The 220,216-nt window shown below is 42.5% G+C and overlaps 15 protein-coding genes across 27 annotated transcripts; 4 read left to right on the plus strand and 11 right to left on the minus strand.

Moving 5' to 3' along the window:
- Nucleotides 1-1,102: 1,102 nt before the first annotated feature.
- tgm2l (transglutaminase 2, like) lies at nucleotides 1,103-15,832 on the plus strand (the record flags this gene model as incomplete). Its single annotated transcript, XM_080762197.1, has 15 exons — nucleotides 1,103-1,259; nucleotides 2,216-2,449; nucleotides 3,017-3,135; nucleotides 4,731-4,859; nucleotides 5,941-6,118; nucleotides 7,047-7,188; nucleotides 8,011-8,114; nucleotides 8,410-8,552; nucleotides 9,024-9,123; nucleotides 10,542-10,681; nucleotides 11,372-11,501; nucleotides 12,616-12,776; nucleotides 13,507-13,643; nucleotides 14,373-15,017; nucleotides 15,781-15,832. The coding sequence occupies 14 exons, from the start codon at nucleotides 1,103-1,105 to the stop codon at nucleotides 14,542-14,544; spliced, it is 2,046 nt and encodes a 681-aa protein (XP_080618323.1). The 3' UTR covers nucleotides 14,545-15,017; nucleotides 15,781-15,832.
- On the minus strand, nucleotides 15,804-17,922 carry exosc6 (exosome component 6). Its single transcript, XM_080760820.1, has 2 exons — nucleotides 17,540-17,922; nucleotides 15,804-17,131 (listed from the first exon to the last, which is right to left on the minus strand). The coding sequence occupies exons 1-2, from the start codon at nucleotides 17,818-17,820 to the stop codon at nucleotides 16,582-16,584; spliced, it is 831 nt and encodes a 276-aa protein (XP_080616946.1). The 5' UTR covers nucleotides 17,821-17,922; the 3' UTR covers nucleotides 15,804-16,581.
- Nucleotides 17,923-18,893: 971 nt separating this feature from the next.
- On the minus strand, nucleotides 18,894-28,133 carry chst6 (carbohydrate sulfotransferase 6). 2 transcript variants are annotated; one of them, XM_080762376.1, is made up of 2 exons: nucleotides 27,953-28,133; nucleotides 18,894-24,156 (listed from the first exon to the last, which is right to left on the minus strand). In XM_080762376.1, the coding sequence occupies exon 2, from the start codon at nucleotides 24,027-24,029 to the stop codon at nucleotides 22,830-22,832; it is 1,200 nt and encodes a 399-aa protein (XP_080618502.1). In that variant the 5' UTR covers nucleotides 24,030-24,156; nucleotides 27,953-28,133; the 3' UTR covers nucleotides 18,894-22,829. The 2 variants fall into 2 exon arrangements, with proteins under 2 accessions (XP_080618502.1, XP_080618501.1); XM_080762375.1 differs by having other exon boundaries at nucleotides 18,894-24,161.
- Nucleotides 28,134-30,101: 1,968 nt separating this feature from the next.
- tmem231 (transmembrane protein 231) lies at nucleotides 30,102-41,632 on the minus strand. Its single transcript, XM_080761407.1, has 7 exons — nucleotides 41,203-41,632; nucleotides 40,101-40,267; nucleotides 36,796-36,924; nucleotides 36,290-36,433; nucleotides 35,639-35,720; nucleotides 32,373-32,478; nucleotides 30,102-30,998 (listed from the first exon to the last, which is right to left on the minus strand). The coding sequence occupies exons 1-7, from the start codon at nucleotides 41,339-41,341 to the stop codon at nucleotides 30,836-30,838; spliced, it is 930 nt and encodes a 309-aa protein (XP_080617533.1). The 5' UTR covers nucleotides 41,342-41,632; the 3' UTR covers nucleotides 30,102-30,835.
- Nucleotides 41,633-41,912: 280 nt separating this feature from the next.
- Nucleotides 41,913-51,276, plus strand: LOC308314031 (gamma-aminobutyric acid receptor-associated protein-like 2). The gene is made up of 4 exons (XM_080761409.1): nucleotides 41,913-42,125; nucleotides 43,176-43,231; nucleotides 45,822-45,994; nucleotides 48,880-51,276. The coding sequence occupies exons 1-4, from the start codon at nucleotides 42,092-42,094 to the stop codon at nucleotides 48,992-48,994; spliced, it is 378 nt and encodes a 125-aa protein (XP_080617535.1). The 5' UTR covers nucleotides 41,913-42,091; the 3' UTR covers nucleotides 48,995-51,276.
- Nucleotides 51,277-55,960: 4,684 nt separating this feature from the next.
- On the minus strand, nucleotides 55,961-65,819 carry adat1 (adenosine deaminase tRNA specific 1). The gene is made up of 9 exons (XM_080761528.1): nucleotides 65,598-65,819; nucleotides 64,793-64,861; nucleotides 63,868-63,922; nucleotides 62,905-63,035; nucleotides 61,357-62,032; nucleotides 60,674-60,819; nucleotides 59,291-59,390; nucleotides 58,633-58,719; nucleotides 55,961-56,247 (listed from the first exon to the last, which is right to left on the minus strand). The coding sequence occupies exons 1-9, from the start codon at nucleotides 65,737-65,739 to the stop codon at nucleotides 56,115-56,117; spliced, it is 1,539 nt and encodes a 512-aa protein (XP_080617654.1). The 5' UTR covers nucleotides 65,740-65,819; the 3' UTR covers nucleotides 55,961-56,114.
- A 2,231-nt stretch (nucleotides 65,820-68,050) lies between these two features.
- LOC308314568 (endonuclease domain-containing 1 protein-like) lies at nucleotides 68,051-70,455 on the plus strand (the record flags this gene model as incomplete). Its single annotated transcript, XM_080762198.1, has 3 exons — nucleotides 68,051-68,341; nucleotides 69,104-69,380; nucleotides 70,019-70,455. The coding sequence occupies 3 exons, from the start codon at nucleotides 68,051-68,053 to the stop codon at nucleotides 70,345-70,347; spliced, it is 897 nt and encodes a 298-aa protein (XP_080618324.1). The 3' UTR covers nucleotides 70,348-70,455.
- A 1,497-nt stretch (nucleotides 70,456-71,952) lies between these two features.
- Nucleotides 71,953-135,091, minus strand: wwp2 (WW domain containing E3 ubiquitin protein ligase 2). 2 transcript variants are annotated; one of them, XM_080761558.1, is made up of 24 exons: nucleotides 135,040-135,091; nucleotides 133,779-133,860; nucleotides 128,073-128,229; nucleotides 127,374-127,495; nucleotides 126,227-126,364; nucleotides 116,514-116,592; nucleotides 111,732-111,907; nucleotides 110,388-110,652; nucleotides 109,592-109,681; nucleotides 103,088-103,262; nucleotides 94,696-94,750; nucleotides 91,188-91,269; nucleotides 89,277-89,405; nucleotides 85,976-86,054; nucleotides 85,637-85,708; nucleotides 84,611-84,699; nucleotides 80,639-80,798; nucleotides 78,180-78,313; nucleotides 77,928-78,068; nucleotides 77,045-77,165; nucleotides 74,754-74,858; nucleotides 73,685-73,781; nucleotides 72,869-72,941; nucleotides 71,953-72,441 (listed from the first exon to the last, which is right to left on the minus strand). In XM_080761558.1, the coding sequence occupies exons 2-24, from the start codon at nucleotides 133,846-133,848 to the stop codon at nucleotides 72,342-72,344; spliced, it is 2,709 nt and encodes a 902-aa protein (XP_080617684.1). In that variant the 5' UTR covers nucleotides 133,849-133,860; nucleotides 135,040-135,091; the 3' UTR covers nucleotides 71,953-72,341. The 2 variants fall into 2 exon arrangements, with proteins under 2 accessions (XP_080617684.1, XP_080617685.1); XM_080761559.1 differs by lacking the exon at nucleotides 89,277-89,405.
- A 2,430-nt stretch (nucleotides 135,092-137,521) lies between these two features.
- On the minus strand, nucleotides 137,522-144,733 carry LOC308314569 (diacylglycerol O-acyltransferase 1-like; the record flags this gene model as incomplete). Its single annotated transcript, XM_080762199.1, has 16 exons — nucleotides 137,522-137,726; nucleotides 139,004-139,066; nucleotides 139,218-139,305; nucleotides 139,432-139,497; nucleotides 139,602-139,711; nucleotides 140,017-140,100; nucleotides 140,198-140,233; nucleotides 140,995-141,033; nucleotides 141,244-141,347; nucleotides 142,613-142,717; nucleotides 142,877-142,982; nucleotides 143,073-143,125; nucleotides 143,363-143,448; nucleotides 143,556-143,596; nucleotides 144,209-144,296; nucleotides 144,591-144,733. The coding sequence occupies 16 exons, from the start codon at nucleotides 144,731-144,733 to the stop codon at nucleotides 137,547-137,549; spliced, it is 1,392 nt and encodes a 463-aa protein (XP_080618325.1). The 3' UTR covers nucleotides 137,522-137,546.
- A 1,462-nt stretch (nucleotides 144,734-146,195) lies between these two features.
- polr2c (RNA polymerase II subunit C) lies at nucleotides 146,196-149,651 on the minus strand. The gene is made up of 9 exons (XM_080761800.1): nucleotides 149,459-149,651; nucleotides 148,451-148,500; nucleotides 148,303-148,371; nucleotides 148,012-148,064; nucleotides 147,754-147,882; nucleotides 147,252-147,303; nucleotides 146,911-147,079; nucleotides 146,577-146,651; nucleotides 146,196-146,445 (listed from the first exon to the last, which is right to left on the minus strand). The coding sequence occupies exons 1-9, from the start codon at nucleotides 149,542-149,544 to the stop codon at nucleotides 146,301-146,303; spliced, it is 828 nt and encodes a 275-aa protein (XP_080617926.1). The 5' UTR covers nucleotides 149,545-149,651; the 3' UTR covers nucleotides 146,196-146,300.
- A 444-nt stretch (nucleotides 149,652-150,095) lies between these two features.
- On the minus strand, nucleotides 150,096-155,944 carry coq9 (coenzyme Q9 homolog). The gene is made up of 9 exons (XM_080760831.1): nucleotides 155,808-155,944; nucleotides 154,984-155,230; nucleotides 154,255-154,390; nucleotides 153,688-153,830; nucleotides 153,521-153,605; nucleotides 153,070-153,174; nucleotides 151,850-152,005; nucleotides 151,136-151,189; nucleotides 150,096-150,772 (listed from the first exon to the last, which is right to left on the minus strand). The coding sequence occupies exons 1-9, from the start codon at nucleotides 155,863-155,865 to the stop codon at nucleotides 150,737-150,739; spliced, it is 1,020 nt and encodes a 339-aa protein (XP_080616957.1). The 5' UTR covers nucleotides 155,866-155,944; the 3' UTR covers nucleotides 150,096-150,736.
- Nucleotides 155,945-156,995: 1,051 nt separating this feature from the next.
- ciapin1 (cytokine induced apoptosis inhibitor 1) lies at nucleotides 156,996-161,942 on the plus strand. 2 transcript variants are annotated; one of them, XM_080762402.1, is made up of 10 exons: nucleotides 156,996-157,154; nucleotides 157,366-157,434; nucleotides 157,776-157,938; nucleotides 158,148-158,291; nucleotides 158,955-159,034; nucleotides 159,221-159,392; nucleotides 159,848-159,912; nucleotides 160,117-160,235; nucleotides 160,938-161,019; nucleotides 161,165-161,942. In XM_080762402.1, exons 3-10 carry the CDS (start codon nucleotides 157,782-157,784, stop codon nucleotides 161,273-161,275), a joined length of 930 nt encoding a protein of 309 aa, XP_080618528.1. In that variant the 5' UTR covers nucleotides 156,996-157,154; nucleotides 157,366-157,434; nucleotides 157,776-157,781; the 3' UTR covers nucleotides 161,276-161,942. The 2 variants fall into 2 exon arrangements, with proteins under 2 accessions (XP_080618528.1, XP_080618529.1); XM_080762403.1 differs by lacking the exon at nucleotides 157,366-157,434.
- On the minus strand, nucleotides 161,401-170,509 carry prmt7 (protein arginine methyltransferase 7). Of its 3 annotated transcripts, none has more exons than XM_080762400.1 (17): nucleotides 170,296-170,509; nucleotides 169,310-169,346; nucleotides 168,962-169,111; nucleotides 168,700-168,808; nucleotides 168,406-168,518; nucleotides 167,952-168,181; nucleotides 167,165-167,345; nucleotides 166,798-166,925; nucleotides 166,451-166,589; nucleotides 166,263-166,346; nucleotides 165,942-165,989; nucleotides 165,549-165,638; nucleotides 165,223-165,384; nucleotides 164,977-165,051; nucleotides 164,645-164,802; nucleotides 163,696-163,792; nucleotides 161,401-162,982 (listed from the first exon to the last, which is right to left on the minus strand). In XM_080762400.1, exons 1-17 carry the CDS (start codon nucleotides 170,388-170,390, stop codon nucleotides 162,827-162,829), a joined length of 2,052 nt encoding a protein of 683 aa, XP_080618526.1. In that variant the 5' UTR covers nucleotides 170,391-170,509; the 3' UTR covers nucleotides 161,401-162,826. The 3 variants fall into 3 exon arrangements, with proteins under 3 accessions (XP_080618526.1, XP_080618525.1, XP_080618527.1); XM_080762399.1 differs by having other exon boundaries at nucleotides 164,645-164,805; XM_080762401.1 differs by lacking the exon at nucleotides 164,977-165,051 and having other exon boundaries at nucleotides 164,645-164,805.
- Nucleotides 170,510-171,537: 1,028 nt separating this feature from the next.
- On the minus strand, nucleotides 171,538-186,268 carry exoc3l1 (exocyst complex component 3-like 1). 2 transcript variants are annotated; one of them, XM_080760827.1, is made up of 15 exons: nucleotides 186,043-186,268; nucleotides 183,965-184,140; nucleotides 183,406-183,625; nucleotides 182,520-182,732; nucleotides 181,890-182,095; nucleotides 180,768-180,986; nucleotides 178,213-178,283; nucleotides 177,510-177,627; nucleotides 176,309-176,434; nucleotides 175,525-175,625; nucleotides 175,224-175,340; nucleotides 174,608-174,878; nucleotides 173,213-173,359; nucleotides 172,730-172,863; nucleotides 171,538-172,179 (listed from the first exon to the last, which is right to left on the minus strand). In XM_080760827.1, exons 1-15 carry the CDS (start codon nucleotides 186,080-186,082, stop codon nucleotides 171,996-171,998), a joined length of 2,343 nt encoding a protein of 780 aa, XP_080616953.1. In that variant the 5' UTR covers nucleotides 186,083-186,268; the 3' UTR covers nucleotides 171,538-171,995. The 2 variants fall into 2 exon arrangements, with proteins under 2 accessions (XP_080616953.1, XP_080616952.1); XM_080760826.1 differs by having other exon boundaries at nucleotides 173,213-173,368.
- A 2,756-nt stretch (nucleotides 186,269-189,024) lies between these two features.
- anln2 (anillin, actin binding protein 2) lies at nucleotides 189,025-211,347 on the minus strand. 7 transcript variants are annotated; one of them, XM_080761453.1, is made up of 25 exons: nucleotides 211,146-211,347; nucleotides 209,565-209,661; nucleotides 208,451-208,621; nucleotides 207,457-207,555; nucleotides 206,719-206,888; nucleotides 206,340-206,432; nucleotides 205,198-205,287; nucleotides 204,229-204,318; nucleotides 203,138-203,225; nucleotides 199,936-200,258; nucleotides 199,243-199,352; nucleotides 198,895-199,024; nucleotides 197,815-197,950; nucleotides 196,965-197,141; nucleotides 196,449-196,575; nucleotides 196,191-196,239; nucleotides 195,982-196,035; nucleotides 195,585-195,617; nucleotides 195,015-195,039; nucleotides 194,435-194,544; nucleotides 193,886-193,939; nucleotides 193,211-193,297; nucleotides 192,227-192,334; nucleotides 191,193-191,344; nucleotides 189,025-190,048 (listed from the first exon to the last, which is right to left on the minus strand). In XM_080761453.1, exons 2-25 carry the CDS (start codon nucleotides 209,653-209,655, stop codon nucleotides 189,874-189,876), a joined length of 2,742 nt encoding a protein of 913 aa, XP_080617579.1. In that variant the 5' UTR covers nucleotides 209,656-209,661; nucleotides 211,146-211,347; the 3' UTR covers nucleotides 189,025-189,873. The 7 variants fall into 7 exon arrangements, with proteins under 7 accessions (XP_080617579.1, XP_080617582.1, XP_080617580.1 ...); XM_080761456.1 differs by lacking the exon at nucleotides 205,198-205,287; XM_080761454.1 differs by lacking the exon at nucleotides 205,198-205,287 and having other exon boundaries at nucleotides 204,229-204,354.
- Between the last annotated feature and the right edge of the window lie 8,869 nt (nucleotides 211,348-220,216).

Raw genomic sequence — 220,216 nt, forward strand, 5'->3', positions numbered from 1 at the left:
TGGTAGGTGAACTATCTATTTATGTCTGTCTGTCTGTCTGTCTGTCTGTCTGTCTGTCTGTCTGTCTGTCTGTCTGTCTGTCGACAGGCAAACTCAATGTTCTGAATCTGATTTTGGTTGACTATCCCAGTGGTCCCTCAACAGTCTCCATGTGTGAAGAGTGAAGAGTAAGTGAAGAGTATCCATCTAAGCAGAGCCATAGAGTAAGACAATGTTACGAGTCGACAACTCCGTTCACTTCATGGGGCCATGCAGTTCAATGGCGGCTCTTCTACTTAGACTTCTATTGGCGAAGAGCATACAGTAGCAAACAGTGACAAGTCCTGGACCGGAAGTTGGCAGAATGCACTGGATTCAGGCAACAGCCCAGCTTTAATGATCTTAAATCCCTTAATTTTAGATCGGTTTTAGTAATAGTACAACATAAACATTACAGAGACTTTAGTTGTCACTGTACAATACTTTAAAACAGTTGGCATGTTGCACACATGCCTAAAATTTCTGATATTTGCACCACCCTCGTTGAAGAAAACAATGTATTTCAAACTCCAGCTTGTCACTGTGCAGGCTGCATGAACAAGGCTCGAGCGCTCAGTTTTCTGCCCCCTCAATGTCGTAACTCTGTCTTACTATATGGCTCTGCATAGAAGTGAGTGATGATTCAATAGAGAACATGGTAACATCAGGCAGTATTGCACAACACATTCTGAACATGCATCTCCTATCAGTCTCTCTGATGAAGTAGTTATATGATTATATCATGTCTGTCTGTCTGTCTGTCTGTCTGTCTGTCTCCTGTCCCTTTTGGCCTCTCTCTACACATCATAAATGTTGTGAGTATGTCATCTGTGAGAAATGTGCTGCTGCAAGAGTCTACACTAGAGTGTGATACAACCAGATTAAAAATCCCACCAACAAATACCAGGACAGTTTGGTCGTCTGGCTGGCTGACGGGACGGTGTTAACCTCCATGGAATTCATTTCTGCCATATAAAATAATGATAATTAAGCTAATCAAATAATTGTTTGTGAATTAAAGACATGTCTCATTGATGATGATGAATGATGTCTGTTGGTTTGTATGTTAGGTGTGACCATCGGTATGGACATGAGAAGTCACGAAAACAACCGGGCTCACCGCACAGAGGAGATAGATCGGGAGCGTTTGATTGTCCGCAGGGGGCAGCCCTTCTCCCTGACCCTGCAGTGTTCTGACTCTATGCCACCCAAACACCACCTGGCTCTGGTGCTTCACTTGGGTGAGTAGTAGCCTAAATAAAACTCTCTAATCCAAAACATGCAGCACAACAAACATGTTCACATAGCCTAAACAGTGGTGGAAAAAGGTATGTGCATTCTTTACTTAAAGGGCCACTTCACCCCTTTTGCAACCAGATTTTATTTTAATGATGCTTGGGAGACAAAAACTTTTTCCTGGGGTTTTTATGTGAGTAATTTGTGTTTTTAGATATTTCAGTATTTCAAAGTGTCCATGGGATCCATGATGTCATGGACACTGGGCAGCTGGGCTCACTTATTTCCTGGACTACATGTTGTCTCAGTAAGACAGCCCTCCCCCTATCCACAAGGAGGAGCAGTGGACCAAAGCCTTATGGGAATTGTAGTCCAGGAAGGAAGTGAGCCCAGTGTCCATGACATCATGGAGCCCATGGACACTTTGAAATAGTAAAATATCTAATAACTCACATTACTCACGTGAAAACCCCAGGAAAGTGTTTCTTGTCTCCCAAACATAATTAAAATAAGATCTGGTTGCAAAAGGGTTGAAGTGGCCCTTTAAAATAACAAAAGTTGAACGTATACTCACTATGCAAAATGTCCCGTTTCAAAGGTTTACAAATATATATATTTGTTTATATAGCAGATCTAAGCTCATCATCTCGGCTTGTAGATCAGCTATTTTCAAATGGCTGAAATGTACTGTAGGGCTGAAGTGGTTAATGTATGTTTTTGTAATAATAATCCAAATCTACAAAGTAACTATAGTAACTAAAGCTTTCAAATAATTGTAGTGCTTCTGGGGTGTAGTGGAGTAGAAGTAAATACAGAAAATTGGAAATACTCCAGTAAAGTAAGAAAATAGCTCAAAAGTGCAGTAAGTAGTAGTACAGTGTTTTGAATAAAGGTTACTTTACACCACTGATACTCTGATAGTACTGTACTGTGCTCATCTCATCCAGCCATGTTGTTTCAGGGAAGAAGGAGCAGGTCGTGGTCAAGGTGCAGCCTGAGCAGGGAGACGGTGCAAAGTGGTGGTTTCACCAGCAGAGGGCACAGGGTGAAGTTCTACTCACTCTCCACAGTCCAGCGGACGCTCCCATTGGCCAGTACCGCCTGGCTGTGTTGCTGATGTCATCCTCGGATGGTCACATTGTGGAGAGGACAGGCGACCACAAGTTCTTTCTGCTCTTCAACCCCTGGTGCAAAGGTGACAGGACAAGCTTGATTATACTTAAACATCTTCTTTAAAAACAATATAGCCACAACTCTGGTTAACAAACTCCCACTCTGGGCGTTTTGGTGTAGAGCACATCCAAGCTTTCCATGAGAACCTCATACAATGATACAAGGTTCTTTGACTCTATGCATGCACCTCATGGAGCACCTCAAAGGCCCTAAAAACAAGGCTCCTCCAGACATCCCAAAACAAACAGGTCAGGCTAGCTCTGGTCCATAGCCCTAATGCTGTTGCATTAGAGCTATGGGACTCTCAATGTATTGCCCTCACATGACATGCAGCACAGACTCTCGACTTCTGCAAAAATACAAAATTATTTTGCTACTCAGTACTCGCCAATACAAAGACGGTTTTGTTATGAAGAAAGCCTACGTTCCCCGGTGGACGCACCGGGGTGTTCAGTTACGTCACTGCGCCTTAAAGATAACAGTACAACCCCAATGTATTAATATTTGTATTTGTCATTGGCTTGATTAGTGTTAGAACTGAAAACGATGTTCCGTTGCTACCGTTGCTCATTGTGTGTTTGTCTTCCAGGTGATGCTGTGTACCTCTCAGATGAGAGTCTGCTGCATGAGTACATTATGAATGAGAACGGTATAATTTATACAGGGAGCTGGAATTACATCAGAAATCTACCCTGGAACTTTGGACAGGTACCCCCCCCCCCTCCACACACACACACACACACACACACACACACACACACACACACACACACACACACACACACACACACACACACACACACACACACACAGAGTCACAGACATAGGCCTACACAATTAGTGGACATTGGACAATAATATTACCAGATATAAACGCATAAAGAAGTTAAGTTAAACCTAGCAGGGCAGGGTGAGATTACTGGGGCAATCATCACACACAAGCTATGTGTGTGATGTGACCTGAGATCACATCACACACATAGCTTGTTTGTGTGATCCACAAGTAGGAGTGCATGGAGGTCAGGTATCTCCCTGCCCTCCGGGGCAGAAGGGCGGGTACTGTACGTGGCCCGTTGTGTGAATTGTCACAGTAGAGTGACAGTGGACATGTGGCGGAACCAGGAACTTGTTGTCTTCTTTATATGGTAGGTGTCAGAATGTTCCCAAATAGCCAGATCACACAAACAACAAGGGACTGGTGCTGAAAGGATCGTGAGAAATGAAAAGGCGGTGGTGGAAATTAGTACATTTACTCAAGTACTGTTACATGTTGAGGTATTTCCAATACTTTTTACTTCTACTCCACTACATCTCCGATCCAAATATTTTACTTTTACCCCACTGCATTTGTTTGAAAACTGTAGTTACTAGTTACTTTGTAGATTTTGATTAGTATTGCAAAACATACATTAACACTTCATTTTGGCCATTTGAAAATAGCCAATCTACAAGCTCACAATGTGTTGCATCTGCTATTTTCAAAAGATTTATATTTATTGATTAATTGATTGATTGAACCCTTTTATTTATTCACGAATAGAGCATTGAGGTTCACCCTCATTTGCAATGCTGCCGACACAAAATCAACAATTAAGACATAATGCAGGAATAAAACACAAGACAAATCTAAGAATAAGGCATATAGATATAAACCACAGAAACATATACACAAATATATACATTAGAAAACTTTAAATGGGACATTCTGCACAATGAGTAGCCTACTTTTTCTTTAACTTTTGGTACATTTTGGTGCCAATTTGAATACTTTTTTACTTTTATTTAAGTAAAAAGTATTTCTCTATTGCATCATTGATACTTTTACTTAAGTAAACAAAAGTGAGTACTTTTTCCACCACTGCTAAAAAGGTAGTCAGCCAAGTGACAGGCAGACAAACAGACAGAGGGCAGAAAGACGGTTAGTTTGAATAACAGATAGAGATTTACTGTATACCCAAAACGTTTAGCCCGTGACCGAAAAGATAAATTAGACATCTGCCCGGGACCCAAACTAGTGAAAATGGCCGATCTACAAGCTTGTAGATCGGCCATTTTCACTAATTTTTCTAATTTATGGAATTTCTTAGATTTGTCTTTATCCATGAAATGTCTCATGAATGATTTTTTATTTGATTTAAAAAAAAAGAAAATGCAGGAAAGAAAAAAATAAAGGGGACCATAAAAATGTGTCCGTAACCCACAAATGGGTCACGACCCAGTGTTGGGGAACCACTGGTGTAGAATATAAATATAATTTATTATATTAAATAAACGGTTGTGTCCAATATGTGGCTTTCTCTCAGTTTGAAGACAACATAGTGGACATCTGCTTGGAGATTCTTGACCATTCCAACGCAGCTCTAAACAACGCAGACATGGACATCAGCAACAGATCTGACCCAGCCTACGTCAGCCGAATAGTAACTGGCATGGTGAGATCTCTTTCATGTTTAAACATGTTTAAACATATTATGTAGGCTCAAAGAGTGACGTAATTTAGTAAAAATTAGTAAAACTAATGGCACTCCATCTTTAATAAATAAAACCTTATTTATTATTATTATTAGTCCTAAAATCCATGTGTACACATTATCCTCATAATGACAAAACAGTAAACACATGATGACCATCACTTTTGGCATTTACACGGTGTGGGTGGAGTTAATGGTAAATGGTGCATAACTCTTTTATCCAAAGCGCTTTACATAGATTGTGCATTACCTTCACCATTCACACACATTCATACACTGATACATTCACACAGACTTATGTCATCGTGGGGGTCAAATATAGCTGAGGGGTGGAGCCGGCGGAAAGTTCAGAGTTCTCCCAACCGGAATAAACAGTGGCGTGTTGGGTTTTCAAACGCACATGCTTTAATACTACTAATTTAAAAGTAGGCGTCATGGCTTGCCAGATCACAGGCATAGATCCTTGTTGCCACTCGACAAGGAACGCTACTTTAGAAAATGAGACAAGCTAGAGGCCGATTGGAATGTTTTCCTTGACTGCATGGACATGATCCAACACAACACAATGGCCTGATAATATATTCGCATGGTAAGAGACACTTTTCTTTAGATATGATAACTGAAACTTGTGATTTCCAAGTAGGCTATACCGACACCATTCGCACTTTGCCAAACGATGGCTCCGTGCCAAGTTCCATCTGTCTCTAAACTACTTATGGTACGCTATTATATTACATTATAACTCTATGTCAATGTATGGCGGAGGAAACCATGCTCCAGGACACTTCGACACTATTTCTGGGGGAGCCTGGGATCGAACTGGGAAGTGGAAACCTCGCGGTTCCCATGTGACCACTCTACCCCTGAGCCACTGCTGCCCCAGGCACTACTACTACTGGAGTGATATCCATTATTTCTTTTGTATTTATGGAGAGGAACACATGCAGAAAAAGTCCATTGAGATGGGAGCATATTCGTTTCTGAATTGCGGTCTTATACCTGTGTCATCAACGTGTTTTGTCCAACCTTGCAACCTGTCCAGGTGAACTCTAACGATGACCATGGTGTGCTGGCCGGTCGCTGGGAGGCGCCGTACACTGACGGTGTGTCACCAACCAAATGGACTGGCAGCGTGCCTATCCTCCAGCAGTGGAGTAAGGGGCGGGCAAAGAGCGTCAAGTTTGGCCAGTGCTGGGTGTTCACCGGCGTGGCCTGCACAGGTGAGGACGCTTTATCCCATTTTTAGACGCACGTCTAATAGCCGGCTATTGCTCAGTGGGATACTCACTGTTCTGCCCGATTCATTGCAATTAACTGTAATGATTCAAGGGCGACCATCTGTAAGGCCTCTGGAAGTCTCTATCTAAACCTTGGGGTGGTGGGTGAGGATCCATCGAGGCGCAGGCACGTAGAACATATGCCAACACACAGTGATGCGTTACACATACATTCTAAAGTTTATTACACACACACGACGCCTCGGGATCCCCCAGGAGGAAGTCATTAATCTGGAAGTCTGGAGCTTCGGTTGAAGATGGATGGTTGGATGGATGGATTACACACACTGAGAAATATATACAGTAGGACAGTGGATCTATGATAATAACAGAATGAGCAGGATCACATCATATTGTACATACAGTCAGATCACATCATATTGTAGTACATACAGTCAGTCCCTCTGATGCAGTAATATACAATCATTTTTGTCATATCGGGTCATATCGGTATTGGTGAATATGCCTAACCACCGATCCGACACAGGGGTAAGGGGTTGACACTATGGCAGGTAAATAAAATGTTTGCTTTGGAGTTGCCCAAACTGCAACTGCACATTTTAGTGAGGAGTCTGCTATAAACACAACACAAGATATATAGCTAGATAGCTATAAACACAAGATGAGATCACGACACTGGTATCGGTATTCGGGACATCCCTAATGCTTATGCAGATAAATGTTTCGTCACTGAGTCAGGCAGCTGAGATTGTATCATAACAGACACTTCGACACAAACTCCCGGGATCAAACTGCTGCCTGGGTGTTATGTAATTGTAATGTTATTAATGTCCATTGCCTTCGCAGTGCTACGCTGCCTGGGAATTCCAACATGTTATTGTAATGTTATTCATGTCCATTGCCTTCGCAGTGCTACGCTGCCTGGGAATTCCAACACGTTGCATCACCAACTTCTCCTCTGCCCATGACGTCCATGGGAACCTCTCCCTAGATATTTATCTGAATGAAGACCTGGAGAGGATAAGGGGAGATGACAAGGACGACAGCTGCTGGTAGGACAACATGTCTGCTCTCTCTCCCTCTCTCTCACATGCACACACATACATCTGAGCGCACACACAAACACACAGACATTCTTTAACAATTTATTTACGCAGACAAAGCATGCAGGGTCACAAACATTGTCGCTCCGGTTCAGTCTCTATCCTTTTATTATGGTATGTCCTGGGCTGGATCACCACAGGAAACAAAGTTCTTAGTCTTGCACTGCTGCTTGGTGTTAAAGCGCTCTCTGTATTTATTTTCATGGGCCTGGAAGTCCACCCATTGCTATTCCGACAGCGAACACACATACCGCTGGAAGGAAGGCCGGCAGGTCTATTGGCTCTCTTCCTGGTAGCTGTTCACGGCAGAGGCCGTCAGTTAGCGTCGAGGTGTTGGTATATTCCACCGGTGAGCAGTGTAGTCCACAGTAGTTGCGCGCGCGCAACTACTGTGGCCTACAGTCGCAATATCTTGTTATGGTTTACCACTATACCTTCTCCCCATGATTTCATGTTACATAAAGCATGCATCACCGCCTGAGAATATTGTCTCCACTCCTATAGAGTGTATGCGCATGCTTAAAGTGAATGAGAAATCGAGTGGCAAAGTGAGTTTAATGTCGTTTAACGTCATTTAATGCAATCAGATAGGACTTTTCTGTTTGGATGTATGGGCTGTCAAGGCCAGAAAAGTAGTTTTTTGCAACTCATTAGGCGTTCCCGCATAACTTCCGGGTGTGATGATGATGTCATGCGCATACACTATTGCCTCATCGATTATTGATTGATCCAGCATTCCCGGCACTGGTTATCTCCTCTCCTCGGTTACAGGAACTTCCATTGTTGGGTGGAGTCGTGGATGAAGAGAGAAGACCTCCCAGTAGGAAATGATGGCTGGCAGGTTCTGGACCCCACTCCTCAGGAACGGAGTGAAGGTACTAGTGTTGCGTTGCTGCTTGCCTATCGGGCCTGGCTCTTTCGTCGACTGGTAACGTATCCGCCTTGTTGATACTAGCATAGACATAAAGCTTAGATGGCTCAAGGCAGAGTCTCCGACGGTAGTTCACCTGTATTTGCAAGTGACCAGAATCAGATCACATTCAGATTGGAATTTGCTTAAATATGCCTAAAAACACAAACAAGTCACATACAAGTCACATGGAATCTGAGCCCAATTCATTATTTCTTGTTACTTCATATGAAATGACGTATACATTTTCTCCTCTCCAGGTGTGTATTGCTGTGGCCCGTGCCCAGTGAAGGCCATTAAAGAGGGCGAGCTGGGAATGAAGTACGACGCTCCGTTTGTGTATGCTGAGGTGAACGCTGACATCATCCACTGGATTGTCAAAAGAGACGGCCAAAAGCAGCAGGTGTGCTTCTGTTTTAGTTGAACACTATCTTTTTTGTTACATCAACACTAAAGGATTCTACAAAATAAAACTAAACTAAATTAAGCAGAGAATATTGTATATAGCCAATGTTTGACAATTATAGTTAAGTATAGTTTGTTGATTACTTTTGACACAATTACAGGTATTAATTAAAAGTCCTTAAATTGTCACTTTATAAATGCCTGCGTCTGAAGAGGGACTAACTGACTAACCGTGAAAAGTGGACTGGTTAAGTCATCAATTGTCAGGTGTGGGGTTTCCATGGCAATCAATTGGCTGAGGCATTGGCTCGATACCTGGCACTGCACTCCCTGTGGCGGTGTGGAACGCGTGTGTCGAATGTGACGGGTTTTGCAAGTTTTCATAGTAATCTGCGACCTTCGGTTGCAAGTTGTACTACTAATGCTATATGATATATAATTGGAACATTAATGCTAATTTTTATTGTAGACCAGAGTGGACCAAACCAGCGTGGGACGGAATATCAGCACCAAGAGTGTTTACGGAGACCACAGAGAAGATGTCACCCACCATTACAAATACCCTGAAGGTTGGTTGGAATCGTTCACCAAAGGGATATTTAAGAAAATTGGGTTATTTCATCATCTACTTAGGCTTATGTGAACACCCCAGAGTCCCAGACAGTTTTTAAGTTGCTCAATTCAGTAATATACAGATATTACATTTTGGCTGCCACGCAAGCCTTCCTATACAAACCCATTGTAACTTCTAACTCTATTTTAACCATGTTAGATTAATTGAAAACAGGTTATGGTGACTGATATTGCCCTCCTAATACGTGGTGTAGCTGCCCCTAGATTGATGAAAGAATGACAAGTTTGGGTGGTCTCGACGGGTGCGTTTATTGTTCCAACACCGTGAAAACTATAAGGATATAGAATAAATAGTTACAATCGAATAATCTCATAGTTTCACTACCAAAATCTGTGCATTAAACTTGTCACTTCAGTAGTACAATCAACAATAAAAATGGTTAATTATAAATACAGTGATACAAAGCTCAAGTCATTTCAATTATAAGACAACGAAAATGCACAATAACCAAAAGTACCACAACCAAACGAAACCCAAACAAATACAATCATGAATGATACTCCAAATGGAAACTAGACAAATAAATGATCATGTATACCTCACTCCGCGTATCGAGGGTGCTAAAGGGCTGCATAACCAACTTGAACCTCAGGGCACATCAACATTCACCGATGGTCACATTTACACATAGTGTGACGGACAGACACTAGTGTAGACAATAGACAACTTCAGTCACTAAAAGTCCACTACAACTGCAAATGTCACAGGCTTCAACACTGCTTAATCAATAAGAGTACAAACATAATAAGAGTCACATAAACAGTCAAACATTTCCTACCGTGTGGTCTGGTGCAAACACACACACACTGGTGCTCTCTCCCTCTGCTCACTCTGGAGTCTGGCTGTGTGAAATGAGTCTATGGGTCTGAGGTGTGTGAAGCTAATAGGCTTCAGCTATATATGGATAGGTAACAGGAGGTGTCAAAGTAAAAGTATGCCAAATTACAGGAAGTATCCAAACAAACAACAAAATAAGACAAACAATAAATAAAGAATAAACAGACTTCAAACTAAAGAAATGATTGCAGAACCAACTGTCACTGGCAGTTACACGTGGAGTTTTTTCAATTACTTTTTTCATTTATTTTTAATACCTTTTGCAGATCTACAAACTCATAGCGTGCTACGAGCTTGTAGATCTGCTATTTTTTGGCGCAAATCTTTCAGAGCAAACGTTTTTAACTCAAATCTTTGCTACTGGGGGGTCTCTGGAACAACATATTTTCAGATGGGGGTCCGCAGCCAAATACAGATCCTTGACATGAAAAAGGTTGAGATAGAAACAGAAGACGTTTTTTTTAGAATCGGCCTCAGGTCTAAATGGGTTAAGTTTCCTTTGTGTCTTCTCTACAGGCTCAAAGAAGGAGCGAGAGGTAAACGAGAAGGCGGGGCATCGAGTTAATGGGGTGGCACTGGCAGAACCAGGGCGCCTCCAGCTGTCAATCAAACGTGCCCAGGCTATATTTGGGACAGATTTTGACGTGATTGTTGAGGTATATAACAGATTGTAAAAAATGTCCTGGATGGATGGATGGATGGATGGATGGATGGATGGATGAGTGAATTATGCTTTTTTTTATTAACTAATCATGAAAAACTGGGTTTAAAATGTAACTTTATTCTGTTTCAATATGTGATCAAAGACAGTATCATAACAAGAGCATCAACACCTACTCTATTTATATAAGCTGTCCTGTAGGTGGTGTAAAGCAGTGGTTCCCAAAGTAGGGTCGGGGGACCCCCAGGGGTCCGTGAGGGAGTTCCAGGGGGTCCCCAGCTAAATCATAGTTTGTAACCAAATGGACCCTTATGCGTCTGTAACTCAATTAACATTGATTTTACAATATAAATCAGGGGTCCTAGAGACAGAAATGCCATTAAATGGGGGTCTAATGCATGTCAAACTGGGGGTCCTTGAAATTAAACTGGTTGAGAATCAACTGCTAGAGCCATAAGAATCATCTCTTATGGGGGTTCCTGGCATATCTTTTCAAATGGGGGTCCGCGGGCTAATTAGTGTCAATTTGGGGGTCCTTGACCTGAAAAAGTTTGGGAACCGGTTTGGGAGTATTTTCTACATTGCAGTATTGATACTTTTACTTAAGTAAAACATGTGAGTATTTTTCCCACCGCTGCATACATATGCATTCATCTATGCTCCTGTTGGTTCATCTGTCACCAAGGTGAAGAACGCAGGTAGCCAGGACACCAAAGCTCAGCTCACTCTGCTGTCTACGGCTGTCACGTACAACTCTGTCCACCGGGGGGAGTGCCAACGAAGAACAGTCAGCGTCACGGTGCCAACACATGAAGGTAAACAGTAGAGATACTGTGCAGGGTTTCAGTGTTGACTTCATCGACTATGATGAAAGATTACCAACTACCTTTTTTCACTGACGAATACTGAGACTGAGACAGCGGCGCAAATGCGATATGTGTTTCAAAACGTAAAAGTTTAACCACATTATCAGCAGCTCATGGTCAAAACTCACTGTATGACCAACTGAAAATAGCCTATTCTATATAAAATGTACAACATCATCATCTCCTGGGCAGTTTTCAGGAGAGGAGAGGGTTTTTTTAACATGTTTTAAACATGTAGTATATATTATTGTAGCCTACATATTATTTCTATCAGAGCACCTACATGTGACGTTGCAGGGGACCCCCCCACTCATTTGGAGGGGACAAATGTGATGTTGGCAGGGGACTTGACCTCCCCATCCCATTTGCGCCTATGGACTGAGACTAAATCTACTGACAGTATGGATAACAAATTAGACTAAACTAGACTAAACATGTCATAGGGAGTGAAAATTTGGAGAAGAGATCCAGTAGAAATTAATGTGATTGCGTTCCGGTGTTGCGCTCTGAAAATAGCAGATCTACAAGCATACAACCATAGGCAATTTTTGGCTCTCCTAGCAAGGGGGGGAAAAGAAAATCTTTGCGACACCGCCCAACCTGCTCGGCGCAATTATTATTATTTATTTATCTAGATTGGCTATTTTCAGCATGCAACAAAGTGTCAAATCAACCATTGTGATGCCATCAAGACCAGACAAAATACATTTTAGTAGACTAAAATGTGACTAAAACTAAATTTAATTTTAGTAAAAACTCAAAAGACAATAACTAAAACTACATAAAAACTTGTTACCTGTATGCTACTGATAGAGGGTATGCGCATGCATAACGTCAATCAGATAGGACCTTTCTGTTTGAATGTATGGGCTGTCAAGGCCAGAAAGTAGTTTTTTGCCGCTCAGTAGGCGTTCCCGCATAACTTCCGGAAGTTCCGGGTATGATGATGATGTCATGCGCTTACACTTTCTCCTCCCATTATGTGTTTAATAAGTGTGTGTGTGTGTGTGTGTGTGTGTGTGTGTGCATGTGTGTGTGTGTGTGTGTGTGTGTGTGTTCCTAGCCCACAAGGAGGTACTGCGTCTGCGGTATGCCCACTACGCGGCGTGCGTGTCAGAGCACCATGTGCTGAGGGTGGTGGCACTTCTACAAGCTCCAGGCGAGGACAAACCCATCCTCGAAGAGGCCAACATCCCACTCATTATGCCAGAACTCCATGTCCAGGTGTGTACATTAAACATTTTAAACTAAGGTTCTATGGTTGTCATTCACTAGATTAATAAATAAATCATCTTAGTTACTTCGTAGATTTAGATTATTATTACATACATTAACCACTTCCCTATACATTTCAGCCATTTGAAAATAGCCGATCTTTTTACATCTACATTTCAGTATTGATACTTGCCACTGGATATTGACCATTCGATTTCACAAAACCACTTTCTTTGTTGCACTAAACCTATCTCACAGAAATACGTGAATATGTATGGAATTGCAATTCTGTACATACATGACTAGAAAACCCCAAAACTCGTACATATGACAGTGAAATCCTCCCTATAGACCATAATGATGGAGGGGCGCCGTCTCTACCGAACTTGAGCCACGGGGCGGGCCGTGAGTTGCCGTGTCGAGCGCTGCAAAGTTCGATAGAGCCGACTCAGCCCCGTCCGAGTTGTAACCCGATATGGACGGAATAGTAAATAATGTCAAACCCGAACTCACCCAGCCTGAACCAGCCACGGTGAAATACAGTAGCACTTCTGTACTAGTGAAAGCCATGCCTCCGTCGTGGTCAAAACAGTAGTAGTGTCATATGTACGGATCTTTGGGTTTTCTAGTCGTGTATGTATGGAATTGCAATTCCGTACATAGGCCTACATACGTATTTCTGTGAGATCAGGCTGGTTGCACAGTGCACACACACCCTAACTCTGTCCTCCCCTTTCAGGTTCCCGGAAAGGTCATTCAACATGAAGAAGCAACGGCATACATCTCCTTCACAAACCCCCTGCCAATCACACTGAAAGGAGGCGTATTCACTGTCGAGGGGGCGGGACTACTGTCTGCAAGGGAGATCCCTGTCATGTAAGTTTCTTCTATATACGTACATGTGGCAACAGTGGCATACACAATGTCTGTGGGTATGACTCCTGAGCGTCAATGTATTAGTCAGTACAATAGTTTGTACTAGCTTTATTCTTTACAGTGACTGCAATTGGTCATTTGATCATGTGAATTACGGTAATTAAATTACACTGAACCAAAACTCACTCTTTCTCGCTGCCATGTTCTCCATCACTGTTGTTTGTAGTGGCGGAAATGCAATCAAATGTTTTATCGCCTATTCTAGATATATTTTATGTAGACATAGCATTCTATATAGTGTATACTTATAGTTTCATTGTACAGATAGTCTACTGTTAGACAGATGTTAGGTTCTTAGTTTACTTTATATGATCCTTGATTATTTACTTACTGTAAATCGCTCTGGATTAATAGCATCTGCTAAATGCCTAAATTGTAGATTTTCAAATGGCCAAAATGTTATAGGGCTGAAGTGGTTACTGTATGTTTTGTAATAATCTATGAAGTAACTATCCTAGTAACTAAAGTGTTCATATTTTTTTTGTAGTGGAGTAAAAGTACGAGAAGTCAAATTGTTGAAAATTGGAAATACTTAAAAGGAAAAATGTAAAAGAAAAAAAGAAGGAAAAAAATATATACCAGTAGTTACTTTACACCACTGCAGGTGTGTGACCCTTATGCAGGATTAATTGTAATTTTCATTTCCTCCTGTCTCCATGTCTTTTTCAGTGATCACATTGCTCCAGGTCAAGAGGTGACAATCAACATGTCCTTCAAGCCCAGGAGGAGAGGCATGACGAAGCTGATGGTGGACTTTGACTCAGACAAGCTGAAGGATGTGAAGGGGGTCGCCACCCTTGTTGTCCACAGAAGGAAATACAACATACATATGTACTATTGATATCGGATGACGAGGTTAGATCCAGCGGGAAACAGGTGGTTAGATCAGTGGTTCCCAAACACAGTGTGGGTCATAATCGCGCAGACAATTCTTTTATGGGTCCCTTGTTTTATTTCCTACATTTAGTTTTTAATTATTTCAAAATATTTTGAATAAACATTCCCAAAAAAGGAAAATTCGTCATGAATTCAAACCAAATTCAATTACAATTCAGTAATTTCATGAAGAAATACAAATAAAGGAAATTACATAAATTAGAAAACAAATAGTAGTAGTGAAAATCTAGCCTCGCGTAGCCAGCCTTCATCTGTCTTTGTAATGAATATTGCAGCGCAGTGGTATATTAGTACGCAAGGCTAGTGAAAATCTACAAGCTCACAACGCTTTTAGATCTGATATTTTCCGGACGGATGACTAATTTCTCTTTTGGGTCACAGGCTAAAAGATTTCGGAACCACTGGGTTAGGTGATGTGTAAACGTCTGTGTAGGGCAGGGATACTCAAATAGATTTACCTGTGGGCCACATTACAAAAATGTCTGTCTGTCTGCCTGTCTATGAGTAGCTGTCTGCCTGCCTGCCAGCCAGCAAGTTGGTTAACAGAAAATAAATTGTTATGGCTGAGTAAAATAAAATACAATAAACACAATTTGCCTGAAAATAGATTACCCAGCTATGACCTTTTTCATGAAAAAAAATGAGTAGTGATATGGCTGACTGAGTAAAATAAAACAATCTACCTGAAAATAGATAGCTATAAGTGAAGAGCAATTTCCGCAATTACCATTTCCGCAATTTCCTCAATTTCCATTTCCGCAATTTCCGCAATTTCCATTTCCACCATTTCCGCAATTACCATTTCCGCATTTTCCATTTCCACCATTTCCGCAATTACAATTTCCGCAATTTCCATTTCCAACTATTAATGGCAGCTGGGTTTCATCATTCAAATAAAATAGAATTCTGTCCGTTTAGCTATAAAATTATGTCAGGGAATAGGGATACACAGTATATGTCTTTCATTTGCATTGCATCTCCCCCCCCCCCCCCCCCCCAAGCTTTTATTTTCGTTCGAGTAATAGTACAACTCTAATAGTATTACTTATAATAATGTAATTAAAGATAACTTCATTCAGATTTATTTATTTTTATTTCATTTTCCAGATTTTTTTTTCTTCTTTTTTTTAGATTTTCATTGGTGGGCCAGTCATAATGGTCCCGCGGGCCTGAGGTTGAGTATCACTGGTGTAGGGAAGGGAATAGCCACTTCAGTTGTGTGCCAGAAGTGGTGATCCTGGAGTCTGGACTTTAAACTTTTTTGCACTGTCTCTATTCGCATTATCACTAAGATGGGGAAAGCATTATCGTACACAATTATAACTAAGCAGCACTATTTGTAAACAAAGAATAATTTTGCATATACTACTGTCCAAATGTATTTCCATACGACATTTATGCAATACCATGCCAAGTTGTGAAACATGCCATATACTTTACATTAAAAATCAGTTTTCACAAATATTCTATCTATAAATGCACCACATGTCTGTAATTGTGTACGTCTGTAATCCACGTGACTCGAGAACCGTTCGCCCCACTGACTTCAAATTCGACACACGCGTTCCACACCCCCCACGGGGAGTGCAGAACGGGTACAATGCGTATTGCATAGCCGGGTGTGCATGGATCACCAACTTCCATCGTTATCGACTCTCTACAGCCGGGCACCTGTCTAGTTAATGTAAAAAATGTTATTAGTATGCTTAGTTAAGTTGTAAACTGGTTGATCAGATCCTGAGATCTGAGGGAAACTGCTTTGATGTCTGAATCAGCTTGTTAAATGAGGTTTTTTTATTTTATTATTTAATATTAAACTGTTCATTTCCACAGATCAGCAAAACATTGAATCATTTGTATGAATTATTTACATTGCAGTAAAAAAGATGCATCAGTATTCATGTGACATTTTTATACAGTAGACAGACAGTAAAAACATTCTGCTACAAGAGGCAAGATGAGAACGTCCCTTCAGTCAGTCTCAGCTTTCTGACGGTGGTGGGGCTTCCCTCCGCACGGCTTTGGCCAAAGCCTGTTGGATGACAGGGTACAGTTTGCAGCATCCCTCGATGCAGGTCCGAACTCCCGCCGTCACCGTCTCCTCCCTCATTTCCCCGTCCGACTGTAGCCCGGATATCTGATTCAAACTGGGGAGGAACGCAACGGTCAGATTGCCTTGGTTTTCATCAGCGCTGCTCGAACTGCAGCCGGTTTCGTCCAGGTAGGCGGGATCGATCGCATAAGACGCGCCATCCTGCCGGATGGAGCAGCCGAGAACCAGGTCGTACATTTCGATCCCTGCGTCCGCCAGGGCGAGGGACGCGCAGGTGATGGCATGGGCCAGGACCGAACCGTTGTTCTCCAGAACCATCACATTGACCTCGATCTGCGACCGGGGGTATTTGTGGAGACACACGGCCGGCTGCAGACTCTCGAGCAGCATCAGTGAGAGGCCTTTCTCCTCGCTCCCCTGTATCCAAGAGCCCCTCTCAGGGCAGGAGAAGGGAGCGAACCGCATATCAGTCATCAACCTAGATGGAAACAGAGAAAGAACAGACAAGATATAGTTACAAAATCTATCTGTTTGGTGAAGGTTAATAAATGACACGTCAATGACACGCGCACGTCAAAACGTACGACCTGGTTCTCGGCTGCTCTGCTCGGAGACCACCCTCAAGGGCCCCTGGGGGACCCCACTTTGGAAACCACCGCTTTAAAGTACATTTTGATACCAATATTTTGTACTTAAGTAAATTTTGAATTCCAGACTTTCAGAGTATTTCTAGATTGTATTGATATCTCCCCAGAAGCAGCAGATGCCGCTGCCGGAAAATGCACTCGCTCTCTCTCGATACTTACTTACTTGAGTAACATGCGAGTACTTTTTCCACCACTGGCTACGGCTACGCACATGCATTATCATCACATGATCAACCTACCTCCCACACTTCATATCAGTCTCATCTTTGCGTTCCATCTCTCGTGGGCCATACACGCAGCACATTAGTTTGGTGTTTCCAGCTTCAATGTACGCGGATCCTTTGGCTTGGCTGATCAGCCCACAGCGCACGAACACGGGTCGCACATCAACCTGATCGCGCTGTCTGCCGTCCGTCGTCTTACCATCTGCGGCGGACGACGTTATCACGGGCTTGGGACGAAAGAGGGAAAGGCTCATGGACACCTCTGGTCCCCGCACTCTTTTAGTGTCAGTCGGCATCGTGGTACTGTAGTTTGAAGTTGTAATAATACTAATAATTCTTCAGAGATCCGCGATTCCGCGTGCTATGCTGTTAAGCAGACATAGCCGCAACACTCAACACTGATAAATGGTACACTGCCGAATGTGTCCCGATGAGAAACAGCACAAAGCGAAATAGTTCCGCCACCTGTGTCTAGTGTAGATAGTAGCAGGCACGTGTGCACCGCCACCTGCTGGATACTATCTATAAATGTGTCAAAAAGGTACAATACTTTGTGACCGAGGCCAACTGTGGGGGTCTGGTCGGGGATAGTGCCGAGGGTATTCTACCTTCCGAGATACGGAAGGGACAGATATGAATTCCCTTGAGCGCAAGCTTGGTGTCCGGCGGTCGGTAGCGACTCTTGCGATATCTTGGTATGGAGTCCTAGGTCGATCTGCTTTCTGATCTCGGTTATTCTTAGCTCAAATCCGTCTCAGCTTGCGTAGACACTTATATTTATAGTGTTGGGTAGTGAGTGGTACTGTACTGTACTGTACTGTACTGTACTGTACTGTACTGTACTGTACTGTACTGTACTATAGTATAGTATAGTTCGTATGTATAGTTGACATCCACTGTTACGTTCTTAGTTTATACACGATTCATGATAACTACTTTTTTATATGTGATGTATGACATTCTTTTGTTTTTGCTTTATTGTATGAATTGAACTGCAGGCTGCCTACTTTCCTGTCTATATTGTTTGTGGCTATGCCAAAGGTATTTTAAAGCAAAGGTTAAAGTTATGCGGAAGAACATGTAGGGTACATGATTTGAATGAAAGTTAAGTAGCCCAAATCACAAGACCTTAAATTTCAGATATTTGCCTATGCCTATATCATTTACAATAGGCCTATGAATCTTTTTGTCTTTTATTGCCTATTTCTTGGCCAGGTCTCTCTTGAAAGAGTTTAATCTCAAGAGACCAACCCAAAGTCAAGTGCTAAATGTAACCAGTATGGGAAAAAATGGACAGAACATCCAAAGTCACTAATGAGGGCAATAATAATGCAAAAGACGAGGACACAAGCGAAAATGTATTGCAGTCATCATTACTAAAAAGAAAGAAGAAAAAACGTCACATACTTATAATCTCTGTCTTATTCTAAAACAAACAGTTAGACAAATAACAGTCTGATCTGTCAGCTAAATCTATTGTAAGGCATTAAGGCACTAACACTGTAATTTCTCTGTGCATATTTATGCCTACTAGTTTTAATTTCAAGTTTAGGTGAGAAACAAATTATGAAATTGTCAGTAAATGATCACAGGACATTATGTAAAAGTGAGATCTCTATGCCCAAGAACAGCAAGAATGATACACAAACACAATAGAGGATGCTTCATATATTATTCACATTATGTGGAGATATAGCTATTAGCTGTTCAGGCACTTAGCAATTGTCCAAAAGCATTCCATTGACAATTAAGCAAGTGAAACAAACATTAAAGCAGCACTATGTAACTTTCCTCTACCCTGGATTTGAACCAGGTTTACTGCACAAGTGCTATAGAACGTTTTACCATTGAGCTAGAGCCTGCCTATACTTGCTCAGGGGATGAATTGAATCTTGACCGTCAGGTCAAAATTGGTGTCAGATCCTGTGTCGAGGTGAGACATGACCTTTGACACAATCTAAATGTCTCATTAGAAGAACAGGGAGACAAAATACAACCAACTCAATTGTATGAGTTATATTGTATACTCTACCATACAGATTGGACAAAAATACATTTTATTCATAGAAAAAGGTTAAATAGGGCTGCTTTAACACTAACATTTGTTTGGTAAACCCAATACAGACAATTGGAAATTCATTTGAAATAACTTAACAAATAATTTAAAATGTAAGAAATAGCACTTTGACTATGATCAAAGTAGCAAGTTATGTGCAAGTTCAACTTCATTATGGAATGTCTGATGAAAACAGCACAACAGCTACAAATCATCGTTCTTTTCATTTAGTATCAGGATCAAGGACTTAAAACAATTGTGTATATAGGGACAAATTGACACCCGTCTGTGGCTACTCCCCAATTTAGACATTGAGAACTCACCCATGTACTGCAGCCCTTGTCACTGCCAAACTCTGAGCTATGCCACCTTCCCTAACTTCCCAAATGTAGTCCTACATCTGCCATGTTGGGGACCAACACAAGTGTTTCATTTTTGTCATTATTGTTATTGCATGTGAATGAACGCATGGGACCCGATTGGAAACAAGACTGCAAGGTCTTTCTTCGGTGCTGTCCTTTTGGACCAAACATGCTTTACTATAACATGTACTGTTTGCATTTTATTGTCTAATAAAATTATCAATCAATCAATTCAATGCAGGAACAAAATGAAACACCTATGTTGATCTCCAACATGGGAGGTATAGGACTTGAAACTCATGAATACATGCAGGCACCGTCACCAACCAGTAGACGTCACTAGTGCAGCAACATGACACAATCCTCATCGGTTTCCCACCTTTCCCAGATTTACAATTCTTGATTAATCTTAAACACAAAATAGTGTCTTTCAGGAAAACTATTTTGTGATACATTTTTTCATGCAACGGTACAAAGAATAAAAGATAACATGAGTTGTAGAAGAATGTAGAAGTCAATCTCATCACCCTTGTGTATATGTCATGCATTGTGTCACAGAAGGGCAATGTTTTAAGGCAGACGGCAGTGTGGATGACAAATTGATATACTGATTTGTCCGAGTGAGAGTGGGTTATATACACGTGGATATAGATATATTATAACTCCCAATCACATTATGATGGCCTGAATATGGGGTAAACAAGGTAATCCCAAACATACAGCCTATATATTTTTTTAACACTGCAGTATTAAGCATGTGACACAATAATGCTGTGTCAACATGTATTTCCTCTCTGTGCTTTGAACTACGATAATAATAATCGTCATCTATGGGTATAAGCGTACCTACTACATGCATATTAATATGCACCATGAGACAGACTAATGTAAAATTCAACTCCACAAACCACTTTGTCAATATGTGCAGTGCACGCACACAGAATAATATACTTGACATGCACAGTGTTCAACATGCTGAATATCACAGTACCATAATATGTCAAGTACCATGCAGGAACATACATGTTAATAAAACATTGACAAGCTAGAATTGAAAATGTCATGGTTGTGTCTCAATGAAAAACCTCTTGCTTTCTTCAGAACCAGTCCTGCATTGTTGGCCGAAGAGGATCTATTTCTAAAAAAGGCTAGACTTAGGCTATTTCTGATCATGTGTTTAATAAAAAATGTATTATTTATGAATCAAATACATACAATACCACATTGGAAACAAGCCCTCACTGTACCTGCTGTAATGTTTGTGTGCACTTTGTTAATAAAGTATTCAATCAATCAAAGACCTACAAATTATAGGTAAGCCTTGATATAATTTATCTTTATACATGAAGGAACCAAAGTCAACGGGCCATTTGCAAAATCATTTTCCAGTTTAATCTGGCTCTTAAAACATCTACAGTATCTGCAAAGTGTAAATCAATGTGATTTAAGATTATACTACTACCTAAATGTAGACTTCCCATACCCTTCAAACCATAAACACTTATTGTATTGATTTCGTTTGTGTGCAATAATCAAAGAAACCCAGTAAAGAAAAAGAGAAATAAAGAGAACTAGGCAGGATTACAAAGCTAATGAATGACTATGTTAAAAATGCCTAACAGTATGATCAATTGGCATTTTAAACCGTATTATCGAGTTGTTTGTTTTGTAGATTGAAAGCCAACATAGCACGCCAGAGCCAACTGTGTAGCACCGCTTCCTAACCTCCCAAGATAGATCCATAACATTATTCATTCACTCTCAGCCTCAGACATTACCGGCTTGAGACTCCCCTCTCCACATGAAAGGCCTATTCCTTGTGGGGCTAGGTGGTAACTTGTGACACAACAAATTACATGTTTAAATGATAAATATGAATGCACTGAATTCACATTACATTTGTCAATCATACATGGGATATGGGTATCAGATGATGATAACCAATATGTAGACTTCACAGTACATACAGGGATGACTAGGAATCCAGAACAAATTTCCCTGTGGGGACATTCAATTATATCTTGTCTTATCTTACTGTCTTTTTGTGTATAATATTATTAATATCCACCATCTACAGTACTACAACTAAGAATGTGCACTGGATAATATCGTGTTATGTGCTTCTGTTCTCAATATGTAGTAAATCCATATTGTTGTTTCATAACCAACATAAAAACACGTAAAGAAAATCTAATATAGAACCTTGTAGCTTGTAGATCGCCAATTTTTGCTATTTGTCATACAACGAGCTTAGGTGGTTAAACCACTGGTCAGTGGTTAAACCAGTGACAACTGCTTTGATCTGTTATGTGTGACCAATCCATCCAGGTTTGTTTTGAATTGTTTTTCAATCCGGAGTATCCGCTTGTGGTACAGGGCTGAGGCATTCCGTCACCATGAGATTTGTGTCATTTTTGCACACACTCAAAATGATAAATGGTGCATTTATATAGCGCCTTTATCCAAGGCGCTTTACATAGATTGTGCATTACATTCACCCATTCATACACCGATTGCGGCAGAAGCCATTGCAAGGTACCAACCAGCACATCGGGAGCAATTTGGGGTTCAGTGTCTTGCCCAAGGACACTTCGACATGTAGACAGGAGGAGCCGGATTCGAACCGCCGACCCATGGATAATTGGACGACCTGCTCTACCTCCTGAGCCACAGTCGCACAAACGCTCAAATTGGGTCCTCCTGTGTTAATGTTCATAGAGAGTGTTAAAAGTGACACTGATAATTTCACTGTGTAATCTGAACATCATGACAAAAGATTATCATTGTCATCAATTTTATAAAATATTATTATTCTAATCTATAGACTTCATTCTGTAGACAAATAATACTCTGCTCTTTGTGGTATAAAAAAGTGATCAGTTTTGTGCTAATTATTATTGGTTTGTTGTTGTGTTTTGGAAGGGAGCCAACTGAAGTGATATTGTTCCCTGGGTTCCAGAAGTTCCATGTCAAGTCTCTTCTGTTCTTTGTCATTGTCAACGGTCCTGTACCCTAGCAACGACATAGCGCCCTTACACACTTCCTGGATCCGTTTGACCTTGTCGTGGGCCAGTGTGGAACGCCACGCCTGCGAGACATCGGCAGCGTTCCGCGAGGTGATTTCAAACGCCTCTTGCTTGGTGCCTTTGCCTTTCCCGTGCGTCACCTTATAGATCCAATCCTGCAGCGGCTCGGTCATTTCCAGACCGACAAACTTATACATGGTCTTGATCTCCGTCAGCGGATCCTGCACCATGTCCTCATAGCGCACCATCTTGTAACGACCCTTGAGGAACTCTGGGGGTTTCAAGGTGGCCCTCTCGTGGATACGCACATGGCTGCGGCATATCTCCTGCATGACGCGGTACTGCGTGTCCGCCACGGCGGTGCCCCCCTGTTCCAGGACAATGGCGTTGTCTTTCATGAAGGCTTTGGCCGACTGCTCTCTTGACCGGACCACGGCACGTGGGTCCCTCACCAAGTGAATGATTCGGAGGTCCAGCGTGGGGTCTTGGAGGAGCGGATAGAGCGACTCCAGCTCGAGGAAACGCACCTCTTTCAGCACCACGTGGCTGTAGGTGTGACAGGCGCTGACCGCTGCCTGCAGCCCCATGGAACTGCACCGCTTACGGCACTCTGTCTCGTTGCTGAACTGGGGCCTTGGCGTGAGAGAGCAGGCCGGCGGAGAGCACAGAGCGCGGCTGTGGCTCCACATGAACAAGGTGGACATGTTATGCAGCTCCGGCATATACGCCTCCATTGTGGAGAGGTCACACTGAAACACGCTCCGTATGAGGTCCCGCACCGCCATCCGGAGGGCCCGGGCGCCGGGCTTCTGCAACGTGGTCCACACGTGCCAGCCAGGCTCCATCAGATAGAAGACCGACGGATGCTGGCTGAACACCTGGCCCAAGAAAGATGAGCCTGATCGCCATGAGGATAGCAGCAGTACATGGACCTTGCCCTGGGGAGGCACGGGGCCACAGGGACTGAGCTGAACGTACCATCCGAAGAGCAGCACTACGGCCGCTCCCTGCAGGATCACCAGGACAACCACGGTGGGAGGGCCCAGTCTGCAGCGAGGCATGATGCTCGCCGTGTCAATCCCTCTGGCTCTGTGGTATCTGTGGGTGTGAGCTCTCACAGCTGTTGGTGCTTGGGCTGGATGGATTCCTCCTTCGTTCTTCTCTCTCTCCCCCTCTGGAGCTGTGTATCTGCTCTGCGGCACAAAATGTATAAGGGTTTAGCATTAGAAAGAAGGAGGGTGGGAGGTAAGGGATGGAGGGAGGGGTATATGTTAAATAACTAACATGTGTGTTCCTGAAATGTTCTTGCAGTACCCCTATAGATGTGCAGTTCCATGACCAGATCAGTCTAGTCTAGAGACCGACCCTTTATGCGATGTAATGTATTTATTTGTGATCACAGGGGATTACAAATTTGCAAAGATGAAGTTTGGGTCAAAAGGTAACACATGACATTGTGAATGATCTAATCATGCAGTATGCATGAATCACCACAAACACAAAGTAACATTCACACCATGTGCTGAATTGAGACAATACAACAGCAAGTTGCTATTGTATTGTAGAACAATACAATCAACTATTTACTGAATTGCATTAGCAACTCAGTAAAAATCTGCAGTCCTAGACATTAGAATAGTGTTTTAACAGGCAGGAAAAGGAGCGAGGGAACACGCTGTACTGCATGGTAACTGACATAATGTATAGCCATATGTGGACACTCAACATCTGGAATGACTGTAAGAACTGTAAGTCTGAGGAGGGGGAGCAGTCCACTGTGTATTGTGTGTGTGTGTGTGTGTGTGTGTGTGTGTGTGTGTGTGTGTGTGTGTGTGTGTGTGTGTGTGTGTGTGTGTGTGTGTGTGTGTGTGTGTGTGTGTGTGTGTGTGAGAGAGAGACAGAGAGTGAGTGAGGGAGACAGTAAGAGAACAAATTGATTCAATGATTCAAGTTGATGTGGCAATATCTGGCACAACAATATAATAAAAACCAAATGTAAATAAACAAGTTCAAATCTGAGTCGAAACCCGAGTGTGGACTTGTGTATAACGTGTGTCAGGAATCTCAGGAAGTGTAGAGAATTCTGAATAACTTTATAGGTGTGGAAATTAAACAAAGATCTTATATAGAGACAATAGGATCGAAAATGTATGCATGCGTATAGCAGAAGGCTGGTCAATAGATAGATCTTTATTGTTATTGTAACACATACAACTAAATTAAAAGTGCCAACAACCGATCAGTGCATCAAATCACTAAAATATATAGCAGTAAGACGCCCTGAGGGCGAAGTCGCGCTCCTCCTGTTAATTGCACAAACCCCGGCCTATTGCACATAACATGCATTGCACTATAAAAACGCAGCTATTATTAGACAAACCCCTATATGTACATATAGGTACCTTTTTTTGAGCGGTGCCTAACCGCTCCATTGCGTAGCAATGTGTGTATGTCCTGGCTGTGTCTGTATCCGAGCACGGAAGGCTGCAACACGGTAACTCTGTCATTTCTTTAACGTTTTGGACACGGGAAGGCTCGCCGGAACCGGGCCAGCCCCTTGGGCACGTTCCTGGGGGTCTGGATGTTGCGGGGACCCCCACACATTAGTTGCACCGCTCACTTCACTCGTTTTGATTGTATTGTTTGTTGATTGTATTGTTCCTTTTTTTTGCTTTGGCAATATAAACATATGTTTTGTCATGCCAATAAAGCTATTTGAATTGAATTGAGTAGATAGATGGATGAGTGAAAGCAACACAAAGCCTACAGCCAGAGGGACAGAAAGTTAAAAAGAAAAGAAAGTTACACTGTGAAGGATTATATGCGTGCAGACTGTTCCTAGAGCCTTCTATTGAGAATAGATCACTGCTGAGGTGATCCATGAGCGCATGCCTTAATCCGGCTGCTTATTGAGCAAGTCCTAACAGGGACGCCTTACCTCCTCCAGCCCTCAGGACATCTACAACATACACAACAAACATCATGACAGCTCTCCCTCTGTTTCTCTCTGCCGTTTCCTGTTCTTTGTCCATATAGCCTCTTCTCACCTCTTCACACATCCTCTCTCATTCTCACCCACTGTCATTCTCTCTCTCTCTCTCTCTCTCTCTCTCTCCTCTTCTCCCTGTCTTCTGTTATACATTCTCTGTCTCTGCACTACTGCAGCAGTGTTGCCAAATGGCTTATGTCCCGCAACATTTGGCTTGTTTTTTTCTAGACTTGGGGGGGGGGGGGGGGGACCAATGGTGAGTGTGGGTTGAGGTTTTTGGGCTTGTTTGTGGCTTCTTTGGCAAATCGATCAAGCCAACATATAAAATATACTATAATTCCCCATAGGGTTAGGGGGGGAGGGGTCCCATTGAGTGGGATTGAGTGACAGAATGGGCTGGTGTCTCTATTAAGCCCAGCTAAAGTATGTGTGTAATTGAAAGATTATCTCTAGCTAGTAAGGGGAGGTTGCTGGCTATGTACATGTGCACCTCTACACCAGCATGCCTATTAGAGCATGGACCATGGAACAGACAGTATTGACATGTCACAGAGATTTATTCAGGCTTTGCAGATATGGCATGATGGCAATGGTGAATGACGGATAATGGGTGATGATTTTAACTGAACAAGAAGAGAAATAGTAGCAAGCAGTAGTGCAAACAGTCTTAGATATAAACAAATGAAACTACAAACAAACATAGGCATACACGTAGCAAATCAAATACTCAAAGGGGCATTTGGCAAATAGAAAGGAAACTTACGAGTGAATCAATATAGGCACAGAGTTGCTACCAGCATGGCTTCTAGTTTGCCTATATAGTCCCCTGGTGTGCCAATTGGTGGACCCACCCACCACCAACAAGGCAACCTGCTCCTACTCCACCCCCCTCTCAGCTATAGAGTGGTGGGGTTTTCTACAGTAATGTTATAATAAATAACCAGAACAACATACATTATTATAGACCTACATAGTAAATAGAATGATATAGCCTATGCATCTAATCTATTTTTTGGGGGAATATATGGCATTATGGCATATTATTGGGCTTACTTTTCGAGGTGAGATTTGGCTTTATTTCTCATGAGAGATATGGCTTGTTTTTGGAGGTGGGTTGGATTATTGGCAACACTGGTCTCTGAAGTAGTTTAAATTGCCCAGCCAAAATATTCTATTTTGTATCCATCTGTTCTGTCTCGTCCTGCAAGAGGAACATGAAAGGTTGTTTATCATAGCAGAGTAATATTTATTGCACCACAACCAAATCTAAAAAAAGTTTGTGTTGAATTAAAATATATAATAAGTGAATATGACAATATCGAGACAAAGGTATGCCTTTGGTGGGATATAAGGGAAATGCAACACTTTCAACTTGTGTTTCTGTAGAGTAAACTTAGGTAGACATTTAACAAAGTCTCCGAAGAATAGACTAGGCCTACTATAGACACATCTGACTACTATAGACACATGTTTGTTTCCTCGCATTATGCAGAGTCAACGTGAAAGTCTTGAATGCACCATTTGGCCTATTAACCGGCTTATTTTATTCGTTCGTTTGTGCCATTTTTAATGAATTAGTAGGCTGTCAAGTAATTAATTCGGCAAAATAGCTACTGTATCGAGTGGATTTTCACTATAATAGTGGAAGAATCGCAAATATGTAAACAGAATTTCTCTCCCATTCTGGCTTTCCATTGTCGTTGCCCCCCCCCCCCCATTCAATTAATCGCTAGTCGTTTACATTTATATAAGTTTCATGTAAACGTGCCTATTAAAAAAAACACGTAGCCTATCCAAACAAGAAATGAATTTCTCTGTAATGGCACACGTGAGTTCGGTTCTTCATCGGGTCCATCGGAAAGGAAACGTAAGCCAAAAGTCCCCATGAAAGTAGCCTAAAGAAAAAGTCTTTAGTCTTGGCTCAGTGGATGGCTGGCCACAGTGCCACTCTGTTTGCAGCTTCTGTGTTATTTCGTTGGAAGCCTACGGTCTTACCTTAACGCCGGTGTTGCCTGGCGACAGACCACATATCCAATGGAAAACTCTTCAAAATCCCTTAGTGGGGATCACTTGAGGTGAATCCTCCCGACAGAACCGCTATCTCCAGTGTCCGTTTGTGTACAAAGAGAACTTTTTTTAAGACGTGGCCATCGGTATAGTGGCTGGCAGTGGGATGGGCGGGGGACAGCAGCAGGGGTGAAACGGAGGGGTGGCATTTCGGCAGGCGGGACCTGTCCTGACTCTCCTGAGGCGTTTCTCAGCCAAATGCCCCAGCAGGAGGGAAGAAAGGTTGAAACGAAGACTCAAATGGATTGCGTAAAAGGACGCGCTGCGTTTACGCACAAAGATTGATAACAGTTTATGTTTATGACATGATCTAACACGTACACGTCCATCGCTTGTGGCAACTGGCAAGTTCCTTATTAGTGTGGTTGTGTAGCCACAGCCACACACTATATAACATTCTTACAGGTGTTAATTATAAATCACTTTCTATTTTGTCCTGAGAAACAATGCAATATGGTAGCCTATTAGTGTAGCGTAATTATACTATGAATCATGCCTTAGGCTTACTGCAGTCATATAGCCATCCATGTCGAGAATTCTCTAGTTTTGGTTTGTTTTTAAGGAAACAATACAATACAATACCAGAGACTGTAAACAAAAATACACCTAGTGACCTAGAATATATTATGTGAACAATAGGTCTACTCTACATGATCAAAGGCTAAATGCAATGGAAAACTACTTCTTACAAAAAAGAATATACATAGCCTATTGAAATTTGAATGTGCATATTCAATAGGCTATGTATTATTTTTTTTGTTTTGGTTCCAGTATCAAATAGTTAAGTTTACTTAAGCATATGTTTTCTGGTTGGTAGGATGCACCTGGTTCCTGAATGACACAGATCATATCCTGCTTACTGCTTTAGGCAGTTAATCCACTGAGACTGGTCTGGTGAAGGCTTGGGTGAAACAGCAGAGAGGAGACCAGTGGATGACATTGTCATGGTGTAGGCAGCCTACTGAGTTGGGAACACATAGTTATGCACATGGAAACAAGCCCTCAGGGCTTTTTGTGTTATCCTTTTAGCACCATTGTATAATCACATCACAGTACTATTTGCAAACTGTTAAAAGTATTCAGTCAATCACAAAGTGGTTGCGTTGCCTATATCTAATTTTGTTGAAATTCTATTGAGAATTGTAGTCCTATTGACAGTGGCGTGGCTTTCAGTGGAGACAGGGTGTGACCGTTACTAAACAGTCTGGCTGAAATGTACTGCCATGCCGAATGAATAAATGAGCTAATTCACTGGTACTGGTCCAGAACTGGAGAAAACAGCTTTTTGTGTCATTGCACAAGTGAATAGCAAGTACACCCTGGGCGTACGTCACACGTCGTCACACTCAATGAATATCAATCTCAATCCAATATGAGCATTGAGTAACTCCCATCTATTAATTTGCCATCCATTTTCCTATAGCTGGATGTCATCCAAACCACTGTTATGTCCACAATATTTAAACTATAGGTCGCCAGTGTTGACCTGCAATATTTTCCTTTTTCAAATCAGAAACAAATAATTCCCACACAGTAGTCAATTGTGAAAAAATACCTTTTCAATAGTTCTTCGCACCTGTATACTCTGAATTGCAAAAGTTAGTTTTTCTATTATATTGTTTTAACCAGAGTACACGTGGTTCTAAGTTGTTTTTAAATCAGTCACATATTAACAAGGTAAATGACCATGTATGCTGTATTGGCGGTCATAGCTGAATATGGGCATTGGTCAGGCTCAGGCATATAGCTGAATGAGTATAGAGAGGTCGCCTGGGAAACAGAAGGTCCCAGTTCCGGTCTACAGTATGTGTCCAAGTGTCCCTGAGCAAGAAACTTAACCCCTAACTGCTCCCTGGGCACTCTATTAATGGCCCACTGCTCCTAATATTTATAAATGTCACATGTGCAAATGTATTGTGACAGAAATACCTCAATGTATATGTGAAATGTTCCTCAACATGTACTTTACAATCCTGCTGTCTGTAAACGGAAACCCATTAATAAAAATGATTTTGAACATACCATGAAACTTTTCTGTGTCAAATTACACGATTAAAAGATGACATACAAAATCAACAAATGTATACAAATGTATTCACCACAAAGTTAATTAATGAATCCTAAAGCTATGTACAAAAAATAATTGGGGAAAATAATAGGAGCCAGTTTCCACTATGACTAAAAATAAAGAGGCCTGTATTACAAGCCTCAAGAATTCAAGCCTTATTTTCACTTGGTGATGGACATTATAATCACAAATAAATAATACTGATACAGACAAGAAATTCCTTTGTTGAGAGGTACCGTACAGCTAGTGCAGCTTCTTGGTGCTGAGGGCTGTACAGGACTTGACTGTTATGCACGACTTGCGTACATTACTGAGGGCTAAACAGGGCTAAATGAGGGCTAAACATTAAACACTCTTGTTTCTTCGATGTAATCACCCTTCCATCTATGACTATGACTAAGCACCCTGTACTGTAGTAAGTAAAATGATGCATTAGGGCTTGGCAATATGGACAAAATCAAATACCTTGATATTGATATTGTGATATCAATATTGTGGTGATAGTATTCAATTCTTCAAAATGTATGAGCATATAGATTGGCTATTTTCACTATCTTTGACAATCTTGACAATGTTCTAGTACAAAATAGAGTGTGAAAACAGGAAAGGACAACACTATTCAAAATCCCAGACAATACCTAGTCTTGTATAATAATAGCGATATATCGATATATTGCCCAGTCTGAATGTGTGATATTGTACTCTGTGTGTACAAGCCAGGGAGTGGAACCAGCTCCACCACATCACTGGAGATGAGGCTTCACCAGTGGGATGGACATAGAGGGTAGAACCTGGTTCTGAAAGACAAAGATCTGAATGCGGTTGAAAACCCAGAGGAAGATGAGCAGGACACTGACATACTGGATCCAGGCAAACTTGATGGTCTCCCAGAACCCAGGTCTGTAGGTGGAGGTGTGGTTAAGGCCAACACTGTGCATGGGTTGCATATTAAGTAAACACACTGGTTCACAAGGCACTGTGTGTTATAATTCTAACTTTAACCACTTAAACAGGGCTCTACATTTACCCTGCTCCTTTTTGTCTCCGCCAGGACGAAGGCGTGACAGAGATTATGTTTTGCACCCCGTCCGTCCATCTGTGTGTCCGCCTGACTGAGAGCAGCTAATCTCCGGCACCGTTGACCCGATGGCAGCAAACTGTGCACGCACACTCCCTGGGTGCCAGAGCAGAACCTCTGACGCCCCTCACCTCTGGAACTCCCTCCCCCCTGACATCAGAAACATGGACTCTATCACCACATTCCAAACTCACCTCAAAACCCACCTGTTTAGGCAGGCTTATGACTCTGTGTGACCTCTGTGTCTTCTGCTGCAAGCTGTGCCCTAGTTTTGTTCTGCCTGTGTTTTTGTACCATTTTTTACCTGTACGGCAACCTTGAGTGCCCTGAAAGGCGCCTTATAAATAAAATGTATTATTATTATTATTATTATTATTAATTATTTTCAGATCGGTCTGTTATAGCGCAACCAGGAGGGCGATTTTGGCTAAACACATTTTTTTATATTACTCCTATAGATTTTATCCATACATCACGCAAGGCGGTACACATATTCATATTCATATTCCATCCTAAGATTGGCTTCCGGATTGGTCCGTTTTGAACAAAATGCCTCAATTCATGAACGCAGCATGCGATTTCTGTGACATTTTCTTTTTCTTTTTCAAATCAGCCTCATGGTGGTGGTATAACTGGATGATTCATGTTTGTATGTTTAACTGTACTGATCTGCATGAATCGACCTGGCAGAGACTTGTGCTCCGAGGAGCACTTTTTCTACTTTCCTGTCTTCACCAAGATCTGTTCTGAGGATAATCTAAGGTCGCATTCTCACCAGAGAGCTTTGCTGCGATTAAAACTAATCCTGCTGCGCATTTTCAGAAAGTGCGCTTCGTTTGGCAGGTGTGAAGGATCTTTCGAATCCTAATGCGCAGCAATTAGGTGAGAATGTGACCTAACAAGTTTCATCAATTGGCAACCAGAAGATGATGACTAAAGGCCAGTCCACACCTACCCAACTCCTTGAAACGACAACTATTAACCCCAAATGATCCCAAAATGCAACTTGTCAGTCCAGACTGCTGAAGCGGTCTAAAATGGTTTTGTTGCAAGGAGTTGGACTGGCCTTTACAGTAACTGATCATCGATGCAGCAAGTGATGACACCCAAGACAACATTAACACAGTCACAGTCACAGTCTATCTCTCTCTCTCTCTCTCTCTCACACACACACACACACACCCCTATTCATTAAAGGATATCTAATCACTTCCATAGGGTAGCGGATGTGTGCGTTGAGCTGGAAGGGAGCACCAGCAGCTCTTCCCACAGTCCACACTGGAGCTGGACAGGACAGCACTGTGGTCACTGTGGGAGGGAGAGGACAATTAGTGGGAGTATACAGTATATTAATTAACTATTAGCGAATGAATGGGGGGAGGGGGGTAATTAGATACCCTCCTGACTTCTGTGGCACTATGAACTATTGCTGCGCTGGATTTGTTGACATAATAATCTGTATATATAAAATATATATGAAATAAAGGCGAAAGCCACAAAAAAACATTTAAATTACCACCTGGAAGCTGCAATAGACTGGTTGTTGCCTGATATCGGTTTTCGGAATGTTGAAAACAATGTTGATAAAGAATTATTTTCATGTTACGTTGGCCATTGAGAGGTAACTCTGCTAGTTGACTATACATCCTGGATTCTGGAGGAGGTGATCGTCTCCCGTACAGTACTCCCGTCCAGTGGGGAAGTTGTCATGGCGACGGGCTGATAAGGACATCAAGGATGTACAGTATGTATTTCAACTTTCAAAACATTTCAAAAATATTTCAAATAGAAGCTCAAAAAGCGGCACATTGTGAGGTTGTAGATCACCTATTCTATTTCAGCTGTTTTTGAAAAATCTTGAAATGATAAAATAGGCCATAGGAAAAGACAACTTGTGTCATTATCCTGACAAAATCCAAAATCCCAGACAATATAGTCTCATTGCAATATCTACTGTATATTATATCAAGGTTCAATGTTTCTTTATTGTTATATCTTGTGTGCATAACAATATTACATTGAATCTGTTTAAATGTTAATAGTCTTACCTACTGTACCCTCCATATTAGATCTGCCGAGTCAATTGGGGCTTATAAATCCCTCCTCAAACCTATCTATATCCTTTAACTGCACCTGATTTACCTGTATATTGATTTCTTGCTCTGTGCTATTATATGCTCTGTTTTATAATTTATTGTCTCTTTTCATTGTTAGTGTGGTTGCCCTAACAGGGCAACCAGACTATTGTTATTGTAAATGAGCGATACTTTGCCGCACTACTCCTCCCACAGTTTCTGCCGCACACACTCGAGCCATATGTCAAATTGACCGGCTTCATCGGGAATCGTGTGCTTGTATTTTGCTAAGAGATCCGTTGTATAGTTTAATTGATATTAATTAATTCGTTCTCCATAGACTTATAATGGGGAAATCGAAGACTAAATGTAAGTATTTTTTTCCATTGGAGAGTGGAGACTGTAAGCGCCATATTTACAAGACTTGGGAGGGAGGTTCATAATAATTATGAAAATTAATTGAAAAGGAATTACATCATTCGGCCTCATGGTGGCGCTATAACAGCCCACTTTACGTTTTTCCCTATAACTCTTGAACCGTAAGTCGTACAATCAAATTTTCTTTTTCCATGGATTCCTTTGGTCATGATGCATTTCCACATTGCCCATTTTCGTCAGGAAAGAAATTCCTGCAAATTTGAATTTTCTCCAAATCACACTTTTGGCTCCTCCTCCTACAGATTTTGTAAATGTATTGGAAATTGGAGTCAAGTAAAGTAGAAATACCTCAAAATTGTACTTAAGTACAGTATTTGAGTAAATGTACTTATTTACTTTCCACCACTGGGTTAACGGCAGGAGGATGAGTTAACAAAACGTCAACAAAGAGAGAAGTATAATGACCAAGCTGTCCGTCTGATGACAAAAAAGATTACAAAAGAAAGGAGAGAGAAGTATGACTAAGACACAGAAGTGGTCAATGTTATCCTCAACTTCATATTGACATCTGTTGTCCAGATCATATCTCGTTGCAGGGCTGAATCATTCAGGCTGCGGTAGTCAAGTCATACACCCAGCCAGGCCACCCTATCCCTTTAACCACACACGTGTACGTTTGGATTACAACAGAGCCATAGAGTATAGACAGAGTTGCGACATTGAGGGCGCAGAAAACAGCCCGGTCACGTGGTCATGTACTCACGCGAGCCCTATCGACTAAAATACATTCCGTAAACTTCCGTATTTCAAATCTCTGTTTTTATGCCAAATATTGCGATATCGATACGATATTATACCATATTACCGTTAAAATGTCATATTCTACATTTTAAGTGTTGCAACACTTATACATACACGCACGAACATGTGTGAGGATTGAAAAACCATAAAACCTGGGTGATCTATTCTACTGTATGCTATCAAATTGTATGTTTATTCACGCAGCATAGTACTGTACAGTATATTGGTGTTTTAAGAAGTATGTTATACTTTAGCTATTGAAAAGTAACGAGGCCCCGAGTGCCACGCTACGAGCTTGTAGGTCTGCTATTTTTGAAAAATCGTGAAAATGTGTTGCAAATCTTTGAATATATATTCTGTCAGAGCGATCGTTTTTAACTCAATCTTTGCTTCATGGGGGGTCCCTGGAACAACATATTTTCAGATGGGGGTCGGCGGCCAATTACATATATTTTTGGGGTCCTTGACATGAAAAACTTTAAGAATGACTGACATAGAAACATAGGGTTTTCAGAAAACTGACATTTGCAGAAATGTCTTCAGGTCTAAATGGGACCGGACCACATCTCCATGATATGATCTACTGCACCACGGATATGTCAACATGAAGTTGAAATAGTTCTCTCTTTTTGTATCTTTTTGTCATCAGATTCCTCCTTTAAGTGAAAGAAAAGTAGTGACAAAATATCTTTTGTATATTCGGTTTCAAAACAGGCCGTATAGTAGCTTTTCGTGCTGCGGCCCTTTACCGTTTTACCGTTTGTCGCAAAAACATGATTTTTGGAAGATAAATATCCTCCGAAGTAGTTATGCATGATCACAGGGGTGACGTGACATTGTAATTGGCTGGCAATATTAGTGGGAGGGGCCTATGTAAGCGACTGTGGCAACCACACTTTGCAATTTTGAAAAATTGCGACCTTTTTAGTTTTATATTGCTATGCTCTACTGTCTTGTTTTACTCTGTTCTGCACTTTGGTCAACTTTGGCTGTTGTAAAGGTGCTATACAAATAAAGTTTGATTTGATACTGTATGCTTGTGTATAAAATGTTATGAAACTAATCTTTAACAAGAGTATATTGCTTACTTGTGTGAAGACTATGTTTGGGGTGGTAACAACTCGTCCTATGGTATTATGTTCCTATGTTCATTCACTCAGTTTCACTCAGAGGTAATACGGTATAGAAATAACGAATAAACCGTAACAACTCACAGTTTCTATCCTGATATGCTCCAATTATGTTGACAAGATCATATGCACTTGCGAAAGGGCTGGAACCATCAATCACAGAAACCTTGACCACAAAAAAAGATCAACAATTAATAATAATGACCACCATTACCAGGCCGCTTTGTCTATGGTGCCAGACATTAGCTGTTCACAGACGGACACGCGGCACACACACACACACACACACACACACACACACACACACACACACACACACACACACACGGACGGACGGACGAAAACATAGTCTCCTGCCTATCGGCCGGTGAAGCGCTCGTGATGTGCACGCGCGTGCGTATGCAACAAATTAGTAGATAAATAAGAAGTTAAGAACATTCATCATGTCACAGTTAAAATGTGATATAGTGTAATATGTTGTGGAAAATAGAAAATATAGAGGGATTCAATAGAGGGCATGTGCGTGACATCGGGAACGCCTACTGGCTGGTACCCGGAAGTTATGTGGGAACGCCTATACTGGCTGGCAAAAAACTACTTTCTGGCCTTGACAGCCCATACGACAACGTTAAAGTCACTTTGCCACTCACTGTATGCATGCGCATACCCTCTATAAGTCTATATATACACATGTGACATTTTTTAAACGACAAAATGATGGGATCATCATCTCACATTGTAAACAGTGTACAGCCCTCGATGAGGCAGAGGCGTCCTCTGCTGCAGTCTCAAATCTCCACTGATGAACAGCTGAGCACCAGGAACAGAGGAGGAGTGCTGAACGTAGGCCAGAGTCTGCATCACCACCGTGGACATTCTCTATTGAAACACACATCAGATTCTTTTACTTGCTGTTGACTTCAGGATATCAGGATCTGAAATGTTGTTCCTTTAGTTTAACTCATTAAAACCGGGAAAGTATTATGTGTAATTTTAGATTTTTTTATCTGACTATTCACTATTCACTATTCAAAAACAGAAAATATAGTGTTTGAAATGTTTTAATCATTTTGAATTATGAAAGGGGTGAGATTGAGAACTACTGATTTAGAAGGCATTTGTAGAATGCCTTAATGGGTTAAGCCTTCTTTTCAAAAGAAAAAATAAGAAATAAAAACTATGAAAACAATTTAAATTGCAAGAAACGCAGGTAAACGGTCAAAGGGCCAGAGAGCACGTACAAAGAGCTGGTAGGAGAAGGTGAGAAGCAGTTGGACACTGTACACCTGCTCCTCTGGTTTCAGGGGAAGTTGCAGTTGAAAGACCAGACGGTCCAACTTTCCATCCTGGTTCTGGTCTTCCTCTCTCACCTATACAAATATCACACAATTTAGCACAAAACAAAGCACAAACGTATGTATTAGGGATGCACCGAAATTGAAATTCTTGGCCGAAACCGAATACCGAATATAGGAAACAGTTGGCCGAATACCGAATATGATTAATATTATACATCTTTTTTCCTACCATTGCTGTCATGGCTGTACCTTAAAGCTACCTGATTTATGGCAAAATAAATGGTTATGGCAAAACGTAACTTAAATAATAATCACTATTATGGGTCCATAAAACTTTTATTCAGCCCTTTTGAATGCATTCATTGCGGTGATATATCTTCTGCCTATTCGGGCCGAAACCGAATATGCCGAAAATGCATTTTTAGCCATTTTCTGCGGCTGAATATTCGGGGCATCACTAGTTAAAATAGTATGTTTATACAGAGTAAGTACAGAATAAATAATCTCTCAATCACCGGGTAATGACTGTGACACAGTCCTGTATCTGAAAGGTCAGAAATGCAGTCCTTAACTCCAAGGATAAAAAGGGCTAGCCTAGAGATGCCCAAGTGTGATGGGGGGATGGGCCTGCCAAACGTTTTATTCTATTACTGGGCAGCTAACATGTCCAAGTTGACATATTGGCTCTCCATGCACGAGACGGGTGGGGGTCCAACTTGGGTCTCAATGGAGCTTAACTCCAATCCACAGGTTCCCTTGATTTCTGCCCTGACCTGCCCCTTGCCCTTTGGCTCCGACCTAAAAAATCTGAACCCAGTGGTCAAAAACTCCATACAAATTTGGTTCCAATTCAGAAAACATTTTGGCCTCAAGGAGTCAAACACACTCCTTCCATTGGTTGGTAACCACCTATTCCCCCCATCACAGAACGACGCAGCCTTTAAGGTTTGGCACGGATCTGGTCTGGTCTACTTTGAAGACCTCTTCACTGAGGGCTCATTTGCCTCGTTTGAATTCCTGAAACAAGACAATGACATCCCAAATAACCATTTCTTTAGATACCTGCAGGTGCGCAGTTTCGCTCAAAAACACTTCCCTTTCCCATCCCCGCCGTCTAAGACTGCTATAAACACAATACTTGAACTCCATCCCTTGAGGAAAAAGAATATATCAAAAATGTACGAAGTACTACAAAATATATATAGAAAGCTTTTGCCTATAATGCCATGTTGAAAGTGGTTATCACTTAACATACCTACCTACACCCGCACAGTATCATTGGTATTGTAACTGAATATCGCTGTTTTAGTATCCCCACTTAACCCATTAACCTGAGTTTGATTCTACAAATGTTATGGTTATGGCAAAACTTAACTTAAATAATAATCACTATTATGGATCCATAAAACATTTATTCAGCCCTTTTGAATGCATTAATTGCATACACTATTCGGTGATATATTTTCTGCCTATTTGGGCCGAAACCGAATAGGCCGAAAATGCATTTTTAGCCATTTTCTGCCGAATATTTTCTGAGGCCGAATATTCAGTGCATCACTAGTATGTATTCAAACATGATATACTTTGAGAAGTCCATCAAGAAAACCAAAACAGTTGCAAGGTTGTTTTACGAAGTTTCTCAAACAAGTCTATAGGTGTGGATGTGCATATGTAGAAATATTAATTTAAAATTAATTTGGTTCTCAAAGTGGGGTCCTGGGACCGGTTCCAGAGGATCCCCAGCTAAATGAGTTAATATATAGCTTCAAATATAGATTGCAATATTGGAATTGCATTTAGACCAAAAAGGTATAGGCTGAAGCCACTGGCTTTCAGCCTATACCTTTTTGGTCTAAATGTAAAGTTATGATGATCAAATGAAATCAATGCATTCAATGTTCATTCTATGACCAAAATAAACTGTCTACACAGTCTACCGATGTTAACCATCTCAAACCCACACCCTAACCTCCCACGGGGAAGCACACCTAAACCTAACCTAAGAGTCTGTTTAATTATTTAACAATTTAGTTTTATGAAGGTTTACATTTTATACTGTGAATTAATTGCACTAGCAAAGTGTAACATGCAGTGTTCTACCCCATTGGTTCTCTGGGGTCCTAATATAAGGAGTGTTCTACCCCATTGGTTCTCTGGGGTCCTAATATAAGGAGTCTTCTACCCCATTGGTTCTCTGGGGTCCTAATATAAGGAGTCTTCTACCCCATTGGTTCTCTGGGGTCCTAATATAAGGAGTCTTCTACCCCATTGGTTCTCTGGGGTCCTAATATAAGGAGTGTTCTACCCCATTGGTTCTCTGGATCCTAATATAAGGAGTGTTCTACCCCATTGGTTCTCTGGATCCTAATATAAGGAGTGCCGTAACAGAGGCTTGTGTCAGCTGTCACTCAACTCAATGAAGGCGTGTTTTGGGCTGTAAAACAATCTGCCCATTTTGACCTATTTAGGTCTTGCAAATATTTGATGCTGCTGCTTTAGATTCTACCAGCATATAAACACAGCAGAGGCCCTTCTAGGGACCCCTGGGTGCCACAGGAACACAGTTTCATTCGACTATGAATGGGCCTTTTGCGCCATGACACAGTACGTGCTCCAAAGGCTAACTGAGCTGACAGTCCTGGTCCACCTAAATGCTCCGGGGTATGCCCTATGGCCCTATAGGTATACCAGGGTCAACTCACATAAGTTCCCGGACCTAAAAGTCTATGTACGTGACCTGCCTCGTCTAGAGGCGACACCCAGGACTACGTGAGTCATAGCAAGCTCTGCCACGTCCAGGTTATAGAATCTTGCAAAAAGTTGACGGAGATGACCAACTTGCAACCGTACACATGATATGGTTCAAGAGTTATAAGCCAAAACGTAAAGTGGGCTGTTATAGCGCCACCATGAGGCCGACCGATATAATTATAAGTTAATTAATTTTAGTAATTATTATGAACCTATTATTATGACGAGACGAGACAAGCTGTCAGCCAATTTCATTGGGAGAAAATGCTGTCTGTATTACACTATACACTATTATACTTATTACACTATTACACTATTATACTTATTACACTATTACATACATTTATTACACTTGCACTGATCGGATTGAGGGAACATAGGGCTGAGGGAACATAGGCATGACCCCGCCACGGGAACCTCAACAGTCATTCAAACCTTGAAGCCTTTATAAGGCAGCGGTGTGAATTTCAGGCCTAAGTAATAGAATCCTTTCTTACGGAGATGGAAGGGATCCGGAGGTTGGCTCCTTGCATGTTGTTAAAGTGTGGAAAGGTGCTCCAGGCAACGTAGTCTCCTTTGATGCTAGTTGCTGCGACGAGGAGACTCTGGTATTGAAACTTCACGACTGGCTGTTCCTCATAAGTACTCCTCTTCATCCAAAAACCTAAAACAAAGCAGGTTTAATAAGTTATCTGTAATTCTCCATCTCTCTACCATTCCCCAGGACCCTACATGTCTTAATGTACTTTTGTGCTGTTCACATTTTTGACTAATAAAGTATTCAATCAATCAATCAAAAGTACAGGGCTCCTAGTCCTACACCTATTACTGTATGAAGAAATAAAAACAGGTGGGCTTCCTATTAATAACTTAACTCATAAACCAACTAAGTGGAAAAAGCGGCACCACTCCAAAATAAAAGATGCAAGACTGGCTCAGATGCAATTTCTCATGTTTATTTGAGAACGCTGACACATTTCGGCAGTAGCCTTCTTCAGAAGTTCAGAGCAGACTAAAAAGTGTGTATTGTACTGTATTTTTAAAATTCCATACTTTTCAGGACCCAAATGTCCCACATTTTCACTATTTATCATTAGTGCAAATAGCTAGATGATTTTTATGAAAAATAAATATTTTATAATATATTTTATTATAACTCAACTGTTAACATGTATGTTACATTCATGTAACAACATTACATGTTATGCACTATGGTTGAAAAAAAAAAAAAAAAGTTTTAATTTATTTATGACAATATTTTTTTATGAAAATATAGGGAAGTGAAGCCCAGACATTAGGCAATGATAAAATAGTTAAATGAACGTTACCGAGTTTTTGTCATATAAATTATCCCCTACATTAGGTTAACAGAAGTGGTGTTCATTTACAATTCACCAGGGAAAAGAGAACTAAAGTCCATTCATTGGCTGCAGCGTAACATAAAACATCACCGACAAAAGAACCTAGTAAGCTAACTGATGCAATCAGTCAATTAAATTGTTTATTGTCAGGCTAATCCTCTATGGGCTAGTCTTAGTTTATCATGTATTCAACAGCCATGGCAGCAGCAACCAAATCAACCATTCAGCACACATGTACCTTGGCTCCTATAAGCAACCAAGAGAGGAGGGATGTAAGTGAGGCACAACACCACAATGACAAACAGGGTGGCTTTGGTGCAGACGCTGGTTTTGTAGCGAATCAAAGCCGGGTGAGAGTAGACTTCATAGAAAGCCATAACAAAAATTAACAGACGGTGGGTTACCAAAAAACGAAATAAAAATCAGCTTAGCTGCGACCACTGCTGCTCACCAGTCAAGCTAGCATGGATGCTAACTCCTGGTAGCTCCTAGTTCACTGTTCAGACTGCAAACGACGGACTAAAACAAAGTAACTGATGAACGAATGGCCATTTATCTACTGCCAGAAAGCTTTTAGTGCGCATTTGGACGCTTCGCCATGGGAACTGAGTTTCTTTACTTTCTTAGCTAAGCCGGGGCGAAGCCGCGCCATGTTCAGTCAGTCACTACTACTACTTCCTGACTGACTGTGCAGAAAATAGCAGACATACAAACCCACACGGCGTCGCGTGGACTGCGCACTGCGGGCTTGTAGATCGGCTACTTTCGACGCGCCACACCACGGTGCGGCGAAGTGGGCATTCTCTGGGATTTAGCGTCTATACGGTTGCCATGGTCGCCGCCGCCGGTGTCGCTTAGCAACCAGAGCAAATCGAACAACTCTCTCTCCCCCTGCATGCAGTTCAGAAATGGTTTGACCAGAAATGACATCACCACCCACTGCTAGAAGACAGACAGGACGCTCGAAGCTTCTGGTTGATGATAGGAATTGTTGACGTTTTGTTTTGATCTTCTCTTATTCTGGATCGCCGCTTAATTTCACCGACAGTGTCCGCTTTTGACTGTAATACTCTGCTTTACATTCTGACTGTGTAGCATCACGCCTCGGTGTGAGGGATCCAGCAAAAATGAAATGGATGTTTAAGGAGGATCATTCCCTCGGTAAAGGGATTTTGATTGTTATGAAACGTGCCGATGATACTGTCATGATGGCGCATCAGTCTATAGTTTCCTTTACTTCCTGTTTCGAGTTTGCAATGTCATCCTTGACTTGAGGTGCAGAATTGCATGCCAATTATCCGAGTCTTCTACAGACAGGCACAACCTGTTATCCATTCAGTATGGCTACATGGCTTGCATAAAACGCTATATGATGTGATGCTCTCCCTCCCTGTAACTTATTACAAATGTATCTCCCCTCAGATAATGGGAGGTCGTTGTAGTGCAACTTTGGCCCCTGACAGATATGATTTAATAAGTTTGCGTGCTGCCTCGTGAAGTGTTATCATGCATGGTTGCCTTGCTATAGCCTACTAAGCTAAAATAGAAAATGTGGTTCTTAATATAGGCCTGGTGATTTAAACTAAGATCTAGCTATCTTTTCTTCTTCTTCTTTTTTCAAACTTGACTGTTAATTCTATAGTCTCTGCAGTGCAGAGATATTACCTAAAGTAGGCCTTGTATAGGGTAACGAGAGGGCATCTTGAACATTAATGGTTTTACCACACCTTATGCCATGCCCCAAAGGCCTTTAATCAGTCTGGCTACAATGAATCTGATCTTGCTTATATAGATGGGGAGATAAATTCATCAATGCAACATGTACTATATTGCTGATCATCTAAAAAGAGCACTGATCAAATTCAATAGTTTTTCATCCAACAATCTAGCCTTTAGTTTAGAATCAGACAAGTATCTCACAAGCATGACAGATACCAGATCTACTGTTGGTGAATTGCGTGTAAAGTTAATTTGCGTTTGTTGTTATCCTGGTATGATTCATGTGGTTCTATCCCCGTTTCAGGAAGATGTTGGCGTGTCTACCTTTTATGCAGTGTTTGATCCTGTAAAGAAATCACTACTGTGTCTTATGCTTGGCTTATTTATTTGCATTTAACACCTCAGGCAGCTGAGAGACTCCAGTCAGTCCCAAGAGTCCTTGCTCATCCGATTAATCTCTGACTTCCTGTTTGTTCCCTGTCTCTCCCACAGAACACAGATGTGTGGAGTCAGCCAAAATACGCAACAAATACCCTGACAGAGTACCAGTGAGTAAGGGGGTAGTGGGGATGATGCAATGATGGAGTGAATGAGGAGTGAAGGTGGGTGGGTGGGAGGAAAAGGAAGGTATCATGAACAAAAGTATTATGAAAAGACGGTTACCCATTTTACTTCAGAAGTTTAGTGGGTATTATGGCCTTGTCTGTTGTGACCTATGGGGAGGATTTCAGTGTAATATGGATGTTGGGGTTTTCTAGTAGTGTATGGGTAACATATCAAAAGATATACACTATTAAACAGAGCAAAACTCTCATAAAAATGCATCCACAGACCTGGTTAAAAGATGATTTTTTGGTTTATCAGTGTCACACACACACATTGTCCCTGGAACTGAATCACTTTAAACATTAAAGCTACACCCCTTCCACTCATTTCTAAAGGCAGTCCAGACAAACTGTGTGGAATACCGCAAACTTTGAAAAGTAGCCATAGCCAATTCAGAATGGAATATGAAAAATCACACCTGTGTGAATGTGAAGTGAGGGGCACTCTTATGCTCTATTAGAGGATAAGAGCACCCCTCACTTCACACAGGAAGGCCTTTGGGGAATGGCAACAATGAAGCAATAGAGTATTGCTTCATTGTTAATGGGAATTTAATTAATTTTGTGTGTCAGACATACGATATTAAAGTAATACTCAAATAAGATGAATACGGAATATACAATAAATCAATAATTATACAGGAATATACATTGAATTTCCATTACAGTGAGTTTATGAAAATACCAAGTCATGTTATAGAACAGGGGTTCTCAAATTTTTTGGCTGGGGACCCCTGGAAATTCTTTGGCCATGTCTCATGACCCCCGCCCTGCTCCCCTCCCCACCCCCTATACAAATTGGCCGCTACAATAACCTTAATAATAGAGAAAATACATCATAAATACTGAAACCAGATATAATCATTATAGAAAGTTTATGCATGTACTATGTGTACTATGTGAACTCTAATTTCCATTTTCCGTTTTTATTCTTCTTTTTAATAATCTGGGGATCCCCCACAATAATTTGACGCCCCCCGAAGGATCGCAACCCCCAGGTTGAGAACCCCTGATTTTCTGATATTCTGATTTTGACAGTGTTTCATGCTCCGATCACCCTGGTAAAAAGAAATAGTCAGCTATGCGACAAAGATTGTTGACTCAGTTGTAGGAGCTTATGGTAGTCGAGGACTAGATTGGCACCTCTGAGTTAGGGCCGATTCATACTCCTATTTTAGAGCCGAATAAAAGTCGGTTCGGCTCTGTAGAGCCTACAATGTGACGTCATTTGAGGTTCGGGGGGGGGGGCGGGTACCGTCCTAAAGTCGTCTCTTCGGTGCTACTGAAAATTTCTGACTAGCCGAAATAATTTCGGCACTACAGCGCCGAAACAGTGGTAAAATATGAGTATGAATCGGCCCTAATAAAAGAGACGCATCCAACACGTGGACAACAGTAGGTGCTAAAACGCTTGCACTTAAGAAAGGCCTCTTTGTATTGTGTACCGGGCTCTTTTGTGTTGATAATAATGTCCTGTTAACTTCATCCCTGTCCCGAGGCCTTCCTTCTGCACCTGTTTGTTTAATGGGAACACAACTGGAAAGAATGGGACACTGAGACCACTGACACAGATGAGGGCTGTTACTTACAACCCATTGTGTGGTTAAATAGTTTACCTTGGGTGAAGGAAATAAGTATGAGCAAAGCTGATTTTGTATCTCTATTGTCATTGATGTTGGCCTGCATAATATCCATTAATAAACTAAACCCACACTGACTTGTGAACCTGTACAAAGGATGTACTGTAGCAATAAAACACAACCTTGAACCTTGAAAAAGCATGTCATAGAATACAGTAATACACTTTCCACTATAATGAAACTAATTGATATGCTAGAAAGGTGAAACCTTGGGAAATTGCAAGTGTGGTTGCACCGATGCGAGTGGTGTACGTGGACCTGAGGAATACTCTGGGAGGAATAGCCGACTTTGAGGCCATGCGACATGCCAATTTCTACTGGCTATTGACTCTCCTGTTTCCACCTCTGTACATCCATCAATATGTGTGCGTCTATCTTATCTCTTATCTGTGACTGTGAGCACATCATCTCCAATCAGTGTGAAACCTTGCATGCATACTCCCAGTATAGGCCAAGGAAGAACCTCCACTCAAAATCTTTCCAATTGGCCTCTTGGTGCAGCTGTAACAGGCCCGTTCATTTTTAAGATATTTAAGATTAGTAGCAAAATGCAGTTTCTGCTACTATTTCTATAAAATTCACACGGTCCACATCATGTGGTCACATAATTATTTTGATTCAAAAAGACAAAATGTGTAGTACTATTATGATAATACTACTACACATTTTGTCTAAAAAAAAAATTGTCAAACCAGCAGACATTATCTGCTGATTTGTCATGTGAAAGATGATCAGATTTTCCATATTCTGTTCTGATTGGCTATGACTGGTTTCCAAAGTTTGCAGGTCGTGGGTAAACTGCACATTTCTAGTTTATTTTGGTTGCCTCTGTGATTTTGTGTGCGCCCTTGCATGTACTGCTGCATGTTCACATTTGTATATTCCTGTGCCAGGTGATAGTGGAGAAGGTGTCTGGCTCACAGATAGTGGACATTGACAAGAGGAAGTACTTGGTGCCCTCTGATATCACAGTGGCCCAGTTCATGTGGATCATCAGAAAACGCATTCAGCTGCCCTCGGAGAAAGCCATCTTCCTCTTTGTGGACAAAACAGTCCCCCAGTCCAGGTGAGATGCATGGGAAGGAACACCATTTATTTTAAATGGGTTCCAAGGGAGTTCAATCACCTGTTCCCTGTAATTGCCATTTACAAAATGTGCTTAGAAGTGATATCCAAGTCTATGGCCCTATCTTGCGCAAACTCATTTGCCATGTTTTACTATTTTAAAACATTTACAAATAGTCCAACTAGCCAATCTACATCGACATGTTGTGAGCTTGTAGATCAGCTATTTGAACTATTTTAAAATGTTGTTGATGTTTAAAAAATGGCAAATAAGTTTAGGCGTGGCGCAAGATATAGCTGTTTATCTCCACAGAAAACATTCATTCATGCCATATTTTGTTAAGTGGCATAGGGAAGATCACATGTTATAATGTGAGCTTTAAGGAACCAAAGTTTCTCAGGAACAAAACATTTATGAAAAGACATTGTTGCTCAAAACTGCCTCAAAATAATGGACAGGAATTGTGGCTTTTGTGCTTTATAAATGTGCAATTGTTTTTCATCAATATCACTTCAACTAGGTAGTAGGTACCATATAATTATCTAAGACAAAACGTTTATGCTACATAAACAAGGTCACCATCGTCTAAACAAAACGTTTGAGCAGTACTGGTAAAGGATCTTTTCATGCCTGTGAATTAATTTTCAGTACTGTCGATTCCAAACATGAAAACACCAAAACACACAAACTCTACTAACGGTCATGTTTGTTTTTATTATAGACTACATAAAACCCATTCGTTTTTTTACTGGTATCCTATTAATACTTAGAGGCTACAGTAAACTCCCTTTCCATTACACGTGTAAGGGCGTACTCTTTGTCCCTTCATCTCACTAACTAAAGAACAGGACACAGGAATTGTTAAACTGTGAAATCAATCTCCCTGTGAAACAGGATGAAGCCACTCCCATCTCCCACATTGACAATGATAAAAAATTCCCACATGCTTTACAACTGTGCCTATGTGATGCACCGTAAACAATGCATAGAAAACAAACTATACTTTTTGTGGAAAAGATTTACTTGTGAAAACTATAGACTATAAAACACGATTCACCCATATTGTATACCACTTACAGAGGTATATATAGCCTATTAGCCTTATACTTGTCTCATAACCATCCGATCAGGTGTCAATAGCTATTGGACAGTCATTGTCTTGATGGAGGATCCACCTATAGACAGACCTATAGACAGGAGATACACCCTACAAATCATTGGAGGAGTGTGAATAGGGGCGGAAAGGCAATATACTGTGGCTACCGCTTCCTTTTAACTGTTCAGTTCCCGAATGTCTTATCTTATCACGACTCATGTATCTCCCTACTCTGGTATCTTCATCTGGTATCTTCATTGTGTGTGTGTGTGTGTGTGTGTGTGTGTGTGTGTGTGTGTGTGTGTGTGTGTGTGTGTGTGTGTGTGTGTGTACGTGTGTGTACATGTCAGGGAGCGGATGATGGATCATGCTATGGTTATTAATATCTTGGGAACGCAGAATTCCAAAGACATTTGGCCCCAGGGGCCACATCAGGGACCACTGGGTGCCACAGGTGCACCGTTGCACTACTCTGCACCGACCATTGGCACAAACACTGTTCAGGAGTCTGCTGTGAAAATAGTCACACCAGGGGCCACGTGTGAACCCCAGGGGCCATGTTAGGGGCCGCAGGTGTGTGAATCTCGCTTGCGTCCGAGCATAGGCATGGTAACGTGAGTAATGTGCATGGCGATTCTCTCTGTGGAAGATATAGAATATCTGTATCTATTTGGGGATTTCTGCTGAACGGGCTGAGCATTGGTCTTGTGTACCGAACAATTGGAAAGGTGGCAGCGCTGAGCGGAACCCCTAAGCTGCCTGCCATGATGGTCGAGCTGGGCAGGGCAGTCGGGGAGATACATCGGAAGATGGACGTTTCCGTAGAACCCGCCATTAGACCGCAGGACTCGTGAGGCAACACGAGAGGCAGGTGACATGGCCTTCATTCCGGAAGATAACACGGGAACACACTTAGACACTCACACATGAGAACGAACTTTCCCATCGAACTTTCTCATGGACACACAAGTCCTACACACAGGCGAATATGAGGTTGCTACCTTCAGGAAGGAGATATGGTGTACCAGCATACAATAAGGTCAGACTAAAGAGGTCCTTTGTCCACCAGTCGAACTTGAGGCTTAATCAGGAGTTGTAGTAGCCACAGGGTAATCTAAGCGGTGGATATTGCTCATGTCTTCATGTCTTTATGTATGTAAATTGTCTTGTTCTTCGTTATGTCAAATGTGTGTATATGTGTTCTGCATACTTGGCTGCTGTGTCACAAGACAAATTTCAGTGTGAACTCACTGAACTGACAATAAAGTACTTTCATAGCCTTGTATCATATGCTTTTCAGGGGTCTGCCACAACAATAGTCACACCAAAACATCTACATTGCACACATATGGGGTACTACAGCAGTGTTACAATTTAGCTATTTCATTTCTGTTGCACTCACTCACACTTTGCATAAGAGAACATCAGCTAAAAGCTTTACATAATTGCCAAAGTGACAGTTTCATTATGAATGTTTATGTTGCCCAGGCGGTGGCGTAACCGTCTGGGCACCCGACTGGTAATCCAGTCGCAGTGTGCCGTGACTCCCGAGCCCGACACGGCCTTTACTGCATGTCTTCCCCCATCTCTCTCCCGTTTCCTGTCAGCCTACTGTCTGTCCCTTCAAAAAACCAATAAAAGGCGTAAGCAGCAAAAATATCTTTAAAAAAATAAAATAAAAATTGAATGTTTATGTTACATATCTGTCAAATTCTAAAGGTGGGGTCACCAAAGAGCCTTTGAACACAGACACATGATCTCTGACCATCTGCTTTCTAATCCGTTGCAGTCTCACAATGGGCCAGCTGTATGACAAGGAGAAGGATGAGGATGGCTTCCTGTACGTGGCCTACAGTGGAGAGAACACCTTTGGTCTCCATGCCTTTTACACAACTCTGGAGTAATGCCATACTGTATGCCTCTCTATCTGTCTTTCTCTCTCTCTCTCTCTCACTCTCTCACACACACACACACACACACACACACACACACAGGGCCCAACATATAGTATATTGGTGGACCAATATCAGGCAATATTGGCCGTTCAAAGGTATGTTAAGCATGTATTACACCAATAATTTACCAACATAAATAAATTTCAGCACAATCACTCATAGATAATATTTTGATATCCACATTTTATCTAGACAACTGGGGGGGGGGGGGGGGGTTCTAAGTAAACATGTTACCGTATACAATTCTATGTGAGTCTACAGAAGGCTGTTCTTTATGGTTTTAAGTTTAGCTTCAAACCATAAATAGTTATCAAAGGCCACAGATTTTTAGACGTTAAATCGACTTCAGCCTTTTGGCCGGTTAGAAGAACAATTACGCCTTCATTATGCTTCATCGCACGACTGTGTCGTTCAGCAAAAATAACAGATTTTTGGCAAGCAACGGTCGTAACACAAAGTACAAATTACTTTAGGAAGATCAATTTCTCACGCTGCAATCATCACAGAAATTTGACAGATTAGGTGACTGTCATCAATTTTCTCTTCCAACTATCAAGAGCAGCGTTGGACCAAAAAAAGCAAAACAACCAAAAAGAAACAAATACAAGTTTTGTTGGGCTCAAATCCACACAGACGCATACAGATACACAACACGCGCCAATAGTTACACATTTCTCCTTTCAATCATACTAGATTTCCGTCAGCCAAGCTTGATTTTTATCTCACCAAATGTGTGCAAGAAACCTCATGAAATCATTGCTCATGTTATGGATGCATTTCTATCATGTCATTATGTATTTACATTTTTGTCTGTATATTTGATTCCTTAGGCACCATTTAAAAAAAAAGCGCATGTGAAGCAAGACAGCTCGCTCCTGCTCTCAAGGCAGTGATTAACTGGTGGCATTAACAAGGGGTGCAACAGTTAATCTAACTAATTGATTTAATAGATTATTAAAAAATATATACATATCGATTTGAATCAAACCGATTTTCTAAAATTGAGAAAACCGACGATCTTCAAGCTCACAATGCATTGCGATGCGATTTGTTATGAGCTCTGCTATTTTCATTGTTGTTGCATGACTCTGTTGTACGATAGAGTATAAAATAGGGCTTAAGTGGTTAATCAAAGTAATCGATTTTGTGTATAGTAAGAAATGTATTCAAATTTCTTCGCGTTGGTATATATATATATATATATAAATAATAAATAAATGCGCTTCTCGATTTTCCGATGAATCAAAAAAGTTTGATAGAGTAATCGCTAACGCCAGGGCTCCACTGGGCGCGTTTGGGCGTGTTGCGTCTCCGACGCGTGCGTCAAAAAACGAACCGGTTCAATTTTAATGGTGACGCACGCACGCGGCACGCACGCACAACGCGGGCAGTGGAGCCACCCTTCATTGATTAAAAAGGGAACATTCTGTGACGGTGACGGTGACGGTGACGCTGACGCGACGCAGACGCGCCCAGTGGAGCCCTGACGTAAGAAGATAATTGATAGTTGCAGCCCTAGTGTTAACCAGCTACTGCAGCGTGTCGCGTTGAGCAGTGATGTAGCTTGTCACAGTATGGGAGCACATCCAATACTATTTCATTCACATGGAACTGAAGCCGTCAGCAGAACACTTGGACAAGGTTTTATTTGATGGCATTGTACTATTATGGTATACTAGCCTACGCCCGACTAAGGTTTGCAGCCTCAATGTAATTAAGATGCTTATGCCTGTGCTAATAGTTTCACTAAGATTTTAATGACAATAAAAGACTGCATTGATGGGGCGAGCCATAGATGGAAACAAAGCGGGTCTAAATGTATAAACAGTACACTGTCCCTCGAGGCCACCATCTACCTACTGTCTGTACCTGCTCATTTCTAATGAGCAACACTTCAGGTTTAGTCTTACCCAGGAATTTTACAAGGCTTAAGTTTGACCACATAAATGCAGAATGGACATTCAGACCATTATATTGCCCTCTGTTTAGAGAGATTGACAAGTTGGCGCCTAGAACGGCCTTGTTTGATTATCTTTTGCGCCATAAAACTGGGAATGACAACTGATAGTATTATGATTTGTGTAATATATTGATTGAATGCATTATATACTGTTTTATTTCCTCAGTGTTGTTACATGTTTACTTAAGAAAATGAATGATTAAACCATTTTAGATATTTCCAAAGGAAAGGTAGCTGGATGACCTGACCAATAAAAACTCATGTAAAAGCATTCAAAGTTGTTGCTTTGTTGCCCACATCTAAAGTATTTTATATCAAATGGACATTCACAATTGGAAGGAGATATCCAGTGGTGGAAAAAGTTCTCACATTTCCTATCAATACTTCAATGTAGATTGTATTTCTACATTGAAGTATTGATAGGAAATGTGAGAACTTTTTCCACGTGTCACGGGCCGCCACTCACCCTGGCTTGAACACCAATGGCCTTAACAAAATGACAGGACAAAGTCAGGTCTCAAAATGCACTGAATTGTATTGTAAATTCACCTAAATGTGAATTGGGTTCTATTCTTGCAAACAATAAGAGTAATACACATCACAGGAGAGTAGGAGAAGACAACCAAAAAACAGACGATTAAAATCCTAACCAAACAAATTAAAGTGATGGGCTGGCCAAACTCAAAAGTGGGGATTCTGGTGAACCAGTACTTTGTACTTAGTTCACACAACTTTACACCACTGTCAATATCTAATGAAAACTTCACATAAATAACACAGTACCATAGAATGACCAGAACTATTTTCCAGTCCCTTCCACATTCAGAAATGTATTCCCACACAACCAGAACCCAGTTAGAACACACACAGCACCAGATAATCTACTGAGCACAGAATGTTTTATTAAATTTATGTCAGTGATGCACATTTTCATTAAGAAAGCAAAAAGAGAAAGGCCTCTGGGCTGTGTGGGCACGTCAATAGCTTGACCCAGTGAAAGGAGAAAGAGCAGCATCACATACCAGAGAGACCAACAGAGAGGCCATTGTTCAAGATGTTATCACTTTTTCTCCGTTAGGCATTCTTATTAATGATGGCACTCCCTTCCTCATCAGACTTTAGCTTCTAATATCCTTTACCTGCTTTCAAGACAAGAAACTGAAACCGTTACGTGCCAACGTTCTTTTAAGGTGTCAGATGGACACATTGTAAAATAATAAAAGACTCATCTTAAACCGAAAGCTTATAGATTTGTATGTAGAAACTGAAAGCAACAAAAAACATAAAGAAGCTTTTATATTGTTCCTATAAGAAAGAAGTAGGAGGGGGAGCCATTACAATGGGATTGAATAGACGATGTAGGCCACCACGGTCTTAATCACTAACACCATGCTGCTCAACATTGATATAAGATAAATATCAAATACATCTTTATTTATTAGCATGGCATACACGGGCCATTGTTTTAAAGGACAATCTGCTGGTCCTACAAAATTGCACAATGCCGTTTCCTGTCTACAAGTAATACGAGATGTTCAGCCCGTCTTCACATTATGATTTCCATGCTGCCAGACTCGGAAGCGGTCTGGTTTTGGACAGAAATGTCATGTCTGTGCCATTTTTGCACCCGTTAATATTACGTTTGTGATGTCCCACCCATGATCATCATCATACAACTACAGTATGACATTATGTTTGTGATGTCCCACCCATGTTATGGGGAATATGATCATCATCATACAACTACAGTAAATAGTTGCTGTCGGCAAAAACCTTGTATCTCCACATTCCGACTTTTGATGTTTTTTCGTAATTGAATGCCTTACGTACTTTGTCATGCCACAGTGAACCAAAGAAAAGTATTAACAAGAGCTTTCATGAATAAATAATTACTACATTGGATCCATAGGAACACAGGATCTTTTTGAGTGGTTCAACCACTCCAAGGAACAGCAATGTCCGTGTTAACTTATGTGACTATGTGACTATGAGTACCAGTAGGGGCAAAAGTGGCGCTGTTGTGCCAGAAACAGAGAGAGAGAGATACTGCTGCACTGTTGCCTGCTAATGAGAGAGAGAGAGAGAGAGATAGTCAATACAAAGACTGTTAACTGTGAGTGGACGACCCAAATAAGCATTACACTTGTTTACAAGAGGGTCCACCTTGTTCAATTCATCAAAACATTTAGAGAGGTACAAATAGACACTTGTCTTCTACTAGAATTTCGCCGGCCTTCGGCCGGCGAATCCTAGTTACATTGCAGCGCAATATGGGAAGAAGGAAATTCTCAGTAGTGTGCCCTGCACATATGTAGTAACGGATGGGTTATAAAGTATTAATAATAACAGAAAGTGTTTTTTATTTCTCATAAATACGCAAACATGGTGAAACAACTACAGTCACAGAGAGCAGTGCCAAGGTAGCTGCTGCCTGCTAACGATGCAAACAACAGCCTTGCCTGTCGTGTGTGTGTGTGTGTGTGTGTGTGTGTGTGTGTGTGTGGGGGGGGGGGGGGGGGGATAGCACTAATTTTCGACATTTTACTGTGTCATAAATATTTACATCTGTAGCCTATATTGTGATTACATTTGACCGTACATTTGACTCTTGTGTTATATTCTTGTGAAATATTCAGTAAAGTATTGTGGTGAAATATTCACCCCAAGTTGATAAGATATGCAGAGAATATAATACCAAGAACCCCCAGTTTGAAATGCATTAGGCCACAGACCCCCATTTGATACCATTTGCTCTCTGGGAAAATCAGGGTCCATTTGGTTCCATTTGTATGCTCTTGGAGTATGATGACTGCTAACAGTATTATCATAAAATATGTCTCAGTTTGAAGATTAAAAAAAACATATTTCATATGTGTGAGCTTGTAAAGTAGAACGTTCAACCTAGAGACAGTGTTGCCAAGTCTGATCATTATAAGCTACTTTGGACTTGTTTATCTATTGGTAGTCCTTGACATGGAAATGTTTGAGTTCCACTGCTCTGAAACAACATTAGACAACAAAGTTTGACAGTCAACACTATAATTGATTATTTTAAGACTAATTTCCGGACCATTTCTGATTTACCTACTTTGAACTGGCCTATTAACATTTTTATAGACCTGGTTGCTTGTTTCACTCTCACATCCACGATATGTGGCAACCCTGGTTTGTTTTGGTTTGCGTGTGGATGTGTTTTTGTGTTGCTTTAGCATCTTTATCACAGTAGCTATCAGAGGTTGCAGCAGCTGCTGCTGTCATGAAAACGCAAGTTTCTGTCCCAGAAGCTCACGTTAGGTCTGCGCACACTGTATGTTGCTATGGCAACCTGTCATCAAATGCTGCTAACGTTGTGGTCAGCACTGTTAGCATGTGTGCTATCAGGCAAAAGCTGAGATAGATATAAAACTACTGGCCAAAATGTCATACAAAACACAACAACTAAAATCGGAATGTAATTGTGACCTACAGACCATCATGATTTGCTTGCTGGACCTATAATTAATTTATTTGCATTAAATTGCCACTCGCCCATATAAATAAAAAGCAATAGCCTGCATGTGTGTGTGTGTGTGTGTGTGTGTGTGTGTGTGTATGTGTGTGTGCGCGTGTGCGCAAGACAGACGTGCGTGTGTGTGCAGGCTGAGAGCTGGTGACTGTGATTGACGTGTGAGCTGGATAAATCAGTGAGAGTTGGAAAAAGCGCCCGCAGAGCCAACTCGCAGGCAGTGCCTCAGGCCAGATGCCCGAGAATCGGTACAGGAATCTCTGGGTCACCAGTTTTGGTGTGACACACACGGCTTCCACATTTAGCTTCATACTGGGTGAAAGTGGCGTTCCAAAAATTATTTTTCCCCTCGGAATTCTTATTCACAATGAGATGGAGTTGAGGTGTTTGTGTTTGCTTGCTGGAGCTATAATTAATGTATTTGCATTAAATGTCCACTCGCGCATCGAAGTAAAAAGCAAGATGGCTGCCGATTGCGAGCGGAGAGACGGTGAGAGTAGTGACGTGTGAGCCGGGGGCGGGCCTCTGACAACAGCATGAACACAGGGCAGTGTTGCCAGGTTTGCGAATTGTAAGCGAGTTGTAGTGTGTGCAAGTAGCCTGGTTAAAAGGCCTTGTTTCTGCCCGTGTTGGGGCAACAGAACATGTCGACCAGTTTCTGTCAACCGCTTTTGGTCAGGTGACCAACTCCACAAATGTTAAATTAGATATATAGTCAAAGAACAGAGCAGGAATTCATCATAAAGGAGGTAAAAAGGGAAAAGAAACATGGGGGAAAAAGGGGGAACAACAGGGTTTTAACTTGAGAGAGAGACGAAATCTAATATTATGCCGACTGTGTGACAAGATAAATGTGCAAACGATGAATGGAGCTCCATATTGAGCACATGTCCAGCTGTGTTTATGTTCAGTGAAGAGCAGGGGGGTCTGTGGTCACAACAGGTTAGGAACGGCAGGGAAAACACCATGTCATCTGAGGACACTGACCAACGGTCAGCAACCTCTTTAAACAGCATGACTACACTGGGGATCCTCAGAATGTCTTTTCCCAAGTTCCCTTTCTTCAAAATCACTGCATAGTTCTTACAATTAATTTTCCCATCGAACACAATTTGTTGTAGACTAGTACTATGTCTTTTGTCTCATTAGTTGTTAAAAAATAGTAGTAGGGATTTCAAATGTCTCCACAATGGACGAGCTAAATGTGTTTTCTGTTTGTCAGGGTACTGTAGTTGTGGCTTCCATTAACAGTACAACCGCCTAAGAGGTACAAAAAAGAGAACAAAAACTAAAAGAAGTAGTAACAGGCCATTTAGACAAAAATACCTATTATTTTGGCAAACGAAACCGTCGTTCTACAGAAGTATGAATGAAGGTATGGAACTGCAAATCATAGTATGTGCATTCACTGTATTATATCACGGTATATATACGATATTTCTGAAAAGGCATATCGTGGAGACATTGTGTCATCTCGACGATATTCATTACGATATCGCCCACCCCATGTTCGTATAGACTTCATCGGTGCGCCACCGCTTGCTTTAGTCGAGGTGCGCCACCGTTTGCTTTAGTCGAGTGGTGTTTCCCACCACACCCTGGAGTCATTGGAACTGCAGGAGACTCCGGTCACCGCGCGGCCACAGAGGGAACGCCTGGGTAAGGAGCTGCATCCAGGCTGCTTGGTAAAGGTGGGACGCCTGCTTATAATCCCAACAAGTCTGCAGCTCCTTCCCCCTATACGCGCACACAAACACACGCACACACACACACACACACACACACACACACACACACACACACACACACACACACACACACACACACACACACACACACACACACACATTTGTGGCAGCAAACAAGAGTATTGTTGTTGAGTATTGGTTATTTCAGGTATGCGTGGCTCTGAAAGAATAAACACGAGCGAGAGAGAGGCCTGGAAATCTGCAACATCAGCACCTCTGTCTGAATTCAGAAGACTGTGACTAAATAATGCACTAGTACCACTACTAGAAGACAACACCGGCTCTTTCACAGTGGTGAAAAGCACTGAACTTTACTTGAGTATTTCAAATACTTTTACTTCTACTCCACTACATCTCGGATCCAAATAGTGTACTTTTATATAATAACTGGAGTAGATTGTAGGAGTATACTAGATTTTGCCTATTTGAAAATAGAACAAGCTCTAGAAGCTCACAACAGAAATGTTCTATTTAGTTTTTGTCATATTTTATCTGAAGAGTTTTAGTGATAGTCTAGTTTTATCCATCTATCTTCAACTGCTTATCCGTAGTCGGGTCGCAACAGCTCCACCAGACCTCCAGACTTCCCTCTCCAGAGCAACATTAGTGACTTCCTCCTGGGGGACCCCGTGGTGTTCTTATGCCAGTTTTAGTTGAATTAAAAAGATATGATTTTAGTCGACTAAATCTACACCTGATTTAGTCGACTAAAATGCATTTTGGCAGGCCTCGATGGTGTCGTAATGCCTGATTTTATACTTGGTTGCATGCTGAAAATACGCATTGCTGAACGTGGTCGACGGAATCAACACTGGTTACGAGAACTTACGACTGAGGATTTGACTGTGCTAAAATAAGTATTTTGGAATGCAACTGTGCGTGAGAAGGAGGAGCTCTGATTGGTTGACAAACAACTGCAGACAACAATGAATGAACACTTGGATTACACAGAGTACAAAACCAAGCCATTCTGTTTATTTTAAATAGACGTGGGACAATTGAGCTGGCTCACCTTGAGAAAAACGCTATTGTAGTGTGTGTGTGACGTGTGTGTGTGTGTGTGTGTGTGTGTGTGTAGTGGTGGAAAGTACATTTACTTATAAGTACCGTACAATTTTGTCAATACTTTTACTTCTACTCCACTACATCTCGGATCCAAACATTGTACTTTTACTCCACTACATTTATTTGATTTATTTGAAAACTGGGTTGCAAAATCGTGGGGTAAGCTTCTGCTTAGTACATTTTGTACAAAAGTATTGATGCCAATACTTTTGTACTTTTACTCAAATCAATGTTGAATTCCGGACTTTTGCCTGTAACAAAGTATCTCTACATTGATAATTTTACTTGAGTAAAACATGTGAGTATTTTTTCCACCACTGTGTGTGTGTGTGTGTGTGTGTGTGTGTGTGTGTATTGTGGGGTTCCATTTATGAGACAGGGCTGAGCCAGGATCAGGTTATCTTCAGCAAAGCTGACACACAGAGGTACTACTGTTCTCCCACAGGAGAGGATCCTCAGCCATCAACGCAAACCGCCACACACGCAGACACGCACGCACACGCATAATAGTAGTGTGAGAAGGTGACTCCATGAATGTGCACAGAGACACACAATGTAAGCAGTGCACAAACAGACGTGCCTGTGAAAACCAGCACAGGCACGTGTAAACATACAAGCATGCACATGATATCTGATGTCTTTTGCCAGGGAATGCCAGGAGGAGCCGAGAATCATCATCATAATGTCCTAATTCAATTGTTCGCAATACATAACTCATAACTCATAAACGGGATATTCTGGTATGATGCAATAACGCAAATTACTGGGCGTAAAAAGTGTCTACAAATGTAGACAAGTACCGGTATCTCTGGATCAGGTTGTTAAACGAGAATGGTGCGAAATGTTTGACTCGACTTTACTCCTATTCATTAATGTGTTGTATTACATGGCTCTATATTATGAATTATTTTTAGTTATTATTATATATTAGTACTTTAGTACTACTTATATTATTAGTACTTTAACTACTATAACATCTCCATGTCTCTTTAGCTCTTTATAACAGAAAATGCATATTTATTTATCCAAAAAATATCACTTGCAAGACCTTTTACTAGGGCCTTCAAATACAGTACTTTTCTACCAGACAGAAGGCGAAGTGACCTTTTCACTTTTGGAAAATAATATTGAAGCATCATTTTCCCAGGCAGCTGGTTGGCAGGTATCTTTTAGACCCACATGTTTGTGCCAGCGTGGCCGCTATGCTCGATAACAGACTGGACAAGCCCAAAAGGCTCATTGATACCCGCCGGGTCGCGATACATTTCTTATCGAGTTCGTAATGAGCTCCGTTTTCCAGCGTCATTACCTGAGAGAGTCGGGTACAAGAGATGGGTCCGTGGCAGCCACTAGAGACAGGAAGGTGTGGAACAACTCCACCTTACAGAGAAGAGACCTACGCGCACACACACACACACACCCACACACACACACACACACACACACACACACACACACACACAAACACTTGAGTCAAAGTATAGATACTCCTGGTCAAATATTAAAACTACAAGTGAACGTCTGTTTTATTGTCAAAAAATATAAATTGTAGTAAAGACAATATTTCCACTCCATTTGAAATAGACCTCAAGTGGTTTTATTCTTGTACATTTTCCCTTTGTGTAAATGTAGCGGTTAGGTATGTCAATTATCGATTAATTCATGAATTGATAATTGATAACGGGGCCAGGCAATGGCATCTTTGTATGAGGAATACAGTGAAATGAAAAGTGCACTGTCTTGTCTGTCACATCGCATGCAAAAGCAGTGGCTACCAAGGACAGATACTCAGAAAAGGTACTCAATATGCTCAACATGCTGAAATTGAATGATGCCTTTTATTTGTTGTGTGGTGGTTGTGTGCAATGTCATGAAAAGCAAGATGAGCTGTGAAGGTCTATAGAGTCTATCATGTTTTTAATATATGTGAAATATATATCAAAACAATCACTGCATGTTGTCCTTACCTTGCTTTAGCTGTACCAAGGCTCTTCTTGGTGGCACCGTGCTTGTAGCCATTGGCAGTGACATCGAGTGGTTGATCAGGTACATTACACCAGCTGATCGCTAGAACAGAAAAGTCTTTACTATACTGGCAGATGTATAGCATATCATAAACTTTTCAAACCAGTTATAATTATCTTTTCTATTATTATACCTAAAACATTACACCTGAGTGTTTGAAGTTAAAAACATTTAACACTGTGTTCAAAGGGAACAGCAACAGTGTTCTAAATTTAGATCCCACGATTTTGTAACCCATTTTTCACCCGGTGCCTGGACGCTACTCTCCCTCTGCCAACCTGAGGAGAGCCCCGAACTGAGCTGATACTTCCTTCAATGCTTGAAGAGTGAGCAGGCCGCTTCTTATCACCTGACAGGGGGGAGTTCCCCTGGTAGGATGTAGCACGTGGAAGGAACGCGTTATTCCAACCAGTTCCTTTTCCCTCCATCAGGTGAGGTGCCCCGGCTGACAAGGGGGAGGCAATATAGAGAAGTTTTTTTATGAGGGTACCTAACCTAGGGGATACGGGGAGAACATGCAAACCCTTGGCCCTTTCGCCAACCCCACCTAGGATATGGGTGCTGTGCTGATGACGTGGAGGAGAGAGCACGCACACAGCGTCGGGAATGGAACCCGGGACCTTCCAACGAAAGCGCTACCGACTGCACCACCATGTGCCCCAGAGCATGCATTGGCAACTGGCGGCCCCCACCATCACTTAATGCAGCCCGCAGGTTAGTAGCCGAACATTGATATATTATTGATTTCAGCTAATTACTAGTGTTAAAATGTAATTGTCTTTTTTTATGACCAATGTATTTGTATTTAGTTCATAAAGATAACATAACTATAACTAAATGCATTTGAAATTAAATAAAAATTACAGTTATTCAGGATTTCAATGCAAATAAAATTATAGCAAAAATACAAGCTTAAAACGCATTGCACTGCGACACGTTTAGAGCTGGTAGATCGGCTATTTTTCCTACGACAGTAAATATGGCCCTCTGGAGTGAGTGTGGAAATATAGTGGCCCTCTGGAGTGAATGTGGAAATATAGTGGCCCTCTGGAGTGAGTGTGGAAATAATAGTTGCCCTCTGGAGTGAGTGTGGAAATATAGTGGCCCTCTGGAGTTGAGTGTGGAAATGTAGTGGCCCTCTGGAGTGAGTGTGGAAATGTAGTGGCCCTCTGGAGTGAGTGTGGAAATGTAGTGGCCCTCTGGAGTGAGTGTGGAAATGTAGTGGCCCTCTGGAGTGAGTGTGGAAATGTAGTGGCCCTCTCCATCGTCAAAACTACCCCTGCCCCAGAGTACAATTTTGATGAGGGGAGAGTCCAGCACTCTACCTGCTCCACAGGGGGAGATCCGGCCCTGCCCTGCCCGGTGCGAGAGCTCAGTCTGGGCCTGGCTGCAGGGGAACTCCAGGCTGGACTGAAACACCTCCACAGGACGCACTGAGAACCCAGCCGGGAGGTCTGACACATGGGAGCACCTGCACAACATGCACAGTAGACAGCTGAGCCTCATTTAACCCATTTATATAAGGACCCGATTCTACAAATGTCTTCTAAAATCCTATATAGCAAACAGTGGTGTTATATGTTATATGTATTTGGTTGCCGAATCTCCATCTCAAAATATTTTGTTCCAAAGAAATCCCCAAAACAGTATAAATATGGAGATACAATGACAATGTCAATCAGTGTATTCAGGTTTCGGTACCCAGCATGGATGAAATAGGCTCTCCTCTCTCTCCCCGAGCGTCGCCAGGCTCTCTACCTCCATCCTCTCTACCTCCATCCTCTCTCCCTGCCTGTATCTCTCTCTCTCTCTCTCTCTCTCTCTCTCTCTGTCTCTCTCTCTCTCTCTCTGTCTCTCTGTCGCGAGCTCTGGTTTAACATCACACAACTATCAAACTATATCTATATTTGCAGAGAGGGTGTGTTTTGCATTCATAGAAATCACAATAGATTGTGCATTGCACCGGATTCTCACATAGCCATCGGAAAAACCTCATAGAGAAGCCCACCTGTTGACGATGGCTCTTTGCATGACTTCACGGCTGTAGGGACACTTTCCAACCACGACGGCACTGAAATAGAGTCCCTCTTGCAGGTAGTGGGAGAGCAACGCACCCTGGAAACCCAGCACGCCCCAGCGAGCCATTTTGTCACTGCAGGACAGGGACAGAGTGGGCTCCCCGCGTCCCGGCTTCACCCGAAGAACCCCGGCACTGTGGTACCCCGCACCCGGTAGGAGAGGGTCTGTTGGGCCACCCGGGACACACTTAGCCCCCGTTCTGCAGATGTCCGGCAGGGTTTGTGAACTCTCCGCGGTATGATCAGGCTTGTTCAGGTCCGTGCGTGGCCCGATGTTACCCTCCGAATGTTCCGTTGACGTTTGTGAGACGTTGTTTGCGGGCGATACTGTAACGCAACTTTGCTTCGCTGTGTCTGTACCAGAAACCTCTGTCTGTGTCGCATCTCCTCTGCTCTCCGGGTCCGTTCCTTCGGACTGCCTCTCCTCCGGACAGCGAAGCTTAGTGCTCCTCCCGTCGGTCAGCTCCTCCTCGGCTTTTCGCTTCAGGGACCCTCCCTCGCCGGCGTCTGTCACTTCGCCACTGCTTTTAGGGGCCTCCCGTGAGATGACTGGAGGGCAGGGTTGGGATTGGCTGTCAGTCAAAGGGATGATGGAGGCGTCGCCACCTGATAATACATATAAGATGATTTGGCGTGTTGGTTATTAAATGGGGGAAAACCATATTCGCTCTACAGCAACACATGTTCACTGCACTGGTCTCCAGTGCTGGGAAACATTGACTTCCCATCACAAACATTAACTTCTACCAGCAGGTAAAAACCATCACCTTGGTCATACTAATTATTATGCAAGCCAAAGAAACATTGGACGTTTATAATAAAATCAAATGACTGAGAACTAAAAAACATTGCTAGGATGCAACTGGGACATATCCTCAGTGATGTATCCCAAGGTCATCAGGGTTTCGGGTCTTCCAACATCATACCCCTCACTCGGGCGACCCAGCCGGGGTGATCAAGTCCTGTCTTACGTCCCAGTAGCTACCCTCAATCAGTCCCTTAGGGAAAAACCAGGGACACACAATCCGCTGCTCCAGAACTACTCTGGGCGTGCCATTTGGCGTGTGGAAGGACTTGCCACTCAATTTATCCACAACACATATTAGATGTATCTATTTTCCCATTCATTTTTACCCATAAACCTTTAAAAAACGATTTATTTAAAGACCTTTAAGCCTCGGACAAAGCCAACTCGGCTCCTGAGAAATCATGACAATAAGCAGATTTCTTTGGGCCGAACAAATAATTAGAAAGAAGATTGAAGAAAGAAATTGTGTTTAGTGTCATGATTTGTCAGGAGCCGAGTTGGCTTTTTCTGAGGCTTAAAGGTCTTTAAATAAATATTTTCTGAAACGTCTATGGGAAAAATTCTCTTCTGGGACGCTCATCGGGGGCGGAACTGCGACGCTCTATACTGCTGTAAAACTGCGCGTGGACGCACGCACACACACAAACACACACACACACACAGGACTTACAGGGAGTGTGACTGGTGAAGAAGAGGAATGAGACTCCGTGTGGAAGCTTCCATTTCCTCGGCTGCTCAGCCTGACAGAAGATGGAGTTTCCCTGACCACACACCGCCCTGCGTAGCTGCTCCATCAGGTACCTGTGGTGGTGGAAAAAGTACTCACATGTTTTACTACGAGTCAAAGTATCAATACTGCAATGTAGAAATACTCTGTTTTTAAGTAAAAGGCCCTGGGTATCAAAGTTCTTGACAGAAAAAGAAGCTCATAACATAACATACGGTGGATTTTTATGAAACAAACATTTTGCAGATAGAAAGAGGATAATTCAAACTTTTTGTACAGCTGCAATGTTGGTGAGTTTAACGTCGTCTAATATAATAAAATCAGATAGGACTTTTCGGTTTGGCTGTATGGGCTATCAGTGGGCTGGTGTTGCAACTCTAAGATTCAACATTATTTTAAAAATAAATCTAGTGTTGCAAATTGCGGCTAGTCATATGGGTGGGCCGCAAACACTTTCCACATTTTCGAGTCGGCCCTGATCCAGAAACGGTTGGCAAGACACTTTTGTAGTCACACCCAACTCACAGTCAATTACTGACACAATGTGTTTGTCACTAGTGATGATTTTAGTTTTAGTCATACTCTTTTGAATAGATTTTTATGTACAGTAGTTTCAGTCACATTTTAGTCATCTTAAATGGTTTAATGTTAGTCTAGTCTAAAATCTACTAAATGGCAGTCGTAATGGCAGATTTTACACTTGGTTGGGACGCATTGTGAGCTTGTAGATCGGCTACTTTCAGCATGCAACCAAACATAAATGACATTTTAGTCTAGTTTTTATTTGTTCTCTATACATTTTAGTCATCATAGCTTAGTTTTCATTTAATTTTCCTCAGTGAAAAAAGGTAGTCGAACATGTTTTGTCAGTTTTGGTCGACAAAATCAAAACTATTTGTCACTAACCTGACACAGCCCCTTCTGGCTATGACCTCGGCGTGGCTGTCATTAAGCACGTCACCTAAAAGGACAGGAGAGGAAAGTTGACAATGACCTTGGGTAAAATAGTCCCATTCAGCACCCCCTTATTTTGGTGCCGCACTACGAGCCTGTAGATCTGCTATGTTTGAAAAATCGTGAAAATGTGGTGCAAATCTTTAAATATATATTCTTTCAGAGCGAACGTTTTTAACTCAAATCTTTGCTTCTGGGGGGTCCCTGGAACAACATATTTTCAGATGGGGGTCGGCAGCCAATTACATATATTTTTTGGGGTCCTTGACATGAAATAGTTTGAGAACCACTGATATAGAAAGAAACATAGGTTTTTCAGAAAACGGCTTCAGGTCTAAATGGGTTAAACTAATACGCACAATTGTGCACAATAAAAGAAAGGGAGAGTGTAAATAAAACAACTTAATTTTATTATCCAATGAGCATATCTTCTTCTTTTCCTTTCGGCTTTTCCCTTCAGGGGTCGCCACAGCGAATCATCTCTTCTCTCACACCAACTGACTTCATGTCGTCTTTCACTTTCACATCCATAGTCTTCCTCAAGGCCTCCTGCCTGGCAGTTCTAACCTCAACATTTTTCTACCGATATCCCTCCTCTGTACGTGTCCAAACCATCTCAGTCTGGCCTCTCTGGCTTTATCACCAAAACATCTGACATGCGCCGTCCCTCTGATGTACTCGTTCCTGATCCTATGCATCCTTGTTGCATATATATCCATGCTATTCATAACCATGCGATCCATCCATATCCATGCTGCTATAGATTACATGTATTGTATAATATATTTTAAACACATTATACATTTATTAACATTTTAATCTTAAACCAAGATCTATAATAATGGCTTATTATCATACGACACAAAACCAAACAGACCTTTGGAGCTCATGGCTGCGCGTCCAATACATTTGGTCCCTGTTCCTAAGGACACAACCTCCTTTTCAACTGTTGAGGGGGGGAAATAAACGTAATGTATGTAAATGTAAAATAAACGTAATGTATGTCAATGTAAAATAAACTTGTCACACCATATTCAAAAGCATTAAGCAGTGGTGTAAAGTAACTAAGTACATTTACTCAAGTACTGTATTTAAATATGAGAATTAATTTTTACTTACTTACTATTTCAAATGTTCAGTTATTTAGTTTTTCAACTCCACTACAAGTTATCTACTCCACTACAAGAGGCAAATATTGTACTGGGAAAAAAAATGATGGATTGAAAATGGAGGACGCTGGTGTAAACAAGTCTTAGTATGGTAAGTAACTGTAGCCTGAATAATAGTGCTTTTCCTGGATATTTCCTCGCAGTAGCAGTTTTTGTATTGACCTATACTTTCTTTTGAACTGTACCCTAACTGTGAATCAATAAATACTTTTTTTAATCAATCAAACACTTCAGCCCTATATACATTTTGGCCATTTAAAAATAGCCTATAGTATCTAACAAAAAAATGTATATACATTTGGAAACTTTTTTTGAAGACATTTCTGCACAATAACTACTTTCTACTTTTGGTAGTTTAGTGGGATACCAATACTTTTGTACTTTTACTCAAGTAAAAAATATAATTTCTCACTTTTACTTGTAACAAAGTATTTCTACATTGCAGTAATGATACTTAAGTAGTTAGTAATGAACCATTGAGTACTTTTTCCACCACTGAAAAGTTAAACCAACCTTTGTCAGTGTCCCAGCAGCGGGTGAGCTTCACCACAGCGGCCAGCAGGGTCCACTCTCTCCCCGGCTCAGGCTTGCCTCTCTTGGGAAGATCGTTGAAGCGCTCGTAGCACAGCTGGGCGACTTCATCAGCGCTCCACATACTGGTAAACAGCAGGGTGGACCACTTTCACAGCTCAACCAATGGGTTTGGCATTTCGTACTGTAAACAATATCTGTAATAATAACGAAGTAATAAAGTCGAAGAAGTACGCATTGTATTGTAACACTGTTCCTTGTTCAAATCTTAGAGTATAAGTTCAAACACTTCTCGTTCAAACACGAGAAGATGTTTATTACTACTACTTCCGGGTCATGGACGAGGGGTTTAGATTCAACTATCACAATAAAAGTCCTTCGTTTCTAATATATATATATATATATATATATATATATATATATATATATATATATATATATAGTGATTATATACACACACACATTGATTGATTGATTGAAATATTTATTAACAGTTTGTACAGTTGTACATTTCAAGCACAAACTCAATACAAAGACTGTTAACTGTGAGTGGACGACCCAATTAAGCATTACACTTGTTTACAACAGGGTCCACATTGTTCAATTCATCAAAACATTTAGAGACATACAAATAGACACTTCTATGTAGTTAAAAAACAGAACAGGAATTCATCATATAGGAAGCAAAAAGGGAAAAGATACATATACAGTGAGGGGAAAAGGGGGGGGTGGTGGGGGGGATTCAGATTTTACAGAGGCCACACACACACACACACACACACACACACACACACACACACACACACACACACACACACACATTATGGCTTAATATCACCATTTATATGCACCAATACACATAATTTGGATGTATTATCATACACAGGTCTGTTAAATAAGTAAATCATTTTTGTTTGTCTTCAATCATCAATCAATCATCACAATCATCAATTGTCAGGGATTGATGAGATGGAACACCTATCAGGTCAATCCAACCATCTAATCTTAGACGATATTTTGGGAATGACCTCCCAGTAGGCCTTGCTCAGGCCCGGTCGGGGACACACACCCCAGCATTATACTGAGTTGCGGCAGGCTATGGTCGATAAGGGTAGTTCTGTTTCTTTTTTTGTCTTTACTGTATGCATGTGTTCTTATAGCCTATCTGCTGCTACTTTAGCTGCTTCATTCCATTGTTATTTTTAAACATTCACTCAGCTCAGTGACCTTGTGATTAGATTGATTGGTCGATCCCCACATTCCCCAGCTAGCCAGGTCATTCCAAAGACTATACATATGGGACCCAATGCTTGGCACTCAGCATCAAGGGTTGGATTGGGGCCATAAGTGCCATATCCAGGGGGTGTGTGTAGCCTACTTGTACATCGTGCCCAGGGGGTGTACTTGTACGTATCATGTCCAGGGGGTGTACTTGTACATCATGCCTAGGGTTGTACATGTACTTCATGTCCAGGGGGTGTACTTGTACTTCATGTCCAGGGGGTGTACTTGTACTTCATGTCCAGGTCCCAGGGGGTGTACATGTACTTCATGTACACCCCCTATAACCTTATGTAGGCATATAATTTTACTATAATATTTAACCTATACCTGAACGGTTTCCCTTGTTTTCTTTCGATGTCTATTATTTTCTCCTTTCTTCAAATCTACAAATGAGAGCTTGTACAAAGAATTACTACTATTACCTATTAATACCCATTATTATTATTTATTATTATTATTATTATTATTATTATTATTATTATTATTATTATTATTATTATTATTATTATTATTATTATTATCAGTAAAACTGTGATGTGACAGTAAAGTTGAAGCTCAGTTGAAGTTTGGTTGGAGCATTTGAACAGGTCTGTTTCCAGCTGTAGTTGTTGTCATAGTGCTTGGTCTGAATGTTCAGCCTACTGGTGACTGGTCATTACACTATGTTGACAATAACTGAACAAACAACAGTAGGCCTAGTACAGCAGAGGATGAGTAGGTGACGGCACAGCTCAGAATGCCTTCAAGAGTTCAATCTAGTTCACTGGTTCTCAACAGGGGTTTTTAAGGCAAAACTTTTAAGATGAAAAAGACCATTAAATACTGCATCAAAAGCTTAATCAACAAAATAAATATAGGCTACTATAAAAACTGGTCAAACATAGGCCAAATTTTCAATTAATATAGGCCTAAGAAAGAGGTCACAACTCCTCGGCTATTTTCACAAAATCTGTGGAGTCGAGGACAAAAAATAATTCCTCAACTAATGCATAAATTCTATGTGTTGGTTGCTTGAATCAGACCAAGCTGTCTTTTCACTACACTTAGTTTGGCAGCATTTGTAGCTACTCAAACACACAAGTCAAACATTGACTGACAGACATTATTCCATTGGTCAAAATTGTCACTCCATGTTTAAAGTCATTGCTGCTATGGCGGCCAAGAGATGCCTATTGATCCTAGCTATACTTGGATACATTTCTCTCTCTTACACAAAAGTGGAAAGTGATTTTGCTCCAAACTGTGACTATTCCTTCTATGAGAGGACTCAGCCCACGTTGGCCATCGATGAGGATCCCTTCGCGGTCAGAATCTGCCAGAGGTTCATGTGGGGCTACAGGTTCGCTGCGTTGTATTCCATCCGCCTCAGGATCCCGTTCTACAGTGCTTATGTCCTGCATGGCTGCGGAGGGGACTGCTTCATACGGGAGATAGTGACCGCAGTGAGGGAAAACACTACATGGTTTATTGAACCTCAGGTAAATTATGTTACTGTAGTTCATAACCCTGTATTGTTTTGCATTTGACCTGTAGTATTTGACCCCTTTTCCACCGGTTGGCTCCCAAAGGAAACCGGTTCAGTTCTTTTTGGTTCTTAGTCTATATGAGCCAGAGCTCATGTATTTGTCTCTATTATTGCATAATAATTTATATGAATCAATGCAATGTTAAATCTTTATAGCACTCAGTTAGAGACATCACATGATGTGTTATTTATTTCAGTGAGCCGTTTCAAGTCATTATGTTATGCCTTCACAGTAACACTTTCTATGAAGCCCATGTCTACAATGCATTGTAGACTAGCCTGGTTAATACATTTAATTTCATTCCGCGAGGAATTAAATTAAAACAATGTATTGTGAAATCATGAACTATGAGCATTATAAAATGATATCCCTCTGGCCAAAAGAAAGTCAGTGAGTGACCAGCAGCTATAAAGTAGTATGAGACTTAGTTATTATAAAAATGCTTTACAATGTGATATGATTAATGGTATAAATCAGTACTCTATACTAGTCTTATAACTACAATTACACAATTTATACAGAGATTATAATCCACTGCAAGTATGTTTGTAATGCATTATAGACACAGGCTTCAAATAAAGTGTAAGCGAAGTGTTTCAATTGAAATCCACCACATTGCTTCATTGAAATGTGTTTTTGCTTAACTGTGCAACAATGAGTTGAACTCATCTCCCGCAGCTCTCCAACATATTCAGCGAGGAGATGTGCATGGCCGGGGGACATGCTGACATCAGTCGAAACCAGGCTGTTCTCAGTGACTATGAAAGCACCACTCAGTATGCACTTGGCCAGCTGAACCCCTATAACTACCACAGTACGTATAGTGCCCTGTCCACATTCACGCTGACCAACGCCGTACCCTTCGACCACAAGTTCCATCAGGCCTGGCTGAGAGGACAGGAGCAACTCAAACAACTGGTGGGACACATGAGTGGCACTGCCTACTTTATCACAGGTATAATTATAGAGGGATACCGGTATATAAAATATCATTAGACTCAGCAGTGGGATATACCAATGGTTCTTAATCACTTATAACACTCAAAACACAAGATAATACACTATACCCTATTCTAAAGTATTCTGTTCGTGCCCTTTCCAGAATGTCTTATGACAAAAGTTTAGAGAAAATCACCACTGGACTTTAAAGGCTGACTATGACTTTTAATATCACTCAACTAAAGAAATGCCATGACAATCTGCTGAACATGAAAAAGTCTCTTCTGATGTCAAAAACTAGAGGGCTAAATCCTGATATCAAGAGGTTGCAAGCTGCTCCATATACTGTACAATTTATCGGTATTGACTTTGTGAACCCGGAGAATGCTCAAGCTTCTCGTCATTATATATAATTGTATATAAGCCTTGTTTTATAACAGTAATAGGCATTTTGAAATGGAAAATGAATAATTCCCAGCTATTCTGGGAACAGAGTTATCTTTACTCATCACAGTTGGTTTAAATCTTCCGGCTGTGGGAACATCTGGTTTATAAATTGATTTCACTGCACTAGTGTTGCATATATATACAGTATATAAGTGTTTAACATGTGTATTATTCTACAAGCTAAAGTGCTGATGCCTTGCATTGCAGGTGTAATAGTAGACAACTCCAGAACCATATCAGGAGGTCGCGTCGGTGTGCCCAGTCACATATGGACCGCCATGTGCTACAGACGACGTCGCAGCTTCGGCATGTCCGCTTCCTCCTTCTCCTTGGGCCTGATTGGTCGCAACAGCGGGGATAACGACGCCATCGGCGGAGGGATTCGTGTGTTGAGCCTCTCAGAGCTCACGACGAGTTTACGACGGTCGTACAGGACTGCAGAGATAAAGATTTTCTACAGAGACTGCCCGTGCTCCAAGCGCAGGGCAAGGCTAATGCAAGAGAGGTTACAGGTTAGGCTGAATGTTCTGAGATAAGAATGAAGCTCCATGTGTTAAAAATGAAACATACAGTATTTTTTCTCTGCCGCCGTTACAACGAGTGAACACCATTTGTTTTGAAGTGGGATTATCAGTGCAGGGTGATTCCAGATCCCACATGATTTATCTCAAGTGTTTTTCAACCCTTTTCATATTAAGGTCCATTATTTATAAGGCCTTTGAGCCACGGACCGCAGTTTGATGAGATTTAAGCCTCTCAGACCCAAAACTTGTTTCGTTGTCGTCGGATTGGATTTTGTCCACAATTCCATGCTGTATTGATGTTGGTACCATAGGAGAGATAACAGTCGATCAAAATAACAATTATTCTGCATTCTCTAATTGTGTAGATTTCTTAATGCAATATGACACATTTTATATTTTATAATGCAGATGTTTAACAATAATTTAACTCTTTGTCCATTTGATTTTGTTTTACACTCAAGTGTTAAAGATCTAATAAGGGTCCATTTGGTTACCAATTCTCCATCATTTTAGCTGGGGACCACCTGGAAGTTGGAACCAACTCAAGGACCACTGGTCGAAAACCACTGGTGTATCTCATTGACTTATTTTATTTTTTAACTTATGTACTACTGACAACGTAGTACCCTGAAGATCCCACTGACCTCCTGAATGTCATGTTACGAAACGTCGCCAATAAAATACCTATTCACTCGATGTCCTGTCGTGTGGGTTTAACTTTAGATTAATCCTCCACAAATTGTGTACATGGTGATGAACAGTAATTACGTGTGCGAATTTATGAAACTGCTTCCGTTGGAAATGAGACAATCAGTGTTCAAGATTGGAATCTCATTTATTTTAGCTATGTACAGGAAAGATGGTGAATTTCACAATTAACAGAAAATAAAAAATAAAATCACACCTGACTCGCCTCTCTGGCCTGTTACAGAGATACACCAGGCATCAAAATGTTACGCTCTCTCTATCTCTCTGTCTCTCATATAGACACTTATTATGCACTCAGTACACACACACACACACACAAACTTTTCTTTCTCTCGCCCGATCTCTCATGCACAATCTCTCTCATTTCACTTTGAAAATGTCCATTTCTCTTTGTATTTATAGATATGATATATTGTTATTTGCATGTACGGTAGCTGTGCTGTCATTGCAATTTGCTGCTGATATTAGAACTATGGTCTTGTGGACTGTATTTGGCGCTGTATTTGTACGAGTAGTCTATAGGCAGTCTACGAGGTGTGCAGGAGACGGGGGACTCTAGTCATATCATAATACTTCTCTGCATGATCCATCATCCGCTCCCTGACATGTACACACACACACACACACACACACACACACACACACACACACACACACACACACACACACACACACACACACACACACACACACACACACACACACACACACACACACACACACACACACACACACACACACACACACACACACACACACACACACACACACACACACACACACACACACACACACACACACACACACACACACACACACACACACACACACACACACACACACACACACACACACACACACACACACACACACACACACACACACACACACACACACACACACACACACACACACACACACACACACACACACACACACACACACACACACACACACACACACACACACACACACACACACACACACACACACACACACACACACACACACACACACACACACACACACACACACACACACCCTCTTTTGCTCTATGCCCGCGTCTCCAAACTCCCGGTATGCTGTGGTTCGTCTCCCATACAAACATCATCCCAAAGTGTGGGGCGGGGCTAGATGCACAGATGACGGGAGATTTCCTATCTCTGATTAAAAAATAAAAAATAAAAAATAAAATGTGGGGAAAAGAAAAACTATCCCAACAGTATTCTTCTCTCTCTCCTCACTCACTCCAGGCCCTCGGTCTGTCTGTCTGTCGGCCTTTGACACATCTCCCACTCTCACTCCTGTCCAAAGCCCTCCGTCTCCTCGATGGCAAACATGAGCTTCTCTCTCAGCTGCTCCAGACTTCTGTAGGGAGGGAGGTCCAGACGGTTGAAGCTGTGAGAGGAAGGCAAACAGCAGCATATTATTACAGTGTAAGCTGGTGACCAGTGGTGGACATGAAAGCACTCAACCCCAGTAAGTGAGTCAAAGTATACAGTAGATCATACATGGGCAACTGGCGGCCCGAGGGCCACATGCAGCCCCCACCATCACTTAATGTGGCCCTCAGGTTAATATCCCAATACTGATATATTATTGATTTCAGCTGTTACAACTCCAAAGTTGTCCAAACATGCAAACATGACCTGCTTTAATTACGTTTGATATTAGTAGCTTACTGTCTAGTATTACAATTTTATTGTCTTCTTTATGTCCAATGTATTTGCAATGTATACACATTGAGACACAGTCTCAATGTGTTTTTACTGGTTAAATATATTTTTTTAAATGACAGCCCTACATGCATGCAAGTGGCACTTACCAGGTGTGGCTTCTTGGAAGCCAAGTCTCCTTCCCCACTTTGTCTATACAAAACTTCTGGGGACCATTACTTCCTGTACAGACAAACACAATGGCTTCCAGTCAGAGGTTGTATCTCTCAAACAGGTACAGAATGTATGCATGGTTCTTTTATTTTGATACACTGCTCTTGTATTCAAACTTGTATTTCTAATAATGTCAGTGAATTACTGGCTACATTTTCTTTGTCCAGGAATATTCAGAATGAAGGCGCTAGAGTGCCCAGCAGATGAGGCAGGTTTTACTCTGAAAGACTCCGTCTTCCATTATTACGTCGCGCTGTCAAATCTAAAGTCTCTCTAGAAGCGTTTATATTCCAAACTAGGTTAAGTCAGAAATAAAGACAGAACATTGCCATTTTGAAAACCATGGAGAGTGCTGTAGATTTAGAATTATGAGCCACTTTAGGAGGGCCATAAACAAGGAAGTGTGCATCCGCGAAACACAAGGAGATCGCAAAAATAAATAAATAAATAAATACCCAGACGTCCTGGGTACCCTAGGGGGTAATTATAAAGACGTCTTGGACACTGAAAGTGTTAACCACATCTTTGCTTGTTTCTTTTATATCGTGATTCGGACAGAAATCAACATTGCCCGAGATAGAGGTTTAGTGATTAACCACCCGAGTCCCCCAGCATGCCTGTTCTGGGGAACATACACATCTGCGTTTGACTAAGAACAGAGGGTTTTAGTGGTTGACTTTGAGAAGTGAGTGAGTTCCAATAAAAAAATATTTGAATAGTTATTAATGATAGTGAACATCACAATCCGTTACCTATGAGTTCAGCGAAGCCACCGACAGGCAGCCGGCAGGTTCCCGTGACGAACTGGAGAAGACGGATCCTCTTCTCGTTGTCCATTTCCTTCACCACCTGCAGGAGGACATGTCCTCGTTAGGCTGCGCTACATACTGTATACCGTTACTGTAGATCACTGTTTCAGAAACACTGGGTCGGGACCCATTTGTGGGTCACTTAACCATTTTTATGGGTCACGACTCGAGTAAAAATCCCATTTTCTATTCTTACAGTTAAAATGTTAATATTTCTAAAGATTTAACCCAATTAGGAGAAATTAGGACTGAGGCCGATTTAAAAACCTTTTTTTTTGTCAAGGACCCCCAGAAATATCTGTATTTGGCCGGGGACCCCCAGAAGCAAAGATTTGAGTTAAAAACGTTCACTGGGAAAGAATATATAGTCAAAGACTTGCGCTACAATTTCATGATTTTTCAATAGCTAAAGTATAACAAAAACACCAAAAGGGGTTCCCGTCCTGAATGGGTTAAATAAAGAATACAAAAATGTAAAATAATTTTATGATTTAGTGACAATAGCCAATGTACAAGCTCACAAAGCGGCTCGAAGCACACATTGTGTACTTAGATCGTAGATCTGCTATTAGATCTGCTATTTTCACTAGCTTGGCTCCCGGGCAAACACCTAATCCCTCTTTTGAATCTCAACCTGAAAAGTTTGGGGAGTGAACAATAATAGTGAACAAAACGCGTGCCCCCTCTAGGAAATATTTTGTGCCAGGGACCACCCATACAGTACAAGATTTGTATAGTAAATATTTCAACATTTCCACTACGACACTCGTGCAGTCACTCACGCACGCACACTCGCTGGATATTGTGTTTACAGAGAATTGTGTTTGGATTATGCAAGAGGTGTTTATAGAGAACAACACGCTTGCACATGCAGGCACACATCCGTCACTTTGCATACACACCCACCAGAGTATAAACACATTATCTATGACACATAACTAGATGCGTTAATATAAACATGCGCGCGCGCGCGCACACACACACACACACACACACACACACACACACACACCTGCCAGAACCAATGGATCTGTTTGCTGTTCTTGGTGTAGTGTCGGTAGATGGTGTTCTTCTGCCAGTCTGCCAGGTCTATCTCCTGCATGCCACACAGCATCAGCTAGAAAGACACACACATCACACACAAGCTCAAACACGGAGAACACTGGGCCACACGGTGGCGCTGTCGCCTCACAGCTAGCAGGTCAGGTCCCGGGTTCCATTCCCACCGGAGACGCTCTGGGCGTGTTCTCTCCTCTGCATCATCATACCATACCCTAGGTGGGGTTGGTGAAAGTGTGGAGTTTGCATGTTCTCCCCGTGTCCCCTAGCGTAGGTACCCTCACAAAAACATGCAGTAATCCTGGTCTATATACTGGTCTATATACTGCCTCCCCCTGATCAGCCTGATGGGAGGGGAAAGGAAGGAAGCATGAGCTCAGCTCGGGGCTCTCCCCAGGTTGGCAGAGGGAGAGTAGCACCCAGGATTACAGTTTAGTCAATTGGCACCGGGTGAAAAATGCGTTCCATATTTTCCAACGTTTTACAATATTGTTTTAAAAAACTTTTTTAAATAGTGAAAATTGCTGATGTCCACTACTTCTGTGTGAAACTCTTTAATTGTTTGATTAATTTATGAAAAAAACAAAAAAAGAATAACATAAAAAGTTTAAATTTGGAGAAATATGGCGATATGAGTCTGCCAGAGACATAATTGAACACAGGCCCAGAGGTAAAAAGAAAACATGATAGAAGCACTTTCCAGAATAATAGAAATGAAAGACACAAGATAACAATGGATACTGGTGAGTCAGACTATAATTATTAGTCGTAAGAATAGACCGTTCTAATAATTGATGTGCTGTGGTGGTCTGATATATTCAGGTTCTCACTGCAATGCTCTACTACACCGAGCGATTTGATTAATTCATGCACCTTCCACAAGAGAGGCCTGGAACTAATGAGCTATTGATCAAGTTCTTGGCGTGGTGTTGCAACGCCGTGGCATATCATTAACTGGTCAACAATTAAGGTCAAAGAACCATTTTAGAATAACAATGTTCTTTCATCATTCCAAGTGACTCTTCTCTTGCTGTAGTAGTCGTAGTACACCGTTAAATCCTCAGTGTCGTTAACCCTGAGAGTGCACGCACCCTTTTGGTTGCATTTGCAACCATTTCCGAGTTGCAAACGGATAAATAAAAACGGAGGAATTTCACCGCGTATCAACTGGCAGACCGAGGACGCCAGGAAGGAGACCGAGGACAGAACAAAGTACAAAACAACGTTATTTGTTATGTATCACACAGATACACATGCTGGAGGATCAAACAGGGACACAACCACAGAGATTTGAGTTTTAAAACCCTATATTCCCTATGCCACCCAATTATGTGGTCACACATTAAGGTAAAGTGCACTGCTTATGCGTGGAAGCAGCAGGACCAGGCAGAGATTCATAGACGGAACTAGAGTACCCTCTTGTTAAGGAGGGGTGCCTTTGGATGCGGTTCACTGGTGTAAGAAGGACATTCAATATCTGATGACTAGTAAATGCATCGTCTGCATCCCACTGCAGGACTGCACCAGAAACAAGACAACCTACAGATCTGAGTACTATCAGGATACTTGCTGCACACAACTATTGAAAAATATATTGTTGCTGTCGGAAAAGAAGCTAAGAGTCTGTATCCCAAAGGACGATTAAAGGGCTCGGGGGTAGAGTGGTCGGTAGAGCAGCCGGATGTGAACCGCAAGGTTCCCGGTTCGATCCCGCCGGCTCCTCCCGAGTTAGTGACCAAGTGTCCTTGAGCAAGACTCAACCATTGCATGGTTTCCTCTGCCATCGGTGTATGTCTGTATTATTGTACATACATTTATCATGCCAATAAAGCCCTTTGAATGTAATTGGTGAATATACTATTTAAAGCGCTTTGGGTAAAGCGCTATGTAAATGCACCATTTACCATTGTATAATGTTCAAGCTCTTGTTAATAATCAGGAAGCTGTTTTGTACAAAACTTTGCTTAAAAAAGGCTTGGGTTAAATTGCCATTCAATTTTGGTGCAGTAAGAATGAACACTGTTGAAGATGGAGCGCCATGATTCGTTTTTTCGTTCAATGTGTCTATGAAGTTAACATTACTCTAATAGACCCCCAGGTGTGGTTAGATTTAAAATAGTCTTCCCTGTGTGGTTTTGGTTTCTTCCTGGAAGCTGAAAGCCTTCGAGTCAAAAGGCCCAAATGAAAAACACCTAACCTGACTGACTGGGTATGAATGAATATGAACCATATCCAGAGACTCACCTCCAGCTCCTTCTCGTCGAAGTAGCGCAGCCACTCCAGAGGCACCACCTCGTTGAAGCCGTCTAGGAAGGCCTTGGTCTGCTCCTCCACGCCTCGGGTGAAGCGCCAGTCCGTCAACAGGCTGACGCACGCACAGTCGCACACACACACACACACACACACACACACACACACACACACACACACACACACACACGCAGTGCAAAGAGAAACGAAAGGGACGCAATGGTAAAGGCAGGAAGGAGGGAGAAGAGGGTGAGGAGTGGGGGAAGGAAAATGGAATGAGAAGGGAGAGGGAGTACGAGAAGTCAGTATTAGGGCTGTCACGATTACACATTTAAGTTGATGATTAATTGTCACAAAAATAATTGCGATTAGCGATTTAATTGTGTTTTTGGTGTTGAATTCAAGTTTTTCCAATGTGGAAACAATTATGAGGATTATGACGAAAATAATTGGGATTATCTCAAAAGACTGAGATTAGACGAAGTACATAATGTGTGCTTCGACAGGCCTAGTCAGCAGTATGACAACTTATTTGATGTTCATAATGTAAAGTTACAGGAAACGTGCTTCACCAAAGCAAAAATTTGTCCGCGGCCAAATACAGATAATTCTGGGGGTTCTTGACTTGACAAATGTTGAGCACCACTGATATAGAAACATAGGTTTTTCAGAAATAGTTTTTTTTAGAATCGGCCTCAGGTCTAAATGGGATCAAATAGACCTAGAGTCACAAATCTCAACATCGGTCCCCGCCGAGGCTTATGTCAGTTTTAATTTGGTTATTTATTTATCGGCTTAACGAATTATTACAGACAGAGTTACATGAAATAAACAAAGTGAAAGGATGAGAAGAAAGAAGAGAAGACTGAGGTCTAACCCGATGTACTCCTCCTTGTTTTCCTCGTTGACCAGTTCATTCTCTCCGTCGTCTTTCAGCATGTGTGTGGAGACCTTCCCTAAGATCTCCATGTCCTGAGCAAAATACAGCTCCACGCCACACTCCTCTAGGCTGTTATCCCTGGAAGCACACAGACACATACATGTACAGTATGTATTATAAGTAAAGACATACAAAGACATAATCAAACACTTAACACATTAAAACAAAACGTGGCTGTGCATTACTTACTTGACCCACATGATGGAGTTATAGAACTCGGGGTCTATGGACTCCAGGTCTTTGAGCGTGGGTTTCTTGTTCAACATGCGCTTGTAGAACGGCAGCGTGAACCCTGTGTCGATGAATTTCCCGTGATACAGGGCCTGGAGAAAGAACAGAAAGAGATTTAAATCCTATATTCTATGTTCCACATAAGCAAATGTGCAAAGATCTATGTCTATGCAAGACAGGATTTTGTTGCGCAAACAGTCATATTATACAATATACATAGTCAGCAACATGCTCACAGACGAGTAGTAACAAATGTTGTGAATGGTCGAAAAAGCTAATTTCCAAGGGAAATGCGCACAACGGAAGTCCTGCCCTATAGACGCACTCTGCATTAGGTCGTGACCTCAGAGATTAAGAGTAAAGGCTGGCCTTGTGGTTCCCACACACATGAACACAAACGCACACATGTGCTCGAGCGCGCACACACTCTGAGAGCAGACAGAGCTGAGGCTGCACTCACACATTCGAAACACATGTTTTGTCTGTGTTCTGGGGGAAGAGGGGGAAGTCACATGGTTTGACGAGACAGCCTTGTTTGATGATTACAAAATACATAATTTTGTAAAAAAAAATACATATTTAGCCCCATGTTCGAATGCCCCCCCCCCCCCCCCCCCGCCCCCCCCCTGTAAAAAAGCTAAAGCTAAAATCACTAAAACGAAAGAAGGCAGCAAATGAAAACAACATTATAATAACACTCATCTTTTACTTTCTCTAATGACAACCTAAAGTCCTAAAACATGAACCGTGATTGAAAAAAAAACCTTAAGTTGTCCTTTTTAAGACATCTCAGAGAGAGAACCCAGTGTACTGTAGCAACGCTCCAACAACAACACTGACCCACCGACTGACTCACTGTCTGTTCACTTCACTCACTGCAGCTCTATAGTCTGTACAGCCCTGCACGTGCCCCTCCACATACAGGATATGACAGGGCCCAAATGGCACATTTTACACTTGGTTGCATGCTGAAAATAGCAGATCTACAAGCTCACAACGTGGTGTGATGTGACGTGTTGTGTGAGTTGTGGAAAAGAGAGAGTTGGACTTGGGGAGAGACGAGCATCTTTATAAGGCCAGTCAGTGAAAGGCATTTTAAGACTAAATATAGACCCTTGTTGGCGGGTGTGGGCTGGGTGCGGCAGTGAAGTCATTCAAGAGGGGGGGGGGGGGCAAAAGTACTAAGTAGCAATACTAATGTGATACAAAAAGTCGGGATTGATACAAAAAGTCGGGATTTCAAAATGTACAGAATGTCCCATTTTTTGAAAGAGAATAAAATCTGCACTCTCAGTAATAGTAGGAGACTTTTTTTAATAAAGTTAGGATCTGCTGCAGCAGTCAAACCAGACAGACATGTTTCGGCACGTAGGCCTTCGTCAGTGTCAGAATTTATAAACAAGCGGAAATGACCGATTATAAAGAATTTCTGTTAAATTAAAAAGACCATACAGCCGTGTCTAATTATTAAATCAATCATCAGTATCTCTATTTTAACTCACAAAATCCACAATACTAAAAGAAAACGCGCCGAAACATGTCTGTCTGGTTTGACTGCTGCTGTGGATCCTAACTTAAACAACAAGACTCCTACTATTACTGAGAGCGCAGATTTTATTCCCCATCTATACGTATTCCCCGAATCTGCACCCAGCATACGCCTGAACCCTCCCAGACTGTCACCTGTAGTTGAGCGAGCCATTTCAAGTTTTCACATAATAATCTTTTGAAAATAGCTGCTCTACAAGCTCACAATCCGTTGCATCGTGGCGCATTGTGAGCTCATAGATCGGCTATTTTCAAATGGACGAAATGTATGTTTTGAAATAATAATCCAAATCTACTAGAGAGAGAGAGAGAGAGAGAGAGAGAGAGAGAGAGAGAGAGAGAGAAAGAGAGAGAGAGAGAGGTAGTTAAGCTTGGCAGGACGAGGGGTGGAGGGGGTTGGGGCTGAGTCCTCAGAATAAAAGACGTATTCACTCGGTTGGGGGTGCGCACACTTCTGACGGACACTCATAAATACATCAGTGGACAGCAGAGGAGACAACACTTCTCTGTGTGTGTGCAGCTCGCAGGGTTTTATTATTTTAGGCGGGGGGGGGGGGTCGGTGGAAGAAAAAAAACACCACCCCCAAAAATAACCAAACTCTGTGAACCCAGTTGTTCCACAGCGATGACGTCGAAAAGAGTACACACACACACACACACACACACACACACACACGTTCATTGGAGTGGCTGGCACCACTCAAAAAGGAAACAACATTCCCTATTCTCGACGTGTCATACATATAAATAATCTGCAAATATTAGGGGAGCAATCCGGCAGGAAACCACGACGGGTTGTGACATGACAACATAGTGCAGTGTTACGCTTGTGAGGTTTGGTGTGTGTTTTGTTTGAGTGGCGGGCTCACCATGGCGATGAAGCGACCGATGAACCGGAAGTAGGTGAGGTGGTCCGGGTTGATGGAGGAGGCCGGGTTGATCTGGAGGCAGTAGTTGTTCTTACCGGCATACTCAAACAGACAGTACATGGGGTTCAGAACCTCATGGGAGAGCAGGAAGAACCACTCTCTGGAGAGAGGGGGAGGAGAGGAATGGATTGGAGAGTAGGAGAGGTGAGGAGAGGAGAGGAGAGGAGAGGAGAGGGGAGGAGAGTGGGAGGTGGAGAGGAGGTGGAGGAGTGGAGAGGAGGCATTAGCCCATGGAATAAAGCAAAATAAAATCTCACGACTCAACCACTTTGTCCCAAACTGTGATTTGTGACTAGTGCTCCGTTTCCCCAATAACATAATGAACACAGTAAGAGTAAGTAATGCAGGATGACGATGTTTAGGTATTATCATTATCATTCTAAAAGCTATGTTGCTGCCTTTATCGTCGCAGTCCCACCCCCTTTCATGTTTCAAAAAGTATTTAATTAAATACATTTAACCCTTGGAAAAAGCCAACTTTTGTTGTGATAAATCATGACAATAAACACAATGGTTTTGGCCGAGCAAATAAATAGAAGAAAAAAAGAAAAGAAAAAGTGTTTATTGTCATGATTAGAGTTGGCTTTGTCCGAGGCTTAAAAGGCCTTGAAACGTCTATGGGAAAAACTAATGGGGAATTCTCTTCCGGGCCTGTCGTCGGGGCCGCGGGACTGCCACGCTCTATACAGCTGACCATGCAGTTGATGAAGTCATAGAGGGGCGGGCGCACAAGGAGCAACCGCTGGAGAATATTGGTTCACCGATCTGATCGATTTTTGTCCATGCTAAACCCCTTATCCCTAAACTACTTTGCCTTTTCCCTACATTTTTGAATAGTTAAAACAGCCAATCTACATCGACACGTTGTGAGCTTGTAGATTGGCTATTTTAACTATTCAAAAATGTTTTTCAAAATAGTCAAAAAAGGCTAAATAAAATATAAGGGGTTTATCATGGACGAAAATAGAGCCGGAGACTAACAGTTGAATGCAAATGTCAAAATTCTACATTTGATCGTTACGTTCAGTTGTCTTTAGTGAGAAACTAACAGGGTTGCATTAATTCAAGTGCAAAACACACAATAACACAAAACATACGACAACAAACAACAAAACGTATTGGGTAACAAGTACAACAAATAATACAGACAGACAAGCCAACATGATGGTGAGACTGTTTGCATGATAGAACAACAAAACATGAACATGAAAGATAGAACTAAATGAAACAATAATAAAAAGAAAAACAATATATAAGTAAATAATACATATATGATTAAACACAACGCAAACAATGATTCCTATTACAACCTAGTGCCATTTGTAGCAAATAGGGCTGCAACAATCGCATAATGTTTCTTTATGTATTGATGATTTTTTTTAATGAAATTACTATTTTTTTATTATTTTTTTTAAACATTTTCACCTATAATTATGTTCCTAAAATATGGACGGATTTTTTTCTTTAATTAATTAGTTAAATTATTATTCCATTATTTGGCCTAATCTCGACGGCTTATGCAAAGGCTAAAGTGTAATTTAGAGGCCTGGGTCGCTCGCTCCGCTTGGTTTACCTATGATCCTAGATGACCATTTTTATGCATTTGATGCATTACCTCGTCTTGTCCTTGCTTACTGTAAATCGCTCTGGATTAACCCATTCTGACCGGAAACCCATTTTGGTGTTAGCATTATGTTATGCTTTAGCTATTGAAAAATAGCAGACCTACAAGCTCGTAGCGCGCCACTCGGTGGCGTGCTATGAGCTTGTAGATCTGCTATTTTTGAAAAATCGAAGAACGACTGACATTTTTAGAATCTGATCTCAGGTCAGAATGGGTTAATCAGACCAGTGTGTGTCCAGTGGAAACCTCGTATGAATCTGATCTCAGGTCAGAATGGGTTAAGAGCATCTGCTAAATGCCTAAATTGTAAAGTAACGGCTGCACCCCTGGAAGCCAATATAACTAAACATTGTGAAGTCTGAAGAGCAGGTTCAGCTTAAACAAGACGAATCAGGCCAGTCGGATCTCTCCCAGGTATTTCTAATATGTGTGGAATGTCTGAGGACCCCAATTCCCAGATAGGAGCTTCAGACTCAGACTAGTGGGAAGGTTTTCCCGCGGAAGTAATGTTTCAAGATAAGCGGTGATAAGCAGGGTGAACGGGATAACGCGCGCACACAAAACATTCCGCGTGTGTGAATGCCAAATGTGCCGTGTTCCCATGTGCCATCTTATCAATGACTTGGCTCACAGTCAAGAGTGCGTATGCTGCACACACTGGGAGAGGGCTGGACCTCTTCAGAGAAACCGACATACAGAGAAGCCGGACGTAAACAATGTTAAGATAATGGATTACCTTGATAGAATACAGGCTGTCAGAATACCATTTAGATTATGTAATGGGGGTTTAGAGATAAATTAGTGTGTACATAGCTAGACAAATGGAAATACACCCACACAGACACATCATGAATGGCATTTGACTGACATGAAGAACAAATATATGCAGTTGTTTATAAATCAAGATACAATGGAAAAGCATTATATGGATTGTGGAAAGATGGCATCTATCTATCTATCAGAAAGAATGAAGTCCACCACCACCAAGCGCTCCCCTGCCCTGCCCTCCCCTCCCCGTGGGGATGTGAGGGAAGGGGGAGGGTGTCGGACTGAGGTCGGACAGACGGACGGATGGACGGAAGGACGGAAGGACGGAGGGACGGACGGACTGACGGACGCAGACACCTCCCAACATCCCGTCCGTGGTTCTACCCTGTGGTAGAACAGCATGACGTCACCTACCATAGGGTAAAACCACTGACGTGACACCGGAGACAGAGACATAACAACCCCCAAAGAAACAACAAATAAAATAAAAACAATAAGCCACATAAAGAGAGAGGCAGGACCGGAACACAACAGATGCGGGTGGTGGCGCTACAATAGCAGGGCAGTGGATGGATGGATGGAAGGAGGAACAGAATAGGTGTGTGTGTGTGTGTGTGTGTGTGTGTGTGTGTGTGTGTGTGTGTGTGTGTGTGAGTGAGTGGGGGGTGTAGAGGGAGGGGGACGGGATGGGAGTAGGGTAGGATAGGAATAGAAAACTGAAGAAAGCGCCAGCAATCAATAAATGTTTTATTTAGGAACAAACAGCGGACGTGTTTCTGCCAAACGGGCCTTCCTTGCACGCTGAGGAAGGCCAATTTGGCCGAAACGCGTCTGCTGTTTGTTCGTCAGAGGTAAATAAAATGTGAAAAGGACATTTATTATAATTATTTTTTAAAGATTTGTTTTTGGGGAGTCGAAGCCACGGCAAACCGTCCGGCTGGTTTGGCAGCCTAGGTGCCCAGACAGTTGAGCCAACCGCCCGGGCCCAAAAGGACATTTATTGAGTGCTGGTGCTTTCTTATACCTTATACGTTTATTCTTCTAACCTGGAGTATTGCAGGTTGTCTGCTTTGGCAGTCTTTTTCTCTTAGGATAGGAATAGGAAATGGAGGTAGGAGAGAGATGAACTCTATTGCAGGTGGAGGTGAAAGGATGGAACAAACACAACAACAACAACCACCAAATAAACAAGGAACCCATCACCAAAATGGACATAAATGATTGACAAACAGTTACCTTAAAATCACCCCTGACACCACACACACACACACACACACACACAAGACAAGGGCTAAGCCTATGACTGATGACTGATGATTTTTCATTGTTCATCGCCTTAGGCCTTTAGCACCTCCTCAATTCTGGTGTGCGCCCTTCTCCTGCTTGTTGTACATGTTTTTAAGGACTATGACTGTATGCAGGCCGCAAATAAAACCCCTTTGAGAGGTTGGTTATTGGAGGGGAGAACAAGCACACACACGGGGCTGTGCATCATGGCTTGTGGAGCGGAGCGTTCTCACCTGGCGATGCCCCCGTAGTCCAGTCCCTCCTCTCCTCTCATGATGATGTAGAGTCTACGACGCAGGTCGTACGGCTTCACGTTCATGATCTAAAAGAAGGACGGCCACGTTGATTCACATCGTTTAAGCTTTAGGACAAAATGTCCTAACCTATACAAGTAAGTCAACTCAAGGATCTAGACATAGACATAGTCATAATTAGCGTACCCATTTGCGTGAGATTTGGATGAAATCTGTGCGACTAATGAACAATGTGTTTTGCAGAAATCGGCATCATGGTGGCGCTATAACCGGCAGATGTGGAGGAATGCAGGGAAAATGTTTTTCCATGGCCTCTAGGGAGTGCATACAAAGTTGTACACATATTGATGCAGTTGTAAATAAGGAATCGCCCTGCTATAGCACCACCATGAGGCTGATTTGGGGGAAAAAAAGTGGCATGCCATCGTCCTCATGGTGGCGCTATAACAGGCCGTTGTGGAATATTTGGGGCAGAGGTTGGTTGTCCAGGGAGTGTGTATGCACAGTTTGGCATGGATGGGGCCAACGGTGCCGGAGATTAGCTGGTAACGAACGGACGGACACACACACACACACACATGGATGGACAAAGTGCAAAATATACTCTCTTCATGCCTTCAGCCTGGTGGAGACAAAACGCTTGTAAATGTGTCCATGTGCTCAATAGTTAGAGCCCATTGGAAATGCAATGGCGGTCGGCCCTACAGTGAGAGAGATAGACATTCTAGAAGTTCTCTAAGAAGGCCTGGATGGCAGGCGGGTTTTTGCGACCACGTGGTTTTCTCGTTCCTCGCTTCACTGGGAATCGAACAACGGTGGATCTTAGGTTAGCCAAGATCGCCATCTAGTGTAAAAAACCCCAATAGCTAAATGTGTTGTCCTTGACGGTGTGGGCATTAAAAAAAAAAAAAAAAAAAGGCATAAAAGTCATAAAAGTCGTCTTTGGCAGTCAATGAGGGCAATTACATGAAATTAAAGGATTTGTGTGAAGTGTGACGCTCTGACCTGCTGGAAGGAGTCCTCAAACAGTGTTTGTCTGGACACCGAGATCTTCACATGGCTGGGCAATGCATTGGACTGGAAACAGCAAAGAAGATCAACAAAAACACATGAGTTTTGATGGAAAGAAGAATCGGTAACACTTTTTAAGGTCGCCTTTATAATGCATTATAAGCTCATTTATAATGCATTATAAATGCGCTATAATGCATTATAAAGACGACCTTAATATAAAGTGTTACCGAAGAATCTTGTTCCGTCTACACAGTGGCTATAAAATCCTTCTGACCAAGGCTTTTATTGTGACTACAGTGTAGGCCTGTGTGTGTCTGAGTCAGCACTTACATGGCACAGGAAGCGGAACTGGTGGTATTTCCACCTGAAGCTGCGATCGTATGCACCTGGGGAACCGCCCTGCCGCGACCTACACACACGCACGTACAGAAAGACACACACACACACAGAGAGGGGGAGAAAGGGAAAATTCTATTTGACACTGTTAAAACAAGGGGAGCCAGTGGAAATCCCCACCCTGCTATATTGCATTTACATTTCGGACGCGTCGCGTACAAAGCAAGTGCTTAATGCTCATCTCTGCTTACAGACACCACAGAGAGTAAAGCACACGAGGCAGCAAGCTGAGAACAGGGATGGAAAGGGACTAAGTGACATTTACTTAAGTACTGTATTTAAGTACAATTTTGAGATATTTGTACTTTACTTGAGTTATTTACAAATTGTAATACTTTTACTTCTACTCCCCTATACATCTCAGATCCAAATGTTTACTTTAACTCCACTACATTTATTTGTAGTACATTTATTTTGTACTACAAACTTTAGTTACTAGATGTTATACTTTGCAGCTGTGGATTATTATTACAAAACGGAACAACTTATTTTGAGATGGGGGTCCGCAGCCAAATGCAGATCATTCTGGGGGTCCTTGACATGAAAAAGGTCGAGCACCACTGACATAGAAACATAGGTTTTTCAGAAAACCGTTAGGATTACAAGAAGCCTCAGTCCAAAATGGGGGCTGAAACAATGCAATTCCAGAAGCCCAGAGCCAATTGGTCACCACGCTGTACTGGAGCTGTGACCAGAAGACGTGTTTAGTTGTGCACATAAACAGCAGGAAATAATCAGGCACAAAACATCGCATGGGCCCATTCATTCTCTCTTACCAAAGTGGCTCCATATATTTATTTACACATCTTGAAGCCATCAAACGTTTTCAAATCTTTCTTGGTTGCTGCTGGCTCCGGGAGGACAAAGTTCCTCGTGTTCGCCAATATTGAGGGGGGGGGGCTACACGCAACGCCAAAAGTAAATTAATCCTTAAACTGAGTGGCATTCTGGGTCTGAGATACTCGAGGCGTGTGTGTGTGTGTGTGTGTGTGTGTGTGTGTGTGCGCGCGTGTGGGGCCTCTGGTTGTGCAGAGAGAATAACAGTCACGGTAACTGGGGGAGTAGAGAGAGAGCGGCGAGAGAGGGATAAGACGTAGAGGTGAGAGCGAGGCGTGTGTGTGTGTGTGTGGGATAAGACGTAGAGGTGAGAGCGAGGCGTGTGTGTGTGTGTGTGTGGGATAAGACGTAGAGGTGAGAGCGAGGCGTGCAGCTGTGTTAGTATAATCTCCACCATCCCACAGCAGCACACACACTGGATATGTCAGTGCACCGTCAGCACTGGAGAATCCCACACACACACACACACACACACACACACAGAGAGGGAGGGAGAGAGAGAGAGAGCGGGGGGGGGAGACGGAGGGGGAGATGGACAGACTGACAGACAGACAGACACAAAAAGATGGGAACAAGAAAGGAAACAGCAAAATGACATGACAGAGGAGAGATCATCATATACAATACTAAAAGGGAGGGAGGGGAAGAGAGAGAGAGACAGACAGAATGTTTTAACAGCGGGCGACAGGCATTTTCCGCAAGTGCATTATTTGTCTATGGGACCCGGCGACTACCGGCAATAGCAGGCGAACAGGCGATGGTTGAAAAGTGGGCGGAGCAACCTCACCCGAAAAGATACAAATAATTCATCTTTTCGGGCGATAACGGGAGATGTGTCGGCCGATGCTCGCCCGCTCAAAACGTACTGAGAAAGAGAGACAGACAGACAGACAGACAGAGAGATGGACAGACAGAGAGATATGGACAGACAGAGCGAGATGGACAGACAGACAGACAGACAGACAGACAGACAGACAGACAGACAGACAGGGAGGGGGGGGGGGGGGAGAATGTGGAGGCCTGCAGGGTAGAGAAAAGAGGCCTCTAATGCAGTGGGATTTGGGTTGGCAAGTGCTGCCAGGCACATCTTGGTTTGGGTTAGGAAATGGAGACCGCAGCGGCAATGTACTGGCCACGGACACAGACTCCTAGTATTCAGCGTAGAACACTTAAGACACTCCGAGAGCTGTCTGCGACCAGCGGGACTATAAAATATAGCATGGATGGAGAACCATCGTATGTTGAAACATCAGCATGAAAAGTAGTTTGCAGACACACAGGCACACGCGCGCACGCACACAAACAGGAGGACATAAACATTCATGCACGCAAATGAACACACAAAGCATGCCATCTTGCATGTACACTTGTACACACAAAGAAAATGCGCAGAGCTAACACATATACATATCAGAGCTGGATGTTATGGAGCCGTTAGGCCACATCAGCACATTATGACTTGACCTTCTGGGTAAGAAATAAGAATACTTATGAGCAAGGCACACATTAAGGACGGGGGGGACGGGGGAGTGCAGTGTCTCGCATTTTATGAACATGTGCATGTGATAAAACACGACTACTTGATGTAAAACACCCGAGTTAATCGTGTGCAATTCGAAGGAGTGATTTATGTTTTGTTTTCGTTTTAATGGCTCTACAAAGAAATTGTAAATCCAAAAAAAGTCAAGCAACGATGAAACATGGCCGCGACAAAGTGACAGATTAACAAATGGGCCCTTCTGCAAAAACATAAAGGAAGGGGACGGCATTAAACTATGGTAAGAGTATTATTTCTGTGTTATTGATGTGTTCAGAAAATGAGGAGACTTTTTTTACATCATTGACATGACATCATTTCAGCCCAATATGGACTCAAACAAGAGTTCATGTAACTTGGATACCAAGGCCTCTTTCTGGTTTTTGCTTTGCTGAAAACAAAAAACTGGCTTGACACTTTTTGCCTGAGGTCTGTACAAGTAAACTGTACCTAAAAACAAAGCAGTGGTTCCCAAACCTTTTCACGTCAAAGACCCCAAAATTGACACTAATTAGCCCGAGGACCCCCATTTGAAAAGATATGCCAAGGACCCCCATGAGAGAAGATTTTTATGGCTCTAGCAGTGATTCTCAACCCGTTTAATTTCAAGGATCCTCAATTTAATGGCATTTCTATCTCTGGGACCCCCAATTCATAATGAAAAAGCAATGTTAATTTAACTGTTAATTGTACAAATGGTCCATTTGGTTCCATTTGTACAACTCTCAGAGTTACAGACCCATAAGGGTCCATTTGGTTCCAAACTATCATTTAGCTGGGGGACCCCCTGGAACTCCCTCAAGGACCCCTGGGGATCCCTGGACCCCATTTTAGGAACCACTGGGTTAAGTGGATATTTACCCTGACTCAAACCCGGGGCGAGGGTCTTTAAAGCTGGTGGTGCGAGAGTTGTGATCCACAAAATATCTCACTCCCTCGGCGGTGTACTTCATCTCCCAGCCCGGGGGCAGGGGGGGCTCCTGGATCATCCTGAAACAGGGGAGAGGGGCAGTGGTGAGCTGCACGGTCCCGGCCTGGGGGGGGTCTCGTCCCCCTGGTAGTGTTGATTTCCTCGACTAATACTACTATGAAAAAATGTTCGTCGACTACCTTTTTTTTTTCTTTCACTGACGAAAACCAAATAAACTAAATGAAAACTAAGCTCTGATGACTAAACTAAAGACTAAATAATATATTGACAATTTCGTCAACAAATAGAAACTAAGTCATTTTACACTTGGTTGAATGCTGAAAATAGCTGATCTACAAGCTCACAGCGTGTCGCGCTGCCTGCGACGTGTAGTGAGCTTGTAGATCGGCTATGCTCAGCAAGTGTAAAATCTGTCATTACAATGGCATCAAGGCCCGCCAAAATACAATTTAATCGACTAAATCAACTGTATTTTGAATTGACTAAAATCTTATGGTATGTAGTCGACTAAAACTAGACTAACACTAAAACAGGTGACTAAAATGTGACTAAAACTAAAATCAAAATTGGCTGTCAAAATCAACGCTGGTCCCCTGGACACAGAAATACTGATCTGTCCCTTTCCTCCCCTACACACACACCCTACTGTAGGTGAATAAAACCTTGGACCCTAAAATTCTGCACTGGCCCTCATTCTGAACCACAATTTAACAGCTATGTGATGGCGAGTTCTTTTTGGTCTTTGAAGGATAGCTTTGACGTGTTCAGATGCCAGTCACTGACCAACCTTTTGTACCAGAAGGTACAGTATTCGCGATCACAGGTCTCTCAAGTATACTTGGAAGTGTATGAACTGAAGCTATTTTTGCTTCCTTCCCCCTGAGTATTTTCTTTCAGGGGTTCATATCAGAGGTTAATATCTTAAAAAGCTGTTTTAAAATGCTTTTAAATCTGTCGACACGGAAAGAGGAGTATGATAAATGTGAGTGAAGTGGAAATAATAATAATAACTTGTCACAGGAAGACACTGATATGAATGACACATGGACCCGAGGCTGATGCCATAAAATGACCACATTATCAACGAACAGATAATGTAAATGTGCAATTTCTGTGCAGGAAAAAAAAATAGTTGTTTATTTGCATAACCCCAGACTTTATTAGCTTAATAGTTTGTTATATTCAGTACTAAATAACCCATTAATAAGACCAATCGTTGAGCTATTTTTCCCACAAATATGTTGATCTTTCATCCCTGGTTGCATTAAGAGTGTGATGGTGTGACACAATAGCACTTGGGGGCCAATTTCCGGCAGTGCCTTACCCCTTTCCCTGAACGTTTTTACTATTTGGAAAACATTACCTGGAACAACATATTTTCAGATGGGGGTCGGCGGCCAATTACATATATTTTTGGGGGTCCTTGACATGAAAGTGTTTGAGAACGACTGACATAGAAACATGAGTTTTTCTGAAAACTGTCAGGTCTAAATGGGTTCAAATTGTTCAACTAGCCGGTCTACATAGACACGTTGTGAGCTTGTAGATCGGCAATTTGAACTATCCAGAAATGTTTTTCAAAATAGTAAAAAAGACAAAAAAAGCAAAGACGTTTAGGGATAAGAGGCATGAACAGGGCCCTTGGTGTTCTAGCGACCTGTTTGTTTTCTGGGGTTAACAAAATGTCAATAATGCTTTATTTATACATCCACAGATGCATACAACAACAAAGGCAGACATGCAAGCCAACATGCAGGCAGTTTTAGCGAACACACACACACACACACACACACACACACACACACACACACACACACACACACACACACTTCCAGTCTCACCCCTGGGTTCGTGGATCTTCCCATTGTGTCGTTCGCGTATTGTGGTTGACAAAGTATACTCTCCCGTTGTCCTGACGCTTCTCTGTAGATCATTAAAAAAAAGACATTTGCGCATTTATTAGTACAGACAGGAGGCTGAGAGTAAAGAGAGGATGATGACATTCAATGAAGTGTATGATTTGGATTCTACACCGCAAGGAGCGAGAGTATATCACATTGAGACTTGGCTGAAAGACGCCCAGAACAACATGAAAAGTTATAACAAGAACCACAGAGGCTATCAACATAGGCCTGCACTTTGTGGAATATTACTGGGATCATATGAGCGTGATGACAGGCCTTATGATGCTTAGCGAGATGAAGAGAGGAGAGAACGGCTGAATCTCACAGTCTCGGTAGAAAAGTGACGAGTCCCTGTGGCATTTCACTGTGGCCGTTCCAAAATGCCTTACTCAGTCAGGTTCACCTTCGCCTTTCTAGGTCATGCAAACTTGTGAGCTGGTGTGCGTGCGTGCGTGCGTGCGTGCGTGTGTGTGTGTGTGTAGGTTGGGGTGAGAGCAAATGTGACTGAGGTGAACTAGCCACAAGTGAAAGTAGGGAGGCGTTGCAGAAAAAAAGGTTTATGGTCAGTCACGTTATAGAAACAATACCATGGTAACTGCCGTTTGCCCTGGACAGAGAATATAGGGCACAAGTCAGCGAGGTTTAGAGAGTGCCAGGTTGAGTGTGTATGTGTGCAAGTCAGCGAGGTTTAGAGAGTGCCAGGTTGAGTGTGTATGTGTGCACAGTACTTTGCGTTGGGCCGTTGGTTTCCAGCCCCCTCCCTTTCCCCCGGTTCCCTCCATCTCTCTCTCTCTGACATCTTTTTCTCATTAACGGGCGTGTGTGGAGGCTGCAGAAACAGTAGCGCTCACATTGCAACTCGTCGTAAGGCTAAATCATACGTCATCAAACGCCTGTGTTCTTGTATGATGAAAATGAGAACGTTTGAAAATTCGGTACGACGAGGTCAACTCGTAAGTATAAATTAGACTTCACATGCCAGCTCTTTCAGCCTTTCACCTCTCTCTCTCTCTCTCTCTCTCTCTATTCTCTCTGTTCCTGTGCTCAGTTGCTCACCCCCGTCTTTCAATCAATTCCCTCCCCCCGTCATACCCTCATAATCTCTTCCTTCTCTTCCCCATTTCCCCTATTTCTTCTGACCCTGCAAAGGGGAAACAGACGTGCGGCCGCAGATGAAAAAGAACACGCACGAAAAGTGAATCTGAGTCAGCGATATAATTGTGGTTTTCGGCCTGAGACACCACACCACAGCATGCTGAAAAGGCATCAGAGAACATTACCGAGGGTCTGGAGAGTAACAGCGAGAGAATTAGCTTGTGAAAATGTTAGCACGGCGGAATTTGCCCAGTGCGTATGATTTAACTCTGCACATAAATCCGGGTTTGAAAATAGATTGGATTATGTAGAATCCCATCAACTACACACACAGCGTCTGTAATTTGTGGGATTTGAGGCAAAGGAAGTGGTGTGTGCATTGTGCATGTACGTTATAAATCAGCATGAATAGTGTGTCAAAAACAAACGTTTATCTGATATTCACAGTGTTAATCGCTAACATGCCACTGGTCCCTATTTTAGGCGTGTCATCATGGGTGAAGATTTTCAAGATGTTTTCAAAATGTGAAGAAAAAAAATGTTTCAACATTTTTGGAAAGTAGCAGATCTTACAAGTTCATGTCACATCACAATGCGCTGTGAGCTTGTAGATTGCTTACAAATCTTATTTTCAATCCCGGGCTTGCCAAGAGATTAGTGTCGAAGTGTCCTTGAGCAAGACTCGGTCTGAACCACTAAGTGCTCCCGATGTGCAGGTTGGTGACTGGGATGGTTTCCTCCGCCATCGGTGTATGAATGGGTGAATGTAATGCACTATAAAAGCGCAATATAAATGCACCATTTACCATTTAAAATAGGCTTAAGCAGGTTAATCAAGCCAACTAACATTTGATCATGAGATATGCGTCTGCTGCTGTGAGGTACTGTTTTGCTGTTCTCTTTTAAGGGAAGAGAAGCTCACCCACATATCAAACCCCTCTCTCTCTCTCTCTCTCTCTACCAAGACTCTCATTCACACCATGACCTTGAAGAAGGAAAAGCAAAGATCTGATATAACCCCAGCTGGTCAATTCAGGGCACCATGTAAATAAACATTCACATAAAAAACAGCCTTTTTTTGTTGTTGCTGTTGAAACAGTTATTACACCTTCTTTGAAAGAGGTAGTAAAATGCACAGCCGGTGGTACTGTATAACAACCTGCAGTTCCCTTTGACTGTTGAGCCTACAGGGTAATTCACACTGCAGCACTAGAACTATGACTGCATGCGGTGTTGTTGAGCAGCCTGCACCTCTCAGTTCACACGGGTGTGATTGTCTTTCTAGGGAACCTAGGATTTAGGTTAAATCAAAGGACAATGTGAACAATCCTGTTCCGTTAGGATGCTTAGCTGGAAGGTAAGGGGTTTGAACAGTCCAGTAAAACGCTGTAGATAAAAACCAGCCATGACTCAAGAGGCTCAGTAATGATTGATGGCTATATGTACGGCAGGGGTGGGCCCCATGCGGCCCCCACCTTCACTTAATATCAGAATACTGATATATTATTGATTTGCAAACATGATGCACTTTAATTACTTCAGTCTAAATTAGTATAATGAGTAGTATAATGTATTAAAATGTTATTGTCTTTTTTTATGTCCAATGTATTTGTATTGGTTTAAAGTTAACATAACTACTAAGGCACTTGAAAAAATAGCAAAAAATAAAATCAGGATTTCAATTCTACAAGCTCAAAACGCGCAATTTTTGCCATGACAGTAATTTGCAATGTGGCCCATCTGGAGTGAGTGTGGAAACATCGTGGCCCTCTCCATGGTCAAAGTTGCCCCCCACTGACGTACGGGGCTCTCACTCACGCCACTTCTGATGGTTTGAACAGCAGCATCCAAGCTAGAACCAAACCTTACAAATCACGCTCACAGTGTTGAGCGTCATCTTTTGGTAGGTGAACCAATGTCGACTCCATGCGTGCTTCAACAGGTTCATCTTTGTTGCTCAGTAAGTTCACTAACCAAATAACAGCGATGCAATTACACAGCAAAGGAAACGATTGAACCAAACGGACCCCTACGGATCACGTTAAGGGTCCATTGGGGTCAATTTCTGTGTGGAATGTAAGTAACACAGAGAATGACTACTGTGGACTTATGCATGCAAACTTTGCAAAGTTCTGATTAGCAGTGAACAGACACGAACAAACAAATGGAGGTACAGGGGAGAAAACATAAGCTTTGGCTCTCGGGCCGACTAGCGCACACAAATATAGGTATCTGCCTGAGTGGGGGAGGGGGCATTAAGGTGCATTCAAAGAAAGTGAGTGTCTGTGTGTGTGTGTGTGTGTGTGTGTGTGTGTGTGTGTGCGTGTGTGTGCGTGCGCTGTGGACTTACCCCATCCCGGCGGGAGTGCACCCAGAGGGTCATTTTCCACAGGAGCTCCGGACGGCTGAGGGAGAAAAAGAGAGAGACCGCGTGTCCAGTTAGGGTAACTTGCTCTTGTTCGCCCTTCTTCCACCTTTCTGTCTTTCTCGCTCCGTCCGTCTCTCCCTGCCTCTCGGTCCTCTCCTCGCGGTCTCTGTGCGGTGGCGCGGTGTGAAATTCTTTAATCTGTCCACTCAGCTCCGGAGGACTCGGCTCCCACAAATGTGTGAGAACAAGCATGTGGATATGAGATGAAAAAAGGCCAACACACGCCACAAAAAAAAGTAAAAAAAACATGCACAGAAACAAATGGCAGGTACTAGAGGAGGAGGAGGGAAAAAAATTAAACGGCAGCAAAAAGATGGTAGAAAATGCCTCAGAAACCGCACGGTGGTGTTGGGGTGAGCTGAACCCAGCTGTGGCAGATTAGGAAAACAACAGCATGAACATGAATGAGGGTGGGGGGGGGGGGGGGGGGCACACGCTGGCGGTGATGCTGCTGCCGCGGCGACCGAGATCAGCGAGAAGAAGTGAGGTCTCCGTTTGAAGTGTCTCCTACGGCGGGCAGTTGGTCAGTCGGTCGCGGGAAAAGCTCTGACCCACCAAAAGGGCAACCAGCGAGAGGGCTCGCGGTGTGTGCAGTGCAGGGCGGCCGGTCAGTAAGTCAGTAAAAAGCCAAGTCAGTCATGCCTTGGCTCTGAATGAGAGAGAGGGAAGGAGGGAGGAAGGGAGGGAGGGAGGAGAGAGGGATGGATGGATGGGGGGGCGTGGGTTGAGGTGGCGGGGCGGCGGTGGGGTGCTCCTCTCCGGCGCGGTGGTACTGGGAGACTGAGGGAGCTGGCCAGCCAGCAGGCTCGTAATGCCTTCCAAAAACGACACGCTTGGGTAGGAGGATAAAACAACGCGCTGTTCCAATGAGCTCACTGGCTGGCCGTAAGCCCCACCCCCCCCCCCCCCCCCCCCCTCCACCAACACCACCACCACCCCAACCCGCACCCCCCCCAACCTCCCCCCATCACCACCCTGGTACCCTTCCCTCACTCCCTCCCTCCCTATCCCATCCCGTCGCCGAAATCCTCCTCCTCCTCTCCTCTTCTCCCCGTCCCTTCGCTCTGCCTCTCTCTCTCTCTCTTCTAATGGTGCTGTGAAAGTAGGCAGGGAGGTGTGATGTCTGAGGGAAAACTGAGGGAACATTCATGCTCGTTTCCAGACTGGACACCCCACCCCCAACCCCCAACTCAACCCCATGCCTGACAAAAGGCACCTTTATTCACCCTGCGCCTGGAACAACTGTGGGGTTTACTCAGCCTGCACTCACACATGTGCACACGCACGCACGCACGCATGCACGCACGCACACACATACAAAAACCCTAGTGTGTCTTTGTGAGGAGCCTGTGCATGTTCCAAAGTGTGGAAAATTTGTGTACAGCAAACAGTCACTCAATGTGTACGTGTATATGGTTACTGATGATACTGGGACGTGCAAACAAACACACACACACACACACACACACACACACACACACACACACACACACACACACACACACACACACACAAGGTGAGTGGAAAAGTTGTTGAAAAGATGCTTGTTGGTGTCAGTGGTGAGTGACTGATAGTTTTGGGGATTCAGAACGGGATGATGTTCTGAATCAAATGGCCCTATTCAGGTAGACCCCAAACGGACTCATATCTATAAAATCCGAATAGATTTTTTTCTCACTGGAAGCTTTCTCCACGAAACAAAATGCGATTCATGATCACCCCGGTGATCCATGAAGTAGGAGTAGTAACTACTTTACGTCAACAGCATTTCCCAAAACCAATGTGACTGACTGACTGTGCCCATTAAAGAGCCTCTGTCATGGAAAATCCGACGGTGTTGTTCAGATGGAAAAGGACTGCGACTGCGGGAAGAAGAGCGGGCATATAGCAGGGTTAAAGGGTGTGTGTGTGTGTGTGTGTGGGTGCGTGCGTGTGTGGGTGCGTGCGTGTGTGTGTACTGTGTGTCACTTCATCGACAGCCAATCTATGCCCAGAGGGAGCCCCACCCTTCTCTGGGTCTGTGTGACTAAAAAAGGTAAAAGGAGAATATAATGATATAAAGACACGATGACATCATCATCTCTAACCCTGGCCATTCACCCACTTCCACACACAGTTTCACAGAGCGAAGAAAAAGAAAAAGAAAAAAGAAAGGAGCAAGAAAAAAGGGAAAAGGAGAAAATAAGGCACGGAGAGAAAGTGAGAAAGAACATACAAATGTGTAAAATAAATGTTAAATGGAGACTATAGAAAGATTATCCTTAACTCACCCGTTGCCTATTGCGCCTTTTGACGCCTTTTTTTTATTTTGATCAATTGATTACGGTGATCAACTGCACCCGCAGAACACTAGTAGCACTGGTAGCGGTCCGTTAAAAAAGGAAGAAAACGGAAATGGAAGTTTTGCTGGCTTATGCTGTCTACGAGGACGCAGCTTTTTGAACGCTAATATCTCAGGTTCTTCTTTTTGGGTCAAAACTATTTCTCATTTCTCAAAACGATATGATCATTGCTTACGAATGATTGGATTAAATTACAAACAGCTGATTTTTACTTCCTGATTCTCGGTTTCCGGCCAAACTGGCTTTCAATCTAAAAAGGTGCTCGCCGGTGAAAATGCACTTATGGTGGAGAGCCCTCCTCCAGATGGCGCTGTGGCGCCGAATTAGATTAATATTAGCAAAATAGCTTTAAAATGTATACGCTTTTGTGTACAGAGAGAGAGAGAGAGCGAGAGAGAGAGAGAGAGAGAGAGAGGGGCCATGTGTGGATCATGTGCCAGTGTGAGCACGGGTACATGAGCTAACACCCAATGGTGGAAAAGGTACTCACACGTTTTACTTAAGTAAAAGTATCAATACTGCAGTGTAGAAATACTCTGTTACGAGTCAAAGTCCGGAATTAATTAATCAAAGTACCAAAAGTAAAACTACTCGTAATGCAGAATGTCTCATTTCACATTGAACGCGCCTAGGGTGCCGGCCCGGTGCCGGTGAGCCACACCGCTCCGCTCCGCGTGCGTGCGTGCGTATGTGTATAACAAGACACAGGTTCAATTCAGTTAGTGTTGCTGTTAAGGTTCCTTGTTAAAGGAGAGAGTGGACAGAGGGAGGTATTAAAGAGAGGCCCCTAGCTGAAAAAGGCAGGGTAGGGTAGGTGGGGGTGGAGATTGATTCGAGGGGTGGACAGGAAGAGAGTGGAAGCTAGATATATTTATAAGTGCACTAAAAAAAAAGATTAGAGAGAGGCAGGCGAATGAAATCGTTGAAGATAAAGAAAATATTTTTTTGGTCGATGTATGAGCCGGGGGGAATTTGAATAGGGGTGAAAAAAAAAGAGAGGGGATTTTGGAGGAGGTAGAGGAAAAGGGGGTATGCTGGTAAATGTAGAGAAAGAGGGGGCGGGGGGGGGGGGGGGGGGGGGACTTTGGGAAAGGGAGAGCCGGAAACGGCATTTAATGCCTCTGAGACCACTCTCTAACGAGCTGCAATTATCCTATGTGCACGCGCACACACACACACACACACACACAGAGCACTACAATGCAATGGCCAGCTTGTGCATGAGTGACTGAGAGCTCTTTTATGTGTGCATGGTAAAGATTGTCATTGCATTGCCAATCTCTGTGTGTATACGTACGTGTGTACGTACTACGTACGTCTGTAATCCACATAACTGGAGAACCGTTCGCCCCGCCAACTTCAAATTTGACACACGCGCTCCACACCCCCACAGGGAGTGCAGTGCCCGGTGTCGAGGCCCTGCCCGGGCTCTGGATCTCCATATATGGAGCTGGCCTGTTCTGACATCACAATGCTGTTCTGACATCTGCATAGACTCCATATTTTGGCATGCCTGACAAATAACTCCATATATGGGGCATAAAAGGGACACAGACATAATAACTGGGTGGGGCATGCATTTACAACTTGCATCGTTCCAAGTAGGCCTCTAGTTTATAAATTTGTGTGCGTGTAAAATCCTAACTTGTAGATCTGTGTGAGTGTGTGTGAGAATGTGTGTCTGTGCGTGTGAGAGTATGTGTGTGTGTGTGTGTGTGTGTGTGTGAGTGCGTGCGTGTGTGGGGCCATTACGGTGTCATGGTCCATTTAAAGGATGGCTAACCTCTCAACTTGCTCATTGTCATGTGCTAACGCAGAAATGTAGCACCTGGCCTCCACATTACAGAGCTGTGAGCACATCTACGTATACACACACACGACTCAACAGTGGGCACGTTGCCGCACGCACGTACACACATCCGCCTACATTGACACACACACACACACACACACACACACACACACACACACATCCAGACATAGACGGTGATGGTTTGCATGAAAAACAACAGCCAGTGGAGCTAAAAGCACGAGGCCATGATATCACGGTAGGCAGGATGCCATCATGGAGGTCTGAAGCAGCTCTTATCTGCTCCACAGCCAGTCTGCCTGCTGATGTCAAAGTCCCCAAAGTCCACTTCCACCTCAGAGTGACTGCAGCGACCCAATGACTGAATCAATGTGTGTGTGAGTGCGAGTGCGAGTGTGTGTGTGTGTGTGTGTGTGTGTGTGTGTGTGTGTATTCAGGGCTACATTTGGCTATGAGTATATATGTGCACACAGTTTAACATCCTGTGTGTGTGTGTGTGTGTGTGTGTGTGTGTGTGTGTGTGTGTGTGTGTGTGTGTGTGTGTGTCTGCCTCAAAACCCCTGCATGTTCCGCTCTTGTTCTCACACACACTGGGTCCAGAAATAGCCGTTGCTATCAGCGGTTTGGGGCATTCCAAAACACAACTCTGGACTCTCCACATGGAGGGCAGACCTGCCACTTGGCTTTTCTCAGACAGGGTCAGCGAGGCAAGGATGGATGGACGGAGGGAGGGAGGGAGCTGTAAAGGGGATTTCAGCTCGACTTCACTTCAGGCTGAGAATGTACTGCAAAGTGCAAACACCCAGACTCACCCAAACAAGCCTGTCATTTGCCCTAAACCAGTGGTTCCCAAAGTGGGGTCCTGGGGACCCCCAGGCAGTGCCGTTTCTACGGGGGGGCACTAGGGGGCGCTGCCCCCCCAGATAGACTTTGTGCCCCCCCAGTCCAGAACCCTACCCCACCATTATTTTTAATGTTTTACAGGTTTAAAATATATATAATGTGTTATTTTCATGTTCTTTGTGTTTATAATAAATTTACATTTTCTAATTAATTCATAGTAATAAAAATGCAATAATAACAAGTACACTGGCACCTATAGTCGGTGCACCTAGTCGGATTCGTTTTGATGCAGCGCACCAAAAGCTACGTCATTACCTGTGTGACTTCAGTCCATGCTTCAGTCACAGTGAAAACAAACCCAAACCGGTAAAATTGAATCATGGATATTAGGAACTGGCTCAAAGCCAAAACACCAAACTCTATAAACCCACCAGCACCTTCAGAAAGGCAGACTGATGACGATACTGAAACCAACACCATGTCGCCTCATCGCCTGTTGTTGTTAATATTGCGGGGAGTCGTTCGAGCACTACTAAATGCACAACGAAATTCGGTCGTCGGATGGGGTTCGCGAGTGTCGGATAGCATTATTCCAGTGAGGCAGAGGGCTGCTGTAGCAACTTCCACAGCAGCAGCTCAACTTTCGGACCTCCACCACCACCGCATGCTTCTCCACCAGAGGTTCTTGGTTCTGGCACACCGTCACTGAATCAGGTAAAACGGGACAAATACCCAAGTAGCCTTCATAATGGCAAACGTGCAATCTGCAGACGCGCAGATCCCCCCCCCCCCCTTTGCCTCCCGACATAAATACACTATATAGACTTGTTGTTTTTGGTTGGTGCATAAACTTTTACTCATATTCCCCTACCGTGGAGATGGCCACATATAAAAGACACTATAAGCCTAAATGCTCAACTATTTGTTGGTGATTAATGGTTGGTGCATAGGCTATAGTCTTTTTTTCTACTTTCCTCCCGCCGTGGAGATGCTCATTGTGTTCATTGTGTTGTTGGTGCGATGCGATCGTGTTTCCACATGACAGTATATAGGCTATGTTTGTTTGTTTGTTCTGTTGGCTACAATAATTAGGCTATATTATTTGTTTTGGTGTATAATTGGAACCTATACTTGTAGCCCTTCTCCAAGCCTTTTGTGTTGTTTTATTGTATAGGCCAATGTGAGAGCTTAATTGCTATATATGGATGTGAACTTGAAAAATCAAGTGCCCCCCTTGGAAATATGAATGCCCCCCTGCTGATTATTCCCTGGATACGGCACTGCCCCCAGGGGTCCTCGAGGGAGTTCCAGGGGGTCCACAGCTGAATGATAGTTTCGAACCAAATGGATCCTTATGGTTCTGTAACTCTGAGAGTGTACATTTTGGTTCCATTTGTACACTCAAGAGTTAAATAAACATTGATTTTACAATATAAATTGGGGTCCCAGAGATATAAATGCCTAATCAAACGTCAAACGTAATGGGGGCCTTTGAAATGAAAATTATTGAAAATCACTGCTAGAGCCGTCAAACTCTTCTACGGGGGTCACTGGCATATCTCTTCAAATGGGGCTAATGAGTATCATTTTGGAGGTCTTTGACATGAAAAGGTTTGGGAACCACTGCCCTAAACACCCGGCCCAAGTGGCATGGCTTGCTGTGAGCTCAACCACTTAAACACACTCACTGCCAGGTATTAATTAATTCATTCTACGTTCACCTATTCACAAACACATTCCACACCGATGGCAGAGGAAACCACAGAAGGCACAAACCTGCACATCGGGAGCATTTAGGGGGTCAGAGTCTTGCTCAAGGACACTTCGACACTAACTCTGGGGGAGCCCGGGATGCTCTACCGGCCACTCTACCCCTGAGCCACTGCCGCCCCGGGACAAAGGGAGGGAGGGAGATGGGTGAGAGAGAGAGGGATGCAGGGATGGAGGGACATTGTTAGGAAGTCAGAGGAGGTGGAGGTTATTCTGGACAGTGACTCAGAAAATGGCTGTGTTGTTAATGGATGGGGGAGAGGGGACAGCTCTAGGAATGGACGGATGCACACACACACACACACACACACACACACACACACACACACACACACACACACACACACACACACACACACACACACACACACACACACACACACACACACACACACACACACACACACACACACACACACACACACACACACACACACACTTTTTAGAAGCTGGGAGGGGTCTTTTAATGGGAGTCTGTAACAGTTTTAAGGCTGGTTTTACTAATGGTGCGTACCGAGGAACGCCCCAGTTCAGAATGGACTGTTGTTGAAGCTCTATAAGTCTTAACTGTCAGGGTGAAACTTGACCTTGGCTGCTTTCGCTGAGAGGACAGCTATTGTCAAAGAGGGGACCACTCCTGCAATGACTGGAAAAATACTAAAAACCCAGACTCAAATAACATTGCTTGCCCCCGTAGTGTACACGCAGACCATCATCAGCCAACAGAGAAACCACATAGCGGCGCCCATGTGTGAGATTTACTGGCGGCTTCCTAGATTTCATCAGGACACAGAAACTGACAATAAATGTGATATTAGCTCTTTACGAGCACTGTCGTGGAACTCCCTTTGTTTCCTCTCCTGACACCGGCCACCTGTTCTTCATTTGTTTTCTATCTTCGACGAAGCGTAAAAAATATATATATAAAAAAGAATACAGATAAACTAGTCCATACGGTAATAAACAGCTTACATTTGGGGAAAGTGAAAAACAGGCTTCCTATCCTCACTGTCTGCATATGCTAATTGTCAATGCCAAATGTATCAAAGAAATCTTTTGAAAACTTGTAGATGTGTATAGGGCTGAAGTGGTTGATGTATGTATGATAAGTAACTAAGGTTTTCAAATAAATGTAGTGGAGTAAAAGTAAAGTACAAATAGTAAAATACCTCAAAATTGTACTTAACCCATTTAGACCTGAGGCTGATAAAAACAGTATTTTATATAATAACAGTATTCTGAAAAACATCAGAAAAAAAAATCTGTGGTTTTCAAACTATTTCATGTCAAGGATTTAAAAAGAAATACGTAATTGGCCGGCCAACCCCCATCTGAAAATAGGTTGTTTCAGGGACGCCAACAAAGAAAATATTTGAGGTAAAAACGTTCACTCTGAAAGAATATATATTCAATGATTTGCGCCACATTTTCGTAGCGCAGTTTGTAGATCTGCTATTTTTCAATAGCTAAAGTATAACAATGCTTAAAACACCAAAAGGGATTCCCGTTCTGAATGTGGTTAAAGTACAGTACTTGGTTACTTGGTTACCTGGTAGAGGAAGCGCTGGCTGAACTGGTGCATGGCTCCCTGCAGCTGGCTGCGCTGGCTCTGCCACTGCTCGTAGTTGCGCACCGACTCGGCGGTGGGCCTCTGCCATGTGGTGGTTCTGGTGTTGTGGTCCACGTAGTAGAACCTGCCCCGCTGGTCCACGCGCTTCTCCCAGCTGGAGGGAGAGAGAGAGAGAGTCTCAGAGGAGAACCGTCTTTTAACCGAGAACAGATCGTATAACATGTCTTCTAAAATACATTTTCCTGAAAAACCTATGTTTCTATATGTCAGTGGTGTTTTTTACGTCAAGGACCCCAAAAATTATATGCATTTGGCCTGCCGCCTCAGACCTCCATCTGAAAATATGTTGTTCCAGGCATCCCCCAGAGAAGCAAAGATTTGCGTTAAAAACGTTCGCTCTGAAAGAATATACATTCAAAGAATTGCGCCACATGTTTTTCAAAATAGCAGATCTACAAGCTCATAGCGCGGCACTCGGTGCCACACTATGAGCTTGTAGATGTGCCATTTTTCAATAGCTTAAGCAATGAGCATAACATAATGCTTAAAACACCAAAAGAGGTTCCTGTCCTGAATGGTTAACATATTATTAAAGCGAGAGTGGGTGGATGCATGACATCTCCTAAAAGCTTAACATGTTCAGAGAAGGAATGGCAGGAGAGAAAGAAAAGATGGGAGATTTGGGATAGACTGATGAAGGATCAGTTGAGAGAAATATGACGCCCGTCGTTATTGTCAATAGGCAGAGAAATGTGTAGGTTACTAGGTTCACCAGAATGTACATCTGACCACGTTTTCTAACTATTTGTGTCATGAGTACATACTGTATGATCTATACTGAACACAAATATTACGCAGCAAATAAAGCAATTATTATTCAAAGGGTGTTTAGACGATGACAAGAACAAAGATGTGAAATGTCCCACGGGGACACAGACAGGCAGACAAACACGCATACACAGAACCGACATGGGAGTGGATACCCTGGGCTCTGCAGAACCAACCAAGCGCTGTTCTGCTGCCAAGGCTGACAGACGCTATTCTGATAGCTCTGACTTAAACACAGCAGAATCTGGTAGAGCAAACAGCTACGACTTCCGTATGCTAACAAAAACAGCGCAGGCAGAGATATGGGCGGACACACACACACACACACACACACACACGCCCTCAGGCATGCACAAAATCAGTCATATCTCCCACACATGCATACACATGTATACACACAGTGAAGAAAGTATCTGAGTCTGACTAAATGCACACACAGTTGTCCAAAGGGAGCTTTTAGTTTGCTTGGCCCTCCTATTTCCTGAGGGAGAAGCACAAGTCTCTGCCAGAGACTGTGGCTCCAAACACAGGAGTGAACAAGGAAACCTGTGAATTAACTCTCCCAACTCTGCATGCGTTAGTCACACAGATTGCCAGCACATGCATACAAACACAAACTTTCACATGTGAAAGTGTGTAGACACGACAGACAGACAGACATGCAGACAGAGAAATAGTGAGATAAAGTTCCACACCGCACAAGAAAATTGTTCTATGTTGGCAGTCACACCAGGTCCCAGCCCATACTGTACATCCATTTATTTTAGTACTATTAAACCATTATGGACGTATCCCGGTTAGCACTCCATAGTGCAAAGCCCAACCCTTCCAGCAAGCTTGTCACACCAACGTCTCTGGTAGTACTAATATTTATACTATTTTTATTTAACCCAGGCCAGTAGCAGATGGATGTCAATCTAAAAACAAAATCCGACGTGCATGTGATGTGCATGCGCACGCTTATTTGTCCTTTTTCTGCTCAAAATCTGGGATGTTTAGGACATTATGAAACCTTAAAACAAGCTACGCTAATTAATGATGACGCTACCACTGGCGGATTCTGCTCCTCTTAACCCACTATAGGCAGGAACCCCTTTTTGTGACCCTACACTTCTGGGCGGGAACGCCTTTTGGGGTTCTGTACAGTATCCAAAAATTACCAAAAAAATGATGCTGCTATATAAATATTTGAAGTTTTTCAGAAAACTTAGGTAAGGATTTAGAATTAGAATTGGCCTCTGTCCAAGCAACGACAACAACAGCTATGGATGGCAATACACTTCCTGGTCAGTCAGGGGGCTGCTCATACATTTCTCGCACATGGGTGTTTCACCCCTCAAGGCCTTCTGACAGAAATACGAGAGGTTGGGCCATGCATCCAGCAAGCCCAACCCAGTAGTCACTTTGAGTGGCACCACACAAAGCCACGGGTGAACATGTAGTGTATGTCGGACTCGGACATTACTATTACTAACCCTACCCCAAACCTAACCCTAACCGCAATCACGACGCAATGCATGTGGTTGAACATGTACTGTATGTCGGACATTACTATTACTAACCCTACCCCAAACCCCAAACCTAACCCTAACTGCAAGCACGACGCAACGCATGTCGGCCCAAAGCAAACGTTATACTTTATCCGCAAAAGAAAGTTGTTTGCGGTGGACACAAAAGTAATGGCATGATCAGGATTCGAACCCAGGAAGTACGGATCGAAAGTCTATTGCCTAACCAGAGTAATCTAGTAAGAGAGTGGCGACACTAGCGTTGACTCCCATTGTAACAATGGAATGCGGAAGTGCTCATTCTATCTCAATGTGATAGTTCCAATATTTGGAACTATAGCCCATAGGCACCCGCTTTGCAGCGAGATCAAGGCGTGTCGCCACTCTCTTACTATTCCACTCGGTGCCTAACGAGCCATGCTACAAGCTGGCTGCTGGAATGCTTTTTCAGAGTCTACTACATTATAACACGCCCAACTCATGTAAAAGAAAAGACAACCCCGCCCAGTAGGGGTTAACCCCGCCCAGTAGGGGAGGGGTTTGGGGAGGGAAGCCTCGCCCTCAGATATATAGCCTAGCTCAGGGGTGATTTCACCAACACCAAATTTCTATGTCACCTGCACATTGTGCACAACACTCCCCCCTAGTGGCTAGCATGAATGTGTTTAACTGACAAGTGATGCTACTGGCAAGTTCTCAAAAGACAAGAAACGAGCAACAGAGCAAACGTTATGAATTAGGCCTATTGTTTTGTAGTTATTATATAGTGATAGGTCAATCAATAAAGATAATAATAAAAATATATTTATTTGGACAAGGGTCGACATTGCTTTAATTCGATTCAAGCCAGGCTAAAGACTTATGCAACGACACGCTCTGTAGTATTGGTTCGTGAGCAAGCAGATATCCAGACAATATAGCTCAGTGTTTTGACCTTGAGCAGGGATAATATACGATAGGTCTGGCTAATAATGTCAGTGTTCCCAAACCTTTGTAGCCTCCGGCCCAAATGAGAAATGTGTTCTGTCGCCATGGGAGCTGGCCTCATTAAAACAAATTGCCAAGTCGGGACCCACACCAGAAATAGTCCGGATGAGATTGGTGCAGTGTTGGTCACAGAGGATTGATGCTGTGGTATACACAGGCTTAATGCAAGGGTAATGGAAATACCAACAGGGCGATTGACATTTGTCAAAATTATATTTTTCTTTATTAACCACATGGGGGCACACACACACACACACACACACACACTGACTCACTGTTATCAAGAACCTTATTATGGGCAAACTATTCCATTCCATGAGTTATTTCGCTCCGTTGTGTTGTTTATTAGCAATTTAAGAAATAAATAATAGTCGCTCATTGACTTCAATTGTAACGGGGAAACAGTTCTCAAAGTCTCTATTTTCGTCTTTTAAGATTTATAAAGTTACTATTTTAGTCGGAGATAGACTGAAGCAGTACTACAGCGTTCCCAACTCTCTCGGGTACGGGGGTTTCGTTTGTAAAAGTAAAGTCTCCACGCTGTTTGAGATGCACCCAGCTGCAGCCTCGCATACGAGCAGTCCCAGACACAGACACTTCTTCTAAAGTGTCTCCCTCAAACACGTCCATTGTGTATGTTTTAAGTGGCTGTATTGCTGAACACACTCGCACCGCACGCACCGCACGCATATATAGTATGTCTAATATCGCTTAGTGAACTTATCTTCTGAGCATGTCATATAGCAGATCTACTGTACAAACAATGTGTCAGGTAGCAACATGTGAGCTTGTAGATCGGCTATTTTCAGCAAGAGAATTGTTGTAGATGGAAAAAAGAAGGGGACCAAGTATACCCCGGGGGAGGCAAGTCAATTAACCATTTGGTGTTTAAGTGGTTAATTAAGCATGGTGTGAGGTAGCTCTGGTCCATAGCTCTAATGCGCGCATTAGAGCTATGTTACTCTCAACTTCCGCCGCTCGCATGAATGCAGACCAGCCTCTACTCTTTGGCGTAAATAAACGTTTTTGCTACTCACCAAAACAAAGGCGAATTGTGTCGAATTAGAAAGCCTACTTTCCTTAGTGGACGCACTCTGAGCCCCCCACCACACGTATAAACTGTACTTTTTGGCCAAAAGGGGATTTTGTTTCCACCGGGAAATAATTTTTTTTAGTTACTCCGCTGCGCCCTCTACTGATATTGCCCAGAGAACTGCCTCATAGAGAATATTTTTCCTCCGGTGAAAACAAATCCCTTTCTGGCCAAAAAGTACCGTTTATACGTGTGGTGGGGGGCTCAGAGTGCGTCCACTAAGGAAAGTAGGCTTTCTAATGACACAACCCGCCTTTGTTTTGGTGAGTAGCAAAAACGTTATTTTTATTTACGCCAAAGAGGAGAGGCTGGTCTGATTTTGATTTGAGATTTAAAACGGAAAGTCCCATAGCCTTACTGCGCAGGGCAGAATCGTAGAAGCAGTAGAAGGCTATGGACCAGAGCTAGGTGTGAGGCAATTACTGATGAAACGACAATGAGCAACAATAAGCTCGCACCATATTACAAGTTCTAAAGTATTCTAAAGTTAGAAACACTGCCTACAGTTACCAGTTGCACTCATCGCAAACATCCCCAACACACAGAGCCTGTCATGTCCAAAGATGGGATTCATTATTTAGGATTCTAAAAGCTAGATTGCCTGAGTCGCTACTAAACAGTTCCTGGTGTGTACATCTGGAACGCTAGCCCAGCGCTAGTCTGGTAATTGATCCTCTGAAGGGCCCAGGCGGCCATCAGCCAACACACTAACGCTGTAGCAACGGGCGTACATGTGGCTCTAAGAAAGGACTTTTGTTCTCTGGGCCCCGACTCTCTCGTTGCCTCTCTGGAAAAACTGAGATGGGGGTGGCGCGCGGCTGACCTTTTCCTAAAAGCAGTTTCTCTATCATGCACGCATGCACGTGCACACACTGAAAATCAATAAGTAATTGTTGGAATAAAAAATGTCATGAACATGCTGGTGGTATTGGTGACCTTTTATGCTATACATTAAGAGGTGAATTGAGATAATTATTACAGTTCACACACACACACACACACACACACACACACACACACACACACACACACACATACGGGCACACACACACACACACACACACACACACACACACACACACACACACACACACAGCGAGGTGGGTTATTTAGAGCCAGTGTGAGGTGGGGGAAAATGTGGTTGTGTCCAAAAACATAAAATACACAAAAAAGAAACCGAGTAGGCTTGGTTAGGGCACTGATATAGTTAAAACTTTGGAAATGGCATGATTTATTCCCTGTGGACTTTTAACTGCATTCAAAATTATTATTATTACCTACCCTGATATCCTAGAATCAAATGCAGCTTCATGTCACCATGAGGAGAGAATTTCTACACAAGCAAATACAACGCTGACATGACAATTATCTATATTCAGTGAACCATATGCTTCTCCATTACCCCAATTTGGAGTGAAACTTCAAATAGTTTGAAAATGATTTCCAAACAGAGGGCTTCCTCCAATGCAAACACTTTTCTTGTCAACTTTCGTTCAATTCAGTTCAAACTGCATTTCAGGCCACTGGTCTATTTTGGGCTGGCCCTCTCTTTTAACCACTCCCAACCTGGCAGCACTATTTTAGCAAAAATCCAAAAAAAACTGCTCTGTACAGCAACCAGATTTGGTGTATAGGGACAAAACGATGTAACCTGACTCCGCCAGATGGGGCGGTATCCATCTGGGATCGCTCAGCGATTGGCGTAGAAACCGACCAACACCGAGGCGAACCAATCAGTGGCAGCTACTGGCGCGATCTTGGCGAGACCGGGTGTGACGGCATTGAGAAGCGTCTGTTGCAATTTTATTTCCCATTCAAGAACGAACACAAGACCTACACATCCGACACGATAGTGAGTTAAGTGTGAAAGCTAACTCTGGGAGTGTCAGTGACACTCAAGACATGTTCTGCGCACTTTCCATGCACAGATACATGCACATGTACGCACAACTTGCCCCTGTAAGCATAATCCTATCATTGAACTACTATTGTGTTGATACTGTCCTGTGAGGGAACACACACGCGCACACACACACACACACACACACACACACACACACGACATACCCAGGTGGCAGTGGCCTCTCCCAGGTGGTTGTTTTGGTGTTGTGGTCGACATAGTACACTCTACCGTGAGGCAGCACCCTCTGCTCCCAGCTACAGTGTAGCCACAGGTTGAGGTAAGAGTTAGAGAGAAAGAGGGCGAGAGAGAGATTGGAAGACAGGGAAAGCAAGAGTCAAACAAGGAGAATGAGATATGTAGAGTTTCATATTAAATGTATTTGAATCAAATGGTTCCTGCAGTGTTCAACCCAGGCAGCCTCGACCCATCCATATTCTCTCTTTCCTCTCCCTGAACCTCCCCAACGCTCGCCTCAAGTCTAAAACTAAGTAAATAATATATTGACAATTTCATCAACAAATAAAAACTAAACTAAAATGTTTAGGAAGGGACTAATGGACAAGAGATCCAATATAAGTAAGAGACAAGTAATTTTATACTTGGTTGCATGCTGAAAATAGCAGATCTACAAGCTCACAACGCGTCGTGCTGTGACGCGTTGTGAGCTTCTGGATCGGCTATTTTCAGCAAGTGTAAAATCAGCCATTAGGACGGCATTAAAATGCATTTTAATGCCGCCCTAATGCAGTCCTAATGCAGTTGATTTAGTCACTAAATCAACTGCAGATGTAGTTGATTAAAATCTGATGATATTTAGTCGACTAAAACTAGACTACCACTGAAACATTCCAGGTGACTAAAACTAAAATCAACACTGCTTCCTGTCCCCGGTTGGCCGGGCTGTTTTCTGCCCCCTCAATATCGCAACTCTTCTATTACAGTAGATGGCTCTGGCCTTACCCAGCCGGGAGTGTGTCTGGGACGGGCTCTGTGGCGGGAGCGCTGCCGGCCGGCACCCCCTCCGTAGCGGGGGGTCCGGGCTCCGGCGGCGGGGCCAGGCCCGGCGGGGCCTCTGGGCCCGGAGAGGGACTGCCGCCGCCGCTGCTGCTGCTGGAGGCCGCTGGGGGTCTGACAGACGGAGAGGACTGTTGGGCTGCCGGCGGCGCATGGCGGCTCGGCCCACCACGGCCGTTCTCCAGTCCGTTGGACGTCAGTTCAACTTTGCCTTTTAGGGGGGAGAGGAGAGGAGAGGAGAGGAGAGGAGAGGAGAGGAGAGGAGAGGAGAGGAGAGGAGAGGAGAGGAGAGGAGAGGAGAGGAGAGGAGAGGAGAGGAGAGGAGAGGAGAGGAGAGGAAAAGAAAGTGGGGAAAGAGGTCGGTGAGATTATTTATCTATCATGAAGCGACTTTATCCGTTCAGGATATGAAAAAAAGAAAAGCCGTCAGACTGAACTACGGCAGCAGCAATCAGGTAAATAAACATGTCAACTTGCAAACTTGCAGTGAATGTTAGGGGTGACACTAGGTTCCAAACGGAGCTATCGGCTGGTCAAAGTGTGTGTTTGTTGTTGTGTGTTGTACAGGCTGAGCAGCCGGGCTAGGAGTACTGCTGCTGCAGGTTGTTATTGCGAACGCAGTGAGCACTAACTATGAGACCCTGCAGATCATGTCTGTCTGTGTGTCTGTCTGTCTGTCCCGCTGTTACACCGCCACCCGCCACCAGAGGGCGGGTGTAACACACACACAGAAAAAACACGCACGCACGCACACACACACACACACACACACACACAGTAGAACACTTAAACAAAAAGAGACAAAAAAAGGAAAACTTAAAGAAAAAAAAAGTATGTAATTTATTCTAATTGTTGCAATTTACGAGCTGCGTTCGCTTCCCGCATTTGTGCGTCTTACTTGTCAATAATCATCTCTCGTATCATGACATGGAGACTCGCTGTAGTCTCACTCTCTGTGACTGTACAGTCTGTGGCTGTGCAGTCTGTTTTGTGAAAAGGGTATACCTACTGCCTGGCTGTCATTCTGGTGCAGAATTACCGCAGTAACCGGCATAAATACCACAAACCCGATTTGTACACCGAAAAACCGATTTGTGTTGTGCACATGCACACGCACACGCACTGGCGCGCGCGTGCATGTGTGGGATTGAGTCATTGAGCTCCGGCATCCATTGAGTTAGAAATTAAGCACTGCTCTCAGCCATTATAAAACACTGGGTAACCTGAGACCTCTTGGTGCATATTTCTTTAATAGTATATAGTAAAAGGCTTATGGAGTGGGTCCTGTACCTGCACTGCCTCCAGGACTGCTGTGGGAGCTTTTGGAGGAGCGGCGGCGACCGGACGGACCCGACCCCCCCAACGCAGGGCTCTGGTCCTCGCTCAGCTCCCCGTTAGTCAGAGCGCCCCCTGCAGAGGACCCCGGGGAACAGCCCCGAGACCCCCCCACCGAGTGCCTGTTACTCCTGCATGGATAAAGAGAGAGAGAGAGAGAGAGAGAGAGAGAGGGCTTTTGTAAAACATAAAAGGGAACTTTTGTTGATGTAGATTTAGTACAGACCTGAAGGCAACGGGATGACAGAATTTGACTTTGTTTATTTAGACGGGACACTGCATATTAATGGACATTATGTATGCAACGTAAATTGACCGGATTTAGCAAAGAAGATCCTATTAATTTACATCTGCAGTCCCGAATATCGCATTTTGAGCGCATAATGTGCCATTCTGTTAGTATAGTCACAGTATGTGCACGTACGTGTGAAAGGAGTCTAAGGACGATTGTAGATTGTTTGCCTGTTTCTTCCATGGAGGCTTGCGGGGGCTAACAACAATGCTAAAATCAACAGATTATATTTTTCAAAACTCCAGATAAAGGCGAATTAATCAAATCACGTTCTCTCGTGCATGGCTACCTGTGCAAAGGAAAGTTTAAAAATCTCGTTCTCCGCATTCAAGGAGTAAAGACTGTGAGGACAAAGACATCACTGAATAATGTCCTCAAAAGACACGACAAGCAGCAAGTAGATGTACTGTACAAAAAGACCCACAAATGCAAGTGCTCGAACACAATGTAATGTAATTTAAGTGCAATCTCATTTTCCTCTCCAAAATAAGTCGCTCATATTTTCCTACGGCTAAATATAACCGTTTCCAACAGGACCTTTTATACAATGAAAACATGTTGGCGTTTTTACCCCCAGGACTGTGGAATGCTGCCGAGGCCTAAACTTGGAGGACCATCAATAGAAAAAGAGGGCTCAGCTCTGCCTTCAAGTCCATTTTAGCCGGGGAGCCAGTCACCCAAAATTTGAGAGGACCTGTGATGTCATGACAGTTTGTATTTGTGTTTTTGAGGGCTCCTATATACAACACACAAATAAAAAGTATGTCATGGCATCACAGGTTCATCTGGATTCCTTGAGCTTTTGGGCCTGTGGCTCCCCAGCTATTTTATGAGCTACAATCAGTGTTGTGACTAACGCCCTTACATGCGTTACGTTACATAACGTAATTACTATTTGCAGTAACTTGTAACCTAACGCTTTACATTTCCCCATTCCATAACGGCGCTATAGTTATTGTTGCGAGCGTTGCCCGCGTTATGGCGTTATGTGATCAGTGAAAAAAGTCTGGCCATGCAGCTCCGTGAGTCTATCATACAGGCGTCTCTGTGCTGCTGAAGTGAAGGGGCAAATAAAGTTGTGAATCGATATAATTCAACTAAACTGCGGGAGAAACACAGATGTACAAGCCCAACGTGCTGTGCATTGCGACGGGTAGATAACTTGTAGATCTGCTACTTCCAGCGCAGGAAGGGCGCATGCTTATGACGCTAGCCAGTGACAGACTCACAAGAGTAACACAGAAGTTGACAGAACACACACGCACTGCAGCAGACGGAATGCACAGGCAGATCCGACAAAACTTTGCACACATCTGTGCTTTGCCTTTCATCCACGCTTCCATAGCCTTTTAAATCTTATTTCCCATCCACGGGCACAAGCAACGTGATATCAGCAGCTTCCACCCGATCTGTGGTGTTGTTGTGTTGACGAGGGAAGCTACTATAGCTAGCATGGGAGCTAACGTTAGTTTCACTATATGTACTTTGCATCCGTTCCCCAACCCCTCACACTCGCTGCTGCGTTACACGGGCAGACACAAAGACGAATGGGAATATCATTTGGAGCTTTAACAATGAATGATAGACTGTATCGTTGCGTCTGACCGTGTTTAAGGGTTTCACTGTCCACAGCAGACCTGTCAAAACGATGCACTTCCCAAAAATCACAGACATGCCACCACCTATAAATTCAATCTGGAATATTGCTATCTCATTCCACTTTAATTTATTTTATTCCATAGTCTTAGTTTTTCTCTAATAAAGTTGTTTTTATTTGTTTTCTCATGTTCTCCTTGAAAAGTGTCTTTAAGTACTTAGAGAAGCTTTATATAAATAATTTATCACTATAATTATTACTACTTGTTTTATTGCCTATGCTTATGTAGAAAAAAAGCTCACTGCTCAGGTCAAATATGCCTATTGATATGCGATTAAAATGTGATTAATTGAGATGAATTCATCACAAAGCCTCCAATTAATTAGATGTTTTTTAATGAAGTCCCAAGTCTCCCAACCCTATTCTTTATAGATCTAGCTTCAAAAAAAAAATCCCTATATTCGGTATTCGGTTTCGGCCGTTTTTTATATTATTATTTTTTAAAGTAAAGTAAAGTAAAGTAAAGTAGTTACTTTCATAATTTCATGTAAAGTAAAGTAACAAATTACTTTTTTAGATAAGTAACGATAACTATAACGCCTTACTTTTTAAAAGTAACTTCCCCAACACTGGCTACAATAAACTATCACAAGCAGAAGACACTGACGGGCTACGAACGAGCACAGAACTGACACTTGCATGTGCACGTGTGTGTGTGTGTGTGTGTGTGTGTTTTCCTCGCTGTGTGATGCTGCTGTGCATCTCGTCATGGGAGACTGCTAACACTACGATGGAAGGGGGAAAAAAGGCCCGTCCTGCCATCTCTCTATATACTTTCTCCCCCTTTTCGCTCTGTCTCTGCCAGCCGTTTTTTCACTCGACTGCCTCTATTTAGACACAAATGGACGGAGATGTTGAACGGTATTCCATGACAGCGAGGTTTGGTTCTTCGGTGAACTGTGCTGAATGCTCCCCCACGGTGTTTACACGGACATTCCAATCCGACCGATGCGCCCCACCACAACGCTTAGGACCACGTCTAGCTCATTCTGGACGGGAAACCCTTTTGGTGTTTTTTTAACCATTATGGTATACTTTAGCTATTGAAAAATAGCAGATCAGAGCTCATAGCGTGGCACAGAGTGCCGCGCTACGAGCGTGTAGATCTGCTATTTTTGCAAAATCGTGAAAATGTGGCACAAATCTTTCAGAGCGAATGTTTTTAACTCAAATCTTTTTTTCTGACATACCATAGAAAACCATTCAGAAAACTGTCATAATTTAGAAGCCATTTTGTTTTAGAATCGGCCTCAGGTCTACATGGGCTAGTCTGGTTCCAGTATTTATTATCACACTACCGTCCTAGTCAATGAGACCACGTACTGCAGGGCTCTAGACCACATTCAGAGCAAATGACATGCATGTATTCAACAGTACACTTTCTTGCCTTTCTTTTCCTTTTTTAACCCACTAGACCTGCAGGCCGATTCCATGAATGTCTGAACAGTTTTCTGAAAAGACGTACAGTATGGTGCTATCAGTGGTGCGCCTCAAACCATTTCATGCCAACGAACCCCAAAATTGTATTTGGCCACCCAGAATAAAATAATCGAATTAAAATTGTTTGCTTTAAAAATACTATATATATATATGAAATGAAAGAAAGAATATATATATATACCTGTATATACACACGATTTTGCTAAAATAGCAGATCTACAAGCTCATAGCGTGGTACGATGAGCTTGTAGATCTGCTATGTTTGAATAGCAAAGGTTTAAAGATGAAGTGCCGTGCCCCTAAAACATGATCAGGTATTATTATTATTATATGAGGAGGAATAATGTTTTCAAAAAAAGTGTAGAGTATTTGTTCAAATGTAGGTTTTATGTGGATATGCCCACCAGTTCATTAACTATGCCTGGTTTGGTGGTGATGGGTGGTGATCCACCTGAACTGAAGCCACACCCACAGCTGTTGTATGATAAAGGGGGATGGTTTAGGGGAGGGGAAGATATTGTGATGTCACTATATCACTGTTTTTTTTTTCATTGGCACATTTGACTGTGAAGATTTTAGCCTCCAGGAAGAAACTCTAAATACAAAGGGAAGATATCATTGCACATAACAACCACACCAAGGGGTCTAATGAAGTACTATCACCTCATAAACACATGAAAAACTGGGAAAAGTCTAATAAGAAATCACGGCACATGTTAATCGGTTAAGTTGGTTTTTGATCATGTTCCTATGGCTCACTCTGTGAAGGCTGTTTAGGAAGAAGTTATACTGGTTTATTTTCCCTATATACATTATGGAAGATTATTATGTATTATTAAAGTCCCAATGCCCTAATCCCTCGGGTACTCTGTGTATTGGGTCGAAAGGCAGTAGGAAAAATGCATTACACGTGCACAAACAGAGCCAGCTCTACAATCTGAATGGCTAAATGATACTTCTTGCCGTTTGCTTACACGGACGCTCTTAAAACCAGCACTATTCGTAACAAAGCTACACTAAGGGACATTTTTAAACTATTTCCATCACGTCCTCCTCAGAGACTGCAGTTGACTTGACGCTTGCTCAAACCTATTTTTGTTCTCTACAGATTGTATGGTATGAAGACACCAGCCGGCCATTTGTCCAGTCTTCAGTTCAGAACAGTTTACTGATAGTCTGGGTCTTATCACTTCCACGATTACATCACCTCTGTGCTTTATTATCACTGCCATGACTGCAAATCCCAAAGGAGAGGCTGTGTGTGTGTGTGTGTGTGTGTGTGTGTGTGTGTGTGTGTGCGTGCGTGCGTGCGTGCGTGCGTGCATGCGTGCGTGCGTTGCGTGCGTACCTGCCCCGAGGCCCCGCTGTGGTAGGAGTCTCCTCACTCTGCGTCCTCCTCAGGTTGGGTCTGTCCGCCTGCAACATCTCTGGAAAAAAACACAAAATACAAAAAGGAAATAAAAGTCCGGCCTCTCATAAGGATGTCATGAAAAACGGACAACTGCCTCGTCATCGCTTCTTATCCCCATTCTTACAACTGCACTCCGCCGGCGCTGCCCACCGCAACGGTCACTTGAGAGTGCCTGAAAGTTACCTTGTCTGCTCCTGAAAACGGAGAACAACATGTCTGTTTATTTTTGTAATGTTTTATTGATTGCTTGCTTTAGATCAGTGGTAACCAACCTTTTCAAGCCCAAGAGCCCTTTTTTTCCCCAATTGTAAGCCAAGATCTACCACTAAAACGTGTTAGAAAAAAACACTTGTTTTTTTGCCATTTCTGACAGGCTCAATGCATGTGCACACATCCACACAAAGACTAAAGCTTAAATTAGAATAAATACTTAGAGTAAGTTATATTATCAATGTAAAATAATATTAAGACAAATGTATTAGAAATAAAAAGATATTAGGACAAAAATACAAATAAACTTCTTTGTTGAGTTTTTTTACGGTTCTGCTCATGAATGCAATTGATCTAAAGTTTAGATCAATTGCATTCATGAGCAGAACCGTATCTGGATTCAGAGTCTGGTCTGACTCAACCAGCAGCCATTTGATCCATATCAATCACTGGATTTGTTTTTTTATCTTGATTATTAGGCCTTTAGAAAATGTAAGTCTCTGTGGCTTTCTCTTTCATTCAATCGTTATTTGGGCCGTTTAATTAAGAATAAATGGAAACAGATATGCCGAGGACATTGGCAGATCTTGAGATTATCCTTGAGTGCAAATAGACCAACACTGATTACTGATTAGCGTGCGTGACGTTCTTTATCAAAACAAATGAATAACATGCCTGAATGTCGCAGTTGATGTCCTTTACACCATTGCTTCTCAAAGTGGGATCCTGGAACCCCCAGGGGTCCTTGAGGGAGTTCCAGGGGGTCCCCATCTAATGATAGTTTGGAACCAAATGGGCCCTTATTGATCTGTAACTCTGAGAGTGTACAAATGGAACCAAAGTGGACCCACTCAGAGTTAAATTAACATTGATTTTACAATAAAAATTGGGGGTCTCAGAGATAGAAATGCCATTAAATGGGGGTCCGTAGAATATTGCATGTCAAACTGAGGGTCCTCAATCCATTAAAATGGGTGAGAATCACTGCTAGAGCTGTAAAATTCTTCTCTCATGGCATGAATTTTCAAATGGGGATCTTTTTTTAGTTTCCTATATTTTGTTAATAAGAAAAAAATGTTTAAAGATTAGAAGTATTGAAAATAGTAGATCTACAATCTCACAATGCGGCGTGAAGTGACGCATTGTGAGCTTGTGGATCAGCTATTTTCACTAGTTCAAAACGTTTTAGCGTTTTAGATCCAAAAACGCGAAAAAGTTTTTGAGCCACTCGAACTAAAAAAAAACTATTATTATTATTGCACTTAAGTGTCATGAATCACTCTCCAGGGACTTAATTCCGGTGTTGTTTACCGTGGAATTAATGAGTCCAATATATACAGCTCTAGTCTGGATACATACAGAAAAGTGTAGGGTTGGTGTTGAAATTTTCTTAAATAATGAAAACCATACAGACTTGAAACCCACGTAGGAATGAAAGTGCCGTTTAATAGGGACCATTCATCCCTGTATATAGTACATGGTCTGTGTGTGTTTGTGTGTGTGTGTGTGTGTGTGTGTATATGCGCACGCGTGTGCGTGCGCGAGAGTGAGTGAGTGTAATGACACGCGGCCTCTGTGGGTGTGAGGGAATGTGTGACTATATGCTCATTCCCAATCGTGTCTGAAATCACAGCCATATAACATGTCTTTCATTATCACATGGACATTGCACATATTGTGCACTCACACACACACACACACACAGGTAGACTGATGACTGCAAGCCTTCCTATGCGTCAGAAAATCACTGCTGAAACACGACTCAAACAGCCTTCCTATTTACACATATATCCTTACCAAGCTAAAAGTAAACAGCTAATCTCTCACCGACACGCACACAGTCATGTGTATATGTATTCATGTAAGTAACTACACACACACACAATCACAAGACATACAGATATGCGCACGCACACACAGTCACACACACACACACACACACACACACACACACACACACACACACACACACACACACAGACATGTACACACGCACGAGCGCACTCCAGCTGCTGCTATGAAAGGGTTTCTTGTGAGCAAGCCCAATGGACACGCAGAAAAATAAACAGTGGTCTTAAAGAGAAACCATTGTGTCATAGCCCCCTCCCATGAGGACACCGTCGTTCCCCCGAATGACATAAGTCTAACTTCTGCCCCGTTGTCTGCGCGCGCACAAAAAACATGATGTGTGTATGTCGTTCTTTATGTGCACTCTGGCATTGGATTAAGTGTGCGTGTGTGCGAGACTAGTGAGTCAAGGACAGTCAAAACAACAGAAGGCCTAACGGATGGTGTGGCTCCCCTGTTGATTTATGCCATCATGTTGATGATGTCATATCATATTGAATTATTGATATTGATCAGTCCTGCCCAAATATGGAGGTAGGGTGGGACCAGGGGGGATTGATCTGTGCTTATGAACTAAACAAAATGTGAAAAATATGAAACAAACAATAATGTTCAGAATATGTGAAAAATAGTCAAGCCAAAATGTACTTCATTAGCTGCAGATGGACAGACTGACTCAGAGAGATAAAGACACTCAGACGCTCACTTCCTTATATTTTGTTTAAGAGTCCAGAGCTGTTTTTATGTTGGATGCACCCCAGCCACTTAAAACTGCAATCCGGGACTTTGGGGGATTTGTGTGTGCCATTTATTTTTTATTTTTTTGTCAGGACATCTACAGGTTGACAAGTAGCTCTACCCGCTCATAAGCCCAATATCACTGCTTGCCAATGGGGGATTCCCTTTGGCATCAGCGCTGCGAGTGCCGAATGGCCTTTGCCCTTCGCGTTTCAGTAAATGGTCACGCCCCCCCCCCCCCCCTCCTATAAGTACAGTTCGGTACAGTGACGGAGGGGCGCCGTCTCACGCGAACTTGAGCCACGAGACACACCACCGAGCGTGCTACAGCACGCAAGTTGCTGTGTCGCACATTGTGAAGTTCACTTAGCCGACTCAACCCCGTTCGAGTTGCGAGACGATATGGACAGAATAGTCACTCAAGTGCTGTTGAGAGCGTTTGGACGGCCAGGGTAAGATTCCCGGGTGTTACAGGAAGGACCACAATGGAGACAACAAGCCCTTATCATCTCAGCATCAATGTATAATCGTACCGTTAAGAATGTATTCAATCAATCAAACAGTTGCAATTTCTGATTAATTGAAAATGTGTAACTCTGATGTCTGTTTTTTTCTCTGGTTTTATCCTCGTAGCAGATTTTGTTGGAACTGTACCCATTCTTCAAACTGTGAATACAATTTTAAATCAATCAAATTAAGTCTATTGGTCGGGAGAAGACACTAACTAATACAGAATTACTGACCTTGTCCTTTAGACTTGATTGTTGATAGTTGATAAACACATTCATAAGTCTAGTGCAGTGGTTTTCAACCCTTTTCATATATCAAGGACCATTATTTATTTGGTATTTGAGCCACAGACCATCATTTAATGAGATTTAGCCTCTCAGACCCAAAACCAAAGAATATTTTTTTGTCGTTGGATAAGATTTTGTCCACAATTATTTCCAAATTGATGTACGAGAGACAACAGATAATCATTCTACATTATCTAATTGTCTAACCGTCTTGTAAATTAAGTAATGCAGATGTTTTAACAATAAACTATCTATTGAGAGCAGTAAGAGTAAGGGTCCATTTGGTTTCATTTTACACTCTCAAGAGTTAATGATCTATAAGGGTCCATTTGGTTACCAACTGGACCACCTGGAACCCCATCAAGGACCACTGGTGGTCCCCGGGCCACTGGTTGAGAACCACTGGTCTAGTGGATTAGATCAAAGCTAGAGAAGGTACACTCTCTCACAGTTCAATGCACACTCAGGGTTTTACCGTTTAGTAGCAGAATATAGGTAGGAGTGCATGGTGCACAGGGACAAAATGTTTACATAAAAATATGCCATCTTTGCATCTAGAGAAGAAATGAAGTCAAAATGCTGAACCAAAAACAAATAAATCTTTGACCTCAAACTGCTAGCAACACACCCTTTTCCTTTAGCAAGAACAGAAATGTTTGGCAATATTTCCATCCTATATGGTTAACCAAGTTGCAATTACTCTACACATATAGCCTGTTGACTTTCTGCAATCTGCACACCCATATATGACCCGAGTGTTTCTGAGCATGTGCGCGAGTGTGTGTGTGTGTGTGTGTGTGTGTTCACATGTAGCATACGTGCATAAAAGGTGTGCTTGTCCAAATTTACACAGGGCTGTGCGCCGACATCTGTTTTTCTCTGCTGCACAATGCGACGGCTTGTTTACAAGGTTTTCCCTGTGTGTGTGTGTGTGTGTGTGTGTGTGTGTGTGTGTGTGTGTGTGTGTGTGTGTGCATATGAGAGTGTCAGAAATGCTGCCAGGGGAAATGAGCAAAGCTTACAAACCAACAGAGGTGCGTTGACGAAGGGAACAGTGAGGGCTTTAGTTCCCATGCAGGCAACACACTCCAACCTTTATACCGCCGCTGTCGGCTGGAAAGCTCATGTGTTCAAAACGTACCGTTAACTTTCAGGAAATGAGGGGGAAGATGTATGAATGTATGGATCCAATGTAGTTAATATTCAGTCACAAGCTCTTGTTAATGGTAAATGGTGCACATTTATATAGCGCTTTTATCCCAAAACGCTTTACATAGATTCCACCCATTCACACACACATTCAGACACCGATGGTGGAGGAAACCACGCAAGGCACCAACCTGCACATCGGGAGCAATTAGGCGTTCAGAGTCTTGCTCAAGGACACTTCAACACTAACTCTGGGGGAGCCCACAGGGATCCAACTGGGAACACTGCGGTTGTCCTCTGGCTCCCATCTGGCTCTATCCGGCTACTCATACCCAAAAAATGAATATATTGGTTCAGTAAAGCCCACAGACAGACACACTAAAGCACTTGCACTTAAAACAAATTTTCAAAATAGCAACAATAAAAAACCTACTATGATGAATTCCTTTTTGGCTATATAGAAGTGTCTATTTGTACGTCTCTAAATGTTTTGATGAATTGAACAAGGTGGACCCTCTTGCAAACAAGTGTAATGCTTTATTGGGTCGTCCACTCACAGTTCACTGTCTTTGTATTGAGTTGTGCTTGAAATGTACTGTAATTCTGCAAACTGTTAATAAATATTTCAATCAATCAATCAAAACACGTAGAATCTCACTAGGCATCGCAGCGCTTTGTGAGCTTTCAGATCGGCAATCTTTGCGTGACACTGTAGTATGACCAGTGTTGCTATCTGTGGTGGGACAGGGACGCTAAAGCTTCAAGACTTCACGAGCACTTCGCTTAACACCTACACTACAGGTCACACAAAGGACCATTGATATGCATCTAGAATCATTCCTATGTTAATGACACTCGGCGGGAGGCATACTATGGTCCAACGGAGCATTGGTAAGGAAAGGAAAGGTACTATGTTTACCCAGGGTAACTGGACTGGTTCGAAGGAGCATTGGTCCGAGGTGCGTTGGGGGTCGGCAGAGGGTTGGGGTTAGGTTTAGGTGTGCTGCCCCGGGGGAGGTTAGGGTTAGGGTGAGGGTTTGAGGTAGGTTGTCGTTCGGACCAAACACATGAACCCCACTCGGCAGCGTTTGTAAACTATGTTGAGGTGTGAACTTCATATAATTGGTCCTCACTAATGTTCATGCATAAAATGCCACTATTTTTTTCCTACTCAGTCTCATAGGAGGGCTGTGGGCAGTTCAGAAACCTGTCCACCAGTGACATCATCAATGGGGAATCCAAGCTAAATAGAAACTGCAGGCTTTCTATTCCTCAAAAGTTGCAATGCGATAATGGAAGCCATCGTTCTCACGATAATAAAAATCTAAATATATATAATATAAAAATAAAAATAAATAAGGATGATGTCAGTGGTGGACGTGTTTCTGAACTGGCGTGGTACTGTGTGTACTGTGTAGGGCATTCATTTACAACAAATCAGGTACAGGTTTCTGCCCGACAACGACAATATATTTTGTAAACCCCTCCCAGAGAGCATGCACACACACACACACGCACCCTCGTCTCTAGAACATAAAACACAAGAAGTGGTGTGTGCACATGGCCACATGCACAAACACACCAATGAGCCCCAATACAAAACCCTGCTCTCAAAGAGACACATTCAAGACCTCTGTTCTCTACCTTACCACACACACACACACACACGCACACACACACCCTAGAAACATATTCATTCACCTCCTAACAGCACCCCGCCCCACCAAAGTGAAGTGAAGTGAAAGGAACCCCCTCCTCTCCTCTCCCCCACTCCCTGGTTCGGGATCACAGGAGCCGATTGTACTGCTGGGCTGCAAGCAATGAGCCTCAAATTACGCAATTCTCCGAAACAAATTACACAAAAGTGCTCCCGTGTTCATTGTGTGTGTGTGTGTGTGTGTGTGTGTGTGTGTGTGTGTGTGTGTGTGTGTGTGTGTGTGTGTGTGTGTGCATGCTGTGCAGCCTGTCAGAATGGGTCGAGAGATGCACGTGTGACGTTTTAGGAGAACCTCCCCCCTGCCCTGCAACAACAACAGACCATAGTGTGAGGGGAACGTGAAAGCTAAAACCTATTCATTGTACAACGTTGACCTTTGGCCTGTGCACACGCCGACAAGCACACACATCATCATGCACAACATACGAATACTGTGTCAGGGGAGAGAGGGGACCTCCAAAATCTCACATGCACATGCACATGCAACAAGCCAGCGCATGCATGTGCACACACTCGCACAAGCGCGCACACACACACACACACACACACAAGCTCCGCCTCTTATCCCCTATTCACATATAAACACTCACAAAGAGACATTTATACAGCATATGCTTTGGCGGGCTTTGCCCTTGACTGCTGGCCCTGTGTCCATTCAGCGGAACACAGTGCGCACTCTGTGCGTCCGGCGCTCTGTGAAGAGCCTTGTGTGTGTGTGTGTGTGTGTGTGTGTGTGTGTGTGTGTGTGTGTTGCTTCATGCACAGATACACGGGCCTGCTTGGAGGCCGTGGCTCAGCCTATGAAGGCAGGTCAACGAGTTGGTTTTCCTTTAAAAGGACGCCGTGTTTACTGCCAAGCCATAGAGGAAAGTAAAATGTTAGTGTACCGCTTGGAAAACGGAAGATATTGCAGACCTCAGGTTCGGGTTTTTTAACAGTTTATTCTATGCACTACATGCTAATTAGGCCGGCATGAAAGACATGACTGTGGTGTGTCGTGTTATACGTGCAAGGTAAATTCTGTTTGTGCTGATGATAATGAGTTTTAAGTAGAATTGGATTTAGTTTGTATTAGGGCTGGGGATTGCCTACAAATGCATGAAATATAGAGTACATACTGTATTGCGATCCAGAGGCCACGATACGATATGTATCGCGATACGTGTTCATTTTGAATGATGACCACGTGTCCTACAAAATTTACTTTTGCAAAGTCCTAGACCACCAATTGTAAAGGTTTTGACCAACATATTGTCCGAACATTTTACGTTTCCAAATCAATTAAAAAAAAAGTAAAATAAAAGAAAAGGCAAGGAAATAAATACAAACTGAGTGGAAATCATACTCTCTCCCCATTCCTTCAGCCTGGTGGAGACAATAAAAATAAGGAATGTTTTGATGGATAAATGCACAAAATGTAATCTCGGGAAGAAACTGATCTTCTTTAAAAGCGATCGAACACAGCATCGATGACATATGACAGCCTCTGTCTAACGTTTCGATGAGTCTATGGTTTGTTTTTTTAACACTATAGTGTCATGTCTATGATTCTCAACCTTTTCAAGGACTGCCAGTTTCATAGGCATTACCAAGGACCCCCATTGGACACAATGTTTGTAGCCCCAATATATATAATAAAATCCTCAGGGCTGTATTTTGCGTGTCTTAAGTACCAGGTCTTATTCCCTAACTTGAGTAAACTAAAGACCTGGAGGTGTGATCAATGCTCTTTGGCCACTAAGAATAGCCAAATGGCATTGATCACGCCTCCAGGTCTTTAGTTTACTCAAGTTAGGGAATAAGACCTGGTACTTAAGACACGCAAAATACAGCCCTCAGTGTTTTAACTCAGTGAGAGTACAAATGGAACCAAATGGACCAGTAATGGTCTATTCCAGTGTTTTTGGGCTTCAGAATCAGTACCCCCTTTTCCTGATAGCCGAATCCAAGTACGCCCCATCGACAACAACATTTTGATTCGAAAATGCTGACATCAAAAGTCAATATGTTGGAAATAAAAGTAAGTAGCATATTTATTTCTATTCAGTAACAGTTGTGCTGTAAAAAGCTTTACAAAGCACTAGCACATTCACGTTCAAATAAATGTATCAATGTTTTATCATTTAACATAACAGTAAATAAATGTTTCCTCTGTGGCCTGAATAGGGTTGAAAACTACTGGTCTATTCGGTTTCATTTGTTCACTCGCAGGACTCTTTTTCACCGGCGCTGAACCGGCTTGGTTCTTTTTTTCCTGCCTAATACTGAACCAGTTCAGAGTGTTTCCACTGAAAATGAATTGGTTCAGAACCCTAAAAGTTGGTTCGGAACTGGAACCAAAGAATGGCCGACCGGTTCCGTCAAAGCACCAAGGTTCCAAGAATCTAGAACAGAACCAGTTATAGAACCAAAGTTCTTGTGGTGGAAAACTGGCCTCAGAGTTGACACCCCCCCCCCCCCCCCCCCCCTGTCTCTCTCTCTACGTCGTCCTCAGACGAGCCCTCCATCGGCGGTTCCAGTCATCTCGGTTCTTTCCCTGTAAACACTGTCCATGCACAGCAGGACTCACACATCTGCGTCTTTAATGGAGCCATGAGACCTAATTGGATCAGTTTAAAGAGCCACCGAGGGAAAACTAAACACACATTGAGCGTTGGTCCCTCAAATGCTGCTGAAAGCAACCCAAACGTGTCATTGTAGAGGGTTCCATCTTTCCAATAAGGTAAAAAAAAAAGAAACCCACATTGGCTTTTTCCAAATGAGAAACCACTTGACGTGGGTGGAGACTTGTGAGGTAGGGAGGCACAAACAGGAGTCCTCACAACCCATCTCACTGTACACAGTGTCTGCTGCACTTATTAAAGTGGAAGGGAAATACTGAGAGAAGGAGGAACTGGGTGCGTTAATAAGCCGTCTAGTTTCCACTTGGGAGTTTTCCGTGTGTGTGTGTGTGTGTGTGTGTGTGTGTGTGCGTGCGTGCTCACTCTACTTTATGTGTGTGCGACACAAACACTCTTACTCTTGTGTGAATGTGTATGGGTTCGTGTCTTACTAGTCTCTCTGTTAAGTGTGTGAAAAACCCTCACTTCTGTAGTAGTAGAAGCAGCAGAAGCAGCGTGTCTCTTGCCTCTGTGTGTGTGTGCGTGCGTGCGTGTGTTTGTGCGTGCGTGCGTGGTAAGGGCGGGACTCACTGTCTGTTGCCGCGCTGCCATTGGGCAGTGAGCCCAGATCAACAACCAGGCCGTCCAGACAGACGTTGAGCTCGCCTCCTGCTACAACCGAGCCTTTGTTCTCCGTCTGCAGCACCAGACTCAGCTGTACATTCTCCACTGGAGGGGGGAGAGAGAGAGGGGGGGAGGGAGAGAGAGAGGGAGAGAGAGGGGGGGGAGGGGAGAAAGAGCAAGGGAGAGAGGGAGAGTGTGAGAGAGCAAGGGAGAGAGGGAGAGAGTGAGAGGGGGAGGGAGGGGAGAGAGAGCAAGGGAGAGAGTGAGAGGGGGAGGGAGGGGGGAGGGGAGAGAGTGAGAGGGAGAGAGAGAGGGGGGGGAGGGAGGGGAGAGAGTGAGCGTGAGAGAGAGAGAGAGAGAGAGAGGAGAATGATGATCGTAGTGTAAGAGAGGAGGAGAGAATGCGAGTGAGTGACAGAGCACAGGAGAGAGAGAGAGAGAGGGTGGAAGAGAGAAAGAGAGAAAAAAGTGAAGAAAGAAATAGAATGCAGAAACAGAAAAGAGTGTGGGGGGGGGGGAGGGGGAGGGACATTAATAATCAGAAAGAAATAAAAGACAAATCAAATAAAGTGAGGATGGAGGACGGGGGATTTAGGAAATGAGGATGGATGAGTTGTGGTCAGTTTGGTTGATGGGGAAGCTGGCTGCGTTTACATACAAGCCCTCACACTGAATCCTCTTTAACCCAGTTTGGACTGAGAACAGATTCTACAAATGTCTTCTGAATCATGACAGTTTTCTGAAGAAAAGAAAACCCTAATAAATGAATGATGTATTCACATGAACACTCTGGGCTCTGATCGGCTGAGATTTTGACTGCACAGTTACAGCAGAAGATCAGCCGAACACAGGTAGACTAGGAAAACGTAATACAAATAAAAAAATCATTGCACTTTGTGGAGGCATTATCACTCCCGTGCGTTAAGGCTTGGAGGTGTTCTATCAAACAGAAATATTTCTTCAAGTCTGTACTTGTGGAGCTGTACATTTATTACAGAGGAATAATGCTAGGTATGTTCGGTTTGTGTGTCTGGCTGAACTCACATTATGCATCTGATCATGTGTGGGTTTGTATTCTCCTCACATGCATGTTTAACAGAGTGTGTGTCCTTACTCTTGCCATCGTGCGTGCGCAGTGTGTCCAGAAGGTCTATGGTAGCACAGCCCAGCAGTTCCTTCCTCAGCGTGTGACAACTCCACAGCTTCAGATCCAGACGACTCTGCGGTGTAACGTTACTATAGGATGCATTGCGCACACACACACACACACACACACACACACACACACATCAAATTAAAACGTGTGTACGTTCACTTTTGTTTTCTGCTCAATACATACAATATCTTAGATAAAAAATCACACACGTGTGAACTGACTCTGAGTGGTGCAATTCCCCCCCCCCCTCTCTCTCTCTCTCTCTCTCTCTCTCTCTCTCACAACACAACACAACACAGCCCCCTACTGCTATTAATAAGTCACATACTCGTGCTCATACAGGTACACAAACAGGTCAGGTACACGGACATTGCTGGTTGTAGGAGCACTCAAAAAATGGAGCATGTGTGAACTTGTACATGTACGAGGGTATGCACGTACAAGTTGCGTGTATCCGTGCACCATCTGCATCGAGTGACCTCGGTACATAGAAATTGATTTATTGGTGATTCTGACTTTCACTTGTTACATACGCTTTGTTTTGATTGCATTGTTCCACCTTTCGTTTGGCAATGTAAACGTATGTTTTCTCATGCAAATAAAGCCCTTTGAATTTAGTTGAAATCGTATGCAGCCTTCAAGGAAGGTCACACTCACAGGGTGAGGTCCTCATTCCACTGGAGCTCCTGGTGCCCGCTGCGTTTGCCTGTTTTCTTTGTTTCACTGCTCAGGCCATCGGCGGTCACCTCCACGAAGGAGCTGAGACGTGAGTGGCGGTTGGGCAGCTTGGGGGACTGAGGCTTGGCAGAGACCACTGTGGAAAAGACAAAAAAACATGTAGATGAATGTTTTTGTCCACTAAAACTATCACAAAAAATGTTCGTCGACTAAGACTTTCAGTCAACTAAATCAACTGTAGATTTAGTCGAGTAAAATCTTATATTTAGTAGACACTAAACACTAAAACATTCCAGGTGACTAAAACTAAATGAAAACTATTCAAGAGACTATGACTAAAACTAAAATAAAAGATTGCTGTCAAAATCAACCCAAACAAAATAATAAACAAATAATCTTTCGCAAATAAACATGAGAAATCGCATCCGAGCCATCTTTTATTTTGGAGTGCCGCCTTTTCCATTTAGTTGGTTTATGAGTCAAGTTATTTTCAAAGCTGAGCACCCACTGCCTTAAACAAAGGGTAGTTTCCAGAGGAAGCGCACCTGTTTTTCTTTCTTCATCAAGAGTAACCTTTGTTTCATGAGTAGTGTTGCCACGACAACGGGAAGCAACGCGATGGCATGGCAGTGACAGCACCATAACTATAAATAAAAGCCTATAGGTTGAATCAGTAGCCAGAGAAGCCTATAGGTTGAATCAGTAGCCAGAGTAAGAAAGTGATTCATAGCGAGTAATATCAATAACATCAAACTACTTCAAATTCAACCCTCAATTTACCATAGCTCAAGGTGTCTCGGCTTCATAATTAGACTCATAGAAAGTCTTGATTATAAGTAGCAAACAATAAAGTCAAGCTATTTTATAATATAGCCCATAATAAAAAACTAGAAAGCCGTTCTCAGTAGAGTGCAAATCTCCACTAAGAGGAATGTCCTTAATAATAATTGTGTTTGATGCAGTGAATGGAGCACGGCATGTGACAACATGATTGTTAATTCCTTGTGTCAATTATGTTTGCATCACCAGCAATTAAAGGGCCACTTCACCCCATTTGCAACCAGATCTTATTTTAATGCTGTTTGGGAGTCGAGAAACATTTTCCTGGGGTTCTTTTTGGTGTGCGTTGTGTTTTTAGATATTTTAGTATTTTAAAGTGTCCATGGACTCCATGATGTCATGGACACTGGGCTCACTTACTTCCTGGACTACATGTTGTCTCAGTAAAACAGCCCTCCCCCTATCCACAAGGGAAAAATAGCAAAAATAGCTGATCTACGTGCTTAAAATGCGTCGCATTGCGACGCATTTTAAACACGTAGATCAGCTATTTTAGCTGATCTACATGCAATGTGGCCCTCTGGAGTGAGTGTCCCTCTCCATCGTCAGCCCTGCCATAAGCCACAGGGACAGGAGTGTTTTATTTGGCTACTTAGTAGTGTAGATTAGAACCCATAAGCTGGACTGCCCATTTGTTCCGGTCCATAGCCTGGTAGGATGATTGCTCTGTCAATTAGATACTTGTCATTGACATTTTGAAATGTACTCCTTTAAAGGGTTCTTTACAAGGTGGTAGCGTCCCATTCACTAGCTCAGAGCAAAGATTCTAAGCTGGACCGAGGATATCCCCCGAGTGCAGTTTTGAGGTCACTTTGTTCTGGCAGCAGTACAGTGGTGATGGAAGCACGCACACACGCACGGACACACGCACACACACATCGCCCTCTAGTTGAGGTAAGAAAGAAAACATTAGTGGTGGTACTTTGTCATTACCATGTAATTATATTCTTAAATCAGGCCCATTAAGCACAAAAAACAAATTTTAGTTACTAAAATAATTTAACAAATATTATGCAAAAGATTGAGCAGCCATTATAGATTAGATTTGTTCAGCATCATAGCATCTGATAATCTGTCCTCCAACCTCAACTTTGTTATTTTATTTTTTTATACAAGCTCCCAACATTTTGCAGTTACAAATTTGTATGAATAGTTCATCCTGTAATGACATGTGTCAGTCACATGTGTGCTGCTGACTCTTCTTCATCCTTGTTGGGGGGTGGGGGGGCACACAAATCCTCCAAATCCTCCTAAAAGCTTTTTAAATGAAATTGAACAGCGGACTGAATATATGCTTTGAAAAGAAAAAGCATCATCTTCTTTTCTATCAAGTCGCCAGCAAGGTAATCAGTTAGACTGGTTTGAGTAGAGAGACAAATGGTGTCTTTGAACTCATATAAACATCTGGTAAATGGAACAAAAACATGATTCATCTGCAGCTCTCTGGTAAGCAGAAGGAAGTGACAGAGAGAGGTGGAAGACGGCCAACACAGCGTATTACTGGAAATAGCTTTCCACACAATGAACGGGACGCGAGAGGACAGACAAACTGAATGGTATGTGATAAGATGAATGCGCCGCAAAGATTAGTGAACCTCAGGAAAATAGACAGTTGTGGAAGTAGTGTTCAACTGTGGTCACGAACACTTGCTAATATGAGCAACAATGAGTACTTATCGATCGTCACTATAGAATCGGGCATAAATCTCGTATGTTCGTATTTAATCTGCTTTTCCATGAATTAATGGCCTGAGCTTGTCACTAAAAAATAACTACATTGGATCCATTGGAACACAGGTTATTTTGTCACATTTTCCAGCGACAATATGTAGATACAGAGTTTAGACTACACAGAAGTATGATTTGTCCGTCTCTAACAATTTAGCTGAATTAGCACACACCTTGTAGTCCATACTGGCTATCACAAATGCAAAGTATTCTTGCCAAAAATATTTGACCCCATTATTGACCCCATTTCTGGATTTGCAAGTCAGGAATGGAACCCCTTTTCGTGTTTTAAGCATTATGTGATACTTTAGCTATTGGAAAATAGCAGATGTACAAGCTCATAGCACGGCACTGAGTGCCACGCTATGAGCTTGTAGTTTTTTTATTTTAGAAAAATCGTGAAACAGTTTTTAACACAATCTTTGCTTCTTGGGGGGTCCCTGGAACAACATATTTTTAGATTGGGGTCACAGCCAATTACATGTAAGTTTGGGGTTCCTAGTTCCTACACATGAAATAGTTTGAGCACCACTGATACAGAATCATAGGTTTTTCAGAAAAAACCTCAGGTCTTAATAGATTAAAATGATTGCGTCTTGCTCCCTTCTCTTACGACTGAAGCTGAACAGTTATTGCAAATCGCAAATGTGTTGTTACTTTCAGAGACATTTGAATAATATCCACACCACAGACACGGTCTGCTGTGTAGATAGATCAACACGAGCTGTTTTTTCACCAATGCATCAACATGGTTGGAACACAATAAATATATATGTGGTATGTGTTTTTGTTTTCATTTTGTTTATTACACCAATCCCTCACATGTGTATAGGACCTGTCACAGCTAACCTCTACTTGCTGCCTCGGGGAGGGTACACACATCTCCACAAGTCAATAACTGCTTCTTTTCACCAGGACAGTTGAGGAGTGTCACCAGGAGAGTGTAACATGAATGGAGGAACACAAACTACGCACTACCCTTCCAAGTTCCACTCCCCGCTTAACAGGCACATGACCAACCCGTCATTCAGCATCGCTTATGCACTATGCAGCACCAGAGATTGCCCTCCACTTTCCCATGTAAACATCAACAATTAAACTCAGTATCCATGGGGCTGTATTATGGGGCTCTGCAGCAGGCGACCCAACAATAAATCAATAAGAGGGTTGGTCTGTGTGTCTGTCCGTATATCCGGAAATAATTTTTCAAACCAGTGGACCAGTGGTTTTCAACCCTTTTCATATCAATGACCATTATTTATTCGCCATTTGAGCCACAGACCACCATTTGATGAGATTTAGCCTCTCAGACTCAAAACATAGATTTATTTTGTCCACAATTTCTTGCTGTATTGATGTGGTACCATAGATAGGAAGATAACAATAACAGGCAAATTTTGATCAAAATATCAATTCATCTACATTCTCTAATTGTGTAGACTTCTGTTTAAGGGTCCATTTGGTTTCAATTCAATTACATTTTATTAAAGTGTCAAATCACAAAAAGTTGTCTCAAGACAGAGAACTGACAGAGATCCCACCCTGAGCAAGCAATTTTGTGACACTGTGAGCAAACAGAACCCGACTCCTGGGTGGAAGTGACAATAAATCGGATTGATTGATTGGGTGGGCGGCCATCTGCCTCCCTTGAACGTGTCGGGGGAGGCAGATGGCTCTCAGGAGTTAAAGATCTCTAACTCTCCATCATTTATCTGGGGACCACCTGGAACCCCCTCATGGACCACTGGTTGAAAACCGCTGCAGTGACGGATCAGCACCTCATATCTTATGTACACTGCCTAACAGTGTAACTTAGCCACTTAAACCCTGCCTAGTGCCTATACTGCACGTTGACCGTCCACCAGAGCTCTCTAATTTACCCTCTACAGTCTACAGTCTACACCTAACCTAACCGAGAAAAAAAAGTCCTGCCAAGATTTGTCAATTATACTATGGTTTAAAGTGGTTAGTACCTCTACTCATTTTTATTTTTTGAGGGGCACTAGCCCCTCCTATGCACAGTTTTGTGTGTAATGCAGTTTGTGCACGGAATATGATGTAACCACTCAAATATTTAACGTAAATTCAGTCGATGCAGCTTGTTGGATCAGGCTGAAATCTTGCTTAACTTTGGAGTCATACGTCATAGACATAGTTATGCGACAGGCTGGCCACATTGAGTCTGAGATCCACATCAGAACCACGATATTCACATGTGGATCCATTTTAGGGAATTATTTGCTGATACCGACATGGCATGATATATCAATTCAAATCTGGCAGGAGGGGGTTTCATTTTATATATATTTCACTCACGGTCTTTACTCACCAGTGGCGTGACAAATGGCCTTTATGATGCTTTATTCGTGGTGAAAAATGACCTCATTCAGAGTAAAGCTTGCATAGCTTATCAACATAATATTTGCGTGTTGTGTGAATGTGCTCATGGGAGCTGGGAGTAACTGGGGATGTTCTAGTTGTTGTTCTTTCCTCTAAGTTTTGCAACCCATTTTTTCACCCAGTGTCAATTATCTAATGTAATCCTGGGCGTTACACTTCCTCCGTCAACACTTCCTTCTGTCAACCTGGGGCTGCAGCGAACTGACTTCATGCTTCCTTCTATACATGAGGAGTCGAAGCTGCTCCCGTCCAGCCGGGGAGAGTTTCCCTGGACGGACGTAGCACGTGACGACGTACACGTTATTCCGACCAGTTCCTTTCCCCGCACGCACGCGCGCCACACACACTGCCAGGCAGACTGATTTCAAGGTATGTTGTTGAAGAAATGATTCCTATATCAATAGTTGAGTATGTTGTGTATATACTACTATATTAAAGGTCTTGTGCCTCACTGTGCCACAGAAACACAGCTGCACAATTATTTTAGATAACTTTCCCCAACAACACTGATCATGGCAACACTTCGTTTTGTGGGGGTTGACGTAATTGCACGAAAACACTATATAATACTGAGATTCTAATGATGATTGATAATATAAATAAAATATCCTTACAATCTTAGTGTTATCATTTGGGGAGGACACACGGCCCACAGGTTGTGAGAATCACTGGCGTTAAAAGATTAATATGGTTGAATAATAATGTGATATAAATTACCTTTCAAGGTCAGCAGAGACTTCTCAGCGGTCTGGGCACTGCCAGGTCTGGTCACACTGGCAGCTGCCATGACATCCCAGCTCTAGAGACAACACAGTACACACACACACACACACACACACACACACACACACAAAGGAGAAAAAAAAACTGAATATTGATTCTGAACAAACCTAACAAAATATTGTTCATCATGAAGCAAGGAATCATAGCAAGGGGAATGTTCCAGAGGCTTTCCCTTTTGGTGCAAGAGTACCATTAACCTTCAAGTCAAACCCCCGGCACATCACCTTGAGCAAATCGGACACTACAGAGAATATTCAATGCGTTGCAGATTGCATTCAATATCCAAGGACAATGGATGGAAAGCTGCATTGTCCTTTTTCTGTGGGACTATACAGCCAAGTCGGACAATCACTCTACCATATAAAAGAAGAAACGTCCTAAACAAAACAAGCTATAGAAAAGTGGCGGAAGGGTCCTCCTCTCAGACCCATCACACACACACACACACACACACACACACACACAAACATTGCAGCTGCTGCTGTGCCCTGGTGTATTACCTGCTATGAAGGTGACTGCTGGTGTCTCAGTCAATAGCTATCACAATAATAATCAATGACACAACCGAAGAGGTCATGCATGATGATGATGATGATGATGCAGTGGTAGATGAATGAATGAATGAATGTTTATCTCTCTCACACACACACACACACACACACACACACACACTGACCGCCTCACATCATCTGTGATGGTTCGTGCGTGCTGCAGATGAAAGCTGCCGCCTGCCACCACCACAACAAAAAGGGGACAGCAGCATCCCCCGTCAACCAACCAGCAACCATCATCAACCCCCATTTAACAATAACATGAAACGCATCATAATCCGCTATTCGGGGTGACAAACACTACCAGGCTCCACTCAATGGGACTTAATCGCAGATTTAGATCGTATTGCTGCCCGGATGGGGGTTGAGGTTTAACCCCGTGTCCATATTTAAATACCCTTGGTGGCGTAGAAAAACATAAACACGGAAGATGATGATGATCAGGGGGCATTTTATGCTACCCAGATACAGCTAACTGCTAGCCAGCTATACAGTCGTTCTCTCTCTCTCTACAAGACATGGTGATAATAAAGCGGCTGTGGAAGACCTAATAGCAAAAGACAATATGTAATTTATCTCCGGACACAGCAGTGTGTCTGTTGACAATGAGAGGAGAGGACTATTATTGTTTATTTTGCTCGTACCTTGCTCAGCTGTGCTCCGCTGCTGCTGTCGCTAGTTAACTTTCATTTCCGCCTCAATGACAGTACCACGTGACTCTCGGTAATCACTGTGGCGCAATGGATTCTGGATGTCAGTGTGTCACAGTGTTTTGTAATAATAAAGTAATAATAAAATAGATAGGAGGATAACAAAAAATTATGCCCCAAACAAACAACATGATAATGAACTGGTTTATTACATTGTTCAAGATTCAAATTGTTGCACATTATAATATGTTCACTGATAAAAATTGTCAGGACTTTAGGTGTAATTCAACATTATACGCCAAAACGTTAAAATGCTAAATATGGCAGAAGATTTAAAAAAGAAAAAAAACGTTTACTTCCCAATTCACAAGTTTCTGTGTGCTTGTACTCATTAGCCCTATTATTGTACCATATATCCCTGGTATTTCCTCATGGATCTTTTCCATGAAACTTACAGTAAACTGAAGGGAAATGGGGCCCCTTCCTTAACCACACATGTTGACACACCAGTGTATAAGCCATAAGCAACCTTATCTACTATGATGTCACTGACTGACGTCATTGTAAAGAAATGATCCATAAAAGACATACCGTAATTAACTTGACTAAGTCAGTTGCTCAGCTTTTCAAAGATATAGGTCTATCATGTTTCCGCCTGGGTTGCCAACCATCCGTTGAAATATGGAATCAATCGTCCATTATTTGGAAACTAAAAGAGGACACACTTTGTTCCTTATTTGGGGAATCAATCAATGACACACATCTTACAAGTTCAAACATCACAGTATGAATACTGAGATGGGACACCCGGACTGGGGGTGTGCAGCGTGTGCCTTTAGAATTTAATATATTTGGTAATCCTAAACACATGGTTTATGTTTTGTTTTCACATTTATAAGCATCAGGCACCCAGCATCACTAGGGTTAATGAGGAAAACAAGGCAAGGCACAGGTCTCCACCAGGATGTTGTGATGTTTGGACAAAATGTGTAGAAGTAATTCATGAAAATTTAAACAGATCTGTGTTGAACGCGTGACTATAGAGATAGTGTATACCGATTTGCGTGATGTATGGATAACATCTGGGCGAGTAATATAAATAAATGTGTTTTGCAAAGATCGCCCTGGCAAAGGATTTTACTTAGCTGCTAGGGAGTGCGCATACAAAGTTGTACACAGAATGATCGGTATAGTTATAAATATGAAGTATTTTTAAGCCGTTTTTGCCTTTATTGATAGGGTACAGTAATTAGACATGAAAGCGGGAGAGAGATGGGGGGAAGACATACATGTGGCAAAGGCCAACGGGCTCGGGACTCGAACATCAGGCTGGATTGCCGGCCTAGGTGCCTGGACCGCTCACCGCGGCCCAGGCTAAATGTGAGTTGGCCGCACACACTTGTAGCCAATAAAATATGTAGTACTAGTCACATATCTTACGTTATCTGTAATTAAAGTGTTCTATATGATGACAGCTTTACATATCGAACAGGATAAGGAAAAAAACCATGTCAGAGGAGTGTCCTTGTTGCCGAAAGGTTGTCGGTTCGATTCCCCGGGCAGGAAAAATCTGGGTCGGGAAGTGATTGGTCATCGCTCACCCAACACCGCTGAAGTGCCCATGAGCAAGGCACTGAACCCCCAACTTCTCCAGTGGAGCTGCTTAGTGGCCAATAGTATAAGATTGAGGTTGTACTGGTCAGATCCCAGGTTTTAATGTGTGTCTGTCTGTGTGTTTCTATGTGCAGGGCGTTGCTGAAAATGAGCACTTGTGCTCAGCTACTACCCTGGGTAAATACAAAAACGTGCCAATACTTTATTAGAATAGGTCGATATGAGGCAGAGAGTAAAAACCAACGTTTTATATGATACCCTGAAGAAGGCAGTGGCAACCGAAACGTTGGTATAAAGTATCGACAATTTGGCTACAAGTGTGTGCGGCCACCTTTGTCTTTTCAAGACTTCACATTTATATTGTTCTACCGTGGACCGGCACCACTACTAAGACTGGTGTGCGTATAGCATCCTCCTGCGCAGTTATAGGTAAAACAGGAATTGGCCTGCCACCATGAAATTGAAAATGTTTTGAAAAGTATTTCTTCCTCTGCCTAGTGGGAATGTTCCTGCATAATTGCACAGAAGTCGCACACTGTGTTAAGATTTGAGGCATTTTGTTCAAAACGGACACAGGCCAATTGTGTTCACACAGACACCCGACAAAGCCGGATACGAGGATTCGAACCCAAAACCTCCATGGTGGTGGGCAGGGACTTTACCACTACACCACCCAAGTGCACTGCTGAACTGTTAATCAGAAACACTGGAAGACATTATCACAGTCTCACATCAAAGGATCTCCTTACTCCTCCTCAGTGCAGTGGGAACTTAAAAAGGTCCTCATTTAACCTCAGATCACAGTCATCTTGGTCTAATCAATGTGATTGCCACCATGTGTCTCCATGCCACAGGACAGGAGACAGTTCACTGGGGGCTATCATCAGTCAGGAAGATATTGTGCCCGGTGAAGATAAAGACAGATGATGAAGCTGATGAAGGTTGATGTAGTGGTCATGGAAGTAGGAGGTCACCGCCACAGGAGGGCCCAGCAGCAGACACACCCATACTAAGGCATTGCCATAGTTACCCTGGAAATAGTGCCCAAGGAAAACAGCCACCAGAAGCTATAGGAGGGGATAGACAATGCTTAGTTACAGATAGGAAAACAAAGAGAGGAAAGGAATCTGTTGTTGTTAATTAAGAAGTAGTGAAAATAGCTGATCTACAAGCTTGCAATGTGGCAAGAAGCAATGCATTGTGTGTGCGCTTGTAAAGCTATGTTCACTAGTTTGGGTCCCGGGCAAACGTCTAATCTCTCTTTTGGGTCTCGATCTGAAAAGTTTGAGAACCACTGGTCTACATATACTATCCAACCAAGTTAGTAGAAAGCAAGTAATTAACCATGTAAACTTGATATACTTCATTGACTTGAGTCCCTATAGGTGTCTGTAGCCTTATTTCTTCTCTAGTCTACACACCATATAGACCATCTCCAAGCTCACAACACATCACGTTACAACGACGTTCACCGATTTTGACATGAAAAGATTAAAGGCGGTAGGGTACACGACAGTTAATAGTCATGTAGATTAAAATAACATTTCAAAATGAAACTGTACAAGATGCTACCTGTCCTGACATAAATCTTCCAGCCGGGCCTCTAATGTAGTATCAAGTGTTTAAGATAAGAGTCTCTTTTGTCAATCAGGGACTTTGCTAGTGGCCCCTAGAGGCCATACACCTCTTTACACCCAACCATACCAAAGTGGTTTGAAATGTACTAATAATCCCAGTTTTTAAGAAGGTGGCTTGATTGGCGTGAGCAGATTACCGGTAAACGGAAACAAAAGCATAAAGATGACATATGCAATGTAATTGGGATATCTCTAACGAAGACCTTTCCAGGTAGAAGGTAACGTTAATATCAATAAATACTTTTAGACTTATTTACCAAGGTCAACAGCCCCTCATCAATACTGGTGTGATTGGATAAAAACATTTTTTAAAGTTGGCATTTTGGGAATGGTTGTGAAGAGGAAAGTTCAGTAGGACAATCAGTAGTTTCATACTAAATGTGCTAAGCAATCTTCATGGGAATCATGAGATTATATTTTGAGATTGGAAATTTAACCCGAAGGGCGGCACTAGACGGAAGGCTATGAGATCGGTCTCTTAAACCAGTAGGTATAATCCCCAGATGAAACACAGCAAATTGAATGGCAATCTTTCTTTTTTTTAATATGATGTTTGGCACCTTAATTAGTTTTTGTTTGCTAACTATTACTTTGTGAGAGCATACTGTGTATGTAACTTAAGTGGTAGGCTACACACACTTCCCATTTGGAGCAACAGTTTAATCTCATAAACCTGTATAAAATGGTGAAACACAGGCAGCTCTCACCTCAAGTATCATCATGAGAAAGATCCACATGCGGGAACTGTGTAAAGGCAGAGCAATCACATACTGCAAGAGGCAAAGGCCAAAAACAATACGTTATGAGGTTATTTTTGACTATTCGTAATTATCATCTTTTTATTTGACCTTCAATGCTATTATTGCTGTATAATTCCAGTCCTGTTGACACCACACACAATATGTATGTATGTAGTCTTACCTCACAAAGGACAGCAGACAGCAGAAAGACCAACACCTCTGCTTGAGTTGGGGACACATTCTTCTCCACAAGCAGTGCATACAGATGTCTTCATAAGCATCAACAAACAGGGAGAAACGATAGAATGTGTTAGTTTAAAGATTGCTGCCTAACATATTCTATCAGCCCAAAAAAAGGAACAGAACAGAATTTCAGCACCATTAGGCTGCAATACCTGCGCCGCCATTTCTCAAAGGGAATATTCCAGTTCCTCCAGAATGTTATCAGGGTTGTGGCATTCCTATAAATCATATTTTTTATACCATCACAAATCTATACTGTAAATAAGAAAAAAACACTTAAACAAAGAATTTCTGATGTCCAATTATAACATGACTGACTGACCACCAATCTCCATAGAAATGGCGATCTCCAAAGCGCAGGAGCTCAGCGCAGAAGTTCAGGTACGAGTGAGACAGGAAGAAGAAGAGGAGCCATAAAAAATGAGTTGGTGCCTGAGAAGAGCATACATTACCATGGATACTTTGTCAATCAGGAGAATTTAAACACATTGCTGTACAGATTTTTTTTAAACATTTCCCTCTCAAAAGACCACAGAAAACACAGCCACCACACATTGACAGAATGCCTTAGATGTTTTAATTTGTTTTGTCTCTAAACCTTTATCTGTAAATACCTGGATTCCAGCCCAGGTGTGCTAGACCTAGACCTACACATTTGCTTTATGGTGGACTGACAGCAATATCTGAAGACAAATCTAGTCCTGTTCATCTGGAGTCGATGGAATGAATCATATTACTAACAACACTGCAAAAATACATTGTAAAAAGATACTTGCCACAAGCCCTGCTAGGTGATCCACCCTTCTTATGATGTCCATATTCTATGTATACATAAAGAAAGAGTCAGCTGCAGCATAGACCCTTTTGCAATGCTAATATCAAATTATATGATATCACATGATAGGAAACATCACTCACAGAGTCTTTTGAGCTCTGGAAGATGGGCTCAATCCACTGAGAGAAAACCAAATGTACAGGCAACAAACAAATAGTCAGAGTGGATGATAAACAGCACCATAAAAATGTATAGCCTAAACTCCCTAAAGGCTCATTAATAGTTTGGATTTTCGGTGGTGAGTTGACCACCGCTCCGGTGGTGAGGTGACCACCGGAGCTGAAATAACGTTGAGCGGTGGTGAGTAAAAACAGAGAGAAGGACTGGGGCGGTGGCGGTGGTTTGCTCTTCACCGCGGCTCGTGACGTCATGTTGTAGTTCGGTGGTCACCTCACCACCGATAATCCAGACTATGAATAACGCTTTAATATAAGCGCAAAACATCATGGTAGACACTGTAAAATATGCAGTGGCACATTACTGTAATTAAACACTAAGCTATGGTATAGTTAATGCATATGCCATTAAAGATCTTATATAAATATTTCTGTTGCTGTTGGGCAGAAACCTTGCATCTCCATGTTTCTTTCATGTTTTCTTTTTATTTATTTTTATGTATGCTTTTGTGTCATGCAAAAGTAGCATAAATCTACAAGCTCACAATGTGCTGTGAGTTTATAGATGAGCTATTTCTTTATTTTAGATTTAAAAAAAAAGTGAAAGTGATTAAGTCTGGCTAGTTCTGGGTTTTTTAAATATTGAAACAATATTTCATTTCCTAAAACAGGTAAAACCTTTCGACATACCTGGTCTGCCCAACAGCCATATTATTTTAATATTATTGCCAAAAATACACATTTAATATTATTTAACAAATTACCTGCTGCACGATTCCAACTATGACCTGAATAAGGATCATCTGTAGGTGGGAGAGGCAAGGCAGTAATTAAAGGGGCATTCCACTCATTTTCTGCATTTTACTATGTCATTAATATACCTGTACCTTAGAGCTGTTGTGTGGAAATAATAATAAAAAGTCCCCCCATTCTGTGTTTCCTAGAACTGGAGGTCTGAAAAGAATCATCAAATTAATGATTTTTTTAATGATGCTGACAATTATTCAACTCACCATTTCCATCAGCCTCTGCAGCAGTTTGTTGATACGGACTTTGGGGGTTTGGGGGAAGTTTCTCTGGTAGCACAGAGTGGGGGCCATGAGGAAGTAGTAAAGATCTAAAAAGAAGATCAATTTCTCATTTACAAGAATAAATAAATAAATAATGTTTTGCAGAAAACCCATTCATTCAGAATCTGGCACAGTTATTTAACTCATAGGCACGATGCAGGATAATTTATTGATACTAGACTTGTACGTGCCCGTCGGCGTCGGCCCCTGGCCTACTTGAGAACGATGCAACTTTGGAACCTAATAATACCTGTCAACTTGTCATAGCACCCGTTTTAACTGTCTGTGTCCCACATGGAGATGGAGATCTCTGTTGTACCTGCCTATCTGCCTGTGTCTGAAGAGGGCATGCCTGTGTCTGAAGAGGGCAAACTGACTGACTGTGAAAAGTGGACTGGTTAAGTAATCAATCAAGTAAAAGTAATCATTTTGTGCTGGTTCTGGAGAACCATGGGTCCGACCGACTCGATACCAGGCACTGCGGTATGGAATGCGTGTGTCGAATTAGAAGTCGGTGGGGCAACACACATGCACGCATGCAGACACACACACACACACACACACACACACACACACACACACACGCACACACACACACACACACACACACACACACACACACACACACACACACACACACACACACACACACACACACACACACACACACACACACACACACACACACAGACGTGCCGCATTTATAGTAGGATTAACGTTACTTTCTACCTGGAAAGGTCTTCTTTAGTGATATTATATCCCAATTAAATTGCATGACATCTTTATGGTTTTGTTTCTGTTAAAATCTGCTCATGCCAATCAAGCCACCTTCTAGAAAACTGGGATTATTAGTACATTTCAACGTAGAACAGTGGTTCTCAAACCTTTTTGTCAAGGACCCCCTATTTGGCCATGGACCTCCATCTGAAAATATATTATGCCAGGGAACCCCAACAAGATTTGAGTTGTTTTTTAATAGCAGATGTACAAGCTCAGCTTGTAGAAATATTGGTTTAGATGATATTAACTAAAATGCTGGGGAGTGTGACCAACTGGAACCCCCACTGGGAGTCCCCAGAACGCACTTTGAGGAGGTTTAAAAGAGTTTAAAATAATTAAATAGGTAGCTTCACCTTGCAAAGTAAGGTGCTTGTCATATACTTCTGGCTCATGTGATACATTCTGGTCTGTCCCTGCAAAATACATACAGTAATAATTGTGAACAGAACAGAAGTGGTTATTGTTCATGGCATAACTGAAATGGACTCTGGGGTTCCAATCCTGCAGACATCTTTTGCCACTGATGACATACTTGCATCCATGAAATGACCCTGTCGGTACCACCGGTTAGTTTCCTGGTAGGAATATAGCTTAAGCCACAGAACAGTGCAGGTCCACAGAGAGAAGAGTGCTCCACCTGCTGGACAAAAGGGCAGTCACAATACTACATGCAACATGCTTAGTATACACTATACAGTGTTGTATGTAGCAGACCAAATATAGGCCTACTTCTGTTGCTTGCAACAACAGGTGGATTAGAAATAACAATGATGCACCTTCCTTGTGTAATATTTACCTGTTGATATTTTAGAGTCATATAGAATGACAACAGCGGGAAATAGCATGAGAAATCCTAGATTTCCTAGATGTAAACGCTGGCCATTGATGGAGGATAAAGTACCCTAATAGAATAGAATAGACATGCATTTTCCATATCAGAACCAGATTTAGTAAAAGAAAAGAAAGGTAATGCAATTTTGCGCTTGTCTTACCTTTTCCTGGGACCTCTCGAGAAGCAAGGCCACAATAGCAGACATGTTGCCGGCTGGAGGAAATTGAGGTTCACAACATTGTCCATAATAACCAACAGATCATACATAGGCCCCTGAGTTACAAATGTACTTGGAGAGCTTTTTTCCCCATCTATACCAAATCTCTTTTAACCTGGCTCCAGCCCCTGAATCAAATTAAAACTTCAGACTGTTAAGTGTTCTGTTCCGGGCCCCCAGAAAATGGATGCTGTGGTTAAGATAATTGGTATAATAAATAACAGATATCTCACCCAGTATAAGGTTGATAGATGACCAGGCATATTTTTTCTCAGGGAGATGTTCCAAAACCTTCTTCAGATCTATTAAAAATCCATGTCTAATTTAAGGAAACAAATAAGACAAAACATTATTATACATGTGTACATGTGAGTGAGTGATGTGTGAGTGCATGTGCAAGACAGTTTTTAGTTCATACTCACGTACTGTATATAGTTCTCCAAGATCAAATGTGCATATGTCAAGACCTGAAAATCATCACAATTGTAGCCAGGGAAACACTGGGTGTCATTTTGATTGAGATATCAGCAAAAATGGCACGTTTTCACAAATAAATAAAAAGGAAAGAAGCTAGTCAGACAAGACAATGCAGTGTTTTTTTGGTGCATCGAAAAATGGTTCACAATCGCAAGGTTTAAAGTTACAATTATTGATGGACAATGTATTATGTGACTACACATAGGCCTACAGTATCTCAACCAGTGGTCCACAGACCACTAGTGTCCCATGGTATAATACAGTAGGTGGTCCATTCATTTGTGAATATTTTGTCCAATCTGTATGGGAGCGTTAATACAATATAACTTACACAATTGGGGTGGTTGTATTTGGTCTAGCTGCTCTTCTATTGAGACATCCTGCGTCTGGTTTAACACAACCTTTGACACAATCCTGTTCTGTGCCTATAGTATACTACGTATAGTAGGTGATGTGTGAGGTGGTCCTTGAGGATTGTTTTGAATAGCTAGTGATCCAGCACTAAAAAAAGGTAGAAAAGTTTTGATAGAAACTTAATTAGCCTAATAATAACATTAGAACATCACAACAACAATAGAATAGTGTTAAAATGAGTCACCCACCAGAAGGATGATAATCCAGTTGCGGACACCTCTGTAGTCAGTGAAACAACTGTTGGAGCTCAGCAGCGAATCCTGAACACAGTGGCAACTGAACAAAAAATAAGTTAGTTTCATGTGCATGCATGCTTCAGTGTGATTATGATATGCACCACATTTTCCACTTTTAGATGAGTTTCTCAACTGTTAACAGCCATGTCCCCTAAGTGTGGCAAACTAAAACCCTCTTGCAAGTCCCCCCTTTTTTATTCCGTAAACACATTTGATCCAGATTAGATTTTATTCCTTTTCAGGACAAGCGTTGATGGGGAAAACTGAAGCAAATGTGAAATCTTTATTCTCACAACTTCAGCACAGGAAATTATCATACATGATGAGAGGTTACCAGAGCATGAGTGTGTGTTCATCCTGTGGGCCAGTAACAGATGTAGACTGATAGATTTCCTCATCATCCTCATCCTCTTCACTGGAGGACGGGGAGCAGGCAGATGAGAACCTCTTCCTCACTGCATCCATGTCTAGGTCCATATTGCCTAGTTTGAGGCTTTAATTGTCACTGTAGTGAAACTAAAAATCTCAGAGATGATGGGTTGGCTCCATAAAATTCTTGCAAAAGAAAAGCAGTAGTAAATGTTTAAAAATAATCTACACAATAAATATGCCTCATACATCATTATAGACCTATAGCTAGACTAGTCTGAAATTCAACACTAAGATGGGTTCTAATTTAACCTTCCTTGAGATGCTGAAATAAAATATTTCGTTTTCTTATATGGCACTGCATGTGTGCTTTGAGCTAATGCACCCTGCAGGCATGACAGTTTAGCTATCCCACTCGGATTATTCACATTACATGCAGCGAGGCGAGCGTTCCGTTTAAACCGTGGTGTTCCCAAATGACAGCTGCTGGCTACGCACCTTTTCATGCCTCGGCCACGATCACGGCCGCAGGCAGCTCCACATACCACAACAAGCAGCCATCCAGTCTGAGTAGAATGGTTATAGCTGCTGAGTCAAATAGAAATGATATCATTTAGACCCATAATGATATATTTTCCGCCACCGATTAGCCATTCTTAATTCAGAACGATCCAGTCCAGACCAGGTAGCATGCAGGATGGTACGCAAACTGTCATACCAAATAAATGCAAGTGCAGTTCCCTCTACCTCCAGCTGGCTGCCACCAATATCGTTACAATGTTATTATACAATGGAATGTCTAAACTCTAAACTAAAGTAAAACAAAATAATTTAACAACACAATTCCGTATATGTCACTTATTATCCTTCTTAAAACTATTTTTATTTATTTATTTTGCATTTCAAACTCTGCATCAGCAAGACAGCCAGTGAGGTAGAATATGTTGAAGCAGGGCCCATGCACCAATTTGAGCACTTGACTTCAAAGTGTGCTATAGCCTACTGTAGTATGTCTTATTTTCACTTTTGATAACATTCTTAATTTGGTATTGTGAAAAAGTGCTCATGTCTACTCTAGTCACATTTTGTAAGATGTAACAATAAGAAAGATCTTGACCTAGGCTGGACTTTTTATGTGTGATTTTAAACTGAATAAACATACTTATTTTGATCAAAATGAATGAAATACATAACATTTGTTTAATTCGAAATTGGAATTTATTTGTAAAAGAATATTTGTATTTCCTTCAATCAGTAAACAACTATACCAGGTCTGATAACATTTGAAACAACCTAACAAAGGAAAGGACACATTAAATGAACAGTTTTTTTTCCCTTCCAAATCATAATTTTGTAGCATGTTTAGAAGAATGTTTATTTCAAACACACTCACTTCAATCACATGCCATATCTGCTAACACTTAAACATGACCAAACAAACAAAAAAAGAACACTGTCAATTGCAATCTGGGCGTTGATGGTTGATCAGCATTCAAACTAGAGATGAATGCTTTCTGAATTACAGCCGTTTGCTCAGAGGAAGAGCCCTCAAAGCCCCATTATGCTGTATAATTTTGCGTGGGTGTTTGCACATCGAAAATAGCCAATCTACTACTTGTAGATCGGTTATCTTTGGTGAGCTACACCTACGTGCAGGTAAAATATGAGTCAGGCTTCAGTTGATGGTGAGAACGTCGCTCTGGATCTCATGGCTGAGCTGGGTCTGTAGGTCACTCAGCTTCTTTTTGAGCACGGCTAGTGCTGACATTACAATGGTCTCTGGTCGTAGAGAGCCGCACGACTCCACATTATAGTAGAACCTGTCAGGGTAAAGGTCGCAGATGAGGAGTAGTTTTTAGAACAACATAATCGTGACAAGCTCAGTATATTATTCTACTCTGTATGTTGAGTAACCTTCTAATACCCAGGAGGAGAGGAGCAGATAGCTTACCTTTCTGGTTTTCCATTTGGATCGTAGGGGGCCTGCACATCATCTTCCTCAATCTCAGAGTATTCACTCTTTGGCCTGGGGATCACAGTTGTGTCAGTCCAGTCAAAACACATGCGCAATGTGCATTCTATTATTATTCAAATAGTCTTCATTCTGTATAAAATGTATGCTTCGCCACATCAGCCACGGCACATTTTAAAAGGACATTTTAGAACAATTAAAATTCAGGAGTTCAGAATGAACATTAAAATAAGAGAAAAAAATTACAGTGCAGAAAAAGAAACCTCAATAAAATGCACTGGCAAGTGGCAAAAACAGAAAAGATGTAACGCACCACTCCTCAGGTCGTGGGTACACAGTGTGTCTCAGTGCATTGTCCGGGTCATACTCAAAGGCCACCCCTGCTGTGGGATTCCACTTGGCATGCTCCTTGCCAAAGCCCTTCTTGGCATAGGCCCTCAGACGCAGTTCCTGACCCTTACGAAGCTTGACCAGTAAAATGTCTGTGGAGGTGAAGAAGATCAAAGCGAGGGGAGGGGAAGGACAAAAGAGTTAGTAGGGCGAGATCAGATGAAACCATACAGTGAACTTATAGAAGAGCAAACGATTGGAGACCGGGAACGACTTGATTGGGAATATGCGAACAGAGTGTAACAGAGAAGGAATTAAGCTTACCATCCTGTTCAACATAGTCATTGGGATCATTGTCTCGATTCCTGGAGGTCACCTGTGAAACACAACATAAACCACTGCAGTGATTCCCAAACATTATGTTGTGGGCCCATTTTTCTGGGGCACGAGAAAACATCCCTTTCTTGTTTTGTTCGTTTCCTACAAAATCGATGTAATTATTTCAAAAGATTTTCAAGTAATAATTTCAGAAAACATTTTTCAAAACAACTTGAAAACAGCAAATCTAGAAGCTCTCAACGTGTTACCACACAAGCTTGAGTACAGACATAACATTTCTCTTTTCGGTCTCAAGCTAAAGGTTTGGGAACAAAACCTTAGCCTTTTTTAACTAACTTTTAACATTCAATCTGGCATCGTTGTTACGAGCATGTCATTATAGGCAAAAATAAATAATTGCAGATCTTCAAGTTCACAAACCCTTCACCGTGCGATGAGAGAGTTTCATTGTGCTTTATTGACGTTACAGCAACTGAGAAGCACTCACAGGTATGACTCTGGGATTGTTGGACAAGAGGTCACGAGAGGTGACGTGACGAGTCTGGTCCTCTGTACATCGAACATCCAAGGTCAACTCAACAGAGCACTCTGGACAGAAGTCATCACATGTGCAGTCCTGGATGTGATTAAAAAAAAGTAAGACGCTGACACAGCATGTTCGCTACTGAGAGAATAAATATCAAGACCGTCCAAAATCATAATTTGTGCAGCAGATTCTTTGTACAATTATTTTTGAGACCCTTACCCTAGAATATTGCATTTTGTCCACAATGTCATCACTGGTCAGTGGTATAAGGCCTACACACACACACACACACACACACACACACACACACACACACACACACACACACACACACACACACACACACACACACACACACACACACACACACACACACACACACACACACACACACAATTTATTTATGTCCACACAAAGGAGATGCATACATACACAAATAGTAAAGGTGCAGTAGAGTTACACACTGTTTTCATGGTACAATAGGCATTTCACTCTGCATATATCACATACCTACTCTATGGGCAATGAACTCATCGTGAAGTACAGATGAATTGGCATCGATCTGGATCCAGTCGATAGCTGAAATGAAAGTCATGCATGTTATGCCACGAAGTAGTCATGACATGTAACAAGTTTCCTCCACTGAAGCAAATCTTACCTATTGTGGCAACCTCTGACATGAAGACTCGCCGTATGGAATTTGTGACCCTGAAGATCACAAGAGCACGCAGCAAATCAGGCTAGGAACCCAGGCTAAATTACCTTTGCTGTACAATAGGATAAATCAAAACGAATGAACGGAACCTCACGACTTACGTGTCCATTTAGTTACATTAGTACTCTCTCATATGTAAATTAACACTCAGGATTGTACCTGCGACCAATTGGCCTTCAATAACCTAAAAGTTTAATCTGCAGTCCAGTGATTTTCAACCAGTGGTCCCGGGACCACAAATGCAGTGGTCCTTGAGGGTGTTCCAGGTGGTCCCCAGGGTAACAAGACAACTCACCCAGTTTCTGTTTTCCTCCCAGAATTTTCCCCAGTGAGGGGTGGGAGATGCTGGACAGCAGACGGCTGGACTTTGAATTTCTCTAACTATAAACTTTCATGACAGCAGACAGCCTAAGTACAAATATAATTTATGAAAAGCTACTACAGTGAAGTCTGTTCACAGAAGTTGTTGTAGGATATGTGGGGATTATCTGACTAGGTACAATTTGAGTGGGCAAAACCTTACATAATACTAAATTGTTTATAGGGTCAATATTCGTCCCGAGCTAAATGATGGAAAGCTGGTAACCAAATGGACCCGTTTCATTTACACTCTCACATTTGTGTTAAACATCTGCTAAAGTTAATTTACAAGAAGTCTACACAATAGAGAATGTAAATACTTGTTATTTTGATCAATGTTTGCATGTTATGTCTCCTATATCATGGTACCACGTCAATGAGCATGGAATGTGGATACATGCTAAGTGACTACAGTTAAGTTACACACAAGTGCATTTTCTGTTTCAGAAGATCATAGTAAAGGTCTTGAAAGCGCAGTCGTTGCTGTATGTTTCTTCAGTAAGCTGCAGTGCTAATGATAGCCGTTAGCTAACAGTTGGACAGTGATCGCACTTTCAGAGCGAAATAAATAAATATACGGTATATACTCACGCCAGGTCGGTGTTCTCAATAATAAACTTGACATTCTCGTCTGTTAATTCTGTAATTTTCACCGTTGGCTGGTTAGCATACGGCATGACTTGAATAAAATGAATACAACTTGGTATAAAAAGAATGTTTGCTTTCCTGGCAGTGGTCGTTATGTGTATTGTGTAGTGCGCCACTGCGCGTTACAAAAGGTTCGCAATGATTGGCTGTTGGCCCACAAATATTTGATATCCGGGTCACACATTTCATTGGAACGTCAAAATAAAAGCTCATCCTACGTCCTACTCACAGAGCCATAGAGTAAATGCAGCATTTAGTAAGAGTACGCAGTACTCATCATATCCTTTCTTATATAAATTATATCCATGGTCCCACACACAGAGTACTAGGCAATTTTAATATAGGATAGTCTATATGCACCTGTACATTTTACAGGTTTACTCAACAAATATGAAATACGTTTTTGAATGACACAATATTTCATCACTTTCATCTTCTGCTACATTCAGAAGATGTGGAACTGGAAACCCTAGTTGATGAGAGAAGTGCACGCATACTCAATAATCGACTGTAGTGTCCAGGACAGGTGCAGGATAAACAATTAACGTCAATAAAATTAAGACTCTACAGTACACCGTGCTAATATGCGCCCACTGTTTATTGCAAGTTCAATGTTTCGATCAAATCTAGATCAGAAATATTTCTTAGACAAAGACTTAAATATGTATTTTTTTTAATTAATTTGACAGAAATTTATTTTCTTTTTATCCAACATACAAAAAGAAATGGAAATGAAAATGTTTGAGAGTTCAAGATAATCTCAGCCAATGACAAATCCATTATAAATCTTTATATCCTTGTTTGTTTGTTTTTTACAAAAGGGAAAATAACCTGGCATAGATGGAGAGGGGAAATCTATCAATGTGTGCTAGGTGAAAGAAACCACAAAGCAAAGTCAGCGATTTGGCAAATGACAAAAAAACATTTTGGGCCTGGGTACCAGCCTGATTCGCTGCGCTCCGTGAACTGGAGTAGCGGGTGACAAAACGGATCCACGGAAGGCAGCGAATCAGACTGGAACCCAGGCTAAAAAGACAGGCCTCTATGGCACACTATAGCTGATGAATAAAAACCTTCAAAACGAAAAACTTGAATCTACATACAGTACTACACATAAGAGACAGGTGCCTGAGCTGCAGTGAACACAGGGATATTGCACTTCAAATAGACAATAAACAAGATGGGTAGGATCAGAATGACTTGACAGTGTGATGTTTTACATCATCGTCTCTGATTTATTCCTGTGAGGTTCTTCAGCTGCAGAAAGAGAGTAAAATATACAGTAGGTCAATATACATAAATAATTTTTAAAGTCATGACTTTGTAACCAATGATCACATGTACATGCAAATACTTTTCTTTTACACTGAATCACTGTGTATAAGAGAGAGTGCCTATACTGGGTGGGAACATTAGCTGAAAACAGCAGATCTACAAGCTCACAAATCACAATCCATCATAGGGAGACGTGTTGCGAGCTTGTAGATCAGCTAATTTAGGTGAAGATGTTTGGTGTAAAGGAAATAAATGAGGATTTACAGAGTCCTGGGGGACCGAGGTCAACTAGGACAAGTACATAGGGTTTAACTAAAACATGATACTCTTTTAAAGGAAACTTACTGTTACTGCAGCCCCCATCAGTCCTTGAACTACTGCTTCGCCAGTTGCCTGCACCTATTGAATGGAATAAAATACCACCGTCATATAGCTTAAGGCTTATACAGCATAGGGCCTTTTGTCATATCGCATAGGGCAGGGGTGCACAAAAGATCATGATCTACCAGCAGATCACATGACATTCCCCTAAAAATATGATTTCATTTTAAATATAATAAATAAAAACAATTTTTATTTTTGGCATCTGCCACTTGAATTAAGTTGACTTGATTGATTGACATCAAAAAGGGCCTGTCAGCTCAAACCCACAATACACAATTTTCAAGTGTGTTTCACAAGAACTTCAGTAGTAGTTATTATATACAAGAAAACCCTTCCAATTCCATTTCCTCCCCTCTTTCCCATTCCAAGTGTGTTTGTCTTTTATGTAACACCATCGCCACTATTCCAAAGCCCCCCCCCCCCCCCCCTATTTTCTTTTACCATTAAATTAAATAGTATCCCATTTCTGAATTATTTTCAGAAATGGGATACTATTTCTTTTAATGGATAGATCTTGTTCAGCCGGTCATTTTGAAAGTAGCTCTCAAGTCAAAAAAGTGTGGTCAGCCTTCACATAGGGCTTAATTGTGAGGCATGTCCTGAAGTGAGATAAGTTATCTCTATGACACTTCTTCCTGTGCGCTACTGTAGGATGTGTTTGTTACGTGATTGTACCTGTTTTGCCGTGGAAGCCATCTTGTTTATATCCTGAATGCGGTTGTCAAGAAAGTTCCAGGTATCCTGGAAATCTGGGGAGGAATCTTGAAGCATCACAAGCTCCGTAGTGTTAAAGATGCCTGTGAGTGCTGCCCGTTTTGTGTACCAGTTCATCTACAAAAGACAGAGATTACCGGTATATGTAAAAAGACAATGAGTTAGGTAAAACCAGTAAGACGCCCTGAGGGCGAGAAGCGACCTCGCCCTAAAGGGCGAGCGCTGGCACTGCTGGGCGAGTGCTGGCACTTTGGCATGGGGGGTCAGATCAACATGTAGAGTTGGTGGCCGGCTCCATATATGCAGATCCACGGGTTACACGGGTTGTGCAGTCGACGCGCTGTGATTGGCCAGTCACTGTGATTGACAGCCTAACCCTAACCTCAGTAAAACTATACCTAAACCTAAGCCTAACCCTAACCTCAAGAAAACTATACCTAAATCTAACCTTAACCTCAGTAAACTTAACTTGCCCGGGGGCGTGTTATAAACACAACCGTGTAGGAATTAGTATGTAGCGGTGATGATCCAGTCTTCTCCATGTATGGCTATCCAGGGTTTGATCAGGCCAGTGTCATGATCTTCATATATCGAGCGTGTCACGAGACGTGATAGACTGACGACCATATATGGTGGCATCACATGTCACAAGGCGTGATGGACTGATAAGTGACAACCATATATGGAGGCGTGACGGATCGACGGACAGACAGGTTTTTCAGGTTTTCATAGTAAGCAACAAGTATAATGTGGTAGCTGGATAATAAACAGAAAGAGATCGACACAATTAGAATTATAGATATAGAATGCAGCTGCAGTTCATTGGAGCGACCTGTAGTGACTACTGGCCAATAACAGATCGTCTTTTCTGGAACTTATCAATTCAAAGTTATTTGCGTTATTGGCAAGAGAAAACAATTGGCCTACCGAACGTCCCCTTATGTGACGCATGCCTTTCTGTCTATGATTAGAATACAGCAACACAGTAGTGTCTATTTGTCTATGGTAGTAAACATCACAACACAAAAATAAATAAAAAGAGGTTAAGGTGTCGGTGGGTAAGTAGAGTTAACCTGGGAAGTGGCAGGCCGGGCATTGCTGGGGTTGTGATGAAAGGGAGAGAGGAAAGTGTGAGTGGGAGGGGAGGTTCTATGATCATGTGGATGATGTGGTCCACTCACATCTGTGGACCGGTCCCCAGCGTAGTACCAGACATCATCTACCAGGTTGGACAGGTGCTTCAGGCTGTCAGGGATGTTGTGAGGGAGCAGGAGAATGCTCATAGCCTGCATGGGGGAAGTATTTATGTAGATGGTGAAAACGTGCGACAAAGTGATACCAATGAACCAATGTCTTAACCCATTGATGCCTGAGGCCGAATCTGGGAACGCCTTCTAGGGCCTGACCTAAGGTTTCTGAAAACCTTCAAATTCTGATGATTTTTTTTTTTTAAATAGTTATGTTGCTACATGTATAGCAATAGCTGATGAGACACAGAGAGCGCGGCCGGTATCAAGGGTAGAACAACGTATACGTTGCACCAGGCGTCAATGGGTTAAATCTGCACATTTAACCGCCCTCTGCACATTTAACCGCCCTCTGCACCCTGTATCGTCATTATGCACAAAGTACCTGGGGCCACTTTTCAATGTATGGAATATGCATCCTCAGTCTGGTCTCCACAGCATCCCTTAGAAAGTCAGCCGTCTCCTTTGGTCTACAAAAGATTTAGTAATTAATAAATTAAATTTGCAAAGAGAAACAAGCAATGGGGTTGTGCGTGTGTGCAGTGCACATACTCAGCATGGCCCAGTTGGACCTGGTTGTGTTGTTCAGCCATTATCTCGGTCAGCTGCGAATTGCATTGGGCAATGAAATGCAAGACCAGGTCTCCAGCACCATTATTGAACATACCAGTGGATGCAGAGGATAGGCCTAGGGTCTGTGGTGAACACAAACAAAAACATGTTGTTAGTTTACTTACAATTAATTATTTTGCCTTAATTACAATTAATGAACGATTCATATTTTCTTAATAGTGAATATAGCAGATCTACAAGCTCAAAACACGTCGAAATGCAAAGCGATGTGAGCTTTGTGCTTTGAGCACAAAAAACAGAACACAGCTTTGCGCTGTGAGCTACTATTTCTACATGCCACCATTTTGCAAGTTCTATTTTACGTATTATACTGTAGTGTACAGTGTTAAGTGGTTAATCAGACTAAACGATTTAGTAGATGCTATAAAAAGATATAAAAAGCCCATTATATTTTTCTGTGGTTGCTTCTTGATTATTCAATCATGCGTTGGTTATTGGTTCCAACTATCGGTTTCGATATATTTTCGGTTAATTGCCCAGACCTACCTCAGCCCCAGCAGCGATGGCTTCCATGGTCCATCCGTGCAGTGGGACAAACTCCAGGGCAGCCGTTAACATACGTCCTTGCAGTTGTTCCTCCGTCTCGTATTCCTCCTCCTGCTCTCCACTCTGGTCTTGATAACTGTAAACAAGTGCAAGGCAACAAAATATAAGCCTATTAGCTTAAAAAGCACATAATCCATAATAATAATTGTAAATATAAGCACATCACACTATACTGTATATAACAAGCAATGAATTATCAATGTTTTTCAACAAATAGACATCTGACCTATTATTCCCTTGTGGTATTATGATTCACTTATTTTAGCAGACAAAAATAGTTTATTGTAACATACGTTTTAACATACAGTATGTATCTAAGCTACAGATAAGTCTTTCCACATTTTTTAACTCTGCATGAAAAGATAAGGCTTTTTGATGCAGAGGGAGTAAAAGTAAGTAAGTAAAAAGTCAGACAGTTAACTTACTGTATGTCCACAAACTGAGAGATGGACTGAATTACAATCAAATGCAATTACTACACACAAGAAAATATTAGCGAGTTGAACATGCTGCATAAAATGTCACATGTGTAGCAGTTCATTCCCATCTTACGCGACAGAAATATTAAATGTTAACCGAACAAAGGCTTCGTTATTTTGAGTGGACTAATTTAAATAGACCAGGCCAAGGTGGGGTGGGTGTCATGCATCTATGAGTTGTGGTCCTGACCTAGTGTTTGACCTGCTGGAAGCCTCCTCGGGATCGTGTGCTGAGGCCTCCTGGGAACCTGCTGTTGTTGTGTCTTGTTCACCAGTGTGAGCTTGGTAGTGCTCATGGAAGTTTGTGGATGAGGGAGCAGCAGAGGATGAGGTCTTGTCAGCTTTGGATTCATCCTGAAGTCTCAGTGCTGACGAGTAGAGGCCTCGTCTCAGGGTGTTACACTGATGGGTTGTCACTGTGGTGGGTGCAGCCACCACTGCAACACACAAAGAAAGTCTATCAGACAAGAGGCAAGAGCTAATGTGGCCATAGAAAATAAATCAGCTTAACTAATACACGTGTATAAGACAAGACCAAATAGCAGCAATATTGCTCTTTTGCCAAATGTTATAGTATATCTGGAAAAATATACTTAAATTAGATTGCACATGAAAGCTTGCATGCATGTCCATTGAGGGTATTCGCCCACATTTGTACGCACCCACTTGTTTGCAGTTTGCACAAGACCATGCCAAGTTTGCCAATGCAAGTTTAAGGTTTAACGAATGAAGCTCACTAACTTTACCAAGATGTACATCGTCTTTCGATTCAATGTATTCCGAAAGTTACAGTTGGTAAAGTAAACACTATAGCTGTTACCTAATCCTGTCCTTCATGATCACCTTCTCCCTAAAGAACATGTCAAGTCAGTTGCTTGCAGTGACATTGGTCCATTATGCAACCAGTATCAGATTCATGCACAGAGAACAGTCAAAGCATTTAACAGAACAATTCCACGGTGAATTAAATCACGGTAAACTACACCAAGATCTCGCTGGCACTGCTTGTCTTACCACTGCCAAGCCCACGAAGTGTCCTTCCAACCCGCAGTCCTCTTAGCAGAGCCGCCATATCAGCTTCAACTCAAGCTAAACATTCACAGTGCACTGATATGTTGTTTTTTTCTTGAACACGTAAGCGTCATTTTTAAGCGACTCGTTCGTTTAGTCTCAGTCGACTGGTGATGACTCAGGTGAGCAGCGTTGCCATGTCCGCTTATTACAAGCGACTTTGGGCTAGTCTTTCCTGTGATGATTGATTGATTGATTGATTGATTGATTGATTGATTGATTGATTGATTGATTGATTGATTGATTGATTGATTGATTGATTGTATAAAAATATACTCAAACTAAGAGCTGTCTGGGTTAGGCCAGATATAGCTGAGAATATCTGAGTTTGTAAGGTCAAATATCCTGTCTCGTACGGAAGGCGATGGAGTCTCTCGTGAGGAGCCTAGCAAATACGCTTCCCTCTACCCGCTCAAGGGCAACAACTACAAATGCTTGTCACGATGACAATGCTAATCGTCCATATCCATATATGGAGTTTGTACGTTGACCTGATTTAAACCAGTGGTTTTTGATTTAAACCCAAATTACGGACCCGGCCACCGCATGGGAGTGGGACACTGGGACTAGCCTAAGATTTAACCTCGTAGATGTATTTTATCGAGAGTCACTCTAAATCTTTGGCTAGGACGGGAACCCCATACCAGATTTATGTTAAATTATATTGCCCGGTGTCGAGTCCGTAGGGCCCACGGTTGTCAAGAACCAGACCAAAAGCCTCTGCCCATGCAGGCTCTGGACAGGGCCCAAATCCAGATCACCCCTATAGATCTCCATATATGGAGCTGGCCTGTTCTGACATCACACTTATGTTCTGACAACTGCATATAGTCATACTCTCCAAAGTCTCCATATTTGGGCATGCCTGACAAAGAACTCCATAGGCTATTTATGGCCAATTGGGCATAAAAGGGACACCGACATAATAACTGGGTTGGGCATTCATTTCCAACTTGCATCGTTCCAAGTAGGCACCTCTCTAGTAGCCTCGATACCCAGGCTTTCATTTCGACTGCGCGAAAAATACCTCTCTAGTATATACGGTAAACTCACAACGTTTGGGCTTGTTTTCATAGACGATGGTCGCTTATATCTGTCGCAAAATCTGGCAACAATGCACTGAGCCTGAGGTGACCGACCCGGCGGATAGTCAGAAGTTAGCTAAGCACCATTATCTATTGGACTGGTTTATAGTTTATGGAAGCTTTTAAATTGTATAAGTCACAAGTACAAGTTTCACCTCGTTGTTGTGTCCGTCCGGTCCGGGTGTAATTCTTCTGGCGAAAACAGGTATGTCATATTTATTATATTATATAGCATTATTATTGAGCAATATATTTCTGCGTCACGCTGTCGTTACGCACATACACAACACAACACAACACAACACAACACAACACAACACACACACCCACACACACACACAGTAGCACACACATATTGGTATTTATATGTTATTGTGCTGGGGAATTAATGTGATATGTGTTATTGTTACAAATAGGGTGGATCATCTCAATCTTGGGAGGCTGGTCAGACTTCAAAGAGATAAAGAACACTGTGACTTGGACAGGTGACTGACCACAGGAAAACCCAAGTTGACTGTCAAAAATTAACTCCTCAAATCCAGTCTGAAAGACAGCAACCATTTCCAACTAACAACTAATTTTCTTTAATATGTTTGCTACTTTGCTCACTAGTTTGTTCCTGGCTATCTATTATTGTACAATTAGCCTAGCTGGAGAAGAATTTTTGAGATGTGCGTGCTTTCCTGCTGGATCCTATTCCTGTGTAATTGCATTTATCAGTAATAATGAAAATTAATTGCTGCCATTACAACGCTCAATGTATAACACTGTAATTGTATTGTATACATGCACATGTGTATATCAAAATGTACCCTACTTCTGCTAGGAGACCATGGCAGACCTTGGCATCAAAGAGGGAGATATGGTGATGTTTGTGTGGACTCAGCCCACTTCACCGGTCATCTTAAAAGATTTGGTAGAAATTCTGGGTGCTCTAGTTGGAGCAGAGGGCAGAGTGTCAGTGGAGAACATAGAGAGAATATCGCACTGTGAGTACCTTGTTATTGCTGGTGTATTTTTGACTCATAATACCTTATAGAAATAAAAAAATACTCGTATGAAAAGAAAATGAATTAGTAAATTGTAGTGTAAGGATCAAAACCTAAATAGTTTATTATTTCTGTTCAGATATCCTATCATTTCAGTTTCACACTAAGCTCTATTAATGCTCTCTTCTCTTTAACTCTACTCTTCTCAGCCAAACATCCAGCATCCACTTTCAATTGGGTACTGTCGTGCATTCTTGCCGACAGTTACTTCGTCCACAGCTCAGAGACTCTAGAGGAAATGGCCAGAGTTCTCAAGCCTGGCGGAAAACTAGTTCTTGAGGAGCCAGTCACAGGTGAGAGTAATGATGGAGTAAGAAAACAGACTTAATGACTTACAGGAGGTATTATATTATTATTATTTGTTCAAATAAGTTTTAAATAGCTTAATATTCTGCTGGTAATCATTTTGTGTTTGTTTAGTAACAGGAATTTCACAGTCTCTCTCTTTAAAACGGAACATTAATTGTCATGCAGTGATGAAAAATAACTCATGCAGCATACAGGATTAACCAGAGAACTTAAACACTATAAAATTGAAACTGATAAATGGGTTCTCCCCCGATAGAATTGGTGACCCACCAGACCTGAAATGTATATTCTGTTTATCAAGAGAGACACCTTAATGAACAAACTCTATTGCAATTATTACTATCAGATATAGATCTTGAAAAGTGTGTGTGTGTGTGTGTGTGTGTGTGTGTGTGTGTGTGTGTGTAAGTTGTTTAACTCTTTTAACTCAAACTTCTAGGCTTAGTGAGGTTTTGAATGTCTGTGTTTTCAGTAAAAGAGACAGAAAGGAGAGAGAGAAAATTATCAGTAAAAGAGACAGAAAGGAGAGAGAGAAAATTAATTGTCAACTAAGGGGAGTCACGGACTAGGCAGAGTAAATGCAATATGGTGGACTCTGCGTGGTACAGAAGGACTATTAAAGTTTCACCTCTACTTCTCTCTGTCAGAGAGTGACAACCAGGGTGTGAGGACCACTGACAAATTGACATCAGCTCTGAAGTTGTCTGGTTTGATGTCTGTTACAGAGGTGAGTGCATGACTTTGACTAGGTCCTCCTCTGTTATTTATTATTATATTTATTGTTTATTCAAATGATTTAGAATTGTACTGTGAACATTATATGTAATAACAAGACAAACCAGTTGACATCTCACTTTCATATTAAAACATTCATTTTGATAAACATTTCTTTACTGCTTCCACTTCCATCCAGTTGAGTAAAGGAACACTGTCCCCGGACGTACTAAGCTCCTTCAGGAGTTCCACAGATTACCAAGGCAACTCGCTGACCAGGGTCCGCATGTCCTCTTCCAAGCCTTCCTACGAGGTGGGATCTTCCACTCAGCTCAAGCTGTCGTTTGGGAAAAAGAAACCCGCCAAACCAGGTACGATGTTAACGATGGTGCCCATGGCTACTCCTCACACATTTTCGGTGGACCTACAAGCTCGTAGCGCGCCATTTGGTGGCACGCTACGAGCTTGTAGGTCTGGCACGCTACGAGCTTGTAGGTCTGGCGCGCTACAAGCTTGTAGGTCTGGCGCGCTACGAGCTTGTAGGTCTGGCGGCGCGCGCTACGAGCTTGTAGGTCTGGCGCACTACGAGCTTGTAGGTCTGATATACAGAAAGAATACAAAAGGCATTATATTCCTTAATCAAATATTTGAAATACAGGGCGCAGACAGCATTACATTCACAGAAAACCGCCCAATGAACCACAGCATATTTTTTATAAGAAATTCTTAACAGTGATTCATCGATTTTCAATTAATCGTTAACATTCCTAATTTGTTGTTGGTTCATGTGTAATATACACAAGTATATCCATTGCTGTTGTTTTAGCTCTTGATCCCAATGCTGCAAAGATGTGGACCCTATCAGCACTGGACATGGATGATGATGACGTGGTGAGTTCATTATCTAAGTTACTGCTGTGCAGAAACCTACATATAGACCCTACAGACATGTAAAGTAACATTACAAAAAAGACATGCATGCAATAGGTGTGTTGTGGACTGCCACCTAGAATTAAAGGATTACTTTAAGGTCTACTCAGTCTGTGTCTCAGCCAGGGTTTAAGCCAGTTTGTTCTCCCTTTCCCCTGTCTTCAGGATCTGCTAGACTCAGATGCTCTGCTGGATGATGAAGACCTGAAGAAGCCTGACCCCAGCTCTCTCAAAGCACCAGCCTGTGGACCGAACTCCAAGGCGAAGAAAGCATGTAAGAATTGGTGAGTATACCACCACAGATCCAGTGCTGTTTCTTCCCTGAACTCCCATCAGAAGAAACGGCCACGGTCATTAATCTAGCCCATTGCAGACGAGCACACGATCCATTTTTGGTATTTAATATTCGTATATGAAATCAGACAATGTTCTTCTGTTCTGTCACAAAAAAGTAAAGCTGCTTTGGACTGTGGCTATCATTAACATGAGTGAGAGGTGTAAATTGGAGGGCGGGTTGCAGAGGCATAAAATCCAACTGAAGTGTATATATTTAAAATAGCTAAACCAGGAAAATCCTTTTTAAATGCATGTATTCATTTTGTTTTAGCTAGTTTTATTTAAAAATCCAGACTGGATGTCTGGGTCTATGGATCCTGATCTTAAAGTAAAAACAGAAAATTGCTATTTTTATTTAAAGAAAAACACACTTTTGTAATATGTATTCGTTTGCGTCTGTTTAAGAGGGACTTTGAGAGCTGTTTCACTGTACAATGTAAGTCAATGAGGAAATTATTTTGAATGATCAATTTCTAATCAAAGGGGCATCACCCAGTTACATCATCGCAAGGTAACTACAAAACCTCTATGTCCTTGCCCTTTAATGTGGGTGGCCCTAGTGAGAATTACATCACGTCTATTCCTCCCAGGTCTTGGTGCCTTAGCTTAGCACACATAATAATAGTCTGACATTATTACTGTTTTTGAAGCTCATGTGGTTTTGCTGAGGAGTTGGATGAGAAGAAAGATGGCACCACGAAGGCCAACCTACCAAAGTCTTCCTGTGGAAGTGTGAGTAGCTTTCTTTGAGTTTGCAGAAAAGAGAGAACTTTGTGTGAAACACCATCCCCTCTGATCTGATTTTCCAATCCTAAATTATACAGCATTCCCTTCTGAGACAGTTATTTCATAATTTACACATATCTTTCCTTTTCAGTGTTACCTGGGTGATGCTTTTCGATGTGCCAGTTGCCCATATGCGGGCATGCCAGCATTCAAACCTGGAGAGAAGATTTTGTTGGACAACAAGACCCTAAATGATGCCTAAAAATAACTATCTCGATACTCCAGCACATCACATTGAGTTACATTCCATCCAACTTGAGAAAGCCCTAAATTCCTTGTAGACCCACATTAACCATATTCCTCCTGCAAGACTACTGTTTTTTTCCATTTGAAATTTGTTTTGTACTTAACGGCAAGTAATCTCTTGTGCGCTGGATGTTTCCTGAGATTAGTTCTGTTTAACAAGCAGTATGTGAGTGAGATCACCAACTTCAATCACTTCGTTTCCCCAGTTAGGGGGCAGTGGTCATGCTCATGTGTTGTCTGTACAAGTTGAATTGAGTCATTCTTGCTCAGCATCAAGCCTGATTTATGCTACGGTGACAGAAAGTGCAACATGATTTGCGTTTCTTCTTTTTCCCCCAGTTGCCAAAATGATATTTGTCGAAATAGACTAGATGCAGTGATTGGTAGTGCAGGCATGTTGGTGTGGAAGGGGCAATCAAAAACTATCTGATGCACTATTGTTAATTGGAGTACATGAGAAGCACTGACTGAAAGCAGCTACGTTTTTGGCCTTTCATCAATAATCCTGATAAGCAATACATTCACATAAGGCAGTACATGATATTGTCCAGCTTTTCAGTTTTCTCGATATACATGATTGAGATGAGTGTTTTGTTAAATGATTAAACAAAAGTTGTTCACAAGTATGTTATTTATTTCAGTGGTGTCAAATTAATAAAATCAAAAAAAAAAATTCCATGAAATGAGATTCTACCTACTGTAGCAAACAGGCAACATATTCCCATTTCCCAATCTTCCTACTGGAAGAGTTTTGCAAACTGAAAGAGAACCAAATACAAAAAAACATTTTCAATACAAAAAGTTCACGGCAGCTTATACCACCAGGCAACATTGAAGGCAACTAGTGTAAACGGTTAAGTACTGTCAGTAGGAGTAGTAAGACTTTTCCTTTCTGCTTGTTTCAAGCAAGGTAACGATCTGTGTTCCCTGTAAGATGGCCATTAGCCAAGCTGTGAAACTGACTTCATTCATGAGTAAATTAGTTTTAACTTTTAAACTAGCATTTGCAAATGTGAAATTAATCAACTGCGTGGCCCATTCCTCACCTCAAAATGTTAAAACTATGTCGTGAAACTATTTACCGCTTCTCTCTTTCACGTCTCTCCAGTTTTTGCCGGTGCGGTGACTTTATCCAACGAAATTACCGTCATAGCTATGAGGTGTGGCCATTGCAGTAGTAAACTGGCGGAATGTGGGATTAGAAGGCTGCTTTTACATGGATCATTTTGTATTCTTAAAATGATTCCAACCAAAGGCTTAATGATCACAAATGGTACAGTCAATGAAAAGCAGTGAAATGGAGAACATTTTGTGTCCAACTCCAATTTAGGGCTCATCATGGGTGCGTAGCCTCAGTCCATTTAGGGCTCATCATGGGTGCCTCAGTCCAACGTCCCAATAATCCGACACCCATGACTCCCGACTAAACCCCTAAACCCTAGCCACACGCGGAAGCCACATGTGAGTCTTAACCGGCCATGTAGTCGGACTAACGGGATGTCGGCCATCATGACTCTACAGTGAAATCCATTTTGATATCTCCTAAAGTGGGTTCAAAGGTGAAGCTGTATGACACTCCAGCACTCCCGTCCCCTAAGCTCTCCCATGGTGACCTGAAGAAGAAGACACCCTGTCTCCTGTGCCGGCTCCACTCGCAGGCACCCTGTACAGAAAGTTAGAGTAAAGCATTGGCTCACATGATAAATTATAGTATGGATAATGTTCCATGGATAAAAATGACCTGACATGACTGTAAAGGCCTTTTCAGACGAGATGCGACCGATGCTTCTCGGTAATTAATTTTCAATGAGAGGCGGGCGGTTATTTTGGATGAGCAGAGAAGTTGTAGGGCGTTGACACAACCGGGCACGGTCCCGTGAGATTATCACGCACATGCTTGTTTGTGCACACGCCCGTGGGCGACAAGAGATACAATTACAATTTAGGCATTTAGCAGAGACTCTTAATCCAGAGCGATTTACAGTAAGAACAATACAAGGACGGCATAGAAATAGTCATCTAGAATCATAAGAAATCACTAAGAAACTAACATCCGTCTATTAGTAGAATATCTGTACAATGAAACTATAAGAAAACACTTTAGTATAGAATGCTATGTCTACATAATATGCTATCAAATTACATATTTTAGCCTTTGCATACGCCTGCAAGGTTGTCGAGGATAGGGCAAGTGCTACGTCAAGCTGGATTGTATTCATCTTTTTTTTACGCTACATGTTCTGCACATAACGAGACCGCGGCGCGATCCAAGCGAGAGCGCCCGCGTCACTCGCTCCCCGTCTGAAACGGCCTTAAGGCTGAAATCAACTCGGTAAGACTGGGCTGCAGTCTTACTGCTGTCAGTGTTAATATTACCTGTTCACCGATAGGTCCAATCAGACCCATGCTGACAGTGATGTCATCATTCAGCTGGTACTCCATCCACAATGCAACCCCATGACAGCAACCACTCCTGAAACCACAGAGTACAGACCAGGTGTCCTCAAGCCGTTTTAGTTTTTTCATGAACTCCCAATAGTCGATAAAGTGCATGGATGGGCCCACATTTTGTGGGAGATAATGACTTCTAGTGAAAAACATTTCAGTGAAATTAAACCATTTGTCATTTTAATGGGGATCTGTCACAGCCATAGTCATTAGTCAAGGCAGGATGGAGGTTTATACCACCTGGACTAGTCAAGGCAAGACCCAGGTTTATCCCACAGCAGCAATTTACAATTTAGGCATTTAGCAGACACTCTTAATCCAGAGCGATTTACAGTAAGCAAGAAGTTAAGAACACCACAAGGTAATACATCAAATGCATAGAAATAGTCTTCTAGTACTAACCTAACAGTAGAATATCTGTACAATGAAACTATAGAATGCTATGCCTACATAACATGCCATCACTAAATGACATATTTTAGCCTTTGCAAGTTTGCATGCGCCTGCAAGGTCGCTAGGGCAAGTGCTACAGTAAGTACTGTGGGCTAAGGTGGAGTCTGAAGAGTTGAGTTTTCAGACTACGGCGGAAGATTGGGAGTGAGTCTGCAGTTCTAACTGCAATTGGGAGTTCATTCCATAGTTTGGGAGCCATAATCACAGCAGGGGGTATACTGTATGTATAACAACAAAGCCATTATCTATTCTAGACAAAAATGTGTTTTACGCAATACCATACTCCGAACGAATAACCACAATTAAATTATTTTGTTAATGTTTAATTGTATTTTTAATCTTGTGTATGAAATAGTCTATACATAAAGTTGCCTTTTAATTCCCTACTTGCATGGTCCGTGATATGACGGATGGAAACCTGTACCTTATGAATGGGAGTAATCCCTGACTGCTGATTTGCTGTTGAGGGACACACTGTGTAAAGTCAAAGGTCATGACAGCTTTGGACTGGGTCAGAGCACGGCAGGGGTACTCCCACAGGGGGTGGGGCTCTGACTCACTGGACTCACGGAAGTCCAGAGACTTCTGAAGAGAGAGAGAACACATGGACATGTGAAAAGAAACAAATAGAGTGAGATAAAACATTTGAATCTTTGAAATGAGAATGTAGCTTCAACGCAGTCTTCTTTTTTTCCCCATTGGATGCACATGACATTTCTTCCACGTAACAGCTATATTATCACTGCATGGATTTACCTGGACCATATCATCCATGGGTCCGACATCAAAGCCCTCACAAGTCCCACATGGTGCCCTTATCCTCCATAGATCCTAATACAGAAAACTGGTTAGAAGGAGTGAAATAAAAGGGTCTACAACAGAACCCCTCTGTGGTGTTTGTCAATTACCTTATTTAAAAATAAACCATTTTCAAAAATGTGGTATTGGCATGGCAAAAGGCTTAAATTGGCATTTGCAGAAGTCTCCGACATGAGGTCTCACCTGGAACTCCACTGCCACCATGTGGAGGGTTGCGGCACAGGGCAGGATGGTAGCGGTGGGCTGTAGGAGTCCCACCAGGGCGGTCCGACAGTACCAGAAGAACAGCGAGTGCCACGGCAAGAGGCTGGTGCTGAAGTAGGGTTCACCCAGAAGTACTGAGATCTACAGGACAGATGGCACACAGGATGGTACTGGTAATGAGGGGAATAATGGGAAATACTGACTAACTAGGGGAATACTGAATATCTTATTTCTTAATAAAAAAGTGTGTGTGCATGTGCCGTGCATTTTTATCCCAAACACAATCATGTCCACTCCAGAAGTACCTGTTCTCCTCCTAAGTCACTAGTGGTCAGCTGGTCAGGTGTGCTCTCTAGTAGCTGAACCGCTCCTTTCATGGAGTTAGCTTCCAACACCTGAACAGTACATCAAATAGCGTAAGGACCTTTCTCCCCACATTGTTTAGTTAATAACTTTACTAAATCTAATTGATCCATTCCTTAATTACTATTTATTTTTATTTTAATAAACCATGTCAATGATCATGTGTTTTCCAAATTGTAAAATGTAATTAGTTTTGTCATCATCATAATCCCATATCAACATACAACATATGCCACATTTTTTCCTAGAGCCAATGCTAGTATATAAGAGACAACCGTTTTAGTGTTTGGTTACTCTAACTAAATTCATATTTGATGGTAATTTAAATTATTTACCTGTTCAATAACCTGTCTGGACATTCTAGAATGTTCCAAACTGAAAACCTGAATGGACAGAGGAAGGTAGTTTAGTGAATGGTCGAAGTGGATTCAGTCATCAAATAAGCCAAACAGACTAAAAGTATCATTCAGGATAACAAGAAATGATGACAGTCATATTTGTCAGGTGAAACAGGCGCTGTCTACGTTGGCTTAGGCGTCATGGGGTCACTCCCATTGATGACTAGGTTGATGACTAGGTCACTTACATTTCATGAGCCGTTATGACAGGTTTCACCTGACAAAAAACTAAGTAAAATACTTGTGTGTGTTGGATACCTTCTTGGCTCCAAGCATGTGAGCAAAGATAGGGAGGAGGCTCCCATCACTGACTCCTAGACACACGCTGTCTGTCTTTAACACCTGGGAAATTACACAAACCAAACCACAGCTCATTCACTAACACCATTGCATTAAAGCCTTACAATTTGCTGTGCAAATGCTGTTCAAAGGCTGTTTTAACTTACACTGCGTAGTGCACTGACATAGCTCCCCGTACGTTGCCGGTCGTTAAGCTCCCCAAATCGTGGCCGTGTCCACACCAAGTGGGCCTGGCAGGTACAACATGGTCGACATGGTGGTGCTTCACTGTTTGTGTCCCGTTGGCTGAGAGGATTAACAACCAAAAGGTCAAAAAGCAACAAACGGCAAACATGGGATTAAGTACAGTGATTCCTCTAAAGGTAGAGAATAATGTTTTTTGTAAGGTGTGACGCCCATACAGAACATTTCTAAGACAACAAGGAGTACTGGAGGAATCTCAGTGTGTCAAGGCACATATGATGTTTTCATTGTGTGCAGTAGTGCGGCGCACCTGTTTGACTGGAGGCTGTACCACAGGCTGTAATCATCATGACAGACAGTCAGAGCCACCTCTTCTCCCTCTGTCACCCTCCTCTCTATCGGCAGGAAGTAGACACTCTGCATCCAGTGGTCACGCCACTGGGAAAAACAACATAAACCATAAATTGAATTAATGGTACCCCAAATTAACCCATTTAGGACTGAGACCAGATTCTACAAAATGTCTTCTAAATCATGACAGTTTTCTGAACAATTTCAAACAATTTCATGTCAAGGACTCCAAAAACAAACGGTATGTAATTGGGCGCCGACAACCGTTTGAAAATATGTTGTTTTTTCCAGGCCAACAATACCACGGTATCAAGACACAAACTAACCGGAGCGGGTTGAGCATTTGGGTAGGTCCAGCTGGGAGCCATAGAGCAGACGATGGTTCCGCTAGGGTCCATGTCGATGTCCCACCAGGATAGGACCACCTGCGCCCGCCCGCTGGTCTGAGCCGGGAACCGGGAAGAGTAGGTTTGAGGAGCGCTGCTCACTGGCTTACTGAAGTCCACACTGAATAGTGCAAAAAATTAAATAAAGTTTTTGGGAGGGGGGCTTATATACTGTAATTATTGGTGATAGAAAACATGTTGTAAAACAAAACAAATAGCACAAAGATTAGCCATAATGTGCTTCTGTGTGTATTACAATGGCAGTAGTCATCGGGTGCATAAATACATACCATAATTTCCGGACTATAAAGTGCACCTGAATATAAGCCGCACCAGCTAAATTTAGGAGAAAAAAAGATTTGTACATATACAAGCCGCACTGGACTATAAGCCGCAGGAGGGACGTGGACCGGCCATAGAGATAGATTTAGAAGGTCCCCTAGTGGCCGTTAGCTGTAAAAAATCCATAGATTAGCCGCACCGTTGTATCCACACTTTACCTGGGCTGTGTGTGCTCCAGTTCCTGTCGATTTGATCCAATGAAAGCCAATGAAACTGGTCAGATGACCAATGATATCCAATGAAATCAACAGGAACTGGAGCACACACAGCCCAGGAAAAGTGTGGATAGGCCGCAGGGTTCAAAGCATGGGAAAAAAGTAGAGGCTTATAGTCCGGAAATTACGGTACATACATCTGGAAGCATAATCAATACTTTGTCTCTCACCTGAACATGGTGCAGAGAGGACCCAAGGGGGTGAAGCTGTCAGGGCTCACTTGACTCAGCTGGATGTCACAGACAGAATGGACTCCTGCACAGCATGCCACTGTGGAGGGGGGCACCAGTCTCCTGTTGTCCACCTGTATGGGCTGGAGCTGAGCCCAGCTCCACAACAGCTCCGACTCAACCAGCTGGGCATAGACGGTAGCCCGGTGGGGCACAGCCTCACAGCCCTCCTGTGGTGGAGAAGAAATAATGAACAAAAGCATACTTAACACTAAAATAAGTAATGTATGCATATTTTTGTAAACTGTAATTTATTATGTATACATCACTTAAAATGATAGAGACAGTGCCTTACACATCATCATAAACCACACAACAATCACAAATTATGACTTTGACTCTACTCTTTTTTTTCTTCATGTAGAGAGACAGACAGACAGACAGACAGACATACTTGAACCAAATTCTGGTGAGCATGTTCATAACTGGGTAGAGCTCCTTCTCCTATCAGTTCAGTATCAAACAGCTCTGTGAGCAGGACATTGGCTCTCGTTTGCATGTCTCCATCTGTGATCAGACACAAATACAACATGTTTTATTGGAATGTGACAACCAGTTACAATATCACCGCTGTCGGAATGTGGAAAATAATAAGGTGTGTGTGTGTGTGTGTGTGTGTGTGTGTGTGTGTGTGTGTGTGTGTGTGTGCGCGCGCGCACAATATGTGCACATGCATGTTGACTCTGACCTGGCCCTACAGTGACTTCAGTGGAGTGTTTGTTGATAATCTTGATCTTGTCAGAGAATCCATTTTTCTCCACGATGCACTGGGCTGCCTCAGCCATGGGCTTGAACACCTGGAGACAACATTAGTTGTGTGTTTATATACAGTTTATGATTGTGAGCTGACCCAGAATAAAGCATGACATATCACGTCCCGACTGTATGGACGGTCAATGCTAAGACCACTAATCCATCAGTAACACCCCCAAATACAAGACCGGCCTCACCTCCACAGCATAACAGAAGTCAGCCCCAGCTGTGAGAGCCATCATGGAGAGTAGACCTGTTCCTGTCCCAATGTCTAGAACAACCACTCTCTCCCCCCGCGCCTGGACCCTGGAGACTGCTGCACGGATGCCCTGGTAATACTTCACATTCTGGAAGAGAGAGTTTAGTTCAACTTTTTTTTATAAAAGGAGTCATACATTTTTTATTTATTTTTAACTTTTCCCCCAAAATCCCATATTTATGAAAAGCTTTAAAAATATATTGAATGGCTGTTTGTAGTGGATTTTAAAGGCATCTGTGGAGAGCAATATAACTGTGGGAGGATGTGATAGAAAAGCCACACTTACCCTATCATGATCATGCAACATATCTGCAAAACAGGACCTGAAAAAGACAGATTTTCTATAATCAGAAATTGAACTCAGCTCAGGTCTGAAGTCATGTAAATAAAGAGGTTTAATATTTCTACAATGGCTACCAAACCTGTGGGTAACCAGTCATTCAGGTCTGATGATCAAACCATATTCCAAATGATTTATTTCTTTACATTTTGGGGAAAAAAGCCATTTAACATTGAGGTAAACAAAGGGGTAAATAAGGGGGGGACTTTTTTTACAGGGGCCAGTTACGAATTGCAGGGCCGTATAGGTGCTCTGGGGTTAGGGAGTAGGGATTCACATTTCTTAATGGCTGTTGGTAGGGCGTTCCACATTTTAGTGGCATAGGAGTGAAATTAACTGGATCCCTTGATTGAGCCGAATCTGGATTGCACGTGGTTTGTTGAATTCCCTGACTCTGCATGGCGTTGTGATTGTGGAAGAAAGCATTTTGACAGACCTTGTTTAGTGAATCTTGTAGAACATGCAGGTGTCAAAATATAATAAAAAAACAGTTGAAAATGGGGGAGAGTACAGTTAAGTATACAATTGGGGGGTGCAGTTTAAACAGAGCCTATGTCACATTGCGTCGTTAATATATGTTATAGCTCTGGTCCATAGCTCTAATGCGCAACGCATGATATTTGTTCCCTGAGGGTATAAAAAGCAACAAATATCAGCTATCTTTAATCTTTTGCAGTCACGGGACAAATAGCATTTTTTCCCCTCAAGACTAAAAGCTTCAGATTTAAAATGTGTTTGGTAATTGGTAACTGTTTACATGTGAGGTATAGGTCTATAGCGGTCTTACTCGGTACCTACAGATTGCACACATTAACACAGTTAATAAAAATGTGACAGCTAGGCTGTCTTGTCTTCCAACAGGCAGAGCAGCAGAGAGTGTAATAACAGCAGCCATGCCATGGCAACTAGCACGCATTGCTAACGTTACCAACCTGGCAATCTCTTGGTGATAGTCGTATTCCTCGCTCTCCTCCACACAGTCCAAAGCACCCGAGATCGGGTTCGCTCGTCCACAGAAAATCTTCATCGTCCCTGTCCGGCGGTAGCACGACTTCAATTTAATAAATCTGTATGACGACTTTCTTAAAGCCTAAATCGGTTAAACCAGCATTGCTACTACGGCGGCAGACATATTTTTGGCAAGCACGTCAGTCGGTCCCGGTCGGTCACGTGACATGGTGAGTGTTGCTGCTGATGAATGAATATCAACATCCTAATACATCCAATACATGAGAATTGGGCACAATACGTTTCCATAATTATAGTGTCGGATACAACAACTCCCATTGAATCTAGGCTTCTTACTTAATTGTATCTCAATGTCAGCATACAGTTTGCGTAATGCAATCACATCTGTGGCCCTTTTAACTGGAGTCAGATGTAACAGTTTGTTCATGTGGGCATTCATTTTTGCCCAAAACGACTGGTAAGCATTTTAATGGAATTGTCATCATTCTGGTCTGCGGGGGGGGGGGGGGGGGGGGGGGGGGGGGGGGGTAACTACCTGTCAGTGGGGAGTGTTGGCTGATGAATGCATATCAACATCCTAATACATTCATATACTGGGGATGTATGACAGGCAATTCCTGCTGTCAAAATGACCCCCCCAGTCAAAAAACACTTTGTTTGAAATAGACACTCATGCTTTCCAAGGTGTGATTTGGGGTCCTAAGGATGAATACAAAATGAATATCAACATCTTAAAACCAAAATGTTGAATTGTGGGTTTGAGCTCACTGTATGCCCTTTTGATGTAAATCAAAAGGCTGGGGGGGTAACTAACTACCTGTCAGTGGGGAGTGTTGGCTGGGAGGAGGAGTAGGACTAAGGCCCTATAGTCCTCTCTGACCTGTATCTGAATGTAATTCAAAGTCTATATTGTTATGTGCTTTGATACTTTGTAAAATAATTGTGGAAATTCAATAAAATACTTTAAAATGGTAAAAGTGAGCCCATGGGTGTTTACACATCCCACTGTGCATTGTGTAAGTCATTCAAGTTAAGTCTACCTATTTTCTATTTTTTATACAGGTATATAGGACCTGCTATATCTTTATTTGTACTCCCTCCTTAGTTGTATGCTATTTTAGTTTTTACGTCTGGTGATATTCCTTTCAAGAATATGACACAATTCAATTTGTGGTTTATTCATTTTATTTTAAACAATACACGCAAAATAAACATCACATCAACAGCCATATGGCCTCCAAAGTCAATAACAAATCCCATTGGTTAATTGTATTCATCTGTAGGAATGCATGTTTTACAGCTCAAAATAGCTATCTCAGAAAAGAAATGTGCGTAGCAGTTAGAGTTAAAGAAAACAGTGATTCCTGGCTGAAAATGTGGAGTTTGAGTTTGTGGAGTTTGTCATAGTTCATATTATGTCAATACCTCTCATGCTATCAGGGCATGAATCTAACATTATGAAGCCACTTGGATGCATAATATGATAGCATTTTACCATCTCATTAAATGTATTAGCAGCTAGAGAGTTATACCATATCATATGAGGTATAAAATTTGAAAAGCCCTCTGATGGCCATGGTGATCTGGTGATTCCTTCTTCTGGAACTGGGATCCACTCCGACACTACTGTCACAATCGTTGAAGCTTTATACAGTCAGTATGGTCATGCACACTTGGCAGTAGGGAGACAGAAGGACATGGAGGGCGGAACCAGGATGTCTGTGAAGATGGGCCTGTATCCCGCGGGGAGAGGCGGGGCGCTCTGCTCCAGCAGGTCCAACACCGTCCCCCTCACGTCCCTGGTGACGTCACCACGGATGTCCAGTAGCACTGATACATGCTCCTCACTGAGGGGACAGGAGAGAGGACAAGGCTAACTTCATCTGTCATAATTATTACATAGGGTGCGTTCGGATATGCACACCGTGAATGTGCTCAGTGTTTTGAGTGTGCTGCTGGGCGGTCACGTCACAGAGCTCACCGAGTATGACACAGAGTGCACTGAATAAACGATCGAGAAGAGGGCACACCAGTGCGTTCAGTGCCATAATCGCCCATAATCCATAATCGCCTATAATCGTAATTATTTGAGATAATCACGATTATTCTTGCATTATTATCAATCTTTTCCATAATATTGAAAAATGACGAGCTTACAACACGTCACTTTGGGATAGTTGTATCAACTACTTTCGTAATTTTGTACATTTTTGGGAAATAAAACAATATATATTTTTTTGTATATAATTTATTTGTCATATCTGCCCTGTGCAATTTGTGATTATGAAGCCTAAAAGGCAAAGAGATATAAAAATTCTGTTTAGCTTCGAGGCACAGGAAAGGAGAATGTGTTGAGTTACTGGATCTTTGCAAATAGAGGGGAGATGAAAGACTGACCTGATGTCAGGGTACTTTGCTACGAGTCCAGACACCTCTAGACTGAGCATAACAGGATCCTTGAGTTGAATGAAGTCTGCCAACACTGGAAGTAGAGCCAGAGGATTCACTTCAGGGACTGACCCCTCACCCTCCTGGATACACACACACGCACACACACACACACACACACACACACACACACACACACACACACACACACACACACGCATGCGCACTACTTGAATTATCCTCTTTCAATCTGCCAAGCGTTTGTTTGCAATATTGGTGAATTTAACGTTGTTTGTGTGTGTGTGTGTGTGTGTGTGTGTGTGTGTGTGTGTGTTGTACATTGTAAAGCTCTTTGGATAAAGACTATATATATATATAAATACACAATTTTGCAATTTAGAAATCCTATATTGGCATGCCTCTCAGCCAGTCACAATGCAGGGTCAGTACCGACTGTGGTATAAGAATAAAAATATATAGAAAACCACTCACCAGGCCATGGAAGAGCTCTCTGAACTGCTGGTCGTCCTGGGCCATACGTTGGGCCAGTTGTCTCCTGTCCTCTGCGCTCCTACACACCAGCCTCTTCTGCATCAGAGCCCTGACGTACTCCACTACAGTCAGCCACTGGGCTTCCTCCTGAAGACGCTGTGGGCAGGGGTGGGGAAAAAGTAAAGTCCGGAATTCAAAATGTGCTACACTGCTACGTGCAATGTAGATGTACCAAGTTACAAGTGAAAGTCAGTGTTGGTGACAGGTATAGCCTATAGACAGCTTGATGGGTTGCTATGGTTTTAATTATCACGTCATTCACAATCGGGTCACGTGGTGTTGGGGTTCAGGTAGTAAAAGTCAGCTGTTCACTGGCAGGTTTCATGAATGGAAGGAGAGGGGGTGAACGGGGTGAACAAGTCCAACTTTGTTGACCGCATCGCTTTACAGACGCAAGACACAGCGCCCTGCTATTCTGCACTTCTGCACTTTATTCTGATGCCGCTAAATGAATTGTTTTACACTTTAATAAATGAATTAAACGCAGGATCTTGGAGAAATTATTTCATGACAAGCAGATAAACATTTCCTCGCTTTAGCCTCTCGGCGACTAAATAAGTTTGTCTCGATAGTCGCCTGCATACTGTACAGTTAGGAATGTACTCGAGTAACAAAAAGCATTGGCTTCAAAAAGTTAAAGTACTCATTGTGCAGATGGTCATCCTTATTTATGTTTGTGTGGAAAATTAATAGTGTTCCTGAGAATCCTGAATCTAACTATCTCCTTCCCAATACATTGCTGTAAAATATTTCAAGCAATTTGACTGCATATTGCAATACATTTCTTTGGAATGGAAAACACCCACAGATGCATAATGGGAAAATTACAAATCCCTGTAGACAGAGAGCGGATATGGGACTTCCAACACTGTTATTGTATCATTATGCATTTAACTTGCGACATACAGTATGTGTGCCTGCCCCTCACCCCAGCACTAGCATGTTTATACATCAGACTGTCATTTGAGAAGAAGCCCCACCCAGTTTCTTCCTCATCTGCGGTACATATGGAAAAAGGTAGCTAGAATCCATTCATAAACATGTGGCTGGGCCCTCCAACAACACACCCTCAGCAATCTATGTTGCTCCCTTGATAATCATTAATACATTTGGAGCGGATCCTCTCATATTTTGCCAGGCCACTACTATCCAAAAAGCATCAAAGACTATTTAAAACAGAGTGGAATTGGAATAAGATATGCCAAAATCAAAGGATGCTGTCGGTATGGCCCAGTACTGGCCCACAGGCTGCCTGTTGCATACCACTGCTATGTCTATGTACTTCAAAAGCAAATGGAACGGGGATCCTATCCCCAGAATGTAGGGCAATCTGACCTGTCGACATGGAGGCCGCACGCGGCCGTACAGCTCCAGGTGTCGCTCCAGAACCTGGCAAACCTTGGGGGTGGGGTCACCCTGGACCAGCCAGGGTCGAGTGAGGAAACCTTGGAGGAAAGGCTGGAGCTCCAACAGCAGCTGGTCCATCACCAGGCGACAGGCCCGCCTCACGGCCCGGTCCAGGGCCGCCAGCGGGTTGGGGGGAGTCCGCGTGAACTGGCTCGCCGACCGTGATGACTGCTGCTGCTGCAGGCTCTCTGTGGACGTCCTGGGGTAGTGTGGAGGGAACACCACATGAATATAAAGTAAGGAGAGGAGAAAATACCCTTTCAAACAGTGCATTTTGAGAGGAAATAAATGTTAATGTCCATGGTCATTTTGTTGGCCACAGATGTCTTGTACAGTACTGTTCCAGTGTTATATCATTCCCAATAGTAATTGTTTGGAGACTCACAGAGACTCCAATTCTCTCCAGCAAAGGACAATAATAGGATGGTGTGGATTTGTGGAACATCAATTATTTAAACAATCTGCCTTTCTCTTGCTTATTATCCTTTCCTTGCATATAGTCTTATACTGATGGAAGCCAGTAGATAATGAAGGTAGCTCTTACTTAAGAATGATACAGTTACTGATGGACGCCAGCAGATAATGGAGGTAGAACTTGTTTTTGTTGTTGCTCGGATCCCTGCGATGCCCTTTGCCAAACTCCACCAGAGCCTCTCGAAACCTGGACATATTATAGAACAGAACAAGGGAAAATAATGAATCCAAGTTGTTTTTCTCACCTTTACTGGAACATACATATACACTGTATGATATAGACACGCACGCACGCACACACACACACACACACACACACACACACACACACACACACACACACACACACACACACACACACAAACACTTGCCTATTTAAAAGGTTCTCCATCTCGTAGAGGCCCATCTGTATTGTCTGGTCTCGTAGTGACTGTCCGATCATCAGAGCCACTCGGGCATTCTCCTCCAGCATCTGTATTTAACACAAACACACACACACACACACACACACACACACACACACACACACACACACACACACACACACACACACACACACACACACACACACACACACACACACACACACACGTATTACATAACAAACACAACAATCTCCAATGCAATGTTTTATTAAGACATTAATGGACGAATAGCCAAATTGCTTTCTTCTCAATAAAGCACTTCATCAGAGCAACAAGTGCATGTCTATTATCATTGGTTGGCACCACAATGACACGCGTGCATGATTAACATACAAACACACAACCATGCCATTAACAATCACTTGCTGTATAACCGACCACATGCACAACAAATTACCCACAGCACCACAAATTCACACATGACTTGAAAAAAATTATTTCAAGTCACGATTTTGTAATAAAACATTTTTCACACGGTGCAAATCATTTGCCTAAACTGTAATCGTGGGTGCTACTCTCCTTCTGCCAACCTGGTGGGGAGAGCCCCGAACTGAGCTCATGCTTCCACACAGAAAGGCCATTTCACCAACCCCACCCGTATGGACGCTGATGATGCAGAGGAGAAAACACCGCCCCCCCTTCTCTCTCTCACACAAACACACACACACACACACACACACACACACACACACACACACACACACACACACACACACACAGCTGACCTGACCTGTGTGATAATAGTAGGCAGGCTGGTGTGGTAGAAGCCCTCATGGTCAGTGTCTGGGTCCTGGTCTCTCTGCCAGTCCGTCAGCTCCACCTCCAGAGCTTTGTGCATCCACTCTGACACGCTCTTCTGCAAACAGCAACACACACCGCTCTGTAAAGCAGCACTTCTCAAAGCGGCCCCCCGGGGACCCCCAGTTTAACCAGTATATCGACTATAAAGCTCACAGCTTGTCCAGGTAGCTCAGTCGGTAGAGCTGTCACCTTTGGGCCACAGGGTCATGGGTTCAATCCCGGCCAACCCAACGTATGAGTGAACATGGCTTGGGTGTGGCAAGTTGTGCTAGCTGATGGTAGGTGTGGCGGCAGTGGCGCTCCACCTCAGCAATCCATCTCCCAGTGCGACAATAAGCTCCTCTGACCTACTTAATATTGGCCAAATACTAATGTGGTCGTTGATATGAAAAGATTTGAGAACCACTGCTGTTAACAATAACACACGTGAATAACGGAGTTACTACATTGTTGTGTAACGTTATGTCTCTAATACATAACAGGCAGTGTCATGAAGGCATACATTCACACCGACAGACAAGACACAGAGAGGGAGAGATTTATACAGTCCAGAAGGACTGACTGCCTGGAATTAACGCCAGGCAGCCGACACGGATAGAGAACCCGAGATGAACCGCTGTTGTGCAAAGCATGACTTCATGTGCATCCTGTCGTCAGAGTCCTCACCCGAACCAGTGTTGATTTCATTGACTAAAACTATGACGAAAAATGTCCGTCGACTACCTTTTTTCACTGACGAAAACTAAACAAAAACGAAATAAAAAACTAAGCTATGATGAGTAAAACTAAAACTAAATATACTGACAATTTCGTCAACAAATAAAAAATAGACTAAAATGTTAGGGAGAGACTAGTGGAGAAGAGATCCAGTAAAACTAAACGACAAGTCATTGACTCATTGTACATGCTTGCGGTTGCATGCTGAAAATAGCCGATCTTGTAGATCAGCATACAACCAAGAGTAAAATCAGCCATTAAGACGTCATCAGGGCCCGCAAACATACATTCAGTCGAGTACATCAACTGTCTTATCATGATATTTAGTCACCTAAAATTACACTAAAACTAAAATATGACTAAAACCGACTGGAATTTTATTCAACTGAAACTAAACTAAAATCAACACTGACCCGAACACTGTGGACGTATTTGTTGTGCAGCTGCTCCAGCCCCTCCATAGAGATGAGTGGTCCCAGCTCCTGTCTCTGGATCTCAGCCATCAGCTCTGGAAGGCCCATCATGTCCGGGCTGACAAAACAACACTATTAGATGTTAATAATAATAATAATAAAATATAAAATATAAAAATAGCAACAACAAAAAGGCAGTGATAAGGCAAAACCGTGAGAACATGATTCATGAATATTAGTGCTTTAAAGCTATCTACAGAGTTAAACATTTTCAAGGCTAATATTTGCATTGCATTCATGCTTCATCAGTAATATAAGGGAGACACGTTCTCATGCACGCACACACACACACACACACACACACACACACACACACACACACACACACACACACACACACACACACACACACACACACACACACACACACACACACACACACACACACACCCACATGAACCAGTGCAGTGTCACTATTCTTGGCATGTCATGATAGGCAAACATTCATCACAAAATTATAGACCCTGTCAACAAAGTATAATACTTTGTAGGGGGCAGCGATTCCCAACCTGTAGGTCGCTACTCATGAGGATATCGAGGGTGGGCCCCAAAATAATTTAGCCTGGTAAACCACGCCAGTCATGTGAGTCATCAACTGTTACTCTATTTCCTTTCTTTTAACTTTATTGCTTTGGTTTCTCACCTGTTGTAGATGTGCAGCACCCAGTTAAGCACAGCGAAGATCTCTCCACTCTCTAGCTCCCAGCTGCTAACCTAGGCCAGAGACAACAACTCATAAACAGTGTCATGAATGAATGACAAACATTAAAAGTCCATAGACTTGGCTGCCACATGACGTCATGAGTGGTCCTGTTTTTGAGCGGTGTCTAACCAATGTCTGTATGTATGTCTGTTTGGGGTACAAAGTTACGAACAGCTGCAATACCGCCGGGTGACCTAAAATAGCACTGTTGAGCAGCCTAAAAGAGCCATTCACACTGAGCAGCACTAACAGCTATAACTATATATGTGATGTAATGGTGATGTAAAACAAACGGTGCCAACACAAACATTAAACGCCATTAACAATAAAGAGACAATATGACGTAAACGACACATGTTGACAAATGTACATGTCGACAATTTTCCCTTCATTGTTTCATGTCAGTTCCCGTCCATAAATTAGTTGTGTATCCGTGTACAAATGTTCTTGTATACCCGGTTATTTGTTAGTGTATTCTTTTGGAGTATTGTTGTATATATTCTATACTAGGCTTCTGGAGGTATTGATCAGATATCTTTTATTTGGCGGTTGTAAAACTTGACATGTACAATGTAGCGTTTGAAAGTGTAATTATGTATTCTGCCGCTTGGCCAGTTCCCACTTGAAAAAGAGACGCAGTCTCAATGTGTTTTTACTGGTTAAATAAAGTTAAATTAAATAAATAAAATTGTCAATGCGTTTACTAAACAAACTTTGAACTAAAGACAAACATTAAACCTGTGTATAGGAGGGGCTAGCGCCCCTCAAAAAGTAACACATTTTACAGTGTGACTTGGGGACCCAGAGATGACAAATGGTATCAAATGGGGTTCTGGGGGATCCTTGAAATAACAAAACAAAACCAAAATACAGCCATACAGGGAATAATTCTCACAGGGGAAACTGTGCTAAGAAGAACATTACATTGTAGACTACCAGACCTGTGCCAGGTGAGCCTGCAGGCAGTGGTGGTTGGCCCTCAGATAAGTAGTATACATATACAGTAGTATATTGTAGACTACCAGACCAGCGCTCAGATAAGTAGATAGTATACATATAGTATATTGTAGACTACCAGACCAGCGCTCAGATAAGTAGATAGTATACATATAGTATATTGTAGACTACCAGACCTGTGCTCAGATAAGTAGATAGTATACATATAGTATATTGTAGACTACCAGACCAGCGCTCAGATAAGTAGATAGTATACATATAGTATATTGTAGACTACCAGACCTGTGCTCAGATAAGTAGATAGTATACATATAGTATATTGTAGACTACCAGACCAGCGCTCAGATAAGTAGATAGTATACATATAGTATATTGTAGACTACCAGACCAGCGCTCAGATAAGTAGATAGTATACATATAGTATATTGTAGACTACCAGACCAGCGCTCAGATAAGTAGATAGTATACATATAGTATATTGTAGACTACCAGACCTGTGCTCAGATAAGTAGATAGTATACATATAGTATATTGTAGACTACCAGACCAGCGCTCAGATAAGTAGATAGTATACATATAGTATATTGTAGACTACCAGACCTGTGCTCAGATAAGTAGATAGTATACATATAGTATATTGTAGACTACCAGACCAGCGCTCAGATAAGTAGATAGTATACATATAGTATATTGTAGACTACCAGACCTGTGCTCAGATAAGTAGATAGTATACATATAGTATATTGTAGACTACCAGACCTGTGCTCAGATAAGTAGATAGTATACATATAGTATATTGTAGACTACCAGACCAGCGCTCAGATAAGTAGATAGTATACATATAGTATATTGTAGACTACCAGACCAGCGCTCAGATAAGTAGATAGTATACATATAGTATATTGTAGACTACCAGACCAGCGCTCAGATAAGTAGATAGTATACATATAGTATATTGTAGACTACCAGACCTGTGCTCAGATAAGTAGATAGTATACATATAGTATATTGTAGACTACCAGACCTGTGCTCAGATAAGTAGATAGTATACATATAGTATATTGTAGACTACCAGACCTGTGCTCAGATAAGTAGATAGTATACATATAGTATATTGTAGACTACCAGACCAGCGCTCAGATAAGTAGATAGTATACATATAGTATATTGTAGACTACCAGACCAGCGCTCAGATAAGTAGATAGTATACATATAGTATATTGTAGACTACCAGACCAGCGCTCAGATAAGTAGATAGTATACATATAGTATATTGTAGACTACCAGACCAGCGCTCAGATAAGTAGATAGTATACATATAGTATATTGTAGACTACCAGACCAGCGCTCAGATAAGTAGATAGTATACATATAGTATATTGTAGACTACCAGACCAGCGCTCAGATAAGTAGATAGTATACATATAGTATATTGTAGACTACCAGACCAGCGCTCAGATAAGTAGATAGTATACATATAGTATATTGTGCTCAGATAAGTAGATAGTATACATATAGTATATTGTAGACTTCCAGACCTGTGCCAGGTGAGCCTGCAGGCAGCGGTGGCTGGCCCTCAGATAAGCCCCCGTCAGGCAGTAGTGTGGTGGGACGCAGTGCTCCAGCAGGTGTCGTACCGTGGCCAGGTCGGCCATGACACCGTGCTGGAGAGCCGACAGGTGTCCGGCCAGGCCTGGGCCGCGCGTGTGCAGGTAGGACACGCTACGGAAGCGCGTGACCACTGCCTCTTCTAGTACCTGGTGGTGAGGAGGGCAGGAGAGGTCGAACAGAAAAGAAGATTGATCAGCTTTTCTGTGTGTGTACATAAAACCCTTTTTTTTGGGGACTGTTTGGTCCATTAGTTTGCTGAGCTCGATTTCCCTGGCTATCTCAGCTTTCAGGGATTGGCTGAGCTGTTCAAAGTTAAAAAAAGAAAGGTCAGAGAGAGGAAACACGAGGAAGAAGGTTTCTCTCTCTCTTTGCCTAGGTAACTAAGTACATTTACTTAGTATAGTAGGCCTACTGTAAAGTATAATTTCGAGGTATTTGTACTTTACTTGAGTACATTTAGAATTCCGTACTTTTACTTGTAACAGAGTATTTCTACAGATGCAGTATTGAAGTACTTTTTCCACCACTGGACACCGCACTCCCTCCCTGGAGTGAGTCCTTTGCCGGCGATGTGGGAGTTAGTTTGACACTACCTGGAAGAGGCGTTCTCTCCAGGAGACGTGCAAGTTAGTTTGACGCAGAGCCATAGAGTAAGACAGAGTTAAGGTGGTTGCACACTGGACGTGTTTTTCGGGAAAACCGATGGAGAAACGCAGCTAAATATCTGAAAATCGCACCCAGTGTGTAGGGACCTAACCTATACCGTTACGTCATTGAGGGGGCAGAAAACGGAGCGCTCGAGCCCTGTTCATGCAGCCTGCACAGCGACAAGCTGGAGTTTTAAATACATTGTTTTCAACGAGGGTGGCAACACCCCATTAAAGCTGGGGTGTTGCCTGAGTCCAGGACTTGTCATTGCTATGCTCTTCACCAATAGAGCCGCCATTGGACTGTGCCCATGAAGTGAACGGAGTTGTCGTAACTCTGTCTTACTCTATGGCTCTGGTTTGGTAACTCTGTCTTACTCTATGGCTCTGGTTTGACGTTACCTGGAAGAGGCGTTCTCTCCAGCAGCGAGGTCTCCCGGAGGGGAGTGGTCTGCCGTGGCCAGTGGCTCCGCCTCCTCCTCTCTCTTCCAGGAAGAGCTGGTCGAGGGCCTCCTCTCGCTCCACGATGCGCACGGCGGACACGAAGGGCGTGGGGTTCTGACGGGCCAGCGCCAGGCCGCTGCTCACTACGGCCCACAGCTCCTTACCTGCAGACAGTGGTGGAGTTTTTTTTGGTGATATTTTTATGGCTTTTCTGCCTTTATTGATAGGACATAGTGGAGAGAGAGACGGGAAACATGGAGAGAGAGACAGGGAATGACGCGCACCGGGATCGGGACTCGAACCCGCGACACGCTGCCAGGCATGCGCCTATATGGGTATGCGCCTGGACCACTAGGCCAGCAGGCGTCCCCATATACCTATTTTGAATTTCTAGGACCTCCAATCTGATATACATTAGACAGCCAGCCAACCTATCCTCCAAATTTATTCCAATTCAATTTAATTCAGCGTTGGTGGTTTTTGATTCAACTTATAGAATATGTACATTATATTGCGGTGCGGTGTAATTTGGCCACCCTTAATCACGCCTATACCATGCAGGACTGGAGGAGTGGAAGTGTTTGTTACCCAGGGCCTCCACCAGACGTCCCACACCAGAGAAGTATGCAGTGACCATCTGGTTGTCCTCGGCGCTGAGGGCTAAGCCTCCGGAGGATCCTCCTCTGTGGAGCTGCCAGAGGATGTCGTCCTGCCAGGTCTCCAGCTCCATCAGGCGGGCGTGGGCTTCCAGGAGGCGCCGCGACTCCACCAGACGCTCCGTCTCGGCCACCATGCTACGCACTGGCAGGAGGACGATGCAAAGGAGACTTTGTGATGAAGATGGGCTAATGCAGTGGTTCTCCAAACATTTCATGTCAAAGACTCCAAATTGATTTGGCCACGAGGACGTAACCCTTCCGATTTGTTGTTGTCAATTATAAAAAAACTCCACCTCATTCAAACATTATAAAACATTATTATATTATTATCACATGTTGTCAGCTTGCAGATTGGGTATTTTCAAATAGCCAACTTATAAAGTGGGCTTAAAGTCGCTAAAATCATTTTTATACAATAATAACTTTAGCTGGGGACTCCCTGTGACCCCCTCGAGGACCCATGGGGTTCCCCAGACCCCACTTTGAGAACCCCAATAGAAAAAGTGGAGGATGATGTATTGGACAAGAGCAGTTGGACAGGGAATACAACCCAGCAAGCACGGTCAGGACCTGGACGAATTAGTGACGTCTTGATTGTGGCCAGATCAAGTCAAACCAAGACTAGTCCGATCTGGCCCAGAATATCACCTAATTTCAACCAACATACATTCTGCACACTGAGACAGACGTCCCTGGATGTGATCTGGACTAGTCATGAACGTCACCGGAGTCACCGGAGGACGTCATCATAATGTCATCATGACGTCATTTGGCTTGCTGGAAAGGAGAATAGCCTGTTTAGAGATTCTACTCACCAGCGTAGAGTCGCGGCAGGTTGCTGACTGCAGCGAGCAGCTGACTGTGGTTGAATGACAGCTCTGTCAGTGTCTCCAGGGACTTCACCACCTCTGCGTTACGACTCGACTCCAATCCCGCCTTCCGCAGGGCGTGGGACACGTCTGACAGCTCTGCCTTAGCCCCTCGCAGCTGCCCCAGACCCCAGCCCACCCCCTCCAGGTAGGACTGGACCACAGACTGGAAGAGAAGAACCGCCAGAATTCAGCACGGCTTTCTGGATCATTCATTTGAATTTTGTACTGTAACTGTTTGTGGTCTTTATTCAAAACAACAACAAGATTTTACTTTATAGGTGCTTTTCGTATGACAGCAATGCATGTGCATCTGTCTGTCTGTCTGTCTGTCTATGTGTGTGTGTGTGTGTGTGTGTGTGTGTGTGTGTGTGTGTGTGTGTGTGTGTGTGTGTGTGTGTGTGTGTGCGTGTGTGTACGCTACGACCCTAATGGAGCCCCAAATAATGGAGCCCCATAGTGTGTGCGTGCGCGCGTGTGTGTGTGTTTGTGTGTGTGTGTGTACCTTGAGCCTGGAGTGTATGGAGGTGGTGCGGTGACTTTCTCTCTTCCTGTACTGGCTCAGTCTCTCCAGATGTTCGGGGCGACAGAACACACCTGACGCCCACTTCAGAGCCGCGCCCCGCGCCAGCTGCTCGGCGCGCTCCACCTCTGGCCACACCTCCGGCTGGGGTGCCACATCTGTCAAATAACGACGTGAGGAACATGTAAGGAACAGTCCTCATACCAAGAAAGTGGAGGATATCACTCCAGTTCTTAAATCCTTACATTGGTTCCCTACTCTGCGAATTATTTAAATAATACTACAGTTGGTTTAGAAAGACTTTGAATGTGGGGCGCCTGTTGGCATAGTGAGCCAGGCGCATGCCACATATAGGCTCTGGCCTGACAGCGTGTTGCATGTTCAAGTCCCGCTCATGACAACCTTTGCTGCATATGTCTCTCCCTGTCTCTCTCTCCCTCTTTCCTGCCATTCTTCACTTGTATGTATCAATAAAGGCATATAAAAACAAAAACAAATCTTAAAAAAAATAAAGCTTTGAATGCTTTAGGGCCAAAATACATTTCTGATCTTGTGCGATAATGAACCATCCAGATCTAGATCAGGTCATCTGGGAGAGGTCTGCTTTCTGTCCCTAAAACCAAAAGTAAACATGGGGAAGAGGTATTTAGTTGCCACATATCTGGAACAAACTCCCAAAAAAACTTCAGGTCTGCTGCAACTCTGCCACACAACTAAAGATCTTTCTGTTTGCTGCTGCTTTTGATTGAGTCGTTTTTCCTGCACTGTAATTAATCACATTTGTAGTTTTTACTCCTTTTGTTTTATGCATCCTAATGTAATTTGATAATTGTGTTTCCTTTGCTTGATGTTTTGTGTAAAGCACATTGAATTGCCTTGTTGAAATGTGCTACACAAGTCAAATTTACTTGCCTTGCCTAGGCTATACAATCAATTTAAATCTGTAAAGTATCATAGATCGTACAACTCAATGGGACTTCTTGGTGACATGAAAGGAGGATTAACAGGTGAAGAACAAAACTCCCTTTAAGTACACCAAGCATCAACAACTATATTGAAGCTGCAGTAATGGATTTTCAAGAGACTTTCAAGAGATCAGCCTTCTGTTTCAGAATCAATCTTACTACTCAGCTTGTCAGCTGGTCACAGCGAAGCGAGCCAGGCGGACAGTCATCATAATCGGCATCACAGGATGTTGTCTCCAATTAACTTAACTTAATTCAATAATAACCCAACGAGTGAGTCAGCACATCACGTGAGTCAGCACGCAGATCTTTTATGTGAATGTGTATGTTTTATTGGACTCATGTGAGTTTTACCACTGTGAAAGAGAGAAAGTATTCTCATGGCAAGCACTCACTTTGAATAGTGTTCATTATATGGTTGAGGAGGGTTAGGTTTAGTGTTTGAGTCGGATGTCAGAATTAGGGTTTAGTCAAGGCTATGGTAACAGGTATGGTTTTGTGTAGATCATTGACAGTAAAAGTTAGGGCTAAGGGTAAGCAAGTATTAATTCACTGACAATAAGGTAAGGTAACCCTGTGAACATAAATATGAGTGCTGAGTATGTCATCATCAGCAATTCATGCCAAACAACAAACCGATAGAGTTCCCTCTCGGGAGAGCCATTATAGTCTAATGCATTCTCAAACTGCACCATCACGGTCAAAGTCACGGCCATAGAGTTCATGAACTGATGATGTTAGTTGGCATCAGCTGCAACACTGACAGTCTGACACCCAGAGATTGTAAGTGAGAGAAAACCTGAACCACCTTAACTGCGAAACAACAACTATCATCAGGGCAGGTAGACAGGCGTTCTCTAATGAAATAGACAGACTATACTGTATATCAGGCACTGGGTCTGTCACATTTACATACAGAAGCTGAGATAGGCAGAAGTTCATTGACATTCAGAGACACTCATAGGAATTCAACACTATAGCCAATCCACTGGGTTGTTTCCTCTTTTGTGAGACTTTGGAAGAAATGGGTGTCACTTGACAGTGCTGGCACTGTGTGTGTGTGTGTGTGTGTGTGTGTGTGTGTTTGCCCCTTACCTTCTGGTTTGTCACCACCATCCTGTTCTCTGTCTGACATTTAACTTCAGTTTTCAGCCGACCGCCCGTTCTTCTGTCCAGCGAGCCTGCCTCTTCCCTGAGGGCCAGCGCGCCGAGTGCCGGGCACACAACAACGCTGCTGCGAGAGAACGCTGAAGAAAGACACACACAGAGAGAAGCAAGGAGGAGAAAGGGTGGAGGAGAGAGGGCACATATCCATATTCTACTGACGGCTTTCCTCTTTCTCTCACACACACACATTCTCCCAGACACATCCTCTACTCAGAGGCCGACAGGAAGGGAGGGAGCTGCCTGGGGGAAGGGGGGGGGGGGAGAAAGAGAGAGAGAGAGAGAGAGACACACAGAGAGGGGGGATTACTAGAGGGAGGGAGAGGGGAAAAGAGAGGGGGGGGGGGGGCAGGGAATTGTGGGGGGGAGAAGAAAAGGGCCAGGGATAGGATAAGGGAGAGTGGGTGAGAGAAGGGGAGAATTATATGAGGCAGGGTGTTGAAGGTATAGGGGAAGTTGGGAAGAGAGAGGGGGAGTAAGGGAGTATTTTGACAAATGGGTCATATATTGTCATCCCCTTGGCCTGCGCCTGCCCAGTCTTTCAAAAACAGAGCTCATTGTCGACACCGAACAAAGCTTGTTTCTTTTTTGGCCATAAGCACAAACGATTGTGTCACTGAATGTTCTCTGATCTTCCACAGCTGTGGGATCCTTGTGGAGTTCCACAAGTGATAGAGCTAAGTCTATACCTCTGAGGGACTTTGTTTATTTGTGGAACAGTCAAAGTCCTCTGACCCCTTTCCCCTCCATTCTGTTTACGTCTCACAGCTTCCCGGAGCTGTTCTGAACACTGTGGACCATGCCAAGTGGCCCAGTGACTGGAGCTAGCATACCGGTAAACTAACTGTCTGGGGGTATCAAGATACCAGTGCACCAAAGTCCTTGTTCTTGTGATATCTACTCAAATGTATTACTGGAGAAAATACTGCAATACTCTGTTACTTACACATAAACGTCTGGTATTCAAAAGTACAACAGTATTGGCATGAAAATGTACTTTACAGGTAGCCTAAGTACGACTTTAGTAGAGTATATTTGAGTACTTTACACCAGGGGTTCTCAACCCGTGGGTCGCGACCCCTAGGGGGGGGGTCGCCAAATTATTTTGGAGGGTCCCCAAATTATTAAAAAAAAAGAATATATATATTTGCAACTGAATGGCTGCAGAAAACTTTTCTTAATGATTATATCTGGTTTCAGTATTTATTTCTGATATATTTTCTCTAGGGCCCGAGCACTGCAAAGAAAGTGCAAAGCCCTATATCATTGCCCTAAATCGCAATGATTATTATTCTTTAGTATTCCCCCGAATTAATCATGTTTTTGAACCGCATAACGTACTCGAAAAGTTGCGAGTACTGTTGAGTAATGGCTCAATAGTTGGACATGGCCATGGCCAAAGCATTTCCGGGGGTCCACCACTGTATTTCAATGCTTTGGCTGAATCTTGTAAAAGATGCAGTAAATAATTATAATAATTACACAAGACTTTGAGAAAGGGTTTCCCCATTTATAAGCACAACCATGAAACATTTTTGTAAGTGCTTGCTTTTTTATCATGCTAAAGAAATCATAACAACATTTCTCTATGCTTCTATATGGTTCTATAAGGGTACGGAACATCTTCATCAGGAACCATGTCAGACAGAAATAGGTGAGGAGAGGTTCAGATCGCAGGATGTTGGGTAGAGAACATTCTCTGGGTGGGACCACAGTGACAACAGAAAACACAAAGGCTGCTGACCTGCTGTTATAGTGTCACGCTAATAGCAGCTATCACTAGAGTCAAGCACTTCCCAAATACCACCAGAAGTATTTGGCCGGCCACTCGGCTAGTAATCAACCCGGGGACCTGGTATGAGCCCATAACAGCCATTGGGTAGTAAGCAAAGTTACCATGTTTACCCAGGGTAACTGGACTAAGCTCAAGAACTTGTTTACAGCCAGGCCCTGCTCATAGAACATTTCATGGTAGGGGTTCAATGCCTTGCTCAAGGGCACTTCAGCGGTGGTAATTTTAGCGTGCCGGTCCGGGGATATGAACTAGCGACCTTCCGATATCAAGACCGCTCCGCAAACCGTTCGGCCACCGCTGCCCCCCCCACCAATGGTGGCCCCAAATTGATCCAAGTACTTCCCACGGTATAGGAGTCCTGAACTCATTGAGGTGTTGCTGTGTATGGTAAAGTTGGGGCATAGGGCTGAACCTCCCTTCGTTGTTGTCATCACCTTGAGCTCTGCACCAACCCCACCCAGAGGGGCTAGAGGAGGAACAGGAAGTCTAATTGTAGACCACTTCCTCAGTGACATTCCTGACCTAGGCTGACTTCCTGTAAGACACTCCTCCCAGACGCGGTAGGTATCTATGTATGGCCCATTCAGTCATCTTCTATGCACATGTATGCTAATTTAGACACACGACCATATATGGTGTGTGTCAAGGAGGGGGGCATTCTATTGGCTTGATAAAAGTGACATTTGACTGGAAAGGAAGGAAGACTATTTCAACTTACATAAGTTTACAGATAAAGAAACATTTTAGTTGCATTAGGGTTTTGTTTGACAGATATGGGAAATGACAACTTAACTAAATAAATTTGCTGTTGCAACTGCCATTTTTCTGATGGCAACACTTATGATTGTATGAAACAAAGAAAATGCATATTGTATTTTACTTTATTTTAATACCGTAATAACACCTGGTATTTATATAGTGCTTTTCAGAGTACTCAAAGTCACTTTACAAGCGTGTGTGGGGACCAGGGGGATTGGGAGGCTTATTGGAGGATTATTGGAGTTTGAGAACTTTGGAGGTGGCACCTTTGTGTGCAAATAGTTCAAAGGATTACGGTCCAAAGCTAAAAACGATGACAGACCACATTTAGAGCAGCAAATAAAACGGGTAGACTAGAAAACAATACAATGCAGCAGCGTATTTAATATCCATTCAGAGGCTATATTGGTTGCACTAATCTTTAAATACAATCAGGTGCATCAACTGTCATACATATTTCTCCCATTGCAACATGAGCATCAGACCCTCATGTTACACCAGTCATCCTACTGGACACATTAGTTGTCATGTTAATGTTCTGTAAATCCTTCACAATGTATATTAGTATTCTATTCATATATATATATACATATTTATGTTTAGTATATAAGCCACAAGAGGAAGCTCCATCTCAGAGAGATATTGAAAGTGACAAGTCAGTGCTGCCCAGTATGTTAAGTTAAGGGAGCCAATGAGGAAAATGACAGAAAGGGAAAACAAAACATCCCAATGGCAGTAACAAAATAGAAACACTCCCAATTCCTTACCTCATGGTAATAACCAGATTACCTCAAATGATAAATCTAATAACAACAAGACATTCAAATGGCTATTTCCCAACGGTAGTCAATCAACACAAAATATACTTCCATAAAGCCCTAGAAAGAAAGATTATTTGGTGGACCCAATTAAGTAGTTAAACACAGAGCTGATCTCATGTGATCTCAGAGCTGAACTCAAGTGTGTGGTAAAGTTGCAGCAACCAAAACCTTTTCACCTACAGTATTAGTTATGTTATGATTCAAGACTGTATTGCCGTGATAGTACTAGAGCAGTGTACAGAATGCTACTGTAGTATCATAGTACTCTAGTGCAGTTTACAAAATGCTAGTTGTACAGAATGTATTACAATAGTACTCGAGTAGTTGACAGAATGCTAGTTGTCCTGTCTGTAGTGTCATTATGAAAGCACTCTAGTCTAGAGCAATTTACAGACTGCTCTCCCTAATGGTGCGGCTGCTACAAGCCTTGACCGGTAGGGTCTGTGTGTCCGTCTGGGTGGTCTGTTGGGGTCGGCTCCACGTGTGGACGTCCAGCAGAACCTGGTTCAGTTTCTCCATCCACTCGGACTGCTCCCCCTTCGTGTCTGCTGAAAACCAGCCTCTGGAGAACAGAGAATTAAGTCTTTATGAAGCAGTGACAGACCTTCATACAAATGATAACTTATACAAGCCAAATCACACCCATGTGAAGTGAGGGGCGCTCTTATCATCTCCACCCATGCCCCCTAGTTCTTTCACGTCACTGAGATAAGGCATTACACAATGCGCCGCACTATACCACCTCTGTCATGTTATAGCGACGCAAATAATATAACGAGAATTATATACATAGCCGATTTGCTCAGACACATATGACGTAAATTCTCCTTTCATTGTTAATGGCAAATGTGACACGAGTTATGACAAAACGCTGTATATAATAGGAGGCCCTCAAAAATCACACCTGTGTGAAGTGAGGGGCGCTCATCCGCACTCATTATCATCGTACATTATCCATTCATTGTCAATGGGAATGTAATGTTTGTGTAAGACTACAATCTACACTATAGCTGAATATACTGTAGGAGGGGCCGAGGGCTCAAAAATAGGTTTAAGTTTGACTTGATGAGAATAAAGCAACGTCTGTAAGCTCAGCAGGAGGTGACACAAAGTTACAGAGTTTGTGTGACAGACTGACAGTTATCACTGCAGAGATCATATCGTCAGTCTGGCAGAAACATTGCGTATTTCATATTTTATGTTGTTTCATAAATTAATGCCCTATATTATGTAATTAGTTGTATGACAGTGTCAATTATCTAATGTAATCCTGGGCGCTACACTTCCTCTGCCAACCTGGGGGGGAAGCGGACTAACCGCATGCTTCCTTCTATGCATGAAGAGTCAAAGCTGCTTCTTTTCACCTGACAGGGGGGAATTTCCCTGGCCGGACGTAGCGCGTGGAAGGAACACGTTATTCCGACCATTTCTTTTCCCCTCCATCAGGCGCCCCGGCTGGCCAGGGGGAGGCAGTTTAGAGACCAGGATTGCTGCATGTTTTTTGTGAGGGTACCTACCTACCCTAGGGGACACGTTGCACTTTGACATTAAATAAAAAGCGCTTGAACCAGCAAGTGGCAGTGTGCGGGTCTCCCTCCTTCTCCTACCCGAATACCAGACTTTTTTCTGCATTGCGTTATTGATACTTTTACATAAGTAAAACAAAAGTACTTTTTCCACCACTGTGTGTGATATTGATAACCTACTTGGCTGCAGCTTGCTGGCTGTCATCATCCCGTTTCTGCTCCACAATGTTGCTGGCCAGCTCAAAGGTGAAAGGTCGAGCACAGGAGTCCCTTGTCACAGGCTTGACACACCGGCTGGACGAGCTGGACAGAGAGAGGCTGCCCTCTGGTGCCTGGGAGGGAAATAAACCCAAACAAAAAGGAGAGAACGGTCAGTAATGAGTTTCCCCATCCCCTTTACAGTAAGTGTCCCTTCCCAGCTTGGAGCCAACCACAACACCATGAATAAGGCAAATCTAAATACAACAGAGAACAGCTGATATCCTACAGATATCCTACAGTAAATACTCAAATTGATGTTGTCAGTGAAGCAAATAAAGCTAAGTAGATCTCTGTATATTGGCAAATATACATGCAGTACACAGACCAGTAATACTCTACCTCATGGCCTACAGGTGGTCCCCCAAATAATTGGCAAAACAAAGATTTTAATGATAATATAACATAGAATATAGAACAGTGACAGCGATACATAACCATCTGCCCGGCAGGATTCATTTATCTATCTATCGCGCAAAATTCTGTGTGTGGTGTCTTGACCGGTTGTTCTCTCGGTCGGTGGTGAAAAAACCCGACCGCGAGTATCACAGCGCCTGCTGTCGGCCGCTGAAATTTTGATACAGGCCATTGAAAACAGCACATAGAGTGCAAGTGGATGCGTGCGCATCTTCAAACCTAACATGCTGCCCACCCATCTGACAACTTAACATGCTGCCCACCCATCTGACAACTTAACATGCTGCCCACCCATCCGACAACTCAACACGTGTTGAGTTGTTGGATGGGTCAGATGTCAGATGCTTGGCCCGCGAACACTGGGGACCACCCTGACGCAGAAGAGGGTCGACAACCACTGACCTCTGTATATCAAGCAATATACAATACAACATGCATAGCATACATAGAAACCTTACATAGACCTCAGACTGAATCAATCATGTGGGTTAACTTAATATAATAAAATAAATGATATAAGTAAGACCGGTCTACTGCACCTTGCTTTCCCTGTCATTGGGATGGTTCCAGTAGTACATGTGACTCCCATCTAGGACAAAGAATCGTCTGTGCCACACCCCAAATTCCTTGATCATCTCAAACATTGTCTGGGGATAAGGAAGTATCAATTAAATACACATGAGGAAACATGTCTCATGTCATTTGTATTTTGGCAGCATTGTGTTCTCCTCCCTGGTGAAAAGGATATCGTGGTTATTTGGGGCGAAGACATCACATCTTCACCGTTGATCTAGTCTCACGTAGCCAGACAACTATTCCACAATCTCCAAATGCTATATGGAGTATGGAACTACGGAAGTAAGGAAGCTGCTATTTCCGTTCAAATATATTTATATAAGCTTATTTTTGAGGGGCAGGTTTAATGTTTGGCTTTATATTAGTTCAAAGTTTGTGTCGTTTACGTCATATTGTATCTTTATTGTTAATGGCGTTTAATGTTTGTGTTGGCCGTTTGTTTTATATCACCATTACATCCATCACCTAATCAACATGAGTTAGACTTTAATATATTAGCGCCCCTCACTTCACACGGGTGTGATTCTTTTAATTTCCTTTTCTGCTAAGCAACAACCTATATATCTCTGCTGTCGGGAAGAAACCACTTAACTTTCACTAAATGAAAAATTCAAGTTTTTCAGGAAATGAAGAAAAACATATTTTGAAAACAAAGCAATACTGCCTCATCAAAGTTGGTGTTGTGACTTTATATATTGTCAATTACTTGCATGAGAGGGAGAGAGGTGGTGGCTTTAGCAGACAGTTTGAGGGTCCAATGGAGTTAAGGTTTTTACTACTTTCCAATGGTTCGATATTTTCGAAACACACAGATGTAAAGGGTGTTCAATAGCACTGATTTATGCAAAACAAATCTTAAACCTCAAAAATGGAGTTGGGAAGGGACTAAAAACTAAATGAAAACTATTCAAAAGACCATGACATGAAAAAACAACACTGGTACTGACCAGGAAGCCTTGGTGCTGCACATTGGAGTGGCTCTCACTTCCCAGATACAGGTAGATGTTGCCCTCTAGAGGCGAAAGGAAGGGCACCTAGAGGTAGAAGAGGAGTCGGGACATATGATGTGGAGCTCATTAGCTTGAGGGCATAACGGAATTTCATATTTCAAGAATTTCCATTATAATATTGTTAATATAATTGTGATTGTGTAATTGTAATTTCTGTGGCATTTCCATCAATTCATCAAGAGAAACCGGCTTACCTACATGCAGATATTGTATCAAAAGCTCAACTGCCAACAATGGATAAGTTGATTACAGTATTGTATTTGGAGTCATTACTATTACTAAGATTTACATAGACATCTTTTTTTCGATGTGTATGCAGTCACAAATTCTACTTCCTGTATGATGACTTGTAGAATAAATGTCTGCAAGCCAAAGGTACAGTTAATGTAATAAATTCTATATGAAGTATAGGAAAAAAAATCCAAATACTTGTGTTGTTAAATTCTACAATATCCAGAAATTCTACTTGATTTTTGACAGAACATGCCAGGAGCAAAGAATCACAGGCACACAATCAAGAGCGGGCGGTTGTTATTAGACAAAGGTTAGTCTCTCTAGAGGAGAGAAGTGAGAAGAATGAAGAGGGGTGACAGGGTCGTGAAAGACTGAAACCTTTTCCTGAAACTCATCTCCCAGGAGCCTCCTGATTTTTCCGTCAAGTTTCATCTGAGTGAAGAAAGCAAGAGAGACAGAGAGAGAAATAGGGAGGGGTAGACACATTACATCACCAGTGATCCCACCCTTGTGTAGAATGTCATTATGGTGGGGAAAATAGCAAAGAGTGTGTAATTGTGACAGATAGTGTGTAATAAGTCAAATGAATAAACCTCTGTTGACCAGCATACTATAGAGGTCTAGAGAGGACAGGGTTTGTCCTATAATAGTCATAATGTGTGAACCCCACAAGCAAAGTCCTCAGTGTTCATAGTAAAGTAATCAGTGCAATAAGCAGTTTCACCATCCTAGTAGACACCGACACTGGTCCATATCAAATCTGTGATTACTTTACGTTTTAACTTGCCGTACTGTTTTCAAATATTTTTAATAAAGTATTCAATCAAGAAAAACATTATGCAGAATACCTTTGGAGAATATCAGGGGCGACTATGGAGCCCAATGAAGTACTCTGCATATTTAAAGAGCCTAGTAGCCCCTCAGTACCTTATCCAGAGGGAACTTGCTCTGTCCCAGAGAGGCCAAGGTGATCTTGTGAGAGCCCACAAGACAGAAGTTACTGGAGCGACGGGTGTTCATGACGGACAAGGTGGAAGCTAACGAAGGACCAAGGAAAGAGAAAGGACAAAGGTACATCACAAACCATTACGTGATTTTCCATTATGCTCTTTTGCCCTATAATTCTATAAATTCTAAAGCCTATAATTCAGGCTTCCACTACTAGGAAACTGAAGTCAACACATCACAAGATAAATTAAACAAGAGTTTGGTTAAGTCCACACAAAAGTGGACCATCCATAAGTCCAGATAAAAGCAGACAATCACAGTGCAGCTCACGCTGGCACAAGCAAAAAATGACTTCACACTGGCCCAGGAAGTAGAGGCCGTCTTTCTTCCTGGTTTGAAGAAGTGTGAATGTGTATATATATATTTATTTTTTTTCTTCTCAAAATTACTCATGCCTCACGATATTGCGCCAACATTAAGGTTAGATGAGAAATTAGGTTAAAATGACTATCATTTCCTCAGTGAAAACTCTCCCTGGTCTAAGAAATAAACAACTTACATGTTATACTGTTGCTGGAACGATTCTGAAAAGAGACGAGAGATGGAAGGGTCTTTGATGAGATCATGAGATAATATTTTATTAATCCCCGAAGGGAAATTAAGGCATTACAGTCAGCATAATGTGATAAAAATAAATAATATACAAGAAAAACAAAAAAACACAACCATATGCACTTAGGGAGAAAGTTCTCATTCACATTATGCAGTCTGATCTGATGGCAGCTAAAAGAAAAGTCTTTGTTACTCTCTTAACCAGTGGTGTCATGGTGATTTTTTTTCTGGTACTACGGAACGTCGCGCGTGCATGTGCGCATCGCGGCATGCACACAGAACAGCTGCATAGCCTGAGCCTATTGTTAAATAGTGTATGAGAGTTTTAGACACACAAACACAAAAGTAGACTTAAAATAGTCAGACAAACATCTTTACTGCACACTAGCGAAACTAAAGATTGCTTTGGACGAATGCACGTCACAAAAATGACTGGTACGCTGCGTTCTACGAGCATGACACCACTGCTCTTAACAAGTAGCAATTCATTGGCCAAGAAACAAAACAGGACACTCACCATAATGGTATTCAGAAGCTTTCTTGGCGTGACCTAGAAGGTATATAAACATCCAACAAGTGAATACTATGTCACATGTCTGTCAGAGCAGTGGTTCCCAAACATTTTAGCTCAAGACCCAAAAAAATTATTAAGACTTTTGCCCAGGACCCAAACTAGTGAAAATACACCATCTCAAATAACATCTACACAAGCTCACAACGCTCAGAATTGATTAAATTTAGTTTTTAATTCATGAAAATATTACCAATTTTGGGAATGTTTTTAGAAAATGTTTTGAAATAATAATACTTAAAAACAAAATGTAGGAAACAAAAAAATAAAAATGTGTCCACGACCCACAAATGGGTCCAGAGCCACTGTTTGGGAACCAGTGTGTCAGAGGATAAGTATTTACCCGTGTCCTAGTAGAGGAGCTCTCCATGCTGCAGCTGTTCCCAGAGGTGTGGGACTAAACACAGAGGGACAGTACACTCTAAAATTATTTAATAGGACAGCGACGAGACAATGCTCATCTTCTTTCTTAGTGAACAAATGCAGTAAATACCATTAAATTAACTGATTAATGACTGAATTTCTTCAGAATAAAATAAAATGCCATCTCACCAGGCTGTAGACTTCCACATCAATCTCAAAGTTGGAGCGAATATCCTTCCTGGAGCATTAGGGATTGAAGAAATGAAATGCATTTGGTAAACAATTAACTATTTATATTGAGCTGTGGCTCAATATAAATAGCTCAATGTCAAGTCATTGTTTTTAGACAGGGATGGGAATAGCTAAGGCTTTAGGGAGGGTACGAGAGCTCCCAAAACAGGGGTGTATGAATATGAATCATAAATGAGTTTAACAATGCTGACTTACATAGTGACAGAGGTGGGGAAGGAAATGGTGTCTCCGTTCTTGGCATCTGCAGCCGTGGCCAGAGGGGTGGCAACAATGTTGCAGGGCCCATAGCGGATCAGGACAAAGAAATAGTGACTTGGTTGACCTTTGGAGGATGAGATAATTAGAAAGTCTTAGATACAGGTGGAGAAGGAAATCATGGTCCTCATTTGAAGAATTGGAGGTTAGTTAGGTGTTCAACCAGGACAAACGTCAAAGAAAACAGTTAATAATACTGTACAAAGTGTACAGTTTACACAGCATTCACATCCTTTCACTTGTAGCTGAAAGGAAGTCAGTCTTGCCAGACCATTATTTTCTCTGCCAGGTCAAGTACATTCTCAGAATATTTTTTACACAGTCTCAGACTGACCATCCATCCGTCCAGGTTGTAGGGACATGTACGGTGCCAAACCAAAACAAATGACATGTTTCCTGTTCCAGGCCAGTACATTGATTGACAGAAACACGAAACCATATTTTGTATTGTGGTACCTGTGCGGTTGCGTGAGGAGTACACAAACTCCACCTTGAGAGGGAGCTGGATGTTGCCGATGGCAACGGTGCCTCTGCAGGGCATCAGGGATGTGGCTCCTCCTGCCTCCGCAGACTCCAGAAGCCTTTCTTCCCTCAGCCTCGCCACCTCTGCCAGGAGGGCAGCACGCTTTTCACCTGGCACACCAATCCGTTTGAATAAAAGATGATCAAAAACAGCAATGCAATTACCGGTACTAAATTTACTACTAGAGTGGTTTTCAACCATTTTGATACCAGGGCCCACTATTTATTCTGTATTTTAGCCACGGACCATTTGATGAGGTTTAATCTCTCAGACCCAAAACTAAAGATTTTAGTTTTTGTCCACAATTCCATGCTGTGTAGATTGTGTAGATTCTTGAAAATTAAGTAATTCAGAGTTTTAACAATACTTTAACTCTTGGGAGCGTGAAATGAAACCAAATATACCCGTAAGGGTCCATTTGGTTTCATTTTGCATTCAACGACAGTGTGCTAAGTACAGCAGACAACAGGCATTCAGCGACAGTGTGCTACGTACAGGAGACAACAGGCATTCAACGACAGCGTGCTACGTACAGGAGACAACAGGCATTCAGCGACAGTGTGCTACGTACAGCAGACAACAGGCATTCAGCGACAGTGTGTTACGTACAGCGACAGTGTGCTACGTACAGCAGACAACAGGCATTCAGCGACAGTGTGTTACGTACAGCGACAGTGTGCTACGTACAGGAGACAACAGGCATTCAGCGACAGTGTGTTACGTACAGCGACAGTGTGCTACGTACAGGAGACAACAGGCATTCAGCGACAGTGTGCTACGTACAGGAGACAAGCAGTAGTTTCTCAGCCTCGGCCTCGGTCACGGAGCCTCGGCCGTGCTCCTCGTCGGTGCAGCAGCTCAGAGCCTGCAGCGTCTGGCTAATCACCGTCTGCAGCTTCACTGCCTCCTCGTTTAGAGCCTGGACGACCGTGGAACACACAATGTCACTCATTTAATAGAGCCTGGACAACCGTGGAACAACACACAATGTCAGAGAAAGAGGAAGAAACTAATCTGATGGGGGGGTTCATGCATGCACGCACATGCAGATCTGTGGACACGTGGACGACATTTTTGTGATTATTTTTTGCGGTTATTTGCCTTTCTTTGGCCTATTCACGGCCACCTACTAAAGATCATACTGTGGGGACTGGTCATGATTGTGAGGGCCCCCCCACACAATAATGCATATAGGGGAAACTGACATATTTATATCTTCTTTGTCGAGTTGACAGAACCGGCAGTTCTGGAGGCCATTCTCCAGAACACTAATTTACAATTTAGGCATTTATCAGACGCTCTTAATCCTGAGTGATTTACAGTAAGCAAGAACAACACAAGGTAATATAATACATCAAATACATAGAAGTAGTTATCTAGGATCAAAAGTGAACCAAGAACCTAACATCCGTCAAACTCTAACAGTAGAATATCTTTACAATGATAACTATAAGTATACACTATACAATGCCATGTCTATAATACAATGCAAGGTCGTCGAAGCTAGGGCAAGTGCAACGGGCCAATGTGGAGTCTGAAGAGTTGAGTTTTCAGACTACGGCCGAAGATTGGGAGCGAGTCTGCAGTTCTAACTGCAATGGGAATCCAGCCAACAGTGTCAGGGGGAGTTATAGCAAATGTAGAGTAAATCTTGAAAAAACAAGAGGGTGACCACACACGCCAATAGAGAGTCATGCAACCAATCAGAAGGGGTTAGGGGAACACAGGTTAAGTAAAAAATGACTATAAGGCCTCATAAGAGGCTCTGGAATATAAAGTCCTTGTCATAGAGACACTAAAATGTATCTGAGAAATACAACAGATATACAATTGTGAAACCATTAAAAGAAGGCTGCCACATACCAATATCTTATCTTTCACGTTGATAGATTGTTGCGGACGGGACTTCTCTTGGGCCTTCCTCTGTATCGTAGGAGTGACACTTTGAAAGGTAGGTATGTTACTCTGTCTCTGAGTGCGATAGGCATCGATGCTGTCAATCGAGAAATAAATCATTATCAGACACACAAAGAGCATAGACTTATTGCAAGAACATGCATATTCATTCATTGCCCGACATAGGATACCAAGGCCAACGACAAATACCGTCCGGGTGATAATTGATTTGTCACATACCCATATTTACTCGTCAAGCCAATGAGAAAAACAGCATTTGATTATCATTACCACCTAAAGGAATCATTCTATTACCTGTATAAAGGAGAGGACTCTGCGCCTGCGGGGAGGGTAGACAACTTCTCTGGGGTGAGTGGGGTCAGGAGCAAACATGTTGGGTTGGACTGCAGGGTCACTGCCAGCCTCTGTGGATCCAAGGATGGAACATTCAGATATACCCCCAATATATATAATATATATCCCCAATAGAAGACGACTCTGATTATAAGACGACCCCCATTTTCAAGACTCATTTGTGGAAAAAGAACATTGAAGAAAACACCTCTACTACACTCTGGGCTAAGCCCCTGATCTGGTGAGGACATAGCTCCTGCATGTATAGATAAAAATACATTTATTATAATGCTTTAAGACATTTTAATATTGGACTATAATATATATTTTAATGGACTTACTAGGGTTGTCCCGAATCCCGATCACGTTTTTTTGCTCCCGATCCAAATTTGATTTTGAGCATCTGCCGATACCGATTTTTCCCGATCAGACATTAATATTTTATAGAACACGTTTATGCCATATCACAATAGTATAATATCCAAAATCACAGACAATATCCAGTCAAATATCATGATATGGATATAATATTGATACTAGGGATCCCCCGATCACGTTTTTTGGCTCCCGATCAGATTTCTGATCATTTGAAAATGACGTGATCGGCACCGATTTCCGATCACTCGATGCGATCGGGACAACCCTCAGACTTACGAGAGGGGTGACCACAGCCTCTACAGATTTGCTGAGAGGAGAGAGGATGCCGGTGGGGGGGAAAGTCAGTTCATCTCTACTGGCGTCAAACTCCGCCTCGCACCCATGGTCCTCTTTGACGTCCTCGTCTCCCTCGCTTTTCTCTTTCTCGCAGTCCATCTTGTCCTTTTCTCCAGAGCAAGCGCTGATGCCACTGTCTTCGGTGTCGACGTCAGCCCTCTTCCGCTCCGATTCCATCTTTCCGGCATACTCCAGAACCTCCCCAAACATCTCGTCTATCAGCTCTGCTGTGTTGGCCTCGTCCCGAGAGGTCAGTTCACCCTCTGGTGGAGAAAAACCAAAAACATCCCAACATATATCAAGTACCCTTTTAAAACAACTAATGTTCACACGTAGCATTATGTCAGTCGTCCCTCCCCTGCAGAAAGCCTCTGTCTTCAAAGCCGAGCCTCTTTCTCCCACCCCCCGCCGTTCCAATTTCAATTGTTGAAAACAGTTTTTAAGTTAAGTTCTGAGTTAGGGTGGTGGGTCGTTGTTATGGTAACAGAATTTGTGTCGTGTAATCGATTATTTGAGCCCATATATATATAAATTTAAAAAAGGTATTAGCCCAGCGTTCAACGCGAAAACAGCTAGGTATGTGAATTGTGAACATGGCCTTACCTGGCTGCTTGGTTCACAAACCACGTGGGAAACAACATGTATAAAACAAGTCATATCTTAAATAAATGATCACCAATGTGTTTCAAACTTGTGCTCAACAGTGTTCTCGAAATTCACTTGTGTCACCCAGAGTAAATACTAGAGCCTGACAGATACTGAATTTGTGACCTTTTATGACCATATTTGGATATGCCTGATGTCATCAGCCCATCTGAGCATAACCCTTTTTATGCCTATATAGCAGAGTATGTTCCGATTTCATGTTGACACATTGAGGTTAGACAACACAGTCAGTTTAACAATAATGTTTATTGTTCAAAATCACCAGTGCACTGAAACAGTAAACAAGCCAATATCTGCCAAAAAAATTGACCCACTGATAAATCGGGCAGGCTCTAGTAAGATACTGTCATGTCCCAAAATAAACCTGTGCTTAGGTGATGTGCAATAACATGACCATTGATTCTACCATCTTATAACCCTACTTGTATCAATATTACTAACCAACAGCACTACAATTGTAAACGTAGATATCTTACTTAAATTTATTTTACAGTACCACACAGTTCCCCAAATACAGCCACTGTGCTCAAATTATGTTAATGATGTCTTCCAAATGCAGCTGTATTCATCTCACCTGATGAGCTAGACTCTCTCCTGGGCTCAGAGAAAGTGTTCATCTCAGACAGGGTTGAGTCTTTGATTAGCTGAGGCTCCAAGATGAAGGAGACGCTCTTTAGGATTCCTCGTTTATGTGACTGATTATTTGCATGTGCCAGTTGTTCATCTATGGCAACCTGCTCTCTTTCTAGTGCCGGTGATATTACTGCCCCTGCCTCAACACACTTTTCAGTTAGTGGGACTTCCATGGAAATACGAGTGAATTCTGAATTCTGAGCCTCCATCACGGTCTCTAAATCTGCGCCATTGCTACCAAGCTCGATATCTTCTGAGTCATCTTTGCCCTGTCCGTCTTTCACAGCCTGAACGTCATCTGCTATTGAATTCCCCCTCTTCGGGGGAGTTGTTCCAAAGGACAACTCCATGTCTTCTTGTTTTAAATCACATGTCTGGGTCTCTGTGGATGAATTTGCTTTGTCCATGTTGATTATATCCACGTTCATCACCTCCACTTTCACTGCATCAGGAGTTAACATCTGCACTTCTTTATGATTCACAGTGTTTACCGGGTCTCTTTCTGGGGTAGGTTTCAGAACCTGGACCACATCCCTTTGGTCTCTGACCGAATCATCGGGGAGCATTTTGGATCCATCGCGTTCCTCCGCTGATGTAGACTCCTCAAGTTCTTCACTTATTGGGAACCCAGTAACTTCTGTGGGCGAGTTGCACTCCTCTCGTCCTTTAGTACATGCATCTTCATGCTCAGCGATGAACAACTCTACCTCCCTGTACACCCCACCTTGAGGGTATCTCCACGTCCTCGGTTCCTCATCCGTTGATGGTTCGGTTTCTTCAATTGAGACAGAGTCTTTCTCTGCAGTTACTTTGAATGCCTCTTTGGTCCTCTGTTCATCAATTGCAGGTGACCCCGACGCACTCCGTTCTTCACTGGTAGCCACCTCTGAGGCACTCTGTTCTTCACTGGTAGCCACCTCTGAGGCACTCTGTTCTTCACTGGTAGCCACCTCTGAGGCATTATTTTCCTCAGTGGAAAACAAACCCTGCTCTTCAATAACAGCCAACAAAGATACACTCTCTTCCTCGGAAGCAGCCAACACTGATGCGCTTTGCGCTCCAATAGCAGCAAACACTGATGCGCTTTGCGCTCCAATAGCAGCCAACACTGATGCGCTTTGCGCTCCAATTGCAGCCAACTCTGATGAGCTTTGCGCTCCAATAGCAGACAACTCCAATGCACTCTGCTCCTCAGTGGTAGCCAACTCTGACACACTCCGTTCCTCAGTTCTAGGAACAACCTGCTCCTCAAGAGTAGCCAAAACCGATGCACTCTGCTCCTTCATTGTAGCCAAATCTGATGCACCCTGTTCTTCAGTAGTGACCAACCCCAAGGCACCATGGGCTTCAGCATTAGCCAACCCTGTAGCAGTAGTCGCCAACCCAGATACACTCTGCTCTTTGTCAACAGGCGACTCCAAAATGACATGCATGTCAGGTTGACAGGAATTTAGCTTGCCTTTCTCATTTCCCAAAAAATGGTTCTTCTGATCATTCTGCCCTGGATGTCTTGTAGCCTCTGGCTCTTTCCATTCCATTTCCACCTGCCACTCTTTAGAGTGCTCTAGTTCTACAGATACGACAGGATCGGAGGATTCACAAGTTGTGTTTTCACCTGTTAGAGAGTCACAGTTGCACATAACTACACTAAGTAATAATCATTTACTTTGGCACATGTTTATCATTTATCCCAGTGTGCAATAGTCTTCTACACTAAATGTGCAATAAGAAGCCCGTTTTCTCACGTTTAAACATTATTATTATTAGACTATAAACGTACTCTTAGAAGGATTAGTCAACTATGCATTAACGAATTCTGTGTGTTCCAGTCAGAGGGTCTCACCTGTGGCCTTTGGCTGTACCGTCTCTGTACTAGCTGCATAAACTTCAGAGTAGCTTCCATCTTTCATTTCAGTATCACCATCTACCTGCTGGAGAGATAACAAATTACTGTAGGATTAAATACCATCACAGGAACTAATGGTGAATAGTGATATGCCGCAATGGTAGAGATATGAAAGTAGAAAAAGGAACATGCAATGAAAAGGAAAATGCAATGTCACATCAGAAAATTAAAGCAGTGTGCCAAAAATATGATAATAGAAAAATGGAGCACAAACTGTACTGTGAAACCATGAAATGACAGGTGTAATGACAACATTTCAACAACACAAATGGTCAAAGTGAATTCCTTGTGCCCCAATGTCACCATATTCATTGATCATGAAAGAAAATGACCTACAATATCTTTAGTGGCAAACCCACCGACCCAAAACCACAACAAAGACTTCAATAGGCGACCGTTATCAAACTTCCTCACATTTGGGGCCATGGAAATGGTCAATTTTAATCAATAGATGATAATAGAATGTTTTTTTTATATTATCCTAATTGATTGCATGACCTGTTGCCAATTCCTAGCATATTATCTGAAGCCCATATTGCCCACCTCCATGACCACAAATTGTTGCCCAGCAGGTGTGTAGCTGCTCTAAGTCAGTAGTTCCCAAAGTGGGGTGCGTGGACCCCCAGGGGTCCTTGAGGGAGTTCCAGGGGGTCCCCAGCTAAGTGATAGTTTGGAACCAAATGGACCCGTATGGGTCTGTAACTCTGAGTGTACAAATGGACACTCACAGGTCCATTTGTACACTCTCAGAGTTAAATTAACTTTGATTTTACAATATAAATTGGAGTCTCAAGAGATAGAAATGCCATTAAATGGGGGCTCGTAGCCCAATGCATGTCAAATTGGGGGTCCATGAAATTAAACGGGTTGAAAATCACTGCTAGTTCTAAAAATCTTCTCTTATGGGAGTCCTCCGCAGGCTAATTAGTGTCAATTTGGGGGGTCCTTGACATGAAAAGGTTTGGGAACCACTGCTCTAAGTGACTGAGGACAGCTACTGTACAGTTGTAGCCGGTAGAAGCACTCACAACCAAGGCCAGTGAGGGAGGCCAGATTCTCCTGCTACGCGTAGGTGGCGGTGCCGTCCAGTCAGAGGACAGGCCAGGAGAGGTTTTCCCCTGCCGATATATACCATGAAACATCATCTGTAACAGCTATTTCTCAAGGGAAAAATTCATCAAATCTTCCACCACATTTCAGAGGTTATCGTCGACGTCAAACTCTAAGCCCTGCTCATTTAGGTCTAAAACCACCACTGATTGGTATTCTGAAATGTATATCTAAATGTAAAGCGGTTAATGTGGACCTAAGGGAGAGAAGCTGCTGCTTGTGATGCATAGAAATGATTAGATTAACAGCGATGCAGCTGCCTACTGTATATACCGGTACTTATACAGTAGGTCTGGCCTCACACATATTACTTGTTGATCATCAAGCATAAGACACATGCAAATGCACCTCACTCTTCAGTTGGACAAATACTAGGGGAAACCCTAGGCCAAAAATCAACATTAGAATCTTACTTAAACCCAGGGGCCGCAGAAAGAGCAAGATATAATAGCAAAGTAGAGCATCAGCATTTTCACATATCCCCTCACGTGGATTTCCAGTTAATACGAAGTATAATTACATTTCACCAAAAACATGTGGACCGACCCCTTGTGCCTTGCTTACATGTTCATTTTTTAAGTCAAGAAAGGAAAATAACCTCCAATGTTTTTAGGGTCAAACCCACCAACCCAAAACAAAACCACAACTTAAATTGGTGTCTAGTCATTTAACTTCCTACCCTGAGAGGCAAACATTTGGGGCTATGAAAATGGGCACTTTGTCACCTTTCGTGATATTTTATTCTCCCTGTATTATCCTAAAGGATTCTTTTTACATCTGTTGCCAATTCCTATGCCCACTGAAGGCCTTCATGCCCACTCCCATGACCACAAAATGTTACCCAACTGGGCAGCTCCAAGTGACTGAGCTGCAGTTGAATCACTCACATCCCAGGACTGTGAGGGAGGCCAGATTCTCCTGCTACGATTCGGTGCTATCCAGGAAGAGGAGGAAGGTCCAGGAGAAGTTTTCCCCTGCTGAGATTCACATAACCCCGTTTCACACAGCCTGTTCATGGTGGGAACGCTGTGCTATTATTCCACCTCGCTGTTCTGTATAAAAAAGTGGGCATGTAACGGGGAGCATCGTTGTTGTCGCAGTCGAGCCGGCAGCAGTCAGAGTTGAATTGACAACATTGGGATGAACAATTTTAAATTGTTTTTCGGCAGTAGAATTTTTTTTTCAACTAAAACCACCTGACCACTACATGACCAGCTGACATTAAAGACAGACAAGACTATTTTCCTAAGGTTACAACCATCAACCGACAGTGAATAAGTATACATTTATACAAGCTGTGAGACAATCCGCTAAAGATGTGTGACAGCACATCTTTAGTATTTTCAAACATTAAACCAGAAATTTAAACCCTGTATATAGGGCTGTCACGGTTATGACATTTTACTTGACAATCAATGTTTGGCAAACAGAAAGGTGCACGGGGCACATGTGACAAATAACTTGCATAATTTACTAAATTTAATGAATAGCTGTAATAGCCATTTTGAGCTTGATCTTATAATTTTTTATATATGAACATTTTCCAACGTGGAAACGATTGGAATAAACGATTGAATAATTGCGATTAGGTGATTATATAATAATGGTGACAGGCCTGCCTGTATAGTTGGTAAACGTGACCTTATTTTTATGGCACAATCCCTTTAACATTGATTTTACAATATAAATTGGGGTCCCAGAAATACTGTTTCAGAATTGTCTCAGAATACAGAAATGCCATTAATGGGGGTCCGTAAACTAATGCAGGTCAAACGGGGGTCCTTGACATTAAAATGGTTGAGAATCACTGCTAGAGCAATGAAAATCTTCTCTTATGGAGGTCCCTGGCATATCTTTTCAAATGGGGGTTTGCGGGCGAAGACTACTGCCGAAGCAATATGATTAATGTTAAATATTGGCACGGCTCCCCTATGACAAATAAAGTGATGAAACAGCATATAGAGCTAAGTAAAAGTACATAAAACAGTCAGGTAGACAGACAATTGGAAATGTGAAAACTAAAACGCACCTCGGCCAGCGATGGGTCGGAGTTGCTCCTTTTCAGCCAGACATTGTTGGCAATCGGTTGGGAGACCAACAGGCGCACCTCCTGTTCTCTCTCCTGATTGGTGGGAAGACAGACAAAGACAGAAACTGAGCATCTACCCTGAGAGTTGAGACGACATTTAACAATTTAATACAAAAACCATATCCACGTTGGTGGTAAAAATAAAAACAATAACTTAAAATTCAGTAGTAATTGTACAAACATTATTACAAAACATATTTTATACTGGAAGAGCGACCCCCAAAGTCAAACAACAGTCCATATTAAGCATTTTGCCACAAAGAATTACAGAACAGACCTTGAGCTATGAAGCCACTGAGCTGAGCTTCAGTAAATGTACCTGCCGAATGCGGGACGCTTCCTTGGAGCTGGGTGTCACGTTTCCCTGGATCTTCTGGTGGATGTCAGAGACCAAGTTGGAGAGGGAGCGAGGGTGGTGGCCTGCAGCAGTGCTTGCCTCAAACAAGGGTGCTCTGAAACGCTCCAGACGCTGACTGAACTCTCCTTCACCTGGAGGAAAAACGCAAGAACAAGGCAGAACAAATATCAGTGACACCACACTCAAATAGGTATGATAGGCCAGATAAAGCCATGTCACGTGTGTATCATTCATATTATTTTAAGCCTTTGCACATTTATAAAATTGAAAAACATCACTAATGGAAAACATACTTTTCCTTTAATGATTTGAAATAACAACCCAAGTTGTTTATAACAATAAATGGATTTGTTCTGCATTTGCTATTGGCTAAATCTTAGTCTTAAGTTAGTAGGGCGATGCTTGATAGCAAAATAAATGTAAAAATCCCGTGGCCATAGTATATTGATTTACAGTGAAGATGTGTTGAAGATTATGAATCCAATTTAATTAATAGGAGTTTGATAGTGTGAGTTTTGTTGTCGTTACAAGGCTCAGCAATATTCATAGGTTACTAAACTATGTTTATTGCAAAGATAAGATTAGGTTTTTACATTTATTGGCAATAACTGGACTAGACTGCCCAAACGGTCCAGCCTGGTTGCCTAAGTATGTACTGTGAGGGAATAAACTAATGTGCGCGTTTCCACCCAGTCTAACCAAGGAGTGGTTGTCTGAAGCCCTGGGAGTCCTGGAGAAAGACTGATGGGCTACCAGCAGCCCCTGGATCAGATTCAGCCCGGGCCAGAACAGGTCCTCCTGAAATAACACACAAATTCTATTAGTGACAGACTGAAAAGATTGAGAACCACTGCTATTGACCATTTGCAGACCGCAGCCATCTTGCCATCAGACTTTGAAAGTACTTGTTTTCAGTAAAGCAACGTCCTGCTGCCTACAGCATTATGTGCAAATTCAAAAGGTGGTACGCAGGACAGTTGAGTGATATCTAACGAGAACTTCCAAACTGCAACACCTGCAAGCAAAGAAAGTTGCTCATAACATGTCTACAGTGGATTTTTTTTAAACAAACACTTTGACGTTGCAGATAGAAAGAGGATAATTCAATCTTTTTGTGCAGCTGCAATGTTGGTGAGTTTGACATTGTTAAATACAATCAGATAGGACTTTTCTGTTGCCATTAACTTATATGGCAAGATGGCCGCGGTCTGCATATGGTCCAGGAAGAGAATTTCCCATTCATTTTCCCATTGACGTTTCAGAAAGTATTTATTTAAAGAGCTTTAAAGACTCAGCTTACAGGTCTTTAAATAAATACTTTTTGAAACGTCTATGGGAAAAATGTATTGGGAAATTCTCTTCCGGGCCGCTCGTCGTCATGAAAGGGGGCGGGACTGCGACACGCTATATCCTGCTGCTTGGAGGGCAGGGCCTCTTTTCCGCGTCACATGCCCAGACAATTCTTGTCTGAGTGTGTAAGTAATGCTTCTGCATTGATCACCTTGCTTAGAAGGTGCTCTCCCATAGGCGAGCTATCGAAGTTTGATTAAGCAGTTTGATTAATAAAACAGACATATTCCATTACGGTAGTCACAGCCTGAAACGATTGAGAACCACTGCTCTAACCTAGGCCCCATGCATTCTAGTGTTTGCCTAGTCGGGTTTAGGACTGGAGTCGTGACACCTTTCTCACCTGGCCTCGTCTGTGAGAGCAGCTGTAGTCGGGACCTGACTGAGTTGATGGCCGGTGTGTCTGGCTTTACATCCAGCTCAGCTCTACGTCCCGAGGATGACGGCGTAGGACTGCGGTTCTCCTGGCCAGCAGAACTCTCCAGGCGCCGCCGCTTCTGCCCATCGTGCGTCTCTAATACACACGGTGGGAGAGAAAACATGTGAGGCCTGCAATCATGGGACTTGGGAGTGCAGGATCAATAAGGCAGTAGTTCAAACTTTTTCATGTCAAGGACCCCCAAATTGACACTTATTAGCCCGCGGACCCCCATTTGAAAAGATATGCCAGGGATAAGAGAAGATTTTTACGGCTCCAGCAGAGATTCTCAACCCGGTAAATTTCAAGGACTCCCAGTTTGACATTAATTAGTCTACAGATCACCCATTTAATGGCATTTCTATCTCTGGGACCCCCAATTTATATTGTAAAATCAATGTTAATTTAACTCTGAGAGGGTACAAATGGGTCCATGCATTTGTACAATCAGAGTTACAGACCCATAAGGGTCCATTTGAGTCCAAACTATCATTTAGCTGGAACTCCCTCAAGAACCCCTTGGGGTCCCCGGACCACACTTTGGGAACCACTGAAATAAAGTATATCTGAGAGAGACACAACCACGTAACCAATCACGTTATAGATATTACCAGTAAGACGCGCAAACGCGGGAAGCGAACGCAGCTCGTACATATTTGGGTTTTGGACGTATAGCTGCTTTGGGGACTCCTTATATGGTTATGGCTGAGTCATGGTGGTGACGTAATCACTCAGCTCCATATATGGGCACAAAAGCGGGACAGACAGACAGACAGACACACAGACATGATCTGCTAGGTCTCATAGTAAGTGCTCACTGCTTCGCAAACATTACTTATTCCTTCACACTTATAAATGGTGCATTTATATAGCACATTTATCCATAGCTCTGCACTGCCACATCATGCGCAATTAGGGTTTCTTTTCAAGTCTTGCTCAAGGACACTTTGACAGTTACTCTGGTGAGCCTGGGATCGATCGGTTCCCATCCGGCCACTCTACCCCTGAGTCATACACTGTGTCTGTGACCCACACACACCTGATGGCAATTGAACATTGTCCTCCGAATCGGACAGGGGAGCTCTTGGTCTTTTCGAGTTAGGAGCAGTGTTTTCTTCTCCAGATTCCATGTTGCACTGCAAAATGCAAACAGAGAAACACGAGTGACATGAAAGACCTAGTTATGTTGGGTGACAACCTGTTGACCACTGTAGGTTAGTACAACAAAACAGGTGGGGAAGATACTGGTATAGGTTGCAGTAACACAACACAGAATAGCCTTTCTTTGATTGATTGATTGATTGATTGATTGAAATATTTAACAGTTTGCAGAATTACAGTACAATTCAACTCAATACAAAGACTGTTAATTTTGAGTGGACGACCCAATAAAGCATTACACTTGTTTACAAGAGGGTCAACCTTGTTCAATACATCAAAACAAATGATGATACAAATATACACTTCTATAAAGCCAAAGAACAGAACAGGAATTCATCATAAAGGAGGTAAAAAGGGAAAAGAAACATATTACAGTGACAGTGAGGGGAAAAAGGGGTCGGTGGGTGGGGGTGGATTCAGATTTTACAGGGACCAGTTTCGAATTGCAGCCCTCCGTAGGTGCCCTTTGAGAGCTGTTTTGAAGGAGTCGAGGGATTTGCATGTCTTAATGACTGTTGGTAGGGCGTTCCACATTTTGGTGGCATAGGAGCGAAAATAATTTAGTTCCTTGATACAGACTGTCAAATATTATAACATATCGTATCATATCATGACCAATGACCGTCTTGTGATCCATCCAAGGCTAAACACTAAACACCAGGATTGTCCCTCACTCCCAATTAAAGTTTGATTGATTGATTGAAATATTTATTAACAGTTTGCAGAATTACAGTACATTTCAAGCACAAACTCAATACAAAGACCGTTAACTGTGAGTGGACGACCCAATTAAGCATTACACTTGTTTACAAGAGGGTCCACCATGTTCAATTCATCAAAACATTTAGAGACGTACAATTAGACACTTCTATATAGTTAAAGAACAGAACAGGAATTCATCATAGAAGTCAAACAGTGAAGAGAAACGTGAAACACAATGCCTGCAGCCTGAATCACATAATAGTGACATCATCATCTTACCCTGAAGTTATGCGGGAACGCCTACTGACAAACAACTACTTTCTGGCCTTGACAAGTTGACAGCCCAATGCCCGCAGATTTGAACAAAACAAAAGTAAACATCACTATAGTTTCACTTATTGTAACTGTCTCTTAGCCCAATATTTAGACTCTCGTAGCGTTGAGAGTGATAATCAGAATCGAAAAAGACGCTAGTCTAAACTTGGGCTAACGTGTCTAAGGTTTCACTGGCTAGCTACTAGTCAATTATCTTACGTAGATTAGCTAACGTTACCTACATTGATTTGAGGTGCCACCAAATACGATCCATGTACAAAACTGTGGCATGCCATATGCCCTATAGTTAACAGTAACTTTCGCTTGCGTTAACGTTAAGCTACTCGTTTTATAACAAGCTATTTGATGAGAATCCGCGTGCTAACGTAACGTTACATTATTAGGCCAAAGCTAAAACAGCGAGATAAGAAAGAAGTCTTACCTGAATAATATGTGTATTAGTTAAAGTATGGTAGCAAACCGTAGTTAGCACTTAGCAGCACTATAAGGTCTAAATAGCTCACACCAGAAGAAAACAAAACACACACGTCAAAGCTAAAGCCTAAAGCTTATCGACTGGAGTGGAGTCTCCTCCTTCAAACTTTGAATTTCAGCGGGTCTTCTGTTCTGACTCGTTGCCACACTGTGCACTACTGCCCCTGCGAGCTCAGCTGCTGTACTGTACACTTAGAGTTAGAGTATATATACTCCATTATATGAAGAATTAAGACATATATTATTTTGTAAAATGACAACCATCTGTGCAGACTTTTTCTGGTTGGAGGACTATGAAAAACTGGAATTTTGTTTTAGGAAAGGTATTTTTGCTTTGGCAGACTTTTTATGCAGGGCGTGGGAAATAAGGCAGAATGTTTTGTTTGTGTAAAAAAAAAAAAAAAAAAAAAATGGAATATCAACAAAACAAATCTGTTTATTGTACACAATGCAATATTGACGCAATGTTATGGTGTGTCCTGTAAGTCCATGTGGGCTGGGTGCCTTTGGTGCATGACACAAAAATATCTATATACAGGCTGTACAGCAGTGTTGCCAGATTTTGCGACAGAAATAAGCGACCACGTATATGAAGACAAGCCCAAAAGAAGCCATCCTACTATAAATGCCCCTCGTCTCTCTCTCTCTCTGTGTGTGTGTGTGTGTGTGTGTGTGTGTGTGTGTGTGTGTGTGTGTGTGTGTGCGTGCGTGCGTGTGTGACTGTGTGTGTGTGTGTGTGTGTGTGTGTGTGTGTGTGTGTGTGTGTGTCTGTGTGTGTGTGTGTGTGTGTGTGTGTGTGTGTGTGACCGTGTGTGTGTGTGTGTGTGTGTGTGTGTGTGTGTGTGTGTGTGTGTGTGTGTGTGTGTGTGTGTGTGTGTGTGTGTGCGTGTGCATGTGTGTGTGTGTCTGTCTGTCTGCGTGTGTGTACAGTTGTAATGCACGTAACTGGAGAACCGTTTGCCCCCCACCGACTTCAGTGCAGTGCCTGGTATCGAGTCGGGGAGACAGAAAGATAGTTAAAACGGGTGCTATGACAAGTTGACAACAGGTATTATTTTGTTCCCAAGTTGCATCGTTCTCAAGTAGGCCAGAGGCCGACGGGCACGTACAGGTCTAGTCTAACTATGTATGGTTGTAATGCGCATAACTCGAGAACCGTTTGCCCCACCAACTTCAAATTCGACACATGCATTCCACACCCCCACAGGGAGTGCGGTTGTCCACAAACACCTCAAAAGGCTCTGGTCAGGCTCTGCCAGTGGGCCTTTTCCAGCCTCTGCCTCAGCCAATTGATTGCCATGGCAACCCCACACCTGTCAATTGATTACTTAACCAGTCCACAAACTCAATACAAAGACTCAATAACTGTGAGTGGATGACCCAATTAAGCATTACACTTGTTTACAAGAGGGTCCACCATGTTCAATTCATCAAAACAATTAGAGATGTACAAATAGACACTTCTATATAGTCAAAGAACAGAACAGGAATTCATCATAAATGTCCTGTACAGGAATCCTGTTCTTTGGAAGCCCCATATGTGCCCTCTCCCTACGCTCGGAGCTACAGAATGAGCGTAGTGCTGAGGGAACATACTGGGGCTAGTTCTTTGGCTGACTTTTTTATTACATTGGTGGCCATTTTATCACAGGAAAAATGTGCCTCCAGGATGGAACCTAGGTAGGTAATTTCATCTTTATGTGTGATAATATTGTCAGTCACCCACTTTAACTGAGAAGCCGGCGCCCATCGGCCTTGCTGAGATTAAGATTTTATCCAAAAATAATTAATTCCGTTTTTCCCAGGTGTAATGGAAGTTTGTTATCAGTAGCAGTTCAGAGCTGAGGGCCTTTTCAGCCTGCAGTTTGTTCCTGTCTGAGACCAGCAGTGCCTGCCGAGTCATCCGCGAACAGGAACAACTTGCAGTCACAAGCTGATGTCGTGTAGTGTATTAAATGTCCTAATCTGAGCATTTTTTGTCTCTGGCTTTCATTGCAGTCAGTATAAATGCATCCAGGGCTCCGAGGGGGTGGTTCTCAAGGGAACCATGTTACAGTACTGATTTGGTAAATTTGGAGTCTAGTGAGCCAAACTCACTAGAGTAGGTTTTGAGGTCCCTAGATATGACTGTTTTGTGACATGATTGTTGGTCAGTTCAGTTGGTGCAATTCCAACTGGCATAGTCAGTAGGCCTAGTGTTTGGCATATTTTTAGTAATCATATTAGTAAATATATTTACTAACGAGTTACTTTACTACTTTTTGTGGTAACTATTAAGGTAACTAGTTACCCTTTCCCATTCAGTAACGCCATTATAGTTACTGTGTTTTCAATGGGTGAGTTACCCACATAATGTGACCCAAAAGAATTGTCTCCTGCTCCTGCCAGTGCGGGGTCTGTCATATAAACTGACAGGTTGCACTGAATGCACTCCCAGAGTGAAACACATTCACATGAGAAAGAGAAAGTGGCTTCCACAGGGCATAATGTCATCATAACGATGATGATTGGTCAACATAGGGTAACATTCCAGGGTAAGCCATTGGGTGTTGCCAGACTTGAGCAGACAGGCGTGTCTGTTTTCCGCTGTCTCTTCCAGGTTTTTAGACAGCTGGTGGATGGAAAAGAAGCTCCACCTTCGCGGCCAAATTCCTGGAAACACTTGCCCCCTGGCAAATGGAAGCCGTGTTCGAGCTTCATTTTCCACCCACCAAAAATGATCCATAAAGCACCAGGAAGAGCTCCGGACAGACCCCTACCCACCTTTGAGCACTCATCGTGGGCAAAGAATTGAGTAAAATGACCCATGGGAAGGACCAGGAAGGACCTCCAGAGAGACCGAGAGACCTACCCGCCTATGAGCACTCATCCTGGGCATAGATTTGGGCGGAAAACATTAGATCTATAAATCATCTACTAATCGTGGTTAACTAATGACGATTCATGATGAATCATCATCATGAATCATGATGAATTCATGATGAAATCATGATGAATTGTGATGAAATAATGATTAACTAATGCTTAACTAATGTATTAGTTAAGCATTAATTAATAATTTTTCATGAACCTTATCTGCAAGTGTTACCCCTTTTTTATAAAGTAAAACAACTAGTAACTAGTTAGCTTTCATAATTTAGGAACTAGTAAAGTAACTAGTTACTTTTTTAGAGCAGTAACTATAACTATAACTAGTTACTTTTTACAAAGTAACTTACCCAACACTGTTAATAATTACCATGTCAAAACTCAGAACGCATGTGTTATTAGTCATTGCTTGTCACTATTCTTTATTCTTCATTTTTCTTATTTTTGAGGGGCGCTATATGCTTTTGTCCCCACAAAAGGTCCGCAACACAAACATTAAATGCCATTGACAATGAAGGGAGAATTTACGTCATCTCATATTCGACAATGAAAGGAGAAATTAGGTCAAATGTCTGCCAAATATGACGTACATTTGTGGCAACAAGCCTTCTTATTGGCCAGTATGAGATGATGCATGATGATGTACGATAATAAGAGCACCCCTTACTTTCTTCTCAAACTCCTAACCAGGCACTGGTGACGTCACACCAAACCCCAAATGATAGTTATAAGGCCCATCCATCCATTCAATACAATAGTGCAGACACTCTGATACTTAAGTCTGTATAAGGGTTTAGTTCCCCACACAACCAGGAACATTCCATAGAGAAAGCAGCAACAAGATGTCAATCCTCGGATCCTTCCCCAAATACTGTATGTTAGTTTTTAATGGCATTATCAGTTTGGCAGGTGCTGCCTGCCTGTTGGTGGGTTTCTGGATCATATATGACGGGGCCTCCTTACTGAGCATGCTTGATCAACTTGCGGGTGCGCCCAGGGAAGCCAAGCTGTTAATGAACGCGGGCTACCTGCTGATGGGGTTCGGTGGGGTCCTTTTCATCACCGGTTATCTGGGATATTATGGAGCTAAGAAGGAATGCAAGTCTAAGCTGCTCTGGTACTTTGTCCTAGTGTTGGCGTTTTTCCTAGCGCAGGGCACCGTGACAGTAATCCTGGGGTTGAATTCAGTGTCAGAAGACCTTCTAACCCAGGTGAGCAACAAAGCTTTGATAAACTTACAACATATCTATGGAGACGTGGACAAGGATACTCTCACAAATCTGTGGGACGAGACTATGGCTAGGCTACAATGCTGTGCAGTCAACGACTACAGAGACTTCATTGGTTCTCGGTTTTACAACCTCACTCTGGCGATCCCGTGTCGTTGTTGCTTTCCAAAAGCTGAAAGTGAGGACAAATGTGAAGATCAACACGTGAACATCTGTGACACGCAACTTGCAGAAGCTATGAAGGATACGTTCATTGGCTGCCTCCCAAGGTTGAAAGCACTGATTGAAAGTAACATTATTTTAATTGCATTTGCGGCCCTGGTCATCTTATCAGTGGAATTCTGTGCTATGGTTGTCTCCGTGATCCTATACTTCCAAATAGAGGAAAAGAAGAAACGTATACGTATACGGAAAGCTGAACAAAATGCTCACTAGGGTATTGGACTGGGACAGTTAATATTGTGCAATCATCTGAAATGAATTACATAATGAATACATTTTAACGGTTGCCAACAGATGCCTTTCAAGAATGTGCAGTATATTTATTGCCCCGATGCTTCTAAGGTCAAAACATGCTGACAGTTGCCTTTCAAATAAAGGCTGTTCCTCTTTTTTTACTCCTGAATGCTTGGATTGTCTGTTGTTTGATCATATGTATTGATTGTCTATGATCGATCACCTACAATATGACGGAACAGAGATTGTGCCTGTCGGGGAGGATCGAGGCACTGCTTGAGAAGCCCAAGACAGTTCTCCACATCATCCTCTGACATGGAGGCAGGAGCTCCATGTCAGAGGGGGTGCAGAGGATTCTCCAGGACATGCTGGCCGCCAACCCTCAGAACTGACTGTATTCTAGTCTACCACTGTTAACTCCTACAGTTGTTCTTAGGGAAAGTAACACAGACAACAACATGTCCCAAAACATGTTGTTAAGTAAAGTTCATTGGGAGGACGTACTATGCTACTTAGCCCCAATATGTTCCCTCAGTCCCTATACGCTCATTCTGTATGAGCGGAATGAGCGTAGGAGTACTAGGGACTGAGGGAACATATTGGGGCTATATGCTACTATGCTGAGATACACACTGCTTCCCTCCCAAGAACATGGCCAATTGTTGACGGCCAGCCAAGCCGGACTGCCGGGAGGCGCTGCAGACAATTAGAACCCCCTAGTCTTAAGTCTGGTCAGCAAGACTATACCAGAGTGTGCTTTTTGTTTTGGCGTCTATCTCGAGAAAGCTATGTTATGTTATTGACTTATTGTCGCTATACTCTTTGTGTGATTTTTATTAAAACTTCAGATTGTTATAGCTCTGTCATAGTCTCACCTAATCTGGATGATTTCTTTTTTTTTTTAAACATTTTTACAACTTGTATATACTTTTTTACCCTTTAGGATATCGTCATGTTTACAACGTCTGCCAAAACAATGTTGATTGAATACTTTAACAGTTTGCAGAAAAAAGCACAGGAAAGTACAGTTCAATACAAGGTCTGCTAAGAGGATTTAAAGCCATGTTTCCATTGGGTTCCTTCATATTCAATTAATCAAAACATTTAATATACAAATAAACAGTAGGCCTAGGCTACTATGCAAAAAAACAGAACGGTTAGAAATAAAAATCACACCAGTGTGAAGTGACTTGACTTACTTGACTTATTCCCGTAGGCTCCTATAGGTGGAGCATCACACCCCGTCATCGGACTCTATTTTGAGCTGGGCCCATGATAGTCTGGTCGTCTTTGCCTCACGCTCCACTGATCTTCTCCAGGTCTGTTTTGGCCTCCCCACTTTTCTTTTGCCCCATGGATTCCAGTCCAGTGCTTGCCTAGTGATGTCAGTAGGTTTTTGGAGGTTATGTGTGAAGTGAGGGGCGCTCTTATCATTATACATCATCATACATGATGAACAACTGAATTTAAGTGATACTGGGCTCTATGCGCCCTCTGCCAACCTGGGGAGAGTCCCGAACTGAGCTCATGCTTCCTTCATTGCATGAGCAATGATACAATATTACTATAATAATGCAGCACTAACATATTGGGTAGGCCTACTGCTGAAAAATGGCACTTTTAACTTTAGTGAAGAAAGTGTGTAGATTGCGGTGGTGGCAATTAGCACATGGCCATTGGAATACCGGTGAAAGTGTTTAAGACCAGGCTCAAATGTTGTAAAAGGCTGTCATTTATTTGGATGGCATGAAACATGATCTGATGGATCGGTGATGATGATGATGAGTGATGAGCTAAACACAAACAAGGAAAACAGATTCAAATAAAGTACAACCAACTGAAAGCAAAACATACATAAATGATAATCAGTAGGCTTTGCGTACCACCTGTTTCGCAACCAAGTACATTTTTTGGCCAGAAAGGGATTTTTTTCACCAAAGGAAAAATCTTGTCTATAAGATTTTCAAGCCGCCTTTTGAGTAGGTAAAACGTTCTTTATATCCTCAACAGATCGAGGAGAGGCTACATGGTCTGCATTTCATGCAGGGCAGGAAGACAACAGTCCCATAGCCTTAATGCAACAGCAAAGGGCATTAAGGCCTATGGACCAGAGCTAGACTACACTGTGTATCCTTGTGTGGTGGATGTACTCAGATTTTATTATTAATAAATAATAGTAGCAATACCACAATATAAAAATACTTTTTTTTCAACTTACAAGCAAAAAAGTTAAAAAAGTAATTTTGGCATCAAAACCTCATATGAAAACCTTGTTGTTTTGTTAAAGGCCATTAAAAACAAACATTTTAACAAACAAAGGCCATTTTAACAAACATTAAAAAGGCCATTGTTTTGTCCTCAATGTTGTAAGATGAGAGAGCGCCACTCACTTGTTCACACGGGTGTGATTTTGATAATTTTTTCCATACTGCACACGTTTTCCCTGTTTTGCTGTGTAGGCTTATAGGCTATATCATGGATTTTCTTTGGATATACGTTTATGTCTTTAAATGTTCTGTAGCCCCGATACGTTCCCTTGGTCCCTCTCATGCTGTAGCTCGATCCATGCAGAATGAGGACAGTGACCCTTATAAAAAAAGTCAGATTTTGTATTGACCCGGAGCCCAGGCTGTAGGCTACTTTCGTTGAACTGTCTATCCATTCTACAAACTGTTAATAACAATCAATTAATCAATCCACTGCTCTATCGGCACCAGAGGGCGCATCTAGACCATTTCGAAGTACGGGTTTGTGGACGATTTCACTTATCTGGGCAGCCTTATCAGTAAGGACAGTGGGGCATCAAAATACATCAAAGCAAGGCTGGGAAAGGCTCAGGGTGCCTTCTCCCAACTCCGATCCATCTGGAGATCAAAGCAATATAGCCTTAAAACGAAGATGCTCCTATACAACAGCAATGTCAAGTCTGTCCTGCTGTATGGATCTGAGAGCTGGAGAGTGGTCAAGACAGACACAAGGAGAATAGAAGTATTCCATAACAGATGCCTCAGACGTATAAGTCAGATATTTTGGCCGAACAAAATATCAAACAATGAACTGTACAAACAAACAGGGAGCCGGAGCATTACCAAGGACATTACACACAGACGCCTGAGATGGCTAGGGCATGTACTGAGAATGGAGCAGGACTGCATCACAAAGGTGGCTTTAAGATGGACACCACCAGGAAAAAGAAAACCTGGGAGGCCCAAGACCACCTGGCGCAGAACTGTGACGCAGGAGCTGGAACAGATGAACCTGTCCTGGGGAGAGGCGCAACATGCTGCCAGGGATCGAATGAAATGGAGAGTGCTCATTGAAGCCTTATGTCCCATTGGGGACGAAGAGGAGTAAGTAAGTAAGTAATATCTCCCCCCTAGCGTTCGGTCAGTCTTGCGCCTCTGGTAATAGCGATTACAATTAGCTGAAATGAACGCCTTTGCATATCTTGTTCAAAGTTGAGTAAAATGCGGTTATATAGACGTAGTGTAGTGGCTCACGAAAATAATTAATACAAATAAAATAAAATAGGCCACTAAATGTGCCTGAAGCCACTGGGCGCCGTTGTAAGAGTAGTCAAAATAGCCGATCTACAAGCTCACAAGAAAACGCGTGGTGGAAGCGATGCCTTGTGAGCTTGTAGATCGGCTATTTTTTTACCCAGGCCAAGTAGTAATTTCTCACCCAGGCAGGCTGGGCTGAACCTCTACGTCACACAGTTTCAACCAATAGGAACGCGGCTTGCTTGAAAGAGAGAGCAGTACAGGGTTGCCAGGTCTGCTAATTATAAGCGACTTTGGGCTTGTTTTTTCTGTAAAGTTGCTTGTATTAGTAGTAAATATTTGGGTTTGTTTAAAAAATGTATGTATGTATTATTTGGGGCTTTTATGTTAATTAAGGGGGGGGGGTTCATTGTACACACCCATGGTTTCATTGTACACACTCATGAAACCAAATTTAGTTTAATTGTTCACTCTTAATGGACCACTCCGCCACTTTTCAACCTACCTTCATATAATTGGTCCTTACTAATGATCATGATAAAATGCCACAAGTTTTTTCCACTCAAGCTGTATAAGCAGACCTAGGATTCCATGCGTGGACAAAAAAAAGCTGTCTGCCGGGGTCTCTTCCATGGAAGTTCAGGTGTGCCCAGGCTGTCAGTCTCATACAGTTTGGTCACACCTGAACTTCCATGCGCGGCTTTGCGCGGCCAAAAGAAGCTGTCTGCCGGCGTCTCTTCCGGGTTTTTAGACTCTGGAAAGCTTTTCCGGGAATCTGGCTGATGCGGCAATCTGCCGCGTGGGTGGAGCTGTCTAAAAACCCGGAAGAGACACCGGCAGACAGCTTTTTTTTGTGTGTCTGTGTGTCACGCTTTTGTGCCCATATATGGAGCTGAGTGATTTGTTTGTGATTGATGCAACACACTCCATATTTGGACGTATAGCTTTGGGGACTCCTTATA

The sequence above is a fragment of the Protomyctophum bolini genome (genome assembly GCF_963924005.1).
Source record: "Protomyctophum bolini genome assembly, chromosome: 4".
NCBI lineage: Eukaryota > Metazoa > Chordata > Actinopteri > Myctophiformes > Myctophidae > Protomyctophum > Protomyctophum bolini.

Excerpts from the sequence above, each read along its gene's own strand:
- exosc6 (XM_080760820.1), bottom strand. The coding sequence starts at position 17,820 with ATGCCGACTGACACTAAAAGAGTGCGGGGACCAGAGGTGTCCATGAGC. Across the intron at positions 17,132-17,539 it reads ACTGATATGAAGTGTGGGAG|GTTGATGACTGATATGCGGT; the intron begins GTAGGTTGATCA and ends GTTTCCATCTAG.
- LOC308314031 (XM_080761409.1), top strand. The coding sequence starts at position 42,092 with ATGAAATGGATGTTTAAGGAGGATCATTCCCTCG. Across the intron at positions 42,126-43,175 it reads TAAGGAGGATCATTCCCTCG|AACACAGATGTGTGGAGTCA; the intron begins GTAAAGGGATTT and ends TCTCTCCCACAG. Across the intron at positions 43,232-45,821 it reads AATACCCTGACAGAGTACCA|GTGATAGTGGAGAAGGTGTC; the intron begins GTGAGTAAGGGG and ends TTCCTGTGCCAG.
- exoc3l1 (XM_080760826.1), bottom strand. The coding sequence starts at position 186,082 with ATGTCAGACAGAGAACAGGATGGTGGTGACAAACCAGAAG. Across the intron at positions 175,341-175,524 it reads ATGGAGAACCTTTTAAATAG|GTTTCGAGAGGCTCTGGTGG; the intron begins GCAAGTGTTTGT and ends TAATATGTCCAG. Across the intron at positions 174,879-175,223 it reads AGTAACTGTATCATTCTTAA|GACGTCCACAGAGAGCCTGC; the intron begins GTAAGAGCTACC and ends ACACTACCCCAG.
- tmem231 (XM_080761407.1), bottom strand. The coding sequence starts at position 41,341 with ATGGCTTTCTATGAAGTCTACTCTCACCCGGCTTTGATTCGCTACAAA. Across the intron at positions 36,434-36,795 it reads CCTTCTCCTACCAGCTCTTT|AGAATGTCCACGGTGGTGAT; the intron begins GTACGTGCTCTC and ends GTGTTTCAATAG. Across the intron at positions 30,999-32,372 it reads TACCCTATGGAAGTGATTAG|CTACAGACCTGGGTTCTGGG; the intron begins ATATCCTTTAAT and ends CCACACCTCCAC.
- ciapin1 (XM_080762402.1), top strand. The coding sequence starts at position 157,782 with ATGGCAGACCTTGGCATCAAAGAGGGAGATATGGTGATGTTTGTGTGG. Across the intron at positions 157,939-158,147 it reads CATAGAGAGAATATCGCACT|CCAAACATCCAGCATCCACT; the intron begins GTGAGTACCTTG and ends TACTCTTCTCAG. Across the intron at positions 160,236-160,937 it reads AAGAAAGCATGTAAGAATTG|CTCATGTGGTTTTGCTGAGG; the intron begins GTGAGTATACCA and ends CTGTTTTTGAAG.
- polr2c (XM_080761800.1), bottom strand. The coding sequence starts at position 149,544 with ATGCCGTATGCTAACCAGCCAACGGTGAAAATTACAGAATTAACAGAC. Across the intron at positions 148,501-149,458 it reads ATTGAGAACACCGACCTGGC|GGTCACAAATTCCATACGGC; the intron begins GTGAGTATATAC and ends TGTGATCTTCAG. Across the intron at positions 148,065-148,302 it reads GTTCATTGCCCATAGAGTAG|GCCTTATACCACTGACCAGT; the intron begins GTATGTGATATA and ends GTGTGTGTGTAG.
- wwp2 (XM_080761558.1), bottom strand. The coding sequence starts at position 133,848 with ATGGCAGCTGCCAGTGTGACCAGACCTGGCAGTGCCCAGACCGCTGAG. Across the intron at positions 78,069-78,179 it reads AACTCCATCATGTGGGTCAA|GGATAACAGCCTAGAGGAGT; the intron begins GTAAGTAATGCA and ends GTGTGCTTCCAG. Across the intron at positions 72,942-73,684 it reads TGGCTTCGCTGAACTCATAG|GAAGTAATGGTCCCCAGAAG; the intron begins GTAACGGATTGT and ends TTGTCTGTACAG.
- chst6 (XM_080762376.1), bottom strand. The coding sequence starts at position 24,029 with ATGCCTCGCTGCAGACTGGGCCCTCCCACCGTGGTTGTCCTGGTGATC.
- adat1 (XM_080761528.1), bottom strand. The coding sequence starts at position 65,739 with ATGTGGAGCGCTGATGAAGTCGCCCAGCTGTGCTACGAGCGCTTCAAC. Across the intron at positions 63,036-63,867 it reads GCCAGAAGGGGCTGTGTCAG|GTACCTGATGGAGCAGCTAC; the intron begins GTTAGTGACAAA and ends CCACCACCACAG. Across the intron at positions 59,391-60,673 it reads GATCTCCCCCTGTGGAGCAG|CGATCAGCTGGTGTAATGTA; the intron begins GTAGAGTGCTGG and ends TTTCTGTTCTAG.
- coq9 (XM_080760831.1), bottom strand. The coding sequence starts at position 155,865 with ATGGCGGCTCTGCTAAGAGGACTGCGGGTTGGAAGGACACTTCGTGGG. Across the intron at positions 151,190-151,849 it reads TGGCTTCCACGGCAAAACAG|GTGCAGGCAACTGGCGAAGC; the intron begins GTACAATCACGT and ends TCCATTCAATAG. Across the intron at positions 150,773-151,135 it reads TGATGGGGGCTGCAGTAACA|CTGAAGAACCTCACAGGAAT; the intron begins GTAAGTTTCCTT and ends CTCTTTCTGCAG.
- prmt7 (XM_080762399.1), bottom strand. The coding sequence starts at position 170,390 with ATGAAGATTTTCTGTGGACGAGCGAACCCGATCTCGGGTGCTTTGGAC. Across the intron at positions 168,519-168,699 it reads TGAAGTCACTGTAGGGCCAG|ATGGAGACATGCAAACGAGA; the intron begins GTCAGAGTCAAC and ends GTCTGATCACAG. Across the intron at positions 162,983-163,695 it reads TTGGACCTATCGGTGAACAG|GGTGCCTGCGAGTGGAGCCG; the intron begins GTAATATTAACA and ends CTTTCTGTACAG.
- anln2 (XM_080761453.1), bottom strand. The coding sequence starts at position 209,655 with ATGGAATCTGGAGAAGAAAACACTGCTCCTAACTCGAAAAGACCAAGA. Across the intron at positions 207,556-208,450 it reads GCTCTCACAGACGAGGCCAG|GAGGACCTGTTCTGGCCCGG; the intron begins GTGAGAAAGGTG and ends GTGTTATTTCAG. Across the intron at positions 197,142-197,814 it reads GAAACTACTGCTTGTCTCCT|GTGAAAAGCGTGCTGCCCTC; the intron begins GTACGTAGCACA and ends TTGGTGTGCCAG.